Source organism: Scyliorhinus canicula, chromosome 22, assembly GCF_902713615.1.
Source record: "Scyliorhinus canicula chromosome 22, sScyCan1.1, whole genome shotgun sequence".
NCBI lineage: Eukaryota > Metazoa > Chordata > Chondrichthyes > Carcharhiniformes > Scyliorhinidae > Scyliorhinus > Scyliorhinus canicula.
In genome coordinates, this window is record NC_052167.1 from 1,691,598 (window position 1) to 1,918,163 (window position 226,566).

Here is a 226,566-nt window from a genome sequence, read left to right on the forward strand (position 1 = left end):
GATATCAAGCAGTAGTCTTGGTTCAGCCGGTACATCGGTCCAGGGCCCGGAGAGCCAAGAAGGGGCCCGTGAATCTCTGAAGGGCCCTTAAAAATTATAATTAATTAGATAAATAAATCTCCAACTTCTTTCCTGAGATTTGTATTCTAACTTAATAAAATATAATTGTTTTTAAAAAGAGCAATACCAAATAAAAATGCAATAAAGAAACAAACAAATAATCACTCAGTGTATGAAGGAACGAAGCAGTGTTAAACGGATGTGAAAAGGAGGGGGGGGGGGGGGAGGGGGGGGGGGCTGGTTCACCCGGGTCGGACACAGTTGAAAATCCACGTTTTCAGCAAGAGTGTGTGAATTTAAAGATAAAGATAAAGTTACAGTTCGTGATTTGAGATGGTCGGCAACTTGAAAGGATATCAAGCAGTACATAGGGTCGTGAGGTCACCGAAAAGGAGAAGCGGTACCTTTGACCGTGAATCATGAGGTCAAAGATATTGAAGTGATAAGCCATGATCGGTAAACTCAAAGGGTTGCAACTTGTAACACTACACTGGTATCAAACTGGACATGTTAACTTTGGTCGTGGGACCATTCTTAATGGCTTACTATAGTCGGACCAAACTTCAAAGTTTCAACAGTTGTCTCAGTTGCTTGCTGGTGTGAACACTAGACAGTGGATTGTCTCCTCTTCTGAAGCTGCATGAACATAGCCTATTGAAGTGTAAGTTATTTTATATTTTTTATCAAGTAGGGGTTTATCTGGCGTTCCTTCAAGTTATTCTTGCAATCATCAATATTCATTTTTCCCAATGTGGGCTATTTTTAATTACCATGGAAAAGAAAAAGCATAAATCTGGGTCACTAAAACGCAAAGAACAAAAAGAAGCAGAAAGGAAGGAATCAGCCAAGCGATGCAGGCCTATTACAGAGTTTATAATACCACAAGCACAATCCACATCAATATCCAGTTCTGCAACAAATAATCAAGAAGCAAGAAACAATGCTCATGGTGATGATGCAATGACATGCGAGTTACAAGAACAGAGAAGAGCTACTTTGAATGTAGAGACAAATACAAGTGCATCCATTACTAATCAACCCAGGCCCAATATTTCTTCTGGCTTTCTTGTTCCGGTATCTGTACTGCCTGTAGTTGCAACATCTGAACACATAGCTTCAACTAGTGACAGGGAATCAGATATTCCTTCAAGCATAAATGACTTGGGGCGTGATTCTCCGAAACCGGGAGAAATCGTGAGGCTGGCGTCAAAAACGGGCGGGTTTGACGCCAGCCTCCGCCCCCCCCGACCGGAAACCGATTCTGGTCCCCGGTCGGGGCTAGCATGCCGCGGCCGTGAACTCCGGCATCGCGGGCTTAACGAATTTTGTTAAGCCCGCTTGCCAGAGTTTGTGACGGCTGATGCGTCACATGACGTCAGCCGCGCATGCGCGGATTGGAAGACTCCAACCCGCACATGCGCGGATGACGTCATCGCGCATTTGCGCGAAACCCGCGCATGCGCGGGCCGGGATGCCCCTCAGCCGCCCCGCGAATGGATACAGCGGGGCGGCGGAAGGACAAAGAGTGCGCAGGGTAAGTACCCGCTGCCGTGGTACTGCCGTGCCAATCGGTGCCATGGTTCCCCAGATTCCAACTTTACGGCCGTTTTTAACGAACGGTCAGACCAGGTGTGTTTGACGTTCCTAAAAACGGCCGTAAAGGGCTTGGACTTCGGCCCATCGGCCAGCTGAGAATCGCTGCTCGCTGTAAAAAAACGGCGGGCAGCGATTCGTGTCGGGAGGCGGGCGTGGGGGGGGGGGGGGAGAATAGCGGGAGGGCGTCAGACTAGCGTGGCCGTAAAAATTTACGACCCCCGCTATTCTCCGCACCGTCGTGAGTGCGGAGAATCGCCCCCTTGGTTTCTGAAGCACATCCTGTAAATGAACCTACGCAAGAAAATGAAAGATCAATTACTGGAATCTTCCAAAATCCATCACGAGCAAAGCTAAAACAGTTTTTTGCTGAACATCCACTTCAGCCACTTGATGATCTGCCATTTGATGCTCGTTTGTATGAGAGGAAAATTATGAATGACTCAGCCCCAAGAAAATGACTAACATATAACAAAGAAAATAGATGCTTATATTGTTCATACTGCTTAACCTTTGAGTTTCCCAACACTTGTAATCCATCACCCTTTGTACGTGGCTTTAGTGACTACAGGCGCATTAGCCAGAGCTTGACTTTACATGAATCGACAACAACACATGTCAGAAATACTCAGTAATATATCAGTGTGGTTAATGATGGCACCTTAGATACATTTTTTGCAGCATCACTAATTAAAAGGAAAGAAGAAGTATTGAAGCAGAGAAGTATTGTCATGAGGATTATAGACATCATAAAGATGTTAGGCAAGCAAGCACTTCCTTTTCGAGGAAATGAATAGCCAAATGAATTGGCCTACACTCTAGATAATGCGGTTCTGAATCATGGCAATTTTTTAGCTACAGTGCAGTTGATGGCAAAATATGACCCCCATTATGGCAGCTCATGTTTCTGCAGTGCAAAACAAGTCTAAACAAAGAATCAAACGATTAGAGCAACAAGGAAAGGCTCAAAGTAAAGGCCGTGGTGGACTTGTTACATACCTGAGTAAAACATCTATAAACATGTTAATCAAAATTATGAAGAATATGATACAAGAAATAATTAGTCATGAAGTTTCTCAAGCAAAATATTATTCTATTCAGGTTGATTCAACACAAGGTAATTCATCCATCGATCAGTTTAGCATTATTATTTGGTATGTGCTTAAAGGTATTATCTGTGAGTGACTACTTTCAGTTGTGCCAAGTAATGATGGTACAGGACAGGGACTTTTTGATCTATTGATTGAAACATTACAGCATCTTAAAATTGACCCCCAAAAATGTTTATCTGATAGCACAGATGGCACTGCAAGCTACCATGGCAAGTATAATGGTTTACAAAGTAAAATTGCTGATGTGGCTGATCAACATGTTCATATATGGTGCTATGCCCATGTCTTGAATTTGGTGATAACTGAAACAACAAAATGTTGTGTGCCTGCAGTTTCTTTTTTCAATTTGCTCCAGAATATAGCAACTTTTGTGAAAGCATCATACAAGAGAATGGCTGTATGGATAGAAGTTGTTGGAAAACATCTAGGACAAGAAAAAATGAAACGATTAAAGCTAATTGGTGAGACAAGATGGTCAGGAAAATCCAATGCAGCAACAACTATATTTGGACGTTATGATGATGCCGCTGCTAGTACTTTCGTAAATCTATTGACATGCTTATCAATGATACAAGATTCAGAAAAGTTTGATACAAAAACAAAACATGAAGCAAATGTTTTACTTCAAAGTCTTCTAAAGTTTGAAACCATATTGACAGCATTTACTTACTTGTATATATTTGAAACTACAACCCTGTTATCAAGTTATCTACAGACAAGTGGTTTAGATATGTTTACTGCATGGAGTTTGGTAGATTCAGCTACAACAAAGTTGAAGGAACAGATAAGAACATTTGATACCGTTCACAGCAAGGCTTTGGAATTTGTAAATAAATGTAATGCCAGGATTTCACAGATGAATATGGATGAAAATCAAACATTGGAAATTGATGCGTTGGAAACAACATTGCCAGTCAAGAGGCAGAGGAAGAAGAAAAGAATGGCAGATGAGCTTATTGATGATGAATGAAATTCCTCAGATTCTCTAGCTGATTTTCGAGTAAATGTGTTTAACCTAATAATGGATTGCATTGTCCAGTCACTAGAATCACGCTTTGTACAACACAAACAGTTGTATAAAGATTTGTCCTGCTTGGACCCAGCAAAGTTTAAAACTATTGCAGAGAAGGGCCTTGAAGATGAAGCATTGGAAGGTATTATTAAGCTGTTTCCACAAATCAGCAAAGATCAAGTAATATTGGAATTGTTTTCTTTTGCTTCAAACTTTGATGTATTAAAGCTATTGCTTAATGATGGTGAGAATATGGATTCCAGTTGCAACAATTGTAAAATTTGCAGCACTTGCCCATCATGTGTACTAAAATTTCTGGCATCCAACAGACTTCATGACAAGGCATATGATGACCTTTATGAACTTTATAACGTCATCTGCACACTATCAGTTACTCACTCCAATGTGAGAGGACATTTTCAAAGCTAAAGATCATAAAGACAAGGTTAAGAAATTCGCTGACTGAGGAGAATTTGGAATCATACATGTTGCTACCCATTGAAAAGGAATTGTTAGATGAATTGGATGCAGAAGCAATTATTGGCAGATTCGCACAATCATCTAGCGAACACAAACGATTGCTCTTAATATAGTGGACTGCATGTAATGCTCTATTGTGCTTTTGAACTATCTGTTAATGTGTAAATTGTGCAGTAAACTATTAAAAAATATCAACCAATTATGAAAATGAAAATCGCTTATTGTCACGAGTAGGCTTCAATGAAGTTACTGTGAAAAGCCCCTAGTCACCACATTCCGGCGCCTGTCCGGGGAGGCTGGTACGGGAATCGAACCGTGCTGCTGGCCTGCTTTAAAAGCCAGCGATTTAGCCTGTTGAGCTAAACCAGCCCCTAGTTAAAATTTAAAAAAATAAATAAATAATTCAATTATTTTTTTAAATAAATTTAGATTACCCAATTATTTTTTCCAATGAAGGGGCTTTTTAGCATGGCCAATCCACCTACTCTGCACATTTTTGGGTTGTGGGGGCGAAACCCACGCAGACACGGGAAGAATGTGCAAACTCCACACGGACAGTGACCCAGAGCCGGGATCGAACCTGGGACCTCAGTGCCGTGAGGCGGTTGTGCTAACCACTAGGCCACCGTGCTGCCCTAATAATTCAATTATAACATTCTGTATTTACATTTGGTATCTACTGCCAGTAATATGTACAGTACATGTACACTGTAATTACTAAGAAATACACATTTTTTCCACAAAAATTTTAATTGTACCCTTTTTTCCATATGTATTTTTTGAAAATTTTATTTATTCGTTATGAAAATTAAATGATAGCATTGTAGTTGTGGGTGGGCCTTCTTTGTCTCCTGGCAACCAATATTTTTAGACCCAGTCTAAAGGCTCTGAAATGTCACAGTGGCAGGATAAACTGTTTCTGGAGGACGTTTAGTCAGTGCATTGTCCACGTTACAGGAGGTATGATGTACCGTCAATTACCACGAGGCGAGAATGGTGAAACAATCGAGGCTTTATTGCACAAGATGTTGTGCCTCCTGTAACTGGAACCAGAATGGGAGCAGCGCAGGAGAGCACACACTTTTATACACTGCCTGCTGGGAGGAGCCAGCAGGCTGGGATTTACCATGGTACCTGTAATACATGGGCAGTACCGTAATACATGCAATGTGTTATTAGTGGTGTTTACCACAAGGTGCAGATGGCCAGCTCTTCCAATGCTATGTTGCAGAGGCTACCAGGGGAAAATGGCTGGGTGGATGTAGTAAAATTAGGCCGAGGAGTTTGGTCTTGGGATGACACCTCGGCACTCCTCCATTTCTGGCTTCTTGCCAGATTCCTTATGATCATTTTGTCTTGTTGCAAAAATATACTTTGTTCATAAAACATCTGAAAGAGCATTGTGAACATTTCAGAACGGCCGTCACACAAAGCGCAATAATATTCAGGTTCTCTACACCCATCATGTTGCACTCTTGAGGAGCTTTGATGCAGTGAAAGAAACATAACACAATTCAAAATGGTCATCTCTAATCGTGCAAAGATATTTAAGTTGTCCCTATAGGTCAAGCTGAACTCTGAGGTGCTTTCAGTGCTATTTACGTATCAGTACTGGAGGCTGTGCATTCATACACCTGGATCGTAAGCACTGGAATTCGCTCCCTGATCCTCTCCATCTCTCTTCCCCTTAGTCGGCGGGACAGTAGCACAGTGGTTAGCACTGTTGCTTCACAGCGCCAGGGTCCCAGGTTCGATTCCCAGTTTGGGTCACTATCTGTGCAGAGTCTGCACTTTCTCCCTGTGTATGCTTGGGTTTCCTCCGGGTACTCCAGTTTCCTCCCATAAGTCCTGAAAGACATGCTAGTGAGGTGAAGTGGACATTCTGTGTACCCGAAAAGGTGCCGGAGTGCGGGAACAAGGGGATTTACACAGTAACTTCATTGCAGTGTTGATGTAAGCTGACTTAAGACCATAAGACATAGGAGCAGAATTAAGCCACTCGCACCATCGAATCTGCCCCGCCATTCAATCATGGCTGATATTTTTCCCATCCCCATTCTCCTGCCTTCTCCCCATAACCCCTGATGCTAATAAAAGATAATTATTATCGTACTTGTTACAACCCATGTCCTTGAGCAAGGTTTTGGTCACTTGCCCTCACCGGGGCTTTGTGTTAGGTTTAATTTGATAATCACTCCGGCAAAGTACGTGGGGGTGGTTCACCACTCAATAGGTACTTTTTAAATGCAAATTGTTGGGTTGTGATTCGGTGTTTAGTCAACCCTGCATCTTTATACTTCGAATGATTGGCCCGCAACGCTGCAGAATTAGACTACAAGCACTAATCTGCGCATCAAGGTCCCAGGTCACAACAGAAATCCTTGTAAATGGAACAATAGCTTCAGTGCATCGAGGGCACCTGGTTTTGCAGCTCGATTGAATGAGCATTTCATCAGGCTGAAAGCTGCTGGGTTCTTGAATTATTCAACACTTGGTCATAAACAAAATGGAAAGCCTGACTTGACATTTTTCGATTTGCTGGTCCCAGCATGGATTCCATTGCATTAAGAGCCCATTAAGATTTTGGCAATGCTTCAGAGGCTTCCTTGGGATGAATCGGCAACGATCGGCATATCCAGGATTCGGCATGAACCCAGAGTTCAAATTTAAAAGGGCTCCATCTTCCAAAGTGTTTGGCAGAGCGATTTCAAAAATATCGGTTCAACAACTCGGAACGCGCCAGTGTAAATCCCAGGCCCCGCAGCATCTCAGATTGAAACTGATAAACGCAACGCTGAGAATGTGTGTGCAGTTTGGCTCCCCATCTGCTGGGAATTAAGTCGAATTTGTCAAACCCATTTTGAATAATGGACCCTTGTAGCCGGCACAAAAGGAAGGCTTTCATCCCAGTATTTTAAACTGGCACCTAGCCCAGGTCCCAAGAGAAAAAACATCAGAGTGCCAACTCACCTTCCCTCCCGGACCTCTTAACAAAGTCATTCAGTGTGACCAGTTGAAAATCACGTTGTTTACATAGCAGATGCATGCATGATATCCAATTAAATAGAGCACGGGGGTAATAGTAATCACCGACCAGAATGCTGGCAGAATGGCCAAAACTCTCGGGGGAAATGCATTGCTTGTCAAGGCACATACAGTACAGAAGGAGGCCATTCGGCCCATCGGGTGTGCACCGACCCACTTAAGCCCTCGCTTCCACCCTCTCCCCGCAACCCAATAATCCCTCCTAACCTTTTTGGACACTAAGGGCAATTTAGCACGGCCAATCCACTAACCTGCACGTCTTTGGACTGTGGGAGGAAACCGGAGCACCCAGAGGAAATCCACGCAGACACGGGGAGAACGTGCAGATTCCGCACAGACAGTGACCCAGCGGGGAATCGAACCTGGGACCCTGGCGCTGTGAAGACACAGTGCTATCCAGTTCCAGGCTACTTGGCACTGACAATGCAAACCAAAAAGCCGACCTTTTAACCTGTTAGACACACGACTAACTACATTCTGAGGCCCGTGGATTAAACGCCCTGGTTAATTCAATGACCACATGATCTGATCAGGGAGCAATGCCTCAAGGGATTATGGGTAAATGATTGGGTACTGCAATGTTGTTGTCCTAGCTGATGTAGGTTCCCTTTATGAATAACTCTCCATTATGAGTGTGGGACTGGTGACCTACTCTGCCAGAATTTGCAATGGTTAACATCAACTTGTATTCACATTGCACCAAAAACCTAATAGAACATCTCAAGGTTCTTCACAAAAACCTGATCATAGAATCCCTACAGTACAGAAGGAGACCATTTGGCCGGTCGAGTCTGCACCAACCCTCTGAAAGAGCACCAAGGATGGACAGGGACTTGGTGTAGATTCGGACATGGACACCAGAGTTTAGCACAAACTCGTGTTTGAGGAGAGTGGAGATTTAACACATACAGATAGACAGCACTGTGTCTATATGCTGATAGACTGTGCCCTGTACAATCCATAGAAATCCTACAGTGCAGAAGGAGGCCATTCGGCCCATCGAGTCTGCACCAACCCTCTGAAAGGGCGCCCTACCTAGGTCCATCACCCTGCTGTAACCCCGTAGCCCACACATCTTTGGACTCCAAGGAGCAATTTGTAGCATAGCCAATCCACCTATCCTGCACAGCTTTGGATTGTGGGAGGAAACCGGAGCACCCGGAGGAATCCCACGCAGACACGAGGAGAAAGTGCAAAAGGCACACAGGAAGCCACTCAAGGCTAGAATCGAACCTGGGTCTCTGGCACCGTTAGGCAGCAATGATAGATTTGCACCCCAGTGTTTGTGGATAGTTAGATTTACTCCCAGTTAGATCATTCTTCTGTATCTCCACAGATAGATTCTTTCTGGGTGCGTGATGCAGGAAAGTAGACTTTGGATGGGATTTTCTGCACCACCTTTCATCAGGCCGGTCAGTGACAGAAGCAGAAAACTCCACAAGACGCTCTAATTGTGTTACAACGCTCCCCCGGTTACATTATCCATTCACGTCAGCATCAAGGCACCCCATTGTGAATTACAACAGGTCTCGCGCAGCCTACATCTGGCGAGAAGATCCCGCCGGAGGAGCTGAGGTGAGTGCGTCTCTTGGGGGGGAGTAGGTCATGCCAGGAGGCAGTGCCAGTGAAGAGTGTCCAAGAGCAGTGTCGGGGAAGTGCCTGGACAGTGCCATGGGAAGTGTCAGGGAACAGTTCCCAGGGACGGTGTCCAGGGGACAGTGCCTATGGGACAGTGCCCAGGGGAGTGCCAGGGAGCAGTGCCAGTGCACAGTGCCCAATGGCAGTGCCCAGGGGCAGTGCTGGAGGGCAGCGCCTGGAGAAGTGCCAGGAGCAGTGTTGGGGCAACATCAGGGTCAGTGCCCGGTGGCAGTGCCTGGGGGAAGTGCCTGGGGGCAATGCTGGGGCAATGCCTGGGGGGCAGTGCCGAGGTAGGAGGTGTTCCACCAGAGATGGTGCTTCAGGGGCTGGTTTAGCTCACTGGGCTAAATCGCTGGCTTTTAAAGCAGACCAAGCAGGCCAGCAGCACGGTTCAATTCCCGTACCAGCCTCCCCGGACAGGCGCCGGAATGTGGCGACGAGGGGCTTTTCACAGTAACTTAATTGAAGGCTACTTGTGACAATAAGCGATTTTCATTTCATTTCATTTCATTTCATGGAGGGTGTTCCGGTTGGGAGGGAGGCGGGGCGCAGGGGGGAGTGGGGGGTGGTTGTTCTGTGCTGGGGGAAGAGTATTGAATGGGGTTTGGCACAGGTGGAATGGGGAGGTTCTGATTAGGGGAGGGATTATTCCATGTTGGGGGGGGGGGGGTGTTTGATACGGGAGGGGGTGTTGTATTTTTAAATTTTTTTTGTATTGGGTGCCCTTTAAAAAACGAAATTGCTAGCCGGGCCAGGTCTGATTCATGGGACCCGCTCTTGCCTATTTTTCTCCATCAGGCTAACACTATGGTGGAGAAAGCTTCAACACTGCCACACTGCTCACTGCGATACTCTGCAGATTATAGGGAAAAGCCCGCCCTTTAACCCTGTGTTAACTGAGGGTGCGGGATGGGTGGCATGTGGCGCAGTGGTTAGCAATGGGACTGCGGCACTGAGGTCCTGGTTTCGAATCCGGGTCCTGGGTCACTGTCCGTGTGGAGTTTGCACATTCTTCCCGTGTCTGCGTGGGTTTTGTCCCCACAACCCAAAGATGTGCAGGGTGGGTGGATTGGCCACGCTAAATTGCCCCTTAGTTGAAAAAAAAATTAATTGGGTACTCTAAAAAAAAATTTTTTAATTTCAGAAACTGAGGGTGTGGGACAAACAAGGCACTCGTCAACATAATGCCCACTGCACGCTTTAACCCCAGGCCGCAGTTGGACGCACCAGGCTCAGTTCCCTCCGGGACCCCATGTCAGCCCTGGTGGGCAGGATGTGGGCAAACGCGGGAAGAGGCTGTGGTCACGTGGGTACAGCCCCTGGCAGTCAGGTCAAGGCCAACAGTCTTAGGTTTCCTTTTGGGGAGAGCGGGCATTGACCTCCAGTCTTGTCGAACAGCATCTGTGCCACACCCTCAGTTAACACAGGGTCAAAGGGCAGACCTTTCCCTAAATTATGCAGTGTCGCAGCGGGCAGGCAAAGCAGCATTGCAGCTTTCTCTGCCCCAATTTTGTTAGCGTGGTTCTGTTTGCCATTTCTAATACCGGAGTTAACGTACAGGAGGGGATTAGCCAGGCCCCCGGGGCATTTTCTCGGCAGTGGGAGGCAGTGCGCCATTGGCCACGGAGGATCTTCTGGTCCTGCCGTTGTCAGTGGTGTTTCCCATTGAATCCACCCCATGCCGTTGGGAAACCCGTGGCGGGGGTTCGCTGTCTGCGGGCCTGAGAGATCTCTCCATAGTTTGCCTCTGAAATAACCCATCAGATCCTGACTGAAGAATTCAAGCATGGCCTTTATCTCTCTGGTGCTTGGGACTTGATAAGGGTCCAGAGTGCGCCTACGAAAATGGAGAACAGTGTGAGCCAGCGAGGACCCCGTGAACAGGTTATCCCCCACGCGCACCGTTATTATCAGAACTGGGGGGGGTTAAAATCAGGGCCGGGTTTCTCCGTCCCGGCATCCGGCCAATTGGGTTTCCCATTGTGGGCACCCGCGCGCCGTCGGGAAATCCGCTGCCGGGGAAGCGGAGGATCCAGCCGACGGAGAATCCAGCCCCAAGTCTTCTTCCTGATTTCCAGGTTCAAGACCCACTCCAGGAGTTGAGCACAAAAGTCTAGGCTGGCACTCCAGCACTGAGGGAGTGCTGCACTGTTGGAGACGCCGCCTTTGTTGATCGGATCTGTGCCCTCGGAGCGGCACGGCAGCACAGTGGTTAGCACTGTTGCTTCACAGCGGCAGGGATCCGGGTTCTATTCCCGGCTTTGGTCACTGTCTGTGCGGAGTCTGCACGTTCTCCCCGTGTCTGCGTGGGTTTCCTCCGGGTACTCCGGCTTCCTCCCACAAGTCCCGAAAGACGTGCTGTTAGATAATTTGGACATTCTGAATTCTCCCTCTATGTACCCGAACAGGCGCCGGAGTGTGGCAACTAGGGGCTTTTCACAGTAACTTCATTGCAGTGTTAATGTAAGCCAACTGATGACACTAATAAAGATTATTATTATGTAAAAGATCCCATGGCACTATTTTGAAGAGGAGAAGTGATATTCTCCCTGGTGTACTGCAATATTTACCCTTCAGTCAACATCCCAAAAGCAGATTACCTGGCGATGATCCCTTTCTAGCCTGGCTGCCACTTTTGTTACATTATAACAGTGGCCACAATTCAAAAGTACTTCATTGGCCAAGTGCAAGTCTCTCTTTATTAACGGCATTGGTGGATTAGAAAAAAGGTATTAACTGTGGAGAACGACCATGTTGATATTCTTTTCATGAAAATCGGTAGCATTAAAGTGTTACAGAAAATCTCCAATAAATCAGCGACGCAGCTGGTTGACTCGGGATCCTTTGCTATAGCAACAGAGATAAAAGAGGGAACCTTGAACAAGGCATATTTGTGATTTTGCATAGGGAGTCTTTATTGGCCCAACCAAATGAAATAAATCACCTCAAACGAACTAGCGCTGGAAGGTTGCTGCACCTTCTCTCCAGCTTGGCTCATGGAATGCAATTTATCGAAATCAATCGGTCTCCATTTGCAAAGTTATGTCAGATATGCAGACATTGGCTATAATTGGTTCACAACGTTTCGAGTGTCCGGGTTTCTGAATCAATGTTATCAGCCAGCAGACCCAAACAGCTGAAAGTGAAAACCGATGCGGAGAATGATTTGTGGATCTGTTGATGACTATTGAACCACCTCACTCACTTTGCTCTGGTCCAGTGCGTCCAAAATACCAAACAACCCAGGCTGCTTGTGAAGGGAGTTCGGAGTAGGGAAAAGGATTATGGGAGATCAAAAAAGCAATACAGCACAACGGCATTTTCTTTTTACCGTTTGAGGTTGTTGTTGTGCACCGTGTACTGTGGGCTGAAAATATTTATCAAAAACTTGCCACATATCAGAATTATTTTTTGCCATTTACAGGCCAGGCCAGATGATAAATAGATGTACGTGGAGCAGTGTTAAAATCTGGAATTACAAGTCTAACGATGACCATGAAACCATTGTCGATTGTTGTAAAAGCTCTAAAGGACATTAGTGAATAGTGAAAATCGGTTATTGTCACAAGTAGGCTTCAAATGAAGTTACTGTGAAAAGCCCCTAGTCGCCACATTTCGGCACCTGTTCGGGGAGGCTCCTGAATGGCTTGGATGCGTGGTGTTGAATAAAGAACACCAAGCTTTGTTAACAAACAAAACTAATTTATTAACACTACTAAATAAGATCTGTACGTATTCCTAAAGTACAAGGTTACTGTATTAAACTATGCTATCTCCAACTACAGAACTCTCAAATACACAACTGCTCTCCTAGCTCACCATCTTCTACTACCTTCCAACTCCCACAAGGCTCAGCATCAATGACTTATATACTTGTAATTGTAGCTCCCTCTAGTGCAGGGGTGGACAAACTACGGCCCACAGGCCGCATGCGGCCCGCCAAAGGTCTTTATGCGGCCCACCAAGATCAAGTCATTAAAAAAAAAGTTTTTTGTTTTTTTTTAAGGTTAATGGGGGGGGGGGGGGGGGGGGGGAGGGGGGGGGGGCCTGTTGGGTTACTTACTGGTATAGGGTGGATACGTTGACTTGAGTAGGGTGATCATTGCTCGGCACAACATCGAGGGCCGAAGGGCCTGTTCTGTGCTGTACTGTTCTATGTTCTATGTTCTATATGAGGCGCCCAGAATCATAACCGGGTGAAGTAATTATTTTACTTAATATACTATGCGGCCCTTTAAAATTGTGAATTTCTGAATGTGGCCCTTGCACGGAGACGTTTGCCCACCCCTGCTCTAGTGGCTACTGTAGACATTTCATTATCCCTTGCACTTCTTACAATTATGATAATACCACACAGTGGAATACACACTACTCCACATACATGATCGATACAGCAGCCGCAAGAGGATCTGAATACAGGCTGACAGTACAGTACAGTACTGAGGGAGTGCTACTGCACTGTCAGATCTTGTGGATGCAACATTGAGTTGAGATCCCGCCTGCTCTCTCAGGTGGAGATAAAAGATTCTATGGCACTATTTCAAGGGTGAACTACCTCCACCTTGGGAACCTTGCCTGCCCTTGCCACTGCCTCAGATCATCTGCTGTTGAAACCCTCATCCACGCCTTTCTCAGCTTTGGATTTGAGTGTTCCAACGCTCTCCTCTCCGGCCTCACAGCTCCCACCTTACAGAAACGTGACACCATCCAAACCGATGCTGCCAGCATCTTAACTCCCAAGTCCCACTCACCATCACCCGGTGCAATCACTGACTTACAGTTCCACTTGGTCTAGCGATGCCTCCATTAGTATTTATTTCCTTGTTGTCAAATACCATGTTGTCGCTCTTCTCTATTTCTGTAAACTCCTCCAGCCCTCCAAAATTGGCCTCTTCAATTCTGGCCGCTTGAGCATCCCTGATTTTTCATTGTTGTGTTTTCATCTGCCGAGTCCCTAAGTTCTAAAATTCCCCCCCTCCACCTCCCCCTCTCATTGAACCCAAACCCTTTGACCATGTTTTTGGTAATCTGTTCTAACATCTCCTCGTGTGACTTGCTGGCAGATTTCATTGGTGACATTTAACTATGATAAAGGTGCTTTACAAATTCATGTCATTGTTGGCCGCTTAACGTTTATCTCAGATGTGTATCTCTGTAACCTTCTCTCGCCGTACAACTGTGTGGGCTTTGCAATTCCTCTGACCTTTGTCACTTGCCTCACGGTCTTTGCTCATTCGTCCGCTGTCTGCTTTCACATGGCAAGGCCCCTACACAGCCTGAACCTTTCCTCTCTACCTCCCTAAGCTGCTTTAACCCCGTGTCTATAACCTTGATCTTGTTCCGCCTCCAAACCTTATCTGACAGAGTACAACTGAGCGAGAATACACGTACAGAATTGAGGCACTCTTCATAGTTTAAACATTCTGCTTCCAATTAATTTCAAAAGTTATATCTCATTCTTGACAGCTGGACATTGCAGCTTATTAATAGCACAATGTGACAATGATTCAAACTTTCAGTTACAACTCAAGTTCTGCGTGGTTACAATAAGCTGTTGTTCAATGAAGGCAAGCATCATTGCACTCGCTATTTCAGTTGCATTGTGCTGGGCTGAAAGGTCCCGCAGCTGAAGATGGGAATGCAGTAGTACAATTATTTCTGTTTCCAGGTACAACGATCAGGAAGCCAGCGATAGTATCCCTTCCGTACAGAAGGAGGCCATTCAGCCCATCAAGTCTGCAACGACCCTCCGAAAGAGCACCCTACCTATCCCCCGTATCCCCTTGATCCCACCTAACCTGCACATCTTTGGACACTAAGGGGCAATTTAGCATGGCTAATCCACCTCACCTGCACACCGTTGGACTGTGAAACCGGAGCACCCAGAGGAACCCACCTAGACACGGGGAGAAGGTGCAAACTCCACACAGACAGTGATCCAGGTCTGGAATTGAACCCGGGTCCCTGGTGCTTGAGGCAGCGGTGCTAACCACTGTGCCACCATTCCGCCCCTAGGTGTTTCTGAAGTTACTGTGATGCCTTCCTCATCTATAAACATGTTTGTATTCTGTAGTGGAAGGTGGATGGAGTGAGTGGAAAGGGATGGGTCAGTGTAATGATGCACTTTCACAGACTTCATTAGTGAACGCAAAAGGTATTTATTAATTTTTTTTTTCTTCTCTTTAAAAATAAATTTAGAGTACCCAATTCATTTGTTTTCCAATTAAGGAGCAATTTAGTGTGGCCAATCCACCTAGCCTGCACATTTTTTGGGTTGTGGCGGTGAAACCCTCGCAAACACGGGGAGAATGTGCAAACTCCACACGGACAGTAGCCCAGAGCCGGGATCGAACCTGGGACATCGGCGCCATGAGGCTGCAGGGCTAACCTACTGCGCCACCGTGCTGCCCAAAGGCATTTATTAATAAGAATTGTACAGCAGCCGCATGGCTGGGGTCCGCCCTCACTGCCTCGGAGCCTTTCCATCTTGGGGTGATTCAGCTCTCTGAGTCCCGATTGGTCACACAGGCCAGGTGACCCTTACTCTGCTGTGTTGCCCTTAAAGTGACAATCACTACTATTGGGCGGCCAATGTGTCAATGGTGCGTAAATGGGTGATGGAGGGGGGAGGGGCGGCGTGGAAAAGAATGGAGATGGCGTCATGTAGAGGTACGAGCCTGGGTGCCATGGTAACGGCGCCGTTGCCGCTCTCCCCTAAGAGGTTTACCACGAGCCCGGTGGTGGCGGCGACCCTAAGAATCTGGGGACAGTGGAGACGGCATAGGGGGGAAACAGGGGGCTCGATGGAGGCTCCACTGGGTGGCAACCATCGGTTCATCCCGGGGAACAAGGATGGGGGATTTAGGGGGTGGCAAAGGGCGGGCATCAGCAAATTGAGGGACCTGTTTATTGGCGGGAGGTTTGCGGGCCTGGGGGAACTGGAAGATAAATTTGGCCTTCCCCAAGGGAACATGTTCAGATACTTGCAGGTAAAGGCGTTTGCTAGGCGACAGGTAGAGGGATTCCCTTTGCTGCCCTCGCAGGGGACGATGGACAGAGTGCTTTCGGGGGTGTGGGTCGGAGAGGGGAAGCTGTCTGACATTTATAAGGTAATGCAGGAGGTGGAGGAGTCGTCAGTGGAGGAGCTGAAGGCTAAATGGGAGGAGGAACTCGGGGAGCAGATAGAGGATGGGACTTGGGCGGATGCCTTGGAGAGAGTCAACTCTTCCTCTTCATGTGCGAGGCTTAGTGAGCTTCGGGTGACCACACACTGAGACCCAGTGTCTGAGCGAGAGCACTGGCGAGCTGAGACCATCCTCGCTTCATTTATTTTCTTCCACCTCATGATGACAAGCTTTTCTTTCCTGATTTGAAGGCATGCAAAAGAGCATGGGCGGTATTCTCCCTTCTGGGGACTAAATCCCCATGCCCGCTAGAAAGCCGGCGAGAAACACTCCAGACTTTTTCCTCGAAGGTCTGGGGTAATGCTTCGTTTTCCAGGGACTACCAGGGTTCCGGTGTACGTCCCGCAGCCCTGGCTGCCGGTGGGGCTCTGCTAGCCAGACCGTGCGGCCGCGCACGCGCACGGCGGCCCACCTCAGCACAGGCGCCGGCGACATGGCGGAGCCACACAGCGGGCCGGAGCTGAGGAAGGTAGGTCCCTCCCAGATCGCGATGGCCCGCCGATCGGTGGCCCCCAATCGCGGGCCTGGCCACTGCTGAGGCCCTCCCCGGAGTCAGATACACCCTGCCCCCACCAGGAACCCCACCTCGGCCGCGGATCCCAGCTCCTGCCGGGTGGTACCACATGTAAACCACGGAAGTTCGGCCGGTTGACCGCGGAGAATCGGCGCAGGGGCCTGTTCCAAGGGCCTCCGACCCGCGCCGCGTCGACCGTGCTTGCGGAACTGGTGGGTCCGCGGAGAATCGCGGAAGGTCGCGCCAGATTTCCGGCGTGGACGGCTATTCTCAGCCCCTGCTCCAGGTGCGATTGAGGCACGGAAGGTCGGCGAACCCCACCCCATAAGTTTTATTTTTGTTGAGCTGGCTGGAAGTGGAATTATGTGAAAATTGTCCTTTCAATTTTTCTCCCGCGGAGAATTACCAATTCAAAATGTTCAAATCCCAGTGAAAATCAGTAATCCTGGAACCGGGAATACTGGGCGTTCCATTTTAAGGGCGACAAGATGATGCTGGTGTAGCGGCAACATCACCGGACTAATAATTCAGAGATGCAGGCTAATACTCTGTGGGCAAGAGCTCATTCAAGTGATAATCTGCAATTGAAAAACTAGTCTCAGTAATAGTGACCAGGAAACCATTGTCGATTGTTGTAACCAACCCATCTGGATCACTGATGTCCTTTAGGGAAGGGAGTCTGCCAACCTTACTCGGCCAGGCCTACATGAGACTCCAGATCCACAACGACGTGGTTGACTCTTAACTGCCCTCTGAAATGGAGTCGAAAGCCACTGACTTCAAGGGCAATTAGGGATGGACAATAAATGTTGGCCTTGTCAGTGACAGCAGTGCATCCAGGAAAATCTCCTGCAAAATCAACTTCAATGGACTGGCCACCATGTCCAAATGGTTGAAAACCATCTCCCCCATCGCTTACCGCTCCCTCAAGTTTCAAATGACTGAGGTTCCAGGGGAGGGCAAGTAAAACGTGTCAATGACATTCTAAAGCTCATTAATGGGAGCGTCTGGCTATCAATTGTTCAGAATGGCGACAGATTGTCCATCAAGATGCGTCGCACTGAGTCACAACAACCTAATGATGAGGCGGAACAGCGGCAGAGAAAGAGAAAAATGGAAGCTAATCCTGCTCCCCTGATCCCCGTGTCTTATGAGAATCCTCCCCTGTGTTCCCAAGGATCTGGAGTCGGAAAACAGACCATACAGTCACATGAAGACCCCGGCAGAAACTCACGACCCCGATAAGACATTATTCCCCGAATCGGGAGACCATTGATGATAATGACAGTGATGATCCTTGCACAGTTTTAAACATCTCTAATCCAATCACTGTTTATACAGCCTCAATTATCCACACTCTGGTATTTCTTCACGGCGGGCAGCATCTGATTCTCAGCCTCTGCTCCATCAGCAGGCTGTCCAATTCAGTCATTAGGCTTTCCTTGTTTACGAAGTGGCATTGGAGCCTATCTGTGCAGATGGCCCACATCTCTATCGGATTTCAAGCCAACCTCAATTGCTATTTGTCGACACTGAATTCCTATCGGCTTAATTTGACAGCGTTCTTAGCCTGTTTGTTTTGGCACGGTGGGAGGTTTACTGGAAACACATTCCCTCCCCGGTGGAATGAAATTCTCATTAGTCTGCTTTACGTTGCTAAGTGCCATCGAGTACCCTACCTTCGCTAAGTTAAGTTCATGCTCATGAACACCAAAAATGATTAAGTGGCTGAGATGCCCACTGGGTGACCCAGGGTTGTGTGAAGGGGGCAATTAGGGTGTTGCGGACTGTGATGGATGTTCCAAATATCCCAGTGGTGGACTCCTAATGCCCCCCCCCCCCCACGCGAATTCCCCTGACGATTCATTGCCAAAGCTGCACCAACCAGTCAGGAGAATTACCTCGGAAAATTCCTGGCGACAACCTATGAATTGTTGCTTGTAAATTTGTTTCATGTTTTGCCTATCCCGCAGCACACACACAGTGACACAGATAATGAACTCCTCACTCATTGACGGCCCCCACCTGAACCTAATGGAACGGGTGAATTAATTTTCTAGACTTCCCCTTTCGCAGGTTTTTGGATACTTAACCGGTCAGAACATGTTGAGCTGGTAAATGTAACCAGTTTCACTGGCCACAGCCGGGGCTGATACAATTTTCAACCCGAGTCAAGTTAACTGCTTTCAACCGGAACCAACTCAGTTGGGTCGAGGTCCCCAATTTCCATTCGAAAACTGATTTGGACTCGTTCAAAAGCGAATCACACTTTCAGTGGTTGTTCTGTCCAACCTGCCCAGTCTCCCTTGATGGCAGCCGCTGGCTGTGTTTGGAAGCATGGCCTACTTTGATTCTCTTCCAGGAAAGGGCCAGCACGCCAGCACAGTGGTTAGCACTGCTGCTTCACAGCTCCAGGGTCCCAGGATCAATTCCCGGCTTGGATCACTGTCTGTGTGGAGTCTGCATGTGTCTCCGGGGGTTTCCTCCGGGAGGTCCGGTTTCCTCCCACAGTCCAAAGATACGCAGGTTAGGTGTAGATTGGCCATTCTAAATTGCCCTCAGTGTCCAAAAAGTTTAGGTGGGGTTACCGGGTTACGGGGATAGAACAAAGAACAAAGAAAATTACAGCACAGGAATAGGCCCTTCGGCCCTCCCAGCCTGTGCCGATCCAGATCCTTTTTCTGATCCTGTCACCTATTTTCCAAGGATCTACGTCCCTCTGTTCCCCGCCCGTTCATATATCTGTCTAGATGCATCTTAAATGATGCTATCGTGCCCGCCTCTACCACCTCCGCTGGCAAAGTGTTCCAGGCACCCACCACCATCCGCGTAAAAAGGCAAGCATGCTGTATGCCTTCTTGACCACTCTATCGACCTGCGTTGTCACCTTCAGGGTACAATGGACCTGAACTCCCAGATCTCTCTGTACATCAATTTTCCCTAGGACTCTTCCATTGACCGTATAGTCCATTCTTGAATTAAATCTTCCAAAATGCATCACCTTGCATTTGCCTGGATTGAACTCCATCTGCCATTACTCTGCCCAACTCTCCAATCTATCTATATTTTGCTGTATTCTCTGACAGTCCTCCTCGCTATCTGCAACTTTACCAATCTTAGTATCATCTGCAAACTTGCTAATCAGACCATCTATACCTTCGTCCAGATCATTTATGTAGATCACAAACAATAGGGTGGGGTGGAGGTGTGGGCTTAAGTGGGCTGCTCTTTCCCAGAGCCGGTGCAGACTCGATGGGCCAAATGGCCTCCTTCTGCACTAAATTCTATGATGATTCTATGATTAGAGGAGGAAATAATTGAAATGTTAGAGACGATTGAAGGATTTGATACCGTTGATTGAGAGAAATGATTTCCTCCGGGAGTGGTGGCGAGAGAGGGAGTGGGGGAGGGGTGGAGGCAGTGGTGTTCAGAACGAAGGGTCATAATCTTAAAATGAGAGCTTGGTCGTTCGGCGGGGGGGGGGGGGGGGGGGGGATGTGACATTATGATAAATGTACAGAACTGTAAGGGTTAATGTTATGTCCAAATCTACCACTAGAGGGAGCTAGATGTAGAACTGTATAAAGCATTGATGCTGACCCTGCTCTGCCCTTGACAACCTGGAGGTCTCTAATGATCTGGGAATGGTCTCTAACCTGCTCTCCACAGGTGTTGCTTGCTGAGTATTTCCAGCATTTTCTGTTTTTTTTTGCCCAACTCAAATGCTAGGGTTTGGGGAGGGGTGGTGGGGGTAGGGGGTGGTTGTAATTTACCAGTCTGCGCATCTCTCCCACAAGCAATTCCGGGTGGAAGCACTAAACTTTTTAAATGCTGCCTGTTTAGTTGTCCCGATGACATCGATCCAGCAGTTGCTGTTCCACGAGCACCCTGCAGAGGGTGCTGCTGAGTTCTCTTGGGCAGAGCTGTTATCTGGGTTTCAGTACTTGTGGAGGTCATGTTTCAAATCCAGAATGTTTGAGGCAATTTACTTTTTACCTGTTCATTTTCAGGTGATTTTGAGAATGTGGAAACAAGGAAGTAAAAGTTTGCAAGATGACGACAGGCTTTAGATTGAGTCGACAAAGACAACACTGTTCCTATCATTACTGCGGGATACAGATTTAAGGTATTGGGCCAGGAATTGCATGGGGGGGGGGGGGGGGGGGGGGGGCTGCGTTAGGAAGAATGAATTTATGCTGTGAGTGGCAATGACCTAGAAATCGCTGCCCATGGGGGTACTGGAGGCTGCGACGATGAACGATTTCGAAAGGAAAGTGCGGATGGGCACTTGCGGGAAGTAAATATTCCGGGATATTCCCATGCAATTCCTTGAGCGGGCGAATGGGTTATTGTGCAGAGATTGAGCCTGCCATTGAGTCGATGGACCGAATGGACTCCATCTGTTTCTGTCAAGACACCAAAGGTGAATATGAGAAATGAGGTATAGTGTTGAGTGGGTTTGATTTAGTGTTTCTAGACCTGGAAGGTTAAAACTTGCAGTTAGATTCAGGCTGGATACAAGAACACAAGAATCAGAAGCAGGAGTAGTCCACTGACCCTTCAAGCCTGCCCTGCCATTCACTACGATCATGGCTGCTCTATGTCGGCCTCAGCTCCTTTTCTGTGGCATTTCCCCTCCCTTCCTCGATCTATCAAATATTTATCCACTTCCACTTTAAACACTTCCAATGATCCAGCCCCCTCCCCCCCCCGGGCAGAGATTCACCACCCTCTGTGAAAACATCTCACCATCGACCCTGTCAAGCCCCCTCAGGACCTTACATGTTTGAATAAGGTCTAAACTCAAAGGAATACAGACCCAGACTAATTAGTCTCCTTGGTAACCCCCTCATCCTGGGAATTAGCCTGGTGAATCTCCTTTGGACGGCCTCCAATGTTACTATATGCACAAAGATTTTTTGTATGTATGGGGGTCGGTTAAGTTCCAACTGTTTATATTGTGCTTAGAGAGGGCTACGGTGTGAAGTATAAATTGTAGCAACAGGGGTGTTGCTCAGCAACCAGGACAGGACCGTCCTTTGTTCCTACTTTTAACTGGATGCCAGAGTGGTCGGAAACAGAATAATGGGGAGAGAATATCTCTCAACTCGGACAGAAGAAAGGCTGGACCATTGAACAATAGAACCCCTACAGTGCAGAAGGAGACCATTCAACCCATGGAATCTGCACTGATTCTTCAAACGCACACTCTACCCATACCCACTCTCCCCTATCCAAGTAGCCCCATAACCCAAACTTGCACATCCCTGGACACCAAGAGGCAATTTACCATGGCCAATGTACCTACCCTAAACATCTTTCGACTGCGGGAGGAAACCCACGCAAACACGAGGAGAACTCCGCATAGACAGTGACCCAAGGCCGGAATTGAACCTGAGTCCCTGGCCCTATGAGGCAGCAGTGCTAACCACAGTGCCACCCTGCCTCCCCAGGATGGGAGCTGCAAAGAAGCAGGGTTCCTAAAGCACTAGTTACAATCCAGATAACTGGGGAATTCGGATGGAAAGCCTGTCTAAGACGTTGGAAATAAAGGGAACAGAGACCAAGGTATTGTTCAGAAGAATACAAGGAAGAGTAAACAAGGTTTTCTGAGTTAAAGGGACAATGTCATTAACTAGATTTAAAGTGGGACAACAGGCTTCAGAGATAGATGAAACGTTTGATGTAATTTTAGTACCATCTGGGATATGAAAGTTAAATCAATTGTAAACAGTTTACACAGCAATCAAGACAAAGAAATCCTAAAGGAGCTGGTGTGAAATCCTGGACTGGATTCACTGTTAAAAGTGGAGCCGACCCTGCAGCCTCACGGTGCCGAGGTCCCACGTTCGATCCCAGCTCTGGGTCCCTGTCCGTGTGGAGTTTGCATATTCTCCCCATGTTTGCGTGGGTTTCGCCCCCACAACCCAAAAGATGTGTAGGTTAGGTGGATTGGCCACACTAAATTTCCCCTTAATTGGAAAAAAATGAATTGGGTACTCTAAATTTTTTTAAAAAGTGGAGCCGAAGCTTTATTTCAAAGTGTCATTTGTAAAACGTGGACTGGATTTCTGAATGCAAACCACTAAGAGAAAGCATTATTATGAGAGAAGGTTTTAAAATGCATTTTGGGAGTGGGGCTTGGAAACCCTCATCAGCCGGGGGAATTCGGAGGAGAAATCCACAGTGCAAACTTGAGTTCAGAGCAGTGCGTATATTTGACCACAGTCATTTTGTGTACTTAAAAGGGACTTTGTATTAAGGAGACCATTATAGCTCAAAATGTACTTTGTAATTCATGTTAACCTTTAAAACTGTGTGTATTTGTTGAGATAAGGGGGCAGTAAAGGACTATTGTATAATAATCCAACTTTTCATGTTTAATAAATGTTTTTTTTTCTTGTTGTTAAAACTAATTAGCAGTCCCATGACTCTGTTCCTCCGTGTTTTATAAAAAAAAGTAACAGTTAAGGTCTTTTGAGCCAGGGCTTCATTCTGGAACCTTCCGTCCCGCTATAACACCAATTGGGATTGTGACAGTTTCTTATGATTCTACGACTTTTATGGCTGAATATTAAACTCACAGCATTTGCGGTGACAGCCTGTTGAAGTTATGTTGCTGCTGTTGCATGGTTGGCCAGGTTTGAACCTCTCGCCGAGCAAGACCCTCCAGATGAAGGATGTAGCCACTTTCCATAATCAGGAACCATAACATGGTTTCATCCTGGTAAAACTTGTCAAACTGCCAGAAATAAACCTGATTATTTCCTGGCTGTAAAACCCGGTTTGACGTCTTTTGGATGAGACGCTAATCGGACATCCGGCCTCCCGGTTACAGTTCAAAGAGGAGTTTAGTGCTGACCCCAGGTCCCTGGCCAAACACTGTTCCCTTCTCTGTTTAGAAGCACATTAAAATGGCCTATCGTCTCACCGTGTTTCCTTTGGGATCTTGCTGTGCAGGGCTGGGGAGGGGGGTGCACTCGGTTTGCCCACACAACAACAGTGTCCCTGCTGCAGAGGTAACTCATTGGTTGTGAACCACTTTGGAGCTTCCTAACGATGTGAAAGACACTTATCTGGCAAGCTGAAAAGCAGTTAGAGAGTGAATGCGCCAACATTTCTGTTTGTGGGTGATTAACTAAGGCGCGAATGGTCGATGCCCAATTCCCCCGTATTGGTCCCAGAAAAGGTTCACCAGGCAAAGGTCATCTTGAAATGGCTTAGAATAGTCCTTTGAACAAGTCAAAATTCATGATGCAAACCACTAGGTGTCAGCAGTTCATTGAGATTGTCATTCTCTTCTTTGTCCATTTCTTTCCCTTTTTTAATTTCATTTTATTCCTTCTCTCCTGTTTCTCTTTTTTCCCCTCTCTCACTATTTCTCTTCCTTGGTGGGGCATCATGCTGGCATCGACTTGTTGGGTGGAATGGCCTCGTTCTGTGCACTACATTCAATCTCATTCTCTCCCTCTCGCTTTCATTGGCGTGGTTTTTCCACTCTCTCCATCACTTTCCATTCCCCCTTAATGCCCAGAGACGGTTTAGTTGAAGCCTTGAGCTAATCATGGAGGACGACAAGCAAGAAACCCAGGATAAAATCAAATTACTGCGGATGCTGGAATCTGAAACGAAAGGGAAAATGCTGGAAAATCTCAGCATGTCTGGCAGCATCTGTAGGGAGAGAAAAGAGCTAACGTTTCGAGTCCGATGACTCTTTGTCAAAATTGCTGAGATTTTCCAGCATTTTCCCTTTCGAAGCAAGAAACCCACTTGTGTAATTATGTTAAAATTAAACACGAGCTCTGTGAATCTTAAATCTGTCAACCTTGCGGCATTGAGATCTCCCTACTGTAGATAGTTCTGTGTTAATGTACGTGATACAGAGCCGTCTGTCAGCAACATAGAATCAAAGCTCGGTCCAACTCTGACGAAGGCCATTCGGCCCATTGTAACATCTCAGATACTTTGATCAGGATTCAATCAGAAGTTATACCCAGATATGTTGATTGACAAGGCGAACAAAGGTCAACAACACAAGTATAAAATCAAACCAAGTTGATTCGGTATAGTATTTTAACCCTTAGATCAACCCAATGACAATCACTATAAAGATCCCCAAGGTTCGTGATGCCACCCGCTGCTGATGAACTCAGTTGAGGCGTGGGTCCGGTTCCCTGAGTCTCGTGTTTCTCAGGGCCATCGTCGCGAAGGTGGGTCTGGCTGCTTTCTTCCTTCCTTATCAGAATGGTCAAGATCACCTCCATGCCGAGTCTTCGATCTTGGGTGTCTACCTTTGACCCCCTCCCTTTGAGCCTTTCCAGAAACCTCTCTGGCTTTCGGCCAATGAGGTATTGGGAGGGGGTCCCAATGGATAAGATGATGACCACTTGACGGGACCCTGGGGCCTGCCCCAGGCGTCCATATCCGGCAGTGTTGCTCGCATGTAACCCGTTGCCATATAAGGTAACGGTAGGAATTCTGGGTGCCCGAAAATCTGGTTCAATCTCGGTAACCCAAAACAAATCGGTTCATATTAATAGAACCGATTATCTCCTGATCTGTGATTGACAAGGCATGTTCAGACAGGTCCTGGCAGTTTGTCTGTGTCAAGTTACTTTGGTCAAGTCCGAATTCCCATCAGCCTGCCTGAGGTCAACTGCAGTTTAATGTAAAGTGTCCAATTCTTAATTTGAGATGTCCAAATTTATGGGGTTTAAAATCCAGGTCTTTCCACGTCAGCCCATCATCGAGTCTACGCTGGCTCCTTCAAAGGGAAACCCAATTAGTTCCAGGTCCTGGTTCCTTTCCCATATCTACAATTTTTATTTCATTCAAAACTTTTTCAATTCTCTTTCGAAAGCACCTATTGAATTTATATCCATCACTTGATCAGACCGTACATTCCAATTTCTAATTACTCATTCTTTATAAAGGTTTTCCCCCGTGCCTTCTGGTTCATAGATTATCATAGAATTTACTGTGCACCAGGAGGCCATTCAGCCCATCGGGTCTGCACCGGCCCTTGGAAAGAGCACCCTCCACATTATCCCTGTAACCCAGTAACCCCACCTCACCTTTTTGGACACGAAGGGCAATTTAGCATGGCCAATCCACCTAAACTGTACATCTTTGGACTGTGGGAGGAAACCGGAGCACCCACGCAGACACGAGGAGAACGTGCAGACTCCACACAGACAGTGACCCAAGCGGGAATCAAACCTGGGACTTGGAGCTGTGAAGCAACTGTGCTAACTACTGTGCTACCGTGCTGACCGTTAATTGATCCTTCAGCCATCAGGAACTGTTTCTCTTCATCTACTCTACCTAACCCTTCAACAATAAATGGATTTCATGTAACTTGCAACTGGTAAATGTTTCACATTCATATTAGGTTTTTATGTGTAGTTAAATTTTCTTCATATCATGAATACCTGGTTGATAACCCGTGATGTGTATGAAGACTCACAGGTATTGTTAGAAGGGACATACATTTATACACAGGGACCCTTCTCTGCAAGGTGCATGTTCAAGCCTTGTGGCTTTTTTGAATTAACTAAGAGCTTGTGAAGCCTACATTCCCCCATTGTTTCCGCCAAGGCAATGCCGTAGCCAATCAGAGTCAAGCTGCCAGCCAATCAACACCCTTTTCTCCTGTAGCATGAATTGTTGTGATTGTTTGAAATTTGCCATTCTTGCATTTGTCCTGATGAGTGCGAGATGGGGGTGGGGGGGTCTCATTTTTCAGCCAGCACAGATATGATGGGCCAAGTGGCCTCTCTCTGCGAATAAGCTTTCTGGGCTGGATTCGCCATCAGCGGAATCCTCCGTTTCGGCAGCAGTGCACTCACACCCTGGCGGCGTGGAGGTGCCCATAATGGGAAATCCCACTGGCCGGCTGCTGAGATGGAGAATCCCACCCTCTATGATTCGCCATGTTCCTTCATTAAATTTTCACGGCAGCCTCATTGAATGTGAATCTGAGAGCTCTCTATGTGGCTGGTGCGCCGATACATTACATACCAGATTCATCAATGGTCTGCAAAACCCCACGTGTCCATTTGCAAGAGACATTAAATGTACCGTCCCAGCGATGGTGTAAGCACTCCTGTCTCTGAGTCAGCAAGTCAGCTCTTCAAGTCCCACTCCAGATATATGAGCCCAGAATCCAGGATCTTGCTCCCAGTACAGGACTTGAAGGAGTGCTGCACTGTTGGAGATGGACTCTTTCTAATCAGATTTTAAATCAAAGCTCCTTGTCTGCTCTTTCAAGCAGATGTCACAGATGCAATGGCACCGTAAGAAAGAAAGGCTTGCTTTCATATAACGCTTTTCGCAATCACCAGGCACCTCAAAGTACTTTCTAATAATAATCTTTATTATTGTCACAAGTAGGCTTACATTAACGTTGCAATGAAGTTACTGTGAAAAGCCCCTAGTCACCACATTCCGGCACCTGTTTGGGTACACAGAGGGAGAATTCCGAATGTCACATTCACCTAACAAGTATGTCTTTCGGGACTTGTGGGAGGAAACTGGAGCACCCGGAGGAAACCCACGCAGACACAGGGAGAACGTGCAGACTCCGCACAGACAGTGACCCAAGCCAGGAATCGAACCTGGGACACCAGTGAAGCAGAGTCACTGTTCCAATGTAGGAAACGTGGCAGGCAATTTGTGCACAGCAAGCTCCCACAGACAGCAATGTGATGATCACCAGGTAATCTGCTTGTTGCGATGTTGATTGAGGGATAAATATTGGCTACAACACTCCTCGTCAAAATAGTGCCATGGGATCTTTCACAGATCGAGCCTTGGTTTAGGGTCACAACTGAGAGCTGGTACCTCTGACAGTGCAGCGCTCTCTCAATGTCACTCTGGAGTGTCAGCCAAGATTTTTGTGCCCAAGCCCTGGAGTGGAGCTTGAACCCAGAAACTTGTGACTCGGGGTGAGCAGGTTACCAACTGAATCATGGGTGACACGGTTCCACGGCAACGCAGGGGAATTAAATTGCTCCTGGTGTCCAATATTCATTACTCTTCCAACTACGCCAGAACTAATGATCCGGCCATTGTCACAGATTGTTTGTGGGAGCTTGCTCTGCATAAAGTGGCTGTTGTGTTTGACTCAACGTCAAACAATGACTTCATTGGCTGTAAAGCACTTTGGGATGTCCGGAGTCTGTGAAAGGCGCCGTACGAATGCAGCCCTTGGTTTCTTTCAAAGCACAGAAATATCTCCAAATGTCGACGTCATTCACAGTGAAAATCCCACCTCCTTCAAGAGGGAGGACCAGCTGCCCTCCGTCCCCTTTACCCAATCCGAAATGTGAATCATTCCCGATCTCCACCCATTTCTTTCTTCTTGGATCATGCAGGAACAGGCAGTGATTGGATGTTCCAATGAGGCGAATGAGTTGGTGGCCCCTTTACAGAGTCTTAAAGTGTAAAATGAACCACTTACGGACAGTCCTGCTTCTGTGAGAACACAAGGACTGTCCTTTATTGTCTTACTGTTGTTTGACTCTCAATTGTTTGTTGTTGGAGACTAAAAAAATACTAACTCTAGTAGGGTTGCCAGCTCTGGTTGCGGAGATGGTCTCTGGTCCCCTGCCACTGTAGACACACTTCTGGGAAGGTGGGGGTGGGTGGAATTTGAACCACATGCCCGCTGGAGCAATCCTTACTACATTTGTCCAGAGGCTTGGATCTGGTCATTAATAATGCCTTTCCTGGGCCAAGTGACAGCCTGCATTGAGGGGGGAGACCATGATTCATAGACTGGGAATCACAATCTCCAGAGATGTGGTTTTCTCAACATTGTTACCTGATTCATTATAAGGAAAGGCTGAATTAAAAAGGAAAATGGCAGCGAGAGCATCAATGAGCCAGGGAGTGCGGGGCTGAGTGTGGGATCCACCGTGATGATCGCGAGGCTGTGAACCCGGACTCGCCAGGGTATGACGGCTGCTGAGAGTCCGCAATGGTCCCTTGTGACTTCATTGCAAGCTGACACCCCGTGCCTTTGCAGCAGTCTCACTGTTTAATGCTCGGGAGCAGTGCTGGCGAGGCAACGTATCTATATTCAGCTCAAGAGCAAAATATGGCGGATGCTGGAAATCTGAAATAATAACAAAAGAAAACGCTGGGGAAAAAAACTCAACGGGCCCAGCAGCATCTGTGGAGGGAGAATAGAGTTAACATTTCGGGTCAATTCAACTTATTCTTCAATTCGGATGAAAGGTCATCGAGCTGAAATGTCTGTGCGCGTTTATGTTCTACAGCGAGCGTGTGCATTGTCTGTGTTGTGCCTTATGTTGTGGTTTATGTACATGTGTCTGATAATAATAATCTTTATTAGTGTCACAAGTAGGCTTACATTAACACTGCAATGAAGTTACTGTGAAAATACCCTCGTCGCCACATTCCGGCGCCTGTTTGGGTACACTGAGGGTGAATTCAGAATTCACCTCACAAGCACGTCTTTCGGGACTTGTGGGAGAAAGCCGGAGCACCCGGAGGAAACCTGCACAGACAAGGGGAGAACGTGCAGACTCTGCACAGTGACCCAAGCCGGGATTCGAACCTGGGACCGTGGCGCTGTGAAGCAGCAGTGCTAACCTCTGTCCTACCGTTGCATTGTCAGTTTTTTTTCTGCGAGTTCTATTGTGGCGTGCATCTGTTTTATTGTCTTCCGTGTGTGTTCTTTTATGGTACGTGTATGTTGCATGTTCTATTGTGTGTGTTCTTTCGTGTGTGTGTGTTGTGTGTAAATACACCGCGAGAAGGCCCAACATTTTGACATTCACATCAAAAATATTTATAAAGATCAGACGACCTGCCGCCAGAGATCCATTGGAACCCTAAGGGTCTGGCAGGTTATAAGAAGCACTGTGATAGGACACGTAGAGAGCAGCCCCCTGCCCCAAAACAGAGGGATGGCAGTAAGGGAGAGGGGGGGGGGGGGGGGTTATAGTGCAGAGTGCTTCTGGAAACACTGGCTGACAGACAGGGCGGCTGCAAACGGCCGTTGCCCAATTAAACTGGGCAAAGAAGATCAGTCGGTTTTGTCAGGAGCATTGTGGTCTCGGCAGCTTTCAATTTGCACATTAAAGGCTGTGCCTTTAATCTGCCCGGCATCACCCAGTGCGCTCTGCAGTGAGTTACATTCTGTGGTCAAAGCCTGGAGTGACTGGCTTTTGTCTGCATGTTTTCCAAAGGCTGTTAAATTAATTGTGCATTTAATCGTGAGGCTGGCAGGCTTGAGTATAATTGAAATCAGGAGAGGAGGAGGAGGAGGGGAGATGGAGGGGGGATTGAAGGGGAATCACGTGCAGTGAAGCTCAGAGATTCCCTGTGGATTATCTGTAATCCACACTGCTAGGCGAGGTTTGCCTCCTGTATAGACAGTGGCAGAGCACCGTGCGGACGTTACACCAGTGGAGCTGGATCTCTCTCTCTGGGACCTGGAGATGGTGTGAATGAAATGTGAGGCCAGGACTACTCGGCAGTGGCATAGAGCTGCTCCAAAGATGCTCAGTGTTAACATATGTGGAGAGGATTAGTAAACAACACAGGTCCAGCAATTTCTGCCCCTCATGGCCGTAAGGAGCTGCTATTGTTGCTGTCAGAAAGGTACTGTGCTGAACCTTCATTCTATTCCGCATTAGAAAATAGGAAACATTTTCCTTTATTCAAATCTTGTTCTGTATTTTTTTTCTGTTAACCCTTTCCCAGCTGACAGGACTCATGTCTTCAGTTGCTGTAAATTACACCCTTGGCCAAATATTTGGGGAAGTATGTGGTTAAATGATTGGGATGGTTTTAGGGGTGAGGGTATTTTGGGGGAAGGGGGGTGTTAATGGCTCCTGGGGGAGGAGGGGGGGGGGGGGGGAGGTATCAGTGAATATTAGCTTACTGTTAAGATGTGCGAGTTGTACAAGCTCTCTCTCTTGTTTTTTTTTCAACCTTTTCTTCCTCTGTGATTTTCTACTTAAAAAGACATCTTTTGAACTGTGTGCGTTGAAAGTGTCTGATTGGGGCACTGGGCAGTCTCCGCAAGTCTGGTGCTTAGCGACACTGGCTACAGAACAAGGAACTGACTTTGTGATGGGAAATGTTTTTGCAGAGAGTGGTGAGAAAGGTTTTAATATTTCTGGGCAGCTGCACTGATTGAAGAGCCTTAAGGGTGTGCGAGCCTTTCCAGATATATTCTGGATAAGTATGGCTCCCGTCTACCTCTGTGCAAGCAGGTTGTGGATTCCGGCTTATCAGATACTGGAGTACATAGTCCCATCTGCCAGCTGTCAGTGCAGCACTGTGGGGGTGCTGCACTGTTGGAAGGGCTGCCCTCATAATGTGATATTCAAATAAGACCCCCTCAATTGATTTGTTGTTTAAATTGGACAGTAAACTTTCTTTGACCAAATAGAAGAAATGTTATATTGTTCAAGGTGTTCCCAGAGCAGCACAGGGGCGCAGTGGTTAGCATTGCTGCCAATGGCGCGGAGGACTCGGGTTCGATCCCGGCTCTGGGTCACTGTCCGTGTGGAGTTTGCACATTCTCCCCATGTTTGGGTGGGTCTCACCCCCACAACACAGAGGTGTGCAGGGTAGGTGGATTGGCCACGCTAAATTGCCCATAATTGGACAGCACAGTAACACAGTGGTTAGCACTGTCGCTTCACAGCGTCTTGGTCCCAGGTTCGATTCCTGGCTTGGGTCACTGTCTGTGCGGAGTCTACACGTTCTCCCCGTGTCTGCGTGGGTTTCCTCCGGGTACTCCGGAATCGTCTGTTGAATTCCTTTTCCATTTTGTTCAGATGGTCACAGAATTTGTTTGGATGGAACCCTTTCTGTTTGACCTGTTGTTGGAATTTCTCCAGGTTTGGGAAGTGCTCCGTAATTTTGTTCTTTAACTGAGAGGGGACCACAGGCCCAGTTTCAACTTGAACACATTCACTGCACTGACTAGGTCTGACAAGTCTCTGTTTTTCCCTTCCTCTCATGATTCAGCTCATTCAATTTTGCGTGTCTGTATGAAACGCCAGGTGTGGTGACCACATGTGTTATCTGCCAGTTCGCTGTGCACCTCATTTCTTGATTTAAGAAAGGCAACAGTTTCAGGGAGCAGATGTAAAAATCTCTGGAGGACCTTTCCTTGACTTAACAACCCCACCTCTGTATGAAAAGTTTGTTCATCGTTGGCAGCACCAAGCTCATCAAATGCCGATGAGAGCAAGCGATGGTGCAGAGCTTTGGCACAAATTGAGTTGACGATCTTGACAACAACGAGAAAAGACAATAATCTTGCTCGCCGGCCCTTGTTGGTGGATAACACAGTCGTGATTGACAAAAGAGGAGAATTCAGGATCATTTCTGCAAAACGCAACAAAGCCTGCAGTGATACATAGCGACTGGGGCTGTTTAGCACAGGGCTAAATCGCTGGCTTTGAAAGCAGACCAAGCAGGCCAGCAGCACGGTTCGATTTCCGTAACAGCCTCCCTGAACAGGTGCCGGAATGTGGCGACTAGGGGCTTTTCACAGTAACTTCATTTGAAGCCTACTCGTGACAATAAGCGATTTTCATTTCATTGGTGATGCGCCATCGGTTGTGATCGAAACCAGTTACTTGATCACAATGTTTTCCCAGTCACATACCTTGTGGACATCCTCGCCTCTTGCCCTCTCTTTGAGTAGCAAATGAGGAAGTCCTCCTTTGTTGTTGAGTCTTTGGACGCCATGCCAACAAAAATAATCAGCTAGGATGTATTCGTCATGATGCATCAAACTGCAGTGAGAAACATTTGCAGACTGATAAGTCTTGGCGTATTCTGCCCTTCTGGCTACCGTTAAACCACTAAGCGGCATCCACTTGATGCCTGTCATTGAACAAGGTGTCAGCAGCAGCCATCAAAACCTCCTCGATAATGTTGCCATCGGTGAATGGTTTCTTGTGTTTCACCAGCAGCTGCCTAATGAGAAAAGACGCCTCTTACCCTGAGCCACAGGTTTTGAAAAGGGTGATTGTCGAGCTTTCAAAACTCCCCAACTTTCTTTGTCCAAATTGTGCTATTTAAAGGGAATTTTTCGAGAGGTTTTGCATGGGTTATCCAATGATGCTGTTCTAAATTACCTTGTTTACTCAAAGCTACACTCTGTTGACAAATTAGACAAATGGTCTTGCCTTTAACATTCATTTAAAAAAAAAATATATATATTTTTTTATAGATTTAGAGTACCCAATTATTTTTTCCAATTAAGGGGCAATTTAGCGTGGCCAATCCACCTACTCTGCACATCTTTTGGGTTGTGGGGGCGAAACCCACGCAGACACGGGGAGAATGTACAAACTCCACACAGACAGTGACCCAGGGCCGGGATTCGAACCCGGATCCTCAGCGCTAACCACTGCGCCACTGTGGTGCCCATTTAAAATATATTTTAATCCAAACACAGTCAAATACAGACAATAAAAATCACCTCTCAATAAAACCCCTCTTCCGATCCCCTGAGGGCGATCTTAATCTTTTCCAACTTTAAGAATTGGCACAGATTCCCTAACCACACTACGGCCCCTGGCGGTGCTGCTGACTTCCAACTCAGTCCCTGCCCGGTGACCGGAAATTCCCGCCCGAGGTCAAAGGTCCGAGTTCCCCCCCGTGGTGATCTAGCGGCGGGCGGGGTGGAACAATCCGGCCCATAAATCCCTGAGGGGGTCTTGACAGGGTGGATGAGGAGAGGCTGTTACCTCTTGTGGGGGAATCTAGTACTAGGACCGCTGTATAAAAATAAGCGGCCGCTCATTTTGGACAGACTTTCTCTGAGGGTTGTGAGTCTTTGGAACTCTCTTCCTCAAAGGCAGAGACTTTGAATATGTTTAAGGCGGGGTAGGCAGATTCTGAGAATCAGGGGGTGGTTGTCACAAGTAGGCTTCAATGAAGCAGGTCGGGAGGCAGGGAAAGTGGGGTTGAGGTCTCAATCCGATCAGCCACGCCCTGTTGAATGGTAGAGCAGGCTCGAAGGGCCGAGTGGCCTACTCCTGCTCCTAATTCATATGTTCATAGTTATGTGGAAAGTAGGAAGTAAAAACTGAGATTGAGTGGAGGAAATGAGCGGGAGGATTTCTTGCTGCATCATTTTATCCCCACTTTCTCCAAGTCGGCTGTCGCGACCATTACCCACAGAGATTTCCCAGCTTCAGGACCCATTAGATGGGGTTGTTCCATCAATATAAGAGTCAAAAGATTGTTCAGAGAATGCTTGTAACTCATGTTGTGTAGACAGTTAACTCATTACTTTGGCCTGGATAATGAACATTTAATCCTGGCACCAATTGCCTCGTGTTCTGCCTGGAGTGATTGATTTTCTGTTATCATCGCCAGCATTCAGTAACATTACTGATGATAAATACTGAGTTACATTTAGCTTTGGATCTTGTAACAGGAGCAAGCTTAACAAGTGTGTGAAGTACTAGGGTTATGATCTGGTCATGTGCAGAGTCCAAGCCACATAGAGAGAGTGAAAGGCGCAATGAAAAAATGAAATGAAATGAAAATCGCTTATTGTCACGAGTAGGCTTCAATTAAGTTACTGTGAAAAGCCCCTAGTCGCCACATTCCGGCGCCTGTCCGGGGAGGCTGATACGGGAATCGAACCGTGCTGCTGGCCTGCTTGGTCTGCTTTAAAAGCAGAGTTGCTTTACCCAAACCCAAAACCCACAACCCAACCCAACCCAACCCACAACCCAAAAGATGTGCAGGTCTGCTTTAAAAGCCAGCGATTTAGCCCAGTGAGCTAAATCAGCCCCATGGGGGAAAATCACAGGATTTATCATGGATAAGGAGCATAAACCATGCCAAAGAATTGGAGCACGGTAGCACAGTAGTTAGCACTGTTGCTTCACAGTGCCAGGGTCCCAGGTTTGATTCCCAGCTTGGCTCACTGTCCGTGGCGAGTCTGCACGTTCTCCCCGTGTCTGCGTGGGTTTCCTCCCGGCGTTCCGGTTTCCTCCCGAAAGACATGCAGGTTAGGTGAATTGGACATTCTGAATTCTCCCTGTGTACCCGAACAGGCGCCGGCATGTGGCGACTAGGGGATTTTCACAGTAACTTCATTGCAGTGATAATGTGAGCCTACTTGTGACAAGAAAGATTATTATTATTATAAAAACCTGTGCCGGGATTCCCGCCACGCCGGTCGGGGGCCGTTGTCAGCGGCCCCTCCGACGATTCTCCGGGCCCCAATGGGCCGAGTGGCCGTCACGTTTTGCCCAGCCCCGCTGGCGTGGGTTACTCACCTCACACACGGCGGGACCTGGCAGGTAAGTGTGCGGGGTCCTGTGGGAGGGGAGCCCCACGGTGGCCTGGCCCGGAATCGGGGCCCTGCGGGCAGGCTGGTTCTGTGGAGGCCTTCTTTCCTCCGCGCTGGTCCCCTGTCGGGTTCCGCCATATTACCCAGGGGCCTGCGCAGAGAAGGAAACCCCCACGCATGCGCAGAAATACGCCCGCCGTTCTGTGCATGCGTGGAAATACGGCGGCCGTACCGCGCAGGCGTGAACTCGTGCCGGCCCTTTGGCGCCGGCTGGAGCTGCAGGAACCACTCTGGCATCAACCTAGCCCCTGAGAAAGGTGAGAATTCCGCCCTTTCGGGGGCCGTTGACGGCGGAGTGGTTGGCGCCGGTTTTCACGCTGGCGTGATGACATCGCCCCATTATTGCAGAATCCCGCCTCTTGTCCCCACCCTTCTGCTCACATTTCAGGAGAACACATCATATTAGAGTAAGTATTAGTATTGTGCCATATGTTGAATGTGTTTTTATTTGTGGGTCATCTTGCTTATGTTTTCGGGGGCTCTTGAGGCACAGTGGCCCATTTCAGATAGTGGTGAGGAGAATCTTTTCTCTCTCCGAGGGTTGTGAGTCTGTGGAACTTTCTGCTTGCCTCTGAGCCAGATGCTCTGGGATCGAGTCCCACCCCAGGACTTGATGTTCAAGGCAGATGTGTTCATAACACAGCCAAACAGGTTGAGTATCAACCTGCAAAGTCCTTCCAATATGCGCCAATGGCAGGCGGTAAGAGTGAGAGAGATTCCTGGTTGGGTTAGTTCGATGCGGAGCGGCGCCCCTCAAGCCCGGGCTCAAGCTTGGGGCGAGCGACCCATTCCAGGAAAAATAAGCTGCTGAAGAGAAAACAAATGCGTTTGCCTCGTGTGTCTCTCCATGTGGGAAGGCCTCATTCTGTGCTGTCGATATTGTGTGATATGTAATCAACATTGCTGACAATGGCAACTCCAATTTAAACCTGCTGGACTCGCTAAGACCCGTACACAGGAGGACACATCAACAGCTTAGAATTATGCAGCGCCTTTAACATAGTTAATGGTTCCAAAGCACTTCTCAGGAGCACTTTTGATGAACAACTGATGCTGAGAATAATAAGGAAACATAAGACTAAAAGAGAAAATGCTGGAAAATCTCAGCAGGTCTGACAGCATCTGTAAGGAGAGAAAAGAGCTAACGTTTCGAGTCCAGATGACCCTTTGTCAAAGCTGAAAGGCATAGAAAGTGGGAGACATTTATACTGTGGGGCGAGGGAATGAAAGATGAGTCGTAGCCACAGAAACCACAGATTCACCTGAGGAAGGAGCAGCGCTCCGAAAGCTAGTGATTTGAAACAAACCTGTTGGACTTTGACCTGGTGTTGTAAGACTTCTTCACCCCAGTCCAACGTCGGCATCACATCACAGAAACCAGGGGAAGAGAGTGCTAATGGCAGTCCCTAGAGAGAATAAAAAGTGTGAGGTAAAATGAGAAAAAGCGGGGGAAGGGGGAAGCAAAGGGGAGACAAGGTAAGGAAAGGGGGGCAAAGAGTGGGGGGGAAATATATATATAAAGAAAGAAATAAAAAGTAAAAGACAGTTAAAGGGAAATGGGATGAAAACAAATGGGTCGAGGTGGGGTAGAGCTAATCATCTGAAGTTGTTGAATTCGATGTTGAGACCGGAAGGCTGTAGTGTGCCTAACCGGAAGATGAGGTGCTGCAATATGAGGACAGGTCACCAAACACTTGGCCAAAGACTCAGGTTTTAAGCAGCATCTCGAAGGAGGATGGAGAGGTTTAAGGACTGAATTCCAAAACTCAGAGCTTAATTAGCTATAGACATAGCCCCCAGTGGTGGGGGTGAAGCTATGTGGGACAGAGTTGTACCTCTGTTTACTCAGTTATTCAAAACGCTATTAGGTTTGCTGGGTTGGGTATGGTGCATTGAGGATTATTTCACAACCACATCTGATTTGAACAGCATAGCAGTGCAATGAAATGTTTTACTCCTTGTACAGATAGTTCAGCTTCAGAGTATGAAAGTGCAGTAATATTGTTCATCGTGTATTCCCTCGCAGACTTAGATTGACTACCAATTCATAACACTGTGCTTCCATTGACTAGTAAGAAAATGTGAGAAGATATTAGTGTTGTTTATAGAATGCTCCTGCGGGCTGTCCCATTAATTAACAGTGAGAGGCGGTTACCCTTCATTGCAGATCCCAATGCACAGCCTCATTAACCAAAATATAATGTACGAGAAGTCAGCTTTAATTTCCACAGCATGTCCCAGTACATAAGCTGGAGGCTTGTGTGTGTCCACATTGGGTGGAATGTTTCTGCCTCTTTACACTCTCATTGTGAAGTACTGAGGGGATCTGCTTTCACTTCCGAGTCCCTTTGTTTACCGGCCAGGGCTGAGCCATGCCTGACTGCTCTGGTGTTACAGCCTAATGTTCGGAATCTCCGACATTTATCGAGGAAAGGACGGAAGTCCCTTGACCAACTACACACACATAGCACACGCATCCAACTACTAATACACAGATTAAGCGGTTATGTTAATTGGACTGTGTATCAGTGCGTGACTCAGTTGTGTCATATGAGAGTACCTTTAAGAAATGGGTGTGTACAGAAATATCTGTAGTGAGAGTACCTTTAAGAAATGGGTGTTTATTACTGCAGAGATGTCAGAGAGGGGGTGGAGCTGAGTTGTCTGTCACCTTTTTACTTTCGTTTTAGGCTGTTTGCTGCAGGGTTTGTTTTAGTTTCATTTTCAGTGTTGGAGCTGAAGCCAGACAGAGCAGGTGTACTGCTGTTCTCTCTGCCATCAAAAGACTATCTCTTGATCATTTGGTGAATTCATAATTATAAATGTTCTCAGTAGTGAATGTAAACCCTAATGTGCTTCTGGTGAAAGGTGTTTCTTCTGTCTTCTGGATATTGTTTGGGAAGTTATTAAGGATTACTTAGTGTTGCATTCTTTGGGGGTTGTATTTGAATTGCTGATTGCTAAGATGTTCACTGTATGTTTCAAAAAGGTTAACTTGCGTTCATAGAATAAACATTGTTTTGCTTTAAAAATTACTTTTCCATTTTCTGCTGTACAACACCTGTAGAATGGGCTGTGTGCTCCCCATACCTCAATCTATTAAAAGTTGTGGGTCAGGTGAACGTCATGATACACTTTGAGATTCTCTAAACCCTGGCCCATAACAGTTGGTATCATGCTTGTCTCTGACACACGCAGCTTGGGGGGCTTGAGCGCAAAGTAAAAACCCCACTGCTGTACAATACAGACACAATGGGCCAAATGGCCTCCTTGAGCGCCAGAGCCTTTCTGTGATGAGATGCTAACCCAAGGCCCCCCCCTGCTTGTTTGGACGGAGGTATACGAACTTGTCGCACTAATGGCGAAGAAGAGCTGGAAAGTTAACCCCACTGTCCTATCCAATATCTATCCCGCAATCCACATCACAAAGAACAGTTTACCTGCTCACTATCATGTAGCGGTTTCCGGAAGTTTAGTGAGTGTAAACTGGCCGCTGTGTTTCCTACAATAAAACGGCGACTGCACTTCGAAAGTACTCCGTTGGCTGTAAAGCACTTTGAGATTCCTGGTGAAAGCACTACATAAATGCAAGTCTTTTGCAGTCGTGCTGTGTAGAATCGCTCTCATTTGCTGGTGTGAAACCCTCACAGGATTGCAAAGCACACTGAATATTTTATATCAGCAACTAAAAAGCAAATGCAAAGCTATACGGGGCGGGATTGTGCGAGAATCGGTGGGGCAGGCTACTCCGGCGTGAACCACTCCGTCGTCGGGCCGCCCCAAATGTGCGGAATTCTCCGTACCGTCAGGGGCTAGGCCGGCACCGGAGTGGTTTGCGCCGCGGGGATGGGCCGGCGGGGATGGGGCTTGGTGGCGAAGGGCCTCCGTCGGCCGGCGCGAGTTGGTGCATGCGCGGGAGCGCCGGCGTGTGCTGGCGTCATCCCAGTGCATGCGCAGGGGGGGTTCATCTCCGCAATTGCCATCGCGGAGGACCACTGGCCAATGCGGAAGAATAGAGTGCCCCCACGGCACAGGCCCACCCGCAGATCGGTGGGACCCCGGTCACGGGCCAGGCCACCGTGGGGCCACCTCCCGGGGCCAGATCCCGCCCCCCCGAGGCCGCCCGCGCAGCCAGGTCCCGCCGGCAAATACCTGGTGTAATATACACTGGCAGGACTGGCTGAAAACGGACAGCCACTCGGCCCATCGCGGGCCGGAGAATCGCTGGGGGGGCGGCCGCCAACCAGAGCAGCACGATTCCCGCCCCCACCAAATCCCTGGCACTGGAGAATTCGGCAGCCAGCAGGGACGGGATTCACATTTATAATAATGTCACCCACAGGTGCTGTCCGACCTGCTGAATTTTTCCAGAGCTTTCTGTTTTTGCCCCATTATCATCTGTCAGAGATTTCTGTGCAAGGATTGGCTGACACATATCCTACGTTACAACAGCGACTAGGTTTCAGAACTGGAACCTATTGACTAAAACCTGCTTTGGCATGTCCTGAGGTGGCTATATAAATGCAAATCATTTTATTTCTGGACTCTCGCTGTTCCCTTTTAGTAATTCTCCATTAGTGGGAGCTGAACCTAAGGATCACGGAAATCAATAAGGTGCTTGGGAGTTGTCCCAGAAGTTACAAATGAAAGTTATTGGAACAGAACTGTCACAGCAACTGTCCAGATAACAGAGTGAGTTACAAATTGCAAAAGTCAACAGCTGCTTTGCAGTGATTTATTTACTCTGGCAGGAGGATTGAAAAGTCCTCCAGCATCAAGAGAGGATTTTTATTCAGCAGGACGTCATTTATGATTGGCAGACAGCTGCCTATTGTCAGTTTTCCAGGCTGATTTCGGGTAGTTAGGTGTTATCATTTTCTTGTCTCTCCTGTCAGGGTGAACTATTCCCTGCGCTCTCTCTCAAATGGAGAATATGATCAAAATGTTCAGTGAATGGCACTTTGATAAGTGGAAGGTTTGAGGCTGAATTTAAAACAGGCTGTGACTCAATTTCCATCTTTCTGGCTCTGTGTTGTTGTTAGGTTTTCAGCTTTACGCAGCAGGGCCCGGCAGTTAGACGAGGCTGAGCATTGTGTCGAGTTCGCAGCTCCCGCTCATTGCTGAAGAAGGGGACCTCGAGTTGCAGCATTAAGCCTTTTCTTAATAAATTTAGAGTACCCGATTCTTTTTTTCAAATTAAGGGGTAATTTAGCCTGGCCAATCCACCTACCCTGCTCATCTTTGGGTTGTGGAGGCGAGACCCATGCAGACACGGGGGAGAGAATGTGCAAACTCCATGCGGACAGTGACCCGGGGCTGGGATCGAACCCGGGTCCACGGTGCCGTGAGGCAGCAGTGCTAACCACTGTGCCACCTTGCCCTCTAGTTGCAGCATTAAACTGAAGCCCTGTTCCAATCGTTCAGCAAGGACATGCTTTCGTATGGCACCATTAAGATGACAAAACACCCTAAATCCGTGCCAGCCTCCCCGAACAGGCGCCGGAATGTGGCGACTAGGGGCTTTTCACAGTAACTTAATTTGAAGCCTACTTGTGACAATAAGCGATTTTCATTTCATTTCATTTCATTTCAACACTTCAAGGGTTATGGGCATAAGGCGGAAAAGTGGAGTTGAGGATTGCCATATCAGATCAGTCAGGATCTCATTGAATGCAGACTCGATGGGCCAAATGGTCTACTTCTGCTCTTATGATCTTATGGTTCCAACTGTGATCAAATATAGTCCTGGAGGTTTCATCCCCTTCTTATTTACCCACACTTTCCAACCATCAATCGGCCAACACATCCATCCTTGTGATGCACTGCCTTCCCACGCTAATCGGAAAGCAGAAGACTCCGTAACCAATTGATTGTCAGCCAAGCTGCCTTTATTTCCCATTTTTAACATTTTTATGGTCCGATCAAGAGAAACGTTCAAAGAAAATGACAAATCAAGCAATATTTTTCCATGTTCCGATGATTTTTCTCCAGGGCTGCACACAGCAGTGTCCCAGGGATTGATTTTCAATTCCTGGAGACTCCAGTCTAATCCTGGCGGGTTGGCGACCAGATAGGGCGAGAGCCCTGGCCAAAGAGGGAAGCTATTGGGAACATTTCGAAAGAGGAGAGAGAGGTAGAGACGGCTTGAGGAGGGAAGTCGAAAGTTCAGGGCCTAGCCGGCAAAGATGGGACAGCAATGAAAATTGGGGAAGGACAAGAAGCCAGAATTAGCAAAGTGCAATGATCCGGGAGAGGTGTTGGGCTGGAGGAGGAGTGGCAAACGGATGGCGTGGCATTGTTTGAAGAATCGCACAGAGTTTTCCTGGTGGCCTGGCCATTAAAATGAAATGAAAATGAAAATCGCTTATTGTCACGAGTCGGCTTCAATGAAGTTACTGTGAAAAGCCCCTAGTCGCCACATTCCGGCACCTGTCCGGGGAGGCTGGTACGGGAATTGAACCGTGCTACTGGCCTGCTTGGTCTGCTTTCAAAGCCAGCGATTTAGCCGAGTGTGCTAAACCAGCTCCTGAGCTAAAGCAGCCCCTGAAGATGTGCGCAAGTGTCACTGAGAGGACACGGTTGCTCCATCTCTGTTAATGTTCTTCTTTCTCATTATCAGGCAGTGTTTGCCTATCCCTCAGTTGCCATATGAATTCCTCCGGTACAAAGAAGCTAGTTGACATAGGGTCTAAGCTGACTCTAATCACTGCAAATGTGCTGCAATATTGAAGACACTGCCCTTCAGAAGAGGCATTGAATTTAGGGCACGCCTATCTATTCTAGTGAACATTAACGATCCCACCGCTCTGTTTGAATAAGAGCACGACAATTTCATTTTTGTCCAGGCCCACGATGCTTGGCTTATGCCAAGGAATCGTATGAATCAAAACATATTTGTCACTCTTCTTGTTGTGAGATCTTGCTCTGCGCCAAATTACTGGCTGCACCGTGCCAATAACTGCATTCCATTCCGAGTTGTCGAATGTGAAATGCTTTGTGATGTTTTTGCAGATTACTGCTTTAATGCGTTGATGCAAGTGTTTCTTGCCTCCATTAACCTGTCAAAAATAAATGGAGTAGAATCAAATCGAGCCGGATGTGGTGATAATTATACTGCCGGAGCAGATTAAACCACCAGGACTTTGTTGAATTAAAGTTGGTTTGGGAGATGAGGGGGTGGTGTCATTGCATTTCCTTGACGAGCATTGAATGAAAGGGGGGCAGAATAGAACACAAGGACAAAAGGAGAAGAGTTGGCGAAGGCCATTTAGCCCTTCACGCCTGCTCTGGCATTCAACAAGACCGTGGGCGCGATTTAATGGGGTAGCGTTTTGGACGTGTTTAGCTTCCTGTCACCCACAGTGCCGAGAGTGACCCGGTTAGCAAACGGAACTCTTTTTTTTTTGCCTTGGTGAGGGACACCCCCCCCCCCCCACCACCCCTCAATCGATGCCATACTAACCTTTTATGTACTAACTGCTCGCTTAAATATGTAAATCTGGATTACGCCCAATCAAGGCACGCCCCATGGCTAATTCTCTTACCTCAAGTCCACCTTTCTGCACTATCCCTAATGTCCCTTAATCCCCTCAGTACCCAGCACATCTATTAGCCCTCGTCTTCAATACAGTATAGGCAAAGACGAAGCTCCCACAGCTTCCTGCGTGGGTTTCCTCCGGGTGCTCCGGTTTCCTCCCACGTTCCAAAGACGTGGGAGGTTAGGTGGATTGGCCATGATCAATTTCCCTTAGTGACCAAAAAGGTTAGGAGAGGTTATTGGGTTACGGGGATAGGGTGGAAGTGGGGGCTTAAATAGGTTGGTGCAGACTTGATGGGTCGAATGGCCTCCTTCTGCACTGTATGTTCTATGTTCTAATTTGCAAGAAGTCCAAAGATGTACAACCTTTCGAGTGAAGGAATTTTACCCTCTCTCAGTCCTAAATAGCCGACCCCTTCTTCAGAAGGCAATTTTCAGCCCGCCTTAGCTTCCACCTTGGCGGAATATCCCAGGGGAATCGTGTTTTCTGATTTTCCACGCCTCTCACCAGTGACGTATTGAGGTTCACTTCCAGAAAGGGCGGTAACATCGTTTAAATACATTTTAATACCCTCTGAGCCCCCCACCCACAACATGACCCCACCAACACATGACATCCCCTCACGGAATATTCATGCCTGTTAATGACCGCTTTGGAAAAACACGAATCAGTCAAGGGAATTCCCCCCCAGGGGTGCAATAGTAAATATAGCCCTCGGGTGTGGGGGGGGGGGGGGGGGGGGGGGGGGGTAGGGGGGGGGTAGGGGAAAGAGGGACATGCCTGTGCCACTGCCCCCCTGGCACAGGTTGGCATTGGCAGCCAGGGGCCACAGGCGGATCCTCTGGCGATCCCCATTGAGGGTGGGGTTTGTGTTATGTTTGTTGTGGGGAGGAGTGTCTGATGTCGTTGCTTATGATGTGGGGGATGGGGGCAGCGCCACGATGCTGATGCTTGTGGTGGGTTCTGGAGTGGCGGTCAGGACCTTGAGCTGATGGTGTTGATGGGCGGCGGGGAAGAGGCCCCAACGCTGATGTTGGCGTGTTGCGGGGGAGCCCTCAATTCCTATGGGGACGATTCCCTGTATTCGTGGGAGGAGGGTGGCTGGGGGGGGGGGGGGTCTATTTTCTGCGCTGATGGCCTCAACTCTGATCTCTGTGGAACTGGTTGCACCTGGGGCTACCAGGCCCATCTCTACCACCGTGCTGGTGTAAAACACACCCACTCATTTATTCTTTCAGAGAGGGTCCAACTCTGGACTAAAAACTCGGCAGTGCAATTGGAGAGCGACACGCCGGGTTTCAGTCAAGGCCTGACACTGAAAAAGTAGGGAAACTCCACCCCATGTGTTCTAGGCTTGCCAGCAGAAATATATTTTTCAGAATCTAACCTCTCAATCCCTGGAGAATCGGATATATATATATAAACAGATCACCTCTCATTTCTTCTAAACTCCAGGGAAAGTAGGCATGGCCTACTCAGCCTCTGCTCAGTGGACCAGCCTCTCCTCCCAGGAGTATAGTGAACCTTCGCTGCATTCCGTCTCAGGATAGAATGTCCTCCTTTAGCTGCTAGCACAGTGCTCCAGGCGTAGGCCACACTAACACGCTGAACAGGATAAATCTGCTGAGCTTTCGGCTGTTACAAGGGGGGGAATCAAGTGTAAAGAGAGCCTGGGTTGGGGAATCAGACACCGATATTACCTCCAACTCTTGTCATTTTTCCAATTACTGGCAGCATGAAGAATTCAAACTAAAATGAGGATTGTTCTGATACATTTGCGGAAAATATTGTCCTTCCTCCCCTTAATTCGTCTCCCAGTGTCAAAATATTTTAATTTGTGCTTTGTAAAGTTAGACTTCCGTTTGCGCATCACCCCACGATCTATCAGGCCTGCCGTGTAAAACTGGTAATGAATTACTGCCAAGCGCGGCAGCGGTAAGATTCCCACAGTAAGGTCAGCAAATGTGAGTTGCGGGTGTTCATTAGTGAAATGACAGGTCACCGGGTTCTTTTAACAACCACAGGAGGACAGACCTCCAACAATGTCGCGCTAACTTGCCAGGAGTGTCAATCTGAGGTCCACAGGGCCTAGAGTCGGACTGGCTCTGGGGGAGAGCTGAGCTCTCAGAGGAGGTATTGAGAGGGTTGGTGCCAGAGGCACTGATGAAAAAGGCCTCGCATCCCATAGTTAATTCCAGAGATGACAGAAGAGCATGTTTACTTCACACGTGACAAAGCAAAAGTAGAGGCGGGGAGGAGGGAAGATTGTCACGATATATTGAGCCGCTTTTCTGAAATGGGACACCCAGGCGGGAATTCTCTATCCATTCGCTGGTGACGGGATTCTCTGCCCCTCCCCCCTGCCTGCGGATTTCTCCGCTTGGGATAGCTTCAACAGGAATTCCCATTGGCAGCGGCGGGGACAAAGAATCCGGCCACCAGCGATCGGCTCTTTGCCCCCGCCACCTCCCGCCTCTGAGAAACATGCCCCCCAATTTCTCTACACGGTGGATCTTTTGCCTAATGTTTGTACTCGTCGGATGTAGAGTGGGCATCTCAGGAGCCTCACTCATCATATGAATCAGCATTTCAGATGAAGTCTTCACTGAGACTGTTCTTAAGGATGCAGTTGACACAAAGATTTGCGCAGGAGTTTGGAACTGCGGTATGGTTGGGTTGGTGGACAATGAAACAACTCACTGGAGGTGGGGGCTCCACAATTAGCCCCCTCCTCAATGATGGAGGAGCCCAGCACATCAATGCAAAAGATCAGGCTGAAGCATTGGCAACAATCTTCAGCCAGAAATACCGGGTAGATGATCCATCTCAACCTCCTCTGGAAGTCCCCAGCATCACAGATGCCAGTCTTCAGCCAATATCATTCACACCATGTGATTCGCACAGTTGCTTTACAGCTCAGGTCGCAGGTTCGTTTCCCGGCTGGGTCACTGTCTGTGCGGAGTCTGCACGTTCTGCCTGTGTCTGCGTGGGTTTCCTCCGGGTGCTCCGGTTTCTTCCCGCAGTCCAAAGATGTGCGGGTTAGGTGGAATAACCATGCTAAATTGCCCTCCGTGTCCAAAAAGGGTACGTGGGGGTTACTGGGTTATAGTGATAGGGCAGATATGTGGGCTTGAGTAGGGTGCTCTTTGTAAGGGCCAGTGCAGACTCGATGGGCCAAATGGCGTCCTTCTGCATTGTAAATTCTATGATTCTATGATTATATGATATCAAGCAATGGCTGAAAGCACTGGATACTGCCAAGGCTGTGGACGCTGATAATATTCCAGAAATAGTACTGACGGTTTGTGCTCCAGCGATAGCTGCATCCCTAACCAAGCTGTTCCAATACAGCTACAACACTGGCATCGACCCGGCAATGTGGAAAATGGTCCAGGTATGTTCCATGGACAAAAAGCAAGACAATCCCAACCTGGCCAATGACCGTCCCATCGGTCTACTCTCAAGTGATTGAAGGGAGCATCAACGGAGCTATTAAGCGGTACTAACTCAGTAAGAACCTGCTCACGGGCGCTCAGTTTGGGTTCCACCAGGCCACACAGCCCATAACCTCATTACAGCCTTGGTTCAAATGTAGACAAAAGAGTTGAACCCCAGAGGTGAGGTAATAGTGACTGCCCTTGGCATCTAGTTCATATTGACCAAGTGCGGCATCAAGGAGCACCAGTAAAACTGGAGTTAATGGGGGAATCGGGAATTGGGGGGGTGGGGGGGGGGGGGGGGAATCCCTGCTGGTTGGAGGCATGGTTGTTGTTTTTGGAGGTCAGGCATCTCCACTCCAGGACATCACTGCAGTTTCTTAAAGGAGTGTCCTAGGGTCAACCATCTTCAACAATGACCTTCTTTCCCTCACAAGGCCAGAGATGGGGATGTTCGCTGATGATTGCACAAAGTTCAGCAGCATTTGCGACTCCTCAGATACCGAAGCAGCCAATATCTAAATGCAAGACGACAATATCCAGGCTTGGGCTGACAAGTGACAAGTAACATTTGCACCACACAAGTGCCGGGCAATGACCATCTCCAACAAGAGAGAATCTAACCATCGCTCCTTGACACTCGATGACATAGCCATCACTGCATCCCCCACTGTCAACATCCTGGGAATTACCAAAGGCCAGAAACTGACCTGGACAAGCCATGTAAATACTTTGGCTACAAGTGCTGGTCAGAGACTTGAATCCTGTGTTGAGTAACTCAACTTCCAGACTCCCCAAAGGCTGTCCACATTCTACAGGGCACAAGTCAGGAGTTTGATGGGACAGTCTCCACTTACCTGGGTGGGTGCAGTTCCGACAACACTCAAGAAGCTTGACACCATCCAAGACAAAGCAGCCCGCTTGATTGGCACCCCATTCCCAAACATTCACTCCCTCCACCACCGATGCACAGTAGCAGATATATGATATATGTACCACTGCCTAGAAGATCCCCTCCAAACCCCTCATCATCCTGTCTTGGAAATATATCACCGTTCCTTCCCTGTCACTGGGCCAAAATCCTGGAACACCCTCCTTTTACAGCAGTGGTTCAAGAGGGTGTCTCGCCACCACCTTCACAAGAGCAATTAGAGATGGGCAACAAATGCCAACCTAGCCAATGATGCCCCCATCCCTTGAGTGAAGAAAAGAAAATTGAGAATTGGTCCTGCTAGTCTCTCAATTTTTACCTCCACAATCCTTTTTCCTTAAGCAGACGTTCATGGCATATCCTCTTCCCGATGACTCCGAATGCCAGGCGCCATGTGATGCACCATTAGCTGATGCATCCAGTCAGTTCTGGTGAGGAAAAGGGCTTGAAGATTCCTTGTGTGATGGCAGGCATTTTGCTTCCTAGTCACCATTCTACTCCGATGCGTTGCATCATGATGCTCGGTCGAGGGGGAACGTGATTAGATTCAGATGTGCCTATCCATGAATTCAAGAAGTGTTAAAAAAGGCAGGAAGGGATCCTTCTCAATCCAAGATGTTGTGGTGTCTGCCTGGTGTTTGATCATTGGCCAGGAGTAAGAAGTTCACATTTAGTGCTCTGCTATAAGCATGAAATATAAAAAACATGGTCGTCTCCAGACGTTTAAAGAGACCAATATGTTGATCTTGAAGCACTGACATGTGTTTTTCAGATTATATTCCAAAGGAGCTGTTAAGAATCCACAGAGGAGTCTGCCTCAATGATTTATTGACATCATCTCTCTCTCCTCTCTTACTCCTCTCTCTCTCCTCTCTCTCCTCTCTCCTCTCTCTCTCCTCTCTCTTCTCTCTCTCTTCTCTCTTTGAAATGAAAATCGCTTATTGTCACAAGTAGGCTTCAATGAAGTTACTGTGAAAAGCCCCTAGTCGCCACATTCCGGCGCCTGTCCGGGGAGGCTGGTACGGGAATCGAACCATGCTGCTGGCCTGCTTGGTCTGCTTTAAAAGCCAGCGATTTAGCTGAGTGAGCTAAACCAGCCCCTTGAGTGAGCTAAACCAGCCCCTTGAGTGAGCTAAACCAGCCCCTTTTCTCTCCTCTCTGTCTGTTCACTCCCTCATAAGATGCCTTTAATTTGCAGTTCTGATTGGGCTGAATTCTCCGTTTCGTGGCAGCGGCAACGAGAATCTCGATCGGGCGGAGGATCGCACGTCATGGAAAATATGTGTTTTGACCCTTTTCCGTCGCCGTGCTCCAGTCCCTTGCTGGCAGCATTATCGACGTTTGTGGGTCCATGCAAAACCGTCATTTGCATAGATTTAAGTATCATTAGTGGTTTAGACACTTCATACTCTGCCCCTCTGCGACGCTCTGTCCCTCTTCGGTGATGTCCTGCATGTGCGAATTGGTACAAGTATTTACTAGCGAGACCCGGGCATCATGGCTGCTGAAGGGGAGAGAGAGGGTAAGAAAAACTCTCCAAACCTCTGAGGGGTGGCTGACTTGGCCGAGGGCAGGAGCAGAGAACAATTTGGTGCCCTTGGGATTGAGATGATCTGTCTCAGACCGCCATTGCTGCAGTATATGGGGTTAAACAAACCCCTACTTACAGGCCCCAGGCTGTTCACACTGCTGACTGCTCACTGTCTCCTGTGAATGCTCCGATAGCCTCTGGGCATCTGGGAGCCTAACCAGGCTGCCCCTCTGGTCACCCTCACACCCCAGCTATATCATTAAGGGGATAGTATGCCCAAGCTCAGTCAGTCATCTACCTAGTGCTGGCACTCCTCGGAAGCTCTGCTCCACTGCAGAGGAAGCAGGGGATCAGCAGAGCTCACCCCAACCTGAGGACACCTGCACCGTGGGCTTTGGAACCCTCCCTGGCACACTGCTCCTCTCAGGGCAGAGGCCTCACCAGTGACCTCCACCCCTCGGGATCAAGAGCTGTCTCTTCCTGGTGAGGCTGGCAGCGCTGACTGCCTGTGCCACCACCTCGCGGGCGGTGCTCGGGAGGGTGGGCTCGTGTCTGCAACCCACCCTGGAGAATAATAATAATAATAATCGCTTATTGGCACGAGTAGGCTTCAACGAAGTTACTGTGAAAAGTCCCTCGTCGCCACATTCCGGTGCCTGTTCGGGGAGGTCGGTATGGGAATTGAACCCACGCTGCTGGCATTGTGCTGCATTACAAGCCAGCTGTTTAGCCCACTGTGCTCTTTCCTCATTGGCATCATGCAGTGGGTCCACCTTGGACTCCCAAACCTGGGGGTGGGGTGGGGGTAGGTCTTCCCTGAGCAATCTTCGTGGCTGCAATGTGGTAAGTGGAGTGCTTAAAAAACTGTCAGGCTCCTTAGTGTTAATTCCTGCCCCCAGCGGCCCTTACTGAGCCAGGAATTGCTTTCAATTCGTACTGGCCGAGCGCTGGCCCATTAGCATGTCCTGAATCGCCGGCAAATGGGTAAGGCCCCCCCCCCCTCCCCCCGCCCAATGCACGCTATTCAGTCCCGGTGTGTCTCCCAAATGAAGAATACCGGCCCAGAATACCAATGCGAAACCAATAGTTGTTCTCCACCCAACACGGAGGACGAGGCAGAGTTGGTAATTCCAGTGGCATTTCACAGGATCCACGACGAGGAGAAGGGGAGAGGTTGGCTCGTTTGCATGTTTCTGTGCACCTCTGACAGAAATGGGGTGCGGCATCAACTGGAACCTCTAGGCAGATAGAATTGAACTGGACGAGCGAATCTGGTTACAAACCATCTGTTGTAATGAGGTGGTGCCAATCTAGAGTGAAAAAGAAAGACGTGCATTTATGTAGCAACTGTCACAGCTTCAAGATATGCCATAGTATTTACAGTTAATTGAGTATTTTTTTGAAAGTGTTGTAGCCTAGGATAATATGGCAGCCAATTTGCTTACAGCAAGCTCCCATCAACAACAATGTGATTTTTAGTGACATTGATCCAGGAAAATGGGGAGAACTTCCTTGCTCTTCCTCAGGACTGATGGGTTTCGAGGCACCTCTGACAATGTAGTACTCCCTCTGTACCAGCATTGGGAATGTTGTCATGGACAAATCTCCTCATAAGCAGGATTTGAAAGCATTCTCGAATGACATCTCAATCGAGTTTCTGCCTCAATGATTGCCCGTTGGGCAGCTCTCAAGCTTATTCTTCTGAACTGACATAAGCTCCAATGATCTCTTGTAGCTTGGGGTGTTGGGCTGAGCACCGTAGATGGAAACCTACACATCCAATGGTAGATTTTTTTGGAAAAGATATTTGCTGAGTGGAGTTCTGTTAATTAGGATATTGGCCAGAGTTATAAATCTCTCCCTCATTCAGTGCCTTACCCAGCAACAAAACCTTGACATTTCGATATAATTTTAAATTAACAAAACTCTTTGAAGGTAATTTTCCCAGAAAGTTTGGCAGTTTTCCTGAATTTAACATTGTACAATTTTATTCCCATCTTGTTGTTATATTGAGTTTTGAATGTCTGCAGGTATGTCTTGTGCAGTGGTTGTTTGTGTTTCTTTGGGAGGTTTTATGTGTTTATTTGAGATGACTTGAGGTTTTCTTCCTCCGTTGCTTCATTGCCGTGGTCTATTTACACTTTATGGCAGTGCATTCCACCTGATTTTAATTTGTCTCAAAGTGTTGTGAATGTGATAATTACCATGCACTGGCCACAAACACCAATCTTTTATCTTGATATATATATCGCGTTTGAATTTCACACCTGCAATTCACAGTTACAACCTCACAAGCAAAGCCAAACACTTGTTCCTACAGCTCCTCCTATTCCTTCTCACATGTCCCTTCTCGATTTTATCTTCCGTTTCCTTAACTATTTCTCCTTTCTATACTTCCTCTCTCACAATTTCCCCAATATTTCTCATTACTATTCCTTTTCTTCAATTTCATTCCCTCTTCTGTCATTCCTCTCCCTGTTTCCCCTCCCCATTCCCCCTCCCCATTTCTCACCCTCCTTATTTTCGCTCCAATTCATATCAGGAACTGCTTCCCATCGCTATCCAACACAAGACAGGGTGTCATGTTTGATCGCATAAAATCACAGAACGAATATAGAAGCAGTCGTACAGATCAGACATGTCTACATAACCTCCCAGTTACCGTTATCTTAGCTCCAAAAAAGAACAAACATTATTGTTTTACCAATCGCTGTATGATTAGTGCATTTGCGACAAACAGAAGAATATAATAATTGGCAGCTTTATGTTCCATCCCGATTTGAAATATATAATTTCCAAAGAGGAAAACTACACTCGAGTACACCCCTGCTCTTACCTGGCATTGTTGCATGTTGTCACCAAGGATAGCCCAGAGCAAACCTCGGACTGTGGGTAGTGATTGGGAATAAGAGTTGGTGCATGTCCCTGGAAGACATGAGGATGACGCTTGGGTCAGAGAGAAGAAGAAATAATGTGTAGCTCAAGGATGGTTAGTAATCTAACTGTTAAAAAAATATATGGAAAATATATATCTCTGGGCTAATAGCTACACTAACAACCAATTTAAAATAATCAGTCAAGCTCATAATATGGCTCATTTACACTTGCTATAAATGACATACATTCATAAGCAGGAACCCGTTCTCTGTAAGCCAAAGGAACATGTTCAAGACTTGCGCCTTTTTCAAATTACCCAGGAGCATGGGAATTTATAGTTCCCCATTGCTTTTGCCATAGCAACACCTTGACCAATCAGAATCATGCCAACCAATCAGCACCCTCTTCTCCTGCAGTATAAATTCTTGCGCTTGCTTTGAAATTTGACGTTCTTGCATTTGTCCATGTGAGTGCGAGACGGAAAGATTCGGCAACGTCTCTCCCTTTTGAGGAATGTCAGCAAAACATTTCATGATTGGGCATCGACTTTAAATGGGCATCTTTCCGGAAAAGAAGAGAGGTGAAATCTGTGCTGTGAGTTTTCTGAAGGATCTTCATCCACCTCTTCCCTTGAAGCTTATTTCACAGACTGAGAATAGTTCGCAAAACGCGGAGGGCTGCACCATGTCAGACCGAACCCTTTGCTGATTACCGTGCTCGACAATCTGTAACTGACACCAAGCACAGCCGTGCTGGTTAAAAACAGACCAGTTTTGACACACATACCAATTAATGGGTTTGCTCTGTCCATAATGTTGAAGGGAACATTTGAACAACTGCCGGGTTCCTTCCCTCCCGAGCGTGATGTGCTTGCTTAATTGCGAACGTTTTGACAATCGAAGCGAATTCACTTGCTTCTCGCGGCTGCATAGCTCTCTCATTCGGTAAATTGTTTCGAAAAGAAGCGATGATCATTGAGTGGGGGTGTGTGTGTGTGTGGGTAGCAGCCATCTCGTGCACAGCAAGACCTTGAGGCCTTTTGAGATGAATGCCCAGTTTTTGGGTGCTGGCAGAGGAGCGGAAGGTCGCTCCTTGAATGATGCGGGACCCTTAACGCGCGCGCCTTGTCGAAAAATATAGCTTGCGTTTTTTTTGCACATGGAACCCCTGCTGGGGTCAATAACAGATTCCTAAAAAAAAAGATGGGTGCTACAAATAGAGGTGTGGGCCAGCATGTTGGTTTCCTAATTCCATCCCATCCATCAGTATACTAAAGGTAATCGATTAAACTAGTTAACAGCCACTGAAGGACAATAGTTCATAGTCAGTTTCTTGGAGGTGGTGGGGACAGTAAACTGCCTGGTACCAGCCTCCTGGTGACAGGTCAGGGGGCAAGTGCTCCCAGGAACATTTGCGAGCTTTCCTGGCTGTTACACCAGCTGCAGGTCGCGCTCCAGAGGGGTTCACTCCCATCACAGTGGGAGCCCGTCTGCAAAGAACATTACATTTTAAAATGTTGGTGAGGGGGCATCTTCATTTTGAAGCCCCCCCTCCCATACTGACTCAACATGACAATCAGCTGCTGCTTTCAAGCAGGAAGATGTCTGATTGGCCATCCAACTTCACGAGCCAGCCTGCCATCTTTCATTGGACCTGTGGCCATTAATTGGCTTCTCCCAAATGGGGAAATCACATTGAGCGACTGTTTCCCTTAGAGCGAACGGTATTTAATGCAGGAGACCAGGGTCTTGCACATTGGCAGGAGCTCCAGCGAGAACCCCATGCTCTGGGTAAGGCCTGTGTTTCTCAGGCACCTCAGCGGCCAGTGGTGGATTTCTCCGGGATGCAGGAGCTACCAATCAGAGGCCAGGGGTGGTGGCAACTGCCAGCAATGCACCCTGGGAGAGTTGCTGAGGGAGCTAGTCCTCAGGTAGGCAAAGTTAGGATCAGGGAATTGGGATCATGTGGGAAGGGGGTGAGCAGAAAGTGGCTCTCAACGTAGCCCCACCTGGGTCCCTCAATCAGGCAGTGAGTACCCTTGAACACCTACCACCACCCCATTCCCAACCTCCATTGTCCACTTAAAGGCCTCAATTAACAGTAGCAAAGCTTGTGGGCAGCCTTCTGGCCCAAGAATCACTCAGGGCAGAAACGGGTTGGTACCGAGCTCCCAACTGATATATTTAAAATTCATTTGCAGCGGGATGTGGGCTTCATTGGAGTTTGTTGCCCATTCCCAATTGCCCTTGAGAAGGTGGTGGTGAGCCATCTTCTTGAACCATTACAGGTACACCCACAGTGCTGTTAGGGAAGGAGTTCCAAGATTTTGACCCAGCGACAGTGAAGGAACGGCCGATATATTTCCAAGTCAGGGTGGTGAGTGACTTGGAGGGGAACCTCCAGGTGATGGTGTCCCCATGTATTTACTGCTCTTGTCCTTCTAGATGGTAGTGGTCGTGGGTTTGGATGGTGCTGTCGAAGGAACCTTGGTGAGTTCCTGCAGGGCATCTTGTAAATGGCACACAAGCTGTTACTGTGTCGGTGGAGGAGGGAGTGAGTGTTTGTGGATGGGGAAGCAATCAAGCGGAGCTACTTTGTCCTGGATGATGTGGAGCTTCTTAAGTGTTGTTGGAGCCGCAGTCATCCAGGCAAGTGGAGAGTATTCCATCACACTCTTGACTTGTGCCTTGTAGATGGTGGGCAGGCTTTGGGGAGTCAGGCGATGAGATAATTGTCACAGGATTCCCAGCCTCTGACCTGCTCTTCTAGCCACAGTATCTATATGGCTATTCCAGTTCAGTTTTCTGTCAATAGTAATCCCCAGATGCTGACAGTGGGGGATTCAATGATGGTAATCCCATTGAACATGTCAATGGGCGATGGTTTGATTCTCTCTTATTGGACGTGGTCATTGCCTGGCACTTGCACAGCACGAATGTTACTTGCCACGTCAGCCCAAGCCTGGATATTGTCCAGGTCTTGCTGCATTTGTACATAGAACAGTACAGCACAGAACAAGCCCTTCGGTCCTCGATGTTGTGCCGAGCATTGTCCGAAACTAAGATCAAGCTATTCCACTCCCTGTTATACATGGACTGCTTCGGTGTCTAAGGAATCGTGAATGGTGCTGAACATTGTGCAAATATCAGCGAATATCCCCACATCTGTCCTTATTTTGGATGGAACGTAATTGATGAAGTATCCGAAGGTGGATGGGTGTAGAACACAGTACACTGAGGAACTCCTGCAGTGATATCCTGGAGCTGAGATGACATCCAACCACCACAACCATCTTCCTTTGTGCCAAGTATGACTCCAACCAGTGGAGATTCCCCCTTCAGTTCTGCTTGGGCCCTTTGATGCCATACTCGGTCAAATGCTGCCTTGATGTCACTTTCACCTCCCCTTTGGAGTTCAGCACTTTTGTCCATGTTTGAACCAAGGCTGTAATGGGATCAGGAGCCGAGTGACCGTGGTGGTACCCAAACTGAGCGTCTGTGAGCAGGTTATTACTAAATAATTGCTGCTTGATAGCACTTTAATGACCCTTTCCACCACTTTACTGGTGATGGAGAGTAGACTGATAGGGTGATAATTGGCTGAGTTGAGTTTGTCCTGTTTCTTTGTACAGAACATACCTGGGTAATTTTCCACATTGCCGCTGTTGTAGCTGTACTGGAACAGCTTGGCTAGGGGTGGGACAGCTCTGGAGCATGTCTTCAGTACTATTGCCGGGGTATTGTCAGGGCCCATAGCCTTTTTACTATCCAATGCCTTCAATAGTTCCTTGATGTCCTGCGGGATGAACTGAATTGGCTGAAGATCTGTGATGCTGGGGACCCCTGGAGGAGACCGAGATGGATCACCCACTCAGCACTTCTGGCTGAAGATTGTTGCGAATGCCTCAGCCTTGTCTGTTGCACAGACGTGCTGGGCTCCTCCATCATTGAGGATGGGGATATTTGTGGAGCCTCCTCAAGTGAGTTGTTTAATTATCCACCTCCATTCACGGCTGGATGTGACAGAACTGTAGAGCTTAGATCTGATGTGTTCATTATTGAATCTCTTAGCTCTGTCTATTACTTGCTGCTTTTGCTGTTTGGTGCACAAGTTGCAGGTTGACACCTCATTTTACGGTCTGCCTGGTGTTGCTCCTGGCATGACCACCTTCACACTTCATTGAACCAGGGTTGATCCCCTGGCTTGGTGCTAATGGTACAGTGGGGATATGTTGGGCCATGAGGTTGCAGATTGTGGCTAAGTACAATTCTGCTGATGGCCCACAGCTCTTTATGGATGCCCATGAGTTGCTGATCTGTTCTGAATCTATCCCATTTAGCACGGTGATAGTGCCACACAACACGATGGACGATATCCTCAATTTAGGGTGGGACTTCTTTTCTATAAGGACTGTGTGGTGGACACTCCTACTGCTACTGTCATAGACAGATGCATCTGCGGGAGACAGGTTGATGAGGAGGAGGAGGTCTGTACGTTTTTCCCTCTTGGTTCCCTCACCAACTGTCGTAGATCCAGTATAGCAGCTATGCCCTTTAGAAATCGGCCAGCTCGGTCAGTAGTGGTGCTACCGAGCCACTCTTGATGATGGACATTGACGTTCTCCACCCAGAGCGCATTCTGTGCCCTTACCGCCCGCAGTGCTTCCTCCAAGTGGTGTTCAACATGGAGGGGCACTGATTCATCAGCTGGGAAAGGACAGTAGGAGGTTTCCTTGCCCATCTTTGACCTGAAGCCATGAGACTCCATGGGGTCCAGAGTCGATGTTGAGGACTCCCAGGGCAACTCCCTCCCAAGTGTATACCACTGTGCTGCCCGCCACCTCTGCTGGGCCTGTCCGGCCGGTGAGACAGGACATACCCATGGATGGTGATAGTGGTGTCTGGGACACTATCTGTAAGGTATGATTCTGTGAGTATGACTACGTCAGGCTGCTTCTTGACCAGGCTATGAGACAGCTCTCCCAACTTTGAATCATGCCCTGTAGTGTTAATAAGACGGACTTTGCAGGGTCGACAGTTTGCCATTGTTCTTTCTGGTGCCTCGGGTGATCCATCTGGTTTCTTTTGATACAACTGGGTGTCTTGTTTGGCCATTTCAGAGGGTCACTCAGGAGTCAACCATATTGCTGTGGATCTGGAGTCGCATGTAGGCCAGACCAGCTGAGGGCTGCAGATTTCCATCTGTTTGTTGACTGACAGTGTTGCTCATCCCATCTGGAAAGAAAGATTTGACATTCCTTTCCCGATTGGTTATGGGAAGCAGGGCCAGAAGAGTGGGGTGCACAAGGTGAATAACACCCAGGCATGTACCCTAAGCTGGGCAAGGCTTGAAGCAAATATTTTCCACACACGGTCGAAATATCAACAATCTTTGGCTGTGTAGGACCCAGTAGATTTCCCCAGTCCCTCCTTCGTGCTTGCCTTGTGTGAGGGGGAGAGTTCTGTTTGTAGGGCATTAGTTTTTCTTTATAAATTTAGAGTACCCAATTCATTTTTTCCAATTAAGGGGCAATTTAGCGTGGCCAATCCACCTACCCTGCACATCTTTGGGTTGTGGGGACGCAAACACAGGGAGAATGTGCAAACTCCACACGGACAGTGACCCAGGGCCGGGATCGAACCTGGGACCTCGGCGCCATGTGGCTAACCCACTGTGCCACTGCGCTGCCCCTTGTGGGGCATTAGTGACAGGCTTTGTTGTTGTAGAGGTAGGACGTGGCAGATGCCTTCTTCAGACCTGGTGGGCAATGCAAACAAGGCCTAAATGGCCTTAGCCCCTCACAGTTTACTGCTGCATTGCTCCGTCCGCGGTACCACATTATGTCGTGTTTGCAAATCCGCACTCCTTGCCCAAGCTTTCCGACCTGCTCCAGCTTGAGGGCCCCACTTACCGACTTCCTTCTGCTCCTCTGTGGCCCTTCTCATTCACTCCCCACTCGCTGCCCCTCTCCTGACCGCTTGCTACAAATGTGCGCACGGGAGAGCGCAGTCGAACGCGAGGCGGTCAGGAAGCATAGCTAGGCCTTAAGTTCTGGAGCCCCTCTGGGTGACCAACGTCATCAGGGTGTTTATATGCAGAAGATCACAGTAGGATTACCTTTGACAAGGCCAGGGCAGCACAGTGGCGCAGTGGTTAGCATTGCTGCATCACGGCGCCGAGTTCCCAGGTTCGATCCCAGCTGTGAATTGAACCCGGGCCCCTGCCTCTGTGAAGCAACAGTGCTAACAGGAGAAGCACTGTTGATCTCTCTGCCTGGCCTTGGTGGGAGGGCGGGGCCTCATGAGGATGGACAAGTCAGGTGACCAATGGCAGGAGTTTGAGGGGCGGGGCAGAGAAAGCCCCCCAGGAAAAAGTCCAGCCAGAGACGGGGAGGAGATTTGCCACCATCTTAATTGATAGTTTTCCTCAACTGTAACAAGTCCCTCAATTAAAATAAGAATTAATCGCCGGCTTAAGCATCTGGCGAATTTTAGTGAGTTATTCTTTCAGCGTGAGTTGCCCGGGGCAGTGTCGATATTACTAGGCAGTAGCTCCCACAGCGTGGAAGGCGGAATGTCAGTGGCCAAGCCAGCTTGCTAGGAACCCTCACTGATTTATAGCATTGTTGAACGAAGGAAAGGCATTGAAATATTTATGGGCCTGAAGACAATGACCTACTTACTTCCCTTGCCCACTGTAAACAATCATGAGCTGGGAGAGAAAGTGTGAAGCTTCTGGCACATTCCATACTGTTAGAACATGCATTAAATCTTCTTGCTGTTCAGCAGCAAGGTTCCCAGCTCACCTTGCGTTACTGCCTGTGAATTCAATGTGTTGTGAAAGCAGCTCAAATTGTGTGAAAATGGGAACATTTACAAAAGCATTCTCAAATTCTGTGAAAGGCGACACTCAATTTGGACGCTAAGATTTTAGTCCCCTTCGATACTGGGGAGGGTTTGGGTGAAGATTGATATTTGATGCTGAATTTAATTACATTTTTAGCAAACAAAATATGATCTTAATTATCCCAATGTTCATGGGCTTTATAAAGCCAGGCTCCGGATGTTCAAGAGAGCATTGGGAATGACTGCGACCAGATTGTCACATTTCTTGCCTGAGATAATACTATCTGAGCTGTGTGGGTTTATGTGAGGCGGGGGGGGGGGGGGGGGGGGGGGGGGGGGAAAGAGGGAAGAGGGTGGCCACTTTAACAGCTGCACACTTCCCATTTATCCATCTTCATTTCTCAGATGTGGGCGTTGCATTTTAGTGCCCCTTGTTGGTTGCCCTGGACAGCGGAATGGTTGCTAGGCTATGAAAGAAAGATACGAAAGGGGAGATAGAACTTGCAATTCTGTAGCTGCTCTCACAATCTCAGAACGCTCCGAAGCTCTTGTACAACTTTTGTAGTGTGGCCACTGTTGTAATGTTAAAAACATTAATCGGCTTCATAGTGAAACGGATAGATAGATGTAGATCGGTAGATGGGGGGGAGGATGGTAGCATTGTGGTAATGCCACTGGACTGCTAGCCTGGAGGCCCAGGCTAATACTCTGGGGACATGTTTTCAAATCCCATCACGGCACCTGGTGGAGTTTAAATTCGATTAATAAATCCAGAATTGAAAGGCAGTCCCAGTAATGGTGACTGTGAAACTATCATCACTTGCTGCAAAAAAAACACCTGCTTCACTAATGTCCTTTAGAGAACGGAATCTGCCATCTTTACCTGGTCTGGCAGCACGTTGGCACAGTGGTTAGCACAGCCTACTCATAGGGGTTCGGTTCCGGCCTTGGGTGACTGTCTGTGTGTGGAGTTTGGACACTCTCCCCGTGTCTGGGTGGGTTTCCTCCGGGTGCTCCGGTTTTCTCCCACAGTCCAAAGATAGACATAGAACAGTACAGCACAGAACAGGCCCTTCGGCCCTCGATGTTGTGCCGAGCAATGATCACCCTACTCAAACCCACGTATCCACCCTATACCCGTAAACCAACAAACCCCCCTTAACCTTACTTTTATTAGGACACTACGGGCAATTTAGCATGGCCAATCCACCTAACCCGCACATCTTTGGACTGTGGGAGGAAACCGGAGCACCCGGAGGAAACCCACGCACACACGGGGAGGACGTGCAGACTCCACACAGTATGTGCAGGTTAGGTGGGGATAGGGCGGGGGAGTGAGGGTCGGTGCAGGCTAGATGGGCCAAATGGCCTCCTTCTGCACTGTAGGGATTCTAGGGCCTTGACGTGACTCCAGACCCACAGCCACATGATTGACTCTGGACTGCCCTCTACCCTGTGAACTGTTCAGTTGAGGGACAGAGGTAGGATGGGGACTCTGGAGCGAAGCACTGAGCAGGGTGAGCTCCACCTCCTCCTGCACAAGGCTCAGCCTAATGCAGCTCAAAGTGGTGCACAGAGCGCACCTGACCAGACCCCGAATGAGCAGGTTCTTCCCGGGGGTGGGGGACAAATGTGAACGGTGCCAGAGGGGCCCGGGCAACCACACCCACATGTTTTGGGCTTGCCCCAAGCTTGCTGGGTTCTGGGCAGCCTTCTCCAAGGCAATATCCTAGGTTGTGGGGGTGAGGGTGAAGCCATGCCCAATAGTGGCAATCTTCGGGGTATCGGAGCAGCCAGGGCTACACATGGGGAAAGGAGGCCAACACCCTCACTTCCGCTTCCCTAATCGCACGCCGGAGAATCCTGCTCGGCTGGCGATCGGCAGCACCGCCCAAAGCTGCAGACTGGCTCGCTGACCTCTCGGAATCTCTCCACCTGGAGAAGATTAAGTACGCCAGCCGAGGGGCAGAGGGAAGCTTCCTGGATATCTGGGGGCAGTTAGTCGGCCTGTTCCAAATCCTGTTCGAGGCCGGCAACGAGGAGTAAGCCAGGGAAGAAAAAGATGAAGAACCAAAGGACTACGCAACCCTGGGGGGGGGGGAAGGAAAATGGGGAAACCACAAGAGAAGAGGGAGGGTGCTGAAACCAATAGGGGGTGGGGAGGGGGGATATCATAGACCGATCCAGAGGGCAGCAAAATATACGGACAGTTAGTCAAATGAAGGACAAAATAAACCTCTCTATAAAAAAAAGCGAATTAGCGCGGGCAAGAAAAATGTAATGTATATAAGCAACAACTGTTTATAAATGAGAAAAGCCAATGAAAAGATTTTCAAAAAAAAATTCCAGAGGCCCCCCACCAGAGACACACCATAAGCAGCCCCGTATCAGAGATCCCCAAAGCAGAGCCCTCCACCAACGAATCCCCATTCCAGAGTCTCTACCAGAGACCCCCCATTACAAAGTTCCCCTGCCTGGAAACCAGAGAGCAGTCCAGACTGAGACGGTGAAAAATCATCACTGCTTTGAAACTCACCTGTGCCCTACACCTCCTGCCTCAGGCAGAGAAAGCAGCAGCTGTAATTTCCTAGAAAGTGAAATCCACATCTCCTCGGGTTTAAATCCCCTTCGGTCTTTGGTCTGCAAGGCTTTCATTCACATCAATGGGAAATTGCTCGTAAATTGCTGTGATTGACACAGCCAGCTGTCTGGATTGTTTAATTCAACTTCCCTTCGCACACTTGAATGGATCTTGAGCACCCTGCTGTGTAATTTCCAGCTATGATTAATGGCTCGTGACCCTATCAAAAGCAGTAAAGTGCTCTCTCTTCCTCTTTTTTTCTGCAGAAAGCACTTTTGTGGGAGGCTCTGTTATGGGGGGTTCGCTGGTTGGAGGGTTCTCTTAGAGGGGGATCTGGTCGGGGGGTGGGATTTGCATTGTGGGGTAGGGGAGTCCTCTGATGGACTTTGGAGCACTCACCTTTATGCCCTTGACCCATCGCACCAGGGCCACGCTGGGAAGTACCTGCACCAATCCATTCGCACGTGAATCCCATCCCAGAGGGCTGGAAAATCACAGAGATGTGGAAAATCCTGTGCCCAGTCCGTTAATAGGATGCAAATGGGTTAATGTCATCCATTTGCATCCTCCCGCTGGTGTGGGGCGCGAGCCTCGATGCCGCCGGCAACGGGAGACCGGAGCATTGGAAATGGATCGGCTCCCTCTGCATTGGGAACGCTATGGCCGACGGCGGAGAATCCAGCCCCTGCACTCACCAGGACAAACGCAAGAATGCCCAATTTCAAATTCTCGCAACAATTTATACCGCAGGAGATAAAGGTGCTGATTGGTGGACGGGTCGACTTGCAAATCGGAAATTTGCAGCCAGACCTTTGCGGAATGAAATCGAGAAACACTCCTCCACACAAGGGGAAGGCGGAGTTTGGAACTGTCTTCTGCAAATGGCTGGAATGAGGCGAATAGTTTGCTGGACAGCACTAGGGCGGTCATGCTGTTTCTGAAGAGCGGATGTTGGTTGGTTCTCAGTTCGGACTGATGCTGTAAACTCAGAATGAAGCCTGGAAGGAAATGCCTCAGTATCTGGGAGTTAACTGCTCTTCGTATTGACGTGAAGGCAGGAATTAGAAGTGGCTGTGTTTTCGCCTAAACAGATGCTGTGTTGATAAAAGATCTCGCAGACGCTGGATCAATTGTCCATATTAAATCGGACATTTTGTTAACCAAAGGTACTGAGGGATTTGATGAAAAGCCAAGGGGCAACGGTTTAAGGCAGCTACAATCTCACTAAATGACGGAACTGGCTCGATCAAGGGGCCAAATGGTCTCCTATTGCCCTGTTCCTGTGGTTGTGGGCAGACCATGTCGCCACGTGATAACGATTGGATTTGGGAACTGGTGCCACGCACAAACAAACACACTCACACACACAGGGACTCGGGATTGTTTCTTTATTTTTCCGCTCTGTAGACAGCCAATTTCTTTCAAGAGACAATGGCATCTGATCTCACAGTGGTGTGAACTGGACTTCGTCCAGGCACTCCCGATTCAACCCAGTTTGAGTCCCTTCGAATTAAGAATTCAGATCAGCGTTCTCTCGAAGTTGAGCGTCCATTGAAAGTTAACAAGGACAATTGCACATGTCCTTTCATCGTTTAACTTGTTTTTTTTGGGGCATGTGTGTGAAATGGGCTGCACTCTGTTAAAATTCCAGAAAATGCCACTGAGAAGCGGAAGAGCCAAAAAACAAAACTAAATTACGGAACTGGCTCGATCAAGGGGCCAAATTGTCTCCTATTGCCCTGTTCCTGTGGTACCGGGTACGACAGTATATACCATTCATTATGATGTGATAGAACGATACAGCACACACGGAGGCCTGTGCCAACTCTTAATCATAGAATTTACAGTGCAGAAGGGGGCCATTCAGCCCATCGTGTCTGCACCGGCCCTTGGCAAGAGCACCCCATTTATGCCCACACCTCTAACCTATTCCCGTAACCCCACCTAACCTATTTTTTGGACACTAAGGGCAATTTAGCATGGCCAATCCACTTAACCGTCACACATTGGACTGTGGGAGGAAACCGGAGCACCGGGAGGAAACCCACGCAGACACGGGGAGAACGTGCAGACTCCGCACAGTGACCCAAGCCGGGAATCGAATCCGGGACCCTGGAGCTGTGCAGCAACAGTGCTAACCACTGTGCCACCGTGCCGCCCCTGGAAAGAGCTATTTGATAAATCCCGTTACCCATCCTGTTAGGGGCTTTTCACAGTAACTTCATTGAAGCCTACTCGTGACAATAAGCGATTTTCACCTTCATGCGGCAAGTAGACAGGTCATTGGCTTGTCACCTGTTTCTTGTCCTATTTTCACAGGATTGCAATCAACCCTGTCGAGTCCTGCTGCTTGTTTTATTTTGAGGTTGCCGTTTAGCTTCTGTTGAAGCCTGGCTGACCAGCCGAGTGGAATAACGCTGTAACTCATCCCATCTGCTCCCCTTTGTCCGAAAGCAGAGCCCCCTCGATCGAGCCACTGACCTCCAGTCACTCACCACCTGTGAAACTTAACGTGACCCGGGGAGGGGGATCTTGCCGCCACGGCATGAGGGATTGGCTGGAAATGAGGTAAGGAAGGGGGGGGCCGCGGATGCCCGAGACACTTTAATTCCGCGGGCAAAGGCAAGCCCTCACTAATCTACAAGGCAAAATGACTACGAGCAAGCAGCGCATATTGGATCATTTCTCAGCATGTTTCTGTCTCAGCCATGAGCTCTTGGCCATGTGATCTGCAACCGGGCAGAACTGGCTCTCCGTCAACAGCAGAGGAAATCCGAGAGCATCCTCTCATTGGGCAGTAAGAGGGATTAAAGGACAAGAAGTGCCGAGCTCATGTAGGGATGATTCTGTCGAATACGTGCGGTGCACACTCAGTGAGCAGGATGCTTGGCTGCCTAATCAGGGAAGAATTGCCAGTGACTGTTCAGTTCAGCTGAAGAGAGAAAGGCTGGCAGATTAAACTCCTCTCAGATGCACCCCCCTGACGTGTTTGAAATGCAGGGAATTATTTCGAGGGTAGGAAACCTTTTACACACAGCGAGTGGCTGGGGTCTGGAATGCGCTGCCCATAAGTGTGGCGGAGGCAGGTTCAGTTGAGGCACTCGAGGGCGTTGGGCGATTACTTGAATCGAAACAATGTGCAGGGGCACGGGAAAAGGGCAGGGGAATAGCGCTAAATCACAATGCTCGTTTGGAGTGCCGGTGCAGACACGATGGGCCAAATGGCCTCCTGCGCTGTGACAATTCTGTGATCCTGCGATAGGTTTCGTGCCTAGGTAAACACACCAGCTGCTTTGTGCAAAGTAAGATCCCACAAGTGGCACTAAAATGAATCGCCAGTTAATCTAACTTATTTTTCCCTACCCAGGACATGGTAAAGGTTTTCTGCTCTGCAAATGGCTCCGAACGTCTGCTCCCTCTGAGAAATTCAGAAGCATTCCTGCATTTCCCGTTTTATTCAAGGACAGAGTGGAAGTGCACACCGTCGTAATTGTTGTGTCATCGTATTTATTTAGTGGGGAACACAGGCTTTACGGTGCGGGTTTCTCTTTGAAACCCGCGGATCAGCAGGTGGCACTCTCGCTGCTGAATCAGAGAGATTGTGGGTTACAGCCCCACCCTCCGGAGGGATGAGCACAGGGGCTTTCTCTGGGGCCCCGTCCTCGGTGGGTATAAAAGATCCCGTGAAACTACGTTGAAGAACAGGGGAGCTCTCCCCGCTCTCCTGGTCAATATTTATTCCTCAACCAACATCATTAAAGCAGATCATCTGGTGACTAGCAGATTGTTTTTATGGGAGTTCGCTGGGTGCAAATTGGTTGCCATGTTCCCTACATTACAACAGTGACTACCCTGCAAAGAATAGGGCGAGATCTACCAGTTGAGTTGCGCCCGAAAGGCAGTGCAGTATGGCCGTTTGATGCTGGGAGATCCCAATTCCGGAATTTACCCGGCTCGCCACGCATCCCGAGATCTAACGTGATCTCGTGTGGCGTCACGATGTGAATCCCGCCCATCGTGGGCTGTATCACTTTCTGGCAAATCTGCCTATTAGAACACGACAGCTAGTCTCACTCTGATATGCGTTCCTGAGATCTGCCCAAGGCGTGGGATCGAACCTCCTCACCTTGGAGATCTCTGGTGAGCCCCGTCTAGTGCTGGTCTCCACAAATGGGGGGGGGGGGGGGGAGGCCAGATGGAGCGGCAGTTGTGGAGGTCTCCCACGGGATCGGAGGCCCCCAGATGCTTACCTTCCGGGCAGGGTGGCACCCTGGCATTACTGGTGCCACCCATGCACCCTGGCACTGCCAAGGTGCCAAGCTGGCATTTTTCACGTGGCAGTGATCGGGCCGGGGATGTCTTGCACGGGGGGGGGGGGGGGGGGGGGGGGGGCACGGCACAGAGGACTCCCTTATAAGTACGTTGGGACTTGAGGGGGGAGGGGTCAGGGGTTGCGTCGGGGGCTTGAGAGATTGGGACGCCATTTTTAAATGATGTCCCAATCTCCCCCTTCAATGAGTTCTGGCGAGCGGAACTGCTTATTGCAGCGAACGCGGCTAAGTGCAACCTCAGCCGTGTGTTCCCCCCTGAGGCCCTCAATCTACCCGGATGTGTGTTGGATAGTGGGATGTTTCTCATCTACCGTGTGCCGGGAAACACCCGGCTAATCGCAGGCGCTATGGGACTCTGTCCCCATTCAGGTAGATCGTGCCCTAGATATTTAATTCACTGTAAAGCACTTTGGGATGTCCGAAGGTGGTAGGAGGTGCTACATAAAAGCAATATTTCCATTTACCTTTCTTTCTATCTATATCCTGGGAACACGCATCACAAAATTGTAGCATCTCAATCCTTCATCTGAATGGGTGAACAGTCAAAATCTGGCAGAGCAGTTTTGAAATCTGACATATGCAGGGAGCTTGCAAACACCGTTCCTACTCCAGAGTTGCTTCTTGCTGTTGCCGTCTCAATGATGATCATTTCAGGCTCTGCTATTACAGTGATGTATGTGCATGTGCATACCCTGGCAAGTGCCAATCGATGACCATCTCCTACAAGAGAGGATCTAACCACCGCCCCTTGACATTCAATGGCATTACCATTGCTGAATCCCCCACAATCGTCATCCTGGGGGTTTCCATTGATCAGAAACTGAACTGGACCCAGCCACATTAATACTGTGGCTACCAGGGCAGGTCAAAGGCTAGGAATCCTACAGCGAGTAACTCGCCTCCTGACCCCTCCCCCCCCCACCCACCCCACAAAAGCCTGTCCACCATCTACAAAGCACAAGTCATTCAAACCTTCCACCGCCGACGAAAAGTGGTAGCAGCGTAAACCGTCCACAAGATGCTCTGCAGTAACTCACCAAGGCTCCTCAGACAGCACCTTCTAAACCCACGACCACTACCATCTAGAAGGACAAGAGCAAGGACGACACGGTAGCGCAGTGGTTAGCACTGCTGCTACGGCGCTGAGGACCCGGGTTCGAACCCGACCTCAGGTCACTGTCCGTGTGGAGTTTGCACATTCTCCCCGTGTCTGCGTGGGTTTCTCCCCCACAACGCAAAAATGTGCAGGTTAGGTGGATTGGCCACACTAAATTTCCCCTTAATTGGAAAAAAATAATTGGGTACTCTAAATTTTTTTTTTTTAAAAAGGACAAGAACAGCAGATACCTGGGAACCCCACCACCTGGAGGTTCCCCTCCAAGTCACTCACCTCCCTGACTTGGAAATATATCACCGTTCCTTCACTGTCACTGGGGCAACATCCTGGAACTCCCTCCCTAACAGCACAGTGGGTGCACCTACATATCAGGGACAGCAGCGGTTCAAGAAGGCAACTCACCACCACCTTCTGAAGGGCAACTAGGGACGGGCAATAAATGCTGGGTCTAGCCAGTGACGTCCACATCCTGTAAATGAATGAAAAGAATACAAAATAAAGCAGAACAGAAAGTGGCATCAAAAACTCTTCCAGTCAATCGATTTTGGTTAGGGAAGGGGATAATCAGATGAGGAACATCGGCAGATAAATGGAGTTGAGGTCTCAGGCCAACCATGGTCTAACGGAAGGAGGAAACGGGCTTATTGGGGCGAATGGCCTGCTCGCTGCTAATGTGTTCCAGTCATCTGGAAACGTAGCCAGATGTGTGGGGAAAACGGCAATGACGTCGACAGAAGCCGAGAAATAACTTCCATTTACATAGCCCCTTTTATTATCTGCCACATGTGGGTGTTCCAAACACACATGGACAGCAGCAATTCAAGGTTGCACAACACCACCTTTCCAAGGGCATTCGGGGATGAACATTAAGTGTTGGACGAGCTGGTGACGTCCACATCCTGTAAACAAAGATTACAAAAAAAATCCGACAGCCAATGGATTACTTTTTGAAGTGTCGCCATGGTTGTTATGTAGGTGCAGCAAGCAAGATCATACCAATATTAACGAGGTGGATGTCTGGCTAATTTGATTGAGGAATTAGTATTGCACATCGCCAGGCAAATCCCCTCTTCCTCAAATTCACCTGCTCTGTCACCGGGATGTTGCACCAGCTCTGGCCTCTTTTCAAGATTTTATCTTCAAGGCAACCTCTCAATGTAAAATGTTCCCGTGCATTGGTACGTCGGGCACCTGGTGGGTAGAATCCTGTAGGCCTCCTGGACAGGCCTGGCTTTTCCACTTTTCTCCCATGTGGGATCATTTTATGCTGCTCTGCTCCCAATCGCCCCCCCCCCCCCATTGCTTCCCAGGATCCCCCCCCTTGGGAATTCGGCAATTCCAGTGGAGAATCTTGGGGGGCCCAAAGCTGACTTTTCGATTCTGCGTACTCCTGGTAGGCACAGTCACAGAGTTAAAGAAGTTTCAACCTGCGGTTTAACAGCTGTTGGCAGCTCTGTGTTGGGCACACACTCGGCCCTTGTCACCTGGTGCTGTTGCAAGTGCCAGTAATAGGAAATCAATTCCATTCGTCCAGCTACCAATGGGTATCATAGAGACGCACATACGTGCTTCAGATCTATAAAATTGCACCTGTGCTGTGCTCCTAGCTACGTGTTGTTGTACTGTGCATGCACCTTGGCACACTGCCTGGGATTCCAGCATGTCCTGGCAATACAGTAATGACCTGATAATAGGCAGTGTTTATTCACATTACTAAATATTTACTCTCTGCTCTATTTGTTTGGGCTTTAGCACTTTCATAGACTCCGATTGTAGTTAAATGTGCTTTTGGCAGCGGAACAGGCTGGTTTTGGCATAGAATCTGTGTTTGTGCAAAGTGGAGGTAATCTGGGGGTGGGTGAGTGCAGCATAGGTGATATACTGGAACTGAGTATCAGACACAGGCTGGATTACGCAATAACAATTAGTGGAGTCTCGCTGAAGGGAAAGCAGTGATTGTTGGGAATTCTCAGCAGGCCTGGCATCACCAGCAGAGGGAGAAGCAGAGTGAACGCGAATGGTCAACGTCTTTCCCAAAGCACCTACAGCCCCCAGGTATATTTTGAAATGTAGTCACTTTGGTAATGCAAGAAAGGCAACAGGCAATTTGTGCACAGGAAGGTCCCAGGAACAGCACTGCCATAATGGCCAGATAGATGTTAGTAGAAGGGTAAATATTGACTGGGAGAACTCCCTCTGCTTCTAATTAATGCCGTGGCATTTCTTACATCCACCTGAGAGAGAGCAAATGTCGTTTTGGTTTAATGGGGCCACCTTAAGGACAACCATTCGGCACTCCCTCAGAATTGCACTGGAAGGTTGACCTAGATGTGACGCTCCAGCTTCTGGGGAGGGGCCCAAACCCACCTGTCACGGGGACAAAGGTGCTACCCACAGCTGACAGCCCAATCGTTTGAGGGGATGTCTGAAGAGGAATGGTGCATTCTCTCAGCCTTGGCACCTAGTTGGTGCACTTTCTCAGGATCGAATGTTTCCAGGCCATGTGCAGAGTGGGTTAGACAGCCATTGCGTTGAGGTGCGTGGACAAGTGGAAGGGAATAGTGAGGATGGGGGGGGGGGGGGGGTGGAGCATAGGGTGCCTTTGTATGCCGATGATTTGTTGTTGTACATCTCCAACCCGGGACCCAGGGTGGGGCATATAAATGGGCTGCTCAGGAGATTCGGGGCTTTTTCAGGCTCTTAGCTGGATCTGGAAAAGAATGAGTGCTGTGATATGCATCACTGTAAATACACACGGGGTTAATGTAAATACACTACAACTAATTAACCACTAGAGGGAGCACCAGAGACATCATGACATGCAGACATACAGCTAATGAACACATAGAATAGGACACGGCCAATGGGCAGTCAAGACACCCAAAGGTGACACTACCACAAGGGAGCATTACAAAACCCATATATATAAGGACAGGGCACACATGCTCTTTCTCTTTCCACAGACCGACATCTAGAGAGAAGGACAGGGACAGATCAGAAGCATCACACCCACCACGTGGCTTAGAGCAAACTGGTTAGTTAGACTGGTTGGATTATGAGGAGAGATTGAGTAGACTGGGACTGTACTCGTTGGAATTTAGAAGGATGAGGGGGGCTCTTATAGAAACATTTAAAATTATGAAGGGAATAGATAGGATAGATGCGGGCAGGTTGTTTCCACTGGCGGGTGAAAGCAGAACTAGGGGACATAGCCTCAAAATAAGGGGAAGTAGATTTAGGACTGAGTTTAGGAGGAACTTCTTCACCCAAAGGGTTGTGAATCTATGGAATTCCTTGCCCAGTGAAGCAGTTGAGGCTCCTTCATTACATGTTTTTAAGGTAAAGATAGATAGTTTTTTGAAGAATAAAGGGATTAAGGGTTATGGTGTTCGGGCCGGAAAGTGGAGCTGAGTCCACAAAAGATCAGCCATGATCTAATTGAATGGCGGAGCAGGCTCGAGGGGCCAGATGGCCTACTCCTGCTCCTAGTTCTTATGTTCTTATGTTCTTATGTTAAAAATTTAATTAAGATACTTTTTTAAAAAAAGAATGCGTTAGCGGGAAGAGTACAGTTCTCTCCACTTAACCTCAACAAAATGCCTTTGATCCCAACCTCACAAGAGGACTCGCTGCTTACACCAGCCTCACACTCAGTGATGTGATAACCCCAGCTGTCCTCCTCGGATCTGAGCTGGGACCTGTGCGCATCATAAACTCGATTGAGAAGCTCGGCCGTCCGTATATGTCTGATTGTGGTTTCTCAATCCATGCTCTGGGTCCCTGTCCGTGTGGAGTTTGCACATTCTCCCCGTGCCTGCGTAGATCTCACCCCACAAGCCAAAGATGTTGCAGGGTAGGTGGATTGACCACGCTAAATTGAGTGCTCTAAATTTCTTTTGGAAAAAAAGGATGGTTATGGTCTCAGTATTCACACTCGTTGCATGAAGATGTCATTTGTTGACATCAGGGTGAGTGACCATTTTCTACCTGTGCCCCTTTGTGGGGATGATTTAACCGATGCAAGAAGTTTGGGGTTCCCCTTTTGCGATTTGTTGGAAGACTTTGCCACTGTTTCATCGTCGCTCAGTCTTCTAACATGCTTAGCAATGAATAGGCAAAATGCCTCTTTGGTTGAGGCCTTAGTGGGTGGTGCACTGCAAGCAGATGTTGATTGTGCAGTCAGGAAAGAGTTACAGTAAGTTATGTCACTGCATCAAGTGCGAAGATATTGCTACAGGAGGCAGCAGCCATTTCATTGCAGCCTGTGTGTTACAAGCATCCACTGATAAACGTTTGCAGCCTGATCTATTTATCTTGTTTGTGACATCTATAGCAACAGGCTCTGTTTCTATGCTGAAGAGTTCATCACTTGCATCATCTTTAGCAAGATGGGGTGAGCAGCAGAATCGGAACCAGTCCGACGAGCAATGCAAATACTTATTTCTTTATTTTCTCTTCACCTACAGGCTTGGGTCAGCGAGGATTCTGAAGTATGTAACACTGCAAGGTAAAAACTTGCTTCTTCTCATGAATAAGATGGAGAAATTGATCCGTTTGAGGGTCAGGTTGTGAGAATTTTGCTGAGACACTTGTCTAAAGCTTCGTGACTCTGTGCCTCAACATCTCCCCGCGCAATGTAACCAAGTTGAAACAGAGTCCCGCAACGAGTGCGTTTGGCCGGGTGATTCCCGGTGCTCGCAGTGTCGAGAAACAGCACGCTTTCTATCGGGACTCTTCCAATCTGGGGCCACAGCGGGGCTGACCCCTGCCAAGGCCACCCTCAGCCCTGCAGCGAGGAGCTCCGCTTGCCGGAACTCCTCAGCGCAGGAAGAGATGGCGTCCCGATCTCTCGACCCCCCCCCCCCCACTCCGACATGTCCCCCATAACAGCCTCCCGTAACAGCCTCCCCGAACAGGCGCCGGAATGTGGCGACTAGGGGCTTTTCACAGTAACTTCATTTGAAGCCTACTCGTGACAATAAGCGATTTTCATTTTTCATTTCATTTCAAAGCCCCAACTCACTAATAAGAGGGCCCTCGTTCTTCCCTCACACCCCACTTTACACACGCAGGGAATCCCCGAGCCCGATCCCCACCGTGGAAAAATGCTAGGGTGCCAGGCTGGCAGTGCCAAGCTTGCAGGGTGGCACCCTGCCAAGTGGGCAAGCACCTGGGGGTCTCTGATGCACCTGGAAGACCCCCCCCAAGTGCCCTTCCATCTGGTCCCCGTTTGTGGGGACCAGCACTGAACAGCGCTCATCTGAGCTTTCTGAGGTGAAAGGGTTAGATCCAGGGCCTCAGCAGATGAAGGGAGTGCATATTCGTCTCACTCTAATATGCAGATTTCCAGGTGTTCCGGTTTCCTCCCACAGTCCAACGACATGCAGGCTAGGTAGATTGAACATGATAAATTGCCCCTTAGTGTCCAAAAAGGTTGGGTGTGGTTACTGGGTTACGGGGATAGGGTGGGAGTGTGGGCCTAAATTGGTTGTCTTTTGGAGGGTCGGTGCGGACTCGATGGGCCGAATGGCCTCCTTCTGCGCCAATCTGCATTATTCTATGATTCTATACAGCACAGAAAGAGACCACTTAATAATAATAATCATCTTTATTACTGTCACAAGTAGGCTTACATGAAAATGAAATGAAATGAAAATCGCTTATTGTCACGAGTAGGCTTCAATGAAGTTACTGTGAAAAGCCCCTAGTCGCCACATTCCGGCGCCTGTTCGGGGAGGCTGGTACGGGAATCGAACCGTGCTGCTGGCCTGCCTTGGTCTGCTTTAAAAGCCAGCGATTTAGCCCAGTGTGCCTAACCATCCCCTTAACACTGCAATGAAGTTACTGTGACAATCCCGTAGTCGCCACATTCCTGCATCTGCTTGGCTCCACGGACGAAGAATTCAGACTGTCCAATTCACCTAACGGCATGTCTTTCGGGACCTGTGGGAGGAAACCGGAGCACCCGGAGGAAACCCATGCAGACACAGGGAGAACGTGCAGACTCCGCACAGACAGTGACCCAAACCGGGAATTGAACCCGGGTCCCTGGTGCTGTGAAGCAGCATGCTAACCACTGTGCTACCATGCTTGACACCCCCCCCCCCCCCCCCCCCACCCCCCACGCGTGTGGCAGCTCTCTGGGGAAGCTATCAATTTTGGTCCTCTTCCACCACACTTTCTTTATCGCCCTGCTAACCTTTTCTTCTTAAGTATATATCAAATTTCTTTTTGGAAGTCACTGTTGAATTTACTGCCTTTGCAGATCATACCAACTCACTGTGTTTAAAAAATATCTCAGCCCCCCCCCACCACTATGTCTGTTTCTCAATTATTTTCAAACTGTCTCGTCCTGTTAGTGAGATCTCCTGCCAGCAGAGTTTCTCCCTGTCTGCTCTATCAAAGGCCTTCTACTGCACTTGACTAATCGTTCATTCCTGTTTTATTAATGCTTCCAGAGTGAAAAAAATGAAAAGGCTTTGTGACTCTTGCTGGACGAGGAGCTTTCACAAGGGAAATGGAGAGATTACAAGGTACTGTGCTGCAGCTGAGTTGTAATAGCCACATTGCTATTAGTGAGGCATCCATAAATAACTCGCATGATGTGCTCCAGCCGAGTGGGTGTCTGCTCGTACCTCTCTCATTGAAGGTTGAAAAATGCCCCCATTATCCTCCTCCCTCTCTCATACGTTTGCCAGAACAGACTCTGTGGTCTGTTGTGCTGCCTAGCTGTTTATCGTTGGGGGAAGCGGATGAAAGGAGAGGAAGGAAGATTTATTTCCTTGAAAAGTTCAATTAAAAAAAAAGAGTGAGGCCTTTTGATTTGCTGGCCTGTGGCTCTTGTTTTCACTGACTGACTGTTGTGAGAATCTGACAGCTTTGTTGCGAACATTCGAAATAGGAGCCTAGATGGAGTAGGCCACTTGGCTGATCACATGACTGATCTGATTGTAACCTCAACATATTTCCACCTATGCCTGATAACCTTTCACCCCCTTGTTTATCAAGAATCGATCTCGCTCCACCTTAATAATATTCACAGATTCTGCTTCCACTGCCTTTTGAGGAAGAGAGTTCCAAATACTTGACACCCACCAGAGAAACATTTTTCCTCATCTACATCATAAATGGTCAACCACTTATTTTTAAACAGTGACCCCCTAGTTCTAACTTCTCTCACAAGAGGAAACATCCTCTCCACATCCACCCTGTCAATAAACCTCAGGACCTTAAAGGTTTTGATCCAAGTCGCCTCTTACTCTTCTAAACTCTAGTGGATATGAACTTAACCTGTCTAACCTTTTCTCATAAGATTGCCCGTCCATTCCTTGTATTCGTCTAATAAACCTTCTCTGAACTGCTTAAATGCAGTCACGCCCTTCCTTGAATAAGGAGACCAATACTGTGCATAGTACTCCAGATGTGGTCTCACCCATGTCCTGTACAATTGAAGCATAACCTCCCTATTTTTGTATTCAATTCCCCTCTCAATAAGTGATAACATTCTATTAGATTCCCTAATTACTTGCTGTACCTGCATTCTGACCTTTTATGATTCACGCACTAGGACACCCAGATCCATCTGCATCTCGGAGCCCTGCAATCTCTCACCATTTAGGTAATATGTGTATTTTTATTCTTCCTGCCAAAATAGGCAATTTCACATTTCCCCACATTATACTCCATTTGCCAGATCTTTACCTACTCACTTAAACTATCCATGTCCCTTTGTAGCCTCCTTATGTCTGTCTTGTTATGCTCCTGGTGTAGCATAAGCTGCCTCCTTGATGTTCACTCTGACAAAGGAAGGTTCAGACATGGAGATAACTTCAACACGTTTATTAAACTATTTACAATTCTCCTACTCTGATTCGCCTCTACTGTTAATCCTTTTATAGCTACTCAGACTGACGAACCAATCTGCTGAAATCCACGTGGTGGGTGCGATGTTGAATCAACCCTGTGTCTGTACTCACTGAGTGTCTCCACTGGAAAGAGGAAGATCATGTGTGCTGTGTCCTTTATATATGGGTCGGTGTAATGCCCCACTGTGGTAGTGTCACCTCTGTGTGTATCGTGAATGCCCATTGGTTGTGTCCTATCTTACTGAACTATTGGTTGAGTGTCTGTGTGTTATGTCTCTGGTGCTCCCTCTAGTGTCTAGCTAGTCCACGTGTACTTACATTAACCCCTTGTGTATCTCCAGTGATGCATATCACCACAATGTCCTCTTCACAACTTACTTACCTGCCAAATTTGTGTCAGCGCAAATTCAGCAACTATCTTCGGTCCTTCATCCAAATCATTTCTATAAATTGTATTGTAAATTTTTCTTCTCCCTCAAGCGATCAGGGACTAGGCTGATGGGACTTTGACTTCCATTGGTGGAAGGATGGGTTGTGATTTACCAGAACTGACCTTCACCTTTTCACTGGCTGACAGATGTCACCGCTCCTGCCTGACAAAAATCTCCGAGGATTGAAAATGGAAGCAGGAAAACAAGGTGCCTTTTCCACATTGTGAAGTAAGAAGGGCTGAGGATTTCCAGCGTGTGCACAACCAGCAATTTGACCACAAATTGTGCCCAAAATTGATCTTGTTTCGAGAATATTTTGCCCTCTAGTTTCCACTCAAACAATTGGCATATCGATGGATGCAAAATCTGCCGCAGACCAGTGCGCTTGGGAAGTGTAAAATAAGAAGAATTGCTTGAAACATTAGAGCCATAGAGTTCTATGGCATAAAAAGAGGCCCTTCTGCCCTTCGAGTCTGTGCCGGACCACAAGCGCCTATCCAATTTTCTAGCACTTGGTCTGCAGCCTTGCACGCTACGGCATTTCAAGTGCCCATCTAAATGCTGTGAGGGTTCCTGCCTCTACCACCCCTTCAGGCAGCGTGTTCGACATTCGACCATCCTCTGGGTGAAAAGGTTTTTCTTCAAATCCCCTCTGAATCTCCTACCCCGACCGTAAATCTATGTCTCCTGGTTATTGACCCCCTCGACCAAGGGGGAGAACTTCCTTCTGATCTACCCTATCGATGACCCTCATCATTTTGAGCATATCGATCAGGGCCCCCCTCAGCCTTCTCTGCTGTCAGGAAAACATCACCAGCCAAAGCCAGCCTCTTTACATAGCTGTGACACAGCAACATCCTGGTGAACCTCCTCTGCACCCTCTCCAGTGCATCCACATCCTTCCCATAGTGTGGCACACAGAATTACACACAATACTCCAGCTGTAGCCTAACAAGCATTTTATACTGCTCCAGCATAACCTTCCTGCTCTTATATTCTATGCCTTGGCTAATAAAGGCAAGTATCCCATAAGCCTTTTTAACCACCTTATCTTCCTGTCCTGCTGCCTTCAGGGATCTTTGGACTTGCAACCCAATGTCCCCCTGCTCATCTGTACTTCTCCTACCGTTCATTGTATATTCTCTCACTTTGTAGTCCTCCCAAAATGCATCACCTCACACTTTTCAGGGTTAAATTCCATTTGCCACTGTTCTGTCCATCTGACCAGCCCGTCTATATCACCCTGTAATCTAAGGCTTTCCTCCTCACTATTTACCACACCATCAATTATCATGTCATCTGATGTTAGGGGGCTCCTTGTATTGTTCATTACAGTTCCAAGCCATTCAAAAAGGACTCAGTGTATGTGGTGTTATCATGTGACTTACTGATCATAACTCCTACTTACTAGATCATTAATGCACAATACAAACCTCAAGGGACCCAGCACTGACCGAGCAGTACACCACTGGACATAGGCTTCTGGTCACAAAGTTCAACCACCACACTCTGCCCCTTGCCACATATTCTTCGATGTATTTAAGAGTGGGAGCTTAAGGTGAAGTTTAATAATCAGTAAAGTTGAAAGTGGGTATAGCACAAAAAACAAGCATTTCTAATCATAGCATCAATCTGCTAGCTGTGAGTAACCCAATTTCAAAATACTGAAAATTACACAGAGCCATTTCCTGGTACTATTGTGGAAACGAGTATCATTTTCTCATGTAAATTGGACACAAAAATTACTTTCAATAGCTTTCAAATCCTTCCTTTCTCACAAAAGATCCAGCTTGATTTTACCAATCTCAAGGCCCGAATTGTGAGGAAAGTTGCCGTGGTGATGATTTGTTCTGGGTGTTTGGCCTGTTTTGTGGGCAGGGCTTTCTTGCTTTAGTGCAATTAACCAAAGTTTAAAAAAAGTCACAGAAAGGGCAGTTAGCACTGTAAGCTGTGTAAACTGTGTTTTAACTCCCTCATTCGTTTTTGCATGGGGGCAACTTCTTCAGATAGAGAAATGTGATCTTGAGCATGACATAGGAACCTAGAAAATAGAAGCAGGAGGAGGCCATTCGGCCCTTCGAGCCTGCTCTGACATTCATTATGATCATGGCTGATCATCAAGTTCAATATTCTGATCCCGCCTTCCCCCATTCCCTTGATCTCTTTAGCCCCAAGAGCTATATATAATTTCTTCTTCAAATTACACTTTCTGTGGGAGTGAATTCCACAGATTCACCACTCCCTGGGTGAAGAAATTTCCCCTCACCTCAGTCCTAAAAGGTTTACCCCTTATCCTCAAACTATAACCCCCTAGTTCTGGACTCCCTCACCATCGGGAACATTCTTTCTGAATCGACCCGGTCTCATCCTGTTAGAATTTTGTAAGTTTCTATGAGGTCCCCCCTCACTCTTCTAAACGCCAATGAATATAATCCTAACCGACTTAGTCTCTCCTCATATGACAGTCCCGCCATCCCAGGAATCAGCCTGGTAAACCTTCGCTGCACTCCCTCCATAGCAACAACATCCTTCCTCAGATAAGGACACCAACACTGTACTCAATACTCCAGGTGTGACCTCACTAAATCCCTATATAATTGCAGTAAAACATCTCTATTCCTATAATCAAATCCTCTCGCTATGAAGGCCAACATAACATTTGCCTTCTTTACTGCCTGCTGTACCTGCGCGTTTACTTTCAGTAACTGATGCACGAGGACAAGGTCTCGCTGAGTATCCACCTCTCTGAATTTACACCCATTCAAATAATAATTGGCCTTTGTATTTTGCTACTGAAGTGGATAACCTCACATTTACCCACGTGATACTGCATCTGCCATGCATGTGCCCACTCACTCAGCCTGTCCAAATCCCGCTGAAGCATCTCTACATCCTCCTCACAGCTCACCCTCCCACCCAACTTTGTATCATCTGCAAATTTGGAAAAACTACATTTAGTTCCCTTGTTAATCGTTTATATATAATGTGAACAGTTGGGGTTTCAGCATAGATCCCTGCGGTATCCCACTAGTCACTGCCTGCCAATGAGGAAAAGACCCATTATTCCAACTTTTTGCTTCCTGTCTGCTAACCAGCTTTCTATTCATCACACGACATACCCGTAATCCCATGCGCTTTAACTTTACATAGTAACCTTCTATGTGAGACCTTGTCAAAAGCCTTCTGAAAGTCTAAATAAACCACATCCACCGGTTCCCCCTGGTCAACTCTATTAGTTACATCTTCAAAGAATTCCAGTAGATTTGCCAAGCATGATATCCCTTTCGTAAATCCATGCTGAATTTTTCTGATTACACCACTGCTTTCCAAATGCCGTGCTATGGAATCCTTGATAATGGACCATAGCAACTTCCCTACTACCATCGTTAGGCTCACTGGTCTATATTTCCCTGTTTTCTACCCTGTCTTTCTGGCCTTCACAGAGTCTGACGGATCTGCTGCACATTTCCAGCAACTTTCATCTGCGCAAGTGATCTCAAGGTGATTGATAATTAGTTTAGAATGTTGCCACAGTTCCAGCTACATTCTGGTCAGCGTGGGTTCACTCACTGCTGGTAATTCTGACTGATTAAATGATGGAAAATGGATTATAGAACATTTTGCATCTCTCTCCGATTTTTATCTTTCTGTCAAAGTTGAAATTAGACTGTTAAATCGGGATTCGCTATTGTATAAAAGGCAAAATTAGCCCCATTGAGTTGAAGGGAAGTGAAGCACTTAATATTTCAAATTAAAGAGAAGTTGCCAGTCATTACCCTGGAAGACACTTTGTTCAGGATCTGAATCACTGACAGGTTCATTTTGACACCAAAGGGAGCCCATCATCCTCATTTAGGTGCTCACACTATGCACGAGGAACTGCTGTCATATTTAACCAACCATTGCTGAGAACGCCCCAGGAAATCTGTCTCTCACCTTGCAGCAATTTCCAATCCATCCTGTCAGTGAACATGGTTTCCCATTGGGAGCAAAGAATGTGAAATAATTATCCCTCATAGGTGCCGTGCATTCAATCTCGAGATGTTCTTGTCTGTTAATCCTGCCTCACTTGTGTGTGTGGCTGTGTGATGTGTTTGTCTGTGTGTAGAAGTGTGTCCGTCTGTTTGTATTCACAGAGAAACATAGAAAATAGGATCAGTAGGAGGCCATTCGGTCCATCGAGCCTGCTCCGCCTTTCAATATGATCATGGCTGATTCTTTATCTCAATGCCATACTCCCCCACTCATACCATACCCCTCAATAGCAATAGAATCTAGAAATCTATTTATTTCCTTCTCAAATAAATGTAATAACTTGGCCTTCACAGACAGAGCTAAGCGATTCCACAATGAACGCATCAGTTCTAAGCTCTGCTGTCCTGCCACATCCAGCCGTGAATGGTGGGGGACAATTAAACGACTCACTGGAGGAGGAGGCTCCACAATTATCCCCATCCTCAATGATGGAGGAGTCCAGCACATCTGTGCAAAAGGCAAGGCTGAGACGTTCGCAACAATCTTCAGCCAGAAGTGCCGAGTGGATGATTAATCTCGGTCTCCTCCGGAGGTCCCCAGCATCACAGCTGTCAGTCTGTGGCCTTTAGCCAATACAATTCACTCCACATGACAGCAAGAAATGGCCGAAGGCACTGTATACTGCAAAGGCAAAGGGCCATGACAATATCCCAGCAATTGTACTGAAGACTTGTGCTCTAGAACTTGCTGCACCCCTAGCCAAGCTGTTCCAGTACAGCTACAACACTGGCATCTACCCCGCAATGTGGAAACTTGCCCAGGTCTTGTACACAAGAAGCAGGACAAATCCAACCCCGCCAATTACCACCCTATCAGTCTACTCTCCATCATCAGCAAAGTGATGGAAGGAGTCATCAACAGTGCTATCAAGTGGCACTTACTCAGCAATAACCTGCTCACAGGCAATCCGTTTGGGTTCTCCTGCAAGAGAGGATCTAACCACTGCCCCTTGTCATTCAATGGCATTACCACCGCTGAATTCCCCACAGTCAACATCCTGGGGGTTGCCATTGATCAGAAACTGAACTGGACTAGCCATATTAATACTGTGGCTACCAGAGCAGGTCAAAGGTTAGGAATCCCACAGCGAGGAACTCACCTCCTGACCCCCCAAAGCCTGCCCACCACCTACAAGACACAAGTCAGGAGTGAAATGGAATACTCTCCACTTACCTGGATGAGTGCAACTCCAACAACACTCAAGAAGCTCAACACCATCCAGGGCAATGCAGCCCCGCTTGATTGCTCCCCCCTTCCACAAACATTCAAATCCTCCACCACCGACGAACAGCAGCAGCTGTGTAAAGCACAGACTGAAGCGGAGATGGATATCGATAATAATTATCTGTGCATTGTCTGAATCGCTGTGCCTACTGGTACAGCCCTCCCATGATATCCCCTGAAGCGTCAGGATAGGGTATCTGCTCAAAACAATTTTTAATGTCTTTTTGAGATCTCCTCACAGCTTTGAGCTTGACAAAATGGAGCCTCGGTAGAACATAGTGGAGATAAATACTGTAATCGCCGGGATAGCATCCTTGTGTAGCTGAATGCTGATTATGCCAAACACACACAAACACATACATACCCACAGAGGCTCACACACACACACACATGCATAAATACCCAAAAAACAACACACAGACGCATACACAAACACACACTCATAGACATGAACAGACACCCACAAACACACCCACACGCATATGCACTCACACACACTAGGTCCCTAGCTATGCATGCTATATATTAATGATTTAGATGAGGAAACAAAATGTCATGGGTGGGATTCTCCGCCAGCGGGATGCTCCATTTTGCTGGCAGCCCGGGGGTCTCCCGACGGCGTAGGGCTGCCCCACAATGGGAAACCCCATTGACCGGCCGGAGTATCCCGCCGGTGGGCTGACGTAGAAATGTGGCACAGCGAGATGTTACATCCTGCTGCACATCTGCAAATTTGCAGATGGCACCAAGCTGGGAGGGGGGGGGGGGGGGGGAGGATGGTGAGCTGTGAGGAGGATGCAGAGATCCTTCAGTGTGATTTGGACAAGTTGAGTGAGTGGGGAAATGAATGGCAGATGCAGTATAATTTGGATAAGTGCGAGGTTATCCACTTTGGTATTATCTCAATGGCCATTAATTAGGAGAGGGGAACGTGTAACAAGATTTGGGTGTCCTCGTACACCAATCGCTGAAGGTAAACATTCAGGTACAACAAGCAGTAAAGAAGGCAAATGGTATGTTGGCCTCCATTGCGAGAGGATTCGAGTACAGGAGCAGAGATGTCTTACTGCAATTATATAGGGCCCTGGTGAGGCCACATCTGGAGTATTGTGCGCAGGTTTGGTCTCCTTATCTGAGAAAGGATGTTCTTGCTCTAGAGGGAGTCCAGCAGAGGTTTATCAGGCTGATTCCTGGGATGGCGGGGCTGAAGCACGAGGAGAGATTGAATCAGTCAGGATTGTATTCGCCGGAGTTCAGAAGGATGAGAGGGGAATCTCATAGGAACCTATAAAATTCTAACAGGACTGGACAGGGTGGGTGCAGGAAGGATGTTCCCGATGATGGGAATGTCCAGAACCAGGGGTCACGGAGGATACGGGGTAGACCATTTAGGACAGAGATAAGGGGAAATTTCTTCACCCAGTAAGTGGTCGGCCTGTTTAATTCGTTGCTACAGGAAGTAGTTGAGTCCAAGACATTGTACGGCTTCCAGAAGCAGTCAGATATAGCATTTAGGGCGAAGGGGATTAAAGGATATGGGGGAAAGCGGGATTAGACTATTGTGTTGGATGATCAGCCATGGTCATAATGAATGGCAGAGCAGGCTAGAAGGGCTGAATGGCCTCCTATTTTTTCTAGGTTTCGATGTTATGTTGGCAGACAGGAGTTCGGCCAATGACATTTGAACTGGATGTTGGGGCAGCTCTGGGTTCAGTTCACCTCGGACCTCTGTGTAGAGACATTGGAAATACAACTTTGTTTTGTAGTGAATTTGTAAAACCTGCTCAATTAGTTCAGACTAATCAGAGGAATTCTTGCCGCATGATATTTTACACCGTGTAGACCATGGGCTGGATTCTCTGTTATTGGGACTATGTCCCCACGCCGGCGTCAAAACTGTGGACTTTCACACCGGAAAAACTTGTGTGAAAAGGCCACTAACTCCCAGCCGTGCTGGTAGGGACTTAGCGTAACCCTAGCAGCTTTTGTTGCAGATACAGGCCCGCGCACGTCTGGGTCAGAGGCCGCGCATGCGCATGGCGACGGCCTCCAGCAGCTGCGCCGTGCTCCATGGCGGATTCGGTCCACGGAGCTGGTCCCTGAAAATAAACCCCCCCCAATCGGCCACGCGGCCAACACCCTGACCGGCCGCACAAACATTTCCTGGCTGCGTGTAATGGCCCCCCCCCCCAGTCCTCCGATTGGCCCGCCGCCAACCAGGGCAGCCGCGGACTGAGTCCGCAGGCACCATGCGAGTATCCCAACCAGCTGGACCACGTTAGATCCACACCAGGGACTTCGGCTGGTCGGGGGCAGAGAATGGCGGAGAGGGCCTTCAGCAAAGGACCCAGGTAGGTCCAAGGCAGCGCGGCGTACGGTGAGTACGGGGCCCTCAGAATCAGAGAGCCGGCGCCGGTCCCGATTCCGTGGGGGGGGAAATGGATTCTCCGCCTCTGCGCTGGCTGCAATTTCGGCGTTGGGGAGAATCCAGCTCCATGTCTTTATATATATATATATATATATATATATATATATGTGTGTGTGTGTTTGCGTGTGTGTGTGCATGTATGTGTTCTATAGAATCCCTGCAGTGCAGAAGGAGGCCTACCGATACTGCACCGACCCTCTGAAAGAACACCCTCCTGAAGCCCAATCCCCCGCCCTATCCCTGTAACCCCACATCCTTGGACACTGAGGGGCTATTCTGCATGGTTAATCCAGCTAACGGTGTTGGGTGTAGGCATTTTCTCGTGTATGGGTGTGCACTGCTTTAACTGAGCATTTTTGCATTATTGGACTTCATGGAGATAATCTCAATAGCAATAGTCTAATATGTTACTGCCCCTTTGAACCATTGGGATTAGGTCTTTAACTACAATATTCAAGCGCTCTGTTTCAGTGGCCCCATATTGGAATATTGGTTGAGCTCCATGTTGATTAATACTTTGACGGTATTTGTCAGTAATGTATTTCTTGCATTTTCCTAGGTTGGAGAGCTGGCGTACCTCAAACTGGACGGTGATAGTGGTTCTCCCAGGCCTCCTGCTTCCCATCAACTTGTGTTTCGATTGACTTTGTGCAAAATGGCGCAGAATACAAGTGTCATGGCGTTCTACATGGAGCTGAGGTCTGGTCCCTCTGGGAGCTGTACCAAACCATCTCCAGGATCATTGAAGTGTGACGGTCTGAACGCTGCCCAGTCCGATGCCAAAGCTCAGTCACCATGCGTGCTCTCGCCCAGTCCCCAGACGCCACGGTCCCGCACACAGAGACGTAGTCTGCCGCCAGATACGCGGATGGATTTCCTGGGCTTTCCTGGTCGCGAGAAGGGCGCGACATCACTCATTCGCACACGATCAGAGACCAATCCCTTTCAGGAAATTACTCACTCCAGTCCTGGGAGGTCCACTGCCCCGACATCTCCGGTCTGCATTCGGACTCACCCATTTTTCCCAGTTACTTTGGGGAATGCAATCAGTGGGATGGGGTGTGACCCAAGGGGTAAGAGCTCAGTCGTTACATTCAGTTACATCGAAAAGGCCAGAGTGAAAACTGTGGGGAATCCCTTCAATGTACCTGTGCTTCATCAGGGAGCCAGCCCTACTTCCCCCTCTACTGGATGGAAAAGCCCCCAAACTGGGCCCAAAATGTCTCGGGAATTTGTATTAAATCCAGTTCAGATGGAGCATCTTGACCTGCACACAAGTGCAGCGACCGCTCGTCCATCAAGAGAGCCGCCAAATGGTCTAGTTCCCACCCGAAGTTTGCTTTCATCGGTTGGCAGTGCAAGTCAAAGATATTCCGATGCAGCAGCTCAAGGTTTGTGCTCTGGGGAAAAAAGCCCTCGGACTGGGAAGAAGATACTTCACCCGGACGTTCCAAAGCCAATCCACACACAGACTGTGGATCCCGGAACAAGTCTAACCACTGCAACGGGCAGCAATGAAACACCGAGTAACCAGGGCGCCGCTGCCATTCCAAACCTGGATCCAGTTGGAAGAGAAATCCCAAGCATTCCTGGGATCAAACAGGTACATCCTGCCGAAAACATCCATCAGAATTAAACTGTGAATGATCCGGAGAGTTAATGGGAGTTTAAAGCCCCTGGGGTTGGATGCCTGGGATGGTTAACTATGGGAAGGCTGACAGATTGGAGATTGGATCACTCTCTGGATTCTGTCTTAATCTGGAGCACAATCCAACGGAAGTGCAACAGAGTCCCGTGTCGAGCGCCTTTAGCCGGGTGTTTCCCATTGCTCGCAGCGCAGGGAAAGACCACGCTTTGTTGAAATACAGGGACACCCCAAGGAGGCTGCAATTATTCCCTGTCCATCACCGAGGAGCTCCGCTCGCCAGAACTCCTCAGTGCAGGAGGAGATCGGGATAACATTTTTAAATGACATCCCGATCTCTCGCCCCCCTCCCACTGACGTGACCCCCGGTCCCCCCAAAGCCCCAACTCGCCTATAATGGGGTGCTCGGCACCCTCGCACCTCACCTCACACATTGGCCTGATCCTTGGCGCAATGCCAGCCTGACGCCTTGGCCCTGCAAGCCTGGAAGTGCCACCTGGGCGCCTTGCCAGCACCAGGCTGGCACCCAGATGGCACTGCCAGTCCAAGGTGCCACCCTGCCCAGAAAGCAACCACCAGGGGCCTCTGATCCCCTGGGAGACCCTCCCCGCCCCCCCGCCCCAGGTACCGTTCCATCTAGTCCCCGTTGTGCCCAATACTGAATAGCGCTCGCCTAAGGTCTCCGAGACGGCGGGGTTTAATCCCAACACCTCGGGTAGATCAGGCGAGCTGCCTATCAGAATGAGACTAGCTACTGTCTCTAATATGCAGATTTGCCAAATAATGATCCCGCCCACAAAGAACAGGATTCAGATTGCGAGATCTCGCGAGTCCCGTTAGATCTCGCGAGGCGTGTCAAGCCGGGTAGAAACCGGCAGAGGTCACTCCCGGCAACTACTAGCCGCATCACGCCCCCGTTGGCCTGAATGGGGGCGTGCCATGGCCGGTAGATCTCGCCGTTTGTTGATGAAATGTTCTGCCTGTGTTGTATATTTGATATTCCTCGGAGCTATGCAGAGATGCCGCTAGTTTATATTTGTGCAGGAAGCTTATACACAGAGTTTTATACAATGCTTTAATTCAGACTTGTCTAACTGATTCGCTCTGGGGGCCACATTTGCTTATTTTCCTCACTTCGAGGGGCGAATAAGCAAATTTTGGAAAGATAGGTTTTGGCACAACAACAAGCCCAATTTCGGAAACAATTGTGGTTTTAAGGAAATGAACAATTTGCTGAACAAACGTGAAGCAATAAAACAGACCAGGTTGTTGGACGGTCAGTGTGCGGGAGGGTCAGTGTGCGGGAGGGTCAGTGTGCGGGAGGGTCAGTGGACGGGTGGGTGACAGTGTGCGGGTGGGTGACAGTGTGCGGGTGGGGTGTGCGGGAGGGTCAGTGTGTGGGTGGGGTGTGCAGGTGGGGTGTGCGGGTGGGTCAGTGTGCGGGTGGGTCAGTGTGCGGGTGGGTCAGTGTGCGGGTGGGTCAGTGTGCGGGTGGGTCAGTGTGCGGGTGGGTCAGTGTGCGGGTGGGTCAGTGTGCGGGTGGGTGACAGTGTGCGGGTGGGTCAGTGTGCGAGTGGGTGACAGTGTGAGGGTGGGGTGTGTGGGTGGGTGACAGTGTGAGGGTGGGGTGTGCGGGTGGGTGACAGTGTGAGGGTGGGGTGTGTGGGTGGGTGACAGTGTGAGGGTGGGGTGTGCGGGTGGAGTGTGTGGGTGGGTGACAGTGTGAGGGTGGGGTGTGTGGGTGGGTGACAGTGTGTGGGTGGGGTGTGTGGGTGGGGTGTGCGGGTGGGGTGTGCGGGTGGGTGACAGTGTGAGGGTGGGGTGTGCGGGTGGGGTGTGCGGGTGGGTGACAGTGTGAGGGTGGGGTATGCGGGTGGGGTGTGCGGGTGGGGTGTGCGGGTGGGTGACAGTGTGCGGGTGGGGTATGCGGGTGGGGTGTGCGGGTGGGGTGTGCGGGTGGGTGACAGTGTGAGGGTGGGGTGTGCGGGTGGGTGACAGTGTGAGGGTGGGGTGGGCGGGTGGGTGACAGTGTGAGGGTGGGGTGGGGTGTGTGGGTGGGGTGTGCGGGCGGGTGACAGTGTGAGGGTGGGTCAGTGTGCGGGTGGGTGACAGTGTGCGGGTGGGTCAGTGTGCGGGTGGGTGACAGTGTGTGGGTGGGTGACAGTGTGAGGGTGGGGTGTGTGGGTGGGTGACAGTGTGAGGGTGGGGTGTGTGGGTGGGTGACAGTGTGAGGGTGGGGTGTGCGGGTGGAGTGTGTGGGTGGGTGACAGTGTGAGGGTGGGGTGTGTGGGTGGGTGACAGTGTGTGGGTGGGGTGGGGTGTGTGGGTGGGGTGTGCGGGCGGGTGACAGTGTGAGGGTGGGGTGGGGTGTGTGGGTGGGGTGTGCGGGCGGGTGATAGTGTGAGGGTGGGGCGGGCGGGTGACAGTGTGAGGGCGGTGTGTGGGTGGGGTGTGTGGGTGGGTGACAGTGTGAGGGTGGGGTAGGCGGGTGGGGTAGGCGGGTGGGTGAGTGTGCGGGTGGGTGACAGTGTGAGGGTGGGGTGTGCGGGTGGGTGAGTGTGCGGGTGGGTGACAGTGTGAGGGTGGGGTGTGCGGGTGGGGTGTGTGGGTGGGTGACAGTGTGAGGGTGGGGTAGGCGGGTGGGGTGTGCGGGTGGGTGAGTGTGCGGGTGGGTGACAGTGTGAGGGTGGGGTGTGCGGGTGGGTGACAGTGTGAGGGTGGGGTGTGCGGGTGGGTGAGTGTGCGGGTGGGTGACAGTGTGAGGGTGGGGTGTGCGGGTGGGTGACAGTGTGAGGGTGGGGTGTGCGGGTGGGTGAGTGTGCGGGTGGGTGACAGTGTGAGGGTTGGGTGTGCGGGTGGGTGACAGTGTGAGGGTGGGGTGTGCGGGTGGGGTGTGCGGGTGGGGTGTGCGGGTGGGGTGTGTGGGTGGGTGACAGTGTGTGGGTGGGGTGTGTGGGTGGGTGACAGTGTGAGGGTGGGGTGTGTGGGTGGGTGACAGTGTGAGGGTGGGGTGTGTGGGTGGGTGACAGTGTGAGGGTGGGGTGTGAGGGTGGGGTGTGTGGGTGGGTGACAGTGTGAGGGTGTGGTGTGCGGGTGGGTGACAGTGTGCGGGTGGGGTGTGTGGGTGGGTGACAGTGTGCGGGTGGGGTGTGCGGGTGGGGTGTGCGGGTGGGGTGTGCGGGTGGGGTAGGCGGGTGGGTGAGTGTGCGGGTGGGTGACAGTGTGTGGGTGGGGTGTGCGGGTGGGTGACAGTGTGCGGGTGGGGTGTGTGGGTGGGAGACAGTGTGCGGGTGGGGTGTGCGGGTGGGGTGTGCGGGTGGGTGACAGTGTGAGGGTGGGGTGTGCGGGTGGGGTGTGTGGGTGGGTGACAGTGTGAGGGTGGGTGACAGTGTGCGGGTGGGGTAGGCGGGTGGGGTGTGTGGGTGGGTGACAGTGTGAGGGTGGGGTGTGTGGGTGGGTGACAGTGTGAGGGTGGGTGACAGTGTGCGGGTGGGGTAGGCGGGTGGGGTGTGTGGGTGGGTGACAGTGTGAGGGAGGGGTGTGTGGGTGACAGTGTGAGGGTGGGGTGTGTGGGTGGGTGACAGTGTGAGGGTGGGGTGTGTGGGTGGGTGACAGTGTGTGGGTGGGTGACAGTGTGCGGGTGGGGTGTGTGGGTGGGTGACAGTGTGAGGGTGGGGTGTGCGGGTGGGTGACAGTGTGCGGGTGGGGTGTGCGGGTGGGTGACAGTGTGAGGGTGGGGTGTGCGGGTGGGGTGTGTGGGTGGGTGACAGTGTGAGGGTGGGATGTGTGGGTGGGGTGTGCGGGTGGGTGACAGTGTGAGGGTGGGGTGTGTGGGTGGGTGACAGTGTGCGGGTGGGGTGTGTGGGTGGCAGTGTGCGGGTGGGGTGTGTGGGTGGGTGACAGTGTGAGGGTGGGGTGTGTGGGTGACAGTGTGTGGGTGGGTGACAGTGTGAGGGTGGGGTGTGCGGGTGGGGTGTGCGGGTGGGTGACAGTGTGAGGGTGGGGTGTGCGGGTGGGTGACAGTGTGAGGGTGGGGTGTGCGGGTGGGTGACAGTGTGAGGGTGTGGTGTGCGGGTGGGTGACAGTGTGTGGGTGGGGTGTGTGGGTGGGTGACAGTGTGCGGGTGGGGTGTGCGGGTGGGGTGTGCGGGTGGGGTAGGCGGGTGGGTGACAGTGTGAGGGTGGGTGACAGTGTGTGGGTGGGGTGTGCGGGTGGGTGACAGTGTGCGGGTGGGGTGTGTGGGTGGGGTGTGCGGGTGGGGTAGGCGGGTGGGTGACAGTGTGAGGGTGGGTGACAGTGTGTGGGTGGGGTGTGCGGGTGGGTGACAGTGTGCGGGTGGGGTGTGTGGGTGGGTGACAGTGTGAGGGTGGGGTGTGTGGGTGGGTGACAGTGTGAGGGTGGGGTGTGCGGGTGGGGTGTGCGGGTGGGTGACAGTGTGAGGGTGGGGTGTGCGGGTGGGGTGTGTGGGTGGGTGACAGTGTGAGGGTGGGTGACAGTGTGCGGGTGGGGTAGGCGGGTGGGGTGTGTGGGTGGGTGACAGTGTGAGGGTGGGGTGTGTGGGTGGGGTGTGTGGGTGGGGTGTGTGGGTGGGTGACAGTGTGAGGGTGGGGTAGGCAGGTGGGGTGTGTGGGTGGGGTGTGTGGGTGGGTGACAGTGTGCGGGTGGGGTAGGCGGGTGGGGTGTGTGGGTGGGTGACAGTGTGAGGGTGGGGTGTGTGGGTGGGTGACAGTGTGAGGGTGGGTGACAGTGTGCGGGTGGGGTAGGCGGGTGGGGTGTGTGGGTGGGTGACAGTGTGAGGGTGGGGTGTGTGGGTGGGTGACAGTGTGAGGGTGGGGTGTGTGGGTGGGTGACAGTGTGTGGGTGGGTGACAGTGTGCGGGTGGGGTGTGCGGGTGGGTGACAGTGTGAGGTTGGGGTGTGCGGGTGGGGTGTGTGGGTGGGTGACAGTGTGAGGGTGGGGTGTGCGGGTGGGTGACAGTGTGAGGGTGGGGTGTGTGGGTGGGTGACAGTGTGCGGGTGGGGTGTGTGGGTGGGTGACAGTGTGAGGGTGGGGTGTGTGGGTGGCAGTGTGCGGGTGGGGTGTGTGGGTGGCAGTGTGCGGGTGGGGTGTGTGGGTGGGTGACAGTGTGAGGGTGGGGTGTGTGGGTGGCAGTGTGCGGGTGGGATGTGTGGGTGGGTGACAGTGTGCGGGTGGGGTGTGTGGGTGGGTGACAGTGTGAGGGTGGGGTGTGCGGGTGACAGTGTGCGGGTGGGGTGTGTGGGTGGGTGACAGTGTGTGGGTGGGTGGAAGTGTGTGTATGTGTGAGTGAGAAAATTGAGAGTGAGCGAAAGGCAGACTCGCACTCACTCCCACCCACTCACACTGAGTTACTCCCATGTACACACCCACACACGTCATCGCTCAATCACACTCACACATACACTCAGTCACTTACTCACACACACCCATTCATTCAATCAATCTTTTCCACTCACTCATTGTTTGCTCCCTGGTTCCATTAAAATGACAACCTCCCCAGGTCCGATTTGACTTTACGCTCCCCGATCCTGCCACACAAGTCTCCCTGGGCCCAAGCCCCACCGTGCCTCGCTTCCCGGGCCCCATAATTAAGCAGGCTGCTTTGGCCTGGACGGTGTGGAGCTTAATAGTTCACCACCATCAACGACTGGATGTGGCAGGACTGCGGAGCTTAGGTCTGATGCATTTGTTGGGGGATTTCTTTGCTCTGTCTGTTACTTGCTGCGTATGCTGTTTGGCACACAAGTAGTTCTGTGTTGTAGCTTCACCAGATTGACACCTCATTCTCGCTATGCCTGGTGAGTCTCCTGGCATTCTCCCTTCACTCTTCATTGAACCTGGTTTGGTGGTAATGGCAGTGGGGGATATCCTGGGCCATGATAGTGGTTGAATACAATTCTGCTGCTGCTGATGGCCCACTGCGCCTCATGAATGACCAGTCTTGAGTTGCTAGGTCTGTTTGAAGTCTCTCCCATTTAGCACGGAGGTAGTGCCACACAACACAATGGAGGGTATCCTCAATGTGAAGGCAGGACATCATCTCCACAAGGACTGTGCAGTGGTCACTTCTATTGGTACTGTCATGGACAGATGCATCGGTGACTTGCAGGTTGGTGAGGACGAGGTCAAGAATGGTTTTTCCCTCTTGTTGGCTCCCTCACCACCTGTCGCAGACCCAGTCGAGCAGCGATGTCCGTTAGGACCCGGCCAGCTCGGTCAGTAGTGGTGCTATCGAGCCAAACATGATGATGGACATTGAAGTCCTCCACCCAGAGAACATTCTGTGCCCTTGCAACCCACAGTGCTTCCTCCAACTGGTGTTCAACTTGGAGGGGTACTGATTCATCAGCTGAGGAGGGGATGGGGGGTATGGTACGTGGTAATCAGCAGGAGGTTTCCTTGCCCATCTTTGACCTGAAGTCTTTAAACTTTACACTGGCATGTGTGCAGGTGGGACACATTTTCCCTTGCACCTCTTGAGAGAGTTGGCCACTCCGAATAGTTTGCACTTTCCTCAGTTTGGGCATTTGTCAACAAATTCAGAACTGGCCAATTCTCGGTCACTTTGGTTCATGTCTTGCTTGCAAAATTGGATAACAGGGCATAATTACTAGACTCCTTTCTCATCAAGGGACACTGTAGACCGTGAGAACAAATCTCAGCTCACGAGCATTGTCCAAACCCGGATATTAGATTACAGGCATGAAGTCACTGCCTCTTATCTGCCCCTAAACCTTGCCGGATGAAGATTGGCCGGCTGATCGTGTTTCGCCTCGGGAGTCCCTGCTCAAATCCAGGTATGGCTGATTAGACGAGCTCTGTTTGCTGCCTGCCAGCCTGATAAACAGAGTGAGTAACGTTGACCTAGTTTTTTTTTTCTGAACTGCTAGTAATTTGATGCATATCTGTGTTGAGTCGCCAAGCTTGCTCGCTGAAGCTGCATTAATGGTTGGTGTGGGAAACGGGTGATGTCACCAAGGAGTGCATCTCAAGGTTTGAGAGTGAGGAGACTGTACTTAGTTGGGCAAGTTTGGCCGGAGCTTTCAGTCAGTTAAGGAAATGGATAAGAAAGCCAAGAGGAGAGGTGAGGGGTATTTTCTTATGCTGTGGGTTGTTGTGTTGTGGAATTCACTGGCTGAAAGGGCGATGGAAACACTTTCAATAGGAACTATCAAATGGGGAGTTAGATAGGCAGTCGAAAGGCAAAGGTCTCAGGGCTGTGGTGAAAGCAGAGGAGTGGGATTAATTCATAGAATCGATAGCGCACAGAAGGAGGCCAGTTAGCCTGCCATGTCTGTGCTGGCTCTTCACAAGAATAGGTGACCTCGTCCTACTCCACTGCCTTTTCCTTACATTCCTGCAAATCGTTCCTCTTCGGATATTGATCCAATTCTCTTTTGGAATATTGGAGAGCTCTTTGAGAGGGCTAGCACAAGTACGATGGGCCAAAGGGCCCCCTACTGCGCTGCTGGATTCCCTGAACGTGGGCGCTCATGATGCTGGTGTCTGGTGGGAAATACACGGAACAGGTCAGCAGGAAGGGCTGTCAATTCCGACTTCATCGGTTCCTGCTCCGAATAGGAATTTTAGAGCCCTGGATCCAGCTGGGGAAATGAACAGGGACTTTGTTGAAGAGGGGAGTCTGTGAATGAGGCGTTCAGTGTGCAGGTTTCATGGTGAAGTTGCAGGCGTGTTCTCTCGGTGTCCCGAGCAACACTCCTCCCTAAGCCAGGATCAACAATAACAAACCATGTGTTATTCATCTGAGTGCCGTTGGCAGGAACTTGCTGAGTGGCAGCAGTGTGTTCCAGTTCAGGCAGCAGATCTGCATCCATGGGGTAGAGGCTTTAACGCAGGCTCCACCACATGGCTGACGAGGAACCTCTCCCACTATGACCGCCTGCCGTTCCCGTGTATTTGGAACGATTTGCAGGTTGAGCGTCTACCTGTTGTCCATCAAGTCCTGGGGTGGGACTCGAACTCTGAGCAGCGATGCTACCCACTGCGCCACAAGGCCGCCAACAGTGCAGGTAGCGCTGAATGATATTCTCTTGTTCCCAAACCTTCTTCTGATGTCCTGTGCCTCCAATGAGCACACACACAATTCCCCAACGTTTCAGATCAGGGGCTGGATTGTCCAGTTCCCCCGCCGCGTGTTTTCGGTGTCGCGCTGTTCGCTGGCGGCGTTTGTTAATGGGATTTCCCATTGCAGCCACCCCATGCCACCGTGAAACCCATGGGCGGGGTGCGTCGCCAACGGGAACAGTCGGAGAATTCTGGCCCTGAGGTGTTGGTTGTTGCTGTATTACTCTACAATCTTGTGTTGCATCGCCATAGCAACATGGAATAAGGTGGCATTGTTTCACGTCAATATTCTCTTGCCTTTGCTATTTGCCGTTGGTGAATATTTTGGGATGCCCAAGGTGAACTTTGTATTCACTCCTTGAAAATCTAATGAGAGTCAGGTTTCAAACTTCATAAAAAGATTTCTTTAATAGCCATAGGGTTCATTCATCAGACCAGTCATTCAAACGCTTGCGCGGCATTGTGATATTTCGGTCATTAATACAAAGGTAGTATTTTTCAATGCCTTGTCGCATCTCAAAAGTGGAATTAGATATATTTGTGAACAGGCAACATTTTCCAGGCTATGGAGTAAGAGCACAGAAATGGGACTAATTGGACAGCTCGTTCAAAGAGTTGGCTCAGACATCATGGCCGAATGTCCTCCTGCTGTGCTGCATTCAAAGTGCTCCACGCACAATGAATGTCCTTGAAATTCAGCAACTATAAACATGTACGATGTTTTCTATTGAGCAAGGCCCCGTTAAACAGCCACGAGCAGATAATTTTCTGGCTGGAGGAGGAATGTTGGCGAAGGTACTGAGCGAACCCCCCTGCGCCTGGAGTCAAAACGTCGCAGAGGCATTGCTGTGCGAGGAGGCCATTTGCCCATTGAGTTCATGCCTGCTCTCTGTAGAGTGATCCAGTCAGTCGTATTACACTGCTCTATCCTCAGAGCCTTGGAAGCTTTTTTAAAGAACAATACAGCACAGGAACAGGCCCTTCGGCCCTCCAAGTGTGCAATGGTCATGATACCAACCTTTCCCAAAACCGTCAGCACTTCCTTATGTCGTATCCAAATCCATGTTTGTCAAAATGCCTTTTGAACGTCGTTAATGTATCTGCTTCCACAACCTCCCCTGGCAGCGCGTTCCAGGCACTCACCACCCCCTGCGTAAAAAAACCTGCCTCGCACATCTTCTCTAAACTTTGCCCCATGAACCTTAAACCTATGTCCCTGGTGACTGACCCCTCCACCCTGGGAAAGAGTGCCTGCCCATCCACTCTATCCATGCCCCTCATAATCTTGTAGATCTCTATCAGGTCACCCCTCAACTTCCGTCTTGCTGATGAAAACAGTCTGAGTCTATTCAGCCTCTCCACATAGCTAACACCCTCCATCTTCAAGTTGTCCCATGCAATCTTTAACAGGCTCGTTAGGCTGATTGGCCATGTGTGGTTTTATCTGGCACGTGACCCTGTAGAGGAATGAATGAGTTAAATACACTAAACTCTGTTTGTGTGGCAGAGGTTATAGGTGAAATAAGATGCCAAGCAGTGAAACGAGAACTGCTTCTACTCGGGCATCTTTCACTGGTGTTTGACCAGAGTTTTTGAAGCAAGTGTCACCAAATATTTCAACTGCTGACCCTGCCTGGCTGCTCCCAATTGTGTCGAAGTATTTGTAAACCCGACCCTGGCATTGGTTGTACATAGACGGTTGGACAGAATACCACCCTCAACATTGTGGAATCCGAAGTGGGAGGAGATTAGTCAAGCTTAGATAGGAACCATACAGCACAAAATGAGACCATTCCTCCCATCTCCTCTGTGTTGGCTCAGGATTTGGGACTGGACATTGAAGACTGAATCGACTAAGGACCCTGCGGTACTGCGGCCTGTTTGGTCATAAGGTACTTTTATATAACTGAATGATCCAGTGTAGTTAGCTGGACTGTCAACTATTGGCCTACTGGATTCCTTGCTCGCACTGTGCTGGTTTAATTTTTAAAAATTAATTTATGAGATGTGGGCGTCGCTGGTTAGGCCAGCATTTATTGCCCATCCCTAGTTGCCCTTTAGAGGTGGCGGTAAGTTGCTTTCTTGAACCGCTGCAGTCCTTGAGGTGTAGGTACACCCACTGTGCTGTTAGGGAGGGAATTCCAAGATTTTGTCCCACCGACAGTGAAGGAACGGCGATCTATTTCCAAGTCAGGATGGTGAGTGACTTGGAGGGGAACCTCCAGGTGGTGAGGTTCCCAGGTATCTGCTGCTCTTGTCCTTCTGGATGGTAGTGGTCATGGGTTTGGAAGGTGCTGTCTCAGGAATCTTGGTGAGTTAGTGCAGTGCATCTTGTAGATGATAGACACGGTTGCCACTGTTCAATGGTGGTGGAGGGTTTGAATGTTTGTGGACGGGGGAGCAATCAAGCGGGGCTGCTTTGTCCTGGATGGTGTCGAGCTTCTTGAGTGTTGTTGGAGCCGCACTCATCCAGGCAAGTGGAAAGTATTCCATTACACTCCTGACTTGTGCCTTGTAGATGGTGGACAGGCTTTTGGGGGGGGGGGGGTGGGGGTCAGGAGATGAGTTCCTTGCCTAGCCTTTGACCTGTTGTGGTAACTACAGTATTAATATGGCCAGTCCAGTTCAGTTTCTGATCAATGGTAACTCCCTGGATGATGATTGTGGGGGATTCAGCGACGGTAATGTCATTGAAGGTCGTTTTGACTCTCTTTTTCTTCAGCACCGTCGCCAGCCTTGTAAGCACATCGTGCTGGTTCAGGAAGCACTGAGCTCCTTTTTCCACTCGCAGCATCCACGCTCTCCCATCAGTGGCCCATCCCTCTCCCCCCTCCCAGGCCCACTCATATTCAATTCCATAGAATGTACAGCATATGTATGAGCCATTCAGCCCATCTGGTCTGTACTCATGTCAGTGTACATGTATGCTCCACGTTAGTCTCTTTTCATTCCATCTACCAGCCTTTAACTCAGCCGTTCAGCATGTCTTCTGGTTTCCTTTTGAAAGTGTCTAGGTTTATTACTGTGAGCACTTGGTACTGAGTTCCACATTACCACTCACTGAGTAAAGACAGTTCTTCTCATTTTCTTATTGGATTTATTGGTAACCATGTTATATTTAAACCCTCCCTGTTGGATTCTCCGACAAGGGGGAATTCTTTCTCCACATTGACCCTGTCCAATTCATTCATAATTTTAAAGATGTCTATCAGCTCTTCTCTAATGCATGCCTTTTCTGAATATAGAATCCCGACAGTGCAGAAGGAGGCCATTCAGCCCATTCTAGTCTGCAGTGACCCTCTGAAAGAGTGCCTTACCTAGACCCACTCCCTCACCCTATCCCCATAACCCCACCTAACCTGCACATCTTTGGACTGTGGGAGTAAACCAGAGCACCCGGAGGAAACCCACGCAGACACTGGGAGAAAGTATCCCCAACCTGTTTAGTCTTTCCCAATGGCCTTCTATCACTTTTCCCCGGTGCTGCTACGGTCCCTTATATCCATCTGGAGACCAGAACTGTTCCCGATACTCTCAGTGCGGCCTGATGAAGCTACTTTGAAGACAGATTAACTTTGGCACATCATTCTCAGCAGCTAAAGCTTCCAGTTATAAAGCAGCAGAGTGAATTATCCACTGCCTTCCGTCTCTTGTAGGCTGTTGGGTTCGGCCCAGTCAGTCTTCAGCACCCATACAGGAGACTCCCTGATGTCAGACTGGACTTACAGGAGGACCAGAGGCAGCAAGTGGTCAATAAACACGGGAGAGCAAGGCACCAACTTCACTGCCTGAAACCCTGTGCATAAAGGATATGGGATCTGCAGAGATGGCCAGACTATTAGGCTGGCAAAGGCCCAACTTGTTAGCTGTAATTGAGGTCTGCAGGGACAAGTAGGACCATTGACTGGATCTTGTCCAACTCAATTATCGGGCTATTAATGAGACTGAACTGAAGATGCAGTTGTGGATTGTAGATTGTTGTGTATGTGAGGGTGTGTACACAGTGGGTCTTACTCACCCAGACGATAGAGACGGGGAGCACCAAGGAGATGGATCTTGCTGAGAGTTGCTCGGTCTGCTGCTCTTCTTTGTTCAATGCCCAATACAGGAGCAAGGTGTTGGAATATCCAGCTGACACACTGGGTGGGCATCATTAATGGTCCCCTGCCATCAAATGGACCGTGATAACTGTCCTGGGAACAGACTTGTGACAATGAGCAGCGACTGAATACATTAGCTGCTGGGAATGTGCAGCCCAGTTAGAAGTGGCTTATTCCTGTCCCTGCCCATCAGCAACTCCAGTCAGTTCCCCCTGAGATTTGTTCTTCAGAGTTCTTACCTCCAAAGCAGGGAAGTAGGACAAAGCAGAAAGATTTTTCAAAGAGCAGGCAAGGGCTCAATGCACTGAATGGACTTCTTCTGTCCTCTAAGATTCAATGATTTGTAAATCTGGCAATGAGAGAAGGACCAGAAAACCATGACACTAAGCCAAGGAGACAATATAAAGAAAGACCTTGCATTTATATGGCACCTATCAAGTCTTTAGCATTTACCAGCTAATGAAGTGTCATGTAGTAATAATAATAACTTATTGTCACCAGTAGGCTTCAATGAAGTTACTGTGAAAAGCCCCTAGTCGCCACATTCTGGCGCCTGTTCGGGGAGGCTGTTACGGGAATTGAACCCACGCTCCTGGCATTGTTCTGTATTACAAGCCAGCGATTTAACCCACTGTGCTAAACCAGCCCCATGTGATTATAATAATATTATAACTTGGACTTATTTACTGTACAAGACAGAGGCACCAATCTTTCATCAGGGATTGGGTAAAGATGTTATGGGTTCATTCATTAAGACTAGGCTGATGAGAACTTTTATACAAGTGTAGAAAGCTTGAACACATCAGAGCTGTGTGCATGTGCTGTGCACCAAGGAAAAGTGAAACCAAGACTGGATCACATGACACACTTCCCTTCTAATGATGTCATGCTGATATTCCTTAAAGACATTTTGCAACAGGTACTTTTGTCGTGTAGTCACTGTCGTATTTTCAGAAAGCACAGCAGCCAATGAGATAAGGAAAATAGTTTTAGTGATGTTGGTTGAGGGATAAACATTTGATCAGTTAATTTGGAGAGTTCACTTGCAGCTCTTTCAAATAATCTGAGGGAGACTTTTCTATCGACAGGGAGCTTCTGAGTTCAATGTTTCATGCAAAAAACGGCTCCTCTGGCAGCGCGTCCCTCCCTCAAGTGAGGAAGATTAGCAAGATTAAGTGCCTAAGTATTGGTGACAAGTATCTGTGTTTTGCTTATCTATGGGTCTATGTAAATGCCCTGGATCCTTTTATCTTGCTGAGACCTTCCTGGAATACCTCTGGATGCTTTCCAAGGATGTAATAAAGGTTTCCCGTGCCCATCCGGAATGTCTGCTGCCAATCGAAGCAGAGTATTCGCAGCCAATCATGAACCAACATGTTGGGTCGCAGCCCGTGCACCACTATCAAAGGCAGCCTGACTTGTTGCCCGTGGGTCACTGGGGTCACGGTGATTCCAATGATGCGCGATGATTCCCCAAAATATGTCGCCAACCTGACCTGGTGTCATGCAGGTTCAATGGCAGGATTCCTGTGCTGTTTTTAAAAATTGATTTACGGGATGTGGGTGTCATTTATTGCCCATTTATTGCCCATTCCTAGTTGCCCTTCAGAAGGTGGTGGTGATGAGCTGCCTTCTTGAACTGCTGCAGTCCCTGAGGTGTAGGTACACCTACTGTACTGTTAGGGAGGCAGTTCCATGATGTTGACCCCAGCGACAGTGAAGGAACGGTGATATATTTCCAAGTCAGGTTGGTGAGTGACTTGGAGGGGAACCTCCAGGTGGTGGGGTTCCCAGGTATCTGCTGCTCTTGTCCTTCTAGATGGTAGTGGTTGTGAGTTTGGAAGGTGCTGCCTCAGGAACCTTGGTGAGTTACTGCAGTGCACCTTGTAGATGGTACACACGGCTGCCACTGTTCGTCGCTGGTGGAGGGCCTGAATGTTTGTGGAAGGGGTGCCAATCAAGCAAGCTGCTTTGTCCTGGATGGTGCCGAGCTTCTTGAGTGTTGTTGGAGCCGCACTCATCCAGGCAAGTGGAGAGTATTCCATTACACTCCTGACTTGTGCCCTGTGGATGGTGGACAGGCTTTGGTGAGTCAGGAGGTGTTACACGCCATAGGATTCCTAGCTTTTGACCTGCTCTGCTAGCCACAGTATCTATATAGCTCGTCCAGTTCAGTTTCTGATCAATGGTAACCCCCAGGATGTTGATAGTGGGGTATTCAGTGATGCTAGTGTCATTGAATGTCAAGGGGCGATGGTTAGATCCTCTTTTGTAGCATTGCCTGGTACTTGTGTGGCATGACTGTAACTTGCCACTTGTCAGCCAAGCCTGGATATTGTCCAGGTCTTGCTGCATTTAGACATGGACTGATTATCTGAGGAGTATATGTTGGGATTTATATTGGGATATACATTGCGTATATATTGGGATACACATTGGGGTATATATTGGGATATACATTGCGTATATATTGGGATATACATTAGGGTATATATTGGGGTATACATTGGGGTATATATTGGGATATACATTGGGGTATATATTGGGATATACATTGGGGTATATATTGGGATATACATTGCGTATATATTGGGATATACATTGGGGCATATATTGGGATATACATTTGGGTATATATTGGGGTATACATTGGGATGTACATTGGGGTATATATTGGGATACACATTGGGGTATATATTGGGATATACATTTGGGTATATATTGGGGTATACATTGGGATGTATATTGGGATACACATTGGGGTATATATTGGGATATACATTTGGGTATATATTGGGGTATACATTGGGATGTACATTGGGGTATATATTGGGATACACATTGGGGTATATATTGGGATACACATTGGGGTATATATTGGGATACACATTGGGGTATATATTGGGATATACATTTGGGTATATATTGGGGTATACATTGGGGTACATATTGGGATATACATTAGGGTATATATTGGGATATACATTGGGATGTATATTGGGATACACATTGGGGTATATATTGGGATATACATTTGGGTATATATTGGGGTATATATTGGGATGTACATTGGGGTATATATTGGGATACACATTGGGGTATATATTGGGATATATTGAAACAAATCAATCGGTCTGCTGGAATACATATGAAATTTTTGTAACAGAAAAAACAAATTCAATTTCAGAATGCAGTATGGTGGGTTTGTGAATTTATTTGGGGAGGCTTTTGGGAGAATTTCAGCCCTGTTTATAATTTTACAAACAGTATTTCTGTCGGACATCTACTGAAGCTGTGGAGGGGAGAAACTCCCAGGAAATTCCAAGCCATGATTTCAGTGTTAGTGGTGTTGTCACCAGTACATAACGCACTGTCTGCAAGGGCCTGCTTTGCTGTAGCAGAACACTGTGTGCACATTCTGACTATCGGCACTTTAGTGCTGCAGAGATCCCCGGGATCTCACAAGATTTGTTTAGGCGGGCTGTTAAGAGCCGGAAACAAAGAACTTGCATCTATATGGTGCCTTTGTTGCAACGCAGTTACTTTCGCAATGGAGGAATCGCAGCGGCCAGTATATAGTGATGTTGATTGTGGGTTAAGTATTGACCAGGCGAAAGGTAAAGCTTTCATCATTTTTAGCTCTCAGCTGTTTAGCACAGGCTTGCAATAAGATTACGGTCGAATTTATTGTGAATCTTTGACATATTTGATGGCATAACACTCACCCCTGATGTTTGTACAGTTTGCAAACATTGTTCAGCATTGTCGGTGTGTTTTGAAAACATTCGCCGACCAGGTTCTCATCAGTCTGCTCCGCAAGTTGAAGTGGTTGGTGTGGACAATGCACGAGTATCTGTCAGTGCTCATGAGCGATTGCAAGAGGGTGCTGACAAAGTGCTGCCTAACCTTGTCGGTAAAGTTGAGGCCCATAAAATAAAAAGGAAAATGGTGGCAGGGATACAAAGTTGGCTGAGTGCCAGGAAACTAGTGGTAAAGGTTTGTTTTTGTTTGGACTGTGCAGTGGCGAACCCCAATCACTGCTTTTCTTATTGTAGGTGACTTGAGCTTGGGTGAATAGGGCACAATTTCAACATTTGCAGATGACACAAAACCTGCAAGTGTTGTGACATGTGGGGAAGGTATTGAAACTTCAAACTGAGTCAGACAGGCTGGTGAAATGGGTAGACAGTTGGCAGATGGAAATGAACACAGAGGAGTGTATAAAGTGATACATTTTGGTCGGAAGAATGAGGCGAGGCAAGATAAAATAAAGGATACAGTTCTTAAAAGGGGTGCCGGAACAGACATATCTGGGGATGGGATGTGCACACGTTATTGAAGGTAGCAATGCAGATTTAGAAAGTGGCTCAGAAGACAGACAGGGCCATGGGCTTCATAATTAGAGGCATTGAGCACAAATGCAAGGAAGTTCTGATGAACCGTTTTATAAAACTCTGGTTCAGCCCCAACTGGAGCTCAATTCAACTCTGGGAACCGCACCTTTGGAAGGATGTGAAGGCTTTAGACACACGCAGCGAAGATTCAGGCGAATGTTTCCGAGGATGAGAAACTTTGGTTACATTGGGCGCGATTTTCCCAAAAGGTCACAAAGTCCCTGAGCGAGTGCATTTAGCCGCGTGTTTCCCAGCACTCGCAGTGCCACGAGCTACATGGCTATTCAATGTGACTCGCGTTGAATACGGGGCTTGAATGTGGAATGGGTGGCTGAGGCCGCACATGGCCCCGTTTCGTACAGTGGGGGAGCTCCGCTCGCCGGAACTCCTCATTGCAGCGAGAGATTGGGGCGCCATTTAAAAATGGTTTCCCGATCTCTGAGCCACCCCCGAAACAATCCCCGACCGCCCCCTCCCCCCAATCTGAACGCAATATGGGAGGATCCCATGGCCCACACCCCCACACCCATGCCGGGCAACCCCCAGCCAATCACGCTCATGCAGAAAATGCCAGCTTGGCAGTGCCAACCTGGCTGTGCCCATGCCAGCTGACAGTGCCACCTGGGCACCTACGCGGTGCCAGGCTGGCACTGCCAGGGTTCTGAGGTGGCACCAGCAGTGCCTGGGCACCACTCTGCCCAAGGGGCATGCACCTGGAGGCCTCCGATCTACTGGGAGACCTCCACAGGTGCCGTTCCACCTGGTCCCTGTTTGTGAGGACCAGTGCTGAATGTCGCTCGCCCGTGGTCTCCGAGGCGAAGGGGATGAATCCCAAAGTCTCCGATACGTCGGGAATCTGTACATTAGAGTGAGGCTCACTGCTCGCTCTAATATGTCGATTTGCCAAAAAGTGATCCCATCTATTTGTGGGCGGATTCACATCGCAGCGACCCGCGAGATTGCGTTGAATCCTGCGAGGCGTGGCGAGCTGGGTAATACCCGGGAGTGGGGTGTCCCGACTTTCACCGCGCCCAGTGTTTCCTCTCGTGGCTCATGTCAGGTTTTTTTTGTGGGTGTGGCCATGTTGCTGTGAAGTGCCTTGGGAGGATTTACAGGTTGAAAATCCCTTATCTGAAATGCTCGGGGGCCGAGTGTGTATCGGATTTCGGAATTTTCGGATTTCGGAATATACTGCGTAGGTGAAGCGCGCATTGGGGACTGCGCCTCTGTTGGGAACTGCACAGGCGCAGAATGTTGGGAACTGTGCACGTGCGGCCCGCTAAAATAAAGTGCGGATTTTTAGATTTTCGGAATTTTGGATAAGGGGTGCTCAACCTGTAGTACGTTCAAATTTCCAGAACAATACAAATTGTTGTTGTTGACTATGAATATCGGACAGTTGAAATTCCCAGGTTTGGGACTGTTCCTGTTGGTTTACAACATGAACTCGCTGCGATCATTAGTTTTCCAAGATCAATCGGACACCAAATTAGAAGCTGAAATTGGAGCCCCCATGTATACGTATGGTTCCATGAGGGACCATTGATTCCGATGGTGACCCCTGGGGCCCCGGCGCCACCCATGGAATTTTAAGAAAGGTTTTGGTTCAAAAGCTGCAATCGGCTATGGTTTTTCAGACGGCACGCTGGGTCTCACTAAATGGTGAATAAACGGCCTTCTATCATTTAGGTGAGGGCCTCACGGTAGCATGGTGGTTAGCATCAATGCTTCACAGCTCCAGGGTCCCAGGTTCGATTCCCGGCTGGGTCACTGTCTGTGTGGAGTCTGCACGTCCTCCCCGTGTGTGCGTGGGTTTCCTCCGGGTGCTCCGGTTTCCTCCCACAGTCCAAAGATGTGCGGGTTAGGTGGATTGGCCATGCTAAATTGCCCGTAGTGTAAGGTTAATGGGGGGATTGTTGGGTTACGGGTATACGGGTTACGTGGGTTTAAAAAGTAAGGTGATCATTGTTCGGCACAACATCGAGGGCCGAAGGGCCTGTTCTGTGCTGTACTGTTCTATGTTCTATGTTCTATGTTCTATTTTGTTCTGAAGGTTGACTCTTGCGTACTGGTTGGGGAATATTCTGAACGGGCTCAACGGATTGCAAAAGCCAGACGGGAATTTTTTTATGGAACAGCGGAAGCACAGATCCCAGAAGATAAAGGTAAACTTCCAGACCATATTGGGGCATTTTACAAAATGTGCCGCTGGGCTGTAAAGAGTCACATTGAAGTAACATAGGATCAGGCGTAGACTTATACTGCATTACTTTCTGCTCCATGTATTAGGATACCGGACCAGGTGCGGCTCAGTGGCGCTGTGGTTAGCACTGCTGCCTCACGGCGCCAAGGACCAGGTTTGATCTAGCCCCGGGTCACTGTCGGTGTGGAGTTCGCACACTCTCACCCCACAACCTAAAAGATGTGCAGGGTAGGTGGATTGGCTACGCTAAAATTGCCTTTTAATTGGAAAAACAAATTGGGTACTCTAATTTTTAAAAAAGGATACCGGATCAGACGCCAACGTTAGTTAGAATACTGGATGAAAAATATAAACAATTTTCAATTTGTAAAACTGTGAGGAATGAATACTTCACCTCAGAAGTAATGACCCTGAACAATAGACACCGTTTATGTTAAAACAAACTTTAATTTAGACACAGAATTTGAACCAACATCAAAGAAATAGCTTTACAATTAACAGTTAAACAGTTTTTAAATAATTGGATCAACTTTAACTTACTCTCTACACCTGCCACTAAATTCCAATAAAGCAGCCCAATACTGTACAAATGTCACTTATAAATAAAGTTAACAATCAGGTTTCTTGCTTATCTGGGCAGACCTTTGGAGAGCGAGACATTTTCAGAAACAACATGAAAAACCTTCTGCCTTGTCAGACTTTAATCCTACGGCAAAGTGCTGTTCAACTTAACACCTTCTAGCAGACTGTAAAACTACAGACAGACCTGGCTCCTCCCATTAATTACATTATCTGTATCCCACTAAGTTATTCCACGACCTTCTTTGCTAGGACTAAACATCATTCCCCTTAAGTTAACTGCACCCCAGAGAATCTCCTGAAGTCAAAACAGTGTTCCATCAACCATCTCTCTGTAAACAAGTAAATGGTTAAAATCAATCGTTGCCTCATCTTTTACAACACCTTAATTACAGCTTTAGCAGGCAGAGTGCCTGTATGTATTTTGAACCAGGTTTTACTGTGAAATAACATATATATCAATGTATGCATTCATCACACATGTTAAATACGTTTCAAACCCCCTCTATGGAGACACGTGTGGAGTGCAATAACTAGCACAGACTGGGGCGAATGGCCTGTGTTAGAGCTGCATGCTCTACGTAATGGTAGGATTTATAGGCCGCTGCATGAACATCCCTACCATGGCTTAAACACATGAATGGCTGGTTAGTTGCTTCATTCTATCCTTTAAGAAGCTATACAAACATGCTTGCTGGTTGGCACACTCTGCAATTATGCAAGTGCAGAGCTGTTCAATCTGGATCCAGTTCAGATGTTATACACACCGTACAAAAAATGGGCTTTAGCTTTGGATTTGAGCTGCTACTGCTCAACATCTTCATAACTCCTCGTGGGGGTTGGAGATCGAGCTGCTAACAATCTCTTGTGTGCTTGCAGCTGATTCTGGAATCTGGCAGACACTGGCGAATCCAAACGTTACTGTGACGAGTGGAGTAGCAGAGAACAAGCAGAAGGGAGTGTCTCCCAATGGGTCTCTGGAGGCACTACTACAAATGGTCAATCATGGCTCTGCCAAGGTGGCTAACGATTTGAAAGATGCACCTTCGTCAAATGGGACTTCCGCGGTTTGCAAAGCCAGGGAGCAAACTAGAACGGCCAAGTACTCGGAGACTGACCTGGACGCTGTGCCTATCAGGCGCTACCAGGAGACCAACCTGGATGAAGTCATGGCACAGTACAACGCGACCAGTCCAGACAAGCATGACAGTATTCACCAGCCGAGTTTAATGGTTGCAAGTGACGTTGTTCAGGTGGACCCGCTTACTCCTTCAGGAGACATCACGCCAGATGAGCCCACTGGGGACCACGAGGAGTGTAGAGAGGAGCAATCAAAATCCGTGGAGGATGAGGTATTCTCTGAACCGTCCTCTGCTGCTGATGAAAGGTAATCAGTTTGTATTGAGCAAGTGTTACAGTGTGTATCCCTGTTAATGTCACGTTAATTGTATTGTTCAGGGTAAACAGGTGGAGTGTATCGATTAAGTGTCTTGGGCACATACAAAGAGGGGATAGGTGCTCAACAGCAGGTACAGGCAGCGGGCTGTGTGTTGTCCAATCTGACTGTCTGCCCCTCTACTGCTGCTACGTTCATGGCCGGGTGGCCTTTGAGAGGGAGAACATGGTGTCCACCCGGTACGTTTCAGGCCTTAACGTGACCGGTGGGCACCGCAGGGGTCGGGATGCATCATCACCCCCGGTAGTTACAGTTTAATTTAAATTAGCTAGGTTTCCAAAGATGTAGAGGTTAGATGGATTGGCGATCCTAAATTTCCTCTCGGTGTCCAAGGATGCACAGGTTAGGTGTGGCTACAGGGATAGGGTGGGGGAGTGGGGCTAAGCTGGATGCTCTTTCAGAGGGTCGGTGCACACTCGATGGGCTGCATGGCCTCCTTCTGCTCCATAGGGATTGTATGACTTCATGATTTCCTTTGACGTTTTGTTTTAGTTATTATGCCCAAGCAGGGGATTGTCACCCCTGCCATTTTTGTTTTATTTAAAGAATATAAAGAGGGACTGTTGGAGCACTGGACTGGTGGATAGAGACAGAGGTACATGGTTGGAATGAATGACAATCTCACTTTTATGACCTCTTAATTGCACTTCCTGCAGCCACAGAGCCTGGATACCTTAACCTAGATTCTTTAATAATATTATTGCAACAGATATATGTACCTGAACTCAGACTATTAAAAACATTACTGCTACAGATGTAAAATGCAATATTTATTCCAATTTCTTACATTCATCACAGTAAATAAACAAACAATCAGGAAAGAGATGCGTGTCCAGGTTCATACCTCACCATCTGGTTAGATCCAGTTATCCCATAAAGAATTCAATTGGTGCAAAAAATTCTAAGCTATTAATACCCTTCTCATTGAGAGATGGAGATGGTGGTCCTTTAGCATGAGGAGATTTCCACCTTTGTAGCCTGTCATTCAATCCAGCGAGTTGGATGGAAGGGTTAATAATAATAATCTTTATTAGTGTCACAAGTAGGCAGACATTAACACTGCAATGAAGATACTGTGAAAAGCCCCTAGTCACCACACTCTGGCGCCTGTTCGGGTACACAAAGGGAGAATTCAGAACGTCCAATTCACCTAACAAGCACGTCTTTCGGGACTAGTGGGAGGAAACCGGAGCACCCGGAGGAAACCCACGCAGGCACGGGGAGAACGTGCAGACTCCGCAGAGACAGTGACCCAAGTCGGGAATCGAACCCAGGTCCCTGGCGCTGTGAAGCAACAGTGCTAACCACTGTGCTGTTAGATACAGGACAAAGTTCTGCGTGCTATGCTTCACGGACACCACTCTCAGCTCCAAACCTTGAGGACCCGACCTTCGTGAATCAATGTGACAATTTCACTCCCTGTAACAAACAAACCCCTGGGTCTCTCGCATTAAGGATTGAATTTAAGAGCCGTGAGGTGATGAGGCAGCTGTACAAAACTTTGGTAAGGCCTCATTTGGAGTACTGTGTGCAGTTCTGGTCACCTCATTTTAGGAAGGATGTGGAAGCTTTGGAAAAGGTGCGAAGGAGATTTACCAGGATGTTGCCTGGAATGGAGAGTAGGTCTTGCGAGGAAAGGTTGAGGGTGCTAGGGCATTTCTCATTAGAACAGAGAAGGATGAGGGGGCGACTTGATAGAGGTTTATAAGATGATCAGGGGAATAGATAGAGTAGACAGTCAGAGACTTTTTTCCCCAGGTGGAGCAAACCAAGGGGACATAAATTTAAGGTGAATGGTGGAAGATAAAGGGGGGATGTCAGAGGTAGGTTCTATACCCAGAGAGTAGTGGGGGCATGGAATGCACTGCCTGTGGAAGTAGTTGAGTCGGAAACATTAGGGACCTTCAAGCGGCTATTGGATAGGTACATGGATTATAGTAGAATAATGGGGTGTAGATTAATTTGTTCTTAATCTAGGACAAAAGTTCGGCACAACATCGTGGGGCCGAAGGGCCTGTTCTGTGCTGTATTTTCTATGTTCTATAACCCTGCCTTGAGCTGAGTTGGGGGCAGATTGAGGTCACTAAAGCTTGGATCAATTCTGAACCTTGTGGATGTCAGAACGTGAGCCTGGTACAGCGAAAGGGAATTGTCCAGTCTGCTGTTTTCTTTACTTTGGGCATAAAGCGGTAAACGGTACCTCCGGGAAAGGCTCCTATCTGAAACGTATAGCTATTAACAGCAGTGAGAGATCTGATAATGCAACAGTGCCCTGCTGTCAGTGAGCTGCCCAGTAGAACTATTGTACAGAAAGCCCGTTATTACCACATGGAGGATATGGGGTAGTGAGTGCAATTTTTCTTTTGATAAGGTCCCACACAGGAGATTAGGAAACACAATTACAGCACATGGGCTTGGGGGCGATATACTGGCCTGAATTGAGAACAGGGTAAGAAGAAATGGGTCTTACTCAGGAGGCCTGGCTGTTACTCTCGCAGAGACGCTGGGCCAGTGCTGGGCAGCCTGAGTGAGTGGGCAAGGGCAGGGCAGGTGGAATATGACGTGACGACGTGTGAAGCTATTTATTATGGTTGTAAAAACCCCAGAAATGTAGAGCGCTTCTCAAGTGGCAAGAGGTTAGGAAATGCTGATCTCCAAAGGAGCCGGGTGTCCTTGCCAATGAGTCACTAAGATCCAGTTTCTATGTGCAGCAAACAATTAGGAAGAAATGGAGAGTCGGCCTTCATCGCGAAAGGGGTTCGAGTACGGGTGTAAAGATTTCTTCCTGCTACTGTATAGAGTCTTGGTGAGACTGCACCTGGAGTATTGTCTACATTGTCTCCTTAAGGATTTGGAGGCCACGGAGGGAGTGCAGCAGACCTTTCTGAGATTAATCTCCGGGATGGCAGGATTGCAGGATTGTTCTATGAATACTATGGATTGTATGAAGAGAGATTATGGAGGCTGGGCGTGTATTCTCTAGAGTTTCGAAGAATGAGAGGTGATCGCTTTGAAACTTTTATAAAAATTCCTACAGGGTGGTTACTGGGTACATGTGGGTAGAAGGTTTCCCCCGGCTGGTGAATCTAGGACCAGGGGATTCTGGGTTGCGCAAATCCCGCTGTGTCGGGAGAATTCCGGGAGAGACCCAAAACGGGATTTGTGCCGGGCACGAAACAGATTCCGATGCTCCCGGTCCGCTCCAACTGGCGCGATTAGGAACTCGCTGAGAAAGGGCGAGAAACTGATCACAGCTCATTGGCATTCGTTTTAACTTCACTCGTGAGATTAAAGTCAAATGCAGCAGCCTCCCAGCATGCTCCCTGCCCACCGCCCCAGCAGGAAGTCACCTGGGCGCAAATCACTTATTAACCCCCCCCCCCCCCACAACTCACCCAAGCATGAACGTTCCCCCTTTGCCAGATTCTGAGGGGGCCTTCTGTGCCATTTCGTACGAGGTTGTGCGTCTGGGCCGGGGGCCGTGTAACGGTTTGTAGACCGCCCTTTTCTAAAAGATTTCCGGAGGGCGATTGCCGAGGTGGTCCACCTGCTTACGTAGGTTCTTCCTTTTGGACTTTAACCTTGTGTGAGGCGGGCCCTGTTTTCTCCACTGTGACCCCTGGGAGACAGAGTACACCATCTCTGAAGCTGCGGGTGTAAACCGTGGCTCCCGATTGGAAATTCCACCCTGGTGTCCTGTGGCCATGATGCCGTCACTGCACGTCTTGCTGCAGTTCTATGTTTCTGCCCGGGATTGGGAAGGTCAGGCTTCATCGGGTTCTGAGGAGTCGGCCCATCAGCAGCTTAGCCGGCGCCACTCCTGTTGTAACCTGCGGCGTGGTCCTAAAGTTAGAAAGGAATCTCGCCAGTCGTGTGGCCAGGCCTATGACCCCCGACCGTGCGACCCACCCCCGCTGTGCATCGTGGACCCCATCAGTATCCGCCCTCCGCCAACCCCACACCTGTGCCGCGCAGCAGCCAACCAATCCCGGGGGACCCAAATGCTACTTCTGTGGGCAGTCAAAACACCCCCGGCAGCGCTGCCTGGCGCGGAGCGCCCTCTGCAAGGCCTGTGGCAAGAAGGGACATTTCGCTGCAGTGTGCCAGGCCTGCTCAATCGCCACTATTGTCCCGGCAACCCCCACGTGCGGCCAGTGGGCGCCGCCATCTTTCCCACCTCGGACCATGTGCGACCAGTGGGTGCCTCCATCTTGCTCTGCTCACAACACGTGCGGCCCATGGGCGCCGCCATCTTTCTCTCCCAGGACTAATGGGCGCCGCCATCTTGCCTGCCCCAGGACACGTGTGGCCCATGGGCGCCGCCATCTTACCCGCCTCAGGACCCCTGCCCGTCGGGCACCTTATCAGGCCCTTCATTGCCTGCAACCGCCGAAGACCAGCCGCGTCTCGCCTCGGTCACAATTGATCAGTCTCGACCACATAACCTCGCGACCGCTTCAATAAAGGTGAAGGTCAACGGGCACGAGATCTCCTGCCTGCTGGACTCCGGGAGCACTGAGAGTTTCATTCCCCCCGATAGGGTAAGGCGCTGCTCCCTCCCGGTACACCCCGCTAACCAGAGAATCTCCCTGTCCTCCGGATCCCACTCCGTGGCGATCCGGGGGTACTGCATGGCCACCCTCACCGTCGAGGGTGTGGAGTTCAGCGGCTTCCGCCTCTATGTCCTCCCCAACCTCTGCGCTACCTTGCTACTCGGCCTGCACCTACTCAATCGAGGAAGTCAGGGTGATCACCAGAGACTGCCAGGTCTGTGCGGAGTGTAAACCGCACTTCTACCGGCCAGACCGAGCTCACCTGGCGAAGGCCTCCCGTCCTTTGAACACCTCAGCGTGGATTTCAAAGGGCCCCTCACTTCCACCGACCGGAACACGCACTTCCTCAGTGTGGTCGATGAATATTCCAGATTCCCCTTTGCCGTCCCACGCCCTGACATAACGTCTGCCACAGTCATCAAAGCCCTCAACACCATCTTCGCTCTGTTCGGCTTCTCCGCCTACATCCACAGCGACCGGGGATCCTCATTCATGAGCAATGAGCTGTGCCAGGGGCATTGCCCCGAGCAGGCCGACCAGCTACAATCCCAAGGGAAAACAGGTAGAGCGGGAGAATGGGATGGTCTGGAGGGCCGTCCAGCTGGCCCTACAGTCCAGAAATCTCCCCGCCTCCAGCTGGCAGGAGGTCCACCCCGACGCACTTCACTCCATTCGGTCGCTCCTGCGCACCGCGACTAATGAAACCTCCCATGAACGTCTCTTTGCCTTCCCTAGGAAGTCCACCTCCGGGATTTCGCTCCCAACATGGCTGGCAGCTCCAGGACCCGTTCTCCTCCGAAGACATGTGCGACTCCACAAGGCAGACCCGTTGGTTGAGTGGGTACAGGTACTCCACGCCAAATCGCAGTATGCTTACGTAACGTACCCCAATGGCCACCAAGACACAGGGACCTGGCACCAGCTGGTTCCACACACACCTCCCCTCTGCCCCGGTGCCACCCTCCCTTCCCCTGGCGCACCCCACCGCAGCCCCCGCTCCAGGACAATCTGTCCTCCCCTTGCTCCCACCCGGGGATGAAGAGGATTTCGACACGCTCCCGGAGTCACCGAAGACCAAGTCGCCGCCTGAGTCGCCATCAGCACTGCGGCGCTCTCAACGGCAGATCAAGGCACTGGACCGCCTGAATTTGTAATATTCTCTGTAATTTTAAACACAACTTTCTGTAAATAGTTCTCCACCACCCCCGCTGGACTCATTTTTAACAGGGGGTGAATGTGGTCGTCACCACTGATGTACATATTGTATATCTGTGTTTTACGGTAAGGCCCCTGTACTACAGGTACGGGGGGTAGATCCCTGCCTGCTGGCTCCGCCCAGTAGGCGGAGTATAAATGTGTGTGCTCTCCGTACAGCAGCCATTTCGTCAGCTGCTGTAGGAGGCCACACATCTCAGTGTAATAAAGCTTCCATTACATTCTACTCTTGTCTTCTCGTAATTGATAGTGCATCAAGTGACCAGCGCTGAATTCGGGCCGAGGCTATGGGGGTGGGGGTGAATCCCCTTGTCCCCGTTAAAGAGGCCCAGCAGAGGCTTGTGGTCGGTGATTATGAATGAGTGTCACCCGTAAACATACTGATTAAATTCCTTTACAGCAAACACCACCGCCAAGCCTTCCTTTTCTACCTGGCCACAGCAGCACTCCACGTCTGTCGGAGTTCTAGATGCGAAGAGATACATAGATACATCGAAGGTAGGAGCAGGAGGAGGCCTTTTGGCCCTTCGAACCTGCTCCGCCGTTCGTCACGATCATGGCTGATCGTCCAACTCAATAGCCTCATCCTGCATTCTCCGCACAGCCTTTGATCCAATTGTCCCCAAGTGCTATATCCAGCCCCAATGCAATGGGGTGCTCTGTGCCATTGCCATAATGGATCATAGTGGGTGAGTAGTTGGGAGGATGACAATCGCTTCTTCACCCCAACAAACGCCACCTCCTGTGGATTACCCAAGGCCCACTTATGATTCTTTCTTAACGAGATGTACAGGGGTGCCAACAGAGTGGCCAAGTTGGGAATGAATTTTCTGTCGTAATTTACGAGGCCGAAGAATGATCACAGTTCCGTGGCATTCCTTGGAGTCGGAGTCCCTTTAATGGTCTGGACCTTCTCTTCCGCAGGATCTAGGCCGTCTTTTCGGCTTCCCCGCCTACGTCCACAGCGACCGGGGATCCTCATTCATGAGCGATGAGCTGCGCTGGTACATGTCACAGCTTTTGCTCCAAAGTCGCATTTGCTTCTTTTCAGGCGGGAGCCAACCTGGGTGAATCGCCTGGGAGCCTCCTCCTTTAGTAATGAGTGGTCCCGGTAATGAGCAATCATCTAAATACTCTGCTACCTCTGGCAGTCCCTGAAGTATGCCCTCCATCACCCTTTGTTTCTTCTCGTCCACTCCCCTTCTGTTTTGTCCCTCCCTCCCTCCTCCTCCTGTTTCATCAAATCTCCTCTCCACGCACGCGGAACGTTTTCCAGCATTTTGCAATTTGCATTTCAGGTTTCCTTTGACTTTCCGGCGTCTGTTACCCTGTCTCGGCACCCCCTCTGCTGGCACTCATTTGCATTGCACCCGCTTGCTGTGACGCTTAACCCCCACCCCTTCCCACACCCCCTCCCTGCCCCACAGCAGGCAAACTGGATTGAATTTCCCGTGATTTGTTAAGACAACGTTGCTGCCTCAGCACCTCGGGCAGCAACGGCAGTAATTACATTTTTAAGGATGAAAATAGCCAAGTCTAATGGAAACGTTCCCTCATTCAGGACGCTTCGCTTTCAATATTGCGTTTTAATGAGAATTTCCGAAGACATTGCGTGCGAGGTGATCAAATTCACGACAAGCTCTGACAGATTTTGACACGGACAGAAGAAGGTTTAGTCACGGGGGGGGACACAGATTTACGACAATTGGCAAAAGAATGAGGAGAAATGCTTTTTTAACACATTGCGTTTTGGTTTAAGGGGTTCGGGCGTCGCTGGCTGGGCCAGTGTTTATTGCCATCCCTAATTGCCCTTGAATTGAGGTTTGCTGGGCCGTTTGACAGCCAACCACATCGCTGTGGGTCTGGAGTCACATGTAGGCCAGACCCGGTAAGGGCGACAGATTCCCCTCCCTGAAGGGACATGAGTGATCCAGATGGGGTTTTACGACAATCGGCGATGGTTTCATAGTCGCCTTTACCGGATTCAGATTTCACCACCAGCCCGAGTGGGTTTTGAACCCCGGTTCCCAGAGCATTGTGTGTGTGTGGGGGGGGGGTCTCTGGGTTACTGGTCCAGTGTCAATACCACTGCGCCACTGCCACCGTGTGGAGCGCGCTGCCCAAAAAGGATGGCGGAGACAGGTGTTGTAGTGGAACAATTAGCAGAAATATGTGGAAAGTGCAAGGGGAGTGGGACTAATTTGATGGCTCCTTAAAGCAGCTGGGGGAGGCAAAATGGGCTGAATGGCCTCAAGTGCTGTGTAAGAAACAAGAGTAGGCCACTCGGCCCCTCGGGCCTGTTGTGCCGTCATTCAATAAGATCATAGCTAATTGTGGCCTCAACTCCACTTTTCCGACTGCCCCCCAAAACCCTTGACCCCCCCCACCCCATTGTAGATCAAAATTCTTGCCTAACTCAGTATTGAATGGCTCAGCCGCCAATGCTCTCTGGGGAATAGAATTCAAAGACTAACAACCCTCTGAGAGAATAAATTCCTCCTCATCTCCCGTCTTAAGGGGCCTTATCTTGAACATGTGACCATCCCTTTCTAGTTCCCCACAAGGGGAAGCATCTCCTCGGTAACTATCCTGTCAAATCTATCCCCCTCCCCTGTCCGTCCCCTCAGAATCTTATATGTGTCAACAAGATCCCTTCTCATTGCTCTGAACTCCCAGCAAGTATAGGCCCAAGCTGCTCTCGCTTTCCTCATGTGAGGCAACCTTTCATCCCAAGAATCAACCTCCGTGTGAACCTTCTGTGAGCAGCCCCCAGTGCATGCCCATCCCTCATTAAACAGGGGGTGCAGTTCTCTTGCTGTGCTCCCACCTATGGCCTGAACTGTTGTCTCGTTATATCCTCCACAGGTCACCAGAGATAGAGATCAAAAATATGCTCCCACCCGTGGCTTCAATTTCTATTTCGCGCAGTCTCTCTGAAGATGGCACTGATACCTTCAGTAAGCAATTTGAATCTATCCTGGAATCTCACCGAGCCAAAGGCACCTCTTACACCAGCCTCGACTCAGTGGAGACCCTACCTTCTCCCAACAGGAACCACGGGACTTATTTCACCTTCGACTTTCCAACTCTGACCTCGGAAATCCAGGATCAAATTAAGGAGAATGCCCGACTGATTGAAGAGAAGTTTTTGCCTTGGACTAATGCCGGTGGTGATTCCTGTCTGGACTCGGCCAAGGACTCTGATTGGTCAAGTCGCCCCGGGTGCAAGGTGACTAGGATGGACAAGAAGACGAGCGTCAATCCAATGGTGGTTTACAGTAAGTCAGAGAACATTCTCACCAGGTGCCAGCTGTACACAGAAGACAACTTACTCAAGAGAACATTTGAGATCGAAGACGATGAACCGAAGTCTGATTATTCATCCAGGTAGGCCACAAACCTTTTAAAAATTTGGCCCATTTCTGAGTTCAACACCACAGGCTGGAGTGCTTAACACTGCAGCAAACATCCCTGTTTTCAAATGCCTCCGTTGCCTCACCCCTCCACCTCCCTCACTATCTCCTGCCCTCCTTCTGCTCTGTAACCCTTCCTTTATTGGTCTCTTGTACATCCCTGATTTTTAATTGTTCTGCCACTGGTGACTTTGCCTCCAGTTGCCTTTACGATTCTCTTGGTAAACCTCACCGCATCTGTCTCCTTGTTAAAGACACGCTTCCTCATTGATGCATTTTTGATCTCTTCCTCAGGGGTTCACTGATGGGGTCTAAATGTTGATTGGTTACACTCCTGTGGAGCATCTTGGGATGCCTTCCAATGTCAAAGGTTGTTGTACTGGGTCTGACTGTCTTGTCAATGTGTGTCTATCACCGAGGGCGGCCATGTTCCAAAATTCCATTGGTAGGCAGTGTCACCATGGAAACGCTCAAATGCCCAAGAGGCCCTCTGTGCCCCACCATCTGAAACCTTTTGTCCTCCCTCCCTCCCCTCTTGCCTTCCACGCCCCCCAAGGGGGGAGCGTACCTCCTCCAACAGTCACCTGTACAAATCCGCCCAGTTTCCCTTCCCCTGGTTGCCCTAGTCCAGCAGTTCTTCTACTAACGAGTGTTCTGGAATCTAGGGGTACGTCGTTGACTAATTGTGGAGGAAGGGTTTGACCTGAATGTATGTGAGGTTGTTTCCTCTTGGTAATTTGAACCTCTCCATGAGTTCCCATTAGGTCGCTACACTATCATCCATTCCCCTCCCCCCCCCCCCCCCCCCCCCCCCCCCCCCCCCCACTGCAGGTCCTTTTTGACTTCCTGCACCAGACTCGTCAGGTTCAATTTGTTGATTCGTGCCCAGTCATGGGCTATTTGGATCCTCAGGTAGTGGAATTTGGGTGTGGGCTTGTTTGAACGGCAGCCCCCCAGCTCTGTCCCTCCCTCCCCCTGTAGGTTCTCGGGGAAGTTCTCGCTTTTGCTCAGGTTAAGTTTGTAACCTGAGAAGGCCTCAAACTCCTTTAGGAATTTCATTATCCCTTCCATACTGGTCCAGGGGTTTGCGATGTAGAGAAGCAAGAGGTGAACCCGAGCCCAAAGGCAAACCGCTCTAGAACCTCTATGAGGAACTTCCATTTGACTCTGCCGAAGGACTGTTCTGCGTCCAGGGAGATGAACACTTCTGGTATTCTCTCCCTGGGTGGACAATTATCACGTTCAGCAGGCGGCTAATGGTCGATGTTAGCGGCCCCTGACAAAACCTGTCTGATCCTTGCGACTACCTCCGGCACGCAGCTCTCCAACCACCTCACCAGGGCCTTTGCCAGAATCTTTGTGTCTACGTTGAGTAGCGAGATGGACCTGGAGGACCCGAACTCCATTGGGCCGTTGTACTTTTTGGTTATCAGTGATGTTAGCAGTGTTGGTGGCAGGGTGCCCCTTACCAGCGAGTCTGTGAACATCTCCTGCATGTGCGGGGTCAATGCTGCAACAAGACTTTTGTCGAAGTCCACCGGGATTCCATGTGACCCTGGCCCCTTCCCCGCCTGCATGGAGTTCCTACTCTCCGTGATTTCCCCAGTTCTTTCCATGTTTTTAAAAAATAAATTTAGAGTACCCAATTCTTTTTTTTCCAATTAAGGGGCAATTTAGTGTGGCCAATTCCCCTGATAATTGTGTGGCCAATTCAGCTACCCTGCACATCTCTGGGTTGTGGGTGTGAGACCCCCCACAACCCAATTTATTGTGCTGATAATGCTTGTTTCTTTGCCGAGAATGTACATTTCACGAGATGAAAGGTGTTCTTTCCAGCAGCACAATCTCGGCCCAGTAACCAAGGGGTTGTGAGGTTGTTTAATTTTTTTTTTAAAAAGCTCATTCTTATGATTTGGGCGTTGGCCATCCCGGAACCTGCTGACAGGTGGTAATACAGCCGAGGAGGTCATTAAGATTTAAGGACGAATGACAATGACATGGGACTGGAGTCACTAGTTCTCTGTTTTGGAGTTATACCTATGCAAAACTGCATCATGGTCACTTTATATAAACTTTATTGGCAGTTAATTTTTAATTTCTAAAACTGACCGGGTGGGATTTTAACTCTTCACTCTTTGCATATGTAGTCCTGACCCCTGGGTTACAAATACAATAGCATAACCACTTGGTGTTTGTTCAAACTGGCGCACACGTTGAGTCAGAGAACTCCCAGATTGCCATTCCAAACCCGATTGGTTAGCCCCACTCTCCACCCCTACATAACTCGGCCTAGTGTTGATTCCAATCTCCTCCTTGAGGCCCGATTTTAACTGTGACCACCCGTCAAAAAGGGGTGTGTTGAGGTGAGACGTCAATGGAGTGTGAATAGGGTTGGGGAAAACCTAGGAACCTGTTCTCCCTGATCAGGTTAAGTTAAAACTTGGGCTTGCACGCTTGGCACTTACTGGCCCTCCCAAAATGGCCCACAGGTCACTCATTGTGACACAAGGAGCATGTGGCCTGTAACCGTCTTGGGGATGGGCTAACATTATCCACGTTGTAAGTACAAAGTTGCAGTCACTTTCTGTGCAGTGTGTTCTGTAACCCCTGTTACTGATTGGCTGTTTCGAGGTGAAATGTGTGTGACATTCCATTGGAGCACACATGTGCAGAGCATGACAAGGAGCAGTTGCTTGCTCTCCGAGTTGTCATGGATCTCCATAGTCTGCCCGCCATTATGGGTTATGTACAGGGGGTGAGGGGAATAATGGAATTGTCCCACTTTGAACAATAAGATAGAGTAGCCTTGTTTGTGCATCACACTTGACTAGTGGAGCTAATATATCGGCAGTCACTGACACCAAAGAGCAGAGATATTCACGTGGCGTTCCGCGCTGGGTCCACATGCGGGATGTCAGTGGTCAAGAAATGCCGTTGTGGCCACTGAAGGGGAGATTGTTGGGCTTCTAATGTTTCCATGTGAGGGGGAGTCAATTCCCGAGTGAGCTGTGTCCATGTCCCGTCAATCTACAGAGAAAGTAGTTCTTATTTGTTAATTGTTGAAAGAAAGGTGAGAAGTTATAAAAAAGCGCTTTGAAGAACTGACTGCTTTGGGACATTGAACAACCTGTTCTTTACCATTTCCTCCTGTATAAGACGGTACAGTCAAGCCATCTATTACAGTTGCCTATCCTGCACCAGCTTTTAAATTAAACTTTAAACTTATTGCCCCCTGAAGTTGACTAAGGGATTAGAATGCTAAGCGAAACTCTTTAGAAGTTGGACGTAGTAGTGATCGTGCTTTGTAGTCTTGAAACTTGAATAATCTTGATATGATTTCATGTGCAATGGTTGGGAGTACATGGACCGCAATGGGCTGAATGGCCTGCTTCTTTCATTCTTTGACCATCCACCAAGTTAAACATTCGCACCCTCCATCACCGATGCACCGTGACACCAGTGGGTTTCATCTACAAGATGCACTGCAGGAACTTGCTAAGCTTCCTTCGAAAGCACCTCCCAAACTCTCGACTTCTATCGCCTCCAAGGGATGCAGATACATGGGAACACCACCAGCTGCAAGTTCTCCATCCTGACTTGGAAATGTATCTCCGTCCATTCAGCCGTCCAGCGACACTGTTCACTGTCGCTGAGTCAAAATCGTGGAATGCCCTCTCTAACAGCACTGTAGGTGTACCTGCACCACATGGCCTGCTGGGGTTCAAGAACGGTTCCTTCTCAAGGGCAGTTAGGGATGGGCAATAAATGCTGGTCTTGTCAATGACGCCCATATCCTCGGACTGATTGGAAAAAAGGGAAACAAATAGTTTCCACCAACGCCTGATGGAATGGGATGTACAGATGATCTTGAACATCTCTCCACACTGTTTAAGGGAATAATTGCCTTGATAATATCATCACAATCAAAGCCTTTTGCAGTGGAACCTGGCTTCACTGCATCACAAGCCACTGAATTACATATTATGGGCGCTATCCAACTATTGTGGGCAGTGCCGAGAAAGAAAGACCCTGCTCTGCAACTTTGCCGCATGTTTTGGCCTCAATGGGGAATGCCCCATTGAGGCTGTGCTTGCATCATTTCCGACAATGACGGGTTCAGGAAGAGTACTCGTGGATCTGGGCGACATTTCTAAAGGCAGCCCCAATCTTTTAACCCCCCCCCCCCCCCATTCAGTGACCCAACCGCAGCTCCGGACTCTTCCACTGCACCCGACCTAACTCTTCCAGGGTCCTTGAGCGCCCCTCCCTTACCCCACCTCTTCTGAGCAACCACCCTGGGCCCAAAACCCTGGCACATGGACAACCTGGCACCCTGGCAGTACCAGGCTGCCACTGCCAGGGTGCCTGGGTGCCAGTGGGAGTGCCAGGTACAGGGAGCCCACCTGCCCAGAGCCCGCCACTGGGGGTCTCCAATGGTCTGGGAGACTCCCCCCTCACCCGCCTCCCAGATGTTGTTATGCCCGGTTCACATTTCTGCGGACCAGTGCTGAACAACGCTCTGACAAGGGTCCCCGGCGCAGCAGTCAGGTGCTGGAAGACGGGAGACTCCCGCACGGACATACTTAAATGTGTCTGATCGCTTCTGTGTGGTTACTGACTTTACCCTGAGTCAACACCCAGGCTCAACCAAACAAGCACAGTGGGCACAGGTCTGTTACCAGGCTCACATAATCGAACACAGAACAGTGGAACTACTGAACACGAGAGGGTGCTCGATCCCGATTCAAACGTGAATCGGATAAAATGCCGGAAGGAGATCAAAATGTTGGGAAGGGGAGAAAGAGCAGGAAAATGGGCCCAACTGGACGGCTCGGTCTTGCTGGGTTGTGTGGCCTCTTCCTGTGCTGTAATGATTCCATAATTTGCGGGTGGTGGTGGAGGGGGCCGGGGTAGGCCGAGGTGGGGGAGGGGGGGGGGGGGAAGCACGGGCTTAGAAAGCCCAGCGGGGCCAGCTTAAGGCACAACTGCTGGAGTAAATCTAGCCGGCAGTAGGATTATCGCTCCCAAGCATCGCTCCCAGGCCTTGCAACCACTGCCCACTCTGTCAGGGTCATGTGAGAAACGACAAGTGTTCCAGCTGAATGATTGCTGGACAAGGTAATAATAGAGTGAAGGGGGAGGGGAGAAAGGGAGTGAAAGAGAGAGAGAGAGAGATTTATATAGTCTGTTCCTCAGTGCACTGAAGGGGAAAGCGGCAGGACAGAGGATGAGGGACCGAGGGGGAGCCCGTTGATAGTCAGGATGATGAGTTGACAATCCAACCCCACCCTGGCAAAGTTCGGAAGGAAAACGTGACATGAGGGAAGGCGCAGTAAAAAGAAGGAATGTAACAGATGTGAGAGGACAATGGAGGATGGGTGGGGGGGGGGGGGGGGGGGGGTGTGGATGGACAAAACCAGATTTGTTCAGGATCGACAGACTGAAGGGCTGACGGAAGGAAGGGAGAAAGTATTTGGTGGCAAGGGGCACGCTGTAATATGAGGGAGGTGTGTAACGCCACAAGAAGCAGACTTGGTGAAACAGCAAGGACTGAGGCTCCAGTACAGACTGAAAGAGAGGCTGATGTGAGAGAGAAAATAAATACAACTAAAAGGAGATATGGAGGGGCGGCAGAAAATGCATATCTGTCTGATTTCTAAACTCCGAGGGTTCCAGAGGGAATGTATGCCCGAAGAGAGGATGCCCGTCTGGGTGTAAGTGGCCGGCTCTGCTTTTTTTTTTCTTTTTCTTTGGCTTTCGAGCACCTTTAAGGGATGTCAAGGTCACGGAGCTTTAACAGGCATGAGATTTCTGATTAAAACCCGTGCCTCCAGCCCGCCACACTGCAGAGCTGCTCTCACCGGGAGCCGGCCACAACGCAAGGAGACAGCCCGAAGAGGGAACACATCCATCTCCCCAAACAGCCTCGGCAGCCTTCATTCGCGATCCGGGGTGGGGAGGGGGAGGGGGCTGGCTGGGGAGAGCAGTCGCGGGCTCTGCAGCTGCTGGTGTGATGGGTGATGCAGTAGGCAGCCTGTGCTGCTGGCAGCATTGGGGGCAGGCCGGGCCTTTACAGCACACGGGAGAGCTGTGAGTATAAATGCAACTTTTCTTTTTGTCGCTATGCATTAACTCTTTTGAGCTGCACAGTGACTCCCCACCACCCCCTTGCGCTCTTCAGAAATATCCTTCCACTGCCCCTCCCACACCTGCTCTGTTGCCTTATCATGTATTTCCTTTCCTTTTCACGTACTAAATGATCTGTTTGAGCGGCACGTAGAAAAATACTTTTTACTGTACCTGGGTCCACGTGATAATAAACAAATCCAGATCCAGTGGGCGGTACCCATGCCCTTGTACCCACCCCGCCCCCTCCACAGACTGGAGCCCCCCCCACCCCCCCTCCGGCCATTGAAACGTTTGAGCCAACCAGTTGGCTTGGCCGATTCGCGGGATGAAGGGGGTTTTCTCAACGAGGGAAGGCTGAGCAAGGTTGGGTAATGTTACCCACTGGAGTTGGGAAGGTGGCCTTGCAGGTTCCCCGGGCGACTTGAAAGGGAGGAGGCTGACGGGATGTTTCCCCCATTCGGGAGTCCGCGGAATCTTCTGCCCCGGGGGAGGCAGGGTCATTGAATACTTGTAAGGCTGAGTTGGATAAATCTTAGATTGTCAAGGGAGGTTGGGGTGGGGGGGTGGGGGGGGGAAAGTGGACAGGAAAGTGGGGCGGGACCGCAATCAGGCCAGCCATGACCGTACCAAAGGGCTGAACAGCCTCGAGGGGCTGAATGGCCTACCCCCCCAGGCCAGATTCTCGCGTTCGAATCCAGGCTGATGCTTTGGTGCTATGTGGTTGGAGACACTGTCCTTTAGGTGCACACGTGGCCCCAAGACTTAGCTTCCTGAGGCAGTACTCCACGGAGAGCGAGGGATGGCCTTGAATTGCCGGAATGTGGATTAATTGGGGATTTGGCTCTTTCTGGGATCTTGCTGTGTACAGATCGCAGAAACAATTCACTGAAAAAGACTTTGTGGTGATTCCGAGACTCGACTTGGGTCTTGTCGCAATGTCACTTGCTTGCTGTTTAATTGCAAGAACGCTGCCGCCGTATTGTTCGCTGTCACTATGGTTTTGATTTATCAATAACGGTATTTATTATTATCCTCAGTTTCTCTTGTGCATTCCCAAAACCCTTGGCTGGGTTATTCTCAGGTTCCTTCCTGACTGCCATGACACTGAGTTGTATTGAGTTGACAGCAACAGGCCATTTGGCCCAACTAATCTAAACTGGTATTTATGCTCCGACCCAGCCTACTGTGGCGGGATTTCTCTGCGCACTGCACACGTCAAACATTAGTAATCCTGGAGTCGTTCTGGAGTTATATGGGTGGAATTCTTGCAAAGGTTTCTTCTAATCTGTTGTAACCTTGGGTAAAATGCAGAGGTGGCCCTTAATGCTTCTTTTCCCGTGGTCTGTGCCGGGGTACAGAAATGTTTGGCTAACCCTCCACCTAATTTTGATCCCAAAGTCTTTTCTTTCATGTTTGACTCCTGTTCCAGAACTAAACTTGTTTATAACGAACCATTATCCCAATTTCCAGCGCTCCAGCCCTCTGCAGTGCTGAGGTACCCAATTGGCAGAGGGAGCATCAAAAGGGAAAACACTGGGGCTGCTCATTCGAGGGGCTAGTACAGACACAATGGGATGAATGGCCCCCTTCTGGGCTGTAAGATTCTAAATAAACAGCCATTTATTGGTTTGGCTTTCATGAGTTGGATGCGGAAGGTTTCAGTCATTCAGGGCCCCAGCTGTTCCGACTTCTGGCAGATCAATCACTAAAGATACGAAGGCAATGGTGTCTCAGCACACCAGTTATGTGTGGCATTTTGTCAACATGCAGAGTGTTTGCAACAGGGCACCTAAAGTGTTGGGTCCCAGTTGTCTAGCCTGGGCATGTACTGTCCATTAGGAGGCACTGACTACACAAAAGGTGGAATGAGACAGGGAAACCCATTGGACATTTGAAAGGATCTAGGTTTCCTGCACTTATGGCAATGTTTTCTTTTCGAGTGCTTGACATTTTCTCTCAGACATTAGGATCCGGTGTTCGCGTGGGTTTTCTCTGGGTGCTCCAGTTTCCTTCCACAGTCCAAAGATGTGCACATTAGGTAGGGTGCTCTTTCGGAGGGTCGGTGCAGACTGGATGGGCCAAATGGCCTCCTTCTGCACTGCAGGGATTCTATGATTTTCAGAGGATCATGGGAGTGTGCCAATATTTGCAGAGGATCATGGGAATGTATAAATATATGCAGAGGATCATGGGAATATGTCAATATATACAGAGGATCATGGGAATGTGTCAATATTTGTAGACCATCCCCCGCACAGGAGAGTTTGAAGATCACAAGTTTGAGCCAACAGTGGAGGAAAACAAAATCAAAAGGAAAACTAAATATTTGTGCGTACGGATGCCATCCTTGTCTATCTGCCCCTCCCACCCCCGCCCTCCCACAAAAAAGGAGGTAGCTATAAGATGCCACAAGTGGAGAACTGTGTGCTGGTGTCCAGAGTGGCTACAGAAGGGGATGACAAACAAAGACCTAGGGGATAAGGAGGGCACTCGGAGGAAGGAGTTGATAAGCATCGAAGGGCAGACCGGAGGAGAAGACCTCATTGTTGCTCAGCTTTGAGGCAATAGAAAGGCCGAACTGAGGTGGGATCATCGATGCACCAGACAACAATCAGGAGGAGGTGCCGGGGTTGGGTAAGGGACTGAATTACCTTGTTATCCATCATATGCATGCTACATTGTCTGTGAAAATTCATGTACCATATACGTTTCAGCATGACTTTGCTGTATGCATCCTAACCAGCACATCGTCATTGAATCAATGACAGCCTTAGGCTGCATTGACCTAATTCTGGTTGACATTTTCTGCTGGGGAAATCACTCAGCACGCTCCATGATCCACACTCACCTGTACCTGTTCCTTACTTTCAGATGCTGCTGGTCCGTTGCAAGAGAGGGAAGAGGAAGCACCAGGCGTGATCCCAGGTGAGAACTACACTGGCAGCCAGCTGATGCAAGAATGGTGGGCGAACCACCCCCTCCACCCCACAGCCGCCCTCAAGAGAGAGACATGGCAACCCTGCGGAAATAAAAGGGCCAGGATGTTGGCATGGAAATGTGGATTGAGGTCAGGAGTCCAGACTGCAGTGAAGCAAGTGCAGCTGTCCCTGTAGACGGGTCTGGGCCCTGTCCAAAGGGCAATGGGAGATAGGCATCCAGCACTTGAAGAAGCCACTCGAAAGAGTGCGTAGTCAGGTCTGAGTGTTGACTTCTAGCCTCCTGACTCTCCACTTAACCTTTTGAAGCTGTATCCAGCCTCTCAATCCAGGGGCAGTGGAAAGAAACAATTGGTGATCTGGACAGCAGTTGAATCAGATAAGCGATAGGAGCAGGAGTGGGGCATTCAGTCCCTCGCGCCTGCCCTGCCTGTCAATAAGATCACGTCTGATCTGACTGTGACCCTAACTCCTAATTCCACTTGCCTCCCAGCCACCTGTAAACTGTGACTCCCTTATCAAACAGAAATCAGTCTAACTCAGCCTTGAATCAGTGGCTCTGCCGGCACATCTCCCAGGCCTAGCAAATTGCGAAGAGTAACGAACCTCGGAGAGAAGATACCTGTCTTTACCTGTCTTATATGGTGGAACTTCAAAATCTGACCCAGCGAAGATATCCCCGTGAACATTGTTGTCTGATTTGGCCCTGGAGAGGATACAAGGGCATGACCCAATATTGATTTGATTATTGTTCTGGTGCAGATACCATTCAGTGTTTATCAAATTTTGGGTGAGATTGTGTCTGCTACATTTCAGAGAGAAAGACACACCGTTAAGGGGATCAGAAGGATTTTCACTCCTTCTGGGGCTGTTTAGCACAGGGCTAAATCGCTGGCTTTGAAAGCAGACCAAGCAGGCCAGCAGCACGGTTCGATTCCCGTAACAGCCTCCCCGAACAGGCGCCGGAATGTGGCGACTAGGGGCTTTTTGCAGTAACTTCATTGAAGCCTACTCGTGACAATAAGCGATTTTCATTTTTCATTTCATTTCATTTATTTTGCCATCAGGAGAATATAGGCCAGCAAAGTCTTTGGAGCGCTTTCCTGCCAAAGTTACATTAACAGGGCTCAAGTCAAGCGGCTGTTGAAGTGATTCAACCCAGTAGCACCAGCTCCAGAGAATTGTACTGAGTTGAGAAATAGTCTTCCAATAATGTGTGTAGCGTTGACCGTGAGTAATGGCGGTTCTGTCTTTCACCATCATTGTTATAACCCCCACGAGGATGACCCTATTAATCTCCCAGTGAGTAACGTGGAGTACCAGCCCCTACCCTGCTGAGGGCGGAGGCCTGTCAGGATAGTTAACTCGGGGCATTAAAAGTCGGCCCTGGTAGGAGCTGAGCTGCAGCGTAGTCCCGGCTGGGACTGGGACCTTTACTTGTATAATAACAATAATTGCTTATTGTCACAAGTAGGCTTCAATGAAGTTACTGTGAAAAGCTCCTAGTTGCCACATTCCGGCGCCTGTTCAGGGAGGCCGGTACGGGAATTGAACCCGCACTACTGGTCTTGTTCTGCATTAAAAACCAGCTGTTTAGCCCACTGTGCTAAACAAGCCCCTGCATATACTTCACTTTGGCAATAAACCATTTGTTTTGACTCTCCTTTCTGGACTCTTCTGTGACTACTAAATTGGCGATGAGGTTAAAACGGAACTAGGGCCGCCCCCACCCAAGATGCTACGGGGACCGCCTTGTGTGCGAAGTAAATAATATGGTGATCCAGCAGAAATTGCTGGCCGAGCCGTTGCTGGACCTAAGAAAGACCCCCCGGGATCTCCCTCTCATAGGAGAGTGCGGGGAAGGGAGTCCAGGAATTCCAGGAGATGATTTGGACGGAAGCAAACAGCGTAGGATGCCCCAATTCCAGCGCACAGCGCCCCCTAGGACTGGGACCCCCAAGATCCCACCCTGGCTTGAACACCAAGGGACCAGGCCTGTTTGTCAAGGGCCGCTACAGCCAGGCGGGTCGGCTCCCCAGTATCGATGGAGGACGATCCAAAGACCTTGTGGCCGCTGCAATCGCAGGGATAGGAAACTGTAGGTCAGCAAGCAAACTCACCGCCTCACCTGAGGGAGGTGCCAGACCAGAGCCTAGACCCTCTGCTCAGGGCAACCTGGTGATGAGGGGTGTTTGCAATTGAAGTGTGTCTCCATGTCTCAGTTGCCCCATCAGGATTACTGCCCAGGTGAATGGCCACACTTCAGAGATGGAGTTGGACACGGGGGGCTGCAGTTTCAGTAACTGGGAGACAGACTTTGAGAGAATCAGGATTGGAGTTCAATGGTTGAGTTTGCAGCACGCTGAGGTGAGACTAGTGACCTATACAGGGGAATCCCTAGCCATAGCGGGTACGGCGATGACCCCGGTTACTTATGGGCAGCAGTCCGCTCAGCTGCTGTTAATAATAATGCGGGGCCCCAGACCGAGTCTGTTGGACCGAGGCCGGCTACAACACCTCTGTTTGGACTGGCAACAGATCTTGTGAATTGCCTTTACGACGTATTGGGGAAGTATTCTGAAGTCTTCCAGGAAAGCCTGGGCAAAATTAAGGGAGTTGTGGCCAAAATATATGTTGACCCTGAGGCCCAGCCTAAGTACTTCTGGGCCCATCTGGTCTCCTATGGGCTGCTGCCGAAGGTCAAGGACGAATAGTTTATTTCATAGAATTTACATAGGATTTACAGTGCTGAAATAGGCCATTCTGCCCATCGAGTCTGCACCGGCCCTTGGAAAGACCACCCTACCCAAGCCCACACCTCCAGCCTATCCCGTAACCTCACTTAACCTTTTTTGGTCACCAAAGGCAATTTAGAATGACCAATCCACGTAACCCGCACATCTTTGGACTGTGGGAGGAAACCGGAGCACCCGGAGGAAACCCACGCAGATGCGGGGAGAACGTGCAGACTCCGCACAGACAGTGACCCAAGCCGGGAATCAAACCTGGGACCCTGGAGCTGTGAAGCAACTGTGCTAACCACTATGCTACCGTGCTGCCCTAAATTGATTGGGCAGTGTTGGTGGTCTCGGTGCTAAAACCTGACAAAACTATACATCTGTGAGGTGATTACAAGTTGACCGTCAACAAGACCCCTCCCCATCTGGACAGGTACCCAGTGCCGTGGATCGGATCCCTACACGCGAAGTGACTGACGCAGTGTTGATTGGGATAGGCCGTGGGTGTCACTGGCTAAGCCAGTATTTATTGCCCATCCCTAATTATTCTTGAGAAGGTGGTGGTGAGCTGCCTTCCTGAACCGCTGCAGTCCCTGTGGTGTAGGTACACCCACAGTGCTGTTAGGGAGTTTTCCAGGATTTCGATCCAGCGACAGGAAGGAACGGCGATATATTTTCATGTCAAGGTGATGTGTGGCTCGGAGGGGCAATTCCAGACGATGGTGTTCCCTTGTGTCTCCTGTCTTTGTCCTTTTAGGTGGCTGAGTTTGTGGGTTTTGCTGTCAGCTTAGTGACTTGTAGATGGTCCACACGGCTGCCACTGTGGATTGGTGGTGGAGGAAGTGAATGGTGAAGGTGGTGAATGGGGTGTAATTTAAGCGGGCGCTGCTTTGTCCTGGATGTTGTTCAGCTTCTTGAGTGTTATTGGAGCTTTACTCACCCAGGCAAATGGAGAGTATCCCGTCACACGCCTCACTTGTGCCTTGTAGATGGTGGCCAGGCTTTGGGGAGTCAAGAGGTGAGTTACTGCCTGCAGAATGCAAAGTCTCTGACCTGCTCTGGTAGCCACAGTATTTATATGGCTGACCCAATTTCAGTCCCTCTGAACCTTTCGTCCTTGTGCCATCAACAAGCTTTTCTTTGCCTACCTCGTCCAAGCCGGTCATTATTTTGTGCAGCTCTGCCAAATCTCCCCTCGATCACCTTTGTTTCAAGAAGAACAACCCCACCTTCTCCAACCTCACGTTGCAGCTAATGTCCCCGGAACCATTCTGGTAAATAGTCTCTACACCCTCGCAGGGACATGTGGTGTTCTTTATGGTTCAGATCCTGGGATGGTTGGCGTAATGTTCACAAAGACCACAACTAGATTTTGTATTAAACAAAGCTAAAGATTTATTTACATTACTTAATTGAATTTGACCTCTTCTATATCATAAACAATTGACAATAAATATACAATCCACACTCATCTACCACTAATCTACAATAATACACTAACTATGATCTGCTCTCACTCACGCTAGCTTTCCTACAGTTTTTCTCTAACACTTTCCCAGAAGGCTGAGCATCAATGCTTTTATAGTTCTGCATCTAGCTCCCTCTAGTGGTAGATTCGACATAACATTAACCCTTACACTTCTGTACATTTTTTGTGATATCACAGGGCCCTCTGCCCCTGCCCAAAATATAGGGATCAGAACTGAATACTGCAGAATTAGCCTAGTCAAAATTCTAGAAACGTTCAGCATGAGATTAAAATTCCTGCCCTTGATCTTGACTGATAGAAGTGTTTGATGTTGAGCGCAAGAGCAGTGTCTTTGAGCAAAATAACGTTTGAGCAGGGAGTGTGTATTGCTGACATCGTGAGTCAGTGTCGTCAGAACTTGAGTAACCTCTCTTTTGTGGTGTTCAAAAGTATGAAGTTAAGAAGAGGCCTCAGCTGCCAGGTCACCACTGCGGAGGGGGGGGGGGGGGGGGGGGGGGGGGGGGAGGGCAACTTGTGGCTTTATCCAAGCGGGCAGAGAGGGTCGTTAATGCATTTCCCGGGTTCCTTCACCGTTACGGGGCCAAACCCCAGAACTCCCTCCCTAACAGCACTGCAGGTGTACCTACATCACAGGGACTGCAGCGGTTCCAGGAGGGGGCTCGCCACCACCTTCGCAAGAGCAATTCTGGGGGGAGGGGGGGCAATGAATGCTGGCCTAGCCAACAACACCCACACAAAAAAAGACTCCGGGTTGTCAAATCTGGTTGGATGTATTCCTGGAGACATAGTTTCTAAGCCTCCGATAATTCAGCCCAAACATTTCACCTCCAATCTTCAGAACTATCACAACTGAAAGTGTTAAAAAATAGACCATTAAAATGACGTTTTTTTTTAATGCTCCTATGATTTTTCTCCTGGGTTGTCCAGAGAATTAATTTTTCATTCCTGGTGTCTCCAGGATTTTCCTAATGTTGGCAATATTTGCTCACAGATCACAGAATAGTTACAGCACAGAAGGGGGCCCTTCAGCCCATCAAGCCATTGCCGGCTCTCTCTAAGGGTATTTAGCTCCTTTTGACCTGTACGGTTCATCCCCATCAGCTGCTCGCTTCTTTAGAATTTGCCTCGATCACCCCTTGAAGCCGATCGCAACCACTCACTGCACACAAAAAACATTTTTCCTCAGGTCACCTCATCTTCGTTTCCCTTTAAATCCGTGTTCCCCTGATTCAGAACTCCAGCAGAAAGTGCCTTCTTGAGGGTGGGGGCTTCCTGCAGGGGCCCCGGACAAGTTGTGAAATTTTACAAACTGCACGAGTGTGTGCCTTTGTTACTCGCTGGCTTAGAGACAGAAGGAAGGTTGTAGCTGTTTAATCATTAACACCCTCTATTGTACTGGCCAGTAAACTGCCTGTGCAATGCAGAGAGCAACACACTGTTTCTCACTGGGAGAAGCAGGAATTTAATCCAATCTCTTCCTCCTGCCAGTGTTGGCAAACTGGTGCTCCCGGAATGTGATTGTTCTGGAAAGTGAAAGAGGCCGAAAGCTCATTTATTCCACGGCACTCTGCTGGTGTTTCATGTGGGGCAGTAGTTCGGTAAATGAAAATGACCTGAGATCATTGCTGTTTGGTGTGTTTATGGGTGGAGTTTGCCACCTTTGCGCTGTGCTTAGCAACTAACTTATTGCCATGTGCTTGTGGCCTTATCGGTGAAGAAGACAGCGGAAAGGTTTGTAAGATGCTCCGCTCGCTGAACCCTGCTTCTTCTTTGCTTACAATACTGATGTCCGTCGCTGAATGTCCAATAAGGAATGCCTTCGCGAATGGAGTCATCAGTAAGTATTACCTTATGACTGTTTGAATATTACTTCAAGGAACAATAGTTCAATACAGCTTTTAACTCGTGTTGTAATTGTGATCATGCTCATTGTTAGGGCCTTACGTGTTGTTATTTAAGGCTCAATGATCGAGAACTGTGCAATAAAGACGGGTCTGAACAAGGTCACAGCTGGAAAGAGAGGGGAGCCCCCACGTGACTGAGTTGATCTGATAGAGGGAGTAGAAGTGTGGGAAAGGATACGGGTATAAGATCAGGTGGAATGTGTTACGGTGGGTATAAGGGGATGGGGGCTGGAATGGGTAGTGGGTGTGGGAAAGGAGATGAAACAGGGCTGGAGTGTTTGGGGAGAACGGAATGGTCCCTTCAGTATTCGGGTGCCGTTTGCGGTTTCTTTTGAAAAAAATTCTTCAAGAACTCCTCAGGTTGGGCAGCGCGGTGGCGCAGTGGGTTAGCACTGCTGCCTCACGGTGCCGAGGTCCCAGTTTCCATCCCGGCTCTGGGTCACTGTCCGTGTGGAGTTTGCACATTCTCCCTGTGTTTGCCTGGGTTTCATAGAACATAGAACATAGAACAGTACAGCACAGAACAGGCCCTTCGGCCCTCGATGTTGTGCCGAGCAATGATCACCCTACTCAAACCCACGTATCCACCCTATACCCGTAACCTAACAACCCCCCCCCTTAACCTTACTTTTTAGGACACTACGGGCAATTTAGAATGGCCAATCCACCTAACCCGCACATCTTTGGACTGTGGGAGGAAACCGGAGCACCCGGAGGAAACCCACGCACACACGGGGAGGACGTGCAGACTCCGCACAGACAGTGACCCAGCCGGGAATCGAACCTGGGACCCTGGAGCTGTGAAGCATTTATGCTAACCACCATGCTACCGTGCTGCCTTTCACTCCCGCAACCCAAAGTTGTGCAGGGTAGGTGAATTGGCCATGCTAAATTACCCCTTAATTGGAAAAAATGAATTGGGTATGCTAAATTTAAAAAAAAGAACTCCTCAGATACTGTTCCCAGGGGCTGGTTTAGCACACTGGGCTAAATCGCTGGCTTTGAAAGCAGACCAAGGCAGGCCAGTAGCACGGTTCAATTCCTGTACCAGCCTCCCTGAACAGGTGCCGGAATGTGGTGACCAGGGGATTTTCACAGTAACTTCATTTGAAGCCTACTTGTTACAAGAAGCGATTTTCATTTCATTTCTGGGATATTGAGCCATCCTAGGATTTACCTTTTTAAAAATTATTTTGCAGAATGTGGGCGTCACTGGCTAGGTCAGCATTTTTATTGGCAATTCCCAATTGCCCATGAGAAGGTGGTGGTGAGCCATCTTCTTGAACCGCTGCAGCGCATGCTGTGTAGGTACACCCACAGCGCTGTTAGGGAGGGAGTTTCAGGATTTTGACTCCGTGACAGTGAAAGAACAGCGAGATATTTCCAAGTCAGAATGGGGTGTGGCTTGGAGGGGACCTTGCAGATGATGTTGTTCAAGTGTATCTGCTGCCCTTTGACCTTCTAGCTGGTCGAGGCCCTGGTTTAGAAGGTGCAGTTGAAGCAATCTTGGTGAGTTCCAGCCGCCACCGTGCGTCAGTGTTGGAGTGAGCAAATATTGGAGTTCAAAGGGTCGCCAATCATGTGGAATGATTGGTCCACGATCATACCGAGTTTCTTGAATGAAGATGGAGCTGAAATCTGCCATCTTTTGAATCTCAGTAACACAACAATCTGACGCGTCAGCTAAAAACGCCTGAACTGGAGAGCCCCGGGTTCAAGGCCCATTCCAGCAATTTGAGCAAATAATCGAGATTGAAACGCCAGTGCAGTCCTGAGAGAATGCTGCACTGTCACAGATGCTGGCCGGAATTCATCGATACCGGTTTTGACGCCGGCGTCTAAACCAACGCGAGCGACGCCGGCGGCAACAGGCCTGCAGGCCCAGTAATTCTCCTCTTCTTTGGGGCTGGAATGGCACCGGAGTGCTGTGCGCTGCTCCGGAGCTGAAACCGGCCCTACACAGCCGGCGCGGATCCGCGCATGCGCGCCACGGCCGTCTCCGCGCTGGTGCATGCGCGCCACGGCCGTCTCCGCGCTGGTGCATGCGCGCCACGGCCGTCTCCGCGCTGGTGCATGCGCGCCACGGCCGTCTCCGCGCTGGTGCATGCGCGCCACGGCCGTCTCCGCGCTGGTGCATGCGCGCCACGGCCGTCTCCGCGCTGGTGCATGCGCGTGGTTGCTGTTTCCACACCGACCCCCAGGCAACGTGGCGGAGCCCTACAGGGGCCTGGCACGGAGGAACAAAGGCCCCCCACCGGAATGAGCGTGCCCGCGATCGATAGCCCCCGGGGGAGTTGGATCCCCCCCCCCCCCCACAACCAGGACAGCCAAACGCCGAGGTCCCACCGGGTGGGACCATATGTAAACCATGTCGGCGGGACTCAGCCCATGATGTGATTGGGCTCGGCGCAGGCTCGGAGAATCCCGGCCGCTGTCTTTTGAGTGCAATGTTGAACAGAGGCACTGCCTGCCGTCTGCCTGGAAACAAGGGATAGCATGGAAAATTAGCAGTGAAGGTTTACCAGACTGATTCCAGGGGTGGCGGGACTGTCATCTGAGGAGAGATTGGGACTAGGTTGGGTTGTTCTCGCTGGAGTTCAGAAGAATGAGGGGGGATCTCAGAGAGACTTTTAAAATCCTAACAGGACTAGACTGGGTAGATGCAGGGAAGACGTTACCAATGATGGGTGTGTCCAGAACTAGGGGTCACAGCCTGAGGATTCAGGGTAAACCATTTCGGACAGAGATAAGGAGACACTTCTTCACACAAAGAGTGGTGAGCCTGTGGAATTCATTACCACAGGAAGTAGTTGATGCTAAAACTTTGAATATATTCAAGAGGCGGCTGGATATAGCACTTGGGGAGAATGGGATCAAAGGCTGTGGGGAGAAAGCAGGATTAGGCTATTGAGTTGGATGACCAGCCATGATCGTGATGAATGGCGGAGCAGGCTCGAAGGGCCAAAAGGCCTCCTCCTGCTCCTATCTTCTATGTATCTATGTAAGATTCACAGAATGGAACGTCCTTCCAAACCCGAGTCAACATTTAAGCCGTAACATCATCAAAGCAGGTTATACGGCCATAATGTCTGTAGAACCTTGCTGTGCAAATTGGTGGCCACATTGTCTGACACCAGGGACTGCATTTCAGAAGTATTTTATTGGATAATCATTGGGGTGTCCTGAGGGTGTGAAAGGCATCATCAAAATTGGAATTTCATTTTATTCCGTTGACGTTCTCCAATCAAATAAAAGCTGAAGGACTGCGTGAGAATCTGATGTGTTATCGTAGGGCAGAGGGTAAGGGTCACTGACTCACTGGCTGTGTGTGTAATACTTTCACATTTCTTCAACACAAGTGAATAACCCATTGCAATGCACATAAACCACCTTCTGTACATCACTCTATCTTCTTAATCAGGTTACTCATTGGATATATTGATTGTTGCTTTGAAACTGATCCAGCAGGTCATGTGAGTGACTTGTCAGTCAATTGCCCATGAACTTTGTGCCTCTACAGAAATGACAGGTGAACACTGCTGGATAAAATCCCGGGAATAATTTGACATATTTTCTTCATCTGAATACTGATCCTGAGGCCGCAGGCATGGAAGAATTCCCATTGTTGGGATCGAAAGCGGGAGCGGACCCCATATCGGCGGGTCACGGGACTCTGGTGGCATTTTACCAGCAGCAGCCACTCAGCAGTCTGCCAGCGGGGCCAGCCACTCAGCTGAGGGCGGTGGCATGACCCCCCCAGAACTCCTCATTGAAGGTGACCGCTGCCGAAACACAGGAGCAGGAGGTGGCCATTCAGCCCTTCGAGCCCGCTCCGCCATTCATTATGATCATGGTTGATCATCCAACTCAATAGCCTAATCCCGCTTTCCCCCATATCCTTTGATCCGCCTCGCCCAAAGTGCTATATCTAACTGCTTCTTGAAAACTTGCAATGTTTTGGCCTCAACTACTTCCTGTGGTAATGAATTCCACAGGCCGACCACTCTCTGGGAGCAGAAATTTCTCCTCATCTCTGTCCTAAATGGTCTACCCCATATCCACAGACTGTGACCCCTCGTTCTGGACATACCCACCATCGGGAACATCCTTCCTGCATCTCCCCAATCCACTCCTGTTAGAATTTTATAGGATTCTATGAGACCCCCCCTCATTCTTCTGAACTCCAACGAATACAATCCTAACCGATTTAATCTCTCCTTGTACGTCGGTCCCGCCATCCCAGGAATCAGTCAGGATCCTTGGTGGCGAGGCACCTTTGAATGAATCAAGGCCGGGCAGGCAGTGACAATTTCTTTGAGGGGTTGATGGTGGGAGGCACCTTCAAGCGGTGCCACCATGACAACTACCATGGGCATTGCCAAGCAGTCTCCTCATGCCAAGGCTGCTCCTTCCGATGTTGATAAAATACCAGCTGTTGGAAGGGGAGGGGGGGGGGGGGGGGCCTTGACATTGTGCACTTTGGTGCCACAATTGACTGCCTAGTGAGCAACCACACTGATTAGATTTCTACCATTGGCAAAATTCTGTGAATGTGAAAAATGCTGGGGTCCCCTCCCTGCCTGTGGCTGACATTGTACCTGTGCTATTGCCACCCAACCCATCTATATCGGTCTGGTAAAATCCAATGTTATGTGCGGCATGGTAGCACAGTGGTTAGCACTGCTGCCGCACAGCTCCAGGGTCCCGTGTTCAATTCCGGCCTCGGGTGACGGTCTGTGTAGAGTTGGCACGCTCTCCCCGTGTCTGCGTGGGTTTCCTCCAGGTGCTCCGGTTTCCTCCCACAGTCCAAAGATGTGCCGGTTAGGTGGATTGGCCGTGCTAAATTGCCCTTAGTGTCCAAAGGGTTAGGTGGGGTTACTGGGTTGCGGGGTGGAGACGTGCGCTTGAGTGGGGTGCTTTTTCCAAGGGCTGGCACAGACTCGATGGGCCGAATTACCACCTCCTGCACTGCAGATTCTATGGTGTGGGTGTAATTTGAAGGAGGCGTTCATTCAGTGTAACTATGGTCTGTGAGCAATTTCTCTCTGCATCTTTACAAATTTGTTGCTCTTCATGTCTGAGGTTTTGAAAGGAATCCCAAAAAAATGCCAACCTATTTTGACTTAAAAACTGCCCACTTCCTATATAAGGTGGTAAATCTGTGAGCTTACAAAACCTGGTCCTTGTGCACACCTGACGAGAGATAATCGGTAACACTGAGAGAGTGGTACATGGGTAGGTTAGGTGACACTTTGAACTAATCTAGTCATGGTTTTCATAGAAATCATAGAATCCCTACAGTGCAGAAGGCGGCCATTTGGCCCATCGCGTCAATACCAACCCTCTGAAAGAGCACCCTAACTAGGCCCACTCCCCCGCCCCATCCCTGTAACCCCATAACCGCACCCAACCTGCACATCTTTGGACACTAAGGGGCAATTTCATCATGGCCAATCCACCAAACCTGCACATCTTTGGACTGCGGGAGGAATCACATGCAGACACGGAGAGAACGTGCAAACTCCACACAGACCGTCACCCAGGGTCGGAATTGGACCCGGGACCCTGGCTCTGTGAGGCAGCAGTGCTAACCACTGTGCCGCCATGCCACCCACTTTTAAGTGGGCACTCCATGCCGCCTGTTTTAAGAGGAGCCAAAGAGTGGTGTTCCTTCAACAAAGACAAACTTGTTAAACTGATGTAATCCAGTTGGGATAGCATCTTGGGATAGCTTCTTGGCCAATGATTCATGACAGTAGAGTTTTACCGAGTAGCATGGAGGATACAGTGAAATATCAGCGAGCAGTGTCGGGGAAGTTCCCTGATGCAGTCCCTCCCACAATGACCTTTCCCAATGGCGTGTTGCTGTGTGGATTAGCAAATTTGCGAAATGAATTTTTGTTTTTCATGCAGGGAAATTTGACAGAGCAGTTGGCATTTGGCCAACAGAGTGGCAGCCCCCTGCCATGTGGGGAGGCTACCAGCTTAATGGAGGCAGCTTCACTATGGCATCCATCGGAGACAGAGGTTTCATGGCCCAGAGAGGGGCGCGGGGGTTACAGGCACGGAAGGCAGCTTCCATAGCTCTAACAACACTCCCCACTCCCCAATTCATCCCTAATTAGAATCCACATAATGTTTTATCTGCATTTTGAAAAAAGGACACCTGAGATTTCAGTGATGATGTGGGGGTGCCTATCAATGCGTGAACATTTGATTAGTGAGGGTCGATTTCATGCAGTCTCCATTGATCGATGAGTGCATCGTAATTCCACTCAATCACTCTTTGTGATATTTATAACGTGTTGTGATAATTATTTGAAACTCCTTTGCATGCTTTTTAACCTATTGATTGAAGTAGTACCCAAAAGGGCTTTGCCTCGTGCTAAACAACTGCTCTGTACCTACTTTCAAAACAACCCATGAACTTCAAAGTAACTCATTGTGTGGGATACTTCTGGGGGATGTGACAAAGTCTTGTACACCTCTTCAATTACACCCCAGTAATCAGTTCCCAGCACAACTCTTCAATAATCTTTTCAGTTTGCATTTATCAAGACGGAATACCAATTGTAAAGGGAACAAAACATTAAACTGCATGAGAAGAGAGTGTTGATTGGTTGGCCAGTGGATTCTGATTGATATAGGTGTTGCCATGGAGAATGCACCAGAGAACAGTTAACTGCCAAGCTTTTTTCAGCAGGAAAATCCTCCGTTGTTTGCGGAGACAAATGACAGTCGATCTTTAAACTTATTAATAATCTGTCCATTTTGTTTGTCTAACAATGAATGTTCTGAATATTTGATTTGCTGGCAATGATATATTTATGTGCACAACACAAGAAAATTCTGTAGAAGTGTCATAGGGACTTGAAACATTGGACGGGGTTTCCTGACCTCATTGCGCCCAACTTGGTGACGTGAGGAGGCCGTTGAATCTCACGAGAGGCCTCTCGCGGGATTTGCGAGACGTCTCGCGAGATTGAACCGAACCTGATGAGACGTCACAATTTAGACCACGCCCTCACAGGGTGTAATCCAGACATACACATATAAATTAGGCTCATTTAAATATGTCTGCGCCGCATTTTCCCGGGGCCTGGAGACTAGTAGCCTAGATGGGGCACCATTTAGTACAAATGTGGACCAGTCGTAACTGCACCTGGTGGGGGGGGGGGGGGAGGTCGCCCAGGCCATTGAAGAACCCCCTGTTGTTTGGCTCTGGGCAGGGGGCTACCCTGGCACTCCCACGGGCACCTGGGCACCTCTCCACTGCCAGGCTGGTACCTTGACACTGCCAACCTGGCACCGCCGGTGTGGCACTTTGTCACTGCCCGCCCGGCATTCTGGCAGTTTCACCCACAGTGTCCAGGTGGCACTGCCAGGCTGGCAGGTAAATTGCCAGGGTGCCAGGCTGGCAATGCCAAGGTGCTTGGGCACTCGGTTGCCCATGTCAGGGGTATTGTCCGGAGCGCGTTGCCCATAGGAGGTGGGGGTGGGGGGGGGGGGGGGGGGGGTCAAGGATCCTGGAAGTGGTAAGATGGTGCAGTGGAAGGGGTTCGGAGGCCGAGGTGGGAATGCTGAGGAGGGAGGAGGGGGGGATGAAAGATCGGGACTGCCTTTGAAAACGACGCCCTGATCCCGAGTACTCTTCCAGCATTGACTGGTGAGCTGAGCTGGAAATGGTGAGTGCGGCCTCGATAAGGAGTTCCTCACCGAGGCCAAATAAAAAGGCAAAGTGTCCATTGAATAGGGGGGGGGGGGGGGGGGGGGTTACTCAATGCTGCAGCTGCCAAGAATCACCTCACCGAACGTGTCCAAAAGCGGACTCCAGTTAAATGGATCTCATTGACTCTGTTTCTCCCGCCAAAGGTGTTGCCTGGCCTGCTGAGTTTATCCAGCACTTTCTGGGGGGTGTTTACAAGAAAATTCTCCACTGTTTTTCCCTCAGTGGTTTTAAATTAAGCTCCTGTCCTGTGATCAGGGAAAGTGCTGTCACTGACTGGTATTTAAGATCCCAGGGAGCTGGTGACAGATCGGCAGGGATTTCCTGGTATCTGTCACACATACAGAACGCGCCAACCTAACATGCCAAGTGTAAAATATCTGACCATCTCTTTCACCGACTTCTTGGGGATCCTGCTGCGCAGAGAAGGGTTGGTGTGCTTGCTTACAGAACGGGCCTTGTGCTTTCATCCAAGTTGTTGTGTCCTGACTGGAGATGCGACCAGGGGTTACCCGCGCTTACAGTGTTGAGATTTTGCTGACTGCTTTCCGAATGTTTTCTTCCCCCAGTGACAGCAATTTGAACCACCCGGTGATGGACTCCGAGTCCGAGATGGACAGCACTGAGCAGCTGGCGCTGGGGAGCACCGACACTTTGGCCAATGGCAACAAGACGGACCAAGAGGCCGCCAAGCGACTAGCCAAACGCCTCTATTACCTGGACGGCTTTAAGAGGTCGGACGTGGCTCGCCACCTGGGGAAGAAGTGAGTGTTGCTGCAAAGTTGCGGAGGGGAGCGGAGCTGGAAATAAAATGGGAAGAAGAGGATACAGCCCCGGTGTCAGGAATTTGGGCACTGTGGCTGATTGTCAATCACACTTCTAATCTGTCTGGTTAAAAGTAGCGAAACGTAAAATGAAATGAAAGGATGGAAAAGTAACCAAAGTCTGGTGTGGTGTCTCCCACATTCCAGTTTCTGCTCCACATTCCTGTTCCCAGAAACACCAAATCATAAAATCCACCTAAGCGCATGTAACAAAAGGCATTGTGCTGCGGCTTTGGGGCAGATATTTTTAATCTTGGTGGCAGCAGATTGTGACCTTCCCAGGGTCTGTTTTTGGGATTTACAGCGTGACTTTTGCTGCAGTCCCACATTATTTTCCTGCAAATTGCTTGAACAGGTTTAAACTGCTTAGAATCCAGCCTTTGGGATTGACCAAATTCCAGTTTATCTACCCATGGCCATCAGAGGACGCTGCTGCATCGATGTTTTAACATGTGGCAAGACAAGTCGTGACGATTCTCCCCTCCCTCCTTTCTCTTTTCATCTCTGTTCCATTTCCCTCTCCCTACCTTCCCTCCTTTCATCCTTCCTTCCTCTCTTCTCTCCTGTCCTCTCTGCCTCTCTTATTTCTTTTCTGTTCCTAACGATTGCCTTTATTACGCACTTTGTGAAGTTCTGCATCCGTTCTTTTATTTCTGCCCTTTTTCTCGTCTCCTACTTTAGTCCCGTTGCCTTTGTGTTTTGTATTCTGCTCTCCTCTCTCATTTTCTTTCTTCCCTTTCTCGCATTCAGTTTTTCCAGTTGGTTTCCTACCCCTGTTTGTGAACGTTTTCTTCGTCACAGTCGTTCTCTCTCTGACCCCCCCCACTTGACTTTGTCTTTAATATTATTGTGGCCTAGACCCTCTCTCACTCTCTCTATCTTTGAAAGTCTCTCCCTCTCTCGCTCCCTACTTTATAAAAGGAATGGATAAAGTAGAGTGGAGTGGATGCTTCCCCTTGTGGAACATTCTAGAACGAGAGGCCATAGTCTCAGGATGATGGGTAGAAAATGTAAAACAGATTTGAGGAGAAACTCCTTCTCCCAAAGGGTTGTGAACCGGTGGAATTCGCTACCCCAGAGTGCGGTGGATGCTGGGACAGTGAGTAAATTTAAGGAGTTGGACAGATTTTTAATTGGTAATGGGTTGAAGGGTTATGGAGAACGGGGAGGACGGTGGAGTTGAGGCCAGGATGGGATTAGCCATGATTGAATAGCAGAGCAGACCCAATGGGCCAAATGGCCTAATTCTGCTCCTGTATCTTATAATAATAATAATCTTTATTGTCACAAGTAGGCTTACATTAACACTGCAATGAGGTTACGGTGAAAAGTCCCTAGTCGCCACATTCCGGCGCCTGTTCGGGTACACGGAGGGAGAATTCAGAATGTCCAATTCACCTAACAGCACGTCTTCCGGGACTTGTGGGAGGAAACAAACCCACGCAGACGCGGGGAGAACGTGCAGACTCCACTCAGACAGTGACCCAAGTCGGGAATCGAACCTGGGACCCTGGCGCTGTGAAGCAATAGTGCTAACCACTGCACTACTGTTATACATCTCCACTTCCAACCATGCTTCTCAAACGCGCTGGGGCCTGTGGTTTCTGGTTCTCTCTGCAACATAAACCTCCCTCAGTTGACATAACTGGGGTGAAGGTCTGTGGGATTTTAAGCGCAAGTGAGATTCTGTGTATCTCGTGTGTTTTTTTGCAACTTTTTGTTTATGTTTAAAGAAGTGGGTGCCTGGCTGAGGCCCTGAACCCCCCGCCTGGATTGAATCAATTAACACTTGTGAGTTTCAATTAACTGCACCTCTTTGCTGGCCCTTTGGGGAGGTTCATAAATTTAAGCTGGCCCTTTAGGGCACGAGGACACAATTATAAATTTGGAATCTAATTTTGAGGTTAATCTCAATATGACTAGCAGGTACTGCGGTGTATATTTTAAAAGTAATTTTCGCTCATTTTGAATTGGGCGACTAGCGGACAGTGGATTGAGACTGTCATTGAAAATATTATTATTTTGTGATAGTTTCATTTTCAGTGTGTCAGTCAGACTGCGCCTGGTTACCACTCTTGAACATATCAACACAGGTTTTAAGTTCCGTTTTAAAACGCTGGTTCAAGCCAGGTTTTGGGTTCACTGTTTTGTGAATGGGTTTCAGCAGAATACCAGGGAAAAGAAACCAATCTCAAAGCGGGTATAATTCTGGGCGCAATTTCTGCCGGTTTCCCCCTTTGCGTCCTGCGCAGAAACTCTTAACCCTTACTTGTCTCCTTCTCGCTTCTCTCTGTCTTTCTCATTCCTCTCTGTCTCCCTTTCTCTCAGGCTGCCTGCCTCTCGTTCTCCCCCTCTTCTTTACTCTCTCCTTCTTGTTTCAGTAATGACTTCAGTAAGATGGTGGCCGAGGAATACCTGAGGTTCTTTGACTTCACGGGAATGAGTCTCGATCAAGCTCTGAGGTAAGAAATAGAAACCAGTCCTTTGTCTACATTTAAGCATCTTTCAAACGTCAGAACAATCTTGTTGGAGGATCTTTTACATCAAAGAACAATGAAGTCAGATAAACGGTGACAATAAAGTCTTACACATTGAAAGATTTTTAAGCTGCTTCAACCTGGTTTTAAAAAAGTTAGGTAAATAAAATCCATTTGCAGCGTCTGATAAGCCATGCTTAAAAAGTACATACAATGGGAGATATAGCAAGCAATCAGAAAGGCAAACAGGATGTTGGGTTTTATTGCAAAAGGAATGGAATGTCTTCCTCACAACTGTACATGGCATTGGTGGGGCCACAGCCAACATACTGTGTACCATCCTGGTCTCCTTCCTTGGGCAGGGACACACTATGCATTGGGGGAGTTCAGAGAAGATTGATTCCTGGAATGAAGGGTTTGTCTTATGAGGTAAAGTTGAGCAGGCTGGGCCTATGCTTACTGGAGTTCAGAAGAATGATCGGATCGAGATCTTGACAGTAGATGCTGAGAGGGTGTCTCCCCTCATGGGGCAATCTAGAACTTTAGGCACAGTTTCAAAATAAAGGGTCTCCCATTGAGGACGGAGATGAGGAGGAATTTCTTCTTCCAGAGGATTTCTGAGGCCTGGAATTCTCTATCCCAGCGGAGGCTGGGCCATTGAATATATTCAAGGCTGGTTAGACCGATTGTTGATTGACAAGGGTGTCAATGGCTACTGTGGGCCAAGCAGGAAAGTGGAGTTAAGGCTGCAGGAAGATTAACTCTGACCTTATTGACCGGTGGAGCAGCCCTGGGAGGTCAAAGAGCCTGCTACTGGTCCTATATTTTTATGACTTTTATGTTCAGTTACCAAATAAAATAAATGTTAACGTTTACAATGTCTGAAGTCTATGTTCTGAACATTCCCTTCTGCTGGTATTGGTGCACAGCAGAATCAGACACTGTGATAAAAGTCCAATTTGTGGGCAATTAGCGCAAATTCTCACATTAGCAATCCCTGCTGTTATAAATGGCATTCCGGTGAATGGTTTTTCAGAGGCTGAATGCGTCGCCCTGATTGGAACCCCAGAATTAGGGCATTGGATTGCAGAGCTGATGATGGTCCACAGCAGAGATATTTCTGCTCCTCCCTCGGGTGCAGGGCCAACATACAACCCAACACGGCAAAGGCCAGATAACAAATTGCACATCATCTGTGGCGTGGTCATTATGAGAGTCGTCGGACACAGCTATTGGCTCAGCTTGTGGAATGCTCACCTCTGCACCAGAGCGGTGTGGGTTCAAACCCCACTCCAGTATTTGAACACACAATCTGAGCTGAGATGTCTGTGCTATAGTGAAGGAGTGCGACATAGTCAGTGATGCTTTACACGTTTGTGAAAGGCTGCCCTTTAATTAAGTGGTCTGCGGCATTGGAAACCTTTTAAAAATATTGGCTTGCTGCCCCCCTAACCCCTCGTTGCTCCCCATCTCCGATCACATACCAATGTGTTCAGGGAACCTCCTTTAAATGTTAGCATATTCCCAGGCACCCCTGCAAATATAGACAGGTTTCTGGAAACATCTCAAACTCGGATTAATTTGCGAGGATCTCTAATATTCTGGCAGCAGCTCTCTGTGTGTAGCCTTGAGAGGGAGCAACTATATTGTGGGGACGCTACCACAGGCAGGTTCCTCTCCCAAGGAAATCTCAGAGATAGAATCCATGGGATCCCGACAGTGCAGAAGGAGGCCATTCAACTGAATTGTAGGCAGCACGGTAGCATAGTGGTTAGCACAATTCTTCACAGCTCCAGGGTCACAGGTTCGATTCCCGGCTTGGGTCACTGTCTGTGCGGAGTCTGCATGTTCTCCCTGTGTCTGCGTGGGTTTCCTCCCGGGGGCTCCGGTTTCCTCCCACAGTCCAAAGATGTGCAGGTTAGGTGGATTGGCCACGATAAATTGCCCTTAGTGTCCAAAATTGCCCTTAGTGTTGGGTGGGGTTACTGGGTTGTTGTGGTGTGGGCTTGGGTAGGGTGCTCTTTCCAAGAACCGGTGCAGACTTGATGGGCCGAATGGGCTCCTTCTGCACTGTAAATTCTATGAAAACTCATCGGGACTGCACCGACCCTCTGAAAGAGCACCCTACCTCGGCCCACTCCCCTGCCCTATCCCTGCAACCCCGTATCCCCACCTAACTTGCACATCTTTGGGATTATTTCAAATGATTTCCCAACCATGGCAAACAAACCAGTACAATCCTCCCTCATGTCTTATTACTTCAGCTGAAAGCATGATGTGGAGATGCCGTCGTTGGACTGGGGTGAGCACAGTAAGAAGTCTTACAACACCAGGTTAAAGTCCAACAGGTTTGTTTCAAACACTAGCTTTCGGAGCACTGCGCGTTCCTCAGGTGAATGAACATCTGAGGAAGGAGCAGTGCTCCGAAAGCTCGTGTTTGAAACAAACATGTTGAACTTTAACCTGGTGTTGTAAGACTCCCAGCTGAAAGCAAACCGAGAAGACAGCATTCTCCTCAGAGAGTCAATATGTAGAATGAGTCAAGATGAGAGAGAAACCTCAGTGTAATCCCTGGTTAAAGCAAATCACTGCGGATGCTGGAATCTGAATCAAAAACAGAAAACACTGGACAATCTCCTCAGGACTGACAGCGTCTGCGGAGACAGAAACCGAGCTAACATATTGAGTCTGGATGACTCTTTGTCAAACCAAATCTTCCGTCGGTACAACACTGCCTTGGCCCCGTTGAATCCTGCATACCTATTTGCCAGTGTCAAATGTCGCCAATGTCCTGATCTATCCGGACACCATTCCCCTCCCATTCATAGTCTCGCTTCCCCCTGGCCCATCTCAGAATCTTCTCCTTCTCCACGAACTTGTGCAACCGCAAAATCACCCCGCTCTTGGCTTCTACCTCAGAGATCTGTGGGTCCGATCCACCTCTGGGGCCTTGTCCAGCACCCTCTCCTCCACCAGTCCAGCCAGCATCCTCGTTCCATCCACACCCCCTGGAAGAGGGTGGCGCTCGTTCCTTCCACACCCTCTGGCAGACCCACAATTGGCACATTCTGGCGCCTGGACCGGTTCTCCTGCTCCTCCACCTTCACTCGCAGCGACTTCCATAGATCTCCCAGGATCCACACCTCCGCCTCTAGGGACATGATCCGATCGCTCTGGTTGGGCATCACCTTCTCCACCTCGTGCGTCTTGAGGCACTTCTCCATCCTGTCCAGTGATCCTCGCAGAGGTGCACTGCTCCCTCAGTGGCCTTTGACCAGTCGCCATGCATCTCCTCCCTTTGCTGGTGAACTTCCTCCTCGATGAAGGCCATCAACTGCTCCATCTGGGGCTTTCCCAACGCCGGCGACCCTTCCCCCTCCGCCATTCTCAAAAATGTGTTGCTGTGCCGCAGGTCCCCTCCAACTCCTTAAGTCAGGTCTTTAAACTGTTTTTTGTCGGGTCTGGTAGCCGGTAGACATGCATGCCAATCCTGGGGAGAACCTCTCCCTCTACACCTTCCGCACCACATTTGTACCGGAACTACCCCCAAACGGGTATAACGTGCCCAAACCACTGCCTTCGAGCTGGAGCTGCCCTATGTGTGACCACTCACTCCATGGCCGCCACCGGAAGTCACCTTGGGGAAGCATTTTCTGTTTTTGTTTGAGTTTAATTCCTGGCCTTGGAGAAGTGAGCGAGAGTGGGTGCAAAATAACAGTCACCTTTGCCGACTCAATTGTTGGATCTTTGCGATGCCGCCTAATGGTACATGTGCGGCACATTATTAGCTCCAGGGTAGGGCCTAAGAGAAGGGATGGTGCGATTTTACTGTGTGATGAAGTGTTGGTTTATATTGTCTTTCCGCAGAGTTTTCCTGAAGGAGTTTGCACTAATGGGAGAGACGCAGGAGAGGGAGCGGGTGCTGATCCACTTTTCACACAGATATCACCAGTGCAACCCGGATGCCATCCCTGCAGAGGGTAAGTGTCAGACCCCCCCCCCCCCCCCAAGAAACAGGGTAGTCCCGAGCCGGTTAAGGATGGCTGGCGGAACGTGGATGCTGCATGCCCCCCCGATCTGGGGCGGCGGCCGCTGAGGCGGGTGGGGGAATGAGAGGACGAGAGAAGTAAATGGGGGGGGGGGGGGGGGGGGGGGGGAATTGGGATGCAGGCAGGCACCTGTGGATGGCCAGTGGGGGGCAATGTGAGCCCACAGCCCCTGCTTATTGGGGGGTTGGGGCCTCTATGAAGCTGGCAGCTGTTCCGGTGGGTGGGGGGTGAGGGGGGGGGCACTATGCCACCAGCAAAATGCCACTGGAAGGGTAAAACCTCCTTCAAAGGTGCCGTTAAGCGGTCAATTTGGCTGTCTTCATTCGTCAGGAAGCCAGCCCCACGTCCAATCACACCGCTGGGAAACGGTCCCTGAGGGTGGGATTGCATCAGCAGGCTGTCCCGGCAAGGTTCAACACCCCCCCCCCCCCCCCTCCCCCCCAGCCCGGCAGCAGGCTGTCCCGGCAAGGTTCAACACCCCCCCCCCCCCCCAACCCCCCCCAGCCCGGCAGCAGGCTGTCCCGGCAAGGTTCAACACCCCCCCCCCCCCCCCCAGCCCGGCAGCAGGCTGTCCCGGCAAGGTTCAACCCCCCCCCCCCCCTCCCAGCCCGGCAGCAGGCTGTCTCGGCAAGGTTCAACACCCCCCCCCCCCCCCCCCCCCCCAGCCCGGCAGCAGGCTGTCCTGGCAAGGTTCAACACCCCCCCCCCCCCCCCCCCCCCCCCCCCCCCCCAGCCCGGCAGCAGGAAAATCGCGCCCTGCCATTTTTCTCATGAACTTGGAAGATCTGCTTTTCTCAGCCAGGGCAAGAAGCTGATTAATGGCCTTGCAATCAAAAATAAACAAGCGGTGACGGAAAAACGGCTCAATGCTCTTTTTAATCTGTGTAAATCACGCTCTCTTCACAAAGGTTGCCGATCCTCACAGATCAACTGGGAGCTTCCAGGAATTAATGGTGGACACTGCTGAGTAATTGCAGGGGGCAATTCATCGGGATATTGGAATAAAATGTGTCTGTTTGTCAATTTTCTGTTTATTTATTAGTTAGAAATATATTGGTGGGGGTGGGGGGGTCCAAAGGAAAAACTGCTGATGTGTATGTGGAGCATGTGGAGGTGGGAGACTTTGCAATCGGGCGGCACGGTAGCACAGTGGTTAGCACTGTTGCTTCACAGCGTCAGGGTCCCAGGTTCGATTTCCGGCTTAGGTCACTGTCAGTGCGGAGTCTGCACGTTCTCCCTGTGTCTGCGTGGGTTTCCTCCGGGTGCTCCGGTTTCCCCCCACAAGACCTGAAAGACGTGCTTGTTAGGTGAATTAGACATTTTGAATTCTCCCTCCGTGTACCCAAACAGGCGCCGGAATGCGGCGACTAGGGGCTTTTCACAGTAACGTCATTGCAGTGTTAATGTAAGCCTACTTGTCATTCTAAAACAATCCCTTATGCCAGCTCCAAGTGAGAATCCCACTTCAGCCGCCAGTGGATGGACAGTTTTGTACTTCATTTCAATGGCCAGGAGGGGGCGCTGGAGGTCAGCTTGGGGTGAAGGAAAAAAATGGTGACCGTTCCCGGTTTGTTCCATCCATTCCTGTGTCCCCTCGGACAAGCTTATTCTTTTCCTTTGTGCGATTTACAAGATTTACCAGGATTTGTGGCCAATAATTTTTAACACCTGAGGAAAGATTGGATAGGCTGAGGTTCTTTTCTTTGGAACAGAGGAAGCTGAAAGAACATTTAATTGAGATGTATAAAATTATAAAGGACTGAGGTAGAGTGGAGCTCCCGGTTTCCCTGAGCAGCAAGGTGAATAGCTCAGAGACCACTGATGTGAAGCAATTGGCCGAAAGATGATAGGGGTGTTGATCAGTTGGTAGTGGGGGCGTTGAACCCAATGCCAGAAAGGGTGGGAGAGATTAAAAACCCTCATCATAGGCAACAAAACAATGCTTGAATAGACACAGGATGTCCTGTAACCCATCGGGCAATGGACCAAGTATTGGGAGATGGGATTAGTCTGTATAGGTCTTTCACGGCTGGCACTGAAATGATGGGCTGAATGGCTTTCTTTTGAGCAGTAAATTTTCAATTGTTCTGATGCAGTACACTCCAACACTTGTCCTTCATTCTTACTAGCAATTACCTGAATTCCTCGATAAACGTAGCTCCCTCTTCATGTCTAAGTGTATTTTACACTTTATAAATGATCTTATTCCCTGTGTGCCTGGACCATGATTCATAGACTTTTTACAGTGCAGAAGGAGGCCATTTGGCCCATTGCGTCTGCACTGGTCCTTGGAAAGAGCACCCTACTTAAGCCCAAGGCTCCAACCTATCCCCGTAACCCAGTAACCCCACCTAACCTTTTGGACACTAAGGGGCAATTTAGCATGGCCAGTCCACCTGCTCTGCACATATTTGGACTATGGGAGGAAACTTTTTGCATAGCTTATCTATAGGTTTTCCATTGTTTACCATTGACCAGGAACTGAACTGGACCAGCCATGTAAATACAGTTGAATGGGGCAGCACGGTGTTGCAGTGGTTAGCATTGCTGCCTCATGGCGCCGAGGTCCCAGGTTCGATCCCGGCTCTGGGTCACAGTCCGTGTGGAGTTTGCACATTCTCCCTGTGTCGGCATGGATATCACCCCCACAACCCAAAAGATGTGCCGAAAAGATGTGCTAAATTGCCCCTTAATTGTAAAAATGAATTGGGTACACTAAATGTATTTAAACAAATACTGTTGAAGTAAGAGTAAGTCAGAGGCTAGGAATCCCATGGCGAGTAACTCACCTCCTGACCCCCCAAAGACTGTCCACCATCTACAAAGCACAAGTCTGGAGTGTAATGGAATATTCTCCACTTGCCTGGATGAGTGCGGCTCCAACAACACTCAAGAAACTCAACACCATCCAGGACAAAGCAGCCCCCTTGATTGGCACCCCATCCATAAACATTCAAACTCTCCACGCACAGTGGCAGCCGTGTGTACCATCTACAAGATGCACTGCAGTAACCCACCAAAGTTCCTTCCACAGCACCTTCCAAACACGCGACCACTACCATCTAGTAGGACAAGGGAAACAGTCACATTGGAACCCTACCACCTGGAGGGGCTGGTTTAGCACACTGGACTAAATCGCTGGCTTTGAAAGCAGACCAAGGCAGGCCAGCAGCACGGTTCAATTCCTGTACTAGCCTCCTCGAACAGGCGCCGGAATGTGGCGACTAGGGGATTTTCACAGTAACTTGTGACAATAAACGATTTTCATTTTTTCATTTCAAGTCACTCACCATCCTGACTTGGAAATATATCACCGTTCCTTCACTGTCGCTGGGTCAAAATCCTGGAACTCCCTCTCCAACAGCACTGTGGGTGTACCTACACCACAAGGACTGGAGCGGTTCAAGAAGGCAGCTCACCACCACCTTCTCAAGGGCAATTAGGGATGGACAATAAATATTGGTCTAGCCAGTGATGTCCATATGCTAAGACATTCAGGACTGATTCCTGTGTTTACCCTTCCTTGAAGCGTTCGACAGATTGTTTGACAGAATCTCAAACATTTAAACCATCTGGGCCCAGACTCAGACATGGAGGTGATTTAACTACCTCACACGTTGGGAAATGAATTATGCAGCAGTTCTAGCACGAGAACAGGTTATTCTGCCCCACCAACTTGCATTGGTGCTTATGCTTCACCCAGGCAGTACACCATTATCCGGTAACCTTGCCAAGTTCTGACATCCCTTTATCCGCCTTCTTCCCTTCAGTCATACATCTAGCTTATTCTTAAATGTTGACATGAGGGTACGGAAAGGTTTTTATTAAATATCGGTATTCATGACCCAGGCAGGCAGATCAGATTGGATATAATTGAATGTCACAAGAGGCTTGAGGGATGACCGACTCTGATGTGGGGGGGGGATATGGGGTGGGGGGGGGGGGGGGGGGGGGATATGTTTCTGACTGGGCAAAACAAAAAATCTGCCATTAAGGAGAGGAAATGGAAATCTGATTGATGAAATTGAAAATTCACTGGTTTGGAAAATAGGCGAATGATTTGCAATGACTGCTATGCTTAGGCGACGTACTGACAAACTAGCACCACTGTTTTCCTTCAATCACTAACTTTGCTTGTGCCGTTCCAAAATTTTACCACACTCTGTGAAGAAAGGTTTAGGTTGATCCTCCGGCTCTCTGTCCTAAATGTCTTACGTTTAATGTGCACGATCACTGTAAATGGTCTGATTGTGTCCTGTCTTTTCATGGCACTAAGCACCTCTATAATATCACTCCTTAATATATTTTTTATCGAAAACAGTGATGCGACCATCAATTCATTCAAAGACATGAATGAAGTAAACTGTGGCTTTAATCGGCTTACAACTGAGCCTGCCTGCGACTAAACTGAACTGAGGGCGGACTCGTAAGACCGCAGCACTTCTACTTCCTGCTGGGGGCGGAGCCCTGTACATGCTCCTCATCTCCCCCTGTGGGCAGAGCCACGCAACGGCTCCCAGATGGAGCCCACAGGGACACAGTAATGTACAGTGTGAATTTATAGTGGTTACACATTCACCACAAACAGAAGCAAAGGGAAACAGGCTGTGCAGGGAGATGGCAGAGGTGGGCAACCTTGACCTTTTTACCAGGGAGGTGGTGTAGTGGTATTGTCAGCACACTAGTAACCCAGAGACCCAGGCTAATAACCTGGGGACAGAGGCTCTATTCCCAACCCGGCAGCTGGTGAAATTGAAATTCAATTCAGCTCATTGAAACGTCTAACATTCAGACAGGGCTGAGCAGAAGGGATGCAGCTAGATGGTGTTTCCTCTGGCTGAGGGGGGTCTGGAACAAGGGGTCACCATCTCCAAACACCGGGTGGGCCACTTAGGACTGAGATGAGACATTTCTTCACTGAGAGGGTGGTAAACCTCTGGAATTCACTATCTTGCAATGCTGTGGAGGCCAAGGCACTGAGTGTATTTAAGAAAGAAAAAGATAGAATTCGAGACACTAAAGGCATCAAGAGATATGGTATCAAGAGATATGGGGAGAGATGGAGGATCAGCCATGATCGCATTGAATGGCGAGCAGGCTCCATGGGCCGAATGGTCTTCGCCGATTATCTATGGGTAATAAAATTTGCAATTGAAAGTTAGTAATGGTGAAATATCATAGATCTTTGTAAAACAAAAATCTGGTTCATTAATGCCCTTTAGGGAAGGAGATCTACAATCCTTACCTGGTCTGACTTACAGATAGACAATTATCATAGAATCCCTACAGTGTAGAAGGAGGCCATTTGGCCCATCGGGTCTGCACTGACCCTCTGATATGGCACCCTACCTAGGCCCAGTCCCCCACTCTATCCCCACCTAGGGGCAATTTACCATGGCCAATCCACCTAACCTTTGGACTGTGGGAGGAAACCGGAGCACCCGGAGGAAACCCACGCAGACACGGGGAGAAAGTGCAAACTCCACACAGTCACCCGAGGCCGGAATCGAAACCGGATTCCTGGCGCTGTGAGGCAGCAGCGCTAACCGCTGTGCCACCATGCCGCCCTGATGTGGTTGACAGTCAACTGCCCTCTGAAATGCCCCAGCAAGCTATGGGCAATGAAAAAATGATACGAAAATCGCTTTATTGTCACGAGTAGGCTTCAATTAAGTTACTGCGAAAAGCCCCTAGTCGCCACATTCCGGCGCCTGTTCGGGGAGGCTGGTACGGGAATCGAACCGTGCTGCTGGCCTGCTTGGTCTGCTTTAAAAGCCAGCGATTTAGCCCAGTGAGCTAAACCAGCCAATTAGGGATGGGCAACAAATGCTGGCCTTGCCAACGACGCCCACATCGCATGAAAGAACACATTTTAAGAACTGGGAGCCGCATATCTCTCCGACATGAGAAATGGATGTAGTTGGGAGAGATTGATGTCAATGTGAGTTCTCTTGAACTTTGGGAGAGGCCAGATGTTTCTTTCTGATGCTGTACAAACCAGTCATCCCGTGTAAGACCTTTTTTTTCCCCTTCGACAGATGGTATACACACACTAACTTGTGCACTGATGTTGCTTAATACAGATCTTCATGGGCATGTAAGTACTTATATTTTATTTGTTTTAAATAAATTTAGAGTACCTAATTCTTAATTTTTTTTAACTTAAGGGGCAATTTAGCGTGGCCAATCCACCTACCCTGCACATCTTTGTGGGTTGTGGGGGTGAGACCCACGCAGACACGGGGAGAATGTGAAAATTCCACACGGACAGTGACCCGGGGCCGGGATCGAACCCGCGTCCTCGGTGCCGTGAGGCAGCAGTGCTAACCACTGCGCCCCCGTGCCGCCCGTATAGGCATGTAAGCACTGACATGGAGTAATGCAACAAGGCTGGAGATGGAAGACTGACGATAAGAGTACCACCAATGGGGCGTGAGGTTGTTGCAAACCTGCTTTATTGTACACACCTGTATTTTGGCTCACATTTCATTTCCTCTTCCTGTTCTTGTTGTACCCTGAGTGAGATAAACATAGAATTAAACCATAGAATTTACAGTGCAGAAGGAGGCCGTTCGGCCCATCGAGCCTGCACTGGCTCTTGGAAAGAGCACCCTACCCAAGGTCAACACCTCCACCCTATCCCCATAACCCAGTAACCCCACCCAACACTAAGGGCAATTTTGGACACTAAGGGCAATTCTGCACGGACAATCCACCTAACCTGCACATCTGTACTGTTCTATCTTTGGACTGTGGGAGGAAACCGGAGCACCCGGAGGAAACCCACGCAGACACTGGGAGGATGTGCAGACTCAGCACAGACAGTGACCCAAGCCGGAATCGAACCTGGGACCCTGGAGCTGTGAAGCGATTGTGCTATCCACAATGCTACCGTGCTGCCAAAAGATGTCCTGTTATTGCATCGACTTTCCCCTAGTTGCCGCAACTGAGATTTCCCATTAACTAGGCAGCTTCCTTTCTGAATGGGAATGACAGAATATAGGTGAGAAATGTCATTATTGTTTTGAAATTCTGACTTTAACATGGATACTGGGTTACGCCTGTGTGGCAGTAAATCTCTGCCCAAAGAACCTGCAGAGGCTGGAGAAGAAATGGTGTTTTTAATATGGTGATTGGTCAATCTTTGCGGGGTGGGGATGCCTAATAGAGGTTTCAAAATAAGGAGGAGGTTTTAGTAGCATAGCGATGGAGAAACTATTTCCACTGGTTCGGAGGAGTCTAAACTGAAAGATCATAAATATATTGGGTGGGATTCTCCATCGGCGGGAACTTCACCGGCAGCCCACTCATGCTACGGATTTCCCGAAGGCGTGGGGGTGCCCACAATGGGAAGCCCCATTGGCCGGCTGCCAGAACAGAAGACCCTGCTGCCGGCGGGCCGTGCCGCACTAGAAAACGGGTGCAGCATGACGGACAATCCTGCCCATGATATTTGCTGATAAATCTCCGATGAAATTCAGGAGAAATTTCTTTACCCAGTGAGGGCTGGGAACATGAAGTGAATAATAGAGAGGGTAATAGTGGTGAGTAACAGAGAGGGTAATAGTGGAGTAATAGAGGGTAATAGTGGTGAGTGATAGAGAGGGTAATAGTGGAGTAATAGAGAGGGTAATAATGGGGAGTGATAGAGAGGGTAATAATGGGGAGTGATAGAGAGGGTAATAGTGGTGAGTAATAGAGAGGGTAATAGTGGTGAGTGATAGAGAGGGTAATAGTGGTGAGTAATAGAGAGGGTAATAGTGATGAGTAATAGGGTAATAGAACATACAGTGCAGAAGGAGGCCATTTGGCCCATCGAGTCTGGACCGACCCACTTAAGCCCTCACTTCCACCCCATCCCCGCAACCCAATAGCCCCTCCTAACATTTTTGGTCACTAAGGGCAATTTAGCGTGGCCAATCCACCTACCCTGCACTACTTTGGACTGTGGGAGGCACCCGGAGGAAACCCACGCAGGCACGTGGAGAACGTGCAGACTCTGCACAGACAGTGACCCAGCGGGGAATCGAACCTGGGACCCTGGCGCTGTGAAGCCACAGTGCTAATCACTGTGCTACCGTGCTGCCCCAGTGATGAGTAATGGAGAGGCATTGATGTGGGGTTCCAAGTGTGGGATTTACCGGTGAGAAACTCCCCGAGCTCCACATCCAATTTGTCAAGATTGTTAAGAATCGGATAAACTTCAATCAAATCATCCCTCACTCTCCTAAACACCCGTGGAAACAGGCCCAGTCTGTCCAACCCTTCCTCATAAGACAACCCTCTCATTCCAGGTATCAATCCAGTAAACCTCCTCTGAACTGCCTCCAATGCATTTACACCCTTCCTTAAATAAGGAGACCAAAGGTGCACACAGTATTCGAGATGCCTTCTCCAATGCCCTGTATAGCTGAAGTATAGCAACCTTACTTTAATGTTCAATTCCTCTCGTAATAAATGATAGCATTCCATTTGCCTTCTTAATTACTTGATGTACCTACATACTAAACTTTTGTGAGTTGTGCACTAGAACACCTAGATCCTACTACAGTTTGGAATTCTGTGGCCATTCTCCCTTTCAGTAGTACTCTGCTTTTTTTATTCTTCCTGCCAAAGGACAACTTCACATTTTCCCACATTAAATGTTTGTTATAGTAGACTGAATAAAAGGGTATGAAGAGACATAGAGCTGATGGAGTTTGGAGCTAGAAATGAGCCGTAGCTGTGACATTATGATAAATGTACAGAACTGTAAGGGTTAATGTTATGTCCAAATCAACCATTAGGAGGAGCTAGATGTAGAACTATATAAAGCACCGATGCTAAGCCTTGTGGGTGAGAGGTTGAGGAGAAAGCTAGAAGATTGACTGGTGGACAGATAGTTTGAGTGAGAGAAGATCATAGTTCATGTATTAGTGTAGAGATTAGTAGTAGGTGAGTGTAGATTTTTTGTTTATTATCAACTGTTTATTATCTAGGTCGAATCCAGTTAAGTAATGGAAGTACATATTTAGCTTTGTTCAATATAAAAGCTATCCGTGGTCTTTATGAACACTCCGCCAACCATCCTAGGATTAGAACCACAATGAACACCACAATAGCCTAATTGAATGACAGACCATTAGGCTATACGGCCTCCACTTTCAAAACGTGCCTTGATCCAAATATGGCTTAGCCTCTCACTGCATTTCACCTGCCCACCATCTTTGGTCTTGACTCCCCATCTGCAACATCAGGGGAGCTTGGCAAGTCCATACAAAGAGTAGGAAAACAGGTCTGCCTGCCTTGTGGTACTGGTTAGAGTCTCTGATCCAAGCTTTGAATCTTTGTTAAAGTTAGGGTAGTCACCTTTTGGATACTAAGCACAAATTACTAAGAGGAACATCCCGAACAGTGCAGGAAATATATCTTGCAGAGTTTAATGGATGCTGGATTTGGCTTGTGACATAGTCCGACAATCACCAACCTGAATAATTTTACATTCTGCCAATCGCTGAAATAAATGTCTTGCTGGATTCCACGGACTAAGTTTTGACAGGGATTCGGAATTCCAACGTGACCTCAACTTCCTAACTCCACATATGCAAAGTCAACACTGTTATGGGAGTAATCATCACCAGACAGCCGAGTAATTGGGCTTCAGAATTCTAACAGCTCCACAGGAGCTACGTTTGACTGAGTTCACTGGTGACTTTGCAGCCAATTCTCTCTACTTAAATTGACAGTCTCGGAACAAAGATTCATCATTTGTGAAACAAGGTGTTGATTACACTGTTCAGTCAGAGTTGGTTGGGAACAGGAGGAGGCCATTCAATTCCTTGAGCATCTTCCGCCATTCAATTACACCATGGCTGACTTCTATCTTAACTTCACCTATCCATCCTGTGTTACACAACAAAAAATGATCAATCTCGGTTACGATATTTTCATTTGACTTCCAGCCTCAACAGCATTTTGGGGAGAGAGAATTCTAGTTTTCCGTCTGAACATACAAATTGAAAGCCACAGTAGGCCACTCGGCCCCTCGAGCCTGTTGCCTGGATGAGTGCAGCTCCAACAACAGTTGAGAAGCTCGACACCATCCAGGACAAAGCACCCCATCCGTCATTTTTCGTATTTCCTCCCTCCACCCTTGACACAGAGTGACAGCCGTGTGTACCGCCCAAAAGATGCACTGCAGCAACTCACCAAGTCTCCTTTGACATTACTTTCCAAACCCATGATCTTTGCCATCTAGAAGGACAGGGCCAACAGGTACGTGGGAACACCACCACCTGGATGTTCTTCCAAGCAGCACACAATCTTGACTTGGAACCAGATCACCGTTCCTTCACTGTCGCTGAGTCAGAATTGCTGGTCCAGGTGCTTCTTGAATGTTGCGAGAGTACCTGTCCCCACAACGCTCACGGGCAGCGCGCTCCCTATTTCTACCACCCTCTGGGTGAAAGAAATGTTTCCTCAGGTTCCCTCGGAACCACTTCTCACGGGCAGCACGGTAGCATTGTGGTTAGCACAAATGCTTCACAGCTCCAGGGTCCCAGGTTCGATTCCCGGCTGGGTCACTGTCTGTGCGGAGTCTGCACATCCTCCCCGTGTCTGCGTGGGTTTCCTCCGGGTGCTCCGGTTTCTCCCACAGTCCAAAGATGTGCAGGTTAGGTGGATTGGACACGCTAAATTGCCCTTCGTGTCCAGAATTGCCCTTAGTGTTGGGTGGGGTTACTGGGTTATGGGGATAGGGTGGAGGTATGGGCTTGGGTAGGGTGCTCTAAGAGCCGGTGCAGACTAGATGGGCCGAATGGCCTCCTTCTGCACTGTAAATTCTATGAAACCTATGCCCTCTGGCCTGAGACACCTGTGCCAAGGGGAAAGGATTCTCACGATCTACCCTGTCTGTGCCTCTCATAATTTTCTACCGCTCTATCAGATCCCCCCCCTCAGCCTCCTCTGCCCCAGGGAAAACAAACCCAGCCTTTCCAGACTCTCCTCATCACTGAAACTTACCATCCCAGGCAACATCCTGGTCAATCTCCTCTGCACCCCCTCCAGTGAAATCTTCTGATGGTGTGGTGACCAGAACTGCACACACTATTCCATCTCTGGCCTAACCAATGTTTTATAAAGTTGTAGCAAGACCTCGCTGCTCCTATATTCTGTGACCTGGCGAGTTAAGGCAAGCATTCTGTATGCCTTCCTCACCACCCTATCTACCTGTGCTGCCATTTGCAGTGATCCATGGACTTATACACCAAGGTCCCTTTGTTCCTCCGTACTCCCTAGGGACCGACCCTTCATTATGTATATCCTCCCCTTATTAAACCTCCCAAAATGCTTCGCCTCAAATTTATCAGGATTAAATTCCATCTGCCCAATTTACCAGTTGATCAATATCAGTCTGTAGCTGAAGATTACCCTCCTCACTATCAACGACCCCGCCAATTTCCGTGTCTCCGTGCAGCTTCTGACATACCACAAACAACACCAAGGGAAATCCGAGAGTTTTCTCAAAAGCTCAGAGGCCTTTCTCTTACGCTTTGGGTCTGAACCTCCTCTTATTCTTATCACAGAACATTGGCAAGAGGATGTCTTCTTCCGACTTCATCGGGAACTTGGAAGGACTGAATGATGGGAAAGACTTCCCGAAGGAGCTGCTCAAGGTAAGATTGCTGAGAGAAACAATTGTATCGGCTCTGGTCCTGTCCACGCAGAGGACTGCTGTAATTCTGGAGTTTTATTTTTATCAAACCCTTCCGAGCCCCTTTTTAACAAAAACAATTCTAATTACTTGTCAACAGTAATAGAATTAAGGAGCAACAGAGGTTAACAGGATTGAGCAGAGTATTACTGTTGATCTAATGTGTTTTCCTCGACCTCTGGGAATATGTTACTACATTGTTCTTATTTAATAACTGAACTGTCTTTTCATGATGTACTGACTGAAATTAGCTTGATGCTCAAATTGACCGAGATTGATGGCATGGAAGTTGATCAAAATGTCATGTGAGAGTACCTTTAAGAAATGGGTGTTTACCACTGCAGTGATGTCAGAGAGTGGATGGAGCTCGGCTGTCTGTCAGCTTTTTATTTTTGTTTTTGAGCAGGCTGCAGGGTGTGTTTTAGTTTCATTTTCAGCGTTGGAGCTGAAGCCAGACAGAGCAGGTGTACTGCTGTTCTCGCTGCCATCAAAAGTCTATCTCTTGGTCATTTGGTGAATTCAGAGTTATAAATGTTTTCGGTAGTGACTTTAACCTGATGTGCTTCTGATAAAGGTTTTGTTTTTAAGTCGTATGGATGTTAAAAAGGAAAGCTTAAAGGTTTACTGGTTTACTTAGTGTTGTATCTTTGGGGGTTGTATTTGAATTGATGGTTGCTAAGATGTTCACTGTATGTTTTAAAAAGGTTAACTTGAGTTCGTAGAATAAACATTGTTTTGCTTTTAAAAAATACTTTTCCATTTCTGCTGTACCACACCTGTAGAGTGGGCCGTGTGCTCCCCATACCACAAACTATTAAAGTTGTGGGTCAGGTGAATTCCATGATACACATTGGAGTTCTCTAAACCCTGGCCCATATAAAATTGGGGGCTCGGGCAGGATAAAAGTCTATCTATTGGATTGGCTTAGTGAACTTAAAGACAGGGAGGGGTGAGCATATTGTGGGTGCTTTTCAGATATGGTATTTTAGTTTAAGTGGGGAGTGTGTTGCGGACAATGGCTCTTTCAGAGGCTCAGAAGTTTTTGGGGGTGGAGACGGTCACAGGCAGTACCTTACCGACAGAGACTAAAAGCAGATTGTTAGATTTGGCAAAAACATTGCAGTTAACATTACCTGACAAAATGCGAAAAAATGAGGTAATTATGGCGGTGGCTAAGCATTTAGTTGCCTGAGATACAGTTTGACTCATTGGAAATGGCAAAAATTCAGTTGCAACTTAAACAAATGGAACATGAGAAAGAATTAAAGCAGCTTGAATACGAAAGAGAGGAAAAAGAAAGAGAGAGAGTGAGCGGAAAAAGAAAGAGAAAGAGATAGAGCAGAAAGGGAAAGAAAGAGAGAGAGAGAAGAAAAAGAAAAGGAGAGAGAAGAAAGGAGAAAAGAAAGAATAGCCCTAGCAGAACAAAAAGGAAGAGAAAGGGAGATATGGATCAAGGAAAAAGATAGAGAGAGAGTTTGAACTTCAGAAAATGGCCATGAAACATGACAGTCAGTTAAAATTGGCAGATGTAAAGGGAAACGTACAGTTGGATAATAGTGATGAGGATAGTGGGAAAGAGCTTCAAAGTCGAAGGCTTGGTGGGAATCTATTTAAATATGTCCAAGGTTTGACGAGAAGGAGGTAGAAGCCTTTTTCATTTCATTTGAGAAGGTAGCTAACCAAATGAAATGGCCACAGGTCATGTGGGTATTACTGATTCAAACAAAGCTGGTAGGTAGAGCTAGTGAAGTGTTTGCATCACTACCGGAGGAGGTATCTGGGATGTATGAGGAGGTGAAAAAACCCATCTTGGGTGCAGTTGAACTGGTGCCTGAAGCCTACAGACAAAGGTTTAGAAATTTAAGGAAAGAATTTGGTCAAACATACATGGAATTTGAAAGGATCAAACAGAGTAATTTTGAGAGATGGATAATGGCTTTGAAAATAGACCAAATGTATGAAGCTCTCAGAGAAATTATACTTTTGGAGGAGTTTAAAAATTCAATTCCTGTGCAGCGAGAACTCGTGGATAGAGCAACTGTTCCGTATACACTCTATGAATTCATTCTCCTGACTACCTTTGCAAATTTTATTCATCCAATCTATATAAAGATGAAAATTTCCTATGATTATTGCTGTACCTTTGTTACAACCCCCCCCCCCCCTCCCCTATTTCTTGATTTATACTCTGTCCTACAGTATAGCTACTGTTAATGGGATGATAAACCACTCCAACCAGTAACTTCTTCCCTTTGCTATTTCTTGGGCGGGATTCAAAGGGGAAAATAGTATCCACTTTTGGGTGCGTTTAGCGGGGTATTTCTTGGTGGCTCCAGCATTGAGAAACATCTGCTGGCCACTGGCAACTTTGCTGTATTTTTTGGCTGAGACGAGGAACCCCCCCCTCAATACTGGGGCGGCCGTTTTAAAGACAGCCCCGATTTTTTAACCCTGCTCAGTGACCCCACCATGGTCTCCAGAGGCCCCCCCCCTCCCCCCATTGCACCCAACGTCCCCTCTTCTGGGACCTCAAGCCGCCTCACCCCCCTCACCCCATCTCTTAAGGGCAAGACACCCCTGGGCCCAACCCCTGGCATGGGCAACCTGGCACCCAGGCACCTTGATATTGCTGGCCTGGCACCAGGTAGTGCCCCTGCCAGCTTGGGGTTCCACCCAGGCACCCTGGCAGTGCTAGGGTGGCATTGCCACGGCACCCAAGTCGCAGTGTCAAGGTGCCAGGCTGGCCAAGGTTCCCAGTTGCCATCGGGAGTGCCAGGCTACCACCCTACCACGTTGGGGCCTCCAATACCCTGGGAGACACCCCCCCCAAAATGCTGTTTGAGTGGGCCAATACTAAACGCCGCCCGGTTGAAGGCTTGCTGGGGACGCTGTTAGTTCCCAGGCCCCGGGAGAATACCGCACAGGCATATTTAAATGAGCATAATGCTAAATGTTAAATGTGCTGATCTGGATGATTCCCAGCGAGGGCGAAATCCAGATCGTGTCATCTCGTGAGGTTCGGTTGACTCTCACAAGACGTCTCAAGCATCGCAAATCTCGCGAGAGGCCTCTCACAAGATTCAGCAACTTCATCACGTCGCCAAATCTGCCGCGATACGTTTGGTAAATCTCACCTAAGCTGATTCTACATTTTGATCCTCTGAACCAAGATCATTTCTCACTCTTGTACAAATCTCATCCTTTATAAATAGAGCTACCCCACCTCCTTTTCCTGTCTTCCTGTCTTTCTGAACTGTCAAATACCCTTGAACACACAGCAATGGTCAGTTTGCAACCTGTCTAATTTCCTACTCATTCATTTCTATTTGTGTTATCAGTTCATCCAGCTTGTTACAAAGGCTGTGTGCATTGAGATAAAGGGCCTTTAGTTCAATCTATTTACCATTTTGCCTTCTGTTATTTGCTGTTGCACTCTAATATCTGTACACTCTGTCCCTTCCTGTCAAACTCTGGTTACCCATTACCTGCATCACTGCTCTCCACCATGATCTTGTCCTTTTAACTTTACATATCTGCTCTCATGTGAACTGCCCCCCCCCCCCCCCCAATTCAGTTTAATGCGCTCTCTACAACCCAGTTATACAATTTGCCTATACACTGGTCTCTGCGTGGTTCCAATTAAGGGGAGGTGGTGGCGTAGTGGTATTGTCACTGGTATAGAAATTCAGAGACCCACAGTAATGCTCTGGGGACCCAGGTTCAAATCCCACCATTGCAGATGGTGAAATCTGAACTCCACAAAACCTGGAATTAAAAGTCTAATAATAACCATAATAACAATGTCGTAAAAAACCATCTGGCTCACTAATGCCCTTTAGGGAAGGAAATCTGACGTCCTTACCTGGTCCTACATGTGACTCCAGATCCACAGCAATGTGGTTGACTCTTAACTGCCCCCTGAAGGGCAATTAGGGATGGGCAATAAATGCTGGACCAGCCTGGCAAATAAAAAACAGGTGAATTCTCTTTCACACGTACTGTTGTTGCCAGTGTCAATCAAATCCCATTTCTCCCACATCATTTTTTGAACTGTGTATTTAACCCTTATTTATCCTATGCTGATTTTCTTGTGGCTCATACCTTTGCTTTTTAATTTAACCCCTGGCTGCTCATGCTCCCTCTGTAGAATCTCCTTCCTAGTGTCATTGGGCCACAACAATCAAATCCTTCCCCACCCCGTTCCCAGCTCCTCTCCTGTCTTGACTCAGGAACCAGGTAGGCAACACAAACTTCGGGAATCATGCTTCCATGAGAAAAATTGCAACGTAATGGCAACTTAAAAAAAAAAATCCCATCCCCTTTGAGATGAAGACCAACGACAGCGTAGGGGGTTAGGCAGGAAAGCGGAGATGAGGCCATGATCGGATCAGCCATGATCGTATTAAGTGAAGGACCAGGCTGGAAGGGATGAATGGCCTACTTCTACTCCTAATTCTTTTCTGTGTATGTCTGTACCCCATTAGCTTTCAAAATTGCTTTTTGGGCCGATCGACTCATTTGTAATTATATAGTTTGACTGCAGAAAATCACAGGGGAAATGAAATGAAATGAAATGAAAATCGCTTATTGTCACGAGTAGGCTTCAAATGAAGTTACTGTGAAAAACCCCTCGTCGCCACATTCCGGCGCCTGTTCGGGGAGGCTGGCACGGGAATTGAACCCTCGCTGCTGGCCTGAGATGACTCGGTCCATCTTGTATCCTCTTTCCTCATTGACTTTAAAAAAATTAATTCATGGGATGTGTTATCGCTGGTTAGTCTGGCATTCATTGCCCATCCCTGGTTGCCCTTCAGAAGGTGGTGGTGAGCTGCCTTCTTGAACCGCTGCAGTGCCTGAGGTGTAGGTACACCCACAGTGCTGTTAGGATGGGAGTTCCAGGATGTTGCCACAGCAACAGTGAGGGAATGTCGATATATTTCCCCTCCAGGTGGTGGGGTTCCCAGGTGTCTGCTGCTCTTGTCCTCCTAGTTGGTAGTGGTTGTGGGTTAGGAAGGTGCTGTGTAAGGACTCTTGGTGAGTCACTGCAATGCATCTTGTAGGCTGCCACTGTTTGTTGGTGGTGGAGGGTTTGAATGTTTGTGGAAGGAGGAGCAATCAAGCGGGGCTGCTTTGTCCTGGATGGTGTTGAGCTTCTTGAGTGTTGTTGGAGCTGCACTCATCCAGGCAAGTGGAGAGTATTCCATTACACTCCTGACTTGTGCCTTGTAGATGGTGGACAGGCTTTGGAGGTTCAGGAGGTGAGTTACTCGCCATAGGATTCCTAGCCTTTGACCTACTCTGATAGCCACAGTATTAATATAGCTTGTCCAGTTCAGTTTCTGATCAATGATAACCCCCAGGATGTTGATTATGGGGGAATAAGTGATGGTAATGCCATTGCATGTCAAGGGCGATCGTTAGATCGTCTCTTGTAGGAGATAGTCATTGTTTGGCACTGTGTGACGCGAATGTAACTTGCCACTTGTCAGCCCAAGCCTGGATTTTGGCTTGGTCTTGCTGAATTTGGACATGGACTGCTTCATTATCTGAGGGGTCGTGAGTGGTGCTGAACATTGTGCAGTCATCTGCAAACATCCCCACTTCTTCTTTTGTTTCAAATTTAGAGTTCCCTATTCATATTTTACAATTAAGGGGCAATTTAGCATGGCCAATCCACCTACCCTGCACATCTTTGGGTTGTGGAGGCGAAACCCACGCAAACACGGGGGGGGAATGTGCAAACTCCACACGGACAGTGACCCAGAGCTGGGATCGAACCTGGGACCTCGGCGCCGTGAGACTGCAGTGCTACCGTTGCACGGCCGCGCTGCCCTTACATCCCCACTTCTGATCTTATGATGGAAGAGAGGTCATTGATGAAGCAGGTGAAGATGGTTGGGCCTAGGACACTACGCTGAGGAGCTCATGCAGTGATGTCCTGGAGCTGAGATGATTGACCAACCACTACAACCATCATCCTTTGTGCCGGGTATGACTCCAACCAGCGGAGAGTTTTCCCCCTAATTCCCATTGACTCCAGTTTAGCTAGTGCTCCATAATACCATACATGATCAAATGCGGCCTCATTGTCAAGGGCAGTCATTCTCATCTCATCTCTGGCATTCAGCTTGTTGTCCATGTTTGAACCAAGGCTATAATGAGGTCAGGAGCTGAGTGATCCCGGCGGAACCCAAACTGAGCGGCCGTGAGCAGGTTATTGCTGAGCAATCCCTAGGGATCTTGTGTCTATTGGGAGTGGGTGAGACAATAATTTGCGGGTGGAATTTTGCAAGCCCCCTCAGCCGGATTTGTTTGCTGTTGCTCAGGATGAGAATTCAGCAGCTAAGTATGTCTGGAATCTTGAGGGTTCCCCCTGGGTCCAGACGTACCTGAGGGAGGAGTTACATCTCTGCAGATTTAGGTTTGTTCTTGTGTTTGTGCCTCTGCTCGCTGATAGTGCGTCATTTATTAGCATGTCCCCCTTCCTCTCCCACCCCCTACTGACTGGGTATCTCTTCCCCGGAGAAATCCTGTTGTATTGTGTAATGTGATGATATATACGCAAGCACGCCAAGAGAGTAGGCAGCTGGATTCTAACTCCCAATGGAAGCTTTATTAGTGTGTCCCTCCTTCCTCTCCCACCCCCTACCGACTGGGTATCTCTTCCCCAGAGAAATCCTGTTGTTTTGGGTGATGTGATGATTTATACGCAAGCACGCCAAGAGAGTAGGCAGCTGGATTCTAACTCCCAATGGGACCAATCATCCATATCCTGAAAAAAAAGGATGTTTCCTTTTGTTCTCGAAGCACAAATAATGGATTTGGAGTTGTCTACGATTGATTGGGTCATGAATATGATGGAAAAACACCGTCATAGGGAAGAAGATGGGTAGGAACCAGTGTGTCAGGTGGTAGCAGTCATAATAATAATCTTTATTATTGTCACAAGTAGGCTTACATTAACACTGCAGTGAAGTTACTGTGAGAATCCCCGAGTCGCCACACTCCAGCACCTGTTCGGGTACACAGAGGGAGAATTCTGAATGTTCAATTCACCGAACAAGCACATCTTTCGGGGCTTGTGGGAGGAAACCGGAGCACCCGGTGGAAACCCACGCTGACACGGGGGGAACGACAGTGACCCAAGCCGGGAATCAAACCTGGGACCCAGGCACTGTGAAAATGAAAAATGAAATGAAAATCACTTATTGTCACAAGTAGGCTTCAAATGAAGTTACTGTGAAAAGCCCCTAGTCACCACATTCCGGCGCCTGTTCGGGGAGGCTGGAATGGGAATTGAACCGTACTGCTGGCTTGCCTTGGTCTGCTTTCAAAGCCAGTGATTTAGCCCTGTGCTAAGCCAGCCCCTATGAAGCAACAGTGCTAACCACTGTGGCTACCATGCTGTCCTGAAGGAGGACTGAGATAGGGGAAGAGACTGACAGTTCGCAGAGTGACCCTGGACCCTCCTGTTGTACGACTAGCAAATATTAGAACAGTTAGATGCTGAGTTTGTATTCTTAGAAGAGGAGCAACAAAAAGATCTCAGAAGGCTACTGCAAAAGCATAAGAAGATTTGTAGGGACACAAAGTGCACTACAGCAACTTGACATGATGTGGACCTAGGTGACTCCAACCTGATGGAACACCATCCATGTCGACTGAACCCACAGGAACCAACTCAGATAGGGGTGGGAATCCAACACATGTTGGAGAATCATTGAATTGAGCTGAGTAACAGTAGCTGGAGTTGGCCGGTCATGTTAGTACCCAAGTCGGATTGGACATCCCACTTCTGTATAGAATACCAGAAGGTCAATGCCATCACCAAAACAGATTTGTATCCGGTTCCCAAGTTGGAGGGCTGTATCGATAGGACAGGCAGTTCCTTGTGCATTTTGAAAGTTGATTAGTTTAAATGATATTGGCAGGTTCCTTTAATGCCCAGGGCTAAAGAAATATCTGCCTTTGCGACTCCAAGGGGATTGAATCAGTGTAAAGTGATGCCGTTCAGATTCGAAACGCACCAGCTACATTTCAATGATGCATTCATCAAGCAGTGGGCAGGGTACCTAGCTGCATGGTCTATTTGGACAACGTGGTTGTTTACAGTGACACATGGAATTAGCAAGTAGGGCAATTGGAGGAGTCACTTAAACAATTGTAGTTGGCCGATTTTGTCATCAATTTGGCCAAAAGCGAGTTTGCCAAAGGAAAAAATGACCTGTCTGGGACATGTTATGGGATAGGGCTAAGTGGTATCCAGAACAGCCAATGTAACGGTGTTACTAGGTTGCCCATTCCCAAAATGAAATGGGAGATTAAGAGGTTCCTTGGCATGGCATGTGTGGGTTCTATAAAAAATTTGTAAACTTTAGTACCTTGGCAGTACCTTTGAGTAATGTATTGCAGAAACGAGCAAAAATTGTGTAGTCCGCAGAATGTCAAATAAATTTTGAGAAATTGAGTGCCATATTGGTAAGCGAACCAGTGTAGGCCACCCCTGAATTTTCCAAACCCTTTAAAATGGCCATGGATGCCAGCGACCTGGGGGTGGGAGCGGTGTTACTACAGGATGATGAGTCAGGTATAGAGAGGCCAGTGGGATACTATTAAAGAAACTAAGTCTGTGCCAAAGAAAGTCCTCTACCATTGAGAAGAAAGCCTTAGCACTACTACTTTAAGCCTTCAGCATTTTGAAGTTTATGTTCGGCATGATAATAAAAAAATGCCTAGCCCATAATCCACCAGCGTTTGTGGAAAGATTTAAAAGGTTGTATACTTTGCATCGTTTTAGGTTCACAGCAAAGGATGTGCCAGGAACTCACTGCTTTAAGAAAAATACAGCAATTCTTTCACTTCAGCAAGCAGAAAAATCATTCCTTACACTTCTGAGGTCGAAACACTTCTGCCAAGTTCTCTCAGAAAGCATCAAGCAGGAACAAATCACTGATGGTTGTCAGGCAGAACATTGTCCCAGGCCAGCCTACCTGTTGTCAGTTAACCAATTGAACCTCCGAGACTGATTCCTAAGATCCACTCGGAGCCGAGGAGTCTGGTTTCTCCTCTGCCAAACTCAAAACCTGGGAATCGGTGTCCTGGAAAGCAGGCTGTTGCAACTTTGAGTCTTCTGCTTCTGATTCTAGGTCCATGGACCAAAATAATAAAATAACATAAAATAAATAAACAGGGTGGACTGTTACAATGTTCTTTTCAGGAAAATAGCACGTCGTTCGTCAGGAAATATAGAAAAGTGGAGAAAAAACTAAAATAGAGATGCAGAATGGGGTTCCATAGGCTGACAGGACGTTCGCCGGCTGTGTGGAACTGCATGGTTTCCATTTCAGAGCCCGAATCCGTGGGTTGCACTTTGGAAAGTTCTGATTTAAATGATACATAATCACACGTTGCTGATTTTCACCAGATGCAACCGCTTTGTATTTCACACATGATTTCACGGGCCTTGTTCTAAAGTTAAACTCAGCAGGGGGCAGTGGGACTCTTGATTATTTTCTGATGCGCTCATTTCCGAGTCAGCTCTCTGCAAACTATCTTAAACAGTCGATTCACGGCACAACGTTGCTGCGCTCATGAAGGTTCATGAGAACATACGAACTATAGGAGTAGGCAATTCAGCCTCTCGGGCCCACTCCGCCATTCAATCTTATCGTAGCTGACCCCACCTCGGCCTCAACTCCACTTTCCTCCCCATCCTCCAGAACCCTACGATTCAGTCCTAATTAAAAATCTGTCTCCCTCCTCCTCAAATTTACTCAATGCCCTGGCACCCAGCGCACTCTGGGGGTAGTCTACTCTCGAGCGATGAGAGTAAATTTCCATTCATGCTTGGGCAAAACCAAATACTTTCCTTAAGTTCTGACAAGCGTAATCCTTCCAGAAAATCCCATAATAATGAGCAAGTGCAGCAAATAGCTCCCTCGGTACCAATGGAGAGGAGACTTAAAATTAATAACACAATTAAGCGTACATTTTGGAAGCAATGCTCCCTCTTCAATTGTAGTTCAGAGTGCTGCTGTTGCATGCAGTAGGGACTCTGCCGAAGAAATGCATTTTTAAAACTAAATTTTGTATTTCAAAATGGCACCTTTCTGTGGTTCACAGTCCCAGATCATCATGGTGCACTGGAGTTGCTATGACTGCACTTTCAATCGGCCTATACCGATGCAGTCACCCCTAGCTTCATTACAATTTCTATGCAGCCTTGATAGAATGAGCCATGTGATCTAAAGGCTGCTCAATCCATTAAGACCAGTTGCTCCAGTGATTGATGCCTCGCTTTCATCACCATCGTCCATTTTGCCTAATTTATAACGGATCTAACTTTGGAGAGGAGAAAATCCCCAAACCTCTCTCTCTGGCCTCCAGGACCACCCTCCTGGTATCACTGGGTTTCAGAAGCTCCGTCACTAATCTCTTGATTTTATTCTCTAGCGAGGGCAGTCTCATGGGCCTCGTTGAGCTCGGAGCTGCAGTGCGTTTCATGTATATTAGATGAATGATTGTCCAGTGGGTTGCATTCTTGTCTTTGTGTGAGGAAATCTTAAGGATTCAAGCTCATAATCTAGTGTGTTACTGAGGGATTGTCTGTGCGTTGCCTGAGAGTGTGGCCTTTTGGGTGAAATGTGAAACGGAGGTCCTGCCTATTTCAAATAAATGTTCCACATCCCAAAGCAATGTTTAAGGACAAAGGAACTCTCCAGACATCCTTGACCAACATCCCGGTTACAGATAACCAGAGATTCCCCGAAACATTCCCAGCAGCATGGATAGGACTTATTTCCCTTAGCAGACAGTTAAATAGCCAAGCGCACCTAGATTTTAAGTGATTGGCAGAAGGATTACGGGACGATATTGATGGGCTGGTCAGATGGGCAAAACAGTGGCAATTGCATTATAACCCTGGAAAGTATGAGGTCATACATTTTGGGAGGATTAACAAGGCAAGGCAATACACAATGAATGGTAGGACCCTGGGAAGTACAGAGGACCTAGGATTCTTAAAGACAGCAGGATAGGTAAATGAAATGAAAATCGCTTATTGTCACGAGTAGGCTTCAATGAAGTTACTGTGAAAAGCCCCTAGTCGCCACATTCCGGCGCCTGTGCGGGAAGGCTGTTACGGGTAGATAAGGTGGTTAAGCAGCCTATGGGATACTTGCCTTTAATAGCCGAGGCATAGTATAAGAGCAGGGAGGTTATGATGGGGCTGTATAGAATGCACATTAAGCCACAGCTAGAGTACTGTGTGCAGTTCTGCTCACCACACTATAGGAAGGATGTGATTGCACTGGAGAGGTTGCAGAGGAGATTCACCAGGATGTTGCCTGGTCTGGAGCGTTTCAACTATCAAAAGAGACTGGGTGGGCTGCAGCTGTTTTCCTTGGAGCAGAGAAGGCTGATGAGGGAACCTGATTGAGGTGTACAAAATTATATGGGGCACAGATAGGATGGATAGGAAGGAAGTTTTCCCTTTAGCGGAGGAGTCAATAACCAGAGGGTATAGATTTTAAGGTATGGGGCAGAGGAGATTTGAGGAAACACTTCTTCACCCAGAAGGTGGTGGGGAATCTGGAACTCGTTGCCTGAAAGGGTGGTAGAGACAGGAAGCCTCACAGCATTTAAGAAGCAGTTAGATGAGCACTTGAAACACCAGAGCATATAAGTGCCGGAAAATGGGATTGGGGTGGATAGGTTCTTGATGGTCAGTGCAGACACGTGGGCCGAAGGGCCTCTTTTTGTGTTGTAAAAACTATGACTCTATGAGAAAGTTTGGGAATATCTTTCACCCAAAGGCTGCTGGGGGTATAGAGCTCGCTGTCTTAAAGTGTAGAAACCCACGTCGCATTTAAAGAAACACTTGGATATGCAGTTTCCCACAGAGCGAGAGCTGGAAAGTGGGATTAGGGTGGATCGCTCCTTTATGGCCAGCCTGAACACGATGGGCTGAATGGCCTACTGTTATGCAGTAAGCTTTTCTATTACAAACCACTGGTCTCCACCTGGCAGGAACCAGGGTCATGGGGAATTTCATCCACTTGTTCTTTCAAGAACTGCAATAATTGAATAAACTATATGCCAGGTGACTGTGCTGTAAGCACTGCTCATAATTAAGATGAATAAAAGAACATCACTTGTAAATCTGCTTCTGTGTTTTTAAATATATAGAAAAAAAACCCCAGCCTACGTAAATAACCAGATGCTTCTCTATTGAGCTTTGAGCATTACCCACAGTGCTAATTAGGAGCTGACATTTGTGTCTGACATTGAAAACACTCAACGCCTACTAAATGTTTCAGCACAGTCACTAATATCAATGACGAATAGGTGACAGGAGCCTCCCCAAGGCATCACACCAATACTGCTTGTATAAAAAGTGGAGGTGGGTGGGGGAAGAGAGAGAGAGAGAGAGAGCTGCTCCCAATGATCAGGCAAAAAAGTCTGGGGATTATAATGTTAATTTACTATCAGTCCCGGGCAGAGGCTTGATGTAGCTGTGCTGTAACTCTGACTTGCACTGTATAGCTCTGCTGTGTCTGACTGTCTGTCTCTGTCTGTGAGCGTGTGTCCCTGTCTCTATATGTGAGTGTCTGTGTGTGTGTGTCTGTGTATTTTTGTTCTGTTTCTATCGGTGTGTCCTTGTCTGTATCTTCCTGGCTTTGTGCCTCTGTGCCCGTGTGTCTGTTTGTCCCTGTCTGTGTCTCTGTCCTTGTCTGGGTGTCTCTCTGTGTCTGAGGGTGTCTGTGTGTCTCTGTTCCCCTGTCTGTGTGTGAGGGTGTGTGTGCGAGTGTGTAGGGAGCCCTGGCAGTGTGAATCGCCCAGGACCAGGCTGCTGTGCTGCATGCTGTCCCGTGTCTGTGTGTGAGTGAGTGTGCAGGGTGAGTGTGTGTGTGTGCAGGGAGCCCCAGGCTGCTGTGCTACATGCTGTCCCGTGTTTGTGTGGGTGTCTGTGTGGGTGTCTGTGTGAGGGTGCAGTGAGCCCCTGGCAGTGTGAATCGCCCAGGCTACAGGCTGTCCAGAGCCTCTCGCCACAGGGAGACATGATCGGACTGAACAGCGTCCACACGGGCGAGAACCTGCGGCCCCGCTCGGCAGCCTCTGCCCGCTACAACCGCGATTACTGCGGGGCTCACGCCGCTCGGTACCGGCCGCCGCAGCGCTCCAAATCCCTGCGGAACCCGGGCGCAGCCAAGCTGCCCACTAAACACAAGGTAAGGCAGGCGACAGGGCAAACAGCTGGCACCGGGGGCAGTGCTAACCGGGGGGCACCGGGGGGGCACCGCTAACAGGGGGGCACCGCTAACCGGGGGGGGCACCGCTAACGGGGGGCACCGCTAACCGGGGGGCAAGGGGGGGGCAGCACTAACCGGGGGCAGCGCTAACCGGGGGGCACGGGGGGGCAGCGCTAACCGGGGGCAGCGCTAACCGGGGGGCACGGGGGGGGGCAGCGCTAACCGGGGGCACCGGGGGGGGGCAGCGCTAACCGGGGGGCACGGGGGGCAGCGCTAACCGGGGGGGGCACCGCTAACGGGGGGGCACCGCTAACCGGGGGGCACCGCTAACCGGGGGGCACCGCTAACCGGGGGGCACCTGGGGGCACCGCTAACCAGGGGGCACCACTAACCGGGGGCACCGCTAACCGGGGGGCACCGCTAACCGGGGGGCACCGCTAACCGGGGGGGGCACCGCTAACCGGGGGGCACCGCTAACCGGGGGGCACCTGGGGGCACCGCTAACCGGGGGGCACCGCTAACCGGGGGCACTGCTAACCGGGGAGCACCTGGGGGCACCGCTAACTGGGGGGGGCACCGCTAACCGGGGGGGGCATCGCTAACCGGGGGCACCGGGGGGCATCGCTAACCGGGGGCACCGGGGGGCACCACTAACCGGGGGCATTCCCCCCCCCCCCCCCCCCCCCCCCCCCAACTAAACCCAGGCTGGTTTGCAATTTTCAAAACACTTTTCTCTTTATTTTAAACTTGTGAACAGGACATTTGAGGAAATTGGGAACTTAATTCCAGTCACATTCTCTCTCTCTCTCTCTAATTGTTTTGTGTTGTTCCACCGACCCCTGGTTTATTCAAAGTGTTGAATATTGTTTTTTAAAAAGTCAGAAGTTGGGGAGTTGAGGGGAATTTACGATTAGTTTCCGGTCCTGTCCCCCTCCCCCTGCGGGCGTAGGGGCGGCATACAGAGTGAGGAAAATACCCCCCCCCCCCCCAAAGCTGATCGCCTGGGTTTGTTTTGCTGCATTGCACCAAAATATTGAAAGGGGCAACAAACTATATGGGACCTGAGCTGAAGATCAGTGAAATTCCAGAGGATATTCAGTGGGGGGTGGGAGGGGGGTTGGTCGCTTCTATTCTGCTCTGGGTGATTTGTGATTTTAACCTGCTGTTTACTGTGTGTGTGTGTGTGTGTGTGTGTGTGTGTGTATAGTGCAGCAATAAACCTTGCACAGTATCCCCATCATTGACGAGCCTGGGTTACACCAGGGCAAAGCCCAGTGTGATTCCCGACCCCCAGGATTCAGTCACCCACTCCATTCAGCTCCTGCTGGGCGCTGGCTATTTCCATCACAGTCCTTTCCCTTAAATTGTTGGTTCTGCTGCCAGCCCCTTGGACCCATCTGGCGATGTGAGGCAGGAGAGTTGGATGAATGGCTTTCTGCCTCCACCCCCTGCCCCAGGACAATGGGCCAATAGGCCTGGAAGGCACGCTTCTCATCCTCACACACCAACTGACCCTACATTCGTCGCCGGCGCTCCATGCCCGCCAATCGCAGATCACCGCAAGCCGCTGCCTGTTTCTCGTAGAACTCATTCATAGTCTTTGGCCAGGCCCAGCATTTATCGGCCATCACCAGCCAACTGGAGGTGTGCCACCCTGCCACCCCAAATTTCTCCCAAACAACAACAGGGTAACTCAATTTATCCCGCTTATGGGGCAGAGCTTACACTGGGTGGAACCCCAGAGATATGTAACGTAAACTTTGGATGGTTCTTTTGGCTAAATCTCGATGTTTCTGTTTTGACGTTTACACTAACGGGGAGCCCAATAAAGCATGTGTGACATATTGAAGACTTTATTATATTAGACCTTGTGCTTCGTTGCTCCCATGTCTTGCTTGGTAATATAATAATATTGCTGCATTTGCCAACGACTATGATGTATCAGAGGGGGTGAACGATATGTCGAATGTGACAGCAAGACAGATTGGTCTCCTCTATTAAAACACTGGCACAGTGGTTAACACTGCTGCCTCACAGCTCCAGGGTCCTGGGTTCAATTCCGGCTTTGGGTGACTGTGCGGAGTCTGCATGGGGCTGGTTTAGCACAGGGCTAAATAGCTGGCTTTTAAAGCAGACCAAGGCAGGCCAGCAGCACGGTTCAATTCCTGCACCAGCCTCCCCGAACAGGTGCTGGAATGTGGCTTTTCACAGTAACTTCATTTAAAGCCTACTTGTGACAATAAGCGATTTTCATTTCATTTTATTTTCATTTCTCCCCGTCTCTGCGTGGGTTTCCTCCGGGTGCTCCGGTTTCCTCCCACGGTCCAAAGATGTGCGGGTTAGGTGGAATGTCCGTGATAAATTGCCCTGAGTGTCCAAGGATATGCAGGTTAGGTTATGGGGTTATGGGCATAGGGTGGAGTGGACATGGGTAAAGTGGCCTTTCGTGGGTTGGTGCAGACCCGATGGGCCGAATGGCCTCCTTCTGTACTGTAGAGATTCTATGACTCTATGAATAAAATGCAGCAAAAATTATGGAGGTGTTCTGATGCATTTGTGAAATTTTGGAGGGGCATCATTGATTTGGGAATAGGATAGTTATCATGTGACTTGGGCCAGGGGTCAGCACTGAGCTGCACCCAGCCAAGAACAACAGAAGGTTGGACACCAAGTCAAGCTCTCTTGACCTTTGGCCTGTTAATGGAGGATGCCTTCCATTGTCTCTGTAAGAATTCTTACCTGAAGATATACCCCACCAGTCTGGCTGGATGTAAATACCAGCTCCAGAGATGAAGGGGGGAGCATGCTTACTGACTGTGTCATCTGCTCCTCTGTGGAAACCTAGTTCAACAGACCAAAAACAAACTATTCCCAAGTGGCACAATACGCCATAATAGGGGCTCATTAACTTACTCCATGGAGATTGCCGGCACTCGAGCATGAACCTCCAAATTATTCCATAAAGTGTTTTGAAGGTGTCCAGGGATTTGTTGGAAAGCCTTATGAAAATTAACTTTGGACTAAAGCCATGAGAAAAATGAAGATTATTTAGATGAAGCAGTTGGGGCAGGGTGGAGACTGCCCTCAAACATGTGAGAATCTAACCATCGCCCCTTGACTTTTAATGGCATTACCATTGCTCAATTCCCTTCTATCAACAACCTAAGGGTTATCACTGACCAGAAACTGAACTGGACTGACCATAGCCCATAGAACTGGAATAATGGGGTTCGATTCCCAGCTTGGGCCATTGTCTGTGCGGGGTCTGCACGTTCTCCCCGCGTCTGCGTGGGTTTCCTCCGGCAGCTCCGGTTTCCTCCCACAAGTCCTTAAAGACAAGACGTGCTGCTAGGTGAATTGGACACGAACAGGTGCCATCATTTGGCGACTAGGGGATTTTCACAGTAACTTCATTGCAGTGTTAATGTAAGCCTACCTGTGACAATAAAGATTATTATTATTATTATATGAATACAAGAGCAGGTCAGACATTAGCGGCTGGATTCTCCGTTTGGGAGAGTAAGGGCGGGATTCTCTGTTTCTCGACATCAACTGAAGGCCCTCCCCCAATGCTCCGCCCCAATGGGCCAAGTACCCGGCCGCCTGGTTGATGTGTGGTCTCAGTTGTCGGGAATCCGGCGTGGCGGCTGCAGACTGTGTCCAGAGGCGCGACAGTCGGGCAAGAGCCGTGCTGCTAGTCCGGGGGGGGGACTTTGGCGAGGACTGGTCTGGTGGGGGGGTGGCCAGGGGGTGTCCAGCGGGTCACTATCCAGCAGGTCAGGTCCGCGCACGGCCAGCACCATGTTGTACGGCGCAACCACCGCAGGTCATCGACGTGCGCACGCGCGGCCACAGACCCGACAATTCTCCAGGCGTTTATTCTGTGGAGACCGTACGTTTCACGTGGCGCGGCTGCCAACCTCTCACTGGTCAGAGGACGGCTGCTGGGGCGGTGCAGATTTTTCCCCATGGATGCCACGGATCCTCTGGACAGAGCCACAAAATCAGAGAACCAGCCCTAAGTCTTCCCGCCGGAACTGAATAGAGTGCGGTTTGCGGTTCTGTTTGCTGTTTTTAAGCATTACACTCAGTGCAGCACGGTAGCATAGTGGTTAGCACTGTTGCTTCGCATTGCCAGGGTCTCCCCGTGTCTGCGTGGGTTTCCTCCGGGTGCTCCGGTTTCCTCCCACAAGTCCTGAAAGACGTGCTGTTAGGTGAATTGGACATTCTGAATTCTCCCTCGGTGTACCCGAACAGACGCCTTAATGTGGCGACTAGGGGATTTTCACAGCAAATTCATTGCAGTGTTAATATAAGCCTACTTGTGAGAATAAAGATTATTATTATCACCACACACTAATTGCGGCTACGAAAGACCTGCCACCCCCCCCCCCCCCCCCCCCCCCAGGTTTCCTCCTCCCCCCGTCCCCAATTCTGCCTGAGAGGGGTGGAGCATTGCCGAGCGGTGGAGCATGAAGTGTTCAACCCACTAATGAGATTTAAATCTATGAAAATGACGTTATTGCTTGGGCCCCGCTATTGCGGGGTGCAAACATCCCCAACGCTGCCAGCGGGGAACCGGAGCATGGCTTCAGAATCAAAGCTGAGCGCAAATCACAATTTTTCACTTGTGCGCTATACTCCGCCCAATTGCAATTCTCCCTACCTGCGGTGGGAAGTGGAGTATTCAGCCTCAGGGGTGATGCAGCAAGTAACTCACCTTCTGTCTCCCCAAAGCCCTTCCACCATCTATAAGGCACAAGCCTTGAGTGTGATGGAATATTCTCCAATTGCCTGGTTGGTTGAAGTTCCAACAACACTCGAGAAGCTTGACACCATCCAGGGCAAAGCAGCCCGCTTGATCGGCAACCCATTAACAAACATTCACTCTGTCCAACACCGGCAAACAATAGCCGCAGTGTGTACCACTTAAAAGATGCAACTTCGAAACCCACCATCAGTACCATCTAGATGGACAAGGGCGGCAGATACCTGGGAACGCCACCACCTGGAAGTTCTCCTCCAAGCCACTCACCATCCTGATTTGGAAATATATCGGCCCTTTCCTTCACTGGCTCAAAATCCTGGAACTCCCTTCCTAACAGCACGGTGGCTGTACCTACCCATCGACTGCAGCGGTTCAAGGAGGCAGCTTACCACCATCTTCTCAAGGGCAATTAGGGATGGGGAAGAAATGCCCGCCAGCGATGCCCGCATCCCTTGAATGAATTAAAAAAAAAATAATTCTTTAATCAACTTTAAAATTGGACATAACCTGGAGTTACGCACATACAAGTGCATCCCAGGGACTGTGCCGTCTTTGTCATTCCTCTGATAAATAGTCAAGGATAAGGAAAAGGCAATTAATTTTTCCCAACATCCCACTCGCTCAAACAAGTATCCAACTCCCTTGGCCAAAGACACGACTCCCTCAGCCGATCATCTAACTCTTCTTTGGCAGAGCACGCTTGAGGGGCGAACTGGTCTTGTCATGTTCACATGTTTTACTGTCTGTTTATTACGTTTTACACATGATTTGAGTTTGTCAGTGAGCTTCCTATGTGTATTCTGGGAGCGAAACATTACCCGGAGTCTTGTGGAAGTGATGTTTTGTTAAATCGGCAGTGACTTTGATACAAGCGGGACCAAAGAAATGGTATTCAAGAAACCCAGTGGGATGAAGCCACAATGGAAACGAGCATAAGAATCTGTTGGTAGAGCGTGTGGAAAGCACTTCAAAATCTTTTAAAAGGACATTCTCCTTTGGGAAGATTGTCGACTGGATAGGTTCACTAGCTCAATAAGCTGGGATCTGCAATTGGAACAATCCCTTTCCAGCGTTAACAAAATTTATGATAGGCTTAGGGTGTGATTTTCCAGCCCTTCCTGGCGACAGGATCTTCCAGTGCCGCAGAAGGCGACACTCTACCATGGGTTCCCCGGCGGGTGGACGGGCAAGATGTAGACTTTGGTGGACCTGCAGAGTCTTGCTGGCGGGAAGTGGCGAGCTGGCTCCGCCATTGCAAAACACGTCGCGAGGTTCCGGAAAATTCCACCCGTCGTCAGATATTTCCATGAAAAATTCACGACAGTATTTAGACATCGTTTCACATGCTGTTTGCAAGAATATTGGGCATGTGAAACGACGGAAGCCCTTAAGGCCTCATTCTTCCGGAATTCCAATCCTAATGTCTCCCCAGTAGAATATTGATGCTTGGTTTTCAAGCAGACATTTAAAATTTTTTATTTATGAATTTAGAGTATCTAATTCATTTTTTCCCAATTAAGGGGCAATTTAGTGGCCAAGCCACCTACCCTGCACATCTTTGGGTTGTGGGGGCGAAACCCACGCAGACACGGGGAGAAACTCCACACGGACAGTGACCCAGAACCAGGATCGAACCTGGGGACCTCGGTGTCGTGAGACTGCGGTGCTAACCACTGCGCCACTGTGCTGCCCCAGTTCTCAAGCAGACATAACCTCCAGTTTAACATCACACCCAAGTAGAAGATTGAGGACAATGTGACCTCCCCCAGTACTGCACTGTGATGCCAGTCTAGGTGTGCTTGATTCCTGCAGACACTTCAAGCCATAACCTCCTCACTCTGACTCGAGAGCAGCTAAACCAAGCTGACACTCTAAAGCTATATAAAGTTTGGTTCTTGCAGAATCTTCATTATTTATCATGACTCTTCTCACATTCTCCCTCCACCTTTGTCTCTCTTGCAGGTTCTGTATAGCTCGATAAAAAATGAGAAGTTGCAATGGACAATGTAAGTATGCAACATCCGTCTCATGTACTTGTTACATCAACACTTGAGTTGTAATTTTACTGTAATTTATTGTCAGTGAAAATCAGATGTCATTCCAGATCTCACTACAATTTCTGTGTGCTTTCTGGAGCAGTAAAAATGTTCTGCTGCAAATACTGACACCCACCCTGGGACCCCCTGCTAATACTGACACCCACCCTGGGACCCCCTGCTAATACTGACACCCACCCTGGGACCCCCTGCTAATACTGACACCCACCCTGGGACCCCCTGCTAATACTGACACCCACCCTGGGACCCCCTGCTAATACTGACACCCACCTTGGGACCCCCTGCTAATATTGACACCCACCCTGGGACCCCCTGCTAATACTGACACCCACCCTGGGACCCCCTGCTAATACTGACACCCACCCTGGGACCCCCTGCTAATACTGACACCCACCCTGGGACCCCCTGCTAATACTGACACCCACCCTGGGACCCCCTGCTAATACTGACACCCACCCTGGGACCCCCTGCTAATACTGACACCCACCCTGGGACCCCCTGCTAATACTGACACCCACCCTGGGACCCCCTGCTAATATTGACACCCACCCTGGGAGCCCCTGCTAATACTGACACCCACCCTGGTGTCCCTGATAATACTGACACCCACCCTGGGACCCCCTGCTAATACTGACACCCATCCTGGGACCCCTTGCTAATACTGACACCCACCCTGGGACCCCAATTTCTGAAATAGAATGCTGACAAGTTAACATATTATAGGGGGAAAATCTAGGTTCTGCTGTTCTCAGGATACCTATAAGACCAGAAGACATAGGAGCAGAATTAGGCCATTCGGCCCATCGAGTCTGCTCCGCCATTCAATCAAGGCTGATATTTTTCTCATCCCCATTCTCCTGCCTTCTCCCCATAACCCCTGATCCCCTTATTGATCAAAAACCTATCTATCTCTGTCTTAAAGACACTCAGTGAATTGGCATCCACAGCCTTCTGCGGCAAAGAGTTCCACAGATTCACCACCCTCTGGCTGAAGAAATTCCTTCTCATTGCTGTTTTAAAGGATCGTCGCTTTAATCTGAGATGGTGTCCTCTGGTTCTAGTTTTTCCTACAAGTGGAAACACCCTCTCCACGTCAACTCTATCCAGGCTTCTCAGTATCTTGTATGTTTCAATAAGTTCCCCTCGCATCCTTCTAAACTCCAACGAGTACAGACCCAGAGTCCTCAAATGTTCCTCATACGACAAGTTCTTCATTCCAGGGATCATTCTTGTGAACCTCCTCTGGACCGTTTCCAAGGCCAGCACATCCTTCCTTAGATACGGGGCCCAAAACTGCTCACAATACTCCAAATGGGGTCTGACCAGAGCCTAGGTCACTGGGCTGGGTCACTGTCTGTGTGGAGTCTGCACGTCCTCCCCCTGTGTGCGTGGGTTTCCTCCGGGTGCTCCGGTTTCCTCCCACAGTCCAAAGATGTGCGGGTTAGGTGGATTGGCCATGCTAAATTGCCCGTAGTGTCCTAATAAAAAAAAGTAAGGTTAAGGGGGGGGGTTGTTGGGTTACGGGTATAGGGTGGATACGTGGGTTTGAGTAGGGTGATCATGGCTCGGCACAACATTGAGGGCCGAAGGGCCTGTTCTGTGCTGTACTGTTCTATGTTCTATGTTCTAATACAGCTTCAGAAGTACATCCCTGGTCTTGTATTCTAGCCCTCTTGACATGAATGCTAACATTGCATTTGCCTTCTTTACTGCCGACTGAATCTGCACGTTAACCTTAAGAGAATCGTGAACATAGACTTCCAAGTCCCTTTGTGCTTCTGCTTTCCGAAGCATTTCCCCATTTAGGAAATAGTCTATGCCTAGATTCCTCCTTCCAAAGTGCATAACCTCACACTTTTCCATATTGTATTTAATTTGCCACTTCATTGCCCACTCTCCTAGCTTGTCCAAGTCCTTCTGCAGCCCCCTTGCTTCCTCAATACTACCTGTCCCTCTACAGATCTTCGTATCATCTGCAAACTTAGCAACAGTGTCTTCAGGACCTTCTTCCAGATCATTACTGTATATTGTAAAAAGTTGTGGTCCCAGCACAGACCCCTGAGGCACACCACTAGTCACCGGCTGCCATCCTGAAAAAGACCCCTTTATCCCCACTCTCTGCCTTCTGCCAGTCAGCCAATCCTCTATCCATGCCAGGATCTTACCCTGAACACCATGGGCCTTTAACTTGTTTAACAGTCTCCTATGCGGCACCTTGTCAAAGGCCTTCTGGAAATATAAAGAAATCACATCCACTGATTCTCCTTTGTCTAACTTCCTCGTTACCTCCTCAAAGAATTCTAACAGATTTGTCAGATACGACCTCCCTTTGACAAAGCTGTGCTGACTCAGTCCTATTTTACCGTGCGCTTCCAATTGTTTTGCGATCTCATCTTTAATAACAGACTCTAAAATCTTACCAATGACCGAAGTCAGGCTAATTAACCTATAATTTCCTGTCTTCTGCCTCCCTCCCTTCTTAAGCAGTGGTATTACATTAGCCACCTTCCAGCCCTCTGGGACCCTCACTGCCTCCAGTGATTCCTGAAAGACCATCACTAATGCCTCCACAATTTCCTCAGCTATCTCGTTTAGGACCTTGGGGTGCAGTCCATCCGGTCCAGGTGACTAATCCACCTTCAGACCTTTCAGTTTTCCCAGAACCTTCTCCTTAGTAATGGTCACTGCACTCACCTGTGCCCCCTGGTTCTCCTGGAGCTCTGGCATCCACTGTGTCCACTGTGAAGACTGATGCAAAGTAACTATTCAGTTTGTCTGGCATTTCTTTGTTTCCTATCATTACATTACCAGCCCCATTTTCTAATGGTCCACTTTCCACTAGAAAAGACCACTGTCTTACCTCCTGCTTTCCTGCCCCAGACTGGCTAACGGTAGCAAAGTGTTCGCACTGTTGCTTCACAGCGCCAGGGTCCCAGGCTCGATTCCCAGCTGGGTCACTGTCTGTGCAGAGTCTGCACGTTCTCCCCGTGTCTGCGTGGGTTTCCGCTGGGTGCTCTGGTTTCCTCCCACAAGTCCCGAAAGACGTGCTGTTAGGTAATTTGGACATTCTGAATTCTCCCTCTGTGTACCTGAACTGGTGCCGGAGTGTTGCAACTACGGGTTTTTCAGAGTAACTTCATTGTATTTACATTGTGTACCTTGTGTTGCCCTATTATGTATTTTCTTTTCTTTTTATGTACTTAATGATCTGTTTGAGCTGCTTGCAGAAAAATAATTTTCACTGTATCTCGGTACACATGACAATAAACAAATCCAATCCAGTGTTAATGTCAGACTACTTGTGACAATAAAGATTATTATTATTATAAATTTGAATGACTTCATGGACCCCCTGTGACTGTAGCTTGACCCCTGTGACTGTAGCTTGACCCCTGTGACTGTAGCTTGACCCCTGTGACTGTAGCTTGACCCCTGTGACTGTAGCTTGGTTCCTCCAATCTTCACTGGATCTGAACTAGCAAAAATACCCACGTCGTTCATCGTTATCTGTCTTCTGACAGCCTGCAGAGCTTAAAGGAAGCAGAAAGGTTTGATCCTTGCTAATTGTACTGGGTGTCCCTGCCTTGTAATTGCTGGTGCATCGGATGGGTTCAAATGCTGGTATCAAATTAGCAATCACACATCTAATTAGGCAGATTACTGCCTTGCAAATTGGTGCAGGTGGGAGATGAAGGGATGGCTTTTAAGTCACGTCCTAAATAAGAGAAGGTGGCTGTCCTCACGCTCTGAACTTCTACCTGTCGGGTTTATGTGCAGCAGAGTGTAACTCCCATAGCATTGCAGGTCAGAGGATTTCTATGCTTTAGGAACTTCATAGCGCCGAATCAAAGAAATTATAGAACACAGTCCCAACGTGTCTATGCGGGCTCTTTCATTGAGCGCGGCTATTAATTGTGCTTTCCCCAAAGGAACATGGCAGCAAGATTGGGCCACTCAGCCCCTCGAGCTGTCGTGCATTTCAACTAGATAATGGGCTACGGGGATAGGGTGGAGGTGTGGGCTTAGGTAGGGTGATCTTTCCATGGGCCTGTGCAGACTCCATGGGCCGAATGGCCTCCTTCTGCACCTTAAATTCTATGAAGAAGAAATCTTGGCAATCTCATCAGAGTACACCCAATGTTAAAACTTGACATTGGTCAACATGTCTGATCACCTCACTCAACGCCATGTTCCCTCCCCATATCCCTTGATGTCATTTGTATGTAGAAATCCGTCAATCCTTGAGCAGTGATTTATCCTCTCCTCTCGAGAATGCCACAGATTCACCACCCGCTGAGGTCCCAGGTTAGATTCACCACCCATCTTTTGGGTTGTGGGGGTGAAACCCACGCAGACACGGGGAGAATGTGCAAACTCCACACGGACAGTGACCCAGAGCCGGGATCGAACCTGGGACCTCGGCGCCATGAGCCAGCAGTGCCAACCATTGTGCCACCGAACTGCCCCCGTTTGCCCCTTATTCTGAGGGTGTGTCCCGGTTCAAATATTTATTCAATTTCCTTTTAATTCCCCCCCAACCCTCTCTTTAAGATGATCCATTCCCGATCACAATTTGTCATGTGAGAAAGGTGGGAATTCTCTGGCCGTTGGGATTCGCTCTCCCCACTGGCAGCACACTCCTGCCCCCGGGGTTCCCGGCTGTGCAAAGCGGTTTTGATGGGAAACCCCATTGAGTAGAGAATCCCGCCGACAGCGCGCGACACGTCACTGAGAAACACTCGCCCCACACTCAACGTGGGCAGAGAATCCCGTCCAAAATGCCTCCTAGTGTCGTCTCTGGTCCTTTTGCCAATCACCTTTAAGTCTGTGTCCTCACCCTTCTGCCCCTGGCACCGGTTTCTCCTTATCTACTCCTATCAAACCCCTTCATGATTTTGAACAACACTTCAATCGAATGTCCTCTGCTGGAAGGGCTGAAAAATTCCTCCAAACGGTTTGCGTGAGTCAGTGAGAAGGTGTTCGATTGTGACAGACATGAGAGGCATTCAGGAATAGTGCACCAATGTCCTTACGTCTCCTCTGTTTTTTTTTTGATAGCTGAGAATAAAGATTTGTCCGACTTATGCCCCTGTGAAGCGCCTTGTGCTCTTTTATAGCTTTAAGCACACTGGAGAAATACAAGTTGCTTTTCAGCTGTTAGCTGTGACAGTTCCCTGTAAGTTCAGCGGGGGTGGGCGGTAGACTGCTGTTGCTTTCTTGTCACACGTAATGGGACATGTATCAAACCGCTGGGAATGTGCAGTCCCGTCCCGTCCCCAGGGAGGGGAAATCGCACTTTTAAAAGGGCAATTTGCTGCAGAGGTGCTGAGCATTTCCCTGCCACTGACAAAGGCATTGCTTGATTGGCGGGGTTTATCTGCTGGTGAGATCATTGCCAGCCTTTTGATTGATGCAAACAGTTCGAGGCTCAGTCAGCCTTACAATGGCACTCGGGCAGTCTACTCTGGGTTTACTGGCCTGGATCAATCATTCACCTCTGCCTGGTGACAAACAGGGTTACTGCTTTTACTGTGATTAAAGCAAAGTCCAATTCTGTATTTTAGGGCTGGATAGATCTCGGAGGGGTGGTTGTGGCGGGGGGGGGGGGGGGGGGGGGGGGGGGGGTGCCACATGTCCCCACCTCAGCAGTGAAAACTGCGAACTGGTAATCTTGCCAATTTGCAGTTTGGGATATTTGTGTAAGCAGTTTGTTATTTGATCTATCACCGGGGCAGCTTTCATCGTTTCCAGTATGGGAGACCATTCTGTTATCATCTTGATGATTTCAGCTGCTGTGTTCTCGATTAACTAGCGCACACACCAGGGAGATACCCAAGTGAACTTGGACAGGACATGGGCAATCTGAGGGCGGCACGGTGGCACAGTGGTTAGCACTGCTGCCTCGCCGCGCCAGGGACCCCCGTTCGATTCACACCTCGGGTGACTGTGTGGAGTTTGTACCTTCTCCCCCTGTCTGCGTGAGTTTCCTCCGGGTGCTCCTGTTTCCTCCTGCAGCCCAAGAATGTGCAGGTGAGGTGGGTTGGCCACGATCGATGCACAGAGTTACGGGGATAGGGCGGGAGAGTGGGTCTAGGTAGGGTGCTCTTTCGGAGACTTGGTGCAGACTTGATGGGCCAAAGAACCTATTTCAAAAGAGAGTAATAGAGTTAACCATGGTGGGCTGCCCAGTATTTATCCCTCAGTGAAAATCACAAAGAAAAAGTGAATCTGGTCATTATCACATTGTTGTTTGCTGTGCAGAAATTGGCTGCTTTGTATTCTACCTAGCAACAGCAACTACACTGACCTATTGGTGCTTGAGGTCATCGCTGGGTAAAGTGTATTTTCCAGCACTAGCTTCATTCAATCTGATTAGCACAGCCTTTCAATTCATTTATGGGATGTGGGAGTCTCTGTCCAGGCTAGTGTTATTGCCCATCCCTAATTACCCTCCAGAAGGTGATGGCATGCAAGTAGTCCTGTGTTGTAGCTTCACCAGGCTGACACCCAATTGTTTGGTGTACCTGGTGAAGCTCCTACTGCACTCTTCATTGAACCAGGGTTGGTCTCCTGGCTTGGTGGTGATGGTAAAGTGGGGGCAGGCGCCGGGCCATGAGGTTACAGATTGTGGCTGAGTGCAACTGTTTTGCTGCTGCATGGCCCACAGCACCTCATGGTTGCCCAGTCTTGGGTTGTGGAGGGGACCTTTGCCTCCGCATTGACTGCAGAGTGGTCACTCCTACCAATGCTGTCATGGACAGATGCATCGGTGGCAAGCAAGTTGGTGAGGATGAGGTCAAGTATGTTTTCACCTCTTGTTGGTTCCCTCACCACCTCCCGCAGACCCAGTCAACATAAGTGCTCTTTCAGCAGTATGGGAGACCTTTTATTAAACCATTGCAGCTTGCTCTTGTGTCTCTTTCACCCTTGGAGCAGACCTCAAGCTGGTTCATTGTTCTGTATGTCATAATGCCTTCCCTCTTTATTTTAATCATCGTCAAATGCAGCACAGAATCACATGTGATTATCTAATTAGTTTTCACAGCTCTATCCTATAGTTCTCAGGTCTGAAATTTTAATAAACCAAGTGCTTTTGAGAGACCGGGCCTACTAAGATATTCTGAAGCCTGTGTTGTCAAGGTGACTGAGCATTGAGCGGACGCTGAGCAGAGAATATCAATGCGGAAAAATAATTTATTGCCGAAGAATAAATAATACTGAAACACTTGTCAGTACGATTGCTTATTCATCAATAAATTATTTAATTTATTATGTTGCCCTTGGCTGCTGGAGAAAGTATTAATAGCATTTCATACTGCGATCTGTATTAGCAAAAGGATTGGACGTTTCATTGAATCATACAACGCAAGTAGGAGGCCATTTGGCCCATCGCGTTTGTGCTAGTTCCAAGAGAGAATGATCCAATTGGCTTCACTCCCCTGATGTTTCCCTTTAACCTTGCAAAACTTCCACCTTCAAATATTTCTTTAGAAAGCTATTATTGAATCTGCTTCCTCTGCCTTTTCAGGCAGTGCATTTCAGGTCAGGATATGTTTTAAAAAAAAACAATTCTCTTCATTTCCCTTTGGTTCTTTTGCCATATACCTTAGATCTGTGTCTTCTGCCTACACAATGACCCCTGTGCTAGTGGAAACAATTTCTAAATATCTACATTATCAAAATGCCTGACTACTAGGCCGCCTACGTTGAGTCACCATTTAACATTCTCAGTTCTGAAGTAGGACAAACCCAGCGGATTTGATTTTATTGTCACATGTACCGAAGTACAGTGAAAAGTACTTTTCAGCGGCCAAGGGAGCATTCACAGTACGTAACTAGTCGACAAAAGAAAAATAATCGACAGAGTACATTGACACATGGTACATCGACACATCGACAAACAGTGATTGTCTCATTCTCCACATAACTGAAATCTCTGTGTAAAAAGAAACTATAGCATTAGCGGAATAAAATAAGAACAAAAATGTTGCCGTGCCCAGCAGGTCAGGCTGTGTCTGCAGAGATCGAGAGACTGAGTTAACATTTGAGGTCTAATTCGCTCTGATAGTGCCGTTATTAGTTACTCTTTTACATAAATCCAGAGGCAGATGTGACTCACTGTCGTCAACAGACCGTGTATTGGGCATTAAGTAAACACTCGTAACCTCTGGGAGATGGAAGGCGCAGGTTGTCACTTTTTATGCAGAGGTTATAATTAGCAGTATACCTAACTGGAAATCTAGCCTGGAGTCTCCAAAACAGTGTGTGGGTTGGGGGAGGGAGAATGGTGGTGCGTGTATGTGCAGTGCAGGTTTGTTTAGCTCATGTTTTTCTACTCTGGTTGTTTTGGATGGAACTAGATTTTCCTGTTCTCAAACGCCTTGGGGGTTTATTGCGATAACGCAAGTTGTTGTTGTCATCACCTCCCCCCCCCCCGGAAAACAGACATGTTTGAAGTTTGAGAGAGAGTTAACTAACCCCAAAGAGTGGAGATAATAAGGTGACATGTTTGAATGGTTCTCTAATACACCTGCGTGAGGTGTTGCTCTTTTTTAATAATGATGCTCTTTAGAGTCGTCAGGTATCAAATGATACCATCACAAGGCTTTACCGGATATCGATCAAAGATCCACACAGCCAGTTAGTCAGTTCAAGTTCAAAGATGGTTTATTTACACACAAGGAATACTTCGACATGCAAGACAAAACACGACAAGTTAAACTACACCTAACAACTACAATAACCTATACTTAACTTCAGGGCAACCGGCTCTATGCAGATGGACAAGGCCTTTGTCCGCATCTTGCGTGGCTGGGTGGAAGAAGTGGCTCTGTTTCTGCTGGGCTCATCCGTCTGGTAGCGATCGTTGGTCTTGAACTTGTCTGTCTGGTCGTTATGCTGCACTTGGGTTGGCATAGGCCGGATCCAAGACAGACCAAGCACATGGCTGTGTCTCTTCTTATCCCTCTGGGATTTCGCACTCTTTGGGGCGGTCCTCAACTTGGACCCAATAATTCGACACGCTTCGATCACTGCTTTCAATTTTGGCCAATAAAGGGGCGGGTGCCTTGATGGCTCAGCGTGCCCTTAGTGGTCATTGACCTTGGCTGTTTGGGCTCCCTGAGTAAAGGGAGTGCCGTTGATTAGTCTGTATCTGTATCAGTTACCGGAGTACAGTCCTTTTGTTCTGGGGAAATGGGCCATTAGAATGCAAACAAGTGGGGGTTTCGATCGCGTTTAGCTATCTGGGTTGCAAATACACACACAAGCTCTGAGTCTGTGTGAGTCCTGGGTTGGCCATATATCCCATGGTCCTTTGCAGATGGCCATCTGAGATGGCTACAGACGCAAGAGGGGAGATGAATCCTCTCTGGCCACAGGTGATGTGCCTGAGGATTGGAGGACAGCTAACGTGGTAGTACTTTTAATCAAGAAGGGACGTAGGGAAGAGCCAGTAATTGTAGGCCTGCCAAGTCTTAACGCCAGTGGTCGGGAAATTATCGGAAAATATTCTGAGGGACAGAATTAATCTCCACTTGGCGAGGCAGGGGTTAACCAAGGTTAGCCCGTGTGGCTTTGTCAGGTGGAGATCATGGGCTGGATTCTCCGGTTACCCCCGGCTGCACGTTTCTCGGCGGTTCGCCTTTCGCTGGTGGCGGCATTCTCTCTTCCCGTCAATTGTTAATCGGATTTCCCCTTGAAGCCAGCCCACACCACCGGGAAACCCGTTGGCGTGGGTACGCTGCCAGGGGGAAAAGCAAATCCCGACGCCCGCAGAACTCCGGTTCAGGTCTAATAAATTTGATTGACTTTTTTGCGGAGGTGAGCAGGTGTGTAGATGAGGGCAGTGCAGTTGATGTAGTTTACCTGGACTTCAGTAAGGCTTTTGACAAGGTCCCACCTGAGAGAACTAATCAAGGGGGCAGAAGGTGTTGGTCGAAGGTTGTTGTTGTGACTGGAAGACTGTGTCCAGCGTTGTACCTCAGGGATTGGTGCTGGGTCCCTTGCTGTTTATAGTGTACATTAATGATCTAGATGGGAATGTGGGGGAGTATAATCAGTACGTTCACAGGTGTCACAAGAATTGGTGGTGTGGTAAAGAGTGAGGAAAGCCTTACATTAAACGGCGATATAGACGGGCTCGTCAGATGGGCACAACAGTGGCAAATGGAAATTAACCCTGAAAAAGGTGAGGTGGTGCATTTTGAGAGGACTAACAAGGCGAGGGACTACACAATGAACAGTTGGATGCCAGGAAGTACAGAGGACCAGAGGGACCCTGGTGTGAAGGTCAATGGATCCCTGAAGGCAGCAGGACAGGAAGATAAGGTGGTTGAGAAGGCTTATGGGATACTTATTAGCCAAGGTATAGAATATAAGAACAGGGAGTTTGTGCTGGAGCTGCACATTAGGAGTACTGTGTGCAGATCTGGTCACCACACTATAGGAAGGATTTGATTGCACGAGAATAGGTGCAGAGGAGATTAACTAGGATGTTGTGTAGTCTGGAGCGTTACAGCTATGAAGAGAGGCTGATTAGGCTGGGGTTGTTTTCCTTAGAACAGAGAAGGCTAAGGGGGGATCTGATTGAGGTGTACAGAATTATGAGGGATGGACATGCTAAATTGCTCCTTAGAGTCTAAAGAAGTGTAGGTTAGGTGGGGTTAGGGGGTAGGGCGGGGCAGTGGGCCTCGGTAGCGCGCTCTTTCAGAGGGTCGGTGCAGACTTAATGGGCCGAATAGACTTTAGGGATTCTATGATTCTAATACCCTCAGCTGGGTACAGGAATTGAACCCACGCTGTGGCACTGCTCCACGTCCCAAACCAGCCGTCCAATCAACTGAGTTGACTGAACTGCAGTAAAACAGGCAGCATTGTTACGTCAACTGAGTGCAGTTGGTGTTGAGATTTGAATCAATAATCTGCACCAATACAAAAGTTTCCCTCGGTTAGTAACTGATTGTGAGAATTATTCGGGTTAACAACCCCTCACCCTGCAGGCCGGAGAAATAATGAAGTCAGGAGTGGCTCTCTACATTTTGTGCGGTGTTCATATTGGGATTTTAATTGAAATGTGTCTTTGAGTGGTGATGGTGCTCTGACCCAGCACTGGAACTGGCACACGGCATCCTTAGCTCCCAAGTCCTGAAGCATTCTTTCCAAGGTGGGAATTTGGGTGGCATCCTCTTCTGTGTTAACTTTTAAATTAAATAAGGGGAGAATGATACACTTATCAAAATCAAAATGTCAGGAAGTGTGCACTTTTGTACAACAGTTAATTGGGACGTTAATCAGCCAGGAGATGGTTGGTTCCGCGTGCATTTAGCTGGATGCTGAAATAGAAATATGTACTTTCAAAGGTTCAGAAAGCACAACTTTTCAATTAGATTTTCTTATTTTAGCTTCGTACTGTTAATTGCATTGATTTTTCAGTCAATCCCCATGAGAATTCTCTTCACATATCTCTGATTATCTGCTGTGAGGCTTATTATTGCTGTGAGTTCTTCACAGGGTATTAAAATTTTTTAAAAAATCTTTTGATATCAAAGGTGGGCTTAGCATGGGTGCTGTTCAGTATGGGCAGGCCTGTGTCCTATCGGCCTCAATGTCAAAATCTGATTCAAAATTGGCTGCCTTGTAAAGCCAGGCCTTGCTCAAAATCATTAACAGGCCTAGAAATACAGAGATGACAAGGAAATTAAGGGCGAGTGAGAGAAAATGAGAGGAGATCAAAACAGAGACAATCTGAGGAAGGCAGGCGGAGTAACTGAGTATGAGATGAGGTTTAAGGGGGATCTCTCTGGTTGGCTGCAGGGATTGATCTGCCCTGTCTAATGAACACCCATGGGGGATATTGCCACAGCTTGGCCAATACTTTTTGATCCCTGTTTGGCTCACATCCTAAAATGTGGGCCTTGAATTGAGACATCAGGGCAGTGGTCTGCAAACATTTAGGGCTATGTTAACATAGGGGTGGCATGGTGGCACTGCTGCCTCATAGCAGCAGGAATCCGGGTTCAATTCTGCCCTCGGCTGACTGTCTGTGTGAGTCTGCATGTTCTCCCCGTGTCTGCGTGGGTTTCCTCCGGGTGCTCCGGTTTCCTCCCACAGTACAAAGATGTGAAGGTTAGTTGGATTGACCATGCTAAAGATGTGCAGGCTAGGTGGGGTATAGGGACACCACCGACACCCAGATCAACCCCCTCGGCACCCCTACTCTTGGGACCTCTGGTCCTTACCTGAAGTGCGCTCCCCGGTCTTAGGCTCAGGCACAGCATTGCAGTACCTCTTCTGGCCACTGTCACCTGAGGAAGGAGCAGCGCTCCAAAAGCTTGTGTTTGAAACAAACCTGTCGGACTTTAACCTGGTGTTGTAAGACTGCTTACTGGAGGAGTTGAAGAAGCTGGAGACCTGTTAGCCAATTTGTTTGGCTGACAGCTTTCCAAGGCGGACAAAGCCCCACTTGCTGCCAATTAATGCTCAATTGAGTGTAAAATAGCAGTCAGTTGGCGGGGATGCATTCTATGCCAACTCTCAGGATGGCATGCACTGAACGCTTGCCATTCTGAAAGTACAGGCCCAAGGTTCTGGGTTCAAGTCCCATTTCAGGGCTTGCGGATAGCAATCGAGGCTGACACTCCAGTGTAGTACCCAGTGAGGTACATCATTTGTATGAGACATTAAACTGAGGCCCTAATCAGTCTGCTGGGGTGGATGTGCAAAAGATCCCACGGCACTGTATTGAAGGGGAGTTAACTCCACTGGCCTGACCAATATTTATTCTCAATCAACATCAGATTACCTGGTCACATTGCAGTTTGTGAGAGTTTTCTGTACACAAATTGACTGCAGCACTTCCTACATTCCAACAGCAACTGCATTTGAAAAGTACGTCATTGACTGCAAAGTGTTTGGAGGGGCCAGTGATCCTTAAAAGTATGAGTTTATCCTGAAGTTCAGTTTTCCTTTACTCCTGACAGCAATGAGGAAGAGCTGCGGAAGTCCCTGTCCGAGCTGGCCGACGACAGATCAGATCCCAGCCTGAAGGCCATGAACAGAATCAGTAGCGGCAGCAACCCGTTCTTGGACATCGTGCAAGATCCCAATGCAGCCACCTACAAACATGGCTTCCTGGTGCGCAAGGTTCATGCGGATTCCGATGGGAAGAAAAGTAAGTATTATCGGGCTAACTGTACGTTGTTTGAGTATCACAGTGGAAACTGAAAGATTACCTGCAATGACAGTGCAGAAGGAGGCCATTCGGCCCATTGTGGATAGCACAATCGCTTCACAGCTCCAGGGTCCCAGGTTCGATTCCCGGCTTGGGTCACTGTCTGTGCGGAGTCTGCACATCCTCCCCGTGTGCGCGTGGGTTTCCTCCGGGTGCTCTGGTTTCCTCCCACAGTCCAAAGATGTGCGGGTTAGGTGGATTGGCCATGATAAATTGCCCTTAGTGTCCAAAATTTCCCTTAGTGTTGGGTGGGGATTACTGAGTTATGGGGATAGGGTGGAGGTGTTGACTTTGGGTAGGGTGCTCTTTCCAAGAGCCGGTGCAGGCTCGATGGGCCGAATGGCCTCCTTCTGCACTGTAAATTCTATGACACGTCTCGATGAGAAGCTGGTTCACTTCTGCACCCATTGGCAGCCATATAATCGTTTGCCAAAAGAGAAATACCGTTGTCCAGAATATTGGTCAAGATGCCCAACCAATGATCGCCACCTATGTTACCATTGAGCTAGCGGTTTCCAAGGTCTAGCCAAGCTTTGCTTTCTCTTCCTCTCTTAAGCACCATTTAGCCATTAATGTGGGGAATCTGGCCAAGAGGGAGATGACAAGTTAGTTTGAGCTGTCCACTCCGCAATAACAATAATTCGTTTCCGGTGGGCTATTAAAGTTTATGCACAAAAGTGTTTTGTGCAGTAGTGTCTTACAAAGTGACTCGGCCCTCTCTCACTGCACGACCCACACAATCGGGACTATCACCAGGTGTTCTTGGACGCTGTTTGATACCGAGCTCGGTGTTTGGAATTGTTGCAGCTTTTTGCTGCATTTTGATCATTGCTCCCATTTTATCCAAGACTGATTCATCACTGGGACCTTCAACCTTCAAGGCAAAGGGTATGTTGGCCTCCATTGCAAGAGGATTTGGGTGCAGGAATAGGGATGTTTTACTGCAATTGTACAGGACATTGGTGAGGCCACACCTGGAGTATTGTGAGCAGTTTTGGTGTCCTTTTCTGAGGAAGGATGTTCTTGCCATGGAGGGAGTACAGCGAAGGTTTACCAGGCTGATTCCTGGGATGACGGGACTGTCAAATGAGGAGAGACTAAGTCGGTTAGGATTATATTCATTGGAGTTTGGAAGAGTGAGAGGGGATCTCATAGAAACTTATAAAATTCTAACAGGATTATGCAGGGTAGATTCAGAAAGAATGTTCCCGATGGTGGGGGAGTCCAGAACTTGGGGTCATAGTTTGAGGATAAGGGGTAAATATTTTAGAATTGAAGTGAGGAGAAATTCCTTCACCCAGAGAGTGGTGAATCTATGGAATTTGCTACCACAGAAAGTAATTGAGGCCAAAACGTTGAGTGATTTCAAGAAGGAATTCAATACCGCTCTTGGGGCTCAAGGGATATGGGGGGAAGGTGGGATTGGGGTATTGAATTTGATGATCAGCCATGATCATAATGAATGTCAGAGCAGGCTGGAAGGGCCGAATGGCCTCCTCCTGCTTCTATTTTCCATGCAAAGTGAATGTCCCTATGAATCGAACTCTTTGAATGTATAATTTGTAAATGTTTCTTGCTCTGGATTAGCTTTGTCGATTGCAGGCTCTGGGAGATAGATAATTAGTGATCTGAGGGAGGTCTTTTAAGATTTATGAAAAGGTTTGATGGGTGGGTGCTGTGAAGATGTTTCTACTTATGGGAGAGACCAGTAGTAGGGGCAATCAACATGAGATTGTCACTGATAAATCCAGGTAAGGAATTCAGGATAAATGTCTTTACCAGAGAGCAGTGAGAATGTGGAACTCTGTACCACATGAGGTGATTGAAGTGAAATGCAGCGAAGCTAGATAAATGCATGAGGGAAATTATTTAGAGTCTTCGGGGAATGTCACTGGGCTAGTAATCCAGCTTGATGCTCTGGGGTCACAGGTTCAAATCCTACCATGACAACTGGTAGAATTGAAATTCAATTAATATAATCTGGAATTAAAAGGTAGTTCCATGGCTTGTTGTGAAACCCCATCTAATGGTTCACTAATGTTCTTCAGGGAAGGAAATCTGCCATCCTTTCCTGGTCTGGCCAACATGTGACTCCAGACCTACACCAAGTCGGTTGACTCTGAAATTGTCTAGTCAGCCATTCAGTTCGAGGGTGTGGCACCGTGGCCCCTGTCAGGGGTGATTTCTCGTGGACAATGTGACCCGCTGGGGGCCTAGCGTGCAGGAGCGTGCGAACCCCGGCCAATGGGGAAAAGGCGCAGGGCCCTGGGAGCAGGGGCCCGCGCAGTGCCGGGAGTCAAGGAGTAAAGACCTGTTTGATATACCTCCGTGCCTGTATTTGATTAAACCGCGTTGTTGTTTCCAATAAACCCCTTTGTTATACAAGAAGCCTCCTCCGTGATACCTCATGCTATGATGAAGGGCAATTGGGGATGGGCAACAAATGCCAGTGGTACCCACACCCTGTAAAAATTAAGGGAGAAAGAGTAGCACACCACATATTTCCCAATCGTGATCGAATCAGTACTGTGGCCAAGTTGCTACTCGAGCTCATTCACTAAACACAGTCTGGATTTAATTACAGTGCATGAAAGTGAGTTTGACAACTCAGTCCTTATTGCTGATAAGATCGTAAGACAGAGGTGCAGAATTCAGCCATTCAGCCCATCAAGTCTGCTCCGCCATTCAATCATGGCTGATATGTTTCTCCTCCTACATCTGGAACATCTGCTGCCTTCTCCCCATAACCCCTGATCCCCTTCTTAATCAAGAATCTATCTATCTCTGTCTTAAAGACACTCAGCGATTTGGCCTCCACCGCCCTCTGCGGCAAAGAGTTCCACAGATTCACCACCTTTCCTCTGAAAAATTCCTCCTCATCTCCGTTTTCCCCTTCAGTTTGAGGCTGTGCCCTCGGGTTCTAGTCTCTCCCACTAGTGGAAACATCATTTCCTCACTCACTCTATCTACGCTACTCGGTATCCTGTAAGTTTCAATAAGATCGGTGGCTCCTGAGCTTGAACCTGTCCTCCTATGTCTGAGATACCTTTTGTATGTTAGAGTAGTTCCACCATCTCTATGCTAAAAACTCCAAAGCCCTCCCAGCCCCCACCCCAAGGATTTGCCCTCAGTTCCCTCTTCCTCATCTACACTAAAGACGCCCAGACAACCCCCTCTCCATAACCTCAGGAGAAAATTTCAGCTCCAACCAGGCAGGAGTCAGAAAGCTTGGGCAGTATAGTCATCCAATCCTGAATGAGCTCCAATTTCCTCCAGTAAAATATTGTGAAGAGCAAAGCCGTTGTCTCTGTCCACCTCACAAACTCTTTACTTCTCTGACTGTAGCCCCTCCTGCATTGGCATGCCATGTTGATGTCCTCCCTCTCTACCCCCATCCCACTATATTATTGGTGACCATACCTTCAGCTAGCTTGATCCCACCCTCTGGATTACCCTCCCAAGACCTCTTACCTTCGAAACAACCACTTTGACCAAGTTGCGATCACCCCCCCCCCCCCCCCCCCCAACCCCCACCCCCCCTCATTCAATACCTCCTGTAGCTCATGCTCATTTTCTTTGAACCCTGAGAGGACATATTTTACAGGAGCTACGCAAATGCAATATTGTCCCTTTGTTGACGACGTGGATTTGAAAAATGTTGACCAGCTTCATTGTTTGATCCGAACCTTCCGCACAATTCCACCATCTGAAATAGTGCTGAGGTTATTTCAGGCAGTTCGATAGTTCTCAGATGATTCTGAATGAGTCACATTGAGCTGGGGCAATGGAGCAATCTATGGCGAGTGGAAGGACTTTTCCAACTCTGCCTGTCTGTAACAACAGCCGCAGTGTGCGCTGCTCCCCAGGTGGTTCCCCCAGAGCCAAGGTGGACCTCACTCCTGCAGTGTGCGATTGGAGGGTACACACCTTCATACAGGGTAGGTCAACCATCTTTAGTTTTAACATTTTCAGACGAGAGTTCCTCAGTTGGAGCCTGAACCAGGCCCAGTTCAGGGATGTGTTGGACCAGCCAGGGTAAATTCATGCCTTTGAAAGATTCTGTGATGAGCTGTGTAGAACATGCATCACCCGTCTGATTTTTTTTCCCCCCCACAGCTCCGCGAGGGAGGAGGGGCTGGAAGACCTTCTACGCTGTGTTAAAAGGAATGATCCTCTACTTGCAAAAGGTTTGATTTTTGCACCCCGGCATTTTGTTTGAAAGGGAGAATTTACCAGAACATCCAGTGACCTTTTATAGATTTCCTCCGTTTGGTCCCTGGCTGACAAATCTCTCTGAGGCCGAATCCAACTAACCTCAACCTTGGTACCATATTTAATCACAAGCTCAGCTTCTGACCCCATATCCACGTTGAGAATGCTTCCAGCTCTGTAGCATGGACAGATTGTGCCCCTGCCTCACCTCGCCCGCCACCTTTGTGTTAACTGTAGGTTTTTGTTTAATAAATTTAGAATACCCAATTCATTTTTTCCAATTAAGAGGCAATTTAGCGTGGCCAATCCACCTACTCTGCACATCTTTGGGCTGTGGGGGCGAAACCCACGCAAACACGGGGAGAATGTGCAAACTCCACACGGACAGTGACCCAGGGCCGGGATCGAACCTGGGACCTCGGCGCCGTGAGGCAGCAATGCTGTCTACTACACCACCGTGCTGCCCTTATGTTAACTGGAGGTTTGACTATTCCTTTGCATTCCTGGCTGCCATCCCATATCTCCGGAAACGTGAGGCCTTCCGAACTCCGCTGACTGCCTCCTAACCTGCACCGAGTCCCGTTCCCCGATGGCCCTGTGCTCGCTGACCTCCATTGACTTTTGGCCAAGTAACGACTCAATTTTAAATATCTCATCCTCATATTCAAATCCCTCCATGACCTTCTCCCGCCTTACCTCTGAAATCTCCGGCAGACCGGCAACCCTTCCATCGTGGCCTCGTGAACATCCCCAATCTGAATTACTCCCCCATGACAACCATGACTTCAGTGGCCAGAGCCTTAATTCTCTGGAATTCTCTCCCGAAACATCTCTGCCTCTCTGGCTCGCTCTCCTTCCTTCAGACCCTCCTCAAAACCAACCATTTTAACCAAGTTTTTGGCCACTAGTCTTTACTTGACTCAGTATCAATGTGCATTACTACCTTGTTTAATGCAGTTTTATGGTGCTGCTAACTCTAAAGCAACATTGAGGTAAAGTTACGCCCAAGGAGCCTGAGTGGTTCTCTCTCTTGAGTTTTGATTCTCGTTTCTCCTTTCCTATCTCCCTAGTGTATGGACAGGATAGGGAACTTACCAGGTGAAGAATCGTAACCCCAAGCCTTCCCCTTGGTATTCCGTGGTAAAGTGTATTAGACCCACTCGTGAACTGTGTTGTTTCCTGTCGGAAATATTCATAGCAGTGTGTCTAATCTGAAGGCTCAGGGAATAAATGTGCTCCTTTTACCAGTCTGGTGATTCGTCATTCTTTAAGCCGATATAGCTGCTTAGAGCATCAACTATATCAAACGGTTAAACAGGATAATTGCATCAAGAGTGCTGGAGTGTATCATTATGCTGCTTCCTTCCTATCTATGAATTGCACATTCTGTAGAATCCCCACAGTGAAGGAGGTCATTCGGCCCATCGAAGTTGCACCGACCCTCTGAAAGAGCCCCCCCACCTAGGCCCATTCCCTCACCCTATCCCTGTAACCCTGTAGCCCCACCTGACCAGCACATCTTTTAACACTAAGGGCAGTTTAACAAGGCTAATCAACTTAACCTTCACAACTGTGGGCTGTGGGAGGAAACCGGAGCACCCGGAGGAAACCCACGCAGACACATGGAGAAAGTGCAGACTCCACAAGACAGCTGCCCGCGGCCGGAATTGAACCTGGGTCCCGAGCACTGTGAGGCAGCAGTGCTAACCACTGTGCCGCATCGAGATATCATATCTTCCAAGATCTGTTCTGGGAGATCGCAGTCACTCATTGGAGAGCTCTTATTTATGTGTCTATGATTCAGGGCTACCAGGTTTGTCTGAATGTGGATTGATTTCCTAGGAGCTTCATGAGGGATCAAAGTCTTCTGCATGAGGGCGGGGGGGGGGGGGGGGGGGGGGGGGGGAGAAACTGCTCGCAATGACCGTCTGTAATAAAATCAGATGATTGCTCTCCAGCGCCAAGGTAGGTGGTGGGCTGGGGGATTGTGGACAGTTTTGTAGTTAGAGTAGGAGTGCGTGGGATGGCAGGGGACCCATCTTTCCTCATGGAGGCTTGTGGAGTGCTCTTCCTGGTCACACTGGGAAAACGTTCTGGGTTCCTGAGTGCAGCACTCCCTCTTCTGGGCCCCGCTTTGAACTAGCATCGGGGTCCCGATGACATCAGAGGGACCCCTGTTTGTACGTATTAATAGCTGAGTCAAGAAGGCATTTTGGCCACCTCTAAAAGGGGCAAAGGCCCAATGAAGGTGGTGGCAGGCAGCAACTTTGCCCAATACTTGCACATCTCCTCCGTCCTGAGGGGAAGGGGGTACTAAAAGACCCCACCACATTCTTATTGTATCTTCTCTCCCTGGGTTTCTGGTTTTAAACACATCATGGGTCACTGTCTGTGCGGAGTCTGCACGTCCTCCCCGTTTGTGCGTGGGTTTCCTCCGGGTGCTCCGGTTTCCTCCCACAGTCCAAAGATGTGCGGGTTAGGTGGATTGGCCATGCTAAATTGCCCATAGTGTCCTAAAAAAAAAAAGTAAGGTTAAGGGGGGGTTGTTTGGGTTACGGGTATAGGGTGGATACGTGGGTTTGAGCAGGGTGATCATGGCTCGGCACAACATCGAGGGCCGAAGGGCCTGTTCTGTGCTGTACTGTTCTATGTTCTATGTTCTATTCCCAAGCTGTGCACTTTTAGAAAATAGAACATACAGTGCAGAAGGAGGCCATTCGGTCCATCGAGTCTGCACCGACCCACTTAAGCCCTCACTTCCACCCTATCCCTGTAACCCAATAACCCCTCCTAACCTTTTTTGGACACTCGGCAATTTAGCCTGGCCAATCCACCGAATCTGCAGGTCTGTGGGAGGAAACCGGAGCACCCGGAGGAAACCCACGCAGACACGGGGAGAACGTGCAGACTCGGCACAGACAGTGACCCAGCGGGGAATTGAACCTGGGACCCTGGAGCTGTGAAGCCACAGTGCTAATTACTGTGCTACCGTCCTGCCCGCTACATTTAAAATAAATTATAGACCTTGGCAGCATGGTCAGTGCAGGCTTGGAGGGCCGAAGGGCCTGTTCCTGTGCTGTAATTCTCTTTGTTCTTTGGTCATATCCACAACTAGTCAAATATTTTGAAATGCAGATGTGGAGCCAATCACAGCAACCAATCAACACAGTGGTTAGCACTGCTCCTCACAGCACTGTTGCTTCACAGCGTCATGGTCCCAGGTTCTATTCCCGGCTTGGTTCACTGTCTGTGCCGAGTCTGCACGTTCTCCCCGTGTCTGCGTGGGTTTCCTCCGGGTGCTCTGGTTTCCTCCCACAGTCCAAAGATGTGCAGGTCCGGTGGATCGGCCATGATCAATTGCCCCTTAGTGTCCAAAGGTGGCGAGGGATTGGGCACGGGTGGGGTGCTCTGTCAGAGGGCTGGTGCAGACTTGATGGGCCAAATGTTCTTCTGCACTGAAGAGATTCTATGATTCTATGAATTGTCCAGCAAACGAGTTGAAAGGCAAACTAACTCTTTTATGGTATTTGTTGTGGGGGGGGGGGGGGGGAGGTGGAGTTGTTACTGGGAGAACGTTATGCTCTTCCTGGAACAGTCTGGGATCTGAAGGATGTGCTGAATAATTTCCTGGCCTTTGTTTCTGAAAGGATGAGTACAAGTCCGACAAACAGTTGTCAGCAGAAGACCTGAAGAACGCCATCAGTATCCACCACTCCCTGGCTGTGCGAGCAACCGACTACAGCAAGAAGCCCAATGTCTTCTACCTAAAGACAGCTGATTGGAGGATATTTCTTCTCCAAGCTCCGTGAGTGGCTAGTTTTGCAGTACCTAGTAGATCACTGGCGCGCCCAGCACCCTGACCCTCCAAGGGAGGAAGTGCAAATTCCACACACAGGCTGGAATTGAACAAATAATTGACCTCAAACAGGGCCTCTTAAGAAAAGTCAGAAACTAAACTAAGCTCCGCCGGTGAGGGTTAGGCTTCTGAGAATGCAGCAGTGCAGAAGAGAAGCTACGGCAGAGACAATCGAAGATTCTAAGGGCTGAGTTTCCAGGTCAGGTCTCCTATTCAGGCACCCAGCACATTAATACAGGAAGGTAGAAAGGAGTGGGGGAGAAACAATCACTGAGGCTGATACAGAAGTCCTCAAACTTGGTCACAATCTTTTGTCCGGCTACCAAGTGAACAAATAGTTTGGCATAGATCCCTATCCACCCCGGAATCACAGGCGCCGATGAAACTCAGAAGTCTGATGGCGGACAGAATTACTGTACACGGAGGGCAGTGAATATTTGGCGGGAGGTCTGTTGGCGCAGTGTTAAGTGTCGATACCTCTGGCCCAGAGGCTTTGGGTTCAAGTCCCACTTTAGGACTTGATGCCCACAGAAGGTGAGTTCATGTCATAGGCAAACTGGGGATTGATTATCGGATTTGGTCCAATGCGCCTGATGGCAGGTGGTAAAGAGCGGGAGAGTTTCCTGGTCAGCTATCCTGAGGATGGCAATGGCAAACAACGGCGGTACTGTGGACCCAGCCAATGGAAGTCCATGGCCACCACTACCCTCTTTGGGCGTGGAACCTGAAGGAGAAGACAAATGTTTAACACGGGGCTGATGCTGTCAGGAAATGTGTAAGTGAGCTGGATGGTAGCCGGACAGAAGATTGTGACCCAAGTTTGAGAACTCCTGTATCGGCCTCAGTGATTGTTTCTCCCCCACTCCTTTCTACCTTCCTGTATTAATGTGCTGGGTGCCTGAATGGGAGACCTGACCTGGAAACTGGGATTAGACCAGAGTTTGAAGAGTTAGAAGGAGGGTGGGATTAGTCCAGATATGGGAGAGTGATCAGGATGTGGGAATGAGTAGGAGCGTGTGATTGGTCTAGACGTGGGGGAATGAGGAGGAGGGTGCGATTGATCTAGATATGTGGGAATGAGTAGGAGGGTGGGATGAAATTATGGGCTCAATGACCTGCTTCTATTCTCAAATATTATTTAATTTGACCTTTTTTTAAAGAATGAGTGAGTGACTTCTGTTAGGAAATGGACATCTGGTAAATGTAGCGTCTTGTAGATTCAGATGATGGGGATCTACCTCCTTGATACCTGTTGTGTAATCCGTACATGGGGACCTCACTCTGATCTTCACTGCAATTGGGAAATCTTGTAACCTAACACCAGCACCATGGTGACCTAAAAGAATTAGGACCTGTTTGCCTCTCAGTTTTCCTCGAAGATGCCGGATTCTGCTCTCCCTCGTGTCCCGATTGTAATCTCAATTTCTTTCCCACCAGGAACGCAGAGCTGATGCAATCCTGGATCACCCGAATAAACCTGGTGTCGGCCATGTTCTCCGCGCCACCTTTTCCTGCAGCCATTGGTTCCCAGAAGAAGTTCAGCCGACCCCTTCTGCCCACCACCCTGACCAGGCTGTCCCTGGTGAGTGATCTGTGTTCCAGTACACCCAGAGATGAAATATCTGTAATACCTCTATTAAAATGGCAAAGGGAATGAACACATTTAGGGAGGGACGGTAGCAACGTCAGTAATCCAGACACCCAGGCTAATGTCCGGGGGGGGGGGGAGGCGAGGAGGCGGGGAAGGGGGAGGGAGAACAAGGAGTCAAATCCCACCAGGGCAGTTATTAAACTTGGCATTGAAAACTAGTCTCAGTCGTGGTGTCCATGACAACCACAATCGATTGTCAGAAAAACCCATCTGGTTCACTAATGCCCTTTAAGGAAGGAAATCTGCTGTCTTTACCCGGTCTGGCCTACATGCGACTCCAGACCCACAGCAATGAGGTTGACTCTTAATTGCCCCTCTGAAATGGCCTAGTTGGTCACTCCTTTCAAGGGCAATTAGGGGTGGACAGCATATACTTACCATATTAACACACAAAGTAGGTATGCCCCAGTTTCACAGAATTGTTATTTGAGGCCAATGCCAATACTTTTGGGTGAATGACAGCCATTGGTTGAGGTACCTGAAGACACCGGGCACACATGGTGAAAGGGCAGTGGCTCAATCTTCAATAAGGCCCTCTTAGTGACCCCACTGGTAAGGCAATGTGTTATGTGTGTTACATGGACCAACATCATGTTATTTGCGTTCATTACACTCACCTTCACCATAGTCAAATATCCTATATTTCTTGTCAGAATTGTCTTTCCCAACCTCAGGATGTCTCGAGGTGCTTTAAAGCCATTGAAGTACTTTTGAAATGTGGTCACTGCTGTAGAAACTACTGCAGCCAATTTCCCACAAGCAGCGATAATAATAATCTTGATTAGTGTCACAAGTAGGCTTACATTAACACTGCAATGAAGTTACTGTGAAAAGCCCCTAGTTGCCACATTCTGGCGCCTGTTCGGGTACACTGAGGGAGAATTCAGAATGTCCAATTCACCTCGCAAGCACGTCTTTCGGGACTTGTGGGGGGAAACCGGAAGCCCACGCAGACATGGGGAGAACGTGCAGACTCCACACAGACAGTGACCCAAGCCGGGAATCGAACCTGGGACCCTGGTGCTGTGAAGCAACTGTGCTACCCACTGTGCTACCGACGTGATAATAACCAGTCAATCTGTTTTAGTGATGTTGCTGAGGGATCGATGTTGGCCACGACATCAGGGATGACCCTTCTCATCTTCCAAAGTGTGTCCTGGGATTTTTGACATGCATCCTGATAGGGCAGACAAGGCCTCAGTTTGACATTACATCTGAACGGCAACACCACTGATAGTGCAGCATTCCCTCAGTACTCCATGGGAGTGTAAAGCCTAGATTATTTGTTTAAGGCTGTAGAGTGGGATTTGAACCCTCAATCCAGAGTGCTACCCACTAAACCACAGCAAGCAGGCATTCGTGTTGGTTTTGGCAGTGTAATGGCACTCTCTGCTGGCTGGAAGAAGGTACAGCAGGAATATGGGAACTCACGCTGGTATGCCGACAAAAAAGGGGGCAGGTTATCTCAGTTGGCCAGATGGACAGCCTGTGATTCAGAAGAATGGAAACAGCGAGGGTTCAATTCCTGATCCGGCCAAGGGCCTGGCTTTGGGCAGAGCATGCGCAGAACGGATACGGAGACTGACTAAAATAGATCAGCGTCACAGCAACTTCGGCATATTGCTTGGCATGAGGTGAGGGTGGCAGGGTTCAACGGTCCAGTTTTACTTAATCTTTTACTATTCTCCCTGAACTTGGCAGGAGGAGCAGATAAAGGCTCATGATACCAGACTCAAATCGATGACTGTGGACCTGACCGAGCATCACTCGTACCCTCCTGACAAGAAAGTGAAAGGCAAAGAGCTGGAGGAATACAAACTGAAAGAGGAATATCTGGAATTTGAGGTGAGAATAGAGACGGTTTTGCAGGATAGACTAAAGTTGCACTAACCAGACACATATTGAGAAACCCGCTGATTACAAAGAGCCCAGAAACGTCCCACGGTGCTTGGTCCACCACTGGCTGTGTGGAAGTGTCTGTTGCTATGGAAATATGTGTGGCAGCCATTTTGTACTTGGCAAGAGCCCACGTACAGCGATGAGATGAGTGACCCATTGATGGGCCAAATGGCTGCCTTCTGTGCCTCATTCTGTGTGAGCCCACCGCTCTCCTTTTTGTTGGACAGTAGGAGGGTATTAGGAGAGACTCCTGCTCCTCTTTGCACAGGACCAGGAAGTACCGGGTGAGCAAAGTGGAGGCCTGTTATATTTGGCAAAGCCGACCTCAACAACATTGGAGGCAGATTTATTTCTTGTGATTTGTCTCCACACTGTTGGTGTTAAAGTGATCAGCATGCTGGAATGTTGCATTGATTTATAGCAGAGACCGGCCAATTGGTTCAACTAATCTACGGCAGTGTTTGCAAGTCCCCCTGAATTCACTGTTGGATTCGACAGTGACTACTTATGGCTCCTGGTTTAGGACCCATTGTCCCACCACAACAAGTGGAAACATCTTTGATGAATGAGAAATATTGAAGCTTTGTGCTTTCTTTCCAATAGAAAATGAGATTCAGCACGTACGTCTCACTGCTTCGCGCCAAGTTGAAAACTGGAACAGATGACCTGGACAAGTTTGAATCCGCCCTGTTTGACACCATTGAGAACGAAGGGAACGGCTTGACGAAATCCCGCTCGAGTCCATCTCTCAATCAGGAGCAGCCGGTCGTCACCATCCGGGTCAAGCGGAATACATCGGAGCGCAGGAGTTACCGGCACTCCGCCAACAGCAAGCACAAGCTATAATGCACTGTGTGTTCGAGCTTTGTACTGTAACTGGCTAGCATGTTGTACATTCAGCTACAACTTCTGACTTTAGTATAGTGCCAGCGGTAGCTGCTCACGTTGGTTGTCGCATGCGTGGTTCAAGGGCAAGATGTTGCAAAACGTGGTTCTCTTTCCAAAGGGCTGAGATGCAGGGCTTGAGGTTCCAGATGCTCGGGCCATGATACTGTGACATTAAGGACAGCGAGCCTATACACTTGCTGAATGCACCGCTACGGGGAAGAACCATGGCTACGTCTGCCAGATCTGACAGACCGGTCACCAAACAGAAGATCTTGGGTCAACTTGTACTTTTATTTTCTGAATCCTCAGCTGTTCCTCCTGCAAAGGCTCTGTTCTTCTCTCTCAAGCACGTGAGAGACTAGGCATGCCCTTCGCAAACGAGGAGCGGCGCCGTGCCAGCTGCCGCGTTTCCGCGGAGCAGTTGAATAAATTTGTATTTCTTTTGCGTCAGGTGGTATTGAGAGAAGCCCGGGACTGCCGCAGGTAAGCAGCAGAAGGCTTTTGGTGGGGGCCTGGTTTGTGGTTCTGAATTTCTACGGGAGGACCTGCGATGTGGTTGCTGCCGTCTCAACATGGTTTCGTCGATTGTACCAACAGAGGTTAAGGAGTTGTTCTGACAGCCGCACCCACTAGTGCGGCATTACTGACAATCACATCCAAGTCAGTGACAAGTTAATACTCTGGTAGATATTTTATTTATGTTGTGTTTCAGTTTCCCCTTCACCCAACTGTTTGCATCAACCCCCCTCCGTCCATTAATGTTAAATTATTCTACAGTCAGCTGAATGTGTCTTTCAGAAAATCGTAGACGGTTTTTAACAACTCTTTTTTCGTATACATGATGTTTACGTAGACAGATAGAATATAACCAGTTCAGTCTCATTCCTCTCCTTTCCAAAGTAATACTTTAAATGTCCCCTGTTCTAGTCCGTGGTAACTTTGAGACCAGGAAGTCAACAGCAACCTGATGATTCCAAATGTCGGAGCCGTGTCCTTTGGAAGGCTCAACCTGAACTTTGTATGATGGTGTGAGACCTTGGAATGTAGGAACAGGAGGAGGCCGTTTGACCACTGTTCAAAGACATCAAGGCTGATCGGTGGCTGAACTCTATACACTCGTCCCTTCAATGCCTGTGGCTACCAATCTATCAACCTCCATTTTCGATTCAACAATTGATCTGGCATCGATTACCATTTGTAGAAGGGGGTTTCAGACTTCTCCCCATTTTTATTTCCCTGACCTGGATTTAATTTTTTCCCCCCATTCATTCGTATGATGTGGGCATCACTGGCAAGGTCAGCATTTACTGTCCATCCCTAATTGCCCTTGAGGTGTGTGCCCCGTGAGACCATCTCAGTGGGCATTTGAGAGTCAGCCACATTGCCGTGGGTCTGGAGTCACAGAGACGGGGAGATACGTTAAACTGCATTGCCAGCTTGGTCGGTTAGTACCAGCTCACCGAATCCAGGGTCAGAATTCTCCGGTCATTGCGGTTCATTTTCGCCACCGGCAGAGCACCCCCCACCGGTGAATCCAATGGGAAATCCCATTAAATGGCGGGAAGATAAAATCCAACAAATTGCGTGCGGGGCCGAGAACCCACGAGGCTGGGTTACCGGAGACTCCATCCCAGATCTACGCCGCAGAATCTTTGTTCCCTTCAGTGAGGCTTTTGTTGGAATCCTGTGTCCATTCAGCAGGGCAGAGGAGATTAAGAAAGCTCTTTCGGGTGTGGGTTAGTCCTCCAGTGTTGGGGGAGGGGGTGTGGGGGGAGTGGTGGTTGATAGGGGGTGGGGGGAAGCTTTAGTTTTCTCTGGGAAGGAGCGAGGGCTAGGTTGGCCGATTGGCCTCCCTCATCCCTGTCAGCTGATTGATTGAAAGTATCCCGCAGGCCAGGTGGGCAGGTCTGCCGCACTGTCAGCATCAGAAACTCACCGTCAACTGTTCATCTGCAGCTGTTGCTCGGGTGAACCTATCAGAGAAGACATAAACTGCAGACATTCCCGTGCGCCGCCCTCCAGGACTGACATTCAGCTTGTTCATCCGCACACAAGTTATTCATTGAAGCTGTTTTTTTTTCATATAATTTCCACACAACAGAGGAAGTCTTTGTTAGACCATGAACGTTGTGACGTGTGATACCAGTAGATAAAGGCCTTGGAGGGTTTGCATCAAGTTTGCTACTTTAATGAAGAAGACCTACATGAAACCAGGTAAACAGGTTAACATCCGTGTTCAGGTAACAGCAGTGGAGGTGAGTTGGGGGATGGTGGGGGAGCAGTAACCCTCTGTACCCCTCGCTGGCTTGTGAGCCTGTAGCCCAGAGTAGAGTTTCAAGGAATTTGGTCATGTTCTCAATGGAGTTCTCAACAGCCCACAGGGAAGAATAAGTCACGTGACGGCACTTGAATTGATATTAAAGTCTCAAACTTGTGTCTGACTGAGGGCCGATTGGATTTATGCAACCTGAGCTAAAACGCAAAGGAAAGACCTGAGAGTCACAATTCGGGGTCTGCACAGCCACACAACCAAACTGGATTGGATGTTCTTGCTCTACAGGGAGGGTAGCAAAGGTTTACCAGACTGATGGGAAGGCGAGATTGACACATGAGCAGAAATTGAGTCAGTTTATTATATTCGCTGAGTTTAGAAGAATGAGGCGGGAGGGGGGGTGGGGGGGGGGGGGGGGGGGGCGATGGTGGGGGCGGATCTCCTAGAAACCTATAAAATTCGAACAGGGCCAGACATGGTAGATGCAGGATGGATGTTCCCAATGGCAGCGGAGTCCAGAACCAGGGATCATAGACTAAGCATATTGAGGATTGAGATGAGGCGGAATTTTGTCACCCAGAGAGTGGCGAGTATGTGGAATTTGAGGTCAGCCAAAATATTGTATGTTTTCAAGAAGGCGTTGGATACAGCTCTTGGGGCTAAAGGGATCAAAGGAATGTGGGGGAAGTGGGAACAGGTTAATGTGTTGGATGATTAGCCATGATCATAATGAATGACGGAGTAGGCTCGAAGGGCTGAATGGCCACCTCCTGCTCCTGTCTCCCTGAATATTGACTCTTGAGTATTTCTTCTCACTTCCTCAGGGAGATGAGTGACAGGGATTGGGTGAGGACAATGCCCTTTCACTTCTGGGAGCTCTCGAGTTGAGAGCAGAAAGGATTGTTTACAATGTGTGTCTTGGTGGAATGACGAGTTAACGAGCTGCCCTTTTTGGATCACGCCTTGAATCAAGGGCAGAAAAATAGTTGCTCACTTTGTGGGTCAGTCGGGGAACTTGGCGGAAATAACAACTTGCATTTATGTAGCGCCTTTTAATGTAGTGAAACAACCCGAAACGGGCATTATAAAAGAATTACAACAAACCACATATTGGATTGGACATATGGACGTGTTGGGACAGGGGACCAAGGAGGTAGGTAGTTGGGGAGTGTCTTAATGGGGGAAAGTAAGTAAGTGAGGTGGAGGAGTGTAGGAAGGATATTCCGGAGCTTGGGGACCAGGCGGCTGGAGGCACGGCCACCAATGGTGGAGCAATTCAAATCAGGGATGGTCAAGAGGCCGGAATTAGAAGAAGCGTGGAAATCTCGGAAGGCTGTGGAGCTGGAAGAGATAGGGAGTAGGTGAGGCCATGAAAACTACGATGACCAGGAATCATTGCAGATCAACAAGCACTGGGGTAATAGGGCAACGGGACTTGTTAAGGTAGAGGCAGCTGAGATTTGGTGGACCTCAGGTTTATGGAGGGTTGAAGGTGGGAGAGCAGCCGGGACTGCATTGGGGGAGAGTTGGGTCTCGAGGTAACAAAGGGACGAATGAGGGTTTCAGCAGCTCGGAGTTGCTGAGGCTGAGCAGACATTGAGCAATCGCAGGCAGGTGGAAATGGGCGGACGTAGTGACGGTGCAAATGTGAATTAAAAAGTGAAACAAAGGACTCCAGACAGTGGGTGGAAATGTGACAGCAAAACCGAAGCTGGAAATGGTCAGTGAACTGATATTTCAGGCCAGTATTGGGGAAGATTCGCATCTCAATCTGTACTGGATTTAAATGAAGTTAGTGCTAGGCAATCTCAACCCTCCTTGGATTACCTCAGTTACCTTCATTCATCACCATTTGCCAGCGTATTGACTGTATCAACCAGAAAGCTGCTGAGATGCTGGGTAAAGGAATTGGGCGCGTCACTTTGGTCCTGATGCTGTTAGGGGGCGTCAGGATTAAGACGTTGGAAAGATAGAAAGGGAGCAAATCTCGGATTGTGACCTTGGTTTGGAGTACATATGGTACACCGAGTGGAGAATTATTGCCTTGTTGAGCACCGACACCTTCCTGTAGTAATGAGAGCATAAATCACATGGACCGTTATTTAAAAAAATGAATTCCATGAGTGGTCTAATAAATCTAGTCCACCTGATGGCCACGTCTATTGCCCTGAAGGCAGCGGCCAGCATTTTATGTCTGCAAGATATGACTCGGACAAACTGAAATCAAGGAAACTCTGAAATGTTAATAATTATTTAAAGGTGACAACTATTGTAAAGCTCGAGGAATACTCAATAAACAGATGTTACATTTCTAAAGTGGAAAGACTGCATTGTCCTTCTGGAGGGTGTTATCTATAATCTGGTCGAGTTTCTGCCATGGAGAGTTGGGAAACTGGATGTTAATTGCAGCGTTTTTCTGGGGTGATGGTTCACTCTCGTGCTGAGGAGCTCTGGGCTCCAGTTCAACATCAGGATTAGTTGGTTATGGATTGAGCAATAACACAGTTCAACGGGCTGATAATCAGCTCGGAAATCCTCCCCCCACCCCCTCCCCGCCACTATTCCCCAAAGGGTAAAAAACAGTGTGGGTGTGAAGATACGCTTCAAAATAAACCTTCTTGCCCAAGCTTATTTACATGATCACAACATAACCTTCAATTAACACGGTGTGAGCGAGCAGCATAACAGAATAATCGTTTATATTTTTCTATGTATGGAAAGGTATTTAATGAGGACGGCACGGTGGCACTGTGGTTAGTACTTCTGCCTCAAAGCGGCAGGGACCCGGGTTTGATTCGGGCTTTGGGTGCCTATCTGTGTGGAATTTTTCACGTTCACCCCGTGTCTGTCCGGGTTTCCTCTGGATGCTTCAGTGACTCCCCTAAAACAGAGATTCCCCCATATCAGAGACCTCCCTCATCCGTCACCCCTACCTGGAAGCGAAAGAGCAGTCCAGGCAGAAACAGTGAAAAAAAATCACTGCTTTTTCACTCACCTGTCCCTTACACTTGCTGCCTCAGACAGATGTCTAGATAGCAGCAGTTTATAATTCATAGAAAGCCAACGTCACATCACAAGGCTTTAAACCCTTTATATCCTTTGATCTGTAAAGCTTCTATTCACTTTCAAAGCAAAAAAGCTTTTAGTAGGCTGTAATTGACAGCTTGCAGACTGCCAGATGTTTGGATTATTCATTTTCATTTCCCTTAATCCTGGAATGCATCTCAGGTACCCTGCTGTAAACCTAACCACAATGTTTATGAGCATCTACCTATGATTGACAATTCCTAACCATCAAAAGCAGTTATGTGCTTTCTTCTGTGAAAAAGCAGAAGTGAAAGCCCTTGACTCCCAGACATTTATAAACATTGCAGTTAGGTTCCAAGTTGGCAAATACACAGAACGAATATACATGAATTCCATCTCCACTGTTGTTCAGAATAATGGAGAGACACTACTACATCTGAAGCTCCGATCAGTGTGGGTAAGGGCTTCAACAGAACACAGTCTCAGAAACAGAAGACAGGAAGTGGCAGAGAGTGCAGGCAGAGTTTTGAGGGCTGATTGACCATGGAGGTAAGCATCGACAGTCAGTTCTATCCGAGGCATTAAAATGTAATCTGTTCATAAACACAAGGTGGGTTTCCTCCTTGGAAAGACGTGCTGTTAGGTAATTTGGACATTCTGAATTCTCCCTCTGTGTACCCGAACAGGCTCCAGAATGTGGCGACCAGGGGCTTTTCTCAGTAACTTCATTGCAGTGTTAATGATCCCCACCCTTCCCTCCAGTAAATGTGGGGCCATATTATCTACATAGTATCCACAACACAGATCCAGCCCAACTGGCTTGGGGAGGTTATGTTGCAGCTGTATAGGATGCTGGTGAGGCCACAGCTGGAGTACTGTGCACAGTTTTGGTCTCCTTACTTGAGAAAGGATGTACTGGCACTGGAGGGGGTGCAGAGGAGATTCACTAGGTTGATTCCGGAGTAGAGAGGATTATCTTATGAGGAGAAACTGAATAGACTAGGGCTATACTCATTGGAATTGAGCAGAATGAGAGGAGATCTTGCAGAAACATAAAATTATGAAGGGAATAGTTAAGATAGAAGCAGGGAGGTTAGAACATAGAACAGTACAGCACAGAACAGGCCCTTTGGCCCTCAATGTTGTGCCGAGCCATGATCACCCCACTCAAACCCACGTATCCACCCTATACCCGTAACCCAACAACCCCCCCCCCCCGCCCCCCCCGCCCGGGTTAACCTTACTTTTTTTTTTAGGACACTACGGGCAATTTAGCATGGCCAATCCACCTAACCCGCACATCTTTGGACTGTGGGAGGAAACCGGAGCACCCGGAGGAAACCCACGCACACAGGGGGAGGACGTGCAGACTCCACACAGACAGTGACCCAGCCGGGAATCGAACCTGGGACCCTGGAGCTGTGAAGCATTTATGCTAACCACCATGCTACCCTGCTGCCCCATTGTTTCCACTGGGGGGTGTAATTAGAACTAGGGGGCATAGCCTCAAAATAAGGGGGAGCAGATTTAGGACTGAATTGAGGAGGATCTTCTTTACCCAAAGGGTTGTGAATCTGTGGAATTCCCTGCCCAGTGACGCAGCTGAGGCTCCATCGTTGGATGTTTTTAAGGCAAAGATAGCTAGAGATTTGAACAGTAAAAGAATTAAGGGTTATGGTGAGCGGGCAGGGAAGGAGCTGAGTCCACAAAAAGATCAGCCATGATCTTATTGAATGGCGGAGCGAGCGCGAGGGGCCAGATGGCTGACTCCTGCTCCTAATTCTTCTGTTCTTATGGCTTGTCTCCACACAGAACCTCCTCCCCGCCAACTCCTCTTCATGTAAACCTTCTAGCCCTTTCTCCTTTATGTGCGTATCTGATGACTGCATCAATACATAAATAGCTGCAGTGGGCTGTGTAATATAAACACACTCTCACAGGTATTTTTTCCCCTTGCGTATAGTGCAGTTTTCAGCCAGGCACAGCCTGCAGTATAACGTGGGTGTGATCACCTGTGCTGTTCGCTCGGTGATTACTGATCTGACTGTTATCCAGTCTGGTCTTTAAGAAATGCTGTGTGTTCGGGAGCTGCGAACTTTGGGCAAGGCCTGGGTCTTGTGAGTGGTTTCCTCACTGAATCATTCCAAACTTCAAACATCACACCTCAAACACAGGTGCTCACAATGACATGTTGGCCTTGAGACGCCTGGTCTTTTAGAGACTCCCCCCCCCCCCCCCCCCCCCCCCCCACCCATCCCACCCCATACAGGAACACGCCATGCAGATTACTTCCATTCCACCAGGGCTCAGTCATAAGTCATCAGAATCGACCAGACCCAGCAAAGGACCCGGGGACAAGGCAGAATTCTGCTGCCACTCATTTTCCACCTCTTGGTCCACATAACAGGTGAGTGAGTGCTCGCTACGTTCTTTTTAAAAAAAACAGAAAATGCTGGACAATCTCAGCAGGTCTGGCAGCATCTATGGAGAGAGAAGGGAGCCAACGTTTTGAGTCTGGGTGACTCTTTGTCAAAGCTATAGGGCGGGATTCTCTGATTGCCGACTGAAATCGCATTCGGCGATTGGGCGGAGAATCCCTTTTGACGCCAAGATCCCTTTTTGACCCCAAAATGGGTCCATCGGGAAGTATACCGCACGTCGTTGGAAAGGCCTCAGGATGTCACCTGACGGCCCTCCCCCGATGCTCCGCCCCCAATGGGCTGACTTCCCAACGGCGTGGATCACTTGAGATCTGAAGTTTGGTCAACCTCATGTGGCGGCTGCAGCTGTGTCCAGCGCCGGCAGAGTCGGCGGGAAGAGCTGGAGGGGGGGGGGGGCTTCGGCGGGGGCTGGGGGGACTGGTGGGGGGGTGCTCTGGGGGTGGCAAGGAGGGGTTACAAGGGGGCACTATCTGGCAGGCTGGGTCCGCACGTGGCCGGTGCCATGATGTACGACACGACCGCTGCAGGTCACCGCGGCAATTCTCCAACCGTTTCTGTCAGGAACGGCGGGCGTTTACCGTGGTGCGGCTGCTAGCCCTCAGCGGGCGGAACAGGGTCGCGGGGGCACCGCCGACTCTTTTGTTGTCAGACTAGACACATGCTCCGGACATAGCCTCAAAATCAGAGAATCCAGCCCATATTCTTTCCTGTGAACAGGCTCCCCTTGTGTGTCTCTCCGGTTCTGACTCTGCCACGGCTCCAGTGAAGCGCTGGAAAGTTCTATCCCAGCCGCTTACTGCTGCTTCTGACTGGGATTTCACAGGCTGTCGTCTGCCTCCTGGTAACTTTGCTGGCATGAAGTCTGCAGCTTTTCAGGACGAGAGGAGGAAACGTAAACAAAATGCGCCCCCTTGTGGGACAATCTAGAACGAGAAGTCACAGATATAGGTTTGAGAGGCGGTAGATTTAGAACTGCGATGAGGAGGAACCACTTCTCGCAGAGGGCGGTGAATTTGTGGAACTCGCTGCCCCATAGTGCGGTGGAGTCTGAGTCATTAAATCAAGAAGGAGAAAGATATATTTCTGATTTTAAAATGGGTTAAAGGGATATGGAGAACAGGCAGGGAGCTGGATCTGAGACCAGGGAGAGATCAGCCATGATCTGATTGAATGGCGGAGCAGGATTGAAGGGCTGAATGGCCTACTTCTGTTCCGTATGTTCCTAACATAGAGTTCAGATCCCTTTCATGTACACAGGAAATTGATTTCATTTATATCTTGAACACATTTAATATTCACATCTGAAAAATGGCACTTGCCTGATCTGTGTCTCTCTTGTGTGTTGTGAACCTGTGCATATGTCATTTATATCTAACATCAATTAATATAAAGCTGTTCTGTAATTATTAATATGGAGTTGGTATGTAATTAATTATTTATTTATTGTTAATTAACCATTAATTAATATAATACTGTCATGTAATTATTAATTAGTATAAAGTTGTGTAATTAATTAATACATTATTTATTATTAATAAATCATTAATATAATAGTTATGTAACTAATAAATGAATTATTTATTATTTATTAATGAATCTAAAGCTGTTATCTAGTTCACGGTTGACTGTCACTTGTGACCCTTCCAAAATCATGCCCCATTGCCAATCCCTCTTGGATTTTTTTAAAAGACTTTTCTCTTCTTTAAATTTCCATTTTTACAACTAACATGAAACAATCAAAAAATAAAATCCAGATGTACGTGAATCTAAAAGCGTCCTCCCGTTGGGAACGCATGAGGAGTCATTTAAGATTGAAGAAAGCTTTGGATGTCTCAATGCTCTCTGAGCCATCAGAAAAACACTTCACAGACATTGACTGAAGCTAGTAGTGTGCTTCATTTGAAGGTGCGTTACCTGCCCATGAAACGCGCCCGCATGATTATTCAGCAGTGGTTTGATCCTCCTTGCTGGATGTGAAAAGGCTGGGCTGATTGATGTTGTTGAGGCATTGAGAATGCTGGGAAAAACAGAGCAGATCTGTTTTCACTCCCTACATCTGCTGCCAGACTGGCTGAGTTTTTCTCGGAGTTCTCTGTTCTTCTTGTAATAAGTAATGGGCCTGGACACAGGATCACTCGCCCATGCTGCTCCCTTGTTGACATGACTCTATCCCCAAGCGGTTGTGATTCAGCCGAAACAGTCGATACCTGTAGTGAAGGTCAGGATGCCTTTGAAGAACCTTCAAACGTTGGATGGAGAAAGCCCCCATGGTTAAACCATTCAGTGGCAGCAGCAAAGCCCAGGCAACGCCCCTCAACTGATGCTGACTACATCCTACCAAAGGCATACGCCCCAGTACGAGCCAGGATTTGGGGAGCATTATCAATCTTCCGAGTTTGAAAAATAAGGCCTGCTCTCCGAAGGTACAGCAGGTCACCAGGACAGACTTGGGCATGTATTTCTGTGATGCTATTTCTGACACTCAGTTCCATCAGACAAGAACCTCCACACCTTCCTGAACAAGATTTACAAACTCCCCTCGCATGGAACAGGAAAACATTCGTTAGTTTTGCTCACGGTAGTTAGTGTCCTTTCCTAAAATAACTCCTGTCGGAATAGAATGATCTCTCAGACTCAGATTCCAACCTGAAGCTCATCGCAATCTGTCAAAACTGCCATCACTATTGTGTTCCATGATCTTATCCAGCAATGATTCTACAGAACTGCTGGTGACCTAGTCAGAATGATGATTTATTAATGCACACGTAACGATACGAATCAGATACAGACCAAGTTATGACAGTTACTTTAGACTCTACTGGAACTACCGGTATGTGCGACTGTCCTCGTTAACACCTTACAACCTTCTGCTGGTAGCCGGATGTCACCTGACTGATGTCTTACGCCACCTGCTGGTGGGAGGTCACACTGCTGAGTACATGTAATATTATCGACAAGCATATCACCACAATCACTGCCCTCCCAATTGATCCACAATATGTGCAACATGAGAGACATGACAAGTCCACCTTCAAATATAATTGTTGACAATCCCCGTATTATTCAATCACAGGTTGGTGGGGGGGTCACTGCAATTTATTTCCTGATTTCCCAAATGCACTGTGACCAGTATTCTGCACATCATGGCCATGCTGCACCGTGCATTCTAACCAGGAAAGATTGCTGGAGCAACATGAAATAATTCCGATTTGCTGGCTCGCAAGCCTCTGCAAACTTGCTGATAGTGAAATCGCTCTTGAGGGAAATGACTTCTTTGTGGTGTTGTTGATGAGTTTGGGTGATGGGAAGAGTCACCTTTAGCTGGAGTGGACACAATAGCCTTCACACCTCCGTGCTCACACACCTCGGTGAGGAATGTATTTGGAATTTCACAGATAAGGAGGATTTACTAAACAATGCACCAGTGCACTGGGGAAATATGAATAACTAGGAAGACAGAATTACATTTATATCGCGACTTTTGTGAACCAGGGACATGGCACGGAACCCTACAACTTGCCGATTACTTTTGCAATTCAACCCCTATTTTGTAATGGCACACAGCCAAGTTGTGAGCAACAAGATTCAACAAATAGCAAACGCAGAAATGGCCAGATTTATCTGTTGGTTTTTTTGGTAGCGTAGGTTAAGCAAGTCATTTTGACCGGGACACCTGGAGAACCGCTTTGCTCAACCTCCCCCGGGATGGTCTGTATCCAACTGAATAAGCAGAATGGGTCGCAGTTTAACACTTCAACCGAGCAACATCTCCCGCCGCAGTCCAGCACTCCCTCTGTGCTGCATCAACATATGTCAACCTGCATTCTCTGCTCAACCCTGCAGTGGGATTTGAACCCTCAATCTGCTGGCTATCACGGGTGGCAACTTCGAAAGGTGGAACTGGAAGAGATGAGTCGGATTCCTGGTCGAGGTGGCCTATCCCAGTTCCCTTTGTAACATCAGGGAAGTGGTGATGTCTGCTCTCTGCACTATCCAGCTCTATCACCATGGCTCTGACCTGTTCTGCATATCTGGCAGTGGAACATAGTGATCGGTAAGAAACATTTTCAGTGTTACATATCCCCCTTAGCTCCCCGTGTTTCACATTACAAAAAATGAATCTCCATTTAGCCGCTCGTTTTAAATATTTAATAACTATGTTGTGCAGAATGAATGATTTAATGAAGTTGATGCATTGCACACTTCACATTTGTAAAGATGGATTTGAATATTTCAAAGAGTTCCTCATTTTAATTTCATTCGAGGTGCTGTGAAAGTGCGGATAATTTTTATTATTAATCTGTGTTGTTATTCCTCCCCGCCATATCTTTCTCAAAGAGACGTGACCTCAAACTTTTGTATCTTTTTCCTGATGGAAGAAGATGGAAGAGAGTATGTCCGGGGTGCGTGGGGTCCTTAATTATGCTGGCTGCCTCTTAATTATGCTAGACAGAGTCAATGGATGGGAGGCTGGTTTATGTGATGGACTGGGCTACATTCACAACCTTTTGTAGTTTCCTGTGGTCTTGGGCAGAACAGGATCCATACCAAGCTGTGATACAGTTGGTGAGAGTCGTAGCTGACATGCCAAATTTCCTTCGTCTTCTGAGAAAGTAGAGTCGTTGGTGGGCTTTCTTAACTACAGTGTCGGCATGGGGGGACCAGGGTAGGTTGTTGGTGATCTGGACACCTAAAAACCTGAAGCTCTCGACCCTTTCTACTTCGTTCCCATTGATGTAGACAGGGGTATGTTCTCCACTACGTTTCCTGAAGTCAGTGACAATCTCCTTCGTTTTGTTGACATTGAGGGAGAGCACGGTGGCACAGTGGGTTAGCCCAGCTGCCTCACAGCGCCGAGGCCCCAGGTTCGATCCCAGCTCTGGGTCACTGTCTGTGTGGAATTTGCACATTCTTCCCGTGTTTGCATGCAGGGTAGGTGGATTGGCCACGCTAAATTGCCCCTTAATTGGAAAAAATTAATTGGGCACTCTAAATTTAAAAAAAAATAGAAAGAGGGAGAGGTTATTGTCATTGCACAAGTTCACCAGATTCTCTATCTCATTCCTGTACTCTGTCTTGTCATTGTTTGAGATCCGACAATGGTGGTGGTGGTGTCATCAGCAAATTTGAAAATCGAGTTGGAGGGGAATTTGGCCACACAGTCATAGGTGTATAAGGAGTATAGTAAGGGGCACCAGTGTTGAGGATGATCGTGGAGGAGGTGTTGTTGCCTATCCTTACTGATTCTGGGTTAGAAAGTTCAGGATCTAGTCGGAGAGGGAGGAGCCGAGGCCCAGGTCATGGAGTTTGGAGATGGGTTTTGTGGGAATAATGGAGTTGAAGGCTGAGCTGTAGTCGATAAATATCAGACTGACATAGGTGTCTTTGCTATCTAGGGGTTCCAGAGTTGAGCGCAGGGCCTGGGAGATAGCGTCTGCTGTGGGCCTGTTGCAGTGGTAGGCGAACTGTAGTGGATCAAGGCAATCCGGGAGGCTGGAGTTTTAAGGCTGGAGAGGTTTAAGGATAGAATTCCAGGACCTTGGATCTACACTCCCACAGGCACAGTGTGCAGTGGTGGGGGGAAGGAGAGGCCAGGATTGGAGGAGTGTAGAGTTCCCAGATGTTGGTAGGGTTGCCGGGCTAATTCATCTTCTGCTCTGTTAAAACGCTGGTTTAAAATTTAGAGGTCTTTCTTTTAGGACAGAGATGAAGAGAAATCAATTGTCTGAGAAGGTTGTGTCCGACTTTGGAACTCTGCCTCAGATGGTGGTGGAAGCGCGGTCACTGAATGTTTTGAAGGCGGAGGTAGATAGATTCCTGTTAGGTGAGGAAATCAATGGTTATTGAGGGCAATGGGAATGTGGAGTACAGCAAAAACAGATCAGCCATGATCTTATCAAATTGCGGAGCAGGCTAAGGAGCAGTGTATCCTACTTCTTCTATTCCATATTTCGTGTCTACATATGTTTGTACTCCACAAATTCAGAATTTTCCTCCGAATCTTCAATTGGATTTATTCCCGACTGTCTTATGTTCATGATCTCTTCATCTGGATTTCTCCTCCCACAAATGGAAACATTCTTCTCTGTGTCTACCCTATCAAACCCTTTTATCATGCACAGGACCTCAATCAGGTCCCCAAAGAGCCCCGGCATGTCTAGCCTTTCCTGACAGACCGTTGCTCCAGTCCACTTCAGCACTTCCCTAACCAGGTTTTGGTGCTGCTACTTTTAAAAGACGTATCTTTTTATTTTTAATGTGGTCACGTGATCAAATGATTTATGTCCACATCCAAGTTAAATCTGAGTGAAAATGAAAGCATCACTGGCCATTGCCAGCAAAAGAGCCTTCGAGCGGATTAGCAACAATTGATTAGCCATGATTTTCTGAACAGATAATGTTTCATCTATCAAATCAATCGGCAGTTGTGTTTATCTACGGCTTCAATCAGCTTTGGCAGGTCTCTCTGATACCTGCCGCTTATCTGATTGCTGTGCTCTGTTTCTGTCATAATATGCACTCATGCACATAATGAGGTAAAGACAGGCAGTGACAGACACCCAGGTTAGCCAATCAACACACAGGACAGAACACAACCAATCACCAACCATAACAATAAAAGACACGAGGCATCAGCACTCCGCCTCTTACCCCTGGTGACAACTGTAGTGACAGTCGGGGTGTATATATTAGTTAGCACCTTCTACACGTGGCTCAGAGATAGTCTGGTCTAGTTAGTTACAGTTAGCACACTTAGACTAGTAGAGTGTCAACCCACAGCAAGCTGCGTGCACTGTTACAGAAGTTCAATAAAACGTATTGAACCAACGTCTAAGTTTGGAGTCTACTTTCCAGTACAACTGCAACCAGTTGCAGTCCGTGTTACCCCAGGGTGAATAACACGACAGAGATGGTGCCGGATTGGAATCACACCTTCAGCTACAATTGAAGTTTGTTCAAATTCCTTCAAAGCGGCGCAGCTTGAAGCCCGACCATGAGCGAGGGAAAGAAATCAGGGAAGGTTGGCCGAAGTTTCACCTCAACAAAGAAGCCCTTTGAGTGTGGGAGGTGATGTAAGAACTCCAAAGCCTTTAAGGACAGAATTCTGTCAATTCCTGACAGACACCAGAACAGACCGACTCCAATCATTAAGCTTACAATTGATGAACCTTTTTAGGTTTTATTAAATTGATAAATTAATGACTCGATTTCAAGAACATATTTCAAGAACGTACTGGGGCTGTTTTAGCACACTGGGCTAAATCGCTGGCTTTTAAAGCAGACCAAGGCAGGCCAGCAGCGCGGGTTCAATTCCCGTACTAGCCTCCCTGAACAGGCGCCGGAATGTGGCGACTAGGGGCTTTTCACAGTAACTTCATTGAAGCCTACTTGTGACAATACACAATTTTCATTTTCATTTCATTTTTCAGGTAATACAGGTACGCTATTCATACCAATCAAGTCAATGTGCATTAATAAAACCTGACAGTAATCTAGCAACAGGATTTAGGCTTTGGGAACTGAATGTGTATTGGTTTGAGGTTAAGGTACGTTGTTGGGAAGGTTTCATGTTCATCATCTCCAAATTATTTTGCTCCTGTTCTGTATTGAATCCTGCAAAAAAAATCACAGGGACATAACTTTTTTTTTCATCGTCATTTTCTTGCCAAATTTCTCTTTATTGGGTATGAAAATATTGAAAATGAACAAAAATGGCTGTTTGGCTGATGATCGAGCACCATCGAATTGTTAATGAGTCTTTTTCCTTTCCAATTGGTCCAGGAAGGCAGTGCGTCGCAGGGATAGATGCGTCTGGCCGACCAATGGCTGGAGTGTGGGGACAAGTCATCTGATTAAACCTCCAGGAATACATGTAATCGCAGTTGGCAACCCTGCTGACACATGGCGATCGAGTCACGTAACATGCATCAGGTTCATAGGTTCGCATGGTAATTTGAACCAGATCAAGAGATGTTTTCTCTCTCTTTTCTAGAATGTTCCTCACTTCTCATCAAGGCACCCTCAGCTGGAACCAGGAATCCACTCTGTGCAAATTAAGAGATTTGAGATGTTTTGTTCCTGTGCGATCGTGTCCCAAGTGTAGTAACAGAATTAAAACTCTCAGCAAAGCCTCAAATTTCAAATTCTCATCCTTGAATTAAAATCTCTCCAGAGTTTCATCTCTCCTCGTCTCTTTATTTTAAAATGGTATTTTATTCCAAACATGTTCAACATAATAACACAACCTTAACATCCAACAGTGCAGTATACAGTTTGTATATTTTCCCCCCATTTACTCATCCCCTCCCCTCCCCCCTCCCCCCGTGACAAATAACTCCTCAAATTTGTCATTTACGGTCTCCGCTGTACCTCAAAGCCCTCCTCTGGCCCCCTTGGGGGAAATTTGATTTTCTCCAACCTGAGAAAGTTGTATAAGTCTCCCAGCCATCTCCAATTCAAAAGTACTTGTCACTGGGCAATCCGAGAGGTGAAGGCCACGACATTGGCTTCCTTCTCCTCCAGCAGCTCCCGCACCTCCGACATGCCAAAGGTCGCCACCATCGGGTCCGACTTCATCTCAAACCCTACAATCCTCGAAACGTTCCTAAACACCTCCTCCCAAACGTTCTCCAACTCCTCACACCTCCAGAACATATGGGCCTGGTTCGCTGGCCCCCTCCCACACCCCTCGCATCAATCCACTACCTCTGGTTAAAAACCCTCATCTGGGCTCAAGTCATGTGGACCCTGTGCACCACCTTAAACTGTCTAAGACTCATCCTTGCCCAAGAGGAGGTTGAGCTCACTCGACTCATTGCTTCACACCAAAGTCTCCATCCTATCTCCTTCCCCAACTCCTCCTCCCACTTCCGCTTGATCCTTTTCACTAAGGTCATGCCCCCCCCGGTGCAAACCTATGATTCCCACACAGTGGACTCATCACCGGTGTCCGCCCCGGTTTAAAATGCCTCCTCAGCTGGTTCCAAAGTTTATGGGCAACTCCACCACCGGACTCCTCGTGTACGTCACCGGGACCAACGTCACAAGGGTCATCAGGCTCGTCCCCTCGCACTACACCTCCTCTAACCCGACCCAATCTGCCCCCCCCCCCCCAATCCATCATCTCACCTTTTCCACATTCACTGTCCAATAGCAATGCAGCAAATTCAGGAGTGCCAGTCCCCCTTCCCGCCTCTACCCTTGCAACAGAGTCGAACTAACCCGCTGCCCCTTCCCTGCCCACACAAAGTCTGAGATCAACACATCTACCTTCTGAAAGAAGGCCTTGGGGAGGAGCCTGTTTACTTTTCCAGCAGTATGGCGACCCACCCCGTGACGTTGAGTCGAACCCCGAGTGAAACACTTGTCCCGCCCACTCCTACCTCAGCCTTATCTAGCCTTTCAGCCAGAGACGCATCTCCTGCAGCAAAATCACCTCTGCTCTCACATTTTTGAAGTGCGACTCATTTAGCCCGCGGACATTCCACGTCATGACTCTCACCAGAGGCTTCCACCTCCCTTCCCCACTAGAGTCCGCCATCATCACCCTTGGGTTCCGCCTCCTCATACCCTCTCTGAATCGGGCCCACCCAAATTGCCCCCCCCGTCCATGGCCAAATTCATCCTACATATCGGCCGCATCGCCCCCCCCCCCCCCCCCCCCCCCCCCCCCCCGGGCACAGACTAACCACTATTGGTGGAGGTCTTGCCATTCAGAATGCACCAGTTGGTCGTGACTGACAAATAACTGCCAAGAATTGTTTGAAGTTTAATCCTGGCAGCTTAATTCTGATTGGTCAAGCATTGCCCTGGGGATCGAATCAGCGAATGGCTGTCACTTAATTTTGTTCAGCTGAAACAGACACAATGTGTGTATGTGTACTTTCTGTCTGCAAAGAATAGGTCCCTGTGTATTAATATATGTAGCTTCCAGTACATATAAATGTGTCACACTGCGAACCTGCCTGGCCACCTTAAAGTGTTTTGTCTGCGTAATTCTCAGCACACTGAGGATTATTTTGCAAATGTCCAATTGCGGAGTCACATCTAATGTTGGACACAGTGGCCGGGATTCTCCAAAGTCCTGGCCAAGTGCTGACGCCGGCATCAAAACCGACACGAGCGATGCCGGCGTCAACGGCCCTCCAGGCCCAGGCATTCTCCCCTTCCTCGGGGGCTAGAACGGCGCCGGAGTGCTCTGCACTGCTGTGGCGCCAAAAGCCGGCCCTACACGGCCGGAGCGGGTCCGCGCATGAGCGCCACGGCCGTCTCCGCGCCGGCCCCCGGGCAAAAAGGAGGAACATAGGCACCCCCCACCCCCCGAAATGAGCACGCCCGCCGATCTGTGGCCGTCGATCGTGGGCCTGTCCACCATGGAGGTGCCAGTCAGATCCCGCCGCCCCACCAGGATGGCCCCCGAGGTCCCAGTGGGTGGAACCATATGTAAACCATGGCTGTGGGACGCAGCAGAACTCAGCGGGCACTCGGCCCATCGAGCGCGGAGAATCGCCGTGAGGGCCGCTTTCAACGGCCCTCGTCTCCGATCTGGTGCGGGCTCGGAGAATCCCGATCAGTGTGTTTGCGTTTCACAAGTACAGGCTGGTGGGGTACAGTCTGGACCTTGCCTGAGGCGAACAACGATTGTGACAGGTCGGGGGAGGGGGGAGGGGGGGAAATTCAAGGGAGGAGGGGCAGGGGTTAGTTAGGATGGGCAACTAATGCCAGCCATGCCAATGTTGCCCACATCCCATGAAAGAATAAGTAAATGTACTTTCTTGCAGACATCAGAGAAATAAGCTGTCGTGACCTATTGTTCTTCCACTTGTTAACAAAAGACAAAAACAGATGGTACAATAAAAAAACTTCAGATGGTTTAATTTAAGAAGTGGGACTGAAACATAATAAAACTGAAAGCATTGCCGGGAATGTATAATGAACACAACATTTAGAGAATGTGAATTCAAAGTTGTTTAGTCTTCCCCAAGGGGAAATAGATGCCGAATGATTATGAGCGAAGTACGTGCAGTGCACTGTGCAAATTCTCAGTTTACCAATTCACCCAGCCACTGATACATCATTACCCACCCCTTCTATAAATGTATTGCCCAAACCACCAACAAACCCAAATACCGACACACAAAAAACTCGCCAAGGACACAAGGGCCATTTGTTTGAAACAGAAATCTCGGCAATTACCATCCTGGAAAAGCAAGCGGCAGGCAGGGCTGTAAAATTTCAATCAATTAAACGTAATGTAATCCCCTTCGTCCCCTGGCAGAGCCAATTGAGAACGGCGATGGGAGTAACTATCTTCATCAATTACCGCAGACAGACAGTGGATATTTGGGTGAATAATGCAAGGTGCTGCTGCCAGCAATAGGTGTAAAATCGAGAACGTTGCAAGTCCCGCAAACCCCATCTTCAGTCAAGACGCACAAAATGTCTCACTATTCTTTACATTGCTTTGTTTTGGATCAAAAGTGATGTGTTGTGTACTCTGGGATAACACAGGCTGCAACTGGATGCAGCTTTAACCAAAAGGTACTCCAGACCTTGAAGTTAGTTCAATCTGATTTATTGAACCAGTAGCACAGTTAGCACAGTTCTCTGTGAGTTGGACTCTCTGCTAACCTAAGTGTGGTTACTCTGTCTGACTGAACCAGACTAGCTCTTAGCCATGTGCTGGAGGTGTGATACTGTACATACACCCTGACTGACTCTCTAGATGTTCATCAGTGGAAAGGGGCGGAGTGTGAGCGCCTCGTGCCTTTTATAGTGCGATACCACCCCTGAGTGTCCTGCCTGCTCATTGGTCATGTCCTGTTCTCTGTGTTGATTAGCTGCCTGTCTGTATATCATGACAAAGTGGAACCAGCCTGTGTGTACTGAAGGAAACCTTGCTTTCATATAGCAAAACCGATACGCAAATCAGCTCTTGGAAAGAGCACCCTACCCAAGCCCACACCTCCACCCTATCCCCATAACCCAGTAACCCCACCCAACACTAAGGGCAATTTTGATCACTAAAGGCAATTTATCATGGCCAATCCACCTAACCTGCACATCTTTGGACTGTGGGAGGAAACTGGAGCACCCGGAAGAAACCCACGCACACACGGGGAGAACGTGCAGACTCTGCACAGACAGTGACCCAGTGAGGAATTGAACCTGGGACCCTGGAGCTGTGAAGCAATTGTGCTAACCACTATGCTACCGTGCTGCCCCAAATAGTGTCATGGGTTCTTTTTATGCCTATGCAAGAGGGATGCCAGGGCCTCAGTTTAATGTCTCAGTGCCTCCGACAGTGTGGCACCCCTTCCGTATTGCACCAGATGTACCGGCCCAGCTTTTTGCCAAAGGAGTGCTGCACTATCAGGGATGCAACCTTGAAGGAGAAGTGAAACCCGGGGGCGGGATTATCCATCTCGCCCCCACTGGCAGGGGGATTCTCCGTCCCGGCAGCGGGCAGGGGGATTCTCCGTTCCCCCCCCCCCACCGGCAGGGGGATTCTCCACCCCCCCTGGCAGGGGGATTCTCCGTCCCGGCCCCCCCTGGCAGGGGGATTCTCCGTCCCGGCCCCGCTGGCAGGGGGTTCTCCGCCCCCACTGGCAGGGGGATTCTCCGTCCCGGCAGCGGGCAGGGGGATTCCCCGTCCCGGCCCCCCCTGGCAGGGGGATTCTCTGTCCCGGCCCCGCTGGCAGGGGGATTCTCCGTCCCCCCCCCCGCCGGCAGGGGGATTCTCCGTCCCGGCAGCCGGCAGCGGGATTCTCCGTCCCGCCCCCCCCTGGCAGGGGGATTCTCCGTCCCGGCCCCCCTGGCAGGGGGATTCTCCATCCCGCCCCCACCGGCAGGGGGATTCTCCGTCCCGCCCCCCCCCCTGGCAGGGGGATTCTCCATCCCGCCCCCACCGGCAGGGGGATTCTCCGTCCCGGCAGCCGGCAGGGGGATTCTCCGTCCCGGCAGCCGGCCGGTGGGGTTTCCCACGGTGTGGATACCCCCACGCCATTGCGAAATCCGCAAGCTGAGTGCGCTGCCGGCGAAACGGGGAACCCCCTGACGGAGAATCCCGCCCAGGCTCTTTCATGAAAGATCCCACAAATTGAAGAAAGAAAGGACGTTCTCCTGGTGTCCTGGCCAACATCCGCCCCTCAAACACCACGACTCAAACCTGACTAACTGATTCCCCTTCGCATTGCTGAGTATGGGATCATGCTGTGTACAACTTAAGCACCAAGTTGCGACTTGGCTTTCAATAAATACTGAGATGGAATACATGGTTTCAAAGTTTATGTTTTGATTGAAGTTTTTCATTTTGACAAATACAACAAAACTACAGGGACGTTACAGGTCAGCGCAAAAACAAATTCTCAACACAGAGAGCGGCAATATAATTGTCTCAGTAAAATCAATGGACTCAACTTGGCAATGGCAGCACGGTAGCATTGTGGGTAGCACAATCGCTTCACAGCTCCAGGGTCCCAGGTTCGCTTCCCGCCTTGGGTCACTGTGTGGAGTCTGTACATCCTCCCCGTGTGTGCGTGGGTTTCCTCCGGGTGCTCTGGTTTCCTCCCACAGTCCAAAGATGTGCAGGTTAGGTGGATTGGCCATGCTAAATTGCCCGTAGTATCCAAAATTGCCCTTAGTGCTGGGTGGGGTTACTGGGTTATGGGGATAGGGTGGAGGTGTTGACCTTAGGTAGGGTGCTCTTTCCAGGAGCCGGTGCAGACTTGATGGGCCGAATGGCCTCCTTCTGCACTGTAAATTCTATGAAAACCTGGTGCCTTGATGGACACCATCAATGAACAAGGGCCAAGAAAACATGGTCAAATGGTGCACACCTTCCCACTCAGCGATTGGCACAATGTCCACGAGGGCTCAGGATAAACCTGTCATGCCATATTTGGCAAAGGCCCCCCCCCCCCCCCCCCCCCCCCACCAGGACATCAACCAGAATACAAGGCCCAGCTCAACCCCAGGGACTCATGCTTAGGAATCAATAAGCCAAGGGATATTCAACTCAGCCTCTCAGGACTTCCCCTTCGAGAAGGGACGTCGCCAGCATAAGGGAGCGACAGGATATCCATCACAGCACTGGACCTCGCCAAGTCCAGCACATTCTGGGACAAAGGAGTCAATACCCATAAAACCGCCAGCACAACACAGGACCCACCACCCACCCAGCCCTGCACCTCACTAACCCCACCCAGGGCAGCGCACCAACCTTCAGGAAAACAATATATGGAATATATCAGGTATGGAATACCTGGAGGAGGGGACCTAACTTCCCCATCAAGCTTACCCCCAAACTGAAGACGGGCTCCTACAATGTAGAGACACAGCATACAGACTCTCTCTTCAACAAGTGATACAGGGTCAGACCAACCACACCCAGGCATATGCTACAACTCATTTCCCCTACCCCAATAGCCCTCAAAACGCTGGGTTTGAATCCCACCACAGTAGAATTTGAACTCATTTGAAATAAAGTCTGGAATTAATGATGACCATGAAACCATTGCCAATTGTCATAAAAGTCCACCTGGTTTACACATGCTCTTCAGGGAAGGAAATCTGCTGTCCTAACCCAATTTCCATGTGACTCCTAGCTTGATTCCCACCTTAACGACATAATGACCATGGACACAGTTCAAATACTGTGGCCAATGGGGTTGACTCTGAAATGGCCCAGCAAGCAAATCAGCTGAACAGCAGGGCAATTAGGGAAGGGCAATAAATGTCGGCCAATACATTACATTAAAGCATTTTGATTTGCTGTACCACTATCAAATAAAATTTCACGTCAAGCTGCATTTGTAGATATGTGGAAGAATAGTAGTTGAATCAAAGAGGCAGGTTTCACGGAGAATGTTAAACGATGAGCTGGAGGGAGCAAGGAGGGAGCGAGGCGTGCAGGGGTAGGGAGAGAATTCCTGATAGAGCTGAAGATATGGCCGCAAATGGTGGAGCGATTAAAATTGGAGATGCACTCGAGGAGAGTGGAGATCTTGGAGGGCTGTGGCTTGGAGGAGATTCCCGGGAAGGAGAGGGGCAAGGCCATGGAGGGAATAGAAATTAAAAATTTCTAAACCGGGAGATTGCTGAAGTGGAAACCAACATGGAGAGGAGATAATAATAACCTTTTATTGTCACAAGTATGAAGTTACTGTGACAAGCCCCTAGTCGCCATATTCCGGCGCCTGTTCGGGTAAGCTGGTACGGGAATTGAACCCGCGCTGCTGGCCTTGTTCTGCATCACAACAGAAAGTACCAATGTCCGTTTTAATAAAATACTTTTCATGGTTGGCCTTCTGATGCAGTGGAAGGTGTCACTGCCTCACAGACCGAAGCTCCAGGTTCGCGACCCACCCCAGGACTTGGTGGCCATGGGATGTGCGCTCATAACGTGGACAACCTGGTCGGGTAACAACTTGTACATCCTCCCAGTACTCACCGAGGGCAGGCGGTAAGAGTGGGAGAGATTCCTAGTCAGCTATGGTACGGAAAGAACATTGGAGCCTCGACCATCGCCCGCCATAGCTCCACGTGCATGGAAACGTGTTTGGAGCCGCTGAGTGAACAGGAGCAGACTGCCACTTTTCTTTGGGATATTTCCGAGAAGCAAGAATGTTCCTCTTCCCAAAATGACGTCTTGGGCATCCCTCGGGCTTTAGCCTGGCCTTTCCCTGGGCACCGACTCTCTCCTGGCACTGACGTCAACTGACAAAACCCTGGCTCAGCACAGAGGTCCTGACTGAATCCTGACTCCCCTGCCTCCCTGTCTCCCATCATGCTTCCTTCCTCTCCATCCCCCCCCCCCTCCAACATCGAGATCCGGTGTCACTCCTGCCGGACCATGATTGGTACAATTGGCCCGACATTGGCTACGTTTCTTGGGAGCAGGAAGCCCCCTCCTGACGACACCGCTGCCTAGTCCCATCACTCTCTGAAGCATTGGAGCCGTACGAAGGATAGGATGCCAAGTGAAAATGTTCTCTTCTTCGTTTCCCCGTCCTGTTTCAACCTTTGGCCACCAGATGGTGGAATTGAGCAAAGATCAGATGAAACCCAGTTTGTCCTGTGAAGATTCACTGGTTTGATATTTGCTGGTGCCTGTCTGGGGTCGATTGAGTGAAACCTGTGATCCTTTCCCTGTCCCCTTTCATTTTCTCAATAGGCGGTGGGCTCCAATCAGGGCTGGCTTTGCTGTGAAGGGTTTACACATGGGTTCACTCTTGTCCTGTGTGTCTGCAACATTACAGGATTCTGCAGGAAAGAGGAAAAGTCTATCTCGTTGTTCACCACCTCCTGACGTCCCCAAGTGTTTCACTGTCAATGGCCGGCAGTCAATTTTCCCACAGCAAGTTCCCACAAAGCAGCATTGTAACAATGTCCAGTTGGTTAAGGGATATATGCATTAGCCTGGACACCTGGGATTCCCTTGCTCCACATTGAATATTGCACCCTGACAACAGATAAAGTCTTACCTCAATGTCTGATGTGAGGAACAGCACCTATAACAGTGTAACATTCTCGCAGTGCTGGAGTGACAGACTGCATCTTTGTGACTGAGTTCCTAGAGTGGGGATTGAACCCACCATCTCGTGGCTCAGAGCAATACTCGCTAAGCCCCTGGCCAGCTCACACATGCTGTGCTGTTGTCTGAGCTCAGTCCAGCTAAACATAACTTTGGACTCTTTTGGCATTGGCCTTAGATTCACCTGAGAGTGAAATCAGGATCTCGGCTTAACATCTCCAAAAAGCCGGCACCTCTGACAGTGCCGCACTCCCACAGGGCTGCACTGGATGTCAGTCCAGATTTCAGTGGCCTATATTCCTGACCGCTCAGTGTCACAGCTGGAAGTGCTACTTCGTGAGAAACTTCCAGCCTCTTATTCTAGTGTTTGAAAAAGTAAAATTTAATTGGTGAACTACACACACGTGCACTTACAGACACACTCATACACGCACACAGACACACTCACACTCATACACACACATAGACACACTCACACACAGACACACTCACACTCATACACACACACAGGCACACTCACACTCATACACACACAGACACACTCACACTCATACACACTCACACTCATACACACACACAGACACACACACTCATACACACACAGACACACTCACGCTCTCACACACACTTACTCAGACACACTCACAGACACACTCACAAAGACACACACAGACAC

The 226,566-nt window shown here is 48.9% G+C and overlaps 1 protein-coding gene and 1 long non-coding RNA gene across 6 annotated transcripts; both read left to right on the plus strand.

Moving 5' to 3' along the window:
- The first annotated feature begins 29,953 nt into the window (after nt 1-29,953).
- On the plus strand, nt 29,954-204,279 carry LOC119956059 (PH and SEC7 domain-containing protein 1-like). 5 transcript variants are annotated; one of them, XM_038782871.1, is made up of 20 exons: nt 29,954-30,270; nt 70,663-70,703; nt 72,655-72,729; nt 82,739-83,782; nt 102,475-102,586; nt 104,083-104,590; nt 113,293-113,814; nt 122,841-122,894; nt 137,332-137,526; nt 139,968-140,048; nt 143,931-144,043; nt 150,151-150,209; nt 155,677-155,766; nt 175,785-175,828; nt 188,860-189,050; nt 193,227-193,297; nt 196,970-197,127; nt 198,616-198,760; nt 200,531-200,674; nt 201,332-204,279. In XM_038782871.1, the coding sequence occupies exons 4-20, from the start codon at nt 82,835-82,837 to the stop codon at nt 201,572-201,574; spliced, it is 3,678 nt and encodes a 1,225-aa protein (XP_038638799.1). In that variant the 5' UTR covers nt 29,954-30,270; nt 70,663-70,703; nt 72,655-72,729; nt 82,739-82,834; the 3' UTR covers nt 201,575-204,279. The 5 variants fall into 5 exon arrangements, with proteins under 5 accessions (XP_038638799.1, XP_038638801.1, XP_038638800.1 ...); XM_038782873.1 differs by lacking the exon at nt 113,293-113,814; XM_038782872.1 differs by lacking the exon at nt 122,841-122,894 and having other exon boundaries at nt 201,332-201,574.
- An 8,557-nt stretch (nt 204,280-212,836) lies between these two features.
- On the plus strand, nt 212,837-217,548 carry LOC119956175. Its single transcript, XR_005458599.1, has 2 exons — nt 212,837-213,410; nt 217,139-217,548. It is a non-coding gene; the product is annotated as an uncharacterized LOC119956175 (long non-coding RNA).
- Nucleotides 217,549-226,566: the final 9,018 nt, after the last annotated feature.

Bases quoted from the DNA above. Each gene is read 5' to 3' on its own strand.
- LOC119956059 (XM_038782871.1), top strand. From the start codon at position 82,835: ATGGCGCAGAATACAAGTGTCATGGCGTTCTACATGGAGCTGAGGTCT. The intron at 122,895-137,331 runs GTGAGAACTACA...TTCTTCCCCCAG, and splicing joins AGCACCAGGCGTGATCCCAG to TGACAGCAATTTGAACCACC. The intron at 189,051-193,226 runs GTAAGTATTATC...TCCCCCCCACAG, and splicing joins GGATTCCGATGGGAAGAAAA to CTCCGCGAGGGAGGAGGGGC.